Source organism: Neolamprologus brichardi, chromosome 6 (genome assembly GCF_056152115.1).
Source record: "Neolamprologus brichardi isolate AB-2024 chromosome 6, ASM5615211v1, whole genome shotgun sequence".
Lineage (NCBI taxonomy): Eukaryota > Metazoa > Chordata > Actinopteri > Cichliformes > Cichlidae > Neolamprologus > Neolamprologus brichardi.
Window position 1 is genome coordinate 19954200 of NC_142109.1, and position 288358 is coordinate 20242557.

General features: G+C 40.5%; 7 protein-coding genes across 34 annotated transcripts; 3 read left to right on the forward strand and 4 right to left on the reverse strand.

Moving 5' to 3' along the window:
• Positions 1-9849: 9849 nt before the first annotated feature.
• On the forward strand, positions 9850-159868 carry ptprdb (protein tyrosine phosphatase receptor type Db). Of its 18 annotated transcripts, none has more exons than XM_006787305.3 (46): positions 9850-9990; positions 10119-10231; positions 31429-31454; positions 53758-53833; positions 54979-55023; positions 91775-91921; positions 103137-103282; positions 105832-105973; positions 111946-112134; positions 113423-113431; positions 115994-116011; positions 117713-117823; positions 118813-118824; positions 119289-119558; positions 121446-121555; positions 122404-122601; positions 124337-124462; positions 124624-124771; positions 124854-125002; positions 126333-126477; positions 127288-127590; positions 128720-128913; positions 130664-130690; positions 131360-131477; positions 131757-132344; positions 132727-132821; positions 133452-133708; positions 135384-135477; positions 136200-136424; positions 136523-136683; positions 138645-138656; positions 138965-139077; positions 139166-139207; positions 139708-139805; positions 141803-141926; positions 144089-144264; positions 146053-146076; positions 147724-147843; positions 148276-148430; positions 149980-150265; positions 152629-152807; positions 152892-153018; positions 154746-154871; positions 154963-155117; positions 156217-156352; positions 156447-159868. In XM_006787305.3, exons 6-46 carry the CDS (start codon positions 91840-91842, stop codon positions 156513-156515), a joined length of 5859 nt encoding a protein of 1952 aa, XP_006787368.2. In that variant the 5' UTR covers positions 9850-9990; positions 10119-10231; positions 31429-31454; positions 53758-53833; positions 54979-55023; positions 91775-91839; the 3' UTR covers positions 156516-159868. The 18 variants fall into 18 exon arrangements, with proteins under 18 accessions (XP_006787368.2, XP_006787367.2, XP_035762084.2 ...); XM_006787304.3 differs by having other exon boundaries at positions 9850-9963; XM_035906191.2 differs by having other exon boundaries at positions 9850-9963; positions 10124-10231.
• Positions 159869-166809: 6941 nt separating this feature from the next.
• Positions 166810-198178, reverse strand: kdm4c (lysine (K)-specific demethylase 4C). Of its 4 annotated transcripts, none has more exons than XM_006787326.3 (22): positions 198036-198178; positions 196265-196431; positions 195842-196017; positions 194958-195072; positions 193338-193531; positions 190254-190303; positions 188388-188491; positions 187975-188112; positions 187531-187724; positions 186698-186918; positions 184498-186518; positions 184283-184394; positions 182942-183123; positions 182295-182538; positions 180819-180895; positions 180387-180442; positions 180146-180254; positions 173660-173854; positions 171024-171194; positions 170082-170201; positions 168150-168242; positions 166810-168004 (listed from the first exon to the last, which is right to left on the reverse strand). In XM_006787326.3, exons 2-22 carry the CDS (start codon positions 196406-196408, stop codon positions 167837-167839), a joined length of 4884 nt encoding a protein of 1627 aa, XP_006787389.2. In that variant the 5' UTR covers positions 196409-196431; positions 198036-198178; the 3' UTR covers positions 166810-167836. The 4 variants fall into 4 exon arrangements, with proteins under 4 accessions (XP_006787389.2, XP_006787390.2, XP_006787388.2 ...); XM_006787327.3 differs by having other exon boundaries at positions 168165-168242; positions 186698-186921; XM_006787325.3 differs by having other exon boundaries at positions 166811-168004; positions 186698-186921.
• A 1601-nt stretch (positions 198179-199779) lies between these two features.
• On the forward strand, positions 199780-218254 carry ecpas (Ecm29 proteasome adaptor and scaffold). Of its 2 annotated transcripts, none has more exons than XM_006787330.3 (49): positions 199780-199879; positions 200599-200729; positions 200981-201097; positions 202592-202710; positions 202838-202987; positions 203105-203282; positions 205157-205296; positions 205523-205601; positions 205713-205832; positions 205996-206081; positions 206179-206254; positions 206355-206404; positions 206504-206570; positions 206720-206842; positions 206958-207061; positions 207249-207372; positions 207466-207546; positions 207682-207898; positions 208190-208281; positions 208459-208593; positions 208696-208867; positions 209088-209260; positions 209447-209548; positions 209817-209940; positions 210261-210406; positions 210644-210698; positions 210802-210916; positions 211614-211682; positions 211846-211963; positions 212045-212212; positions 212348-212427; positions 212581-212686; positions 212821-212868; positions 212968-213086; positions 213519-213669; positions 213753-213818; positions 213928-214017; positions 214171-214237; positions 214329-214420; positions 214510-214576; positions 214702-214899; positions 215113-215324; positions 215407-215450; positions 215535-215727; positions 215834-215990; positions 216290-216395; positions 216482-216570; positions 216656-216727; positions 217415-218254. In XM_006787330.3, exons 1-49 carry the CDS (start codon positions 199858-199860, stop codon positions 217552-217554), a joined length of 5550 nt encoding a protein of 1849 aa, XP_006787393.2. In that variant the 5' UTR covers positions 199780-199857; the 3' UTR covers positions 217555-218254. The 2 variants fall into 2 exon arrangements, with proteins under 2 accessions (XP_006787393.2, XP_035762126.2); XM_035906233.2 differs by lacking the exon at positions 199780-199879 and adding an exon at positions 200076-200121.
• Positions 218255-218815: 561 nt separating this feature from the next.
• smc2 (structural maintenance of chromosomes 2) lies at positions 218816-228591 on the reverse strand. The gene is made up of 25 exons (XM_006787331.3): positions 228257-228591; positions 227533-227682; positions 227324-227446; positions 227194-227232; positions 226997-227107; positions 226859-226903; positions 226506-226739; positions 226173-226322; positions 225840-226073; positions 225487-225646; positions 225249-225366; positions 223894-224032; positions 223667-223786; positions 223323-223527; positions 223032-223167; positions 222680-222804; positions 222392-222585; positions 222148-222291; positions 221557-221631; positions 220982-221101; positions 220646-220846; positions 220435-220551; positions 219638-219798; positions 219405-219552; positions 218816-219273 (listed from the first exon to the last, which is right to left on the reverse strand). Exons 1-25 carry the CDS (start codon positions 228422-228424, stop codon positions 219097-219099), a joined length of 3594 nt encoding a protein of 1197 aa, XP_006787394.2. The 5' UTR covers positions 228425-228591; the 3' UTR covers positions 218816-219096.
• A 2361-nt stretch (positions 228592-230952) lies between these two features.
• On the reverse strand, positions 230953-239840 carry exoc1l (exocyst complex component 1 like). Its single transcript, XM_035906201.2, has 4 exons — positions 239828-239840; positions 232788-232910; positions 232394-232569; positions 230953-231309 (listed from the first exon to the last, which is right to left on the reverse strand). The coding sequence occupies exons 1-4, from the start codon at positions 239838-239840 to the stop codon at positions 231040-231042; spliced, it is 582 nt and encodes a 193-aa protein (XP_035762094.2). The 3' UTR covers positions 230953-231039.
• clockb (clock circadian regulator b) lies at positions 239148-255907 on the forward strand. Of its 6 annotated transcripts, none has more exons than XM_087841807.1 (24): positions 239148-239236; positions 241060-241151; positions 241477-241621; positions 241937-242025; positions 242571-242630; positions 242938-243086; positions 243702-243793; positions 243990-244079; positions 244267-244387; positions 244736-244849; positions 245120-245238; positions 245351-245433; positions 246399-246505; positions 246610-246757; positions 246961-247036; positions 247380-247524; positions 247690-247793; positions 249056-249175; positions 249385-249543; positions 250231-250431; positions 251121-251320; positions 251434-251566; positions 252129-252263; positions 252531-255907. In XM_087841807.1, exons 4-24 carry the CDS (start codon positions 242009-242011, stop codon positions 252801-252803), a joined length of 2646 nt encoding a protein of 881 aa, XP_087697933.1. In that variant the 5' UTR covers positions 239148-239236; positions 241060-241151; positions 241477-241621; positions 241937-242008; the 3' UTR covers positions 252804-255907. The 6 variants fall into 6 exon arrangements, with proteins under 6 accessions (XP_087697933.1, XP_087697930.1, XP_087697931.1 ...); XM_087841804.1 differs by having other exon boundaries at positions 239159-239276; XM_087841805.1 differs by having other exon boundaries at positions 239159-239276; positions 241480-241621.
• A 1297-nt stretch (positions 255908-257204) lies between these two features.
• Positions 257205-276509, reverse strand: kitb (KIT proto-oncogene, receptor tyrosine kinase b). Of its 2 annotated transcripts, none has more exons than XM_006787332.2 (21): positions 276318-276509; positions 273314-273589; positions 272949-273233; positions 271100-271239; positions 269807-269975; positions 269423-269612; positions 269214-269329; positions 268823-268937; positions 267778-267965; positions 267220-267326; positions 266392-266518; positions 266189-266293; positions 265160-265270; positions 264419-264557; positions 264260-264324; positions 264027-264118; positions 262061-262183; positions 261561-261672; positions 261247-261346; positions 260409-260514; positions 257205-260248 (listed from the first exon to the last, which is right to left on the reverse strand). In XM_006787332.2, the coding sequence occupies exons 1-21, from the start codon at positions 276370-276372 to the stop codon at positions 260105-260107; spliced, it is 2865 nt and encodes a 954-aa protein (XP_006787395.1). In that variant the 5' UTR covers positions 276373-276509; the 3' UTR covers positions 257205-260104. The 2 variants fall into 2 exon arrangements, with proteins under 2 accessions (XP_006787395.1, XP_035762096.1); XM_035906203.1 differs by having other exon boundaries at positions 260155-260265.
• Positions 276510-288358: the final 11849 nt, after the last annotated feature.

Below are 288358 nucleotides of genomic sequence, written 5' to 3' on the forward strand. Positions count from 1 at the left end.
TCAGAGAAAGGACACGAGAGAGAGGCCTGTGGTTGGCTCAGAAATCAGCACCAGAACACTGCAAACTCAACAAAGAGAGCATTAAAAAAAGGATATTTATTAAAGCCTATTCAGTCCAACAGTTTTTATATTTTTTCCCATACATTATGATTAATTATTCCTATAAAAGAAGGAGGCTCGTGGTATGAAGAAACCATGCTCTGAAACCCACCATAAACCCGGGCCTTCGCACCAAGACTTTACATAAACACCACATTCTGTCTACTGTGCATTTGCTGGGAAAGTAAAAACCTAAATAAATAAATTAATAAGTCCCCGTGACATGAAACCACCCTCAAACTTTACATTTGTTCTCACCGGGTATTATGATGAGAGAAGCGGGTGAAAACAGATAAAAATATTCTTTAGGTGACTCCCAGGAAGATACGGTAGTGTCACACCGTGCCAGCTTTTTTTTTTCTTTACTTGCAGACATGTCGACATGTCATAGCAGGGAAGTCGAAGGTGTATTTTACAGTATTTCAGTTAAGGAAGATCCTGCATTCATGCATGCTGGTTTACTGCCATGCCGTACTGCAATCCTTAATGGAACTGAGTCAGCAGTAGTGTTATTAATTCCACCCGCGCTTTTCCTGCTGTGACAAGTCAAAATGTCTGCTGTGATAAATTTCCATATGAGGGCCATGGAACTGAAGCAGCTGATGAAATGTATTATTTACTCCCGTGAATCTTGTCCTGTGACATGTCTGTCAGTTTGATTTGTGTTGTGACCTCAAGTTAAGACACAGAACAGGCAGTGGACAAATGCTTTAGCACTGAGGTGGACTCATTTCTGAGTAAGCACTTTGTCACTTTGTTTACATAAGCTAGCTACCAACTTATTTTGAAGCTAGATAGCTAAAACTCATTTTGATCTAAGCTAACTGGCCATCTTCTCAATACATGAAATCTCTGGGTGTCTGTCCCTGTTCTTTTAATTCCCACTCTACCTGTCGCTCTCAGTTCTAGTTTCGGGATATTCCATCCTTGGGCGGGGCTCCCTTACGATCTGATCTAGTCTAAAGACGTGCTTCCCGTATACTCATCACTCCTCTGGATGAAAAGGCAGCTGAAACCTTCACTCTTTGCCACATCATTGTCACCCTTGTCATGTTTTTCTCCAGTGTGTGGGCTTTGGCTGGATTCAAGTTTCTTGCAACTTGAAGAAATCCTTCAAAACCCTCTGCTTCAAGTTGAACTTACCTGCAGACCAAAACCTTGCAATCCCTCATCAATACTCACCTTGGAAAGCTCACCCGTACGACCACTCTCTGCCACTTCAGTCTTCCCAAACAGTCACCTGACTCCCCTATGAGCAATTCAATAAAAGGATTCGAGTAAGAACTCGAGCCAATTCCAAAATACACAATTCAATCCCCAGACTTACTGAAACATCACTAACCCGTGATCTCCTCTGTCACAGAGCTCTGGCGCTACGCTCCTCAGCCCCTTCCTGTGCTGCAAACGCTCACCTGCATTATACTCGCCTGTATACAGACAATATTCCTTGCTTGTGTCGGTAGAAGAGTTAAACTTGTGTTGGTCTTCATGGTTTTACTATTGAGTTCAATCATTCTTGTGATTATGACACCAACTCCTACACAATCAGGAGTTGAGAAACCAAATTTTGCACACATCTTAGGGCCCTGAAGCTTCTTACTTACATCAGATATTATGACATTGTCAGGCTGAATAGCAGCCACTTAGCAACAAGTCAAAATTGCCTGTTTCTTAGCATTTATCGAGCTTTAGACCTTATAAAAGCACTCTTATCATTCTTTTAATTTCACAACAATGACACCTAATTTATATCCACAAAAGTTGAATTATATATGATATAATGTCACCTTATAAAACTATAATATAATTTTAATTTCATGGCCACACTGCAAAAAATAGGCCAAATAATATGTAAACCCGTTTCCACCATTAAAAAAAAAGTATCCATAATTCGAAATTTGGAGTTATCTTTCTCTAAGTTTCGAGTTAATAAGTCAAAATTTTGAGAAAAGCACCTTGAAATTTTGACTTAATGTCTCAAAATTTTGAAAAAAGTAACTCAAAATTTCGAGTTAGCGCTGCCAATGAATGACGTGAACGATGTCGTTCTCTTGTTACCCAGAAGGATATGGTGCAGAGGAATGCATGAATGCCATGTGATTCAGCTTATAATACAAGGATTTCATCATTTGTGAAGCCACCCTGAAAATACTCAGCAATTTGTGCATTCATGACCGGCTGTAATACTGGTAGCTTAGCTGTAGCAGTTGTAGCTGAGGAAGGAAGGAAATGATGTCATTCATTACTGATTGGAAATTTTGAGTTGCTTTTCTCTAAATTTTGAGTTAATAAGTTGAAATTATTTTTAGTGGCGGAAGCTGGCTTCCATAAAATAATACTGTAGCATGTGCATGGAGTTTTAGGAACATTAAAAGATATAGACTAAAGGCTTGTATTGCTTATGATAACAGGTACAGAAGACAATTTGCTGCCACTCTAAGCTACATATCACTTAAGAACATTTAAATAGCCTTTCTGACATGGATGAATATTCTCCTCACTATTGTTACCAGAAATCCTCAGAACTACATATACAATTATTACTCTTACATTAGTTTACACCTAAAATATAAAACATAAAATAAATATTTCTAACTAGTGTGTGCAATGAAAGCTGTGTTAAGAAACCTTGCATGTGTGGAAATTAGACGTGTATCTGTATTTGCCACACTCATTGAAATGGCAGCTCAGTTGCCTTTATACTCTTATAACCTTCCCCAAACCCTATTTTTTTATTTCTGTTTGAATCTTAGTTAGTTTAAACTCAGTTAGCTTCTAATAAATTGTAATAATTTTAACTTGCTTATTGTTAGATTATTTAGTTATATTTTATGTGCTACACACACACACACACACACACACACACACACACACACACACACACACACACAGTTGGGGAATCAAAATAAATTTTCAAATCAAATGCTAAAATGGGTCAGATTTGACCCGGAAAGTATGTATGGTTGAAAATCAAGAAAGCAATCAGTATTTTTGGATTTATTAATCAAGTTCTTTGCAGTAAATTTCAGTACACAAGAAACAAAATACTATAAATCTTATTAATCTTTGGTTTAGTTGAAAAGAAAGTACAGTCTGCAATCTTCAGGATTACTTATGGTGTTAAGGTGCTCCCTCCTCTTCCTCAGCTGAAAGACGATATTGTAAATATTTACTTTAATCTTCTATATCCAACAGATTGACTTGTCCTTACAGTTTAAGGTCCCATTAGGCTTTTATTTTCCGCTGACTCAGTAACAAAGGTCTTAAGGTCAACAGTGAAATGACATAATCAATATCTAAATGGAGTAGCAGTTGGGAGGTGATGAACTGTAGTGGCAGCACAGGATACGGGCTCATATTAATGGCATTATCGATTTTCAGATTCATCTAGAGATGTTCTTAAAACTCACCCCCACTTCACCTTCTTACACATAAACAACCTCTGGCATTATAGGTTTGGACTAATTGTCTGAGAGGTTAAATGTTTGCCAAAGCAAAATTTCCTCCCACCAAATATTTCATATTTTAAAAAATAACAAATGCCAAAAAAGAAGAAAAATACGCCAGAATTTTATACCTATAAAACTTTTGCAAACACACAACGAAAACTTTTTACTTAACCCATCCAACCACAAAAGGCTTGGTCCCATTCATATCCCATACACTCTGAATTGGATCAATAGTGACAGGATCTGCTGCTTATTCCTCAAAGGATGTCAGCAGGAGAGACCCTAATGTATACAAAAAATGGCTGCCCACCAGTGTAAGCTGGAAGGCTAACATATAAATATATAAAGGTGCTTATCTCGATATGTGTGTGATAACATGCTTGATGTTACTGTGAATACAACATAAGCCAGAGGTCTATCAGATGGGAGGGGTGCCCGTTTCTCTGTGTGTGTGCGCGCATATTTGCTCGCGTGCGTGAGAATGTGCACATGCGTTGTCTCTTTTCCCCTTTTATGGCGTTTGAAACATTTTTTTCTTACTTAAACCATGTTGCTTTGGTACCCCCTGAGCTTTCAAACCCCTGGGTGGTCGATATGGCCTAGTTTTTGAATTTCCTGCTGCACACGGAGAGGTACACAAACAACTGGCACACATACAATGCACAGTCAGCCCCACTCGCACAGCACAGATACACGCGCAAAGCAATACAGACGTTGTAAGTGAATCGACAGAACATGTATGACAGGGCTTTGTTCTTTCCTTTTTGGATTCCACGGAGGACAAGAAAAGCATCTGAAGAGGGAACGGGAAGATGGAGGAAGGGAGGAGGTGAATGTAGAAGAAGGGGAGGAGATGAGGAGGGAAGAAAAAGGAGAAGGAAGAAAAGGGGAATAAAGTATAATAATGTGTCACAGTATATGGAGCCGAGCCAAGACACACACTGTGAATAATCTGTGGTGGGTTTTTGCTGAGCCGGTTGTTGTAGCATTAAAAATATAATGCCAAATATGTCCCAGTGTCTGGCTTGCCTTAATGATGGAAGCCCAGGGGATGGATAATTAAGGCAGAGGGATGGGGAGTTTGTCTCTATACAGCTTTAATAGTCTTCCAATGAGTCCTATTCAAAGGTATTGTGGAGAAAATTGAAATTTTGACCTTATTTATGCTACTTTATAGAAAGAAAACAATCTATAACAGAATATTCTTCACTGAGCAGATTAAATTGTTTTAAGAGTGTTTTGTATGTACAAAACGCACATACTGGTTTATGTAACCCAAAAGGTGAAATTGCTCTTGTCCTATTTTTATACAAAACATATAGCACACGCACACTCATTGCATACTCAACTAAACCTGAAACATGGGCAACGAATTACCGCTTATTATTTGGGTATTTCATGAAAGAGAAAGAAGATGGACTGATGGATTGGAGTGCAACAGTAGGCGCATAGCAATAAGATTCTTCACCTTGAAATCCAGGTTTAGACCTAAGTCTACTGAAGAGTTGAGTCCCAGAGTGTCTTAAATAAACCGCTCTGAAGCCAACACAGCTTTATCAAGGAAAAGAAGGAGTCTTAGACTCTAAATCCAAAAAGTAAAAGCTTTTAATGTGCACTTCTGCCCTTCTGTACGACTTCCATTGTGTGTCCTTTCAAGGAGAAATTAAGATGAGTTCATTGATTAGCCAAGTATGTAATCAATCACTTGACTCTTTGATTCACTTACAGTGAATATATCTTAACACTATTGTCTCTCTTGGTAAAGTTTAATTGAATTAAAAACAGAGAGCTGTACATATGCTGTGGAACCTACAGAGCTCTAATTACAGAATATAATTATTTTCACACTCCTGCTTATCGTACAATGCAAAAAACATGTTTAAAAAAGCAGAATAATGCAGTCATACACTGACAGTTTTTATTCAGAAGAGAGCACTCGGATGTTTTAATCACCTTATACACACACATCCCTTTCAAAACCCCTCCTAACCCAAGAGCTGAGCCCAGGAGAGTCCCTTATCTCAGCTCTTTCTCCCCTTTGAATCATCTCACAATACTGCTTTTAAAAAAACAGAATCAGAATGAAACCAAATTACAGTGTAATGTAAAGAAATACTATAAGTAGAATAGTCGGAAGAAGAAACTAAGAGGCAAAGCAGATCACAATGTTATCTGCCCCAAAAAACATTATAAATTGGCAGAACATCTCTCTACTACCCGGGATGAAAAAAAACGCAAACAACAGAGACAGCTCCTGAACAAGTGCAAGCTCAGTGAGCACAATTTGGCAATAGCAAAGCCAAAAACATCATGACAACCAATAGAAATATGTCACCGTCAGACAGGTAAAGTGGAGACACGGATACAATTTCTGCTCAAAGAACACTTTTATTAACAAGTTCAACTGTGACTTTAGATTTCAAACAGCTGAAGTCTCAAAAGTTTAAATACTTCTAATGGAGCCTCATATCTTCTTGCACATATGTATGTAGGTATGCATCCACACGCTAGACCCTCAGGGACGTTGAATGAACAGTAAAGTACGACTGAATTGAAATTAAATGGATTGAGCTTGAATAAAAGGAACCCATCCATCCATTCGCTTCCGCTTCTCCTTTTCAGGGTCGCGGGGGGCGCTGGAGCCTATCCCAGCTGTCATAGGGCGAGAGGCGGGGTACACCCTGGACAGGTCGCCAGTCTGTCGCAGGGCCAACACACAGGGACAGACAACCATTCACGCTCACATTCACTCCTAATGGCAATTTGGATTTTCCAATTAACCTATCCCCACAAGCTGCATGTCTTTGGACGGTGGGAGGAAGCCGGAGTACCCGGAGGGAACCCACGCAAACACGGGGAGAACATGCAAACTCCACACAGAAAGACCCCGGCCTGATGTTGGAATTGAACTCAGGACCTTCTTGTTGTGCGGCAACAGTGCTAACCACCGTGCCACCGTGCTGCCCACAATAATATCCGGGGAACCAAATAAAAGGAACCAAATTGTTATTAATTGGATTTCATACTCTGCTATTGGTGTTGATGGATGGATGGATGGATGGATGGATGGATGGATGGATGGATGGATGGATGGATGGATGGATGGATGGATGGATGGATGGATGGATGGATGGATGGATGGATGGGCCATACCGTTAAGGCAAAGATAAATAAAAACAACAGTACAATGTATCCACATACTGAACCTATACGTAAGAATACAGAGAGTTATACAAGTACAAAGCTGACTCGCACATACACAAACACATGTGCGCGTGCACACACACACACAAACACGCACACTTCATCCCACATGCTCTGTAAATAGAGAACAGGATGTTGCAGACATTTGGGTGTATGAACAAACAAGTGATGCTCCTTGTAAGAGAGTAAGAACGCAAGGAAGGAAGGACAGATGAGAGCGAGTGGTAGAGAGGCACACAGAATCAAGACAGAGAGAGAAACAGGAAAAGCGAGCTGGGGTAGGTGGACAGATGAAGTGGTGAGTCAGGAATGAGATATGAAAAGAACAAGAATCAGCACTTGGAATAATTCTCCTCCTCCTCATTTCTCCTCTCCCATTCTTTCTTTAGACAGGAAAAGTAGGATGAGAGGGTCACGGATCTCATCCTGGACCCAACTCTTCCTCTTCCTCTTCTTCTTTCCATTTTCTCTCCGTCCTCTCTCTCTCCTTTTTCTTTTTTTTATTCATTTCATCCTTATTCACATTGCCACTCTACTACTGTGACTAGCAGCTGTCACAGTGCATTCTTATAAAACAGAAACAGGAGAAAAAAAGAATGTTCACGAGATATAGCAGGAGACAAATCATCTGCGGGCACATTTTTTTTTTTAAATATATGAAAGTGTAATTCAAAAGTCAAATAAAAAAATAGTGCTAGTACAATAAAATACATAACAGCAGTTGGTACTGTTGTCTCACACCAAAAAAGAATCTGTTTGAAAATGAAATAATACACCTACACATATTTTTGTAGCTTTTACATCCTGCTATCATTGTTATACCCCTGTAATAATTCTGCAGTTTTTGACCACAGTACAAAGATCTGTTTGTTCTCTGGGGATCCCGCCTTTGGCTGTGGAACAACAGTCAAGCCCAGAGGGAGATATAAAGTATCACCTGTGGGGTGGGGATGACAGTCAGATAAATGAAACACATTTTTACATGGGGCATTTTTGGAAGTAATCGCTTTAAGCTTGTATGAAGGTGTGAATAATGGGTGTGAATAATTTAAGCATATACAGCATTTGATATACATTGTGGCTGTGACACCATATGTTTGTTTTCGTGCATTTGTCATGTACACACAGGATTTCCTTCATGTAAAATGTGTAGTTGTGGCCCTCAAGCTGTCTTAAAATCATCTGGCCCTCAGCTGGTCTTAGAACTGGGTAAATACAACCTCTGATGAACATCAACACATGATATATTACGCTGTGTTATTATTTATTTAGTGAAAATTAGGGCAAAATGGTGTTTAAAATGAAGTGCCCCTGTTATAGATTTTGGTGGATTTAAGAGGGTAAGCAGCAGTCAGATGCTGTACTGATCATCTGAACCTATCACCTGCAATGTTTGGGTAGTTTGCTGGTCTGGAGCATTCGACTGTGTGTTAACACAATGCCAAGGATGAAAAACATCAGCAATGATCCTAGAAATTGTTGCCGTCCATCGATCTGAGAAGGGTTATAAGGCCATTTCCAAACAATTTCAAGTCCATCATTCTACAGTGAGAGTGATTGTTCACAAAACATTCAGTATAGCTGACAATCTTCCCAGGAGTGGACATCCCAGCAAATTCACCCCAAGGTCTTACGCAGCAATGCTCAGAGAAATTGCAAAAACCCAAACGCTACATCTCAGACTCTACAGGTCTCAGTTAGCAAGTGAAATGTCAAAGTTCATGACAGTACAATTAGAAAGACTATGCACTTATGGTTTGTTTGGAGAGGCTGCCAGGAGAAAGACTCTTCTCTGTAAACAAAATGCAGCAGCACGGCTTACGTTTGCAAAGATGCATGTGAACAAACCACTAAACTTCTGGAACAATGTCCTTTGGATAGACGAGACCAAAGTGGAGATGCTTGGCCATAGTGCACAGCTCCACAAATGTGAGGCCATCTGCCTGACAGATAAAACTTGGCAGAAAGTGGGTCACAAAACAGGACAATGGTTCCAAGCACAGCAGCAAATCAGTGACAGCTGCAAAAGCATCAAGGTGTTTCAATGGCCCAGTCAAAGTCCAGAACTCGACCTCATTGACAAGTGGTGGCAGGGCCCTATGAGAGCTGTGCATAGATGAATGTCCACAAGCCTCAATAAACTAAAGCAATGTTGTCAAGACGTGTCGGCCAAAATTTCTCCACAGCAATGTGAGAGATTGATAAAGTCATACAGAAACCCATTATTTCAAGTTATTGCTGCTAAAGGTGGTTCTACAAACCATAGCATGCACTCTGTTCCCCCCCTCTGCTTCTGAATTTTGGCTTAGTTTTTGTTGATTAAATAAACGTAATAATAATGTGTGATAACCTGATAAGACTCAGATAATTTTTCCCTTTTATGTCCTGATAGATAAAGTCTTAGAACAGAAAGAGGGTGTACTGTCTGCTTCACATGATTACATAATGTATATGTAAATATTTAAAACAGTGCATTTGTGATTTGTGTTTTACTTTTTTAAAACTTTTTTTGACACCAGAACTTTCATCAACTGAGGTACAAAAGGTTTACTGAAAGATCCCAGATTTCTCTAAAGCAACATTTGTAGCTTTTAGAACATGAATTGTGTATAAAATATAGTTATTACTACTCTTTATCTCTCTCTCTCGTTCTCCCTTCTTGTGTTATCCAAGTCAGACTTTCTGTGTAAGGGAAATAATTGGCAGGCTGTATAATTATTGCTAATCTGTGTGTGTGTGTGTGTGTGTGTGTGTTTGGCAAGACCATCAGCCCCTTGTGGTTAGAGCGTGCATATTGACTATTACTACTATTATTATTATTACTATTATTATTCTTGTAGCATTTTTAGTGCAACCCTAAACATGCCCGAGTCGAATTGGAAATAATGTTTTAAGACCTTCCATCGGCTCCTGGGATATCATTTCTGAAGCAAAGATGTTCTGTGCTCATATTTCGACCTACTAGAGAAACTTTCAAGTGGTGAATTTTTATAATTCACTTCCGTGGGCTCGTCTCTCTCTCTCTCCCTCTCTCGTTCTCTCTCTCTCCCTCTCTCGCTCTCTCGCTCTCTCTTTCTCTCTCTCCCCTCCGGAGCTTATCTCTGTGCGCATCGTCAGCATCAGTTTGAAGTCAAATCTGACAGCCGCTGCCTTTCCCGGTCCTTTAACGGTCTCTTTTACTCTCTGGTGGTCATCCCGCCTCATTTAAGAGGTACAGCCCCGGATTACAAAGCTATACGTGTGTAATTATTGATCTACTTTTCGGGTGGGTAGGTGGGGGGAGATTGACCTCGATTGCCGCCCGAGATGTGGGAATCTGGCTGACGTGCTTTTTTGTCAATGTGGTCTTACCTTTTCTCTTTGCAGTTTAGTCGGGACTGTGGGACCGCATCTGATCGCTGTCTTCAACTTGGGGCGAAGAAAGAAACGGGAAACTCCTCGGGATTCTCCATACACCGCGCGCTGATCTGGATATTGTGGTGAGTACACTTTGACCGGAATTGTTGCTTGATTTTTTTCCTTCCTCATTTTTTGCGGAAAACATCCCAAAGTGCCCCATTCTGGTTCGCTGTAATGGTCCATATCGGCAGTGTGTTGAAACACCGAGTACTTTTGTCTTTTTCTTTTTGGTTTATTCTTTTAATAATCACCATCAGATACTTCAAGAAGTGTTTTATGAATTGTCTTTTTGTGCCAAAAGCGAGCGTGTGCAGCGCAGCTCCTCCGCTGCTCCCTCTACATTTTAACTTCTCGCTTATTATGCATGGGACTTAAACGTGGCTATTTGTGACAATTAGAAGTGGTGTCAGTATTCCACTCACGGACGGCGGTGAGAGTAAAATACAGCCGGCCGGGTGAGGGAGTTGGGGGGTGGGGGGCAGATTAGGTGAGATGAGTGAGGAGTGTGAGAAGAAAGGAACGCAGGGATCCCTCAGGGAAAGCGCTGCTTCCCTCCTTTTTATGAGGGGGATTTTATTAGTCTTTTTATTCCCTACAATGATGACATTATCTGATAGTGTTCTAAAGCCTCTACTTAATATGCTATTATTGTCAGTGCCATTACTACTCATTATATATATAGTGACATCCTACAGTACAACTGCCTGTGCTGTAGGCACAAATCTATGAGGCCATTTTCTGCTTTTATTGTCCTGTTTATCAATTAAGCTTGTCTATAATGGAAATATCACACTTCCTCCAACATAAAACATTACTCTCCCACACACCATCCGTTAGCATCTCACCTCCCACATAGCCACACTTGCTGTCCACAGCCGATTATCTGGTTATGTGCCACCATTTGCACTAATAGAGAGTCCCTACTTAATGTAATGACAACTCTATCTGTCAGGCCATGCACAACAGAGGGCTGCTTAAAGGCTCATAAGCGGTGTCATCAAGGCCAGATTGAGAGGCCATAAAGACACAGAAGACAAGACAAAGTGCCTTCAGAGGTTGTCTGAGTAGTTTTCTGATGTGGTTTATTGTCCGAGTACAGTATGGGGCTGTCATTGTGAAGCATGCAACCCAGAATGTGTGTGCCCCGATGTGTGTGCGTCTTAGTGGCTGTTTGTGTGAGCCGGATCTGCTCAGTCATGTGTGTGCAAGGAAAGAATAAGTGAGCATAAAGAAAAGAGGGACAGAGAGAAGGAGAGAGAGGGGGAGAGATTATGCTAACTCAAAGTATTGAAGGAAAAAAGAAAACCCATGTAAGCAGTTTTTCTTTTTAGCCTATATATTTATATATTTAGCTGTCAGGGTCTTCACTGAAACACACTTGGTTCTTTTGGCTTTGACATGTTTGTCACCAGCTTGAGGTGTATATGAAAGAAGGCCACTGCTTATTTTAGCTATACAACCTGCAAGCATAAACAAGAAGAGGCTAAGAGGACTGACCAAACAAGAGCATAGATTTAAACACATATGAAGGCAGCTTGTAACTTAGGTGACATGAGTGGAAACTGCTGCACTGGCCGAAAAGCCGAGGGGAAAACGCACAAAGGCCACCGTCTTGCCGCCGGTCGGCGGCCTCAGGATATTCAATAATCAGAATTTATTTCGTGTTGTCTAGCTACATTTACCGTAACAGTAATAATGTATCAAAGAAAATTCATTTCAGTGGGAAAGTGTCCTCTGTCGTACCTCCTCAATTTGCCTCCTGCACTCTGTTTAGATGAGTTTCAGTTCTGGGATTCACACAGATGTTTCAGTGGAGAATTTGAACCTCATTGTAGACGTGGACAGGCAATCATGCAACGAGCCAAACATTTAGCCTTTATAACCCCCATCAGTTTTTTTTTCGTCAGGTGAAAATGAGATGTAGTCTCAGATGATGTGCTGATATGCTGCCGCTGATGGCAGTCAAGATGATGATGATGATGGCAGTCCTATTGTGGTTCTTCTTAATGATAGCTATAATGCTGACCAGTTGATTATCGCTCACGCTGAAGGAGGTAGGTATATTTACATCACGGTTATGATGCTGTGATGGTAATGCACTACATCTTAAAACAGAAGAAGATTAAAGGCACTTCATTTCCCACAGTGCTTTTCATTTTGAGATATGTGCAAGTTCTAGTGTCTTTGAGCAGAGGCAAACACCAGGTTAAAGGAAGAAGTTAAGTATCTTGACAGCAAGACAAATGTCCCTGCTTGTATTTGGTGGCGTTATTAAGATAGTGGGCTGAGAACATCATCACAGTTTTTTAGAACATGACAACCCATGCAAAATGGTAGAGGCATACAAAGCAAATCCTGATTTTTTTCCATGTGACAGATTGGGTATGTTTTTCTTTTTTTCCTTTCCTCCGGATGTTGTTTGTTCTCTCGGATGCACACTTACTAAATCACACATAACAGCGCACACACACATGTACTTATGTGCATTATCTAATTTTCAGCATGGACAAATATGACAACGAGGAATGAAGAATTTAACACCAAAAACTCATTGATGCAGGCCCACAGTCACATTTGGTTACATACTTAGGTAAAACCTCATTGTGTCTTTTGCTTATCCTCCACCCATTCTGTCAAACAGAACATGGCCTTGGGCTTAAAAATATCTGAGTACAAACACAGTCATACTCACACGGACACACACAGTTTTTGCAGGGACAGCCCTGGCGTGCTGGCACCAAACCAAAGAGGTGGTGATAACGAGGCTGAAGTTAGTTAGGATTTTAGCTGCGCCTGAACCTCCTAACACCCTTTCTAAATCTGATTCATCCCAAAATGAGATGTTTTTCCAAGAGAAGGAGATGAAAATACTCTCTCTTCCTCTGTTTTTCCTCTCCCTCTCTTCTTCCCTTGCCAGTTGAGCTCATCCACCCCCCCCACCCCCCAATCCACCCAGCCTTCTATTACTCTCATACTCTCACACACTATCTGTTTCACACCCCGTTCCTCCCTCCCGTTCTCTCACATCTCTCTCTCCTCCCCTGGCACCTCGATGTGTTTCTCTTTAATTGAGATGCATTTCAATGTGGTGCAAATTAGCTTTCTACAGCTCCAGCCTAAACTTGCAACGTATGTAAGCGTGTGCCCGTGCATGTATGCATGCCTGTGCATGTGCGCGTGCGTGTGTGTGAAAAAATTCCCACGGTTAAAAGTGAAGGCGTTATACGTTCCTATTCATTTCTCCATTGTGTCTACTGATGCCTCATCTCTCCCACAAATTTACATTTTTAGTACAGCGCTAATAACGTTCGCTGGTTTGGAATGCTTTAGTTCGTCTCTTTTGGCTGGAAGAATTCACTTGGCCACCCTCTATGGATTTGAATTCTGATCTGTGCCTCTGAGAGATGACAGTGCATGGCAGCTCATTAGGGAGAGGGATGGAAGTCAGGAGGGTCAGGAAGGTTATAGAGACATGTTTCAGTTATCCACTGCTTGTCTGCCTCTTTCCTGATCTGATCGAGCGCTGTTTTGCTAAAGGGGAAAGCTGCTTGGTGATATTCTGCAAACATTGCACCATGAAGGCAGTGGTACAGTGTGCCTCACTTAACACGGTAATGGACTGATAGACTGTTAAAAATGTTTTTGAGTAGAAAAAGAAGGAAATTTGTGCATTTTAAGGAAATTATAGAAAATTAGAGAAGTGTTTTGCAGCCTGGGGATTCACAATCCAAAAGGTCAGAAGATAAATATCAGGTGTAGGGGGGCTTAGTGTTAGGTAATTAACAAGATTACAAGATTAGTAACACACATTTTGATATTGCAAATTCAGCTGACCTTTTCTGACTTCTCAGAAATGTTCTAATCTAACCTGTTTTGTGACCATATGAACTTTTCACATCTTTAAAACTCTTCAGACTCTCCTTTAACATATACTCACTGGCTGAAATGCTTGCCCTGCCTGACACTATGTCCCAGGTACGTCTAGTATCAAAACATTAACTTTGTTTAAGTTAAATGATATTTTTAATCCCAAATGAAATGACATTTTCAAAATAAAAGCCTCATGTCGGACTTGCATGCTTAATACCCTTCCTTGCGATATTCAGCTCTGCTATACAACTCCTTCTACTATAACACTCTTTGTGTGTGCACATCTCTGTTTATATGCACATGTGTAGGTGAGAGGTATATGACTGTGAACATGGTGGGGTGCACTTTGTGTGTGCCGATGTATGTGCACATGCATGTGTGTATGTGCTGGAGCAGGAGAAGTCATTAGGGAGAGTGATGCTGACAGTGGGGTGACCTTGGGGCTCCCAGTCTTCCTCCTGTCGATGAAGGGGATGACTTAGTGCCTCCCTCCCCACCCATGATGGCTCATTTATTATCATTAGGCACACAGTCAAAAGATGCTGCTCAGACCCTCAAGACAGAGAGTTACGTCTGTGCATGTGTGCGTGCATGTGCTCGTCTGTGCGTGTATGTTTATGTCACTGAGAGTGAGAGACAACAGGACGGAGACAGAACAGGAAGCCTTATCTCTTATAACTGCTGCATGTCTGAGCATGTGTTTGTCAGCCTGTGCTTGTCACAGGTACGCTTGCCTTCGCGTTAGCTTGTGAACATGTGCTTATCCGTATCTTGACGGCAGACGCGTTGCCTGTCAGTCCACATCTGGCCGTGTGCTTCACTTCTCTGCCTGCGCACCACGCAGTATAAATAAGGGTCTGTGCCATAACCCTAACCTTACGTCACCTTAGCCAGCCAGCGAGCAACATCAGTGGTATATGGCTACATCAGGGCGGCCTCGCTGCTATCGTTTCTCAGCGTGATGGATGGAGACTTCTGCAGGCCAGTCAATACCCAATCTGAGCCCCACTGTCCTGATTTAAGATACAGCAGCACCCAGGTGACACACTCAGAAGCATGCCACTTTAATCACTCTGAACATCAACTCTACACTGCCAAGATTGGTGTGTGGGTGGGTTAGTGTGCGTGCATAAGTGCGTGTGTGTGTGTGTGTGTGTTTTTGTGTTAGTATCTCACTCTGTCCAGCAGTACTGTAATCACACAACGATCGGCAAGTGCTTGCACTTCTGACAGAGTTAACATTTCTTTAGAATGTAAAGGGAGTGACATAAATAACGTATACGAGGTGGGATTTATGCTGTGTGTAGCTTGAAAGGTAGGATAAAACATATATTATATAATGGGGGGTGAAAATTGCACCAAGCCTTATAAGAGGTGAACATCCCCAGCTGTAACCCTCATCACCCATAAAATATACTTCTAACAGCTTTGAAAAGGACTAAATGTATCTGTTGTCTTTATTTGATTCACTGGAGTCATAACAACGTTGGAGTGTGATGTCGTACTACTATATAAGAAAAAGTAGGCAGGGGGGAGATAACTAGACACAGAAGAGACCTGAGAGCACAGTCTGGGTTAATGGTTAAGGTTGATTTTAATGTTGATTTCTCGAGAAATCATCGTAATTTTCAACATTCAACCCAGAACTCGACTTCCCCCTGATCGAGTACCTTAACAAGCCTGTGAAAGCATTTTTTATTCTTTAGCTGCTGGGAGCGAAGGTGTTATATGAAATGAAAAGGTGAACATCTAACTGATGTATTCATCTTTACGTATTCACTATGTGCTTACACACCACTCTGCGTTCAATCATTAGTTATTATTAATCTCTGGCTCTCTTCCTCAGAGTGTTTTTCATCATGTCTTCCTCCCATCACCCCCAACCGGTCGCGACAGATGGCCACCCCCTCCCTGAGCCCGGTTCTGTCAGAGGTTTCTTCCTGTTAAAAGGGAGTTTTTCCTTCCTACTGTTTCTCTGTTTTATTGTACATTATTATCTTTACCTTACAATATGGAGCCATATAAATAAAACCAAACTGAATTATCTCTAAACATTTTGCGCAGGCAGTGAGTTTCGTTTACATTTAATATGTCCTCGCTATTTTATTAACGAAACGTCATTCATGTAATTCAGTTAATTTGCTTTTTTTTAGTCTAATGCATCTCACGTTAATTCTGCTTTACGGTAAAAACGTACTATTAGTGAAAAAGGTGGGCAACTTAAATTCAGCATCCTCGATGTGTAACAGTGTTTCAGTTTACGAGCGCACCGTGCAGGAGAAAAGGCTTCAGTGTGTTCAGTAATCAAGGGAAGATTGTGTTTGCATGAGTAAGCGGCTGGATATCACTGCTTTATCAGAGTAATCTGTTTGCACTGGTTCAAATTGTTCCCTCTTGACATGTCATCATTCACATACTATACATGCACAAAGCATACTTAGTTGTGTATACAAAAACACGCTTGCACACGCGCACACACACACACACACACGCAAACACAGCCCCTCCCATCCAGCCCCTCCGATTTGGCTGTTAGTCTAATTTATGAGGTGCCGTTAATTTGGCCTAAACGCTCGTTGCGAGACCTCCCTCCACTCTCATCCCTTCATCTCTGTATCCCTCCTTCTCTTCCTCCCTCTCATCAGTCACCCGGCAGAGTAAATCAGAGGGGTGGTATTGCACAGCAGGCAATACATAGACTGGACACCTTGACTAATATACCGCTGTCCTTCTCCCTTCCTCTCTCCCCGAGTCTATCGAACTTCTCCATCCCTCCCTTTCTCCATGTCTCCTGGCCGCTGTCTAAATCAAATTTGGCTCTTCTCCTTTTCTCTTTTCCCCCCTCTGCTCTCCTTTTAGAATTGCTTCCCCCCTTATTTCTGTCTACACTTCTTTTACCTCCCTTGTGCACTTTCTCTTCGCTCGTGTCCTTTTCCCTCCCCCATACTTCTTTCGTCCACCACTCTTCCTCCACTCTCTTTCTTCGCTCTCTTACCTTGCTTCTCCTCTCCCCCCATTCTCCTGCTCGTGTTAGGTGTAAATTTAGAACAGAAGGCATGAGGGAATGCTTTGTGTGTTTGTGTGTGCCTACGTGTGTATGTGTGTGAGCGTGAGAGAAACTCTACATGAAAGCTTTTCAGACTCGCCATAAAGCGTTCAGATGGGGCTGATTAAAATCCTAAAGCCTTGGTTTTCATCCACATTTAGGATTCACATGAAATCGAATATACACACTCACGTGCACTCACTTATACACACGTGCACATGCGATTGCACATTAACACGCGCAAAACGCATGCACACACAAGTTTCCCTTCTCATTATCTTCCTTTTATTACCCTCTCTTGCTGCCTACTTGTCTTTTTTTTCTCCTCTCTCGCTCTGTCAAACACAAACACACTAGTGGAAGGTGTTCCCTTCCGATGCAGTGGAAGCGAACAGAAACAACATCAGGCATCCGAGTCTCCCTCATCACTTTACGTCACATTGTTCTTTCTAATTTCATACATTGCACACACTTGGGAGTAAACCTGCGCTTCAACCGCTCGGCACACCTATACATCACTGTCCATCTTCCCACCTTTCACCCCCTCCCTCCATCTCAATTGCTCTTGGTTTCGTGTCTATTTATTTCCCTTCTTTTCTCTTCTCATTTCTCACCTTCGCTCTCTCATGCACGCCTATCTATTGGCCCAATCTTTGTCCCTTCTCCTCTCTCTTCTTCAAAGTTCCGGAGCACAGAGGGTTTTTAGCTGTTTTTCAGTAAATGTAACAAGATCTAGCCTTCTGTTCTGTTCAACACTCCCCCAACCCTCCACCCCCCTGCCCCCTTTTCACAATCTCTACCAGCCCCTCTCTCCTCTTTCTGTCACTTCTACCTCTCTCAGCAGTCTGCTAGTGCACACTTATAGTCGCAAGATAAAACATGCTACCTCTGCCTTATCCCTCTGTGTATTACATAAATCCACCATGGGTATCATTAAGCAAGGCCACCTCCAAACAGTACCTCATTCCATTTAAAGCTCAGACTCTTTGGACTAAATTGACTTGAAGTGGCTTAATTAGAACAGAATAGAATAGAATAGAATTTTTTTTAAGAATAACACAAAAACATACATATTTTTAGATCATGTTTACTTAACAAGTAGGAATAGGTTTATTGCAGTAGCAACAACTAACACTTAAGGTTCATGTATGACCGCTGGGATCCAGTGATGCTCCAGCTAATGCGCTAAAAATGTAAAAGAAACTAACAGCTGCAGGGAATTTCAACTTCTTGCCTTTATTTTAAGCAAAGTTAAAACAGACCGACCCTCACATCAGTACTCTGAAATGTAATTAAAATCATAGTTGAAATGTTCCAGGTACCTGTACAACCTTGCCAACATTTTGCTTTAGCAGTCATTAATACAGCTTAGCTTGGCTCGCTTCGATCCTGAGAATGTTTCAGTCTTTTTTTTTTTTCCTAACTAAAATTTAACTGCACAGAATTTAACATTCAGGCTGCTCTAAAGTGAAAGTGAACCAAACTCCCTGGTCCAAAATCTAACATAAGACTACATAAGTAATACAAGTTGCTACAGAAGAGCTTACTTAAGCAGTTGCTGGCACAAAAATTTGGCTGTTAATTAAAAATGATATACTGAATGTAGCGAGAGCAATTCTGAAAAGTTAAAAAAAAAAATCTGTGAAAACAAAATATTAGGCGCGTTTGTTTTGACTTTTAATAAGTTAGTTAAAAGTTAGTGTACATTTGCATGCATTTCCTATCTCCATCTTCAATAAAGCACTTATTTGCTGCTTTTATACATTAGAACTGTTTCAGTAAATGAGAGATTATTAGGTAAGATGATCATTCAACTAAACATTTATAACCATATATCTATGACAAGCCAGTATCATCTAGAATAGAATAGAGATGTTCTGCATGCTTTATACTGTGCAGAAGAGCAAAGATAATCAAGTGTTTCTTTCATTTGCTTGTTTGAATTATATTGTGTGCTTGCCCATAGAACTGACTTGTGAAATTTTATTCACCAGTAAATATATTCAGATCTCGATTCAGTGTCATAAATCAAGGGTTATCTGCTTCTGGTAGTGCTGCCTGCCTGCTAACACAGTCAGGTAAGAGCAGAATGATGAATTATTATTATTGTATAAAAATATTTTCTCTTACTTGACCCCAACTTGATTGTGAGAGATCACTGGACCCACTCCAGTGTGAAGCATTAAAGAAAAGGTAGTTATTTTAATGTGGTTACTCATGGATTTGCATGTGTGAAACACAAGCGTCGAACTCCCCAGTCACTATGGGTTAACACTTTCAACTTAAATAATTATCCAATTCATAGACAGACACAGAACCTGCAAATCAAGTATGAATCAGATGTGTGTTCTTGTGTGAATCCATTATGTGGCTGTAACTCTGCGAGATCTCTGGGAGGCAAGCCAAGTGTCTCTGGCTGAGTCGCCTCCATTCGCTGTATGTCTGTTCAGTCAGCCACACAGAAGACAGATAGAACTACCAGTCTGCTCACCCCTCCAGTCACACCAATGTAATCAGACCTCAGCAGCCATAAACCACCGGCTATGGACACTCTGCCCAGCCCGCTGTCACACATACTCACACGCATAGAAACACAATCTCAAGTACACAGAAACGAATGCAAGTGTAGAGTCATGCACAAGGACAGATCTGTGTGCGTAAACAGAAATGAAAGCACACAGACGAGAGATGCATGTACGCAAATCTGTACATGCTGACACATACATGCGCAGACTCGCAGCTTTAAGTGAATCATCGAGAGCTGAGTGGTGGGCCTCCATAAGTTTGAGCTTTTTGCCCAAGGAGCTTAGTCCAAGACATTCCTCTCTGCTTGGGCAGGAAGGATGTCTTCTGACCCAAAGGGAATTTTAATCATTTTGCTAAGTGCCACACTCTGCGTGTCTGTGTGTGTGCGTGTAAGGATGGACTACTGTCTGCTCTGTGTGAGTTACAGTAAGTGAAAGCTTGTGTCTTTATCTCCCTCCCGCACTGTCTCTTCCCTTCCATCATTCTTTTAGCACTTCCATCAGTGTCTGTTTCCCCCTCACCACCGCCTGCGTCTCAGGCCATTTTGTGTCTGTTTGTCTTTTTGTTATCTTGTATCTTTTGTTCTCCTTCTCAACAAACTACCGTTCAATGTCTCCCTCGCCCATCTCACTATCTTTCTTCACTCTCTCTCTACCTCTCCAGCTTTGTGGTGTGAACAATGGTGGATGACTGTGCTTTAGGAGATTTACTGCTGGATCCTCTCTCTGTCAGGTGTCGAGACGAAAGGAAAGCGATGACGAGGGGGGGGGGGCTGAGGGGGCCGGGTGGGTTGGTGGGGGGGGGGAGCAGATGGAAGATACAGAGCAGTACACAGGGAGATGAAGAAGGCCGAGAAGGGAGGGAAATGGAATCAGAGGATGACGGCAAAGAAAAGGATGAGACAGAGAAGATTATGCAGGGGAGCATAGAATGAGATAGAATAAGAAAAATGTGAACAGAGTATAGAATAGAAGGAGAGGCTACACTATGTTTTTTAAAAGAGTCTCTGAATATAGTTTGACAGACCAGCCCTGTGCTCAGATGAACGCAGTTTCTCCTTAACTTTCCCTCCTTTTCTCACTTTCTCACATTAACACATCGCAGACACCGGAATTCATTCTGTCAGTTTCAGGTGAAACATGCATTTGCACGCTGACCAGAAACCAATTTGTGTTCTTTGATAAGCATAAAGATTTCCCCATGTCTCATTTTTATTTAAAACCAACTCTCTCAACAATCAAGCCCCGAGGGCCTTGTGAGGGGCAAAAGTTGAGGCTAAATGGTTACTGTGAATGTTTTTCACCCACTAATAGACTAGTTACACACTATACTGACCCCAAAGAGGAAACACGGATACATCTTTAAAGATCTGGCTGAGTGCCATAATGAAAAACAGAACATATATTCACAGATACATTTTATTTCAAGGATGACGTCACCTACCATCACCTTGTGAGCTCTCAAGCGGTGATCATATGTGAATGAAAAGCTACAGTGCTTAGTTATAGGGTTACACTTCATCCATAGACTGTGCAGGTGTATCACACGGACACCTGCTAATTAGTGCTAAGTAACATAAATACTAACATTTTACTCACCTAAACTGAAGCATGCGGGATATTACATGAGTTCAGTTAAACATACAGTAATTATTTTTCAGATAAATAAATATATAACAAGTGTGCCATGAAGAATTTTCTCATATAGTGCAACTTATCCTGCAAATCCAAAAATAACTACATCATAACAGCACAACGGGTTGCGAGGAATGGGCGAGCGGCTACAGGTACTAGTGAGAAAAGGAGATGCAAACAAGGAAGTCACCACTGACGCCTGATTATACAACAAGGCAGGCAATTTATCCTGTTTCGAGGACAGATTTGACATCTCTGCAAAGGTAAAACATCAGAAGATATTTGCTCCTTCTGGATGTTTGTAGAGATAAGCAGTAGGATTATTATACAGCTATTAGCTCAGTGCAACAGATTTGCAGATCATACAGCACTCTGTAGAACTGAGTCTTCAGTACATTGGAAACACACGATTATTTGTGCACCAGTGGTAATAGTTGTGTTTTCAGGTGACTTAATCTGCAAGCACACCTGGACGCATTTATTGTAAAGTGTGTTCACTGACTTGGAGTGATGTTTGCACTATTTAGACCTGTTACACTCTGCTTACACTGAGAACTATTTTCCAAGGAGTAATAGTAGTAATTCGCTTATTATGGAATTACTTGATTTACTAAAAAAAATGCATACCAAGTGTTCAGATCTCGTCTGTATATAAAGAACCAGACAGGATTGAATTATACAATATTATATAATTATCCATATTTCTAGCTTGGATAATATAGTTATCTAATGGTCCTTGGAGCTCAAGGACTTTTTCGTGATGTCCTCTCGAGACTGGAGCTGCATTAGCCCAGCACTGCTTTCTTAAAAGTGGTTGAAAGCACAATTCCTTAAGATTATGACCTGCTTGCTTTTTTATTCCTTCTCCAAGATAATAAAGTGTCCTGTGCTGTTTGCCTGCTTGTCAGCAGGATAAGAATAAACTACACGGCCAAATTTCAAAAATCTTGGTGAAAAGGTGGAACTCGGGCACTGAAGTACTCATTAACTTTTGGTACACCTCCAAATCCTTTATGTGAACATTAGGAAGCAGGACATTGTTCTTGGATCACTCTCTGTGTGCCGTTGTTGTTACTTTAATTCCTGTGCAGAGGCATCGGTACGACTGATACCATTTGCGTTTGTCTGTTAGCAAGATGATTCAAAAACTATCACTCTGTATTTGATGAAAATGGTTTAGAGACATGGAGAATAGGCAAAAAATGAAACGTGTTACATTTTTGCGTAGATCCAGATCACTTTCTTTAAAACTGTGGAATAATAGTTAGAGAGACACTTACTTTCTGCTTAGTTTCAATCAAATATGTTATATTTGACTCCACTTATAAACACGTTACCTAAAAAAACTTCAACCCAAGTTTGGCATCCACATACGAGGAGCTTTAATCCAGCACCAATTTGAATAACTGAACAAATAGCATTACTTGTTAAGCAGTAATTTTAGGTTTCTTTTTAACATCTTAAAACTCATTTTAACATTTAAAACCATTAACAGCATGCACGTATTTCACAGTCAGAAGTCTAAAATACCTTTTTTTTGCATTTTTTTTCAGAGACAGCAAAACAATAACAGTCATGAAGCCACATTTAAACAGACAGATGTTTGACACACGTTCATCACAAATGTGTGCATGCATGAATGACCACCATCGTGTGCTTTGAAGAAAACTAGAAAACCAAAGAAAGGACATGCACTGCGATAGAGAGAAAACAGAAACAGAAATCCTCTGAGGCACCCATCTGTCATAGAAAAAGAGGAGAGGCAAGCTGAGAGACAGGCAGTGACTGCGAATGGTGGTGGTGGTGGTGGTAGGGCAGGGAGGGGGGTTCACAAACTGAAAAACAGCATGTGAGTGTACAGACGTGGACTGTGAGACAGACAAAAAAAGAGAGACAAGGAGAAATGAAGAGATGGAGAGGAGACAGAGACAGGAAGAGGGAGTGAAAGACAGTCAGCTTGAGAGAGTGACAGAGTGCAGTCCTGAGAGGGAGAGTGTGTGGGTGAATGTGAGAGCAGCGCTAGCTAACTCGTCTGTCAATCTAAATCTGTGATTGACACCTCGGGGTCCAACATTCCCCACGTAGCCTGCTGGCTCTTCCTGTCAGGATGTAGGGCATGGGGTCACGCGCACACATGCGACATATAAAGGAAGGATCACATACCTACTGTGAGCTTTGTGATTGGCACACACGCACACATCCGTAACTGAAATGTGATGTAAATGTGCATATGTATGACTGTGACACGCATGCACTTTCAGCATACACACACACACACACACACATACACTTGCAGGCGGAGGGCTGGCAGAGGTGAGGTCTCCTGCGAGGTTCGGTCTCGCTGACTGGGTCTTAACTCTTGACACGTGACCTCTGACCTTTACACTGTCAGCAACGCAGCTTTTCTCCAGATCTCTCTCTTTTCACCAGATTGTCTGTGTGCATTTAGCCAGGCTCTATTTGTGTCTTTATATTTAATATCATTATACAGCCATTATGTTATTTATTATTCAGCTTCCTGCCCTTGTGTTTTCCTTCTGCCTTACTTTCTCTCACATTATCCTTCTCTCTCTTTCTTTCATGCCAGCAAACGACGATTCTATTAACATGCATGAAACTGTACTTTAACTACTTGCACCGTAGTACGAAGAAGATAACAAGGTGGCAAACTGGGTGAAATTGCTGTACATTTCAATATGATTCTGCACGTCCTTCCAAGTACACTCAGGGTGTTTTCTTTTTTGTCCTGTGTTTTTTTTTTCTATGTCCTTTCTTACAGCGTGAAAGTCAAATGGAAACTTTCTTTTGTGCATGCATACAATTAAGTGCATACATGAAAGATAGTATCAAAACAAAAGACACATTTATGCATATTTAATGAGATGCACACGGCTATAGATTAAAAAAAAACCACAATCAAATTGAAAAAAGGTTCAAGGTCAGATTTGAATAAGAACTGAGAACTTAAAACCTAATGGTGGATAAGTTTTACCACAGACTCCGACCTTGCTGAAATTCAGTGATGTAACTCTGAAATGCTGAAATGACATGACACGTTTTTTTAAAAATCTGTGTGGCTGCATTGTCGATGGTGTGAAAACGACTGATTTCTCCAAGCGTCATTTGGTTCATGGGTAAAAATGAGACGAACCAAGTGTTATACGTTGAATTTTGTGTCTGTATAGCTTTCGTGTCCCTTTAGAAAATGTCACATGTGATTTACATGCACATACACACAAACAGTAATAAGAGGAGGTGTCCATCTGGCAGTCTGTGTATGTGTGCGTTTAAGTTTGTGTGTATGAGTGTGCACCAGTAGGGGTTTGTGACTAATGGGGTCATTATTGATGCTGAGTCAAGATTACTGCTGATAGCAATGGTTGGATACCGACCTAACGAGTATACAAATACACACATAAATGCACACACACACACACACACACACAGTTCCCTCCCTCTGCCTCTTGCTCACATACGAACACACACAAACACACACCCACATTTTCATTTTTTCAGGTTCTCGGAGGTGCACTTATGCACATAAACCTTCCACCTCAGCTAATAAACTTACTCACCCAGACATCCCCCTCGCAACCTCTCGAGACCCCCTTTGTTCTTGCACACACACACACACACACGCATACAAATATTCACATGCTTACACATTTAGACATGCACATCACGCTCTGCATAACCAGACAGGCAGCAAGTGTTTTGTGCACTAATCAGTCACTTCATTATTTTTCCTAGTTTTCCAAGTGCAATATCCATACTCAGCCCCATTCTGTGCATACTCTAACATACAGTGTAGCCGAAAGAAAACCGCGTTTGTTACCAAACAGCTGCGTGTAATGTCCACTCTGTTAAGTGTGCCCCGGCAGATATGCTGTGACAGTTAACCGTGTGCAGGTAATGGGTGAAAGATTTGAGATGAAAAATTTAATCTCAGAGAATTGGAGCGGTGCAGAAAAAAAACGAAAGAAAGAAAAAATCATTACTATGAAGAATGTGAACAAAATCAAATGGGAGCACTTGTTGTGTAGAGTTCAGCGGTGTGGTTAGAGGATATCTTTAAGTTTTGTGGTAACTGTTTGCAATATCATGCGTGAAATATGAGATTTTGGATGCCCCCTTTGAATGTAATAGAATTCAATGATATTCTTAAAGAAAATGAAGTGAGATGTTGTGAAAAGACTCTGCTAAATGCTTGAGTATTGGTGTCAATCCAAGAGTGATAATCTTGACTCAAACCTCACCCTCAAATATACTGCTCAAAAACATTAAGGGAACACTTACATCATACATTGGATTGTGAATGAAATATTCAACCTGAAAATCTTTACCGGCATGCATTGTGTAACCTTTTGAGAACAAAATGATGTAAGAGTAGTCAGTGGAGTCGAGAGCAGAGTTCAAAATAAAGTTTTAGTTGTTCCCTTAATTTTTTTAGGAGCATATAAACATAAATGTTTGAGCACTTATAGGGTTCATTCACCTATTCCTCTCTGCCTGAGCACATTTAACCCAACTCACACTCCAGAAGAAACTAAGAAGTACTTGCCCAAGGATAATTCAATATGCAGACTAGAGGAGTCGGGGATTGAACCGCCGGCCTTCCAATTGGTAGACAACTCCCTCCATCTCCCAAGCCATGGCCACATGTGTGCCTCTCTCCGTGTGCTACGGCAATTTTCGTTGTTCCTGAAAGCCTCTGTTTCTAAATCAAGACTTTTATGAAGTTCTGCTGCCCTGAGCAGACCATTAACATTTCATATCACCCTGGCTCACTCCCTGTGTTGCTCCCATGGGCATGTAGCAGAAATTCCCTCTTTGTATAATCCCAACAGACTTTAAAAGCAGACCATGGTGACCACACTTTTATTATCGGACCTCAGCTGTGTTTTTTCCAGTTTTTTTTTTTTTTTAAAAAAGATGACAATCAGTGTTAAGCATTGACCTCAAGCAGAATCTTTTTTACACGGACTGCACTCCAGTAAATGCTCATTTTGACAAACTGATTTGCATAATGCCTATGGAAAAAGAGGTGTGATTTTTTTTAATCAGCGTAGAAGCGTAGGAAGAATTTTTTTCTCTTAAGTTTCATCACTTTGCCAGACTTTATAGTCTTTTTTTCTCTCACTATGTCCTCACTTTCTTAACATTCACCACTCACTTGTCAGTTCTGAAGCACAGCTTGCCTTAAGTATCGGGGTTCAGCATGTAAGCTCATCTCATTATCCCCGTTTGTGTATGTGTGTATGTGTTTGTGTGTGTGTGTGCGCGCACACTTCATGTATGAGTGTATAACTGACTGTGAGAGTGTGAGTGAGTGATGGGTGTGTAAGCCTCCCTCTCTTGCGCTCTGTTTGAAATAAAGCGACAGATAATCGCAGGGCTCTGGTGAAGCGAGCTCATCTGAGCGCCAATCGATACGGGTGCCATAGCTTCAAAGCAACCCTTCAAAGAGGAGAGAAATAGCCATATGCTCTTCGTGTTGCTGTGTGTGTGTGTGTGTGTGTGTGTGTGTGTGTGTGTGTGTGTGTGTGTGTGTGTGTGTGCCAGAGAGCCAGAGCAAATGTGTGGGGAGAGAGAGAGTGAGAGAACAAAAGGAGGAGATGAAATCAGGGAGTCTCCGTGTGTGCAGATGAAGCTGTTTTCATTTGGTAGCAAACATTATCATATCACAGTTGACACGCAAAGTGGTTGTGATGCAACTGATGTCACTATTTAAATTGGACAAAATCATTGTTTCGTTAGCTGGTAATCTCCTGATATTATGGCTCTGTCATCTTTTATTCAGCAAACCGGCAGCAGCTGTGGCCTTTGTTGAGGAAATGGGCTAGGAGGAGAGAGACACACTCTCTGTCTCTGTCTCACACACACACACACACACACACACCGAGGCGAAGTTTAAAGACTGAAGAAGTGAATAGACTATACACTATACCGAGAGACAGTGGGAACTGAACACTTGCAGGAAGTTAGAGTGTGAGGACGAGAGAATGACAGTGAGAAAGGGAGACGGAGGTGTACAGAGATGTGTTCGTAAGTGAGACTAAAAGAGGGAAAGGGGGGAGAGAGAGAGATCCCCGAACCACGCTGTGTTTAGCAGTGCCATCTCACCTTCCAGAAAGTGAAAATGAGAATGTATTTTTGACTCGTCGGTGGAAAAAAAAAAAAAAGTCTAGAAGTTTGTGCTTGGGAGTGAGTGTTACAAAATATGTGTTTTCTGTGCACTCAGACATGCGTAATTCTATTAAGTGTGTGCGTTTGCGTATGTGTGTGCAAGTTCAGAAAACAAGAGAATGTATGTGTATACAGCATGTGTGTGTGTCAGCATGTCTAATTAGCTGAGACATGCAGGTGTAAAACAGTAATTAATGGCACAACTGACTGACTTCATTATCTCCACATGAGCTTCTCATCCTGGCTCAACACACACACACACACGCGCACGTGCACGCACAAATACAGAAACATTACAACATGCTTCTGAATGTACAGTAGTGTGAGAGAATGTGTGTTTTACTACAAAATAGCAGCGCAGTGTTGACTAGATGAAGTGGACACAATCATTGCACATGTCGCCGTTCGGACACTCAGACACTCATTTAGTTTGCAAATGGACTCATTACTAATGAATCACAAGCTGCTTTAGAGCAGGCTGAGCACACAGTAATGGTTTGGCCATCCTCCAGAATTTAGACACTACAGCGCACACATACACTCAGACACACACAAACGCACACACACGCTTGCATTGACAGAGATTGAGAGTGAGTGTCCAAAAGCGCCAATTACCTTCACATCCAATGTAAGAGAACAAGCTGGAAAGCTAATTATAAGTCCCCCACATGTAGATGGAAACCGTTCAAGCTCTCTCTTACACACACACAGACACACACACTTAGGCCCGTGATATGTGACCAGCAATAGCATTTTCTTGTTTTCGTCTGTGGTTGTTAGCTTGTTATGGGAAATATGTTTGTGACATTGGATCATTAGCATAAGTCATGATACAACCTCTGAGCCCAACTAGCTTTATTGAATCATCAATAAGACTGTATAATTTAGTGATTCCAGTTTTAGCCAGATTGATTTACACTTCAGTACCCTGCCAGGCTTGAATGGGATCAAATGAAATTAGATGCCTCAAAATGCACCATGTTGTCACTCAGTAAGTGGAATAAATATGTTTTTTATTTATCATTCAAGTACTATCAATCTTTTCTCATGGTCGTCTGCCAAGACATAAATATTGCTGATGGTCTCTCTCTCTCTTTGTGTCTCTACCCTCTCTGGTGAGTGAGTGATATGGCAGTGATTGGACAGAGTAATTGGTCCTAATGAACATGTCAACAGACTGTTTCTTTCTCTTTCCATTAAACACAACTGGATTAGATTTACTGTGCTTACTCTAACAGCTTAAAGACTCCATCAGTAGGCCACTTTCTGCACGCACACACACACACACGCACACACACACACACACACACACAGACACACAGAATGGCTTAGCTCAGTAGATCAATGGCCCCTTGGTCAATGTCTCCTTAGGGAGGGTTATCTATCTGCTCCTCACTAATGAAACACTCTGATCGTGAGTGTGTGTGTGTGGGTTTGAATGTCTGCATGCACTCATTGGTAAGATTGATTTTAAATTATATGGATATGGAGTCATGTAGCTTAGTCTTAGGTTAATTACAGAGCGCACCATCATGTATATGTGTGTATGTTGTCAACGTTCTTATGAATATTTAATTTAATTTAAGGAAAACGACATTAGTACGAGTACCAACGTAAAATTGCCGTTAATTTGCTAACTCTGTTTCACTGTTAAGCACTCAATATAAAACCGGGTTTTGAAACCTATAATATGCAAATATAAGAACTATTTCTTACGGTTTACATTCCAGCCACACTTCTTCTTTTTTTGTTACTCTTCACTCAGTGGCCATGTTTTAAATATGTCATGCTGCTACCTGGTTAGACACCCTTTTGCCTTCAGAACGTCCTTAATTCTCTGTGACAGAGATTCAGCAACGTGCTGGAAACAGTTGGTCCATGCTGACATGATAGCATCACACAGTTGCTGTTGATTTGTTGGCTGCACATCCATGATACAAGTCTCCTGCTGAATTGAGATCTGGTGTCTTTGGAGGCCATTTGAGTATGGTGAACTGTGTCCTATTCAAGAGGTGTACCCCGTTTTGATCGTTACTACCAGCAGGAAATGCACATAGTCATACATGGTCAGCAACAATGGCTGTTCATTTGGTACTAAAAGGCACACCGTGTGCAAAGAAAATATCCCTGACACAGTTACACCACTGCCATAACCCTGAATCTTTGGTACAGGGCTGGATGAATGCATGCTTTCATGTTGTTGATGCCATTTTTTGACCCTAACATCTGAGTTTTGCTACAGAAATCAGTCCAGGTAACATTTTTCCAGGTTTCTACTGCCTAATTTTGGTGAATTCGTGTGAATTGTAGGCTCAACTTTTTGCTCTTAGCCGACAGACCCCCAGTGTGGCCTTCTGATGCTTAGGTTATCTGCTTCAACGTTTGATGCAGAGATGATCTTCTGCATACTTTTGTTGTGGTTATTTGAATTGGTGTGGTCTTCCTATGAGCTCAAAGCAGTCTGGCCATTCTCCTCTGACCTCTGGCATCTACAAGCCATTTTCACCCAAAGAACTCCTGCTCACTGGATATTTTCTGTTTTCCCTGTAAACCCCAGAGATGTTAGTGTGGGAAAATCCCAGTAGAAAAGCAGTTTCTGAAATATTCAGATCAGCTGGTCTCACAGCAACAGCCATGCCACATTCAAAATTACTTCATCTTTCTTCCTCCTTCTTTGAACTTTAGCATCATGTGATTAGATATTTGTGTTAATGAGCAGCTAAACACCAGCACCTACTGTAATAAAGTGACTGTATATATATATATATATATATATATATATATATATATATATATATATATATATATATGCTATGTAGCTAACAATTCATTACACAACTTCTCTTCATATTAAGTGAGTAAAATGAAACCTGGGTTCTATTTTAGTAATCTATTTTAATGTTGCGAACTCAGCTAGAAGGCACAGACATGATTTTTAAAGTTTGGTCAACTTTTATAATATCTATGTCAGCATTTCTTACTTTAGCATCTGCTTGTTACAGTTTTTTAATTAGGAAGCAGTTTTCTTGGTCAGTCTTTGTTTATTTTGTTTGGGTTTTTTCTCTTCTTTTTTTTAGGCATGTCAGTGTGTTTTAGCAGTGTGAATGTGTGTGCTATCTCTCTCCAAAGCTTCATGAATTGCAGCCAGGAGAATGTGACAGTGTGAAGTAGAGAAAGTCAGTAGTTGGCAACGGATAAGAGAGAAGAACAATACCTAGCAAAGTAGTATTTTCTGCTTTAAACTCAGGTTTGAAGAAAAGGAAGAAGGATACATGCTGTACAGAGATATTTTTTTTTAATTTATAATGCCTTACAATTTTTTTCTTTGTTTAAATTCTGTTTACATTTGAGCAGCCCCATCAAAACTAAACTTAAGAGCAGCTTCTTTTATTTTTTATTTTTTTGAAGAAAACAACTGTCAAGTGACATTCAGAGCAGCAGAAATGGTTTCACTTTGTTTCCTCTTGTAAATCTTCTCCATATTCTTAGTCAAACCTGTCAAAGCACACCTGCTTGACATTTAAAACTTTAAATAAAATCACAATCATTTTATCGTATTTCATGTAATCTGTCAGTGTAAAACACTGATTAAGTGATGTCATTAAAAATTACTCAAAACTGAACTCAAGAGGTAATTGTGCTTTTGATAACTACGTCCAAATGAATTTCACTGGACTTCTTGGAAATTGTTGAAATGACTCTTTACATCCTCACAAAGAATTATTTTTCAAAATGCATGCAGGCCAGTCAACTATAAATGCTCAGTACTCTATGTGTTGCCGAAGGCAAGGGAATGAAATTGCAGAGAAATGCACAACAACACTGCTTGTGAAATTAAATCACTCCTTCAAAAAATGTCTGTAGTTTTATCTCAGATGTTTTCCTGTAAAGTGGAAAGTTGTTGCACCCTATGGTAATCTAATTTCAGTCTCTCTTTTTTTACCCCTCTCGTCTCCCCTCTTGTCCTTCCCTCTCTCCTTCTGCCTCTCCCCTGTTTCGCTCCTTTTCTTTGCAGTTTGAAGTGCTGAAGTGCTTCTTAAGGTAAGAGTGTCTCATTTCATGTTTTCCTTTTCTTGTTCAGTACTTTTCTTCGTCTGATTTTCTACCCATAAAACACAGCATGCCATCAGCACTTGGCACAGTGTGTGTTTCACGGAACAGTCTGCGTCCTCAAAAATTATTTGGCTCAGTATTCTGCTCACTGAAACACAATGAAATTGTGTTAAGATAACAAAGAGACACTCTGGGTAGCACTCCCACTGCACTCAGCTGGTATAGCCATGGTCTGAAATGTACAGAGCAGAATTAGAAGCCAGTATTACACTGTCCATTGGGATTTTATAGCACGTGTGATATATTTTCATCCTTGTATTAGGCAATCAATATTTTTAAATCAACATATAATGAGAAGCTGTTTGGCAATTCCGTACACAAACTATAATAAAACACAGTAAGTCCTCTTCTGAGGCATCTTACGACTGAATCTGAACTCGTCTGCAAATCAACAAGAGCAAAAAAAAATAAAAAAATAAAAAAATAAAAATACCTTACAGTTTTTAAAAGGCAATGCCAATATTGTTGTTTATTTGTAGACTACAGGTTTCAGCTTTAGTAAATCTCAAACTTATTACTTTCAGGCTGCAATGTTCTGTAATAATATCAGCAGACTCACAATACTTTCAAAAGAAAATTAAATGTGCTTCAATGCCATACAGCTGGGTTTGACCTTGTGTTTGGGCATAAAAGATGTCTCTGTAATATCTGCAATGTCACTGTTATGTGGAGTTCTGGTAAGAGGACACCAAGCACAGGCACTCAGGCAGCATGAATAGGAAAAGTAACTTTAATAAACTAACTAGCAAAAGCAACAAACGCTGTAAAGGCCAGACAACGCTGATAAAAAAGACAAATGGCAAAGTAATCAGAAGACTAGAGATGCAACGCTCAACTGGGATGCAACTGGAATCAGAGAGTTTCCAGTGTTCTTGGCCTGGAAGGTCACATTACCTTTTCATGTATGCACAACACGGGAACAGCAGCGCCACAGCTACATGCTAACATGTTGTTAGTGTAGTAGCCCCTCACTTTGAGTGGAGACAGTATGGAATGTTTGCCAAATAAACCATTGGGGGACTACCATGAAAATGTTTGTAATGACAAACTTAATAAGACACTGAAATGACTATCATCCAGCTGAATATGAACATTTTAAAGATGCTAACAAAGGCAAAGTTGCTAAAGCTAAAGCTATCCAGAGCTCAGCCAGCAGCGTCAGACTGAACAGTGAAAGGATGAAAGCAGAGATGATGGAACAGGTGAAAAAGACAAAATGGTTAATATTCTGTTATCTTTTGAACTTATAACCATACTCATAACTCAAACTCATAACCCTACCGAAAAATGATGCAAGTAAATGATGCTCCTGTTTGGTAAGATAAAATACAGGTAAAGATGATTGTACAACAACTCAAATATTTCTACCCCTTTTCTAAGAGCAGAAAACTTTTTTTTTCAGGTGTTTAAGTGAGAGAAGATCTAGTGACTCACTAAAGTTCAGGGTAAAAGTTTAGTTATTTTATTATGAAAATAAATTTTTGCATTGAAGAAAAGTTTATTTTCGCTTGTATATCCTGTCAATTATGTTTCTTTAAAAGAAAACATTAATCGACAAATTTCAGTATTGGCAGGTCACACTTACAAAAAAAGAATATGAATCAGCCAAGAAAATTGCAATTAGAGCATCTGTACAGAATCTGAAACATGAGGAGTAAGTAAATCATACATCGTGCAATTTCTCCTTTTTTTTCACTCTGTTGAACAACATGGTAAAAATGGGTAATAATAGGTTAACTAAAATAAAGTCACGATGCAACAGTGCAGAGTTCTGTACAGAGTGCACATGTACATTCATATTCAGCTAAAGTAAGCAGCGTGTGTTGGGTAAACTACAGTTCAAAGGTATTCTTTCTCTGTGATAAAGCAGAAATCATTTTTGGAAAGTTATTCATAGTTACAGAAAATGGACGAAGCAGCGTTTTACCAAAAAAAAAAAAAAAGCATAATTTGAAAGATGTTGAAAGAATTTTTAGATTTAACAGTGAAAAGAACAAAAGGTTGTTAAAGGTTTATTCTTTGATTTTGAATGCTTAACACTGGAATGTGTCAGTAACAGTGGAATAATACTAATAATCATGGCAGGCTATGTCACATCTACTTCAGAAGGACAAGCTGAGAGGGATGCCAGTCCAACAAAGAATTTAAGAAGGTTTTTTACCAAAGGTGCAATGTTAATCTTTGGTACAAACCTCAATTATTTGTGTGTGTGTGTGTGTGTGTGTGTGTGTGTGTGTGTCTGTGTCTGTGTGTCTGTGTGTGTGTGCTTGCGTTTTATTGTTATCCGAGGTTGTGTGAAAAAGCATGTGTGTGTGTGTGTGCATGTGCGCTTGGGAGGGCATATGCCTACATCTTAGTCTCTGTGTCTTCCTTGTGTTTGTGTCTGGTTCAGTGTTTTGAGTGGGCTCTGCTGGGACTTTGTGTGGAGCCTCATTAGTGGCTAAGGTTTGGCTGGCGTGCTGCTACTGAAGATACTCGGGGCACAAAGTCATATGTTACTCTACTGCTGGCCCATCTGCCACATTGGCCCTCACTCGATACTCTTGAGGTTTGTTTAATTTTTTTGTGCACGTAAATCTTTGTAAGCAAAAATTCACCAGGCACTGTACTTAAGTACAGTTATGAGGTATTGGTGCTTTACATGTATTTAAAAAAAATACAGTTCAAAAGGAAAAAGTGCTCCTTACGCACTATTAAATGTAAAAAATGTAATAAAATATGATTATTATGGAACAAATGTTTTGCACATTTGATACTGGGTTTCCTAAAACAAAAGTGGAACAACCATGTACCCCTCTGCTATGTCAGCCCTTCTAGTTTAAAAAGTAAGATAATAAACATCTGTGTTAATAATTCATTGTCCTGCTAGGAAGCATATTATAACACTGCTGTATTTCTTAAGTCAGTGTTTGTTTTCGGTATTTTCAGTAACCTAGCACTTTTAAAATGAAACTATTAACTATTATATGACATGCACTAAAGTGTAAATAATTATGATAGGATTACTTTGATGACAGACTAATAGACATCATGCAAATGATTTTTTTCTTTTAATTGTTGACATAATTATATAAATATTTGTTTGCATTTTTCATAAAGGTGTTTTATTTACAGTATTTCTATTTAACATTGCTTTTATGTTCAAAATCAATGGCTTTGGGTCAGCTGAATACCCTGTCCTCCCTAATCATGATGTAATAGGGAAGGTATTGCACTATATTCATAAGGATGACCCACAGCAAAATCGGGCCTAGTAAGCATCAACCATTTACCAAGACAAGAGAAAAGGAGGAGCTTAGCTAGACCATCAACATCAAGCTAAAGGAGAGAGTAGACTAAAGTTAGTGACATTCAATAATGGCATGTTGAGTGAAAAGAGAAGTGCTCAGTGTATCATGGGAAGTCCCCCCCAGCCTGAGCCCACAGCAGCATAACAAAGATTTATGCTAAGGTCATCTGATCCAAAAAGGAACATTTTTACCTAATCTTAAAAACAAAGGGTGTTTGTGTCCTGAACCCAAAATGGGAGCTGGTTTCAAAGGAGAGGAGCCTCTCATTCTACATGAGGAAACTCTAGGAACCATAAGTAAGCTTGCAGTCTGAAAATGACATGGTCTTCAGGGAACCTATGAAAATAAGTTGATATGAGTCAAATATAATCTCTCTTTCTACTCTCTGATAGTACACTCGCTGCAGTATTTTGGATTAACTTTTTAAGTTTTTTTCATCTTAGAAAAACCTCATAATAAGGAATTACAATAGTCCAGCCTAGAAGTAACAAATCCATGGAATAGTTTTCAGTATTATGCTGAAACAGGATTTTGACTTTTCTGTGAAATAGAAAAGGTTTGATCTTTGGTCACTAGCAAATTAGTTACATAATTTATGGAAGATGGTAACTTGTCTCCAAGCACACACCAGCTAGAATCATTGTTAATGATGTAAATTGTGTTGTTTAAAATACATTTAAAAGGTTAAATGATCTGTAATACTAATGGAAAACCATTATTTAGTTTTTCTTAGTTGATCAGAACTGATACTGAATGGAAACAATTTGTCTATTGATCTTAGTGACAGCATGAAGACAAAAGGTTACACTGTACGATAAGGGAAGTTGAATCATAATGAATTTATCCATGACTTCATGCATTAAAAAAAGAATTAAAGGTGAAGTAGACAACATGTTCTGCCTCATTGGCTAAAAAAATATCTATATTAACCTTTCAGTATATTAGAATTTAAGTGGTCCTTGAGAGAATGAGACTCCTGGCAGTTAATGAGGTTTTCATTAAAATAATGAATGGCTTTTTGTGCATTAAGTCATTTTTGAATTTGTGATCGTTCATGTACCTACACACAACACCTGTTAAATATTTTATTTACAGCTTCTGGTTTTTTTTAAGGAAAAAAAATCTCTGAGGGCTACAATCAATTTGATCCAAATGAGTCTTTGCCTTGGTGTTAAATGATACAACCAATAAAAAAATTAATTTACAGTGACGTTGGGTAGGCGATCCAGATATTTGAGCCAAATCAATGATTTTGGAAGGTCACAGTCCTGGGTCAAAACCAGTGCTTAGACCTTAACCTCTAAGTTTTATGTGTCATGCCTAACCCACGCTTTTGAAGTGTGTTTTTGTCTCTTTCCTCCTTCCTCATTTATTTTTTCTCCATATTTCTTGATTTGTATCTCTGCTGTCATATCAAGTTTTCGCCTGTTTTTTTTTCCTCTGTCATCAGTAATTCATCTCTTCATAATCTCATTTGTGTTTTTATTCTTCAGACAGAAACTTGTACCCAGAAATATTCAACTGTAAAATCATCATATTATATGTAGAATTTATGGAGGCATAATGTTTTTTCTAGCACACTGAAATCATTTACTATTAGCATTAAATATAAAATAGACTACATCTAAGAACCTGACAGTTATGCGTATATACAGTTCTGGGCATACTGGGCAATCCAGATGCATCTCTGGATTGCTGGATTAATCAATCCATTAATTTCAACCTGCAATTAGTTGCATAGAGTTGTAGCTAAACGTTGGCAGAGACAGTGGACAATCAATATTTTGTTTCAAAATTATCTGTCTTTGAGGAGCACAATCATGTTGGTATATTGATTAAATTAGTTCACGCACAGGTTGTTAATATCATGCATGTGTTTGAAAACATACACAATATGGACAAATGTACAGCGCCACCTAAACATTACACCTCCAGGAGCTGTGCTGCCATGGAAACCCGTGCCATCAAGCTCCTGGTTCACAGTTTTATGAGTTTTATGCTGATGTTAATGCTAGAGAGGGTTAAAAACTCGGCAGAGCATTAGGAGCTCTGTAGAGAATTGGAGACTCTCCAGAGTCTCCACAATGTACTTTAATTCTGAAACTCTGCAACTTTACGTGGTTTGCCACTTTGTGACTTTGATTTGTTTCAGTTGTATGCATATTTATGCAGTTTTCTGAGCACCAATCTATAAAACCCATGTTATATTTCACTGTCACTTATACTGTGACTTAAAGCTCTGGAAGTTTAAGTCAGATTCAGGGAGGCAAAGAGATCCACTTCCCAGCTAGACTAGCAAACCAGAAATATCAGAGAGGGCAAAATGCAAGCTAGCATTTTTAACTTAAACCCACTGCTGTCTGCTGCCATTAAACCTGCTAAGGGAGGAAGAGTAGTGACCCTGTTATTTCCAAAATTCCCTCAGATTTAGTTTTCTTGTGTTGTGACCAGAAGGACTGTTCAACTCCCCTAACAGAAGTCGAAGGAGCTTGGAAAGAAAGCAACTGGTTTCTTGAAGATGTTTGACCTCTCATCCGAGTTTCTTCACGAAACTCAAAGAAGTCTAGTCGCTTTCTTTCCAAGCTGCTTAGAATCAATTCTCAGTCATCCATGACCTGGATGACTGAGAAGCTACAAAGACATATTCCCCTAACTAAAGTTGTACGCATTGATAAAAATAATTATTTTCTACAGAAAAAAGTAATTTTGAAGCTAATCAAAACATTTCTATATTAACTTTGACCACAGCAATTTAAATCTAAGCACATGATTGTGTTGTGTTGTGAAACTGCTGCCAGTAAATCTAGTAGTTTTCATCCCTCCAAGCAGCAGGTAAGAGGGGAAAAAAAGGTTAAAAAAGAAAGAAAAGCCAAATCATAAATTTGGATGTCAACAGATAATACAGAAATTTGAATAATTCTATTTGATTTTAAAGTAAAAGGCTTCTCTAGTGGGTCTGGCCATGAATTTGAAGTGACAGGTAAGTAAGCTCACATAAAGATAAACACAGATAGACATGAGCAGACAGAATGGCCTCTCCATGAACCAGTCCAATTTACAATTTCACTCTGAATGTACAACAGCTCTAAACAAGTGAAGTTGTGTAATATGTTGTTTTCGTGATAAGATTCATTTACAGCCCTAGCTTTAATAGCAGCGCTCAGCAGGAGAAAGGTTAATTATCACATCCTGCTACAGACAGGACACCTCCTCCTGTCAAGCGCACACACATAACACTCTGAACCACACAAACAAGCGAGCCATCAAACAAAACTCTCTCTCAGTGTGTAACTGCCATATAAAGATGTAATCCAGCATCTGTTTGTCCTCATTTCCTTCATCATTTAGTCGAGGCCCTTTTTTTTTTTTGTATTTTTCTTTATTTTCCATCCTTTCTTCTAATCCCACCACACGGACTCTATGCGTGGTGATATGCCTGGACTGATGGCACAAATTTCATTCATGTTGTTCATAAGGAAGAAACGGAGAAAAGTCCTCTTAGATCACGCTCCTTCCCTTTGATACAATGTGTGACTTGGGTAGGTTTCTCAGATCAAAAATGAAATTACAGATGGGTAGACAGAGGTGTTCAGTGGGTGTGAAGCAGTGAACCATAAAAAATGATTGCTGCTGTGTTGTCTGGAACAAGCCAAACAATTTAGAATGAAAAGAAAAATCTGAAAGTGACAGCTGAAAAGAAACCACCGAGAAGTAGTAAATCTTTTTTCTTCTAAAAATGGACAACGATCAGTTCAGTTTAAATTTGCGAACCTATTTACAACATATCTGCATTCCTCGTGACATCTACTCATTCTTCAAACCATTTTCTGTTTTTACTCAAACATTTTCACTCCTTATCCTCTCTCTCCATGCTTTTCGTGTCTTTTATCGCCCTATTTGTGCACACATGCACCACCTCCTCGCCCCTCTCTCCATCCTCATTTCATTCTTGGTCTAGACATCTTCAGCAGCAGGTGTTAGGGCTGGGAGGAAAAAAATAGGGTGAGAAAAGAGGGAGGCAGGGAAGGAAGGAGGCTAGGAGAAAGCAGGAGAGGAGTCAAGGGAATAGGGAAGAGTGATCGAGAGCAGAAAGGTAAGTAGATCAGCCACTGAGGTATATGATGGAAAAGAAAGGAAAGGAATGGGTTAAGATAGGATTGGAGCAGGGAGGCAAGAGTGGAGGTGTAAAGGGAAAGAAGAGCTTTGACTAAATCAGGTAGGTGCCATGCTGAAGAAAGAGGTGCGGAAGAGGCTATTTTAATTCAGGGTAGAAATCAGGTGCTTGAGGTGGGATGCCAAAGAAAAGAGGTAGGAGGGGAGATGTGCAGCAAAAGAGTAAATGAGGTAAAGAGAAAATAAGAGCGGAGGAAGGGAGAATAGTAGAAAAAAAGCCGAATGTGAAGGCAAAAAAGTCCCAGGAAAACATTAGGGCAATGTTGAAAAGAGGAGGGAGCATGGATGGATGGATGGATGATGTGTAGGAGAGAGGATAGGAACACTGTTGTGCTTTTACGGGAGGACACCGGCTGCTAGGAAGTGAGGTGGGTAATAAGGCCATAGCTCATTCCTGTGGAGGTGTCTGCGAGTGTGAATGTCTCCAACAGTCTATGTGTGCTGAAGTTATGTGTCTGTGTGCTTATGTTGCGAAGAAGGAGCAGGCTCGATCCTATTAGTGACTACTTCTCACCAGATGACTTATATTCACCTCGTTTTTCACTAACTGGTTGACAGCAGATGCTTGAGAAGAAGAAAAAAAACCCACATGTAAGCACATACACACAAGCAGAATTGTGCAGCTACAGGAGCAGTGACACGTGAAATCTGCTCCTCCTTGCTGATGCGAAGGCCATCAGTGCAGAGAAAAAACAGCTTATGCTGGTGGGCGGGGTGGGGGAGGGGTGGGGGGGTGGGGGATAAAAAGAATTATCTTAGATAACAGAAACAACTGCAATAACAATAATAATAATACATTTTATTTGTAGGCGTCTTTAAAGACCTGCAAGGTAACACTGCAAGCTAACAAATTTAGCCTGCACTACGCTGGACTGCACTACCCAGTACTGCCATAAAATAGACAATTTAAACAATACAACATGATTGACAGTTCTGTGCATGAAAATACCAGAGAACTCCAGGAACATGACATAATCAAATCCAATGTTTAATTTAAAAAGTTAAAACTGCAGAGATGTCAATAAGGGAGATGCAAATGGCAAAAATATTTTATTATTTGTATTTATATAGTGCTTTTCTAGTCAATTTGATCCCTCAAAGTGATTTAGGCTGTAAGTTGCATTTAATCATATGGGGTTAAATGCAACCCCATATGGGGTATGTTGGTATGGGTATATATATATTTGTAGGTTGTGTATCCTTTGCGGTGTTAATGGGGTTATTGAAAATGTGTATATGTGCGTATGTGTATATACGTATGTATGGATAGATAGAAACATATATGTATATATATATATATATATATATATATATATATATAAAAGAATAATAATAAAAAAATACACATGACATATAATGTAATTGCAAGGAGGCATTTCTGTAGTCTATTGATTACTAGATAGTGGAAAAGGGGTGGGATTAAATAAGCTTATGCTTCTTCCTGCTCCTTTTTGAACATGAAAGTTATTTGTAGTTGTGGTTGCTCGTTTTCTTTTTGTTTTGCTTTGTTTATTTGTCTCTTTTAATTCTATGTTGTTGTACTTTTTTAACATGTTCAAAATAAAGATTCAAGCAATCAATCAATCAATCATACATTCATACTGTGCTTCTCTGGAAGCCAGAGAAATCTAGGTGACCCATCTGGGCACGGGTCCACATAGAAACGTCCCAGCCAACCAGGAGATTCAAATCTGTAACCTTCTTCCTGTGAGGTGACAATACAAACCATTGCATAATCATTCCACTCAAGGGTGGGTGACGTTAGCAGGGTAAGTGAACGTATGAGTGGAGAAGTGTTAAATGCAGTGTTGTGTAATGCAATAAATTGAAAACTGAAGCAGCAAATGCAGTCTAATTGAGTGCCTCATAAAGGAGAGGTGCACAGCAGCTGAGCTCCCAGGACTTTTTTAGAGCAGTGACACATTGGGCCCAGGTATTGCCAGTGTTGCTGTTTGGGAAAAAGCCACACCTCCTCTGCAGTGTCTACAACGCCAGCTGCCAGACATGTCACTCGCTGAGCAGTTCTTAAACTTGCGTTCTCTCGTGTCCTTTCTTTCTCTTATCTTGCTCCAAATCTGAGAGTGGAGTTAACACACCTTAACATTGTTTTTCTTCCTGTAACATACAGTTTAAGCTACCAGACAGAATTACTATCAAGTTGCACAGAAACAGTTTGGTGCTACTTGGTGAGCTGTTTGAAAGGTTGCATTTGAAAAAAAAAAAACCCTACTACTTAAAAATAAATACATTTTTTAAAATGGTTTTGTTCTCTCAATTGTTTAGGCTCACTGTAGTGGTAACTAGCTCCTAAAGCACAACTTTATTGACATGAACCATCATCATCCATCATTATAGTTACATCATGGACGAGTGACAGGGATGAGAAAGTTTTTTGTTTTTTTTTAAAAAACAAAAACAACAACAACTGTGCAGAGTGGCGTAACTTATGATTATTTATGATTTGTAGCATTTTGTGTTACTCTGCCTAGTGTAATACAAAACTTAATTAGGTTGCTCATTGACTGAAGGGGGTTCGTATGACGTGTTCTGTGCTTTTTGTTTTGCTGAATTTTTTGAGTTCTTGTTTTGTTTTTTGTTTTTTGGGTTTTGTTTTTTGTTTTTTGTCCTAATTCTTTCTGTAATTACCAATAATATTACCAATAATATTATGTTATCATTATTATTATTATTGTTATTTTCATTATGTTATTACTTTTTGTGTTTGGCTTTCGGATGTCTGAGGTTATCCTTGAACGGCATGGATACAAGAGAGTGCACCTAGGAGTGCTCCTGTGCTCACAATGGCCTGCCATGTTGTGGTTAGTTGTAGATGTCTGCTGTGTGCCATAGTTGTGAACTTTTTGTTTGTTTCTTTTTTGTTTGTTTGTTTGTTTTTCAATTTAAAAATGAAAATAAATCTTATGAAGAAAAAAAAACGAACCATTTCAGAAACATGAAAATGATTTAGGTAGTTATCAGTAATTTGGTACTAAACCTTACTGTATGTATAACATGTTTCCGTGATGACTAAACTTCAGTCACTCCTACTTACAGCATTAATGCACTGTGCAATACACTGGGCTGTAATCGAAAGTGTGACAAAAATATAGTACGCTCCTGGATAAGACAAATGAGTACAAGTGCCAAAGAAGTTATAAGAAAATAGGTACTAGCAAACCGTGGCTTAATTATTGAATTTTAAAATACAGTGCCTTCAGTACTCATAACTGAAAAAGTAGTCGTATTACTGGACTTCATTGCTAAAAATACTTATAGGAGAAAAGGTAAAGTATGTGAATCGAGCTGTGTTTTCCCTTTGGTTTGTTTATGTTTTAAATATGTGATTTTCTTTCCCTGTTCATTTCCCCCTGTTTGTATGTGTATGTATTTAAAAAAAAAAGGCCAGTTGTAAAGTGTTTATAAATCATTTCTTATCTGAGAAGGTGGGGAAATTATAAAACTAGTTAAAAACACCATCCTCTTCATGCTGTCCAAGCCCCTTGGTAGAGCACAGTATAGCTCAAGCGTGGAAATAGAGCATCTCTTATTGAACTAACAACCGTGTTCACTTACACTGGGTGTCTGAGTACTGTATAATCAGTTGCCCACGGGAATTTTGTAATTGCAAGATATTTAACAAAATCCCCATCTATCTTGCAATGGTTTGCAATTTGGACTAGTCCTCACACTTTTACTTCATAAACCCTCCAAAATCTGTTTCTTATTTCGAAAAGTTTTGCAGAAACCCATCAGGAAAAATCAATTCATCCATCCATACATAAAAAACACACATTTTCAATCCCATCTTGTCCTTTAAAGTGAAAGTTCATTTGTGTTATTGTAATTTTCCATTTTCACTGTGACATTTTCTCCCAAGAAGGAGGACTGACCCCATCAGACTCCTCACCTACCATAGTCCGAGCAAGCCCAAGAACTAATGGTTTAGAGGGAGGCTATACGAATCTCACCCAATAATTTTAATTAAATTTATGCATATTCTTCCCTCTGAAGAATTTGGGGCATCTGTATTAGCGAGAGAAGGAAGAAAAAGAGAGAGGAAGAGAAAATGGGTCACCTAAACAGAGGGACTGAGAGGCTTCATTAGGATACCCGTTGCAGTCATTCTGTGGTCATTCTAATTCTGCCTCAGCATTCCCATTCAGCGCTCGTGGGAATCCAATATCTGCCTAACATTTGTGACCTCGTCAAAAACAAGAAATAACCAAGAGTCAGGTCACGCTGGTCTAACCCACCACCACAGTTGTGACATCCTGCCACCGCTTTCTATTTATTCTGCCTAAATTAGCACTTCATCTCGCTCGCCTTGGAAAGAAAAATGTCAGGTTGTTTCTAATCCAAAACTTTGCAGGTTCTCGGTGAAATGAAAAAAAAAAAATGCAGCCTTTGTCTTTGTCAGTGAAAGAATTAGGATGTTAGCGCTGTGACAATTTGATGTTAACTGTGCAGGGGAATTAGATGTACCATGTAATTTTGCCTTTCAAATATGATAGCTGAGCAGATGGAATAGGGCAAAGCTCTGTCAAAGTTTCTGCACTTCAGAAGTTCCTCCTCCCTCTCACATACCATTTGCACTTTCTCATTAGCTATAATTCTCCGTATCACCCTCTCTCTTCTTCACCCGATAGACGCTTGTAGACGCTTCCTTTCACTTGTTTCACTCCCTCAGTCAGCGCTCTCTTGGCCCCGAGCGCAGTAGACTCTAATATGTCTTTAAAAGTAGGACACCACTGAGTAATTTGTTGCACCTAGCAAATGATAATTCACAATTGTCACCATATATCCATGACTACAGGGCCACCCCAAGCACACAATAGCATCTGCTTCTCAGAAGAACAGCCATTGTGCTTTTTTTTTCGTCATTGTATTACTGAATTGAATTTGAAAATATAGGATTATTTCACAAAGGCATGACACCATTTCACAGCAGGGATGTTTGTACCCTTTGTGTAAGCTGCGTCATTTCACTGCCATTACATGGAATTTGCTGTGTTCTCGATTGCTTACAGCCACATTCTGTTGTAGCTGCTCTTCCTGGCAGTAAGCGTGAAAATATATCTGCCTTAATTTTAAGCTTTTATGCTTTAATGTTGAAGGCTTAGTGAAAGCAGTTTCACAAGGTTTGGCCTCTCAAGAGACTGAACGCCAACATTAGTATTAGTATCAGCAATATGTAAGCAATAATGTTACTTATATTATTTAACTGTCAGTTTTATGGTTCTGGTGGTTCTTTGTTAGTGTGCAGTTTAAAGGGGGTGAAAAAGACATTTACAAGTCAAATACAGATGCAGGTCAATAGCATTTGTGGTCGCTTTGACCCATAGTAGCAGTTGTAAAAGTAAAAGCTTTTCAGTCTGCCGTCTTAGTCTTATGGAAGTCTATAAATGGAGTGTTCCTACTGTTACAGCTTCTGAAACACAGGATTGCACTTAAGCTCACATTCATACATTTAGATTTAAATACGTTTTTTCCAAGATGCAGCACAACAGGCTGTCAACATAAGGCTGGCATGTTCTCGCCCAACAAAAATTGACACTGTCAATCCATCATTACCCAAAGAAAGTCATGTATTGCACATTTCCTACAGGTAATACAGTCTGTTATATGATATTTATTACTCCCCATATAAAGTAATTTATATGGTACTATGCTACTCGTTACATTATTTCTGCTTATTCCGTCATATGAAATGAAATGCATTTACTGTAGTATAGTAACTGGAAAGTGTGTGATTATAGTAACACGCCATCACACTCAGCACTATTTATGATGTGCTTTGTTCCGTACCAGCTCTTTTCCCTAAATGGACATATCTTCATCTTTAATGGCTAAACACTCCACTGTGTTCAAGCTATTCTTGATCCCTTGTCTGTACTGCTTTCTAGGAAGATCACACATAATGTGGTGTGTTAAACAATCAAAGGCCTGCACTGTGAAGTAAGATTTTATCTCTTTGTGTGTGAGATAAAATTGTGCGTAATTGTGTGTACAGTGTCCATGTATGTCTATCCCTACGTTGGGTGAGTATATGTGTGTATAGGGTGGGAATGCATGTTTGTGTCTGTGTTTATATGTCAGGGCGGGTCTTACACTCCACCTCTCTGGGAACTCCCAGGCCCTCCAAAGGCCTATCTCCCCTCACCACACTCCCTGCCGGTAACTGATGCCCTCAGGGGTCGGTGCGTTGGTGGTTCTTGGTGTCCGGGGCTGGGCGCTCAGGTATGTACCAGCTCACTCCCGGTGACTACTTGGCGGGGCCTGGTGCCTGTTGCTTGGCCAGGCCTCTTCCGGGGGCAAAGGGGGCCCTCGGGCCTCCGGCCTCTGGGCCTGCGGCTCAGTTCAATCCGGCACAGCTGGCTGCCGGCAGAGCCGGCGGACACACCACTGCAGCCCCCTCTGGCTTCTGCTCCGTGGCTACTGGGTGACCCCTCATCTGGGGCTCTCCTCAGCTCTTCCCAGGAAGGTGGCACGGATGCCCCTCCGGTGGTCCTCCTTGGGCTTTCGCACTCTGGGGCCTCTGGATGTCTGGAGCCTGGATCTCCTCCATGCCTGCTTCATGCCCTGGGGAACGGTGCTATGGCTCTCTACATCCTCTAGCAGATCATTACATGGGGAAACCTTTTGAATACAAGCGCGCTGATCCACACAGGTGTGCACACGGGTGTTCACTGTTCATAGACATAAACCTTTATTGGCTGCTATTTCCAAGCACATTGTGCGCTGTCGGTCCTGCTTGCTACACAACAACATTCAATATTTAGTATTTACTGCTGTTTACACTTAGCTAGATTAACGTGATGGTGTTGTGTTTAGTATGCTGCTCTGTTTTCTCTTCTTTTTGAAGAGAAAACAGGTGATCCAGGAGATTTTTTTTCTCTTCTTTCTCTTTTTAAGTACCCTTTCTCACTGTCCCTCTTCCCTTCTGTTTTTCTTTTCCTTCATCTTTCTTTCTCCCTTTCCTATCCCTGAGTCATGTCTGTCCCGTCTGTAACAACTGAAAATAAAATTAAATAAATAATAACAACAAAGGTCAATCAAATGGACCAATACGGCAAGGCCGTGATAAATCCATTGGGTATCCTTGTTGGTCTTCAGACAACAATTCTGACGGCTAAAGAACCAAATGGGACAGGCAAAAAAAAAAAGAAAAGATTTTATCTCTTTTTCGCGTCTTTTTTAAGATCACCAGGTTTCAACACTTGTATCATCCTGGTTACTGCTCTGAAGCACATTAGAGGTCAACATGTGTGAAATTAACACCTATTTGCCAGTCAGTTCAATCAAAATATGATCAAAATTCATGAAAGATTGAACTTTTGCTCATGGATAGTAGGACTGTCTAAAGTTTTTGTGTTTCCATGATGAGCTTTAGTAATAAATATAGATTCGTAGACGCGGCTTTATTTCTTTATTTTTTCCCTGGTGGCTGCAAACAATTACTTTTAAACTATTTTACTTTTTGTATGCATTAATATATAATGTACTTTCTGACCTTACATCAAATTGGAGACAGTCTATGCTTGAATTGGAAAAATAAAAACTAAAACTGTATTTTAAACATTAATTTACTGTCAGATTCTCTTGTGTCTTTAAGATAAAGTTGTTGTTTTTTACTTGCAGTTCAAAGTTTGCACTTTTGCCAGACTTTTTTCGAGGTTTCAAATAGGCTAGATTTTATTGATCTGAGGTCTTTTCCAGTCTCACTAATCAAAAACTTTTCAACCACACACACACATCGCTACAGTTTTTTTTTTTGTCATACTGTTCAGTGTTTGTGCTCTCAGACTTCACAGACTTTGTCTGCAGCAGCAGTGCTACTTTCAGTCTGTATTATGTGTTTGACCTCTTACTAGTTTTCCATAGTGTAGGCTGCCAGTGCACTTATTCATATATGTGATTGGGCTGATGCTTCCAGCGTCACCTCTTTTGTGTGAATGCGCAGAGGAAACCCCGGGTTAATTTAGGGAACTGATAATCAGCTTCATGTACCTGCTTCTTCTGATTGCCAGTGTTGGTGTAACTGAATTCAGATAAGGGAAAGGTACCCAGCATATGTTCAGTTCACTTCACAGTAGTACAGGCCCCAGGTCAGGTATGTTTTTGTTTTGTTTTTTGTTTTCAGTCTGTTCATACCCGCGTTGTAATACAACTGGACCAAAATCTGTGCAGTATAATCTTCTTTATTAAGTTTTTTGTTGTAGGAGGTGGAAGTAAGATTTAACTTTTTGTATATGTATTCCTCTTGAAGCATATGAACTAATTATTGTAGTTTGTGTGGCAGTACACAGCTATTAATTACATTATTAATGAAAGCTACTGTTTTGAACCTAAAGCTTTTCGTTAAGTGGTCTTTTGGGCACGTGAGTCTCTGGTTGGGTTCACGTAAGATCAGATCGCTTTTGAAGTTGTCTGGATGACAAACTTAGGCTTCTGTGTGAAGGCTTGGACTGGACACTAATTTATACTAACCCTGATGATCTGAAAGAAGGTTGATGAACGTTGTGAGACGGAACCACAAACAAAGCCTAGTTTGTCTGCTTTTTTGTTGTTGTTGTTTTGGGTTTTTTTCGGTTGTCAGGTGCATTTGATTGAAAGACGTGCTCCTGTTTCAGTCAATAAAAGTGTCCACACAGGCTGTGCAGCCTGACACGTGAAATGTAGATTGAGCTCTTGCTGGTCTTTTGATGGAACGCTTTAGTCACAAAATTTTACACAGGCTGTTTATAAAAGTCACATGATTCATCTATAACTGAAAATCTAAAAAGCAGAAAAATATAATAAAATATGCTGTAGAACTGAGAAAGGTTGGTTGCTGCTTAGGTACACAGGCTCTACCACTTCTGTTAATTAAAAATAAATATTAGCACAGAAAATCCAGTTAAAATGGATAAAAAAAACCTTTCACCATATAATGAAAAGCTTTATATGTGGAACCCCTTTACTGTGATCTAACATAAAGGCAGCTGTATATCATTTTTTTGGTTTCTCTGTGTGCTTCACAATAACTTGTCATTTGTCCAAGGTTATTCTGCATCGTCTCTATTAAAGTGACAGTTTGAAATTGACCTTAAATTCTCTGGCGTTTTTTGAGTGAAATACTAAACTACAATATCTGCATCCTGTTGAAGAAAATGTAACAGAGCAATTTATAGAAGAAAAGGAAATCATTTGTATGCATTGAGCCGAGTGGAAAATTAAACAAGTATAGTGAAGGGGTGCTTATAACCCACAATGTAACGCTTGAACCAGATCATTTGCTGAAATAGAAATAGTCATACAGATATGAGATATAAACTGGGTGAATGACAGCCAATGACAGTTTCATCTAAAGCGTATGGAAAGAGTTTATATAAGAAGAAAACTTAAGCTGGGCTTCTTGCATCAGCAAGGTCTCTGACAGGTAGAAAGCGTTGTTCAATGAAAGTGAGTATGGCAGATGAAAAATACAAAAAGCTGACTTACTGTTCTCTGAATCTAAAAGATGCCCGGCAGCACCATCAGCAAAGAACTGGCAGAAACAAGTGGGTACATCCATCTAATGTGTACAGTCTGGTCATAAGTAGACTTTACTGAATCAGTGCTTATTAAAGTTGTATTTATGGAAGTATTTATAAATGTGGAAACAAAGCAAAGTGACGCTTGAAAATGATATAGATATATTACAAAATATATATTAGCAATAATATAGGTATATACATATATTACAGAAATGGGTCTGTTATAGGTATGTTACAATGTACACGGTATGAAGTATGTTATGAATATGCTATAAGTATGTACAGGCTGTAGTGGGTATACAAGCTATGTACAGGCTATGAACAGGATATAAATAGGAAACTATACAGAAATATGAAATATAAAGCTATACAGAAATATGCAAGTTATAAACAGTTGTAAACAGTTGTAGAATTATAATTATCGTATTGTACAGAATGATTGTTTATACAGAATTATACAGTAGTGCAGTTAAGAGAAGAGAAATATGTGGCTACTTTCTACAGAGGCTATATAAAGTGCTAGTGGTTGTGGGTGTGTGTATGTCCAGTCCATGAGTTTAATGTGGGTCAGATGTCAGGAGGCAGAGTTCAGGAGTCTGACAGCTGTAGGGAAGAAGCTGTTCCGGTACCTGGTGGTCTTAGTCCTGAGGCTTCTGTAGCGCCTCCCAGAGGGCAGGAGGGTGAAGAGTCCATGTGATGGGTGACTGGGGTCTTTGATGATTTTCCCAGCCCTTTTCAGACACCGCTTCCTGTAGATGTCATTTATGGCAGGAAGTGGTGCTCCGGCGATGTGCTGGGCAGTTTTCACGACCCTCTGCAACACCTTCCGTTCCAGTTCCCGTACCAGACTGTTATACAGTTGGTCAGGATGCTCTCGATGGTGCAGCGATAGAAGTTCACCAGGATGTCTGAGGACAGGAGTCCTCAGGAAGAAGAGGCGCTGGTGAGCCTTCTTGACCAGCTTGGAGCAGTCGGTCGTCCAGATGAGATCCCTGGAGATGTGGACACCCAGGAACTTGAAGCTGCTCACACGCTCCACAGCCGTCCTTTTAATGTAGATGGGTAGATTTGGGTCAGCATTCCTCCTGTAGTCCACGATGAGCTCCTTGGTCTTCTCGGTGTTGAGCAGCAGGTTGTTTGTGTCGCACCACTCAGCCAGACGATCCACCTCCTCCCTGTAGGCGGCCTCATCGTTGTCATGGATGAGGCCAATCACCGTGGTGTCATCTGCAAACGTAATGATGGTGTTGGAACCATCGGTAGGTCTGCAGCCGTGGGTGAAGAGGGAGTAGAGGAAAGGGCTCATCACACAGCCTTGTGGTACACCAGTGTTCATTGTGATTGTAGATGAGCAGTAGTTATCCAGCCGGACATGTTGGGGCCGGTTGGTCAGGAAGTCCAGTAACCATTTGCATATGAGGGAACTGATGCCTAGGTCTGTCAATTTCCTGATGAGTTGTGAGGGGAGGATTGTATTGAACACTGAACTGAAGTCTGTAAACAGCATTCTGGCGTAGGTTATTATTATTGTTATTCGTTGGCAAAGTGCAAATTTCGTTGGCAAAGTGCTGAAGAATCATGCTTTAACCAGGAAACACAGTAGAGGTTCTCTGCTGCTTTAGGACTGCATTGCTGCAAATGGAGCGAGGGGCTTGGTCAGAATTAGTGACCTTCTCATTAATAAGAAACATAGACAAAATCTCATTTGTTGTCCAATACCACCAAAGAGGCATCTGTTTGTCCCCAACCTTAAAAATGAGTCATAAAGAATTATTTTAGTGGCATGAAAAAGAGCTGAGTCGTGTAACAGATTGTTTGCCCAACACAGAACCCTTCAGTCAACATCAGTGAGTCAGTCTGGGGATTCACAAAGAGGAAGAAGTGACTTAGAGTCCCTAAACAGATGTAAAAACTGTAGCAGGTTCACAGGGATGCTAAAAAACTGTACCCTGGTGGACCTGGGGAAAATTCATGTTTTTTTGTTTGTTTGTTTTAAACCATGGTCACAAAAGAATTGATTGCAGTTGATAGAGATTATGTTTTTCCCTTTCTGCATTTTTATTGAATAATGATCAGCTCTTACTAAAAATATCCTCACTTTAAAGCAAATGCTTAAAGATTTTACTCATTGTTCTGGATGTACGGTGGGGATAAATGTCTGAGAATGCCAATAAAGGAATCAAATTTTAACTCACTGTTTTGAATCCAATCCCAAGAGACCCAGCTGCATTTGCTATAATAAACCGAGACGTGAAGGAACACCGGAGCTTTGTAATCCGATCAAACTTGAAACGCCAGACAGCTGTACTTACTTTTGATTTTTCAGAAGTGGTAATTTTATGTAGTTTAGGATTAAAGTGAGTGTGTGTCTGAACTGCCTACCTGTCATCTTGCTTCTTCTTATACAGGTTGTTCAATGGGTGGAGGAACAATTGGGTTTTGAATGTAGCTCACTGATTATTATTATACTGTATACCTTTTCAGCTTAAAAAGTTCAAGAGCAGCAGTTCGGTTTTGAAGTTTCATTTGAATTATGCAGGTATCTTGAATCCTCTCAAGATGTTTGATCATCCTTGTGGGGTCAGATTTAATCCTCACCCAGTTTATTCCCTTTGTGTAAACTCTTAAACGCTAGAGATGCATACACACACAAGTATACAAGTTGTAAACAAGTTGGAGAAGTTGTTGAAGCAAGACTGTGCCATTCCACTCTGAGAGTCCCTGTTGCCAGCTTGACCTGCAACAACCTCCTTAACGTTCTGGGCCAATTTTGATCAGTGCCGCACATACACTTCGAAAGAGTAAACATGTTTACAAACTGAAATATGCTGCTGAAATATATTTCTCTAAAAGGGAATGACACTTCTGGTGAACATATGATCTTGAAAAATTTCACACTTTACTGACACTGTAAAAAGAGATGGCGCAGCTTGAGGACGGTTGCGTCTGCAGATAAAGTTTGTAGGTAATCATGTCAGTGTTGTCCGTGGCTTAACTGTGACACTGCATTTAAAATAGGCTTAAGAGACATCTGATGCCCACTCTGCTGCCCCGCTTCCCCACTTGCCTTGATTTTGAGTCTGACTGACAGAAGCCTATGAAGAGTGTTTCATACATGCTGAGTGAAGCCAAACCAAAGTAAGCGGAGTTCCACTGAGCTGCCCTGGTTAGGGTTAGACATCAAAAAATTATCTGGGCCATTGCTGTGCAGATCAGTGCAGAAATAGTTTGGTTCATGGTGTGAAAGGGCCATGTGAAAGCACTTCAGTGACCTAAATAATATGCTACCATGCCCAGAACCATTTCCACCACCAGCTGAAACCTTTAAGGTGACGTCCAGACGTAGCACCTAGAGATGAATTCTACTTCAAATTACTATCAACATTTTGACTCTCTCTGAATAATCACTTTCAGCCATTAACATAAAAGGGCTTCAAAGGCTGCTCTGAAGGGTTCCCATGGGAGTCCTCTCAGAGTTTCAAAGCAGCAAAAAAGGTTTGCAGACAGGCTTTCACCAGTGGGTGCCACTTCATTGCATAAAAGTCACAGAAGAATCTAAAGTAACGCCGTGTCCACCAATGCAGGACAAACATAACTTGTCCTATGTCGCTGTGCAAGATCGGTAAACTGAATTGCTTGCACCAACACGAGCTTTCTCACTGATCTAGTTTCCAGACTCTCCCTTTCCTGCACAAAGCTGCTGAGGCTTTAATTACTTCTGCTGGGCCAGCACAGGTGAAGCACATTCTCACTAACAAGGTGGTTTCCAACCAGGGAGTACTGAAACCCAACAGGAAAACAACATGATTGAGGGGGAAAACAGTTCCCGCAATAGAGGGTAACCGATGCTTATAATAATCCTCTGCACAACTCATTTCACCAGCACTGTAAGATCATTACAGAGGAAACATGTTGCGAGTGGATGGGAATCGAGGGAGGAATGTGTCATCGACTGAAAATAAAATGCTAGCTTGCCTCCACACGTGATGCACGTTCATTTGCAATAGTCCACATATATGTAAGCGAACACAAGCCTGAACTCAGATCACACACTTAGATTGTCAAAGTCAGACAAAGAAACACATTCTTCGAATTTTGCATCATTGAAGATCTCACCTTTATAACCTAAAAACAACAGGTGATTACAGGCCAAGGAATGCACAGCATGACCTGGTTATGATTTGCAAACAAATCAATCTTGATATTTACATCACCAGATTCTGCAGTTAATGTATGCTGCCATCACCGTCTTTGCCCTTGTTTGGTAAGTCGGTCAGCAGCACAAACACAGGAGTGGTATAATAGCACAGACCAGTGGTGACTCTTTGTTATGGCATCTTTTGCCTTTTGCCAGGGACTGATTTATCCTAATCATCTTGATATTATTAATAGGCTTTTCTATTGCATTCTTTCAATTTGATTTTAATATATTTATTGCTCATTATATTATTTATTTGGGGATATACAAAATTTATAGGCTAGCCTAACTTACAGTGCTTATAGTGGCCATCCCATCAGATACACCAGAAGTAGTAGAAAATAATAAGAAGAAGAATAATAAGAATTATAGATTTAAGTTGAAAATGTTGAAAATGTTATTTTTTTGGTCAAAATATTTAACTTCAATAAAAGACATATCATCATCAACGCAAGCAGTTGCGGAATCAACCCTGTAATCCTTGTAATCCTGTAATCTTGATGTCACTGGAGTCACAAAACATAGAAGAGTGACATCTGTATATCTGCGTGCAGGTCTGTGTGTGCACATGCATGTATGGTCTGTTACATTAAACATGCTTCCTTGCTAGTATTCTCACATGGACCTTTGATCTGCGAGTGTGTACTTTTCATACCGAGGTGCTGCATGCTTTTCCCACTTGGGCATTTCAGCCCCTGTTCCACTCACAAGCCTGTACATCTTGCTGGCATGGAAGCCTTAAAAGCCTTAAAAGCTCCCAGTGTAGAAGTTGAGCCGCAGCTGTCCATTTGACCCAGACTGCTTTTGGAACAACTGAGCTGCACTAGCTGAACTCGGGTTTCAGATTGGAAGCTTTGATCTGAATGCAATGATATAAACAAATGAGTGCAAGAAGAACACGGAAAACTTAGCTGAAAGTCAGAGTTGTCTTTAAGATCAGTGACTTCTTTAAAGCTAAAGCTCTGCTCTTAATTCCTTTCCTTCGCCTTCTTTCTCTTCTCTTTCCTTCCCCAACCCCTTTGCTTTCTCACTGTATCCTCTCTTCTCTCTTGCAGGAGAATTCTGGGGAGATTTCTTACTCTTTCATTCCTCAAGGATGAAGCAGCGCAGTGTGTCTGTGCACTGAAACAGGTAGGCAATGATTACCACAGTGAACGTCAGACAGACACATGCACACACATGAACATTTACTGTCAGAAGCCCCCTTTTCCCCAGGTGTTTTGTGTATGATCTATTTTGCTAAAAGGCTGCACCATGACCACTGAGGAAGAAACAGCAAGGGAGCACACAAAGATAAAGAAAGAAATGGAACCTTTCTTCTGAGAGAGTGAAGAAAACTCAGAGGGAGATTCATCATAAGGCCCAGAGAAAAATCAAGTGAAGACGTTGATAGGATGAAAGTTTAACCAAACATCAGCTCCCCACAGGAGTAGCAAATCTGCTGCCGTCGCAGTGGACGGACCGGGAGAAAGACATGCAAAGAGACAGACTGACAGACAGGACAAGACAGAGCGGCGATTCCCAGCTGTTTTTAAAATCCTGCCTCTGATACATTATTGAATATGCGGCTCTCTAACGCATCGCTGAGCTTTCCTCTCATGTTAGTGCTCAAGTTTGTATAGCGTCACCATTCTAAATATAAAGCATTCGCTCACCCCCTTTTATTTTTTGCTAAAAGATGCAGAGGCTGCACGTAGGCTGTGTGTTGCTCTGAGAGCCACTTTCCTTTTCTGAGGCTATAGCTGGAGTTTGAGTTGAGTTTGTGTGTGACTCATTTTGGTACCAAGCCTCAGCAAACTTTACAAAAACCAAAATAGATATCATCAAACTCCTTGAAAGCTGGCTAGATGGTGCATAGAGTATGCTGAAGCACGATGAGTTCTTCACTGGGACTCGTATGTACTGTTTGCTGAAGGAAGGGGATTGATTTTGCTGCTCAACAGCAGGTGGAATACGGCAGATCTAAGACGCCTCATTTTTCTTAGTTCCTTTTTTTCTAATATTTAATATGGTGAATTTCCTTGGATGTTGCGAGGCCAGAGTCCTGAGACTTATATGTTTATATTGTGGAGTACCAGGTGTAATCTACAGGTGGCAGCAGAGCAGCATACCCAGCAGAAATGTTTCTGGAGCAGACTTTATTTGCTCATTTTAAGCGGCTAAGGCTTTTGTACAGTAGGGCCTTCATAAACCTCTGTGGCATCATTGCAAGTTTTCAAACAGATCATTCTTCCGGTCCTAGAAAACCAATATTCTTCAATAATCTTCTCTTGCAGCTCCCACTTTCAAACTTCATGTGACAGGATGAACCATGAGCAAAGGTAATAAAGTTTGCTTTCTTTAACTGTTTCTGTGCTCGTGTGCTTCATTAGTGTATGCAGTGGCATGCACATTTTAAGGGCGTGTGTCTCTGTTGTCTGACAGATGTTGCAATGGCATGATTAGTCCTCTGTGTGTGAGGTTGCTATAGTGACTGTGGGTTGAGTGTTGGGGAGGCCAGAGTGGAATAGAAGGGGTGCTGAGGATGAGGAGAGGGGGTGGAATAGGAAATGAAGTGCTTGTTGCCTCCGGCCTGCGTGTGTTTCTTTTTCTTGTTTTGTATGTGAGAGTGGGTGTGTTTGTGTGATGTTTATGTCTGTTTATTTGTGTATCTGTATAAAGAGCACAGCATTGAAGAGACACTCGTCTGTGTAATTGGGAATTTGATCAAGATAACTCACTCGAATACACAGTCGATCATGTGCGCACACACATTTTCTTTCTGCGTAGGAGCGACAGAGACAGGGATCCTGTGATGGCTGGAGCGTGGGTTTGGGGTAACCTGTTCTGCCTCACAGACCAACACTATGAGTGGGTCATACTTATCACTTAAACTGCCACATCAATGGAGCTGTTTAGCAAACTGGTACAAGCAAAAGAAATGCCCTCTGCTTCTGTGAGCACAGAGATTGTACAACACTAGTCTGAAGCACTTAAATGTAAGGCTCCAGAGTAGGACAGTATCAACAGTATTACCCTGAGGGTATCATCTTCCATGAGGCTTTGTCAGACCAAAGTGGGGATCCCTGAGATTGACTTTTAGATGTTTTGTAACCTTTTCGTTTCCTTTTGTGAAGTAAGAGACGGTTTGGGAGTTCTGAAACATATCTTGTTGGTTGAACTGCATAAGACCTGATTTACAAGTTTGTTTTAAGGGGAGCTCAAAAGCCACCTTTAGACATAGAGAGGATTGTGAACTCTTTTATCATTTTTGTGTTTCTATTGTTATCTGTAGGGATAACAATAGCGAGATCAACTTTTTATTACATGATACACTTTCAAGTACTTGAGCTCTCGCTGCGTTTGATGTTGATTCTGAGTACTGACCCACAACCTGTGCATTCCTAACCCTTGTTTGAGGTTCACGGTTTTGTTGCGCTCATGTTTACTGATCTGGTGGAGAAGCAATAATTTAGAGAGTATATTTAAAGGTTGAGTAATGTTATCTTATCTTCAATTACAACATATGAAGAAAGAATTCATGATTAGTTTCTTCTTTTTTCTGCATTGGTAATTTTTCGTCTTATTTTGAAATTGCCATTTGTTAGGGAATTCTTAGAAAAAGCTGTAGAAAGTCTATTCAGATCCTTATTATGCTAATTACATTTTTCCCAGCCTATTACAGTCTAGCTTTCAAAAGCAGCATTGCGCTGAGACTGCGCTTTTGAAATTCTATAACAGTCTTTTGATGGCTTCTAATGCAGGGATTTGTTCTGTACTCATTCTACTTGACCTCAGTTCAGCCTTTGATACTGTTGATCATAAAATTTTACTTAATGGGCTTAAGTTTCTGGCTGGTCTCTCTGGCTCTGTGTTACATTGGTTTTCTTCCTATTATATAGTCCTCTGACAAGACTTTCTCTGTTAGGGTGAACAAGTTCTTCTCTGATTATGCCTCCCTAACCTGTGGGGGTTCCACAAGGTTCAGTAATGGGTCCATTATTATTTTCTTTCTACATTCTTCTCCTAGCTGGCACCATTAAGTATCTTTCTGATGTTTCTTAACATTTCTATGCAGATGACGTTTAGCTGGATATGTCTTTAAAACCTCACCAGCTGAATTGGCTGTTCGCTCTAGTCTCCTCTTTAACCCACATTAGTGTCTGGCTCTCAAGCTATTATTTTGTTCTAAACAGCCAAGACTGAGGCTATGATTATAGCGTCTCCTCTATTATATATGAAAATCAGTCAGGCTCATGCTTATATTTGTTCATTTGCTAGGTCCGGGATTTGAAATATTGGCATAATATTTGATTCCTCTCTATTTATTGTTTCTGTTTCTTTCATATCAGGAACATTTTAAAATGTAACATATGGTCTCTTTGGCCAAACCACAGATAATTGTTCATGCGTTTGTGTTATCAGGCTTAGATTGTTGTAATTCCCTGTTTACTGACTCAGATAAATCATGTTTTGGGGGGCCTCAAACAGGCACAAAACGCTGCAGCCAGACTAATAATATTTATAATATATATAATATAATATTTATTATGTATTTATTATTTTATTTTATTTCTTTACCAGTAGATTTTAAGATCTGTTTTAAAATTCTTGTACTTAGATACAGAGCACTAAATGGCCAGGATCCATAGTATTTATATAAACTTTTTACTAAACAAACCTGTCCTCGCAGTATTCGATCACCGGCTCAGAATTTGTTAGTTGTTTCTTGTATAAGATTAAAAAGTAGGGCAATAGACAGCCTGTGGCACCAAGTCTCCCATTTTGTATTGCTATTACAGCTCTTGATTTTCTTGTTTATTTTACTCTGTCTTGTTGTACAGCGCTTTGTGATTGCTTGTCTGTGAAAGCGCTTTATAAATAAACTGTTGTGGTGGTTAACATGTTTACCGTACATATGAAAGTTCCCCCGTTTGATTCCAGAAGGACACACAAACTCAGCCTCAGCTAGTGTACTATTAGTGCCAGCCCCAAGACAGTTGAGAGGGTTGTGTTAGGAAGGGCATCCGGCATAAAATCTGTGCCAAATCAAACATGTGGATCCATCCGCTGTGGCGACCACTTGGGAAATAAGGAAGCAACCAAAAGAAATTAGTGGTATTTATGTCAGCTACAGTGCTCTTATCAATACAAATACAGTTCTGGTTTGGGATAAACCACTAAATCTTTGCCCTTTTTAAATGCACTGTAGGTTTATGGGGTGCACAATCTGTACATCACTACTTCCATACTTTGTAGCATTCTTCATGACTTTAATCAAAGGACGAACGGATTAGAAATTTGTAGTCAAAGATCAAGGTCACTATGACCTTACAGAACTGAGTTTGGGGATAACTCAAGACAATTCCACACCATTGTCTAATATAATAAACTGCTGATGTTTATCTTCAAGGTCAAAGGTCATTGTCACATCATAAAGCATTTTCTCACCTGTACTCCAGTCTGACATTACCCAGGGAAATTCACATACCCTCCACTGTCAGAGCAGATTTTTGATGGTTACCACTGTGTCCTCACAGAAAGAAGGTTCTGTCTTGTTTCTTTTATGAGTTTGCACATTTTCCTCTTACCTCAATAGACTTCCTTTGGTTGGTGATAACCCCTTATAATGGAAGGGTGATCATGTTGTTCCCCAACCCTCACCCTAGGACACCTGGGATAAGCTATCATTATACTTAACTAACTACTTAATGCAATTTAATTCACATGTACACATATAGATGGATTTTGGCTTATACATATTAGTTCCTTCTATAAATATCTGATTGTCTGTAAAGTTTGTCATTATTTCTGTTATCCAACTGTTTGTTTTTGATTTACAGGCACATTCGGTTTATTTGCCCTTATTACTTTATTTCTTTCTTGATTTTTTTTCTCCCTGCACATTCAACAGAAAGGGAAATGGAAAAATGCAAATGTTAAATGTTCATGCAAATGTAGAAAACGGGAGATAGGATTACTAAAGAAATATGTGACAGAGTGTATTAAAATGTTAATATTTTAATCACCTAGGTGTGGGAAAACAACTTGCCAGAATTAGCTGATCTCTTCCCAGGAGGGCCCACCTTAAGTGAGCCAATCTCACTTCACATAACAAACCCTTAAGGTCCCTTGCCTATGCACAGCAAACCGCCCCTGTGCTTGTCTCCAGAATCTCCAGAGTGCACAGCCTGATGTGAATAATAGTCATTGTGAGAGATATAATGTGCTGTACCATACAGGGCTGGCTTCACACAGGGATTACACCTAGATGATTCTTCAATAGAGAATTTAGTCTCGGGTAGCCGAGCTTAATCCGCGGCTGTGGAAGCAGACCACAGTGCTGTGGAGCCATGGCCAGATATGACAAAGAACAGAGAGCAGCCAGATTAGTTCATACTAGGAAAAGGGCTGAGCTAGAAGCTGCCTGACAGAGCGTCTCTTGACAGCTCCTCCCAAATCTCTCTGCTCTCTCTAATGCAGGCTGAGGGAAACATTGTTCCCCTTTCTGTCTTTTGGCTTTCTCTCTTTCTTTTGCTCTGTCCTTGTGTCTCTATGTGAGGTAATACCAACACATAGAGAGAAACAGTGTGTGTGTGTGTGTGTGTGTGTGTGTGTGTGTGTGTGTGTGTGTGTGTGTGTGTGTGTGTCTTATCGCTTCATTAGCCTGTGGATTTCTGGGTCAGTCATAGCCTTGTTCCCACTGTCTCAGATGCGGTAATTACCCTCACGTGAGCCTCGTCTGATAATTAGGATGGTCCAAGCGGGACTCGGCCATACATGCACATACACACCCTTCATGCTCATACATGTGAGTTATTAGTGGAGAGCTTAACATGCAGTACAGTACTAATGGGATTATCATTGCTAAGGGTTCCACTCATCAAGCTCTCACTCCTCTCTCTACTCATCATCAAGCAGAATTCTCAAAAAATGAGAAGACTCAGTGCTTTCTATGCAATGTAATTCTTTCTCTTTTTCGTGTTTCTTTCTTCATTACCTTTAAGGACATTTTAATGAAAGTTCATTTAATGGATTCTATGGATGGATGGCAGCACAGGGGCCTTCACAGATGTGCATGCTACTCGTGCCAAGAGCACTAATGCACATCCACAGCATCACAAATACTGGCTTTTCAATTGCGCACTGGAAAAAAATGTATGGTCCCTCTCCTCTTTAGCCTGAAGGACGCAGCCTTCATAATTTCCAAAAGGAATCTCAAGTCGTGATTTGTCAGGGAACAAAATCATTTTCTACTTCACTCTGGTCTCCATCTTAAATGAACTTGAGCCCAGACCATGCCCTTTTCATTTTTATGCATGGATTTTCTTTGAATAGCAGTTTTAACTTGTATTTGTTATTGCAGGGACAGTTTTTGTTCATAAGGATTTTCTAAAGCTATTGACCCCATTCTCTGATTTCCACAACAGAATTTCATCTGGTTTTAGTTGAAATTTTAAAAATCACAGCCACCTAAATATTGTTTTTCAGCCATGTCCAAGATTTATCCAAGTCATAATCATTCAATAATATTGTGACATCATTCGCAGTGTCTTTGGCAGCCTTGGCCTACTTTGAAGGGCAGCTGGCTGACATGAATCACAAACAGTGTGTGCATGTTCAAATTCCCTCTGGCTTCCATCCACCTAAATTTCACCTTTTTATTTTTTGTTTGTACCATCAACAGGTTTGCAGGAAATATGACACACAATCGATGCTTGTATCACTGATGTTACTGACTTCTTCTGAGATTAATTCCTATTGACTTGCATTGCATGACTTGCAATCTATTGCATTGACTTTCTACTAGGCACTTTATTAGAGTCATTTTTTGCAAATGCCACGTGGCTCATTGGTAGTCACTATAAACACCTCATAACAGGAAGCTTTAACATAACCAGATAGGTTTGCTTGTCCCAGACAAACCCCCATTTGTCTAATACTTGTAGCAACAAACTGACTATACTAAAGTCTCCAAGTCGCAATAGTTTTATTTTACATTTTTGAACTGCTTTTCCATGCACCCATCTTTAATTCTTATTTTTAAAGGCTGAGCTTCTCTGAGATGATCTTTTAAGCTGATGCACCGTTACTGAATTGTGATCAAGTAGGTTTTTTTGTTTATTTATTTTTTTATTGTTAGAGTTACACAACTTTTTCAGTCTTTTTTACCCCATCTCTGCTTTTTGAAAAGTGTTCCTGGGATCAGATTAAAATGACCGTACATTTTTAAAAGAAATATGATTCTCAATGATTGAATTCTGTTTTTTTCCATTATTTTTCTCATCATTCCCTGTCTGTTTCTGCTGTTGGGTTTAAACAAAATATCTAAAACACCAAAATAAGATCTAAATTAGTTTCTATCTATGACTATATAGTAGTATTTTCCAACCATTTTGGTCAGTGACTCCATGCAAACAAAGAGTCTTTTGTACAAACCCTTATCTCAGATTCCATATGCAGTTCTGACCACTTAAACCAGAAGGTTTTGTTTGTTTTTTCTGTGTATCTGAATCTGTTTAGAGGCACTGAGAATTGAAACAATCCAGTATTTAACCAGAAAACATGGGAAGAGGAAAATGTTTTGTGCAAGAAATAGTTTTATGCTTTATTGCCATAAACCCACCTGGACAGTCTGAACACCAGACTAGGAATTACTGGTTTATAGTCATGTGTGTCATAATGAAATTAATTAAACTTAGAGTAAACTTGCATAATATAGTCTGTGCAAAAGTGCACAGGCACTTGAATAGGTTTTCCTACTCAAAGTGATGCATGATCCTTACATTTGAATAAGAATATGAAACCAAAACAGAAAAGATATGACTGTGAGGAAAAGTAATACTGATTTGTTGGTCTGTTCATGTATCTTTTAGTTAAAATGACATATTAACCTCTCCTCATCTGAGCCACTCTCGGCCCTCTCTCCCATCGCCACTGCACCCATTTCATCAGCTCATTTAAAAGTAATATAACCCATAACCATTCAATTTCCACTGTGTTTATTCTGTTGACAGAAATGGTAATGGAGATATTGACTGCAGAGCGATTGTGTCTAGGCCATTGTGCTGAGTGGTTCGATGGAGTGGAGTGGATGACTGGAGGGCTATCTATCTGTGATGTTACATATAGTGTTGAAGTCATGGGAAAGAGAGACCCTCTGAAAGCCACGAGCTTAAATACCATGCATAACACGCACAAACATAAAAGGACAGCACAGACACACACACAGGCAGACACACAGGCAGTGGATTAGGATGGGGATTATCAAAGCATAGCTGTAAAACAGGCAGAGACAGATCAGTGTCATACTTCATAAGCACTCGCACACACACACTGAGTGTGTATTAAGAGTGTACAGTAAGATGGATTTATTTTGAGGTGGATGGTATGATGACTTTGGTTCACGCATCATGACTGAGCACCATTCAAGCTTAAATAGGAGGACAGTTCGGTTTAACAGTAGAGAAGCTTTAGCAATCAATTATGGAGCTATAGAGCTCGAATGGAGGGAACATAAAGCTGCAGATATTTCCTGTCTGGGTCTTGAAGCATTTTACAATGTGTGTTTTTACTTTCTACTAAATGACCAAAGTGAAAAATTACAGTGAAGCACACATTTGAAAGCTTTATATGTTTCTATTACATCCATAAAAAGAAAAAGAAAAGACCTCAGATGATGAGCTGTGATCCAGCTAAAGTCTGACAAAAAGTCAATGAATGCCAAGCAGATAATATTTGACCCTCTGGGTAGAAAGGATCATGGTTACCTTTAAACTGGAATGTCAAAACGAGATATGTCTTCTTCAAGTCCCAAATCACTACCTTTATAGCTGTACAGGCTATTACGATTGTCATCTAATTAGTCACTTTGTTAATTCTTAGTAGAAAAAAATATTTTCCCTATATCTAAAGACATAAATGCTTTCTGTGTCACTGTGGTCTGATTAACATCTATAACATCTATAACATACAATCATTGTAATTTTCATGGCTGATTTTGATTTTTTCTGAGAGCGTGACCTGCTTTTCTTCCAAAGAACTATAACTGCCATCATGTACAAACAAAAATGAAATTTTCTTCTCTTCTAAAATAACAGAAAACAAAGTTCTCTGCTCCTCGAAAGAGGTACAGATAATTAACTGAAAATGAGCTGCTGTACTTTTATCTGATGATTTTACCTTACTAAACAAAAGCAGGTGCAGCCGATTATGCAACAAAACAAGCCTCAGTTACTTACATAATTTTAGAGTACGTTTTATACTTTACCAGATAACAGGACATCAACCTTTTTCTCTCGTCTCCATAATTTTGCTTATACCTGCTTTGGTCCTTTCACTGCTGATACCCAGGCTCATAATGAAGCTGTTGACTTTAGCTTTAGCGTCTTCAAACAAGGCATGTTGAGCTGGGTGATGGTGATGTTCACCTACAGTTTACTAAAGCTAAATGTGTGGCTTGCTCACTAACAGTGAAAACTTTGCTAATAGCCGATGGCTGCATTCAAACCACATGATAGCATATTGGGACTGTTTGCCTGTGCCACTGTGCGTGTGTTGCATATGCATAAAAACGACTGGCACGTTATTGGATATAGGTGACAGCGACCATGGTCTGAGCTTAGCTCACTGAAAATGTGTTCAGTTCTGGTCTTCAGCAGGCTGATCGGTGCATCTTTAATGGTGGCTGGTGGACTTTGTAACCAATCTTGACCTAAGTTGTCATGCTGAGCGTGGAAGGCATAGACACAAACTCACATTATCAGAAAATGAGAGCTCTCAACCACTCACCTTGCTAGTTTGTAACAGTCTCTGATTCTGTGCACTGCTGTGAATCAGAGTGCATATGAGATTTATACTTTGTGCTGTTTCTGATGAATTTCAAAGTAAATGGTAAATGGGCTGCATTTATCTTTTCTAGTCTTATCGACTACTGAAAGTGCTTTTCACTTGAAGCCACATTCAACAAATACCACACACTTTCATACAGCGCTTTATTGAATACGTACAAAGCTTTGTCACAAACAGTGACATATCAAGGGCAGTTTTGGGGTTCAGGATCTTGCCCAAGGGCACTTTGATATGGCGATTGAAGCATAGAGCTTCCAGTTAGGCAGGTCTGTACTCATCCTAAATATTGCGATGGTACCTTCTGTCCGCACTAGTCAGAGCTCAGTCACTCACTTCATATATGATGAAGCACCAGTCATATGTTGACTGAGAGCCTCAATCTGCGGCCATCTAAACTTTAGCCCTGCCGCATCAGGCATGTCGGTCACCAGACATCTGTCATCAGCATGCAGCTCAGCGGAGGTCTGTGGCTCCTCCGTGATTCCATCTTCTCTACTACTGTCAAATATAATAATCAATCTCTTCTTTGCTTCCTTTTATATTCACTCTGCATATTTCTGCCTGGTCTACTCAAACTCTCCCCTCTTACCCTCTTCCTCTTTCTCCTCCTCCACATTTCTCCTCTCTTCTTTCAGCATGCTGAAATATATAACTAGCAATTTGCCAATCTCTCCCCCTATGACACACATGCACGCTCGCGCAGACGCTCATGCACACACAGACACATGCAGAGTTATCCAGACCGCAAGAGCTTCTGTGGTGTATAATGACAGATAATTGGCTATTGTGGGTTTGCCCTCGGCAGCAGGAACCAATCACAGTGACAGCCACTTCTCTGTGACCCGTGCATGCGCGCGTGAGCGTGTGCGTTCATGCAAGTGTGAGTCTCTCTGTGTGTGAAGTGCTGATAGTATTTTATTTTGCTGTCTGCTTTTGTTGCTCCGTGCATAGAAGTAATTGCTTGTCGAGTGTGTACAGCAAGTAACTGACAGCTCTCTTTATAGTTCACAGTAATGCATTTATGTAAACATAAATAAGCTGTTCGGCGGCAGCGGTTTGTGTGACAGTGTGAGTGTGTGTGTGCGGGAGGGAGCGCGATTGTGTGAGTGTGAATATGCAGGTACAGCCTCCTTATATAGCACAAATTTTCTTTTGCTCCTCGTTTTACATTTTCAGGGTTTATACACCCAACTTGAGAATCTACAGCCTAACACAGTGCAGCCTTGCCAACAACCATCAGTACTGTGATCATTTGCCACTCATTTTGAGTCAGCATCCATGGGTAATGGTCTGTCTGCTTGACATTTGTATTGAACCTGTTGAATCCAGCTGTTCCTAACAGTAGAATAATGATTTTCTTTTTCCTTTTTCTTTTTCTTTTTTTTTTTGGGGGGGGGGGGTAAAAACAATACTGATGTGTTTCACGCTGGAATGAATTGTCACCACATCAACAGCAACACCTTTAGCTCCTACAGTGGTGCTGATGAAGGATATCTTACTCTTTTTCCTTTTTTCGTGATTCGCTCATCTATTCCTCAATCCTGCTTTCTGTCTCTCTTTCTCTACCACTTCCTCTTCTCTTGCTGTCTCTTCACTCTTTTATCTCTCTCCCTGTTTGCACCGTTTCTCATTTCCGCTCATTCAATAGTGGGAAGTGCTGATCCAACCCATGCACACAGACTAAATGAGATCCTGTGTGCGTGTGCGCGTGCAACGTGTGCATGTAGCTCTGTGAGCATGATTGTTTCTGTATTGCTAATACACTGTACCATAGAAATGTGAGCATTTGTGTGCGCGTGTGGGGGAGGAGTTGTGTATTTCATCATGCCAGCCAGTTCAATATTCCCAAATGCAATTTCCTCAATGTGAAAAGCTCAAGCTGGGTGTTCATCATTCTATACTCCCTTCTTAGTGTTCAATAAAAGCTTCTTTAGAACTGCCAGGCTGCTCGCTCTGTGGCTCTTCCTATTTTGTCACGCCTTCATTTAGAGTCTTTCTCACCGTGCACAGTCGAGCACATGTGCACGCACGCACACTTTGAAGTGTCATACCTTTGTGGCCTTTGTTAAACAGATCTGTCTCAGGTGCACGGTTACAATGTGTATCATAGTATGTTGCCTGAATGCTTCTTTGTAATTCTGCTCAACATTCTGAGCCTGTAACATGTCATTGAGACCACCTAAGCTCATCTGCAATGTGTTTGCAAAAATCAATTCTAGTTATGGAGGTTTTAACATTTATATATAAATGAAAACACATTTCAGAAATCGATCAATTCCCGTTGCGAAAGCTCTGAAATACCTTTTCCAGCAGCTATTTCAGAGGGGATTGACATCGTCAGAGCTAAATCAACATGTTTACAGTAGTAAAAAAGAAAAAATGCTCAATCCCTTTAAGACTGATAGAAAAGAATTCATAAAAGAAAATGGTAGGTGTAGAGTGAATTGGACAATACAAATGTGTTGTTATCCTTGTTTATCCTTTTAGTGTGATTCCGATATATGACTGCAGAAAAGAATATAGCTTTCATACACTACAATAAACAAGTCAACAGCATTTCCCCTGACATCCCCCTGACTGTTTATGCCTGCCTTATTAGTTGCATTAGTGTCTCCCGCTATGAAATTATAGTCGTAATTGTCCAGGTGCAACTAGAGAAGGTGCCATCTCCAATACCAGCCAAAGTCGCTAACGGTTAGCAACTGCAGCCTCTAATGTCTGTGCAGAAAACAAATGACGGGAGCACTAGCAAATGTCAAGTTGGTGCCTAAAGGAAGGAAGAGATAATGATGTGTTATGCAGTCATAGATGTGCAAATTATACAAAATTAATTTTTCACGTGCTCTAAGAGAAAGATGCCCGTGCGTGTCACTGACTTGTCAGTGTTTAGCTTCTAATCCATCTGGCAATCCCACCGTACTAAAAATGACCTAAAACACGCAGCTGGAGTCATAAAAACACAATCTTAAGCTACAGGGACTGGGAATCCTGCAACAGATAATAAATATCCTGAGCACAGAGCTCTGATCTCAACATCATAGAGTGAATCTGGGAGTACAGAAAGAGACAGGAGCGACCAAGAATCCACTACACAAGTGGAAGGCTTTCCTTGAGCAAGTTCAAGCCTGAACCTTGTAACATTTTCCTGTGTTTAGTGAACCTCCATGAAATTAAAGAAATAATCAATTAAATATAAATTTGCATATATCATCAGGCATTTTCTTGCAGATCACTCCTTTAAAATGTATCAAGCCATTTTAAAAAATTGAAAAAGTCAACCTGATGATGTAAAAGTGTCAAAATCTCAATCTTCTCAGTATCTAGAGTCGTACAGTTTGCTAATATTAGCAGAGAGTCGTACAGTTTGCTAATATTAGCAAACTTTCAGAGAGTCGTACAGTTTGCTAATATTAGCAAACTGTACGGTTAGTCGTACAGTTTGCTAATATTAGCAAACTTTCAGAGAGTCGTACAGTTTGCTAATATTAGCAAACTGTACGACTCTCTGCTAATATTAGCAAACTGTACGACAAACTGTACGACTCTAGATACTGAGAAGATTGAGACAAACTGTAATATTATTATTATTATCAATAATAATATTATTAAGCACCCAAAGTGCTTTACAATGCCACACACTGGTGTAGGCAGTAGCCACAGCTGCCCTGGGGCAGACTTACAGAGGCGAGGCTGCCATATTGCGCCATCGGCCCCTCTGACCAACACCAGTAGGCGGTAGAGTAAAGTGTCTTGCCCACGGACACAACGACCAGGACAGAGAGCCCAGGGATCGAACTGGTGACCTTCCAGCTACAGATGCGCTTTCCAACCCCCTGAGCCACGGTCGCCCTATGGCTTAGGGGGTTGGGAATGTACATGTACACGCTGTACAGCATGTGTGTGTGTATGTGGGAGTCGAGTGTGTTGGGAGGGGGACATTAATCATTAAGATCATTAAGGTTAAAGAATGTGTGAGTGTGTGTCTGTGCGAGTAGTGCAAGTGGGTGGTACTGTGACTCTCTGTGATGCTGAGATTGGAGGCAATTATTCGAAATGTCATGGCTTTAATGGGCTTCTGCTCTGTTCCCCTCTCATAAGTCATGACTTGAACTCTCAAAGTGATGAAACAAGAGCCCGTATGCTGCGACGCTGTGTGTTTATTAAATGCTTTTTTGTTTAGCATACTCTATCGTTCCTTTATACCCTCCTTTTACCTTCATTTATGTGGTTTTCTTTTTCTCGCAGGCTGTTTTCTGGGAAACCTTTTCAACCCGTCAAGCGTGCGTGTCAGCAACAGAATTAATGATAACTGCTTTCTAAATATAATTAATGAAATAATCCCATTTATGTTATCTTTTAGAAGATGAAAGCACCACATGCCGCAGGTGGCGTGATGCAATCGGCTCCTTTAGATTGATACTTTTTCTCATTTTGCCTCTTTAGCTTGGACTTGAAACGAAGTAGTCAAGGAATTATTAAATTGTGGACCACATTGTTGTTTTGACCAGTCCTAAAGCTCCTGTTATCTTTCTGATAGGTTTTTTTTTTGTTGTTATTTTTACAGCCTAATTACGCCCTCTTGCACTTCCTATTCTTTGTACAGCTTATTGAGATTTCTCATTAAGCTGCTACCAAATGCAAATTACACAATAATAATGAACTCAAGACCTTTATCGCCTTAATTTGTCATGAAGTAATGAGGCAGCAGGCCGCGCCTGACCATGAGACTTTTTGTCAATGAACTTATTATTAATAAGCTTGTGAAAATGGAGGGATGATGTTAAAAGGAAAACATGGCTTTAATTCTTGAATGGCAAAAGAAATATTTCTGTTAAACATCTTGAATTAAAGCTGAAAGTCTCACACTTCTTTTTAATTACTTTGTTTTAAATCCCATGGCGTTGCACAGAGTGAAACGTACAAAAATTGTGTCCCGATATTTATGGACCTCGCTACTATCTCTACACCACAGGAGTAAATCCATAAGTGAGCAGGACACTTTGTATTACAATCACTTATTTAAAAAAGAAAATTTGCCGCCCTTACAGCCTAGAGTACAACCAGCTTGCCCAGAACTGTCTGGACTTTTCGTAAAATGAAAATGAAAACATATTGGAACAATTTGCACATCATTTAAGCCCCATATTTAATTGGAAATGGTACAGAGACAAGATATGAAATGTCGAAAACTAAACTATTATTATTCTTATCCTCACTTTGAATTTTGTTCTTATTTGCATTTCACAGTCCCCAATTTTTGGAAAACGGGATTTTAATTTGTTCTATCTGCTTGTTAACAGTTTCGCAGAGAATATTATTGTTCCAGCTTTTGCCACAGTGGAGCACTGATATGTTCATAGGGGTTAATAAGTGCATTTAAACAGTACTCAGTAAAAGGCACGGTTCATGCATGGCTTTAAAGCTGATAAATAAATTGGCTCAAAGTGTGCACAGTGCCTGCGGGGAGCATGTGAACCACAGTGCATGTGTGTGTGTGTGTGTGTGTGTGTGTACACAATCTTGCGTTTTCACATACAGAAAGCATCCATGCATAAACACACACTGAACGTTGAGGATCAGCTAACTATTTTATCAAGAGCTGTTTGAGGGTACTATGGACTTGATAGAGAGCGCGGGGTGAAATGAAGCAAAACAATAGAAACAATAGTTGCAAAGAATAGTATAGGAAACATTAGCACATGTGTATTGTGCAAACGTGGTGCTGTGTCTTGAAGCTTATCAAAACAGAGCTCTGAATTCTATTTTAGCCAGTGACGCTATCTTGATGGCAAACCCCTTATCTCCTATGTGCTGAGTTGTTATCTTTTGAGTGTCCTTGCATGTGCCTGTGCATCATCATGCACGTATGGGCATTCGCATCGTTCTCCCGTGTGCGTCTGCGAGAGAAACAGAGCTTTGCATCTGTGTGGGTGTGTGTCCGTGTATGCCCCAGCCCTGCCTGAGGTTGTGTTTTCTTTCACCCAGTGAGCTGAGGAGTTTCTGCAACAAAAGCACGTTTACGGCTCTCCATCTCATTTACATTGTGCTGATGGGAATCTGCTGAACGACTGATTGTGTTTGGTGTTCTAGGTCAGCACACACAGATAAGTCCGTGTACATCTAAGTGTTTCCCTATGTGTGTGAGTGGCGCACGCGTGTCTTAAGGCCCGTCTCGCCGGCTGACTTTGCTGACTTTCTTTATCTTTGTCAGCCCTGACACTGTTAGCTTTTTACACGCCATCTATATTTATTTTCACACAAAACTTGCTCTGCAGCTCATCATAAAGATGAAATGTCGAAACACTGTAAGCCACACTGTGTTTAGCCTCACACGCTGTTATGGGCCTATACATAATTATTGATTTGATCTACTTATTAGAGTGAATTGTTGAAGCTGCTCAGAACACGTTGTTGCCTGCGAGGATGACTTCTTTCATGACCATTCTGGCATATGAATAAACAGCAATGCATTAAATTAATACCAAACTAAATCACTAACATCCATACTGGCATAATCTTGTTAGAAGCATGTAATCGCTGTAAGCAGTTCCATCTGGTAAGATTTTGGATTTGATCTTGCACTCATCATACAGTTAACTAAGCTGTAGTCAGAGCAGTTCATCTGTTTGGCAAAAATAAGGTGAAAACGATTTTGTTTCTGCTATGCCTTGAAATCACCCCGTTGGACTCCCTTTTTTGTGTCTGTATAATAGCACAATTTGACGACTGTTGGCCTAATACCTTGAAATGTTCAGGCAATAGCCCGAGTTTATCTGGGAACTGCTCCTAGCTGCAGATAAGATCAACACCACTTGTCCACAGATAAATTGCTCCTGTGATTGCACCCCTCCCTCTAAAATTCTGCATTTTATCCCAGAGAGCCTTTTGACAAAAGAAGAAAAAAAATTAAATCTAAACATTAAGTTTTAATTTTCCCAACATAATTGAGAACACTGACATTGCCAGTGTTTGACATAACCACTCCCCCCCCCAGGCAGAGGAGATGATGGATGCCATATCTCTTCATTCTGTTGTGATATAACACGTAACGCACAAACTGCATTAAAAGTCAGCTCACTGCTTATTTCACTCCTGTCAATTTGATAAGACACCGAAACTGAATATGTGACTACTGCCGAGCTCCTTATCCACCAGCCCTTTCTCGCCACTCGTTTGCCTGGACGATCTCATCTCTTGCCGGGGGAGGGAGTGACGATAACGGGAGTTGAAGCCTTTTGGCGATTCCAAATCGCTGTATGGAACTATGCAACGGACTCCCCAGAAATAGCGTCGCAAACATTATGAGCGGCGCCTGCGGCTTTAAATATGCCCCAACTTCACTCCAGCCACCACACCGGGGGACTTAAGCAGCTACCTTACCGAGTCACACACACCGGGTAGGAAATTATTGGAGCGAGAGAGAGAGAGAGAGAAAGAGAGAGAGAGAGAGTGCAGACGCACGGCGCTGGATTATTTGGGCAAAGCGGCTGCAGCCACGGTGGATGTTACACAGGGAGACGAGTGACGGAGAGCTTCAATCTATTCAGACTGTGAGTTTTTCCCAACGACGGCGCCTGGCAGGACGCTGATATGGTGAGCGCGCCTCTCGTCATTTTGCCCGTAGTTGCTTTTTCTTGTTGTTGTTTTTGTTGTGCACAGCCGAGCCTTAACTTCTTGTCATTAAGCGTTCCCTTTGCAAAGCGTCCATTCGCATCTTTCCGCTCGTGGTGTGCGCGCGTGTGGGTGAATGCGTGCGCGTCCGTCCTCCGGCGTTAAACACGTATGACCGGCGATATAATCAGACTATTTTGGCGGATCCGTCCTGTCCAGCATGAGCAGGTACTTGTTTTATGGGTGTTTCAGGTGCAAGCCCTGGCTTTGAATTCGCACCATTTGGGAAATCATTGTGATATTTCTGTTATATTTGGGACTTGGAGCTTGTCGTGGAGAGTCAATGGAGAGTGCTCGTCTTAATTTGTCCTGATCAATTCTATTAATTGTGATCGGTTTATTAGAGCCTGTCCTTTTCTGTGGGAGGCTATTCTCTCGCTGTGTTATTCCTATAGGGGCTTTACAGGACAAGATGACTGTTGCCCATTGATCTTTGTGCTCTTTATTTTATGTCACAGCCATATAAATATACACTTAATAGATTGTTAATCAGAATTGCATTTCTGTCTGTTTTGCTGCGAGATGACCACAGTTCTTTTCGCTTTAGGGCGGCCCATGAAATGAGGTTTTTAATGCTGATTAGAGATTAAGGAGGCTGTAAACCGCTTGGTTTCCACCGGGGTTGATGCCTGCCTGGGGTTTGGTGCTCCCCCTCTAAACATGCTCAGAGGTATTTTCCCATGACTGGACCGATGCCACCGGCACAGAGGAGACTGGATGGACTGCTAATGGTGTAGACTCAAAGCAACAGGACTTGTTAATGGCTGTCAGTCACCTCAACCTGTATTGAGTTGGCTCCTTGCGAATTTATGCAAAATTGCGTGAACATTTTAGACTCTAGCAGGCTACAGTGGATTAGGGCGAATTTCTGCCTGTGGATTTCACTGCCAGCCTGCATCCAGTCCATTGGACACATATAAGAGGTAATTTGAAACACAGCTGATCTTCGTGAAGCATGTCCAGGTTATCAAGTCTGCAATATGCTCTCACCTGTGAGAGATGTAATGACCGCATACAGTTTTGCTGCTATATTCCTGTATTTATGCCATAACTCAAAGACTCTAATGTGCTGTAATGTGCTGATGGCTGTGTGTTTTTGTGTATGCGTGTTTGACAGCAGTCAGCAGTCTTGCTCAAACACTGTCTATGGCAGCATTACAGACCTCACTAGCTTACAAATCAATCATGCAAGTACTTTTACAGCAATTAGGTTTGAGGATGTGAGAGAGAGATGTACATAGAGAAGGTGAGTAAGAGAGGTGCCTGCATGTGCTTGACGGATATCACATATGCAGTTGTTTCTCTAACCCCACTATGCTTTAATCTACATTTAGCATGCTATGAAAAAAAACTACACTTACTTTTTTTTTAACGATGCATCCAAGTTATATTTAATTTAATGACCAGGTGTTCATCGCATTAATATGCTATGCAAAGAACTTGTGAAAGGTTTTTAACACATAAGTGTGAGCACCTTCTAATGTGTATCTTAAAACTGAAAGCTGAAACCAAATAATTCCCTTCCCGAAACACTGATGAACACTGTGATGCCTACGATTAGCTGCCTGTTTGATTTGAACTGTTAAAAAGAAAAGGAATACACACATACATGCATCACAAGACCTGCTTTCGCTGCTCTCTGCAGATACCTTTCGGGCACATTAAGCAGTGACTGCTACCGCTTTTACGACCACAGGCTGCTACTAACGGGTCAGAGGTGCCCTGTGACATGCCAGTCTGCAGATGAACAAGTTTACTCCAGCTGATCTTCTGCTGTTTTCCTGAGCTGTGTGTGATTGTGCACACATGTGGGCGCGTGTGCACGTGTACATGCGTGGCTCTGCAGCTGTTCCACCTTGCGAAGAGATTAAGTTTCACAAGATGTGATGGATGCCAGTGTCTGCAGAGCCAGGTGTGTGTGTGTGTGTGTGTGTGTGCATGTGTTTGTGTGTGTATCTTGCATGCTTGTCAGCACTTTTCTGTGTACACATATGCACGAAGCTGTGACATGATTGCCTATACATGCAGTAAATGTTGGGCCAGGTAGGGTGACGTTAAGGTCAGGGATCTCATGAGTTGGGCTGGTAATTATAGTGGCTGTGCTATTGGTCCCCACACCCCAGCCTACACAGTCTAAACCAGGAAAACATGAGCGGGTCAACAGTGCCAGATTGCTGCCCGAGTCAAGCTGTTCTGCTGATAACAAAAGACAGAGTCAAGGAAAAAAAAGTTATACAGAGGAAGAAGATGACAGGCTGGCCTTATTATAAGGAAAAAAGGTTCTTGTTAAAAATATCTGGCTAGATATTTCTTATATTTATTGCCTGGTGTGGTGGAAGAGTGAAAAAGTAAGCGTGCCTACAATTATATTCCCCTTCACTCATGATTTGTAAATGTTTTAGAAGAGGCTATTTTGAGAGACACACTTGTGGTGAAAGGAAGCCGTAAGTCTAAAGGGATGAGCAGGAGGCACTCGCTTCAGCTACAGTTAGCCAGCATCCAGCTGTGCCGCTGCTTGCAACAGTGATAAGATGACGAGCCGAGAGGAGTGGAATAGGTGGATGAGCAGCTGAGACAAGTGGAAGAGGCACAGCGATGTTATTGATTTACTTTGCAGTTGGAGGGGACAGCTTCCAATCTATATCGGCTTTCCCTATCATCTGTCCATCGGTTCACCCCCCTGTCTCAGCCTTCCCCTCTTTTTCTATGTCTGATATCTAGATTGCCCCCTGCTTTCACTTTCCCACACTCCTCCCAGCATCTGAGACTAATCGATACTCTACGTGTCATGTCTCTGTTTAATTGGTTTGTTCTCTGCTTGATCTGCTTGTTCATGTTACACCTAATTTTTGTCTTTTCATCGCCCCTTTTCTTTTCCATGCTCACTCATCCTTCACTTTGCCTCGTTATTTTTGTGTTTATCCGTCCATCACGCAATCACACCCACATACAGGCTGTGAATTGTTAATTAATAGCGAAGATGTCTTCACCTGTGGAGATGAGCATATGGCAAGATATTAAAAATTTAACTTAAGACTTTCCTAGCTTCATCTGTTCTCCACTCAGGTGGGCGTGTTCTTCATGTCTCTTCTTTTCGTGCTTCTGTGTTACTGAAAAACAAAACTGTTTGGTTGTATCCCGCTTTTTACTTGGATTTTTTTTTTTAAATCAAAGCAAGCAAAGATTTTTTTTCTGCTCATGGACATTTTTAGCAGTGCTCTGCTTATTATTCCATAATGGAGAAGCACTGGCATCAGATTTCCATATTTATTACATGGATTGTGTATTCCCTATGTGTGTGTGTCTGTGAGAGAGAGAGAGAGAGAGAGAGAGGGAGGCTGTGTATCTGTGTTGGATTTTCCAGGAGGAAAGGGGTATGAGATATGGAGTGTATGGAATAAAGAAGAATAAAGAAAAATAAAGGAGAGATTCAGAGAGTGTGTGAAAGAGCGCGAAAGAGATTGTGTTTGGGGTTATCCCTTTACAGATCCCCTTCATGTACCAATCACAGGGAGGCAGGGAGACACCCTGAAGGAGCCAGGCACAACCACAACAATTCTGTTTTCCAACCACACTTGCACACATAAAATCACATGAGCGCACAATCCGAGCCAAACGGCCACAGTCAAGACTTACGTGTTTCTTACGCACTCTTTTCAGGTTCACGTTTATTTTTTCTGTCTTCTTTTCCCTGCCCTCTACTTCACTTATTGTCTCCTTCGTGTGTGTGTGTGTGTGTGTGTGTGTTGTGCTCTTTCTTCCTCATCTTCTATCCCTGTGGTGCGCATGATGGTTTAACATAGCAAACGGGTGCCAGACCACAAAGCTTTATTTTCTCTTTACAGTTCTTTCTCTTTTTTGGCTCTCTCTTTATCTGTCTCTCCCCTCCTTTCCTTCCCTCCCCTGCTTACTACTGTACAGTTTAATCTGCAGTGGGGGCTTAGTGGCAGGACTTCCACATCACTTCGTTTTTTTGCTGCCAGAGAATTTACTTCTGTTTTTTCCCTATTGCCCTCTTTGCCTTAGGTTCTCTAAAGCTATGAATTTATTTAATCATTTATTCATTTTTAGATTTCCTCAGAAATTGTCTTCACAGCAGCGCTTGAGTGACACGCATTTGCATTAGAACATTATTCTATCTTTAGCCATTATTCAGTTGACACAGCGGTAAAGCTCAGGTGATGTCTGTGAAATCACTGCTATGAGTTTTTGCACCACATATAACTGCAAAGACAGGGCTTCCAACCACTGCTTGATCCACTTTTGAATATATAACTTTGACGACTGATTGTCATCTAAACATTTGTTCTTTCTTCCTTTATTTTTCTTTGGCAGTCATCCATTACTGCTGTGGTATTTTCCCAGAGATTACTTGTCAGTCAGACAGTGTTGGCACCTCTCTGTCTTGGAAGTTATCCACTGATTGTAAATAAAAGATGGGCACGGCCCTGAGTCTGAAAAGTGAAGTCAGTGATGGATTGCCTTAATTTCTAATGGCCAGCAGGAGGCGCCGCATCTGACCTGAGCAAACTAAAAGCTAAAGTAGGGTAAACTTGGGTGTGACTATCATTGGTACTGACATGTTACCAGCACATGAGGCTACAGTGTCATGTCATGTTTAAAAAAAATGCTCAAGTCAAGATTTCAGGATGGCACAAACCAATTTGTGAGGTGACAGTGGCTATGTCCATTTTACATTTTCTGTAAGTCACACACTTTTTTCTAATTTTTTCCCCTTGCAAGCAGATGTTTCCCATCATATGTTTTTAATGTCAACCCAATACACGTTACTGCTGTTTTATATAAATCAGAAATAGAGCAGCAAAGTCCACACTGGACACGAACATCTCACAGATGACTATTCCATTCTACAGTGAGTAATTATCCAGGTCATTACATATATGAAGGCGTAGTCTTTGCTCTGTCCTCTGGAGTCTGTTGTTCTAACCACAATGACAGGGTTTCAGTACTTTACCTACTTTCACAACCTCTCCATTCTCAAACAAAAGTCCAAACCGCAACTAGGAACCTAAAATTGGTTTCCACCAATCGCCCACAGCTCATTAATTCTATTAGTCTCTCTTAGCTCCTAATTCTTCTGCCTGTCCAGGATTAGCCTTCATCGCTGCTTGTCTGTTGATTTATAATTAATAACTTTGATTGTCTTTGTTGTTTGTTTTTGCCAATTGAATCAGAAGAGGTCTTTTGAGTTGAGCTTTTTCTTTTGTTCTCATGATCATTCTTCATCCTGTTGTCTTTCATTTTCTCTCGGCTTCTCTCTGGGGGGCTGAAAGTCCAACACAAATCCTATTTCTTGTTGTTCATGTTCAGGAATTACGTTCAGCTGTGCTATTACCCTCAGACTCCCTAAGGCACCTGGGATTAAATGATGCGTGATATGTGGGTTTTCTGTGTGTAGCAGCCACAGTAAGACTCACCTTTGGTGTTCTAAAAGACTCAGGGTTTGTAGACTGTGGATTCGTTGAGTGTGTGGGAGCATGTGTAAGTCTGGGCGTGTGTGTGTGTGTGTGTGTGTGTGTGTGTGTGTGTGTGTGTGTGTGTGTGTGTGCATGGGGATGGGGATGAATAATCTCTTTACATGCACCAAACATTTGAAATTACGTGGCATTTTTTGTCCTTAGAAGACCTTAGATACCAGGGAGCAAATGTTGCAGGCATGACCTAAGATTTTGCCATATCAGATGGACTTAGTTTACAATAAGTGTTTCATTTATTTCAGAATGCATTTTTTATGATGCATATTATAGACAGTGACAATACCCATTTTTTATATTAGGATTAAAGAAACCAAGAAGTAGCCATATGTGTTTTTAATACGGGACTCTATGCTGATCGACTCGCTTCATGAGCCTGCCTCTAGTGGAGACCCGAGGAACTGCAGTTTTTTGCACTTCCAAGTCAGTTCTCAGCCTCAGAGGTTACGGCTTGGATTATCTGAATGACACAGCATATGTACAAGTCTTCAAAATGTAGTGTTTATTGGATAACATAAAGTTAACCGTGTGATACCTTAAATATATATAGTAGCTATAACACTGATATCAATATCAACATTAGGAGATGCTATCTCTAAATAGATTCTAGATCAACACTGAACCAACAGAAAAGGTTTGCATACTGCGCTCATCATTCTTCTTAGAAACATGTGCTATGAAATCATTGCCTTTCCTCTCTAATGTATCCCAAACCACCTACTCAGCAATCCCCAACTACTCCATTCCTGGATGCCCTTTAGACACAGGAAGTGCCTTAGCAGGTTTCTCAGTATCTCGATATTAAATTAGACTGGTCATTTAATACATCCCTTGGTGTACAGATTGGCATCATTTTCCCTGTGCATACTCTGAATCTCTCGGCCAAAGCAAAGAGACACCTAACCTACTGCGGCCTTTCATAAAAAGCTCCTGTAATAGGTTTATTGAAAATAACAAGGTTGTATTCTAGAGTTACAGACGGGGCTCTGCCGCTGTCTCGGCTCGAACATCAATAAACTGTGGAGCTTTTTTTTTTTCTTTTTTCAATGGAGTGATTTTTTTTTTTTTAGGCGCATTTCGACTGCTTACCAAGGTATCCAGCCTAATGCTGAGAAATGTGAGCGTCCTGAGATTATTCATAAAAGGGCATGAAACAAACCATAGAACAAAGCACAAAGTTGAATGGGGAAGCAGTTTTTCTTAATCATTTGTGTATAAGAAGCTGTGAAACATACCTCTCTAAATAAATACCATCTATTTGTGTTGATACTCAATCAATGATGCTGATCATCACATAGGTTAATTGCACAACTGGTCTTCAGTTGTTTTCAGCAGTGTGTTGTTTTTTTTTAAAGCAACACAGGGACACTTGAGTCGGGTTCAGCAATCAGTCACGTCACAGATTGATCCCCTTCCTCCTGCACAGCTCTGTCACCGCCTGAGCCTGAGACTGTCTGTGCTCCCCAGCGGGTGTGTGCATGTCCAAGTGTGTGCGAGTCTCTGTGTCGGCATCTGTGTTGCCTCCCTTTTCACAGAAAGGCAGACATAATAGGCCGGTGTAAAAACTATGGCACAAACACACACGCAAATATATATGTTTATGGAGTTAAAGGCACTAAAACGCGGAATTATAACATAATCTGACATTTCTTGGCTGATATGCTGATTCACTGATTAGAAACCAGTCTGCCATGCCAGGGGTGAGTGTGTGTGTTTGTGTGTAAAAACAGAGACATAATAACAGATAAAGTGTGTGCATGGGTATGCGGTGTTTGTAGGCAAGCTTTTTTGGCTAGATGATATGAAAGAGAGCGATCATCCAAAAGACAATTGTAAAACTACATCCCTCTTTGATTAGAACTAGAAATCTCTGTATTGTCATCAACTCACTCGGGCAAAACGCACTCTGTCATTCTCACACATGCTCACATACAAGCGAGCGAGTTATGATAAGCTTGCTTACCCCAAATGGGCTTCCCCGCCCATGTGCACACAACTCCATCTGCACAAGCAGCATACATTAAGCTTGCTCAAATTGGCTGCCTAGCACAGACACACACTGCATCACAGAGATATTTTCTTTTCTTTTTTGTTTTGTTTTCCTGTTGTGACGTGTGCTCATTTTAAGCAGCCTAGCTATGCCGTTCTACTCTCCTCACAGACAATTTAGCTGCCTCTCTGATGCCCTGGGTGGCAGCCAGTAAAATGGTGGCGCTCATTGTGGAAGGCTGCTGGCTGCTATTGATTTGGCCCAGCAGGTCTCTGTGGATGCACACTGTTGCCCTGCCGGCTAGGCCCGGGGAAGGGAACTGTAGTGTTTGTACGTGTGTGTGTGTGTGTGTGTGTGTGTGTGTGTCAGATATAAAGGGAGAAGGGATTTTCAAGTGTACATTGGTGCAGTTTGTGACGACAACTCTCCTAAATCCTATTCTGCAGCAAGTCTGCAGTTACTATATGGTCTGAACTGTTTAAATCCCTTTGGGAAACTATAGGAAAGTCCAAAGTGATCAATTAGCTGGAATATTTTTGATGTGATTTCTTGTGTTTACTCAGAGAACAGATTTACCCGAAAAGTGCTGCTTTCTGCAATATTTCACTGTCATCTCACCTCCCTTTTCCTCACTTTCTTCCACCACTTCAGCTCCTTATACAAGCTTTGAAAAACAAACAAAGGGAAGCTGGCTTCAGACTATAAATAATGCAGAGACAGAGATTGGGGTCAAATGCTTTGGATTCCACAACACATATCGCTGAATGGATGCTTATGCACATACGTGCACACATTTCGCAGATCACATAAAGCATTGTGTTTTTCTTTGTTAAGGGCGAAATTTATTCCCCAGTGATCAGTCAGTGTAGTAATTAAGTGCACTTGCACAGTGTCACATATGTAGCAGAGCACTAGATGACCCTCTCGCACACAGTTACTACTGTATAGGTGCAGAAGCTGTTGACTGCCGTGATGTCCCTCGATGGCAACGCGTGACAAACGAGTCTGTTCAGAACACATTTAGGTCTCGGTGCATCCTGTCCCCCCTCCGCCCGTACCTCTCCTTTTCATAACTTCGACAAGGGCAACTCAGCCATCCTCTCCATCCACAGCTCCTATCCATCAGCACACTGCCATAATCTGCCGCTGCCCCATGATAAATTACTTTTCACGTGCTGATGTATGAGCCTATCAGCCTTTGAGGAAATGACAGATTAGATCATTATGCCTCTTTATGATTATATGAGCGTTGTTGTTGTTGTTTTCTATACGTTGGTGTTTATCCAGTGCAAGTTTGCGTCGTGTTATATGAGATTCATTTTTTCACCGTAGCGTTTTCAAGGAGGGTGAAAAGAAGGAGATGAGATGAGCTGGGTGTTTATGAAGGTGGACTGTAGTGGAAGAAGCCAGTGCACATAAAACAGGATTTCTTCTAAAGAAAAGCCTTTCAAGGAAAACACCTTAAAGTCTTGAAGTCTATGCTCTGTGTGTGGACTCAAAATTTCACAACCAATCTAAGCTGTAGAGAAATTTGGTATCGGTGACTATTTCAAAGTGATTTCCCTCCAGCGCATTAGGTAGAAATCAGTGCAGAATGCTCATTGTTCTAGAGGGAAGCTCTTCCTCTTTGAATCTTAAGGACAACATTGATTTTATATGGAAACAAAACATTCTGTAATAAACCTTGATTATGATGTTGGTCCAATGCCAAATAGTCTATATTTGGAAAACTTCTGTACCCTCAATTTGTGATTTGTAGTTCACATTTGAATAAGAAGAGTTAGTTGAGACTGAATGCATTGGATGTGTGTAGTTTATAACCACATTGTGAAAGGAGCAATATGTGCTCAAGTATTTATGTACTTCTACCTGCTTTGTGCTCATATGGAACCAAAGTGTACACATGTAATGGACATCTACAACAGTCTAGCATTATTTAGTCATATATACCATATACTGCTTACTGTATATACATTTAAAGTGTGCATGCATCTAATATTGGAAAAAATGTAAGATTGGAAAAGTATACTTTATGTTTTATATTTCTATATAAACATAAACTATCATTCCAGGTTGAAATGATTGTGCAGCATCCGTCTTTAATTACTTTGGAAAAAAAAACAACAGGAATTAAAGGTACAACTTTGAATTCTTGTGCAGTTTGTTATAAAATCCACACAGGGTCAAAAGTATACATACAGACTCAGATATATACATTTAAATCTTTTAATAAGCTGTGCTGAAGGTTCTACAACATCTTCTGACTACAACTTTATATAACCGTCACATCAGACAGCTTGCTTCCTTAACTTATGGTACAACATTCAGCAGCATAAAATATTATACATATATGGGGTTTTCTTTCAGCTCTAGCCCCGAAAAACTAACACTAGCAATAAAAAAAAGCACCCAGTGTCAGATTATTGTGCTCTCAGATTCAGCACTTGAACAGCATTCCCCATGAGCCCTGTTTTACGTAAACCAACCCTGCAATTAATTCATCGAGTGATGCGTGTCTCCAGCAATCACAAGCAAAGAAGGTTTTGTTATACAGTTTATATAGTAGAGATTATGTACTGTACATGTTTACTCTGTGACTGTTCGTTTCATTCAGCCAAATGCTTTCTCCCTGACCCCTGACTTCTGAATCCTCTCCAGTTGTATGTCATTCTGAGCATCAATGGCTCATAGAAACTAGGACATGCCTTGACAGACAGCAGGCTTTTCACATTCATCTTTCCCTAGCATGTGGAGGTGTTAGGGTCCATTTAACAAGCCTGAAGCTGCAAGATTGCAACATGCAAGATTTTCCATCGCTGCCTTCATCGTTATCACCAAACAACCAACAATATTGCTGTGTTAATGCCTGTGAGAAAGCACTACAGGTCACATATCTGTGCACCTGCAGTATTCTCTTCATGGTGCCTAGTCTCCTCTGCTGTAAGACAACCTCTGCACTGCTGTCACTAGCCATTATAAAGTGTACACCACCATACTGGTCTTTTCTCCTCACAGGCCAACACTCACAAACACACATAAACACACAGAAGGAAGCACATGCATATATTCTCCATATTTTATACATGCACAGCATCACACACATCATAGATTCTTGCTCATGTTTGAGCTCACATCTTGCAGTTTTTATCCACTCTCACATACAAGCAGTAGTATCTTATTCTATTTTCAGCTGCTCCATTTAGGGGTCACTACAGCAACTCATCTCCCTCCCTGTATTCTTCTCCCCAGCATCCTCCTCTGTCACACCAACCCTCTGCATGTCCTTTTCTAATTTTGCCTCCAAAACAATTATTAAAAGTATCTAAGTACACTTTTTCTAGTGTTGTATAGATGTGTGCACAGTTTTGAGGACCTTTACTTGAGTATTTTTGCTTATGCTACATCATACTGATTCTTTTTAGTGATGCTGCTTGTTTTATGGGTGCTTAATGGGTGCAGATTTCCTGCTTTGTGGAACAACACAGTCAGTCTGTATCTAAAAGGTGATGTTAATTAATACACTCAAGCACTTTATTACTGCTCACTATGACTCCCATGATAAGCTAGTTTATCACTAAAGGTGAAAACAACAGTAAACAGTTCACCTGTCTCTGAAGAAAGATAACAAAATCGAGCTAACAGCATCCTTAAGGCCCCTCCTTCTTCTTCCCCTCCATCCAGTCGTATTGCTAAGCTAACTGGCCGCTGGGTGTTACTTCATATTTAATGGTCGGATATGAGGGCGGTTTCAATCTTCTCTTTTAGGAAAGTCTCCGAGTTCCACCACTGCTCCCTCTCTCCTGTCGCTCTCTCTAAAACAAAATATTATTTTCTTTCTCTGAAAAGTCTCAATGAGTTTGGATAAACATGCATCACTGATAGATCTGGGATGCAAGTCATATTTTGAAGTCATGGCGCAATAAGATCCTTATCTGTTTAACACGCCACTGTATTAATCTTACTCTAGGAACTCAAACAAGCAAGCCTGCTGTTATATAAAACCCTGGATCCAGTTGAGACAAATGGAGCACTGATACTAACAAGCAGAACTTTTTAAAGGCTGGTTGGGAAATCATGTTAATCTCTCTGCCTCTTGGATTTCTTGCTCTTCAAACCACACACACACACACTGCAGGTCCAAACTTCCTTTCTTGGTGACATCATTGTGTTGCGGTGCCCCCAGCGGCAGCAGCCCAACGAAGGGCGGAGGTGCTGTGATGTCTGATTTGATTCACCCTGACAACCAAGGACCATTTGGGAACCCTGTAACCACGGCAACTCCCATCACAACATTCAGGGAGGTTGGTCGACAGGGCCAGTCAGGGTTCCTTGCATCCATTTTTAATGGCCAATGTGCTTAGTTGCTCTTCCCGGGCCTGTCTCCCCACGGTCCCATCTCCAAGAAGGAGAGGCAGCCGCACTTGGTGGAAAAAGTCCCCATTACATATTTATTGTCCCCACTCTTAATTATTGAGCCAAAGGATATATAGCCAGGCTCTCTCTCTCTCTCTGCCTCACTCTCCTGTCTTTCTTTTTAACTCGTAGCGATCAGATCTTCTTTCTCCTGTCTTTTTTTGCTCTCCCATCTCTCCATTTGTCAGACCTCTGTCCTTTCAAACTATGTAACTTCATATCCATATAAAGTAACCACCAATGGAAAATATGAGGTTTTGTGTAAACTGTAGTCTCAGCAGCTTGTGTTGTGGAAAGTTACCCAGCATGTTTGAATTTTCCTGCAGAAAACCAATGGAACTGGCACATGTGACAAGTGTGTGATGTTGCATGTGTCACAGCTCGAAGCAAAGCTATTTCTTATTTCTCATTAAGCAATTTTGCATGTGTACAACTTGGTCTTTCTGCTCTTCTTTACCTTCTTTAAATTGGCAGCAGCATATGCAAGACATAATCAAGATTCTGGCACATGTTTCCTTCCTAATTATAATAGTTATGGTTGATTATAGAGTTGGAAAGAATCCTTCAAGATGCTGCCACGTGCTAAAAAAACACATTTAAAAATCCACGCATGGTGTTCACATCGTTGGTTTTCCCTGCATGTTATTTTGAGTCGTACCCATGTACTCCCACTACTCTGCTGGCCAAAATCAATCTGAGGAAAAAAGCTTTGGTAACCCCATCCTTCTCGTTCAGACATTGTAACATGACATTGGAGAAGATTGATCTAGAAATGTATTTTTGGACTCCCTTTGACCTTGTGGGTAGTTACTCTTTACGACTTTTTAAAATCCCCTTTGTCTCTGTTTCGTTGTTGCTAGGAATATTTGTGTGTCTGTGTTTTTCCAGTAATCAGTAGGTTTCAGCCTTCTTCAAAGTTTTCCCTGAGCTTGTACAGATGAATAGTTGAAAAGGAGAGATTAGGATTTGATTTAATTTGCCCACTTTGCATGAAATGAGCCGGAGGGGACCGTGGAAAAAGCATGACTTTTTACATTCAAATGGAGCTCGCTTTTATCTAGTCAGCAGTCACTCCTCTCATTGACGAAGAAAGTGGTTTTCTCTCACAATAGGAAGGCCATCTCTTGACTTGTGGTGCACCGTGGAATTTGGTGAATGTGTGAAGTAGAGTTTATGAGCTGCTGCGTGGTTCCACTGCCGCCTCCTCCTCCTCCTCCTCCTCCCCAGTGTCAAAAGAAAACAGGAGGTTCGCTCAGTTGTTGAGCACCACTGGACATGTGAGTGGCTGTTTCTGTGAATGGTTGCATGTTTTGAGACCACAGGTACTGTAAGTGCATTCAGTGGACTCTCAGGGGAAGTGAGCAGAATGCAAAAGACTGCGCTGAGTGAGCTCTCAGGCTGATGAACCTATTGAGCACCCAGGTTAGATAGTATATAAAAGAAGAGGATTTGGGAGATAGGTTATAGCTGTAGATAAAAGGTCCAGTTACAGAAGGGTTAGCCCGCTTCTGGAGGAAATCCATATTTTATTTGATGTGAGAGCCGTTCAAAGGGCTGTAAATTATTACTGCCATATTCCTGCTTTTAGAGGTCACCCTGGCAGCTAGATAGATATTTGTATGTGTGTTTGTGGATGTGGATGCGTGCCTGTGTTAGCACTCATGTTCCCCCTGATGTGTATCCAGTTCTGCTAGACATGTGTAGCATGTCACAGGGCTGCAGCAGCAGTCACACCATAACCATAGTGCGGGCCCATCGATCCATAGATCTATCCTCTCTCCGTCCATCCATATACTAAAACACATTACAGAGATGACTGCCTCTGATGTGACACTTTACCTCCAGTGATAAAGGCTTTCCGCTGTACAGTGAATGCCGCCGGAGGAAGCACACTTGGAAGCACGAGAATACGAAAAATATGACATAACTAGATTTTGAAGTACTGTACACGAGTGCTGTTTTTACTGTTTCTGAGGCTCATTGCAGATTTATCACTGTCCAGTGCACTGCGGCACAATTTTGTTGTTGTTTACCAGACTTGATTGAGAAAATGAGAAGTGGTGTAATTCAGAGATGGTGTGCGCAGTTTCCACTATAACCGAGGTGACGTTGGCGCAGTGTCCTGGTAAGTTGCTACATTGCTGGGACGTTGCCAGTTCTTTCAGTTGACTAATGAGTTAGTTGGCTTGTAGTTTCTGCTTTTAAATCACAAGATTTTTTCTTTTTTACAGCTCCTGCTGCGCTTTTTAAAAAAATGACATTTAATGAAAACAGGATACGTGTAAAACATGGCTGAAAATGTTTCCACTGTGTTGCCGCTACTTAAAATAAGGCATCTGAGCTCCAGTTACACGGGCACAGACATAAAATTACCACACCGAAGTAACCGCATTGCTGTACTTTCTCTGTCTCTTTCCAGCTCTTGGTTTGTGTGCCACTGAAATCCCTCTCTTTAACCTTCATGGCCCTCAGCTGGTGCTCATCTCTCATCTTCTTCCCAGTTCCTCCCTCCATCCCTCCCTGCTGCTATCTTTACAGCCCTCTTACTAATGCACCGCTCAATTAGCCTTCGATGAGGCTTCCACTAAAGGCTGGATAAATAGGTAATTACATGTTGTCATCCCCCCACCTCTTGCTAATCCACTCAACTTCACTCCACTCCTCTCTGTCTACTTCTCTTTCCCTCTTGCTCTCTCGATATCATGGGTGGCTGCCAGAGATGGTCCAATAGAAACTCAAGAGTGGGTCTGTTAGTCACAGCTGGCTTAACCCGTGAACTGGCCATATTCAGCAGTCTGCTTAGTGCACAGTTTCCCCCCTTTTTTTTCCCTCCCTGTTATTTGGTGAAATGTATAATCATAATGGGAAAACTGGAACCACCCACTGGCTAAATGATGACACTATCTTGCCTGCTAATAGACTGTATGCAGTCCGGGGTATTTTGGTCTGTCAGAAAGAGGTGACATAAATGGTCAGCGGTGGAGAGCAATAGTTGCAGTTTTTGTGAGACTGACAAACAGAAAAGCACTCGCTTTGGCTCAGCACTCTAACGGCTATTAAAGCAATCAAATCGCCTGCCTGAAGGCAACAGTCCACAGGCAGTCGGTGAAGCTAGTGGGATGTATTATTGTGCCGAGGCCCAAAAAAAATCAGCTTCAGAGCGACTGAAATAAATAATTGCAACCATGTTGTCTTTAAGTTGTCATCTGTTACATCAGTGATAACAGTGTTTACCATAATACATAAATGGCTATTAAACAGAGGTAAACTCGAGGTCTCCACATTATTCAGCAATGTCGCAGCAGTATGGATTTTCATCTTTCAGGTGTTAAGAACAGACTGCTTTCACGCAAGGAGCTGGTGAAAAGGGAGAACCAACTCAAAAGCTTTTATTCTAACATCAAGGAAACAGAACTGAGGAGGAAGGAAAAAAGGGTAATGTCTGCAAATTAAAATAAAAATGTGTTCTGAAATGAAATAGAAGCCCGTCTCGCAATCTGAAATAGGTACTCTTTGCCTCTTTGAGTATGAAATTTGCTCTTATTTGTATTCAAGAAAATCCAAAATCCCCTCTCGCCCACCTGATAAGACACTTGATTGACATTGCAGTGCTCCTTAAGAGCACATCCTCCTTTGTAAGATGAAACCATCTTACAAAGGCAAAAAAAGAAAATGATAGTTTGCTTGAGAGTTTGGGATTGGATGAAAGTTCGGGGTAGCGAAGGGAGAGAGAAAAGACGAAAAGGGGAGGCAGAGAGAGAAGCAGCCAGGCTGAAGAAAGATATAAAGGGAGGCAGAAAGAAAGGATAAGAGGCATGTCGTGAGGGGAGGAGGACAGAGTGTTTGGTGAACCGGGGGAAGTGATAAGTTGAGTACAGCCAGATAGCCTAAATCCTCATCTCAATCAATCACATTTTCTCTTCCTCCCCTCTCAGTTTGTCTTATTGATTTCTTGTTGCTGCCAGTGTCCTGAAAGCCAGCTCAAATGACTTTTCAGAGTTTTGGGGGGCTCCATTTCCCAGTGAAAACTGGTATTTGGTCATTTGTTCTCATAGCTATATATAGCTATATGTGTAGCAGCTCACTGTTCCACATTGCACTCACATTAAAGTGCTTGACGTGTGTTATGGTGTGAACTGAGGAAATTGGGGCGTCTCTTTTTATCTTTAAGAGCAAGTAAATCATATGTCCTCTTAAACAAATGGAGATGTAAAGCTTGCTTATTTTGAAAATGTGGAGATTAATAACACAAATACATGTGATTTCATCTAAAATCTATTGCTCTTCACTTCTCCGTCATTATACTTGGTGAGGTCAATAAGTCACACAGCAGTCAAGTTTCAAGTGTATTGTCCAAATTGGATTTACAGGCTTAAAATGTTGGTGCAAGAGGTGCAGCAAGTTCACAAATGTATGTGGTTTTTGATCTGTCATGCATGGCTAATGTGGAAAACATTGAAAAAAGTTGAGGCACAGATGGCCTTAATTTTTTGAGAAAATGTCATCAGTAATGAAAAACAATAATTGAATATAAGCATTTGAATCTTTGGGATATGCAGCTGATGTATACAGTTTACCTGCGTCTCAGCGCCCACACAATACCACCCTCTGAGTCACTTTTGAAAAGGCCAGCGAGGTGGCTCGGCAGAGCACTTTCTCTGGGTCTCTTGTCTTGTGTTTTTCTCACACTGACAAATAATAACACACGGGCATATGATGTATCTACCTGCATACAGCGGCTGCTCTTGAACGCTCAAAGGTGGGTGAGTTATCCTCTGCAGAGGCAATTAAAAATGTGCCAGCGCAACGTTAAGTTTTGTGCCTTTAAAGATCATAATTTCTCTTAAGAAAATGCTGAGGGCTTACTTCTGGAGTCTGTTTGAGTTTGTTTGTGTACACTTGGGAAGATGACGGATAACTGGTAATCAGCATGTGTATGAGTTTATGTGCACGCACATGCTCAGTAGTCATATACATCAAACAAACACTCTCCCTTCAAGCCATATCCAGCTGTGTTTTCTTTGTTGTAGGAGACAGTTTGACAATTTGCTCTTTTTTTCCCCTTTTTCTTATCTTATACTGCTTGTTATCTATCCGCTATGTCAGTGAGTGCTTTCAGATCGTGTGTTAGTGACAAGGCAGCATCTTCAACTTCGCCGTTAAGCCGTGGTATTTGTTTTAGGAGCTGTTAAATAATCAAACGACATGTTGCCGTCAAAACCACCTACACCGAGATGGAGGAAAAGCTGAGAATTGAAGTCCTTTAGGAATTAAGTTAGTCATCTTGAGAAGAAGAAAAAAAGCCAGTTTTGCCACACGAGTGCTTTCAAGGAACCACCAGGTGTTACCGTGGTTACCAAATGATCTCATACAGGTCATTTGTAAGATGACTTTCTTCATAAAATAACAGCACCAGAGATGAGCTGACAGCTTTCACTCCAGAGTTCGTATGAGCTGATCCATAAAACTTACTGCATGTGTGAAAGCGGCCCGAGATAATCAAAATATGGTCTTTGAGAAAACTTGAGCTCGCTGCTGAGGAGTGCAACAAAAACCTTGTTGTTGCCACTAAGCTTATCTTGTTTTTTCTCGTGCGGCGCTATGATGCAACAAACACAAATTGTCTCTTCATTGACATTTCTGTCAGTCTGCCACCATTTCAACAGGGCAAATAGAATAAGTTAATTAGTATGTCTAATTGCATTTGGTGGCTCAGCTTTTGGAATATCAAATCAAATTAGGATTCTCAGTGTTCTCTTCCATGGCACACGGTTTGCCTTAAGCTATGCTTTTTAGGATCTGTCTTTTGTCTTTGTCTCTATCTTTCTCAACATCCCTTCCAGCTGTACTAGGCTCTCGCTTTGTAGTCTCCCCTCCTCTCTCTCATCATCCGCCCACACTTTCTTTTCCTTTTCTTTCCGTTTTTGGATCAGATTTTCACTTTCTTTTAATTAGGTTTTTTTTTTTCCTTTTGACTTGCACTTCCTCAGCTCTCAACTTTTGATCTCTTAATGAATTGTTTCTGTTATAAATTGACTGTAACAACTTAAAGAATGCAATAGATTAAAATAAATACTATAGATAGCACTTAAATGAATTTAACCTTGTTTTTTCTATGTTTTCTTGATTATTATTATTATTATTATTGAAACAAGGCTCCGGACATATTTTCTAATCCTGTTCACTTTTCTACGTCCGTCTGTCTGTCCCGGACGTAGAAGCATAAGCCGGTCCCCCACTCTTCAGTTAGTCTTTGTTCTGTCAGAAGCTATTCCAGCGATAAGTGTAACAGATAGCTGCAGGCCCAGGCAGACAGACAGTGTATAATTGAGTGATAGGGACTAATGTAAGTGAATGGCTTAGGGCCGACTGTGATCTACAGCAGCAGCAGAAGCTCGGGCATAGAGGGAGGCTTTCTGTTAGGCCGTCAGTAATACTAGCAACAACAGCCAGCAGATGACAATCTGGTGACTACCTGGCTGTGTGTGTGTGTGATTGTCCGTTTGTGTGTGTGTGTGTGTGTGTAAGTTTGTATTTTGGGCTCTTCTTTTTGTCTTTTTTTCATTACAGGTTTACCGCTCCTCTTTTATTTCTCCTTTCTCCACACACCTTTTCTCATATCTTTTTATTTATCACTACCTCCATCACTGCCACCCCCTAAACCACCCCGAGTTAGCTCTTTAATTAACGTGACACGCTGTGAAGTGAGTTACTAAATAATGCAGGCTAATGCAGTGACAGTGAATAAGCTGCAGTGATTAGTGGGCATACACAGCACACACACACACACACATAAAAAAAATAAAAAAAGATCCATTCTTACCAATATTGAATTTTCTGCAAATTAGACTTAATTACACAAATGTGCATATGAATGCTCTGTTATGAGTTATGAGTATGCATTTAGAATGACAATAGCAGTCACTCTGTAGTTAGTACAATAAGTAGAGTTTGTGTAATTGAGAAGAGTTTTTACAGCTAATAACACAACAACTTGTGAATTAGTTAGTAAGAACACACACAAAAAAACGTTTTTTTCTTTTGGGTAGATCGTCAAGAACCACAATAAGTATTGTGCCTGGCCATACTGTACTAGAGTAGTGTAAATCAGTGCAGGACTTAATTTGTGCAGGGAGAGATCTAGGTTATCCCAAAGCAATTGTTCCAAACCAAACCAAGTGGAAAATCCAGCGAGGGTTTTAGTTGTTTGCTGCCTTAGCTGCAGGGATGCAAAGAGCTCTGGGTTCCAGTGTTCTTCCACCCCACCCCCCTTGTCTTTTTTTAATCAGATGGCTTGTTCACGAGTGGAGGGGATTAAGACTGCTGCCGTCGCTGATGAATCTGTCCAGTTTTGGAAGGCACACAAACACATGCACATACCCTCTCAGTGACACAGCTGCAGACACGCACAGATGCATATGTAGATGCACACACAGAAACAGTTCAGTTACAGGTACTTGCAGTCAGAGTTAGCGAACACAGGAATTCACGTAAAGCAGCATGAGCGTGAACCCGCGCATATGCTCGCATGTACGTTACAGCACAGGCCCAGACGCATCCCTCTCCTGCCTCTGCTCACTTTCAGTGTCTCTCACTCAACACTGTCAGCTTCTGGACAGCAGCAGTGATCTGCCATGTCTCATTGTGTCATGTGATTTGAGCTGTGAGATTTCTGACACACAGACTGACGCCTGTCTCTTCTAATGCCAAACACTCACACCAGGCACTGCAGATGGCACAAAGACAGACAGACAGACAGTTAGAGGGACAGAGAGTTAGGAGTAATACAAAAAAAATCGACTGATGGAAAGGAGAAAGAATGATGCAATGGAGAGAGTAACAACAAATGACAGGAAAAGGGAAGGAACGTAAGTTAAAGAGGAAGGATATGAGGAAGTGACGAGGGAACGTTTTGGAGAGTAAAGACTTTAAAAGCAGGAAAGGACCTGACAGAGTGTAAGAAAGGAAGGAGGCTTAAGATGAAGGGATAGAGACATTGAGCTGTATGTTGATCCAACACTGTGTGCAACATAGCCAGCAGATAACACTAGTCAGTCTCCTCCCACTTTAATCTGCCCATCATCCATCAATCCCTTGCTCTAGCCTTCCACCCCTCCATCTTAAAGCCAGTCATTCCTTTTTTATCAATTTGAAATCATGACGATATGACGCACATTTGGAAGAAATCCATTACTGAAGTACTTTGTAGTACTTAAAAGCTTTGTAGATTATATAATGGGCAAAAAAAATAAAGCAGAAAAACTCAGACCATTGCTTGCTTGGGAGATTTGAAAAAAAAGAAAAGCATAACTGAACTTCAGAAGTTGCTGATTTTTTTAATGCCAAATGTTTGCCATAAGTTGAAATTCATCAGCTACTTAGTCAACTCTGTCTCTCTCAAACACACACACAAGTGCACACACATCAAAACACACCTCTGGCAATGAGTGTATGGTCTTAATGAAGCGAGAAGGGGAGAGGCAGCTGCATAACTGGAGTGTGAGGCCCAGAGGGAACTCACACACTTCAAGTCTGTGTGTGCCCGTGTGTGTGTGTGTGTGTGTGTGTGTGTGTGTAGCCACAGTTGATATAATGTCTGAAATTCTCTAAAAATTGGACTAATAACTGTGTTTCATTTTCTTTCTTTCTCTGACTCCCTGATTCCCTCCCCAGGTTGTGAGAGCCTGTTTCTATTGTCCTGTTGTACAGTGAGGCAGTGAGCTCACGGCTGATACAGCATGCATGTGTCGACATATCCAATGATGCACTCCTGTCCAGGCCTGCTCCTCCTCAGCTTCCTCTTCCTCGCTGATGCTGACAGTGAGTGCTTTCACACTCTGCACTAGTGCAGACACAGCCACACACACACACACACACACACGCACGTATATAATATTGTGCAGAGGTTTGTGACCATTATATGTTTGGATTTGTATACATTGAGGAGTCTGAATTTAATTTGGTTTATTCTGATGAAATCAAACCAAACAAACAGCCAGAGTCATGAAAGCAGAACAAACAGATCTGCAGTAGATGCCATGGACTCAACAGAGCCCTGATCTCATTAACATTTAGCTACTCTGAGATTACTTGAGGTTCTTCAAGATGCACATGACAACAAACCTCCAAAGTATGTAAAGTGTAAAAAATATAATAAAACACTTTTTTATAAACTGTTGCTGTAATTTATTGTACATTGTGATTCATTGCTTCATTGCTAAAGCTAATTGTATATATTATATGTTATATATAGCTGTTTGTGTTTCATAGACCTCTATTCCAGATATCACATCCCTACTATATGTGTGTGTGTTTGTGTGTGTCTGTGTGTGTTTGTGTGAGTTTGTACATCTGTGCATGAGTGTATGTTTGGTAGCAGGTTTGATACAAGGCCAGATGTTTTTGTCCATCCCAGTATTACTTGGCATGGATAGACAGACCACATATGGCAAATCAGATAATTTCCCTACTGCTTGTGTAATTGTGATTATACCATGTGCATGTGTGTGTGTGTGTTTGTGTGTATCCATGTGTGATCCCTGTGGCTCATCACATCATCCAATCCTCATCCAATATATTTGTCAAGGAAATGTACATGCACATTAGCATACTGGGTATAGTCACATCCTGGCCGAAACTATAGCTGCAATTACTGCAAATCGTTACTGAACAAAAAAGAATTTATTCATTTATTTATTTTATTTATACCACAGGCTAAATTAAAACTGAAAGACAATTAGTTTATTAATAGTCCGTTTTGGAATTTTAAAATTTTGATTTTTTTTTTAATTTGTGCTCTAATGATTAAAAGATAGTTGGTGATTCATTTTCTTAAGCATAAGCTAGTTTACCAATAGTTTAAGCTTAGCTTGTTTAACTGAATTAATTTACAAGATCAAATCTGTACAAAAATCTGTATTGAGACACATTTTTGATCTTATGAAGAACATGTCAATGCATGTTAAGTGTAAAATATCTACATTATTAATAAGTGTAAAGAATTAAAATCTTTACCAGGTGTTTCTTGTCTCCAGTAATTATTCGCAAAATATTTGGTATTTTAAATTAGCATTTTCATCTGCATTTATGAAACTGTGGAAACAAAAAAGCTACATTTCAGTGTTGTAAATTTTTTCATTATCAACAAAACAGAATATTTGTGATATGGAGGAAGGTCAGTTCTATCTGTTCGTGCCAATGAAAAAAAAATTAAAGCAGCTTTCTCTGATAATAAATAAAAAATATCGCAGGCTAATAACACTTAAAAGCTTAAAAAGGCCAGTTTCAGTTAAATTTGGAATTTAATCCAGCCGCATATCCACACACGGTTGAATTCTCCATTTTTCTCCTCTTTTTTTTTGGATTTGGAAACTAAAAGAGCCGTTAATATGTATACTTCGATGCTAAACACAGTTATTGAGGTTCTACCAAATTAAGTGGCAAACACACAAGGTAATAGATTAGATTATGACACAATTTTTAGGTAACAAATTTTTGTTTTCTCTGTTTTCATTTATTGGTGTTTAGGCTACACTTTTTTAAATAACTGGAGACTGTATAGATTGACAGACCGCCGGGAGCTGTTGAAAGGGACAAACGTGGCTCTGGAGATTTTGGAAACCAAAAACGTCGTGTTAAGTTGATGTGCTTGGAAACATATCCAGACATTTTGAGAGAGAGACATGGCCAGGTCTGACTATTCAGGTTGACAATTAGCAATGAGAATCTTATAGCAGAGCTGATGAAATGCTCCGGTCTAAGCATAAAAGACATTAAGGCATAAGAGGAATGTGGGAGTACTAAAAGACTTGATACTCAGAAAGGGAATAATGTAAGAGGAAAAGTCTGCTAGTCAAGCTTTATGAGTCTTTTAAACATCCAGGAGTTATACTTTTTCAGTCAAAATGGTATCTAGTGGAAATTTCATTGCGTGTATTTGTTTTGAAATGCTTGTTGCATAAGTATATAATACATGAAGCATGAGTAGCTGTTTGTTGGAAGGAGAATGGAGTGTGTTTCCAAGCAAGCTTGTGGTTATAGAATAGAGCACATTTTTCATCATCACCTTCTAAAGCAGGTATACATATGCACAAAGCTGCTGTAATGACACACAAGTGCAGGCTTCAGTCAGCCATTTCCATCCTGCAATGTTTTAAAAGTACACAGTCACCCAGAGCACAGTTATAGCACACACACGCACACATATCCGCAAACCACTCTTGTTTTCCTTTCAGCCTCCTGCCCTCCTGTCCCACGTGTAAGTTCCAGGGTCGGCCAGTTAAGGCCCAGTCATCCATCAAAACAATGATGCTCCCACAGTTCCTCTATGAGAGTTCGGGGAGCAGCACAGATGCGACAAGGGGGGAAAGGATTCATACTTTGCCTTCTCCGTCTATGTTTTTCTTTTCTCCTGCCCTCATCTCATTCGTTGTGACTTTCGCCATTGCTCTTTTCGCGCTCGCTCTCTGCCTCCTCTCAGCACATCCATGTAATCTGGTGAGAAAGAAGGGACAGAGGGCTTGAAAGGGGGCGGTGGGATGTTTCTTCACCTTTTTATCTCATTGTGTATGACATTCAGAGCTTCTTTTAATATCAACAGTAGGGACTCTGAGATTTGAATACTGAGGATTCAAACAGGGGTGCTGGGACACACTGACATCTTTGGTCTTCAAAATGTGGTGACATGTTTTGAAATGTTAAATTCCTTCTAAAAATTGCTTTCAGTTGTGCTTATCTCTCCTTAAACTTAATGCAAAAGGAATGAAACACATTTGAATGATAATAGGGTTTTCTAGAGAAAGAGGCCACATTTGATTTTTTTATGTATATGTGGCATAAAATGTTACTAAATTCTAGAATCGACAGCCTTGCTCGACACGCAAGTTACTCGTATAGTTACACTAGAGTATTATGACGCAATCAAATGGAACAGTATCCCATGTGCATAGCTGGAAACCTTGCATGACTTCACCATATGTGCATTCTGCACACAAGCGCTGGTACGACTGTGCAAGCAGAGCACTGAGCTTGCATATGTGATTTCACATTTTTATTTTTTTAATTCACCCTCTTTTACTCTCCACCTCTCCCCCCCCACACACTTTTCTTTCTCAGTGTTTCTGTGCGCGTGCATGTATATGACATCTATCTGGTGGATTAAGAGTAATGCCCTGATCCTGTCACAATCTAGGGCACTGCCACACGTACGCATCGAGATACGAGAAACTCCATCTCTCTGCGTATCATTCAGGGTGAGCGGGAACAAAACAACAACAGGGTTTCTTTCTGCTGGCCTGCATTTGCCCCCAAAAACCACCGGGTTGCCATGCTTCCCCATGTGGCTTGGATGTATCAGTGAAAACTCCAGCCCGCACTATGTGAAACACAACACAAAGAAACAGCTCATGTTTCAGAGGCTTACAGTAGGGATGGCATTATCGAGTCGCAGCCATGTGCTTTCGTAAGGGGACTGTACATTTTGAAACCAAGCAAGAGTTTTTTAACATTTTGCCTGAGGAAGATTTCAGAAATGTGAAACTCTCCTTCAGCTTCGTCACTTCATTAATGTGTTGTAAAAACTGGGCAGCTCCGATTTATCTATTCTGGAAGGTTTTTGTATAAAGGAAAAAAAACACAAGAGATTCAATAAACTCCAAAGTCTTTTTGTTCTTGTTGTTTTTTACTAAAAAAAATAATCTTTTCATTCATATTAGACAAGCGCACAACACTAGAAACAAAGAACTTGCTCATGTGGTGACCGATTGACCCGTCACCCTCTGAACACATTGCCATTGCCAGCATTTACTTGGCCTTTTGGACGAGCTTAATGTGAGAGATGGTTGGCTCAGAATGCTACAGTGACAGTGGAGCTAGCTTTTCACACTTTCACACACACACACGCACACATAAAGAAAATAAGTAAATGTAGCTTTTCCTATCCGTTTTGACATTTCATCCACATACATTTTATTTTAGGTCACTATGAAAGGAGATTTTGAAAAACCAGAGTGAAGATTTTGTTTTCCAACATCAAATGTTTGTGCCTTTATCTCCTTTTTTTATTGGCAGACTGCGTGTTCAGTATTTTTTCAGGCTCCTGAATCACTGACATTTCAAGACAGTTGAGGTTATTTTGCCACCTGTTGTTTTGGCATGCACTTGATGACAACTGACATCGTTTTTTGCATTTTCATTTTCATGGAAATGGTCAGAGATATTTTAGAAAACTAAAGTGGAAAATTCCAATACGTGTGGATGCAGCCATAGTCAGGATTCATTGGGTCAGGGTGAAGAAACAGGGTCACAGAGGTCAGGTTAGCCTAAAGGTCAGGGTCAGCGGGTTGAGCCCAAAGAATTTGTTAAGTGCGTGAAAGATATACAAGCAATTTACTTTAAGGGATCGTGTTTCTTTTGTGATTTGTATCACTTTGCTCACTGAAAGAGGAGAGTAAAGCCCCAAACCTGGTTGACATGACTGGTTATAACGTCCATTCAAAATGTCACAGTGTCAGCACCTGCCTAACGCAGTTTGGGCCATGAAGCAGACAGTTGCTGAATTCCTCTGTAGGCTCAGATTTTCAAATGACTGGCGCACTAGTGATCAATAACAGTGTCCAACTGTTCAAAGTATAGCCCCAAACTTTATGTATGTATTTAAACGTTGTACCTATTTAGGTATGTAGCTGACATATGAATGAGTGATGTCATTCATTACTGGGTTAGGTCCAAGAAATTAAGTTGGTATGATCACGCTTGTGAAACTCTCTGTAGTTTGTTATTAACACACAGTTTTTGTGTGAATTCATTGCCTTCAATGGCACTTTTTTCTACTGTATACAAAGATTTTTGTAGAAATAAATATAACAGCTCCCTATTCAGTATTAAGCAAGATCCAGCAGTTGTTTTGTATAAACTGAACAGGCAGATCTAACACATAATATATCTTTTTAATTGTATCTTCGTTGTGAGTAACCCTTCTCTGTACAATCACAATGGTTTAGTTTTACATTTGAGCTTTTGTAAAAAAAAATTTAAAAAAAGATCTTTCATTGCTTTTCAGTCGACACTGTTGGTCTCCACATGAAATCAAAAAAGTACATGCCCCTCCAGTCCTCCGCTCTACTTCAGCGCAAACAAAGGAAGCAAAGTGTAAAACAGGTTATTTAATGGATAAAGTCTTTGCTTTAGAACTGACTTCAATTCTTTACTAATACCTACATTTATAAATAATACATTTTTTAAAGATGAAAATTAGTATAGACCAATAGGCGATCTGTTTACATTAGGTCCTCTCCTCCTGTATCTTAAAAATGAAAAAGGCAATATAAACAATTTTTTAGGCAAGTAAAGGATTTATGAATTTATGGACACATGGAGAATAGAAGGGTTAACAGTTTTCAGAAATCTGCTCCGATAGTGGAGAAAAGGATTGGTTATAAGAAATGTGTGCAGCTCATTATTAAATGAAAATGCCATCCATCAACTTAAGTAATTTTAGTCATTATCCAAATAATTCATGGTATGTTTTCTGAAATAATTCATTGTATTGTATTAAAATTCATTTTCAGTGATGATGTGTCACCTCATGCTCATCTGCTCATTTTAAATCTTTGATCTGTGCAGCAGAAGGTGACAGAAATGGGCCACATCACAAACAATTTCCAAAGTCATTAACACACAAAACTAAAATGCCAATCAAAGTTGTGTTACTTTATTTTAACTAGCTCACGCTAGGATTAAGGGCCTTACTATTAACTTTCTGGGAAATTAGCCTGTTAAATTATTGTTAAATTGACTATTTGTGATCCCTCAATTTGTTCTTTATTGTTACTAATGTCCAACCATGAGTAAGGTGATAGGCTGAGAGCAGGACAGTCCATGTGAAACTGAAGAAATATGAAGCTTCTCAGTTTTGTGCTATCACAGGCACTGTAGCTATTAGCAGCTAGCATAGCTGTGCGCTCATCTGTGAGTAACAGAATCTGACTACCTTGTCTTAGCATTAGCTTAGCAGGTGCACTCATCTGTGTTGAGGCCTGGATAATGTTAGCTTTGCTGTAACGTAACTGACCAGTGGTCTGTAACTAATGCAGTGCGACCAGCACTGAAAAAACCCTCTGTTCCTCTTTATGGGAAGCCAGCTCTGACCCAGTAAAGTAGTATACCCAGTGGGAAGCCCATGTGCTTCTAATGACCTGTGTATAAAAAGAGATCCTGTTTGATTAATTCCTCCCCTTGTGTTTCTAACAAATTAACCCTGATTAACTCGGCACTAGCCAAACCCTGCGGCAGCTTGGGTGGGTAAGTGTCATGCTAATTGGATGTGCGTTAACTATCAGCAATAAAAGTGCATTTTGTCTTTCCCTGCATTAGTGTAAAAATCACAATGTTTCATTGCTTGTTAACATCAGCTGGCAGTTGCTCAGAAACTCCTAATCTATGTCAAATAAGTCAAATAATAAATTCCCCCAAAAAACTGCAGGGCTTTGAGTTTAAAGAAAGATGTAATACTTTGTTTTGGCTTGGTTCAAATAGACACTTAAACTTTGTGCAACCTGAATAACATCATATTTTAATGTGAAATTGTTCCAAATGTTACGGCACTTTATTGTGTAAAATTTAATTTTGCTAAGTTGAAATTGCTCATTTTGCCAAATAATTTCCAATTAATGTTTCTGTGTTCCGCAGAAGGATGATAGCTCTGTGTTTCTGTGTTTATTGGCCCAAGCAATCCAATTTCATTACCAGGACGAAAGCGAGCAGCTGATAATTTGCTCTTAATGTGTCCGTTTGATGTTAATGTGTTTTAAGTTATGGTTCTGGCCAGCTGCCCACCCATTCTCGCCTGACTATCATGGCCCTGGCTCAGTCTTCTATATTGGCCTCGTTCCTCAACTTGTCTGACAAGCCTGATTCAGTCCTCTTTTGGGTACTGATCGGCCAGCCACATTTAGATCTTTTCTCTCTATCCCTAACATACTAATGAATCTCAGGTGCAGCACAGATGCTTGGTAAGATCTAGTCAGCGTTTTTAGACATGATCAAAACTTCCAACACAAGTACTCACATAACCTGTTCATACGCATGATTACACGTCCACACCCAGGATTATCTATGAGTACGTGGATGAAGATGCCCCTGATTTTGATGTGATCATAAAGGTTAAAAACAATTTGATCCTCATTTCCAAACATTAGCCAGCACATAGGAAAAGCTGACCTCAGTGTCTGCTCCCTTTAGCTGAAACCTTAGTCTTTCACTAATGAAAACTCAGCTTACTCCCGCTATATTTTATATTGTTTATATTAGTTTTTCTTTTCCAATTGATATCTGCAGTATCAGGCAGAATAGTCCCATTTCGTGTTGCTCAATCCATTGCTTTTTGTTGATTTGATTTGTTCGGATCCGCCTGTCTGCTTTATGGCTTTTTCGTATTGGATCAGCTAAGTGATTGCGGGCACACAAGATGAGACATGAGGGCACATAATTTGCAGCATTTTAAAAGATGTGTAGGAACGAGTTCAGAGCCCTTAGCCTGTCCAAAATATATTGCTATTTAAGGGTTACTTTTAGTAGAAAATGTAATCAAATGAATGAAAAAGTCGTCCTAGGTTTCTGTAATCAAATGCATGAGTCTTGAGAATAAAATATACATTTCAGTCGTTGTTCATTACTCGGCACATATTCATGAATTTCTCTACGCAATAAAAGTAGACTTTTATTTATCAAACCTTTAAAGTTCCACTACTTTCCATCTGTTTTCCCTACCAAACATCAGCTCTCCATTCTTATATCTAATCACATTCCCAATCCTAGTACACTATATCCGTAAACCATGCTCCCTGAAGGTTTGTTCTAGCATCTGTTCTTACAAACCCGATCTCTCTCTCTCTCTCCCTCCCTCTAGGTTAAGACAGCATCTGCCAGCTATAATATGCCCCCATAGTCTCCTACACGGTGCCATTAGCTTCCTTTAGTCTGGCTATTTGTCTTTTCAAAGTGCTTCTTCACTGAGCCCCCATCACTCCATTGCGGTTAATTCCAAAACCGCTTAATATTTGTCACCATTTACAAAATTAAAACTAAAAATTGGACGGAAAAGACAATGTCTAAATGTGAAAGCATGTGTGAAGAAGTCAAAAATATTCAGGTTATAGATCTTCAGTGCTACTTGGTGGTAACCAAATTCTTATGTTTCTTTTCTTTTTAATTACAAGGAAGATCTGAAGATTATCTTTTTGTTTACCGTAGATCTTTAGCCATGACTCAGAAGTGGTGCAGGGACAGGAGCTGACCGAATAATTTCTGCAATCTGTTGTGTAGATTAGGTCCCACTATATGGATCGCAATGTAGGCCACCCTTCCCCCCCCCCCACACACACACACACACACACACACACACACACCAGAGTGGAAAGATTGGCACTGTCTAATTCCCTCTAAATCTCTCTCTGTGGACCACTTAGTAGTTTTCCTTCACTTCCATCTTGGATCACATTGAAGGATGGTGTGAGGAAATGTGGTCACATATGGTAACATTCATGAGCATCTTCTCACTGTAATTGTTCTTCATTTTTCCGAGTCCATCTACATCAGCAAAACAACGAACCTGTACATATTCTGTCCCTCCTGAAAACATGTACAAATATTTAAGTTTCCTTTTGAGTTTCAGCTTCTCTCCTTTGGCCCAGATGTCAATGCTTAATCCCACCAAGTGGCACAGTCACAAAAAATCCCTGATGATCAAGGCAAAAGACAGACCAGTTAGGACACCCAGAGGGAGGAAACCAGAGGAGGAGAACAGTGAAGATGAATTCAGAGAAAATACAGTGAAGTAACTGAAAGGGAAATCAAAGAAAAGAGAATAAGGATGAGAGCCAATAAAGAGAGGGGAGGAGAGAAGAGATGGGGAATTGCGAGGAGAGAGTTGGGAGAAGTGTGGAGCATACGGTTGGAACCCCACCTCCCTTCATAAAGTCAGTCAATGTGACAGGAAGACTTATGTAACACCCCAGAGATGGAGGGAGGAGATGGGGAAAGAGTAACAAGGAGGAGGATGAAAGATGGAGGAAGGAGAGCAGCTGTGAAGCGGGAGAAAGAAGGGATTCAGTGGTTAAAAAAGCTGGGATGGGGTAGAGCGATAGAGAGGGAAAGCATAACGTAAGACAATTAAACGAGATATATGAAGAGAATGATCAGGGTTAGGGTGGGTAAAAAGAAGAGGGGGATAGATAAAAAAAAAAAAAAGCAATTGGAAAGATCTACCGTTAGTATGGCCCTGCTGGCTTTACACTTTTCATTTGTTTTGTGGGGGAGAGATTAGCAAGAGGATTAAGAGAGAGATTCTCCTGCTCTTCATTCTTTCTCTTTCTCTCAGAGAGACACACCCATCTACTCGCTCATGCATCACACACACACACACGCATTATAATGACACACGCAAAAAATGTGCACATACTTTACATGTTATAGCTGCAGGCAGGTCATTATTTCTGTTCTCTGTTAATCTGCAGACTGCTTTTCTGCTTGACGGATTTGTCGACTAAGATACTAAGATACTTTTTTTTTTGCTTATATTTTTGTTTTACATGCATGTTTACCAGGAGGATCTGTTTTCTTATTTTAAAAGCTTGGCCTGATGAAGGTATTTCTTGCCTCGCAGCTGACTGAAATAAATACTCGACTAATAGGTTGTCAATTTTTTTTGGGCAGTCACAGCGAGCCTGTCGATAAGCATTTAGTAGCCTAGTCGTAACCCGAAACATGCGGTTTGCATGTAATGTGGCACGGAGGATGAAGAAGAACCCGGAAACATGCACACGTTACCTTTTTCTGGCTCTCTGACACAGACGCGCACACACACACACACATTGTTTTAGTCAGTCATTGAGGTAGATTTGGCTGCGAGCCAGTGAGGTGTAGAGGTGATTGGGCAGCTTGGGGCTCTCCGGCTATGTTTGCCAGTACATCTGGCTCGCTCGCGCTCCGTCTCACCCCTCGGTCCTTGCTCGCTCCCTCTACTGCTCTCCATCTGTCTCTCTCACTCGTTCCTTTTATCTCATTCACTCCTCTGTTCATTTCTTCCCACTCTTTCACACACACACTCACGCTCTCTCGCTCTCTGTTTCCTTCCCTTTTCTGAAGAGCTTAGCTTTTCTCCCTTACTCCCTCCCTCCTTTTAAACAGCAAAAAGCAATTTCTCTCCCTTTGTCAGGGCGGTTGGCGGTAAGCCCTTAAGTAGGGATTTTCTGGTTTGGCTGGAATGCCATTAGGCAAGCTGGTGGTGACGTGCCGTGACTGACGTGCCGAATCTATTTGATGTCATGATGTCACAATCCAGCGGAGGCTGCGGTTATGATATTGTTGGCGTCCCTGGAACGAGGGGCTTTAGTGGTCATGTCAGGAGTAAGTCTTCATAAATCCTTTATGGCATATAAATATTAAGCTTCTTTGGTGGTACAGGGACAGAGGGAAAAACATGGCGGAACACACACACACACATGTACAGAGAAAAAAGGACACACGCAGACACACAGACAAAGCCAACCTCGTGAACATCCAACAGAAAGATGTGCTGAAGGTGTAGAGCTACTTCAAGAAGTAGCTGACATTATACCACACACACACTCACACACACACATTTGGATTGTTGAAATCGTTTCCAGGCTGCATCATTGTCCTTAATTTTTCCTACTTAAACTGCATAACACATACACAGCTGGCGTCCCTCTTTCCCACTCTGTGTAAGTGCAGCACAGATCACAATCACACTTTAACTGTTACTGATGTGTAAGCAGAAGTTTGTGGTTTTATATGAAGTGATATTTGGGTGCGAAACAACAAAGCAGAGAACGGAAAAACATAATGATCTATTAGAAAATATTTATAGGAGTGCCTGTAAATAGTAGTGGTGGAAATTCTATCAAGATTATAACTGTATGTCACAACTTATCGTTTTGCTTTGCGGCATGTGGATGTGCATCCACACAGAGTAACACGGTGAACCTGATGTTTGATTTATGTTTTTTTCATACAGCACCCCCTAGATTCACACGAACCCCAGAGGACCAGACAGGAGTCCAGGGGGGAGTCGCGTCCTTTGTGTGCCAGGCCGCAGGAGATCCACAGCCCAAGATTGTCTGGAACAAGAAAGGCAAAAAAGTCAGCAACCAGCGATTTGAGGTAAAGAAGCTGAGATACTAATGGGACGTTGTGTCTCCTGTAACATTAACTAACTTTTTCCCGTGGTGAAGTGCTGTGAAAGAAAATAGATTAGTGTCCAACAACAGAGATTTATTGGCTGCGTGGAAGCAGCTGTGTTTGCAGTGAGTGGCCACACAGAGCACTGAGGCAAGATGACTGCTGCTAATGTCAGTTCTTGTTAGCATTTTCCTGTCTTGTTTTCTTTATAATTTTTCCCACAGCCCACGATTTATTTTTTTTTTTTTAGTAAAAAGACTGCTTTGGGATGTTCACCATGGCAGACCATCTGCCTCCATCTCACCCCATCTCTAGCATCCTCCTTCACTACATCCATGAAGCTTCTCTGTTGTTTACCTGTTTTCCTCCTGCCTGAGAGCTCCATCTTCAACACTGTGTGTCTAATATTCACCAAAATCCTTCCTCTACATAGCTGTCCCTCTGATATATTCATAATTTCTAACTTTGTCCATTCTAGTCACTCCCATCGAAAATCTTTGCATCTTCAACTCTGCCACCTCCGGCTCGACCTCCTGTCTTTTTGTCAAACATACATCACTGCAGGTCTCACTACCATCTTGTAATCCTTCCAATTCACTCATGCTGTTATCCTTCTGTCACAAATCATCCCCAACACTTGTCTCCACCCGCTCTCCCTGCACTCACCCCTTCACCTCTCTGACGCCAGGTATTTCAACTAATCTACCCTCGCTACTTCTGCTCCTTAAATATAGCTGTTAAAAGCACTGATATAATTGGCAATCAGTTGAAATCATTTTCAGCTGTTATCGTAATCACTTAAATGTTCAAAGTACTAATGAGAATTGTGGAAAACAGAAGAGGAAGCAGAAGATAATGTATAATTTTTATAGTTTATTGTTTATACTGGGATGTCAAATATTAATAGGTTCAGTTTATAATCTTTGGATAATGCCAGGTTAGCTGTTTATGCTGTCATACAACATAGCATGAAAGTGAAAAAGGATATTCCCAAAACTATTTGTCTAAAAAAACTTTTTAGGAGAAGATGCCAAACATTATAGTCCCAGCCGGCTGACAGCGAGGATGTTCTTTTTTTTGTCTTATGAAACAAAACCCTTTGATGTTGGACTGTTTGATGAGAACAAAAAATAATAGCTGATGAAGTCAAACCGGCCTCCTGAAAACTGTCTAAACATTCTTTAAATTTCCTGACATTTTAACAGAGCAAATGATCAGTTTTTTAAGAAATGTAGTCATGAATACGTTTCATGAACGTATTCATGAACAAGTATAATTCCAGAGCGTCAGAGCTATTGTAAAAGCTACTGACTCAATCATTGTCTAAATATAACAGGACTAGTTCTTGACACATTAGATTCCCCACTGGGAGAAAGGTGTGCTGTTTGTACAAAAATTGACATGTAGCTGTATAATGAGTGCCCATCACTATTATTATTATCTGATTGGTGGGATTTTTTTCTCTCTAACAATGTAGGGTCTTGCAGCATAAAGTACCTTGAGGCGACTGTTGTCGTCTGTCCCTATTAAGAATACATAAATTGGAATTGTGTGTATATATGCTCACACACACACACACACACACACACACATATATATATATGTGTGTGTGTGTATATATATATATATATATATATATAATCCAATGCATCTGTTTGCATACAACAACAAAAACTGTTGAACTGTTTTTTTATACTGCCATACAGATGCCTGGAATGCTTCAACTTTTTCATATGTCAGTTGATGCCTAGGGCTACACTATATGAGATTCTTATATGATCAGCCTTATTGGTTTCCCGTAGGCTCTAACCTTTGCTTTATTTCCCCACCCCACAAGTCACTCTTAGATGAAGATGTTGAATCAGCCTTGGTCCTGCTCAGCCAGTGTCACCCTCAGCTCAGGGTGCTTTTCCACTTTAATAAGTGGAGTTTCCTTCCAGGTTCAAGTTCACCTCAGTATCTTCCTGTTCATGATTAAATCACTCGAGGAGATATTTTATTTTTAATCCAGACTATATAACATTTGGGCTACCTGCTGTATATTTCCCATTGACGTCCTGTAGGTTGGGACTTGTTGTGGGATTTATTTTTATTGGATTTCAGTCAGTGGAAACATTCCCAGAATTCAGAATCCAGATCAATTACATGCATGTATTAGACTTATGCAACAGCAGTTATAATGTGCAGTCCAGCAGATCTGAAAAATCTGGTCATTACATGTGAAAAAGAACATGAGAGATATTCAAGTGTAAGGTCTTTGCTTTTCTCCAAACCTGAGATCTGGTTTAAGCTGTGTTTTCAACGATGTCATACTTTGGATTCAGCTTTCCATAGTAAAAAAAAATGGGGGGAAAGCCTTAAAAACCTTTTCCTTTGCAAATACAAATGATCCAAACAAATATGCTGCCACTGAATTTTGGGAACTGCACGTCATGCACTCCTTCATTAAGGAAATCTTTGACCTTGCGCATTCTCCAGTCTATAATAGAAATAGAAATTTTAGCTGCTTTAACATACTCCCCCACTAACAGGTTATAGAGTTTGATGATGGATCCGGCTCAGTCCTGAGGATCCAGCCGCTGAGGACCCCCAGAGACGAGGCAGTTTATGAATGTCACGCCTCCAGCTCTGCAGGAGAGATTACTGCCACTGCCAGACTCACTGTGTTACGAGGTCAGTGTGAACACCCCCACACAGTTTTTCCATCCAGCTGTCTCACATCTTAGGTGGCGTTTATAATCTGTACATAAACAGCTAATAAATTGTTTATGACACACTTCATTTTATAACAAATGGGGTTTTCCTGGCTCAGAGTGAACCTTTTAGGGTTCACTCTGGGGGTAACATGAGAATTTTTGTTGACGAAAAACAAAAGCATTTGTCTTTTTAGGAGTTTAGAAAGACCTTTAAAAACGAAGTAAAGTAGTCTAGTAAGCGTCTGCATCACACCTAGCTGTGCCATTTAATTTGATTGTGAAGCTGACCATCCATTCTAGGTATGCAGACTAGTAGTTCATCCATCCATCTATTCTCTTCTGCTTATCCATTTCAGGATTGCGGGAAGGGGAATGCTGAAGTATATTATGCAATTTACATACGTGTGTGTGTGTGTGTGTGTGTGTGTGTGTGTGTGAGCGAGACTTCAGTGGTTAAGAAGTTTGCCTCACAGTGAGAGGCGTGTGGGTCTGAGTCTCCTGCTCCTCATCTTTCAAAAGATGAAAGGAAATGCTCTTTTCACTTTTCAACCAAATTTCTTCAATAACCCAAAGAAACAAGGGTTTCATTTTTTAACTAAATGTCAGTGTCATTTAGACTTCTGCAAAAGTCATCTTTTCAACAGCTTTTCAGTGGCTTTTTACTGGATGGATTGGCCCTGTTTAAAATCCCATCCTTTTGTTCCTAGTAATACTTCTATGCCAAAAAATTCTCCATCCATTCATCCAACCTGGTAGCTGGGAGACGCTCCAGTCCCCCCAGCTGCCAGAGAGTGAGAGGCGGGGTACACACTGGACAGGTCGCCAGTCTGTTGCAATCTCTTAATAAAGGCAGGTTCCATGCCCATGTGCTTGATTTTGTACACCTGTGGCAATAAGGCTGACAATATGTACATGCAAAGATTAAGTAGTGTGCCTGTTTTGTCCATGTAGTATATTTGTATATACGTATACAGTATATACATCACATCCTCAATGCACTTTATATTGTAAGGTAAAGACCCTCCAATAATACAGAAATATATATATATATATATATATATATATATATATATATATATATATATATATATATATATATATATATATATATTTTTTTTTTTTTTTTTTTTTTTTTTTAAACAATCATTGTTTTTTGCAGGTTTTCTTAACCAACTAACTGAAGCACTATTTAAAAAGAAATAGTTGCAATGGTTAACTGCTCCTCTGATAATTTAGTGACAATGATTTGCAAATGACTATTCCTGTTTGTAACCCAGAATAACAGGATAAAGTGGGTGTAACTAATGGATGGCTGACTGAATGGATGGAAATTGGAGGCTTGGGGGATTCTTCGCATGCGGCTATATATTCAAGTGTGAGCCTGGATCCGCTTCAGTAGACGGTTTAGTGTTCGCAAGAGTCCATTAATGCAGATAGTGATGTTAGTGTTAGTGGAGTCCATTAGGAGAACATTATGTACCAGTTGTTTGAAGCTCAAGAGTGTCTTAGTGAGTGAAGTTGCTCAAGTGTGGATAATCACATTGCCTGCCTTTACAGTACAGGGGAACGGACATGCAGCCTATTGTTCTGTCTTCTCATGCTTTCTCTCCCCTTCTGTCTTTCTCTTTCTCTCTGTGTCCCTCTTGTCTGTCTGATGGGTGATAGCATAGTTTGCAGTTCTTCCTGTTTCTCTTATACTTGTTTTTGTTTGTTTCCAAGTCCATCCCTCCTACTTTTACTCTTTCCCTTTCCTCTCTTTATCTTTTCAAACATTCCTCCTTTTCCCAAACTCTCGCTCATTCTGTCTCTCCTCATGCTCTTAGGTCTACTACACAGCAGCCTCTAAATTATTCACATCAGACCACTCTTTGCATCTTCTGTGCTTTTCCGCTCCATCCATCCAGAATTTTTCCCGTCTCACATGGTCGTATTTGTGCGTGTTTGTGCACTTGTCCATCTGAGTGCAAGCAGGCATGCTTACTTTTGTGTGTGTCTGCGTCTATTTTTGATTTTTGTCTTACTCTTGATGGATGAATACACTCATTTCCAGGTTTTTTTTCCCTTATCAAGACCATAACCACTCAAGCACACGCACACTCACATAGAGACATACAAACGTATCCTCAATCTAAAACAGTCAGCCTTTATGTAGTGATTAGCCTCTTTCTGTTCCTCTGAGGACTCATTGTGTTGTGGATGAATAAAAGGCCACCTGGGAGCAGCTAATAGTCCCCGATAGACTGTCAGTCCAAATGTACCCACACAAATACACACACACACTTAAACAAAAGCACTCAAACACACATGCAGTCTTGTCAGTCATGTCTCTATGCCTCCCCTCTGGCTCTCTAAAGACACAGCTCCGGTGACTGACTGACTGACTGACTCTCTGACAGGAGGGATCCGGTGTTAAGGTCAGCTGGCTTAATTACTGAGGATTAGAACCAGGCTAATTGAAATCTGGGTTTCCAGTAAATGGCTGTGATTGGCAGTGGTTGAAATAATAATGAAGCTGAGAGCAATTATGTGCTTTAGTATCCGTGGCACAATCAGGTATTGTATAACTAGTGGCTGAAGACAAAGCTTGTGTGTTATTTTAGGTACTTGAGCCCAAAAAAATAAAGTTAATGAGGGAGTTTTGTAGTTCCAACTTATTTACTTTCTTCTGTTTGTGTTCAGTGACAACTTCTTGTTGTCATGTGGTGCTTTTTGCAACAATAAATGACTTGTAACAGTGCTAGAGTGTTGCAGGCACACCTGACAAACCCATCACAGACAGAAGGAAGAGGTTAACACGTCAGAAACACAACATTTTATTAGAAAATCTAAAGTCAGCTGTTTTATAAGCATTCACTGTCTATGCTGTGCAGCAGTTGTGAATGGCAGAAACAGGTTTGTTTGCAGGTGCACTCTGGGTTCTGATACAGCAGCCAGCTCATTCTTCCCATGATTATAAAACCAGGCTTGACTTCCAAATTTACAGATGACAAACCCAGAAAGCAATGTGTGCAGAATTCATTTTGGAGGTCTTATATAAAGGGGACAGTGTTCGCGCAGTGGTTCCCATGATTACGAGAGCGGGGCTTTTTCTATGAGCTGTGAAATTATCTGGGTGGCTCTCAGTGGAAATGGTGAAGTAGGGAGCACATCCAAATGAAACAATGTGATGTGTGCAAGGCCACGCCAACAAGGGAGTGTAGGGTTACTAATCTACCCTGACCTCAGGGGGTTCTTAGCTGTTACCATTCAGCAGCCCAGTCTCAAATACACATGCTGCAGCGGCTTTGACCCAAACACACTGCGGTGTTGCTTACACCTGTCGCCATCATGGATGGCGGAATGCTGATTGTGTGCGCACGTTAACTTGTGTGTGTGCTTTAGCCAATTGAAACCTCCCTCAACCTTTCATTTACATCACTTTCCACCTTGTCAACTTTAAATTTGTGTGTATGTGTTTGTCTTTGTGTTGTTTTCTTGTACATATACTGCACACACATATATTCTATGTGTGTGCAGATATTTTCAGCTATTACATGAGCACACTTGTGTGCTTTGCAAGGCTTTAAACGCTTCAACAAGCAGTGGTACATTTCCAACTTTTTTTTTCTTTGCGCACATGCTAAGTGGTTGTAGGAAAGGGGCAGAGAAAGATGCACGTTCTCAGGGAGTAGCATTCTGACTGTGCACCCTCAATGTTCAGTGCAGTGTCCCACCCCAGGTAGATGAAATAGAATGTATTATTCCTGCCTACAAGGGGCTGGCTTTGAAGTAAGCGTTTGCATAATGAAAGCAGAGAGAATCATGATTGTTATGCTGTATAGGTCCCTTGTGCTCTCTCTCCCTCTCTATTTCTCTCTCTCGTTCTCTCTTTCTCTCTCGCTGTGTTTTCCTTTCTGTCACTTTTTTCCCAGTTTGTTTGAATCTATTCTGGTCTATTCTCCTTCTCTCTTTTTTCTTCTTCACACTTTCGCCCTCTTCGCCACCCGTGCTCGCTGGCACGCTCGTACACACAAACACCTTCTCATCTTGTTCTCTTGGTTTATTATGTCCGTGTTTCCATTTGTCGGGCGTGGTGATTGATTGAAACCGGAGCTGTTAAAAGGCCACACACGCACTCATGAAACCGGCGTCTCACGACCTATCAGCCATGGTTCGATGGGCTGGTACCAGAATTAGCATCTCCTTGGCGAGGTTCAGCGCTAGGATTTCCCGTTAATGAGGTTCTGTTTGGCGTAGAGGGATAAAGTCACAAGGGATTCTGGGTAAAACAAAAAATATATGTATGCGAGTGTTTGTGTGTGTGGGATTGTGGAGGGGTGAGGGCTTAAAATAAACTTGTCTTCTATATAAATATTCCTCGTTCGTCTGACTTTCTTTAACGATTTTATTCCCTGTATTATAGATGACTCACAAATGTGGCATTCATTGTGTAGCCCTGAACAAAGTTTTAAAAACCTGGTTTGCTCTGTAGCTTTTTGATTCAAAGGGGGGACACCGTATCCTTTCAGTTTTTACTGAGCTGGGTTCACTCGTCTTTGATCCCCTACTTCCTCAAAGCCATTGTCCCCCCCTTCTCTTAAATCTCCTACTTCAGTTGAATGAAGTTGGTTCGCTGCCTTTGATTTCCTCTCTCACAGTGAAATGACTCTCTATGTTTGATTTAATTGATTTAATGAAATTACATTTGATTTTCCATCCCAAAAGAGTGCAAGTCCCAGTAGATAAGTCTTTATAGGGCTCACACATTTGACTTTATGCAACCTGCTCATGCTGTACAAAACGCGGCGCTACAGAAACTGTAGCTCACCTGATTCCTGTTCAAAAAGCTGTTGCCTAAAGCATTAGTGAATTTGTCAAGTAGGATGAAATGTTACTTATGCTATTTGACCTCACTATTGGATTCTTCAAAAGTCTTGCCTCTGGACTCAAGGCTGATGAAACATATTTTGACTTAAACTGAATCCAAATTAGAGTCTTTTACCATTTAGCTCGCAAGTTTTCCCCTGAAAGTTCCTCTGAGACTGTACTAGCATTTGAACCTCCCCGATGTCATTTCGGTGCTTAAGCTGTGTGTCTTCAGGCCTCAGGAATTTCTTATATTGAGCACAGACTGCTCAATGTGTGAGAGCTTTCTTAATAGCCTGAATTGCACTGCTCGCAGACAGGCGGGACAATCTCAAGTATTAGTTTGACATTTGGGGAAACACAGTTATTTGTCTTCATGCTGAATTCTTGGCGAGATCTACTCCCAAAGACTTAAGTAAGGGGGGGTGATTGGCTGCTTTTTCACTTTACGTCCTTGTACTTGACCATTTTAAGAGGATTGTTTGTTTGTCTGTTTCTTGAGCCACTTAACACTGATCTCATTTAAGCATAAAACGATGCCTAACTCAAGGGATGAATCAGTGTTGTGTCTACAAATAACAGACTTAGGAAAGAAACAGTTTTAAATTGTATCTTTAGGCTTTTTGCCTAACAGCCTGTAACAAAAACACATCATTTGTTCCCGATTTCTTTAGCTGAATCCACAAAAATCCCAAAGATAACACAATTTTACAGGCATAAAATGTTATTTTTGCACCATCAAGGTCATTCCCAAAGAGTTATTAGGACAAACTAGGCATATCTCTGTGTGGTCTGCAGTGTGGGCTGGAAGAATTGAGCAAACTGGACAGCTGAGGACAAACAAAGTGGCTCTCAGTGGGAGGGTGTTTTTTAAGGAGTTGAGAAAACTGGGAGAAATAGCCAAGGTATTCCAAATTACAGAAGAACCGGACAAAAATCAGAGACAACCTGTCTCATGGAACGATGGACTCAAATCTATTCAGTACAATCAAAACATGACAAACGTGTAAGTGAGGGTGAAAAGACTGCAGGAAGATGTTAGAAGAAAACTGCTTCTCTGTCTTACCAGGTTAAATATTTTACTTGTGTACCTAATCCTTCCAGAGGATCAGCTGCCCTCAGGGTTTCCCACCATTGACATGGGCCCCCAGCTGAAAGTGGTGGAGCGTTCTCGGACTGCCACTATGCTATGCGCCGCTAGCGGCAACCCTGACCCAGAAATTACCTGGTTCAAGGATTTCCTCCCGGTCAACACGTCCAATAACAATGGAAGAATCAAGCAGCTCCGCTCAGGTAACCAGTGCTTTTATCCCTCCATTCTTTTGCCTTCTCTTCAATCCCAGATTTTATTTCCACCTTAAGGGTTTTTCCTCCACCATTTCGTTTTATGTCCCCTTCTTAATATCTGCCCCTTAAACCCATTATTTATTTCCCGTTCCTACAAAGTTTCTGTTTTTCTTGCCCTTGTTAACCCTTTTTCTTACTCCACACTCCTCCTGCTATGGATACTGGCTGTATTTCTCAGCTGCCTCTCTTTCTGCTGCTGCTGCTGCTGCTGCTGTTGTTATGAGTTGACTCTATACGGTTGCCAACCCTTCTAAACTCTTCTAAGCCTTTTTAAAAGTGGACTCCCGACTTTTCTCCTAACTCTGAGGTCTTCCTGTGCAAGTCACCATCACAGACAGTTAAAGTTTCTGTAAAAGAATACTAAAAATGCCCCTGAGAGACATCAGTGGGCTACATCTCTAGTAAAAACTCAAAAACTGTATCTACAGACAAGATTTAGCAAAACCAAGTGGTGGTGGCATGTACTGACTGAATGGCCTCTCTAACATAGAGCTCACTGCTGTGACTTACTTGAATAACATTTTGTTTTTTCTGATTTGTCGGAAAGAGCGTCCTGGGTGGATGTGACACTGAGCCCAAGAACATGTATTCGTGTTATCTGAGAAAATCTGATAACAGAATTTCAAAAACCAAAATTGAATAATACGAGGACAGTTTATTCTGCTCCAGTCAAATCATTAATCCATTTCAATCGAGATTTTATTTTATATTTTTGTTTTTTTCTTGAGCCACAGTAGTGTGTAAGTCCGCTCCCTCCTCAGTCCTCCTTCTGCTTTCAGGGACCGACTCTGGACCTAAAACCCCCTTTCTTGTGATTGGACACCCAAGTCTCTGGCTTCTGTGTGGATATACCAACCTATTTGTTTGTGTCCCTGCTTTTTTTATTATTATTATTATTATCTGGCTCAACCCCTAAGACCCTGCACTGGATTCTTTCTTATCTTAATTTATAAAGAAATAAAAAAAAACATTTAAAGGATGTAGAAAAATTGTTACAACTTAAAATGTAAAATACTTGGTAGTTAGCCATGTTAGCTTTTTTAATGTTTATTATTATGATGAAAAATAGCGTGACTTGTATGATTCTTTAAAGTATAAATTTCCATATCCATTACTTTTTTTTGTGGAGTTTTCAAGGTGTTTCTACTAAGTCAACTCCTCTGTGTAACTAATGGTCCGATTGTAATGCAATGTCTATGCTGTTTCTTTTCTCTTTGTATCTTTTTAACCACAGAGTCCTTTGGTAAGTGCTTCTGTTCCAAGGCCCACACCCTCACTGTCCACTTTTCTATATACTGTTCACTAATGTTGCTACTGATTTTGCTGCTGCTCACTTTTACAACTATTGCAGTGTTATTAAAATGCATGGCATACTAACAGTTTTTACACAGCACGAAGCATAGATGTGCACACACCCACTGTAATACACGCACTTGTCTCTCAAAGCACCTGTACATTGTACTGGCTAAAGGTAGATGCCACAAAGAGGACGTACAAACACACACACACAGACATGCACATAGAAAGACACACACACACTCTGTCAACCTAGATGTAGCTGACCTCACCCTCATCTGTGCACCTGCAGCCCTTCCACGCCCAGAGAATAATATTTTTTTCTCCTCACACTCACCTATTTACTTTTCCACTCCTTTGCTAATTCAAATATTCTTTCCCTCACTCACTCACTCACCCTGCCTTTCACTCATCCACTTACTATCTCCATTCTGCTGTATAAAGTTACCAGTCAATAGCTATGAGCTCTAGATGGCCACTGGTGGAGCCAGGATAAAGAAATCAATCGAGACCACGTTTCAGCCTTCTAGACATTAGCTGTGCATTGTGATAGGCATATATGAAAACATATAAGTCTAGCTGCTGTGGTGTAAAAGTAGTGGTCAGACGTTATACTGCATTAGTGTAAAAAGAGCTTAGTAAAGATTAACTGTTTTAAAAAGAAGAAGAAACAATCTCATCTGCTCAGTTTATGGATAGTTGAAAATTTAGTGATTAAATGCTGTAATTTCCACTAATTTTCCAATAATCACATGAAATGTTTTAGACATTTGAATCATTTACATGATTTAGAAAACCTTCTTTGGCATATAAATGCACAGTGGGGCAAATATGCGATTACTACAGCTTAAATTTTCCTGTAATGTGAGGACTCAGACCTTAGTTTTTCCTCCTATTACACCTGTAAAGGCAGAGTTGTGTCTGTTAAATTGCAAATCTACTTTCTGACATATAGCTTAATCTGATTAAAACTGATGTTTTTTGTCATGTTAGTTTATAAATTTTAAAATTTCATTATAAGACTGAGGGGGGGGAAGTAGAGGCTGGCTTTAGCTTTCATTTCTCTTGGGTAGTATTACCTTAAAATACTTTGCTATACTTTTTTTAAAATACATTTTCAATTTAGATACCTTAAGATGAGCCTAAGAGACATCAGCTTGACACATGTGTCTGATTTCAGTTGAGCATTTCTCGGCTGACAGTTGATGCCCTGCTGAAAGCGCTCTGATGTGATAAGCCCTATTTTTGTGGTGGCACAAAAGCTTGCACTTCATCGGTTTGGTAATTTCCTGACCTTTAAATGACTTTACTTTGTGACCACACTGTGCGCACGTCATACAAACAGGTGTGAGTTCATTCAAATAAGTCAGCGCCGCGCGGGGTGTCTGCATTTTTGGTGGAAAATATGTATAGACGTGCTGGGAAAAGTTATCTGAGAACCACACTGTTGTGATTTCGTCAGCGAGAGCAAATGAAGTATGACAGAGTATGAAAATATGTATTTATGATTTATGCAAATACATCACCTTAATTAATCGCTCTCCAGACAGTTGAGACTTTTAAATCACCATAAAAAATGTTTATTTTGTGCAAAGCTGCATGTCAGCATTTATCATTTAAGGTAGTTCTGAGAGATTAGGGCACATCAAAGGCTTCTGCCACGTTTTTATTGTTTGTTTCTGGTATTATTCCACAACTTGAATAAAAACCCACACCATCTGCCTTTGGCTGCAAATTTGATGTGTTGTGTGTTTAGGATGTGCCTTTCGGCACCACCCAGACAATAATAACATTTTTTAATCAGCCTCTTGCTGTTTTTGGAGCTGTTGTCATCATGCATCACTGTAATTGGCACAGCTGTTTCAGAGAATAGAGACCTGTGATGTGACTGGCTAAGAGTGAATTTACTAGTAAGTCACTGCTCAGATGAACTCAGAAGCCACGAACTAAAATAGCGGGTGCTTGCCTTGCATGGGGCAAATATCACATTATCTAATAGAGGTTTTAACACACTTTGCAACTAGCAGGATTAAACCTGGTTTCGAGCCATTTAGAGGACAAGAGCAGTTAAAAGCTCATAGTAGTTAATGGACTTAGAGTTCGCGAGTACACTTTTTAGACACCCAGATGAGTGTAGTGCAGACACCCTTCTCTTATAGCCACATCCACCCCTGCTACAAGTCAATAAAGTCCAATCAATAACCCATCTCCTTATAGCTCTGTCACTGTCTATCGCTCTATCTCAGGTCAGTTTTTCTTCTTCTCAGGCTTATTCTGTCTTAGTTTATTCTGTCTATTTCCTTTATGCCTCTTCTTCCTCTCGCTCTGTAAGGATCTATATTTTGAGTCTTTCTCTCTAATTTGATTCTTCTCCTTGCCAAGTTACTCCCCCCCCACCCCCCACCCCCTTCCCCCAGTCCCTCCCTCCCTTATCCCCTTCTCCTTCTGTGGTACTAACATTTTCTTCTTCTTCTCCTTCTCTAATCTCGTGCATTCATTGCCCACTCAGGTGGCACGCCCATACGAGGTAAGACTGCTGGGAGGACCAACATGACACAGTGGCCTGATTCCTTTTCAACCCCTGGTTCCTACTTGTCTCACAGATCTGAAAAGCAGCCCCGGGTGGGTTAATCAATATGGGGTTTAGTCCAAAAGACTCAAGACTCTGTGACATTGGTAAAACTCATCCAACTGCTTCAGATCTGCAGTAGGTGCAAGAGGAGGAATTGGAGTTGAGCAAGCAACTCATTATACTATGACTGTCACCTCCCCTCTTCTCATCCTTCATCCCCTCTTCACACTTTAATTTTTCCATCTCAGCCTCAGCGTTCACTCTGTAACAAAGAAGTCCATTGCTTCCTTCCTCGTCATGTTGTGATCTCTCTTTTGTACCCATCAGTTTAACCACCGTTTAACCGTTCACATCGACCGTGTTTCCAATCAAACGCATGATATGTTTACAACTTGGTTTTCTTTCTTTGTTGCTTAGTTTGAGGTGAAAACGCGTACTCACTTCTACCTCTGTTTGTTTGTTTGTTGCTTTTTTAATTTTTGTGACCTGAATTTCTTTTTTTTTTCTTTTTTTTTTCTCAGAGGTCTTGACCTAAGCTTGGCCTGGCCTCTCCTTCTACCTTGTCTCTATTTGCCCAATCAAACGTCCCAGTTTTGTTTTTCCTCCCAGCTGTTATTCGCTCAGGCTGAAAAGTCCAGATGGCAAAGACTCAGACACACACTTGCAAACATGAGTGCGCTCAGACGCACACATAAATTCTCAAATCTCCACGCACACAGACAGAAACACACATACTTTCATGGTTTTTACCATTACTTCCTCTTTTCTCTCTCATTACCGATAAAAAGCCCCAAACAACCACTTTTTTGATAAAGTTTTTATGGGCGCTTTTTTGCCTTACCACACCATCTTTAAAGAACCTCTGGTTGACTCTTTTTTTGACAGTTTTTCTATTTTCAGGGAGCGAGAAAACATCGGTCCCTTCCCAAGGCTTTGCGTATGTCGTTCTTTTTTTTTCCCATCTGTTGGCCTTGACGGAGGTCGGTTGATGTCTTTACCTCCTTATTGGGTGTTTTAAATTGACATCACACTCCTGATCCCATTGGTGGATCCGAAAGGGTTGGGGAAATCTTATTGCCATGGCAATATCTTTTGTCAGACGTTATCCTTGGAAAATGAAACATGATTTGTTGCTTAATGTAACTGCATCTCAATTTTCAGCATTTTTTTTCTTCTCAAAATACAGTGACGGATTTCTGCGCATTCTAGCTGTTTGTTTCATTTGCTTTGCATGAAGACCGCATTCTCTGTTTTTGTAGGTTTTGTTTTGGTCTTTTGGGTTGTTTTTCTCTTTTTTTCTTTTTTCTTTTTTCATATTTTGAAATCAGGAAACTGACCCTTGTTTTGGGCAGATTCTTGCTGAAAGTGGTAGAAACTTATTAAAGTCGCTCTATAGATTTGGCTCTGTTTGTACCCCTACTTTCCTCAGAATGAGTTCAGCCTGTTTGTTTTCTGAAAATGCTCACAGACTCATTTATTCTTATTCTTTCTGCAGTTTTTTTTACCATTTATATGTTAATGTATATACTTACTATATCAAATTTCCTAATGTCTTCCACTTCTGTGTGATTGCTCTTTCTTCTGTCTGTCTGTCTGTGTGACTCTCTGTCCTCTCTTTATCTTTTGCTCTTCCTCTCCATCCCTCCATGCATCCAGGTGCCCTCCAGATAGAGATGAGTGAGGAGTCAGACCAGGGGAAGTATGAGTGTGTTGCTACCAACAGGGATGGGACACGTTATTCCACCCCAGCTAACCTTTATGTAAGAGGTAAGAGTTTGAACACTTTTTTTATGATGATGCAACAATTCTAATGATTATGTGTGGATGAGATGAAATTTACACACACGTATCAGTAGATAGACCTATATTAGGAATATATCTAATTTATTAACATGATACAATGCTTTTAAGTAGACTATATTTTATAGTTTTTAGCTGTCGAGCAATGAAACTGAATGGTTTAAGAATGAGCGCTTCTAAGGCTGGCCTAAATGTTTCACTCGAGTCATTTATCTCTTTGCCCTGCCTTCTTAGCCTTTAGACCTCAGAGGAAAACCAAATCATTGTCTGGTTAAAACTTGTATTTCTCTCCAAATCTGACAGGCATCTCACCTCCTCAGGCGCTGTCTTCCCCTCTGCTCCATCAGCACACGCACGTTCACACGCATACCCACGAAATGTTTGAATCTCGGAGACATTTTTATTCCTGGGGCCTTTTGCTCTGTTGTCTGCCTTCAACCCACCCCTTAAAAAAGGTCTTAAACAGTGGAGCATCTTTTTTTTCTTTTTTTTTCTGACTCGAACATGGCTCATGGGGATACAAAGCAAACACTGAATTCACACACATTAGGATACACACCTATGTCATATATAAAATCCACATGCGCATACACATAAACACAAACAGCATACAGTCAGTGATGTGTGTCTAACAGTGCTTGCAGGGCCAGGGAAATCTTGCAGAGCTGCTCAGTGAGTGTTTGACAGGCAGTCTATGGAGACAGCTGGCAGAGGAGCCTGCCTTAAACAGGAACGCTTTCACCAATGTTGGCCATGTATGGCCTCCTTTTCTTTCCTGTCCTCCCCTCACACGTTCTTGCCCTTCCTTGCTCGTTCTCTTGTCCTTTCTGTCTTTTGCCACCTTGCAAAGCTCTTTTTGTCTAACATATCCCTCTTTGTCTTGTATTCTCTTTCTGATATTTTGCATTTTCCTGTCTTTTCTTCCTCCTCCCGCCATGTCATATCTCCCACTGCAGAGCTGCGAGAAGGTTGGTACTGTAACGACCAAGTGGTTCTCTCGAGTCTTTCCTGTTTTTGTTTTTTGCCTTTTTTTCTTCCATTAAACTGACACTTTCTGTTTGTGTGGCTCAGCTGTGGGCTGTGTGCAATACTGAAAGTCTAAACCCGCCTGTACATTTTACTCCAGAGTAATATACCATGTGCTGTTTTTCCATGTGAATGCATGTGTGTGTTTGTGTGTGTGTTGTGATTTTTTTCTCCTTTTTTCTGTCTTTTGTGTTCATAAAATTTTAAAATTCACATTAATAAAACATCTTGATATCACATGCACCCTAATGGTAGTGTACCAGACTGTTCAAATGCTTGTACTCTAACTTGAATGTCATAAAACTTTATCTCAGAGCTCAAACCTCCTGATTGTTCTCCGCCGCCCTGCACAATCATTAAATCGTAATTGTTTCTCTTCTCTTGCCTTCTGTGCCGTTTGGTCCAGTGCGCCGTGTCCCCCCTCGCTTTTCCATTCCTCCGGCGGATAGCGAAATCATGCCGGGAGGGAACGTCAACATCACCTGCGTGGCGGTAGGCTCACCCATGCCATATGTGAAATGGATGCTGGGAGCAGAAGACCTGACACCAGAGGACGACATGCCCATTGGCCGCAATGTACTAGAACTGACTGACGTACGCCAGTCCAACAATTACACGTGCGTTGCCATGTCAACGCTAGGTGTGATTGAGGCAGTGGCACAGATTATAGTTAAAGGTGAGTAGTGGAAAGGATAGGAACAACAGAGTTATACACCAACCTTAATCGAGGGTGATTTTGCTTATGACTTTGTAATAAGGCAGAACTGCAGCGCTCTCTCTTTCTCTCTGTTTACCATGTATTTTTATTACAAAAGAATTAAAAAGTAAGACAGTAAAGAAACTTATTTGTATGAGAGCTCCTTTATATACAGATGTTAAAAATATGTATTGAAGAGGAAAGTAATGAGTGCATCTAATGAACACACTAAAGATGCAGTTCTGTACTATATGGACGCAGACAAATAGTCACTGAATACATTTGAAGCAGATACAAAGACAACTACATGTTTTACAGTTCATTAAAATTAAGAAGAAACTATTATCTTGGAAGCCAGAGAAAAGGTTAGTAACCAAACACTCCTCTCCGCCAAGCAGGAGCAAACAATCACAAAAAAACAATGTCTCTAGCTGCAACCTCCAAACACTCACACAGCTAACTTAGTGCGAACACACAGCTCACTAGCTGCAACCTCTGGCGCCAGAGCTCACCTTTCTCTGCCCTTAAATACCTGCTGATGTGAGTCAGCTGTACGATAGAAAAAGGTGGCACCTAAAGCAGGAGAGATGGTAGAACACGCCCACACAGGCAACTTCAGGAGGAGGCCCTGCTAGGGCCGTAACATGGACTTATGACAAAGCATAGATTTAGTTAGATTTGTTTTGTTATGGTTTAGATTGGAAAAGGCTCTTCTTATTGCTGTAACAGCTGTATCAGTTTGAATACTTAATTATTTCAAGAGGGTTAATTTGGTTTCAAATGCAACTCTATTCCGTGGGGAGCTGCTCTAAGCAAATGTAAATCAAAAGACAGTGTAGTGATGTGCAAATCTAAACTCAGTATTGAATGAAAAACGTGTTAAATACTGAAACTGAGATTTTACTGTTGTAGTTACTTTGTGAAGAATGTGCTGATTTTGAATTGAGTACCTGTAACTAAAAGTTGGAACAGGGGTAAAAAAGAAAATGTGTGTTTTAAGAAATTTCTTAGGAATAACGCCTGTTGGAGTATCTTTCAGCTATTGAGGCAAATGGGTAACAGGTAGCTAACGTAATTATATACTGTATGAAAAGAGCATTCATAGAGACTTTTAAAGTCTTTCAGAAGGAAAAATGGGGATTGTCATCACAAAAATTAAAAAGAAATGTTGAAATTTAAAGAGCTTGTGGTAAATCTATGTACTCAAAGGACAAGACCTAGAACAATATTGAATTACTATGATCTTCATGGCCTCAAGTGGCACTACATTAAAAACTGACCTAATGGGTTTGTGAAAATCTCTCTTTGAGCTCAATGAACAATGTTTGTCATGGTTTCTACTGTAAGACTTCATCATGCAATGAATACATAAACAAACATATAGAAAATGTAAAGAAGAAAAATCCAGAAAGAGCTGCACGAGTTACACTGTATGAGTTCTGGGCCTGAACTCATGTAAGATTGTAAGACTCAGTCAAAAATATGAAATTCTTCTTTAACAAAATCAAGAACTGCATCCTGTGGGCTACCAGTAAACTTGTCTTGTCTTACTTCTGTCAGCAAGACAATACCAAGCCACGTCTATACATTAAACTAGCACAGCTTTGCAGTAAAATGCTGTTAAGTGATCTTAAATTCATTGCGTTTCTCTTCAAGAGAAAATATTTAGAGAATTAATTTTAAAAAATATATGACAAAGAAGGCCCTGATCTGCTGAGCAGCTTAAATCCTACCAAGAAACACTGAGAAAACATTGCTTGGGGCGCTTAAAAAAGAGGTGATGCACTAGAGTGCTAAACATGTCTCTGCCCAGCTGTCTATTACAATAAACAATAAAATATGTCTCGTCTTTTTTCCACACTTCAGCTTTGCCAAAGGCTCCTGGCATCCCTGTGGTGACAGAGAGAACTGCAACAAGCATCACTCTCACCTGGGATTCTGGAAACCCTGAACCCGTCTCCTACTATATCATACAGGTATGACAGACTTGTAAACATTACCTACCTCACAGCACTATATGTACACAGATTGCTGAGACACGCATTATACAACTTGAATTCCAAGAAACCTGGGATGTATAATGATGTATACATAAAAACACAATCCAGTGAATTCCAGATCTCATAAACCAATATTTCCAGAACAATGCACAGAAAGCATATCAAATGTTTGAATTGAGGCATTTTTTAAAATACAAATCGTGGAACAATTTCGCAATAATGTTCCTCAATGTAAAAGCGTAAAGACTCATTATCTAGAATAAATGATATCGTTAAAGGATTTAGAAAATGTCGTGTTTTCTATGTTCTGTTGTAAATAAAAAATGCTATTTATGAATTATTGCATTCTCTGCATACCCAGAGTCTTAGAGCACTAGGATTTATCAATATAAACTGTTATCATGTTGGCCTCAAGCCTACTTAGTATGGCTGCAAAGGCAGGAATCCCTGTTTCTCCCAATACTAATAACCTTCCTCGAAGTGTTCTAAGTAAATCTGGTGTCCTGTGAATACTCCCTACTGACAGTGGTAAATTCATAAAAGAGAATGAATTAACAGTACTATGGTTAACAGTAGTATTGGAATACTCACTTTCTAAATTGCAGGACTCCTGCATGAAACATGAATTGCCCAAATTTCACTCTGTACATTTCAATGTAAATCTAGATAAGTAAATGCTTATGCTGTATGGTTTTACATAGGTTTGATGTATTTATGTATACAGACACAGCTGTAGCTGTTAACTCAATACAAAGTTGTTTATTGCAGCTTGAATTCAGTCTGTACTTCTTCTTCTTCCCTTTTTCATCTCTTGTTTCATCTAGCATCGCGCCAAAGGCTCAGAGGACCCCTATAAAGAGATTGATGGCATTGCTACAACACGCTATAGTGTGGGCGGCCTGAGTCCTTACTCTCACTATGACTTTCGGGTGGCAGCTGTCAACACCATTGGTCAGGGCCCCTCCAGCGAGGTGGTGGAGGCTCGCACAGCTGAGCAGGCCCCCTCCTCACCTCCTCGCCAGGTCAGGATGATGCCTTTATTTGACAAAGTGGAAAGCAGTTTTTACAGCGATAAAAATGTTCTTTCCAAATATGGATCGAGGCTATTTTTGACTCTGAGACAGCCGTTGCTGGAGCTGTCTGTCCATCCTGTTCTATTCTCATAAAAGCTTTGAGGGAATTTCAAATTTGGTACAAGCATACATACTGGAATGATTAGAATTTGTTCAAAGGGCCATATACCAGGATTTATTTCACTAATTATTGCAAACTATAGAATACAAATGGCATTTTAGCCAAAAGAAATCATCATAATTTTCTATAAAATACATGTTTGTTATATTTATATAGGGTTTTAAATCATTTACACCTGATCACCTAATTTTCTAAGGCTTCACCTCACATATTATACATTTTACATATCATAACATTTCATATTACATGTAGAGAGATATGGATGTAATATGCAACTTGACTAGTTAGGCATATAAATAAAAACTGGTATTTATGGATCAATATGTGGATGCATTTATGTAACCTCTATTTTAATGCATTTCAGTGTGTGCTGTTTTCCAGTGCTGTGACAAAGTTTTTCCCCCCTTCTTGATTTCTTAGTTTTATTTTTGTTTTGTTTTTGCATATTTGTCATGTTACATCTCTCCAATCATCAAACAACTTTTAATATTAGACAAAGATAAGTTAATACAAAATTCAGTTCTTACACAATGGTTTCATTTCTTTATGGAAAAAACATGCCAAACTTCCCAGGTTCTGCATCAAAAAAGTAATCAGTCCTCCTTTTTCAATTATTAATTAATTGTGATTAATCATGTTTTTGCAAAGAGTTCAGTTGAACTTGCCACATCCAGACCTGATTACTTCTAGGACTGCTGAATCAAGAAACCCCTTACCTATCTGACACCTGTCTGACAAAATGAAGTAGGCCAAAAGATCTTTTTTTAAAGTAACACATCGTGCCACAATCTACAAACAACTCAATAATAGCTGACAAACAAAGACACTGACATCTATCAGTCTGGAAGATGTTACAAAGCCATTTTTAAGGCTTTAGGACCCCATTGAACCCTGATGTAAACCATTATTTACAAATTGAGAAAACTTGGAACAGTGGTGAACCTTCCCAGGATTGGCCAGCCTACCGAAATTACTCCAAGAGTACATCGATGACTTATCCAGGAGGGCGCAAAAGAACCCAGAATAACATCTAAAGAACTGCCAGCTCACTTGTCTCAGTTAAGGTCAGTCTTCAAGATTCAACATTAGGAAAGAGATTGGGAGGGGGAAGCATCCATGGAGGAGTTCCAAGGAAAAAACGCTGCTGACCAAAAAGAACACAAATGTTTCCCAGTTGCCAAAAAGCATCTTATTGGTCTCCTAGACTTTTGGAAAAGTATTCTGTGGACTGATGAGACAAAAGTTGGATTTTTGAAGACCTGAATCTTCTTACAGCTGGTGTAAAACGAACACAGCATTTCAATACAAAGAACTTACCAATAGTCAAACATGGTGGTGGTAGTGTGATGGCACTTTCACACGCGCAATAGTGACATGTCAACCAAAACGTACACCTTCTATAGATGAAGGGTCTTTTCCCCCTAGACTTAAATGCAATCACTCTCCGTTTGGCAACCACATAAACTGTCCCCTGTTGCCTATTAGCAGAATCCAGGTTTAAACTTTCTCCACATTTGTGTCACTTTTGCACTTGGTGTTTAATTTTACTCTTTTTATTTGTAGGTCATAGGTCGGATGCTGAGCGCCACAACAGCAATGATCCACTGGGATGAGCCTGAGGAACCTAATGGACAGGTGGTCGGTTACAGAGTGTACTACACCTCTGACAATTCGCTGCCAGTCAACCAGGTGTGTATTCCTGTGTGCGTGGTTTGGCTGAATGTTATTGTTATTGTTACTATTTATGCATAACAGATGATAACTTGTGTTGCCAAGATGTATAAGGTATGAGAGTGTATCTGTGTGCCTGCTTGCATTCATGCATTGTGTTGTGCACCGGTGTTGTGCAGTGGGAGAAGCAGATGGTGCGTGGATCCAGCTTCATCACCATCCAGGATTTGACTCCTAACAAGACTTATTACATCCGAGTGCTGGCCTTTACCTCTGTAGGAGATGGCCCCTTGTCCCAGGACCTGCAGATTATAGCCAAGACTGGAGGTAAAATAAGAGACGCAAATGGCATATAATGGTTAAGATTATGTAGTCTTAGTGTTCTTTAAACAATCCTCTTCCCCTTTAGTTCCTTCTCAACCATTAGATTTTAAGGGTGAGGCAAAGTCTGAAACCAGTATCCTGTTGTCCTGGGTGGCTCCAACAACCCAGGGTGGCCCAGATAACCAGATTACAGGATATGAACTTGTTTACCGACGAGCTGATGACACAGAAGAGGTAAAGATGGAGAGATAAAAAAAATTGTCACTAAATGGGCTGTTTTCATAGATTTATAATTTTATAGGTAAAGTTGTGATCAGAAGTTTACCTAAACCCATCATTGGTATGAATGTTATGATAATTTTGGACTTTGAATGTTTTCTTTGAACTGTTCAGTTATTAGGGTGGTATGATTGTACAGAAAAGAAAACTTTAATGAGTTTAAAAAACATGAATTGAGTGTACAAGTTTGAATTTAATGATTTATTTATTTCTCGAGTCCACACAGGCTCAACAGGGTTTGCAAACAGGCTCAATTTGAATCTTAACTCTTTTAATCATTGGTGATCATGACTGATTACAACTGGTAGTTTCTTTTTGCCTGCATAACATGGATTAGTTTCACAGCAGTCGTTGGATTAACCAATTTTTTTAAAACAATGGGAAAATCGAGTAAAGAGCTATAAAAAGGGGAATTGTCGATTCGAACAATTTGGGAAGATCTGTTGGAGCCGTTTGTAAACTGCAGATTCTAAGATCAGTTCAAATAACTGGACATAATTACAAGTTATTCGGATGTGTTGTCACTGCCAAATTCAGGAAGGAGACCCAAACTGTCACCCACGTGGAGAAGCCACATGCTTTGTAGAGAAAAGTTTTATGGTCAGGCAAGACAAAGATTGAGCTGTTTGGCCACTAGCATAAGAGGTATGTTTGGTTTGATTAAAGGGGAGGCTTTCAAATCCAGAACACATTACCAGCTGTCAAGTATAGCCGTGGTAGCATCATGCTCTGGGGCTGTTTTGCTGCCAGTGGTACTGGTACACTGCAAGAATTGAATGATGAAGAAGGAGGACCTCCAGATTCTTTAACTTTACCTCAAATCAACAGCTAGATGATTGAAACTTGGACACAATTGTGTATTTGAACAGAACAATGATCCCAAACACACATCAAAACCGTTTTTGAAATGTTTGATGTTACGTTTTTGGAAGGGCTTCCCAAAGCCCCAACCTCAACTCTATTGAAAATTTGTGGATCAGCCAGTTCTGTCTCAGGAAACCAACCATTTCAAACAAACTCTAATTCTGCCAGTTCGGCAAACAGTCACTAAAGATGTATGCTGTAAAATCAGTGCACCTGAAAAAATGAAAAGTTGAAAGAAATCATTAAAAACTCCAAGATACCATGACATCCATGCCCTTAATGAGTGTCCTTAAAATTCTGATCACATTGGTAGGTGGATAGACAATAACAAATTCAAATACGATTGTGTAAAGTGATAATAATTTGATATCATTATTGATCTAGTTATAAAAAGTTAACTCTTGTCTTTTTGTCCCTTCAGAAAAAAGTGAGCTTTGAGCCCGCCACATCCTACCTGCTCAAGAACTTGAAGCCCTTTTCCACCTACACCTTCCAGCTAGCTGCCAAAAGCAAAAATGGAATTGGGGCATATACCAATGAAGTGTCCATTGACACACCACAGACACGTAGGTCTACCTGCACAGACTGCAGTGTGTGAAAGTGTGAAGGTGTTTGTGAGAGCGAAAGAGCAACAAGATCCAGTTTTGACAATGCAAACGCAAATACAAATGCTAAATCACGTAGGTTTCTCTGCTGCAATTTTAATTAGACACATATGTGGCATTGTTGCATTGTCAAAAATGGGCCATCATGAATCAAGACCATAGCTGGAGCTGACCTCAGAATTGATATTTCAACAAATATATAAAAGACCAATAATTATTTCAAGAACTTAGCTTTAGTCGATGTATTTTTCATACAGTACTAAGCAATTCTTTTAAGATTGCCAGAAAAACTTCATTTGTTGGCTACCAATCTGAGGTCCGTAAGAGACTCAGTAAAACAAGGTAAGACGAGGTTGGCAGATAGACATGAGAAGTCCAACATGGACCACAGAGGCTTGTAGGCTGTAAGGACAAATTATGGGAAGGTATGTGTGTTTCAAGCTCTAGTCAGTGTTTTTGTCATTCACTCGTTTTCATTAATCAAACATTGCTACCAAACAGAAGTTGACACCCATCATTTCAGTATCTCTGTTCAACCATCTTTTAATTTCTATGGTCATTTTTCAAAAGAGCTTCAGTTCTCCAGAGTTTCTTTTTCATTTTGTGTTTCTTTGTCTTTTGCTCTCTGTCTCTCATCTGCTCAATTTCACCCCCATGGCAAACCTCACTTCTCCACTCACCTCTCCACCCACCAATAACAACTTGTATACACAACCAAATAACATTTACCCAAACAACCCCTACTGTGCCTCCTCAAAACTGGCCAATCAGTTCCTTCAGCACCTCCCCAGGACATCAAATGCACCAGTCCCAGTTCTACCAGCGTCCTGGTAAGTTGGGCACCACCACCTGTGGAGTTTCAGAACGGCATCATTACAGGATACTCCATCCAGTATGCCACTACAGAGGGCAACAAAACATCAAAAAGAATTGATGGAATTTCTCCGGAAAGTTCTCCGTATCTCCTGGAAAACCTAGAGAAATGGACTGAGTACGGCATAACCGTGAGGGCACAGACGGAAGCTGGGGATGGACCAGAAAGTTTACAGCTTCTTATCCGCACTGAGGAAGATGGTATGTTCCCAACAAAAGATACAAATAAAAATAGGATGGTCCTCCCTACTAATAGTCGCTACCTCTAACTTACTAACCAAGCAGCACCCTAAACTAACAGCAAGCTTGTTCTACTGGCCAGTAAACTCATTTATTCTGTTCTTGAGCTGCAATTTAAACGGACAATGCATTTGTGAACCACTGTCAGACCCTCCAGTGAAACCCTCCTCTTTATTTTTCCTTTGTAACCACCAGAATCTGCCAACATACAGAATCTCCTCCTGCAACCCCCCCTCACCACTGCTTTCTCTTGTCAGCAGCAGTCCCCTTTTTTCCTGCAGTAGCTGGCATTATCCTCTTTTATTTTTTTGAACCAGCAAAACCACCCTTTTTTCCTCACCTTTCCCTTTCTTCTAAAAGCCCCTCTTTTTACTAAAAGGAATGCTGAGATTTTCCTGTCGAAAGCTAGCAATAGTCCCCTCTAACAATAACAAGTCGGTGTACCTCAATCTTTCCTCACCTTGGCTTTTCTCACCAGTAATCTGTCCTACCAAATCGTTTCCAGTACCTTTACAATTATTTTGATACATCTAATGTAAACCAGTGCGGTGTCTTATTGTATCTAGAGTAATTTGTTATATTTTTGATTCCAGTACTCTTTGTGCTTGTGGGTGGGTCTGTCAAATAGATAAAGGTGGCTGCAGTTTTTTCCTTCTTTTTGTATATTTTTGCTTTTTGGGGAAAGAAGTGTAGTTCTTGGCAGTACGGGAGAGGTTTTTCTTGATAACAGTATTTTCTCTTTGACTGCCTGCCACTATTTATCTGCCCCTGGCAACAAATCCTTTTCTATCTGCCATTCTTATCTTTTCTACATTTGCTTCTTATCCTCCACTGCTTTTTTCCTCCATGTTTTTCCTCAAGCGCTCTCATTTTTTTACTATTTTGACTTTTTTTCCCTGACATCAGAGCTGTTTTAGACTTTTTGTAGGGTTGTAGTTTTTCACCTTTTTTTAGCTTTTCGCTGTTTTTGCCCCTGAAAGCATTTTTTTTTTACTAGAAAGAAACTTCACTAAAGTGAAGGCCTTTAACTGAGAGGTTTAACTGCCCATCATCTGTGACCCTTGACTTCTATCCAAAAATGCATTTGTAGTTCCAAGTGGTCCTCCACGAGGGGTGGAGGCAGAAACTGTGAACGCCTCGGCTGTTAGGGTGAAATGGCGAGCCCCTGCACCTGAAAGACAGCACGGTCTGATCCGAGGCTACCAAGTCCATTATGTGAGGATGAACTACGGAGAACCTCAGGGTCAGCCATTCATCAAGGACATCCTCATAGATGACTCACAGGTAACCTGAGAATATTACCTTAATGGGTAATCTGTAAATAAGTAATCTATAAATGCAATATAAAACATTATGAGATAAATTATATTACATGGTAATGCTGATCATTAGCATAGTCAGCTCAGTTCAGCAGCACGTGGGTTTACTTGGACATATTATACAGATGTCAAAAACCACGATGTGGCCATTAAGACATTAAAGTATCTTATTTCAATTGTGCAAACACCATCTGTCATAGAAGGTGGTGTGCTGGAGTTAGGACCCAAATATAGGACAATATAGGCTTTTTATTTAAGTCCAAAATAAATTAACACAAGTTCAGAAACACAAAGAGAACCATAAGAAACACCAAAGAGCGAATAGAAGAAAGGGCAGTGAGGACTAACTAGGGATTAGACGCAGATGTGTATAATCAGCACAGGCGAGGACAATCAAGTAGAGAGGAAAAAGAACACAAGAGAGGACCAACTTTTTAAAGTAAAACAGGAAATGCGTAACAACTGTTAGTTTGGAGAGAAAAAAAGCAGCCGCTTAAACATGAAAAACGAAAAATCAATTTGAATGATTAGAGCAAAGAAGGACAACAAGACAGAGGCCTCAAACTCAAATTAAATATGAACCAAGCACACAAAAAACTAACACTAGAACAGCAACTTCACAGGTATTCAGAAAACTAAATGAGAGCTAGAACGTAAATAAAATAGTGAAACTAAAGCTGAGCTTTACTGGAACAATAAAAACAAAACAGGGATCCAATATTACTAAAATAGCAGGAAACAACACTATGACAACAGAAAAATCTGCAGCAGTCTGTATCAACTTTCTATAGGATGAATTAGTGACTACACATTTGCTAAATAAGAAGCTAACTCTCATATCTGTCTGTATAATATCTCATACCTGCAACCAGTACGCTTAGTTTTGCATAAATACAGGAAACAAGCTAGTCCATCTTTGTGCAGGTCGGCGAATGTCAGACTTTTTCTACCCTTTAGAAACCAAAAAACCTTCAAACCCTCACCACAATTTTAAAGAATCAACAGTTATAGAGACATCAACTAAAAAGGATCCAAATTAAATTTTGCTCAAATGCACCCTCTCTGTTGTCTGTCTAAATCTCTTCACCCAGTTGTGGGCTTACTTGTATTTGAGAATCAGTGTTTTCTCCTGATTGTGCTAAGTCAACAGTCCGCAACCCGTAGCTAAACACTTAGCGAACAGACGTGAGAACAAAATCATTATTCTCATCACATGTTATGTAAGTCCACTAATGTCCAAGTAGTAATAACAGCTAGAAACTCATGTTATGTGCCAGCAAAAGCAAGCAAATGTCATGTCAGCCAAAGTCCATTGGTAAAGAAAATACCACAGTGTTAAGTATCGTACTTTGCATCTTTAACATCTAAACCCAACAGTAAGAATGCGCTTTTTTCAGTAAGGGTAAACTATTTTCTGACTCTTACTCTTTCAAGTAAGTGGAGCTAGCATTTGCTTCTTCTTGTTTAGTTTTCTGGTAAATGTGAGAAGTTTTCCCATCGCAACTCTAAAAGTAATGTAAACACAGCCTGACTCACAGAATTCCTAAAATAAGATTTACAATCTGATAAGGTTAAACAGCCTTAATGTGTGTTATTACGTTTTATTTAAATTAAGCTGGAGATTTTGTTAAATGCAGATAAAAAAAAAGTCCTTTTGACTATTACTCATAATGTGTTTCTCTCTTTTTTTTTCCTCCTGCTGCTTCATCATTCAGTGGGAATACGATGACTCAACAGTATATGTGAGTAAACATTTATTTGTGCATATTATTTGATGTTAGAAAAAGATAAAAAAAAGTAGATGAGTCATATTTATGAGACTGGAGCTTTAAAATTAAGTCTTTAAACATCGTGCAAGAACACATTTCTATTTTTGTATTGCGTGTTCACCAGGAACACAGAAAAGAGAATATATTTAATAAAGGGACTTAAAAAACCCCACAGATGACTGATAATGTGAGTCATTTTTTGTAACACCAAAATATTCTTGTTATATATACGATTTACACACATACTAAGAAATTAACAAAATATATGTGTTTATATGGCGACAAATCAGTTTTTAATGTCTTTGTAGGTAAACGATATTTTGAGTTAAAAAATGATTTAAACTCGTATCATTTGGTAGTTTTCCAGGACTTTGGGTTTTGTCTTGATAATCACAAACACTATCCTCAAAAAGTCAAATAGAGTGTACGAGTCTTGATATTGTTTGTGCAGAAGTGAGCTGAATAACTGCACAGTCACACTGTCAGGCAAAAAGACTGTACGCTTTTGCTGTACCTCTTTGTGTTGCTTTAACCGCACCCTCCTTGAGTCTCTTTTTGTTGAGCAGTGACTGCTCATTATCCCGAGGACAAACAAAAATTAGTGGCCTTTTGTCGCTGACAATGCTTTTTGTTGTTCTGCAGGAAGTTGTGCTGGGGGACCTGAAGGCAGATACTGCCTACTCTGTATCAGTAGGGGCTTACACTGCCAAGGGCGACGGCGCTCGCAGCAAACCTGTTACTGTGTGCACCGCACCGCCATGTAAGTGTGTCTGCACAGACCCAACCACACACAAAGACACAGAGGTTGAAATAAACGACACACGTAGTTGATTGTCTTTGAGAGTTTGACATCACTAATGATAATTATAGCCCACTGAAATGGTCTCACACCTTGCTGTGCCACAAGAAGCCACGGGTGCTGTATTAATCGTATTGTGCAGTTTTGCTCGAGGTAATGAATAATGTGCTTTGTAACTACCGTCTAATTATCTTTTCATTATTCTCTCCCTCTCTCCTGTTTCTTTCCTTTCCCTCGTAGTGCCCGAGAAGCCCAAACTGCTAGTGAGTGCCACTGACTCAGGTACGGCCCTGCTTCAGTGGTACCCCCCTCCCAGTCCAGCCACCCCGCTCCTGGGGTACCGCCTCACCTTCGGCCGCGTTGACGTTCTCCCTTTTACAGTGGTTGAGTTTCCCCCCAAGGAAAACCGCTACACTGCCCAGGATATCCACAAGGGTGCTAACTATGTGTTCAGACTGTCAGCCCGCAACAAGATGGGCTATGGAGAAGAGGCTGTAAAAGAGGTGACTACTCCAGAAGACGTCCCGAGTGGATATCCAGAAAATATTATCTCAGAAGAGGCGTCTGCCACCTCGCTTCGGCTGGCGTGGAAAACAGTCCCGCTGATTGAGCAAAATGGGAAAATTTTGAAATACTCTGTGCTATACAAGGATATAAACAGTCGGGGAAACGCTACAGAGGTTGTGGTGCCCACTCAAAGGTCGAGTGTTTTGTTGGAGGGTCTGAGTGCCGATACTGTGTATGATGTCAGGGTGTGTGCGTTCACAGCTGTCGGTCCTGGGCCTTACAGCCCCAGTGTCCAATTTAGGACCCAACGGCTAGACCAAGGTAGGCTCACACTCACATTCTAACAACCCATCTTCACCAGGCTCAGGATGCTAGACACACCTCCAAACAGCACATTTGAGAGTAAATCAAGCAAAGTCCCACATGAACATGAGACATCTTGTGGCTGCATCCTAAGTGTCCTTTTTCGTTGTCTTGTCACTGTAGCCTTAGACCCAACATCCTTTTCCTAAAGCAAGGTAAGAGTTTTGGGTCTTGGGCAGGAATCACAGTCCTGTGTGTTAATAAGAGCAAATAGCTAGCATGAGGCTGGTACTAGAGAATGATACGCAGGTAAGACCAGTAGGAGTGGACCGTAACTGCGAATGCTGGGCCACATTAATACTCCTTTCTTTTTTTTCTTTTTTCTTTTTCTGTCCCGTAGTTTTTGCCACCAACTTCAGAGTAAAAGCATCCATGAAGAACTCTGTCCTGCTGTCCTGGGAGATCCGTGATAAGAACCCTGTCCAGCCGTTCACTGTAAGGAGGTGTATATTTGTTTGTTAGTAGGTATAAAAAGTAGCCGTGCCTCATGCAGTTTAACTTTTATAAGCTGAAAAAGCAGGACCTTAATAAAAGCCTGAGATTAAATTCAGAATTGCATGTTTTGCAGTTGTATATGGCAGATTAATTATGAGGTATCATATTTCCAACCACTCATTATCTATGAAACTTCACTCTTCCTGTCAAGAAAAGATAATGAAGTCTGGCTCCCTAACAGACAAAGGAAGATACTGTTACTTTTATCTCACAATTGCCACAATTTATGTCAAAATCTTTTCACTCCATCTTGGAGTCATAACGTAGTTAAATGTAAATACACAGACATTTGATACATATTTACAGATTAAATATGAAGAGAAAATTCATAGGACATCAAAACCTCTCACGTCTGTGGTAAACAAATATTCATGAACTGGTAATTTTTTTTTATAACAAAATAGCATCACAACTTGATTTTCTTCATTGTCAGTGTAATCCATCCTTTGTTGTTTCTACTTCCATTGGAGGAACTGCACAATATAAGCATAATTTTATTCTAATCAGCTAAGTGTAAGGCAAAACTAGGCTTCCTATTTAGACCTCTATGTGCATTTGTGGTGTTTTCAGATCCTGTATGGGAAGGGCCAGTCTGTGGAAGTGGATGGCAAACAAACTCAGAAGCTGATCACTGGTTTGGAGCCAGACACTCAGTACTCTTTTCTGCTAACCAACCGAGCCAACAGCGCTGGGGGCCTGCAGCACCGTGTCACTACTACCACCGCTCCAGACATTCTGAAAACCAAACCTATTGTAGTGGGAAAGACTAATGCAGATGGCATGGTGACTGTGCAGCTACCGACTGTACAGACCACAGCTAAAGTCAGGTAGGAAATACTTAAAGCATGTAGACAGAGTGGATTTGTTATCCTAAATACCAACTGTGAAAGCTTTAAATTATTACTTTGTATCGATTTATCTACGGACCCTGTGAGGTCATTTTACTATGTCTCGGAGCTGTCAGCAAGTCTGAGAACTCCCTCAACAGGCCAAACGAATCCCCACTACTGAACATTTTATCTACTTTTTGGCACCAATAATAAATATAGATACAAAGTCCAAATAGCCATACATGTTTAAATATGCATACTGCTTCTCACAGCTATTTTCCAGGAGTCTGTCTTTCTCTGTCACTTCAGTAGTGTTTTGGGGTGGGTTTTTTTCACTCTTTTATTGTATACAAGATGGTCACTCAAAATGTCAAAATAATCCAAAAACACAAACTGGATTTAAATACGTATCGATTTGGATACTATTCCGTCTTTACAAATTCTTATTGTCCGATTCAACATGAGGCCACATACTGTATTAGCAGTTTTCTCCCAGCAGATGCCACACACTTTCAACGTACTATACTGTTTCACAGCAGCTACAACTACAGCAACATACTAATGTATATTAGTATAATGTATATCATATTGACGGTCAGATGCTGCATACTCTTTTAAAGTAGAGATAACACCCAGAGTTAGATGAGAGGATCAATAGCACTTTTCTGTCACCAGCAGCTTAGCTAAGCACTTGAAACAGCCTGAGTCTGTTTGTAATAGGAATTGCCAACCACTTTTTCTTATGCTCAGAAAGTAACTACAATTTTTTTTAAACTTTTCATAAAATTAATTTTGAAAGAATGAAGTGGATAAAAAATCTATGAAAAAATTTAAATCGCTACAATTTAGGTCCACGTCATTTATTTAGCCCTTTTATGCAATTAAAGTTACGACTGCTCTTGTGAACAACACATTTGTACTTTTGAATTTGGCTGCATTCATCTTCCCTACAGTTCTGTCCTCTCTCCTTTTTCCTTCTACAGAGAAGCAATGTCATAATGTTGCCTCCACTATGCTTTACTATAGAGATGATATGAGTGCATTGTGTTTGCCAGATGCTTGGAGATCTGACTTCGCAGTGCACCATTTGACAAACTCCAAGTAGGCTCTGATATGCATTTTTCAGAAGTGACTTCTGTCTTGCTTCTCTACCATGAAGGCCAGTTTAATGGAGTTCTACTTCCAGGGAGTTTCCTTCATCTTTGAAGAGCACTTTTGAAGTTCCGTTTAATGATCTTGTGGTTTTAAGTCACTTTCTAGACCAAGACTATTCCTGCTCAGTTATTCCACTTGACCTGACAACCTTATGATTTCAGTCTTTTATTCCAAAATTGTACATGGCCTTCGTGCCCTTGGTACCACTGATAGCATTAGAAGGTTTTATGCCCCTGTCCTTTTCTGTGCCTTGAAACAATATTATAATTGCTTTAGAGTTTCTTAACTTAATGGCTTGTTTTTGTGAATTATGGGTCTTTATATAGACAGGTGTGTCCATCATGTTCCATACATATCAACAATAAATAAAGTGTAACATCAAGTGCCTCCATACTTTTGTGTCTGAAATCCTTTTAAAGTATTCTGATAAATGTCAGAACAGTGACGGTTCTTAAGAAACTGTGCAGTTTGGAGTGTGCTTCCTCAGGCCTGATCCCAGTTGCATGCTGTGTTTCAGGGGTTATTTTGTGGTAGTGGTGCCGCTGAAGAAGCAGAGAGGGGGGAAATTCTTGAATCCTTGGGAGGACCCTGACCAAATGAACCTGGATGAGGTGAGACGTGCAGCAGGCAGGAAAAATAAAAAGCTAAATAATGGTCACGCTTGATATAAGGTAATACCGATGCTGGGGGGGAATGATTATGTTAATCAGGGTGATGGGGGTAATAACTGTTAAATGCGATGCAGATTTTTTGTCTGTTGTATCAGACTTATCAGACTGTGCCTTGTTACGTGAAGGCAAACGGCCTAACCATCCATTGCTTGCTCACTCTAAACAATACTTTCACATGCCATTTCCCATCTAATTCCACTTCCTGCCTTTTTTCTAAAGACTTCACCACCTCATTATTCTGCTCTGAAAGCAATTGAGTCAATAGAGTTTTATGGCGCCTACTGTCTCAGTGGATAAATGTGGCAGCAATTCAGTTGATGAACACATTTGGGCTAAGGTGATATTGCACTGTACAGTCCATTGTTTCTACAATAATGAGGGTTTTGTGTGGGGTAAAATTGTCAAAACTGACCTTTTTTTCTGAAGGTTTTTTGTATGTGGGTTGGGATGGGAGGGGGGAGTTTGAAGCAGACTGATGATCTGGCCATGCCCTTTGGTTGAACTTGGTGCAACCAGCATTTGCAGGTTGTTGTCCTATTTTTTTGTCACGTATTTGTGTCAGACATTTTTTTGTTTCTTAGTTTCCTTTCTGTCAATTTTCCCCGTCTCCTCTAAACTCTGAACCTACCTGCTCATTTTCTCTGTTTTGTTTTTCCTCATAGCTCCTCAGAGAGATCAACAGAACCAGCGTCAGCCGAGCCCTTCGCATCCGCAGACAGGCTAGCCAGTCAGATCCCAAGGCTTATGTCACCGCTTATTTCAAGACTCTGCCCATTGAATTCACATTAGGGGACGGCCGAAACTACGGCGACTTTCGCAACCGTCCACTGCAGAACGGACAAGACTATGTTTTCTTTGTGCTGGCGCTGCTCGACCTCTCCGAGAATGTGAGTGCAGATGCAAACACGCCCGAACAAATCTACCGTCTGAGTACACTGGTGTTTAATTTATATGTGTAACTGCTTAAACCCTTGGCCTCTTGCAGACTATGTATTCAACCAGCCCTTACTCTGATCCTGTGACATCATCATATGTGGATCCTCAACCCATTGTTGATGAGGAGGAGGGTCTTTTGTGGGTGGTGGGGCCTGTGCTGGCTGTGATCTTCATTGTCTGCATCGTCATTGCCATTCTCCTCTTCAAGAGGTAAGATCAGCACGATGGAGGAAAACAGAAATAAACGCTGTTCAGTAATACATTTGAATGCTGAGACAAAGAAAGCTGTAAACAAAAGAGATTTTGAGTTTTGCTGAATATGGAGAAAAGAATTTAAAGCTTCACATAAGTCTTTATAGTAGGGACAACAGTTATTCTGCAGGGGTTTATCCATTTCCATCACTTAATGTATCTTTTTTGTTCATTTCATGAATATTTCCTACAAGTTATCAAGCAGTGTGTGACAGAAAAAGATCCTAAACAGCAGACAGTGTCAGTTCTCTTTCAGAGATGTGCATACAGATTATTATCGTTTACATCAGTTGTCAGATCTATCATTTTGTGTGAACATAATTTATATTTCTAAATGAATAAAAACTCAGCATTTCCTTGTTGCTTTAAAGATTAAACCAGTGGGTTAAATGTATGGTGAAATATTTATAATTATTTACACTAATAATAGCTACGCTTAAATTTGAGGTTTTCATAGATATGTATTTTTTTCTGTCATCATCAGTACTGTGCAAAAGTCATGAGCAATGCTTCTTCAGGCTTTCTGAAGGTCATTGACCTCTAAGGTGATTCCCAAAGAGCTATTAGCTGAACATTTTGCATATCTCATAATGGTGTACGATCTGCCCTTAAAAAAACTGAGAAAACTGGACAAGTGTACAGGTTTAAAAACATCTGAAATGATGTCTTTAAGAAATAAGAACATTTCCAGGACCTCAGAGATGCATCTGGTCCTTCAGGCGATCCATCTACTGTTTGCTGAAGCCTTATGAGAAATGGCTTCAGTTGAAGAGTGGCTGTCAAGAAGCCACTCGTATGGAAGGAAAAGTGGAGAAAAGAACTGGACCTAAAATCAGTGGCAACAGGTCTTCTGGAGTGACAGGAATGACTGTTCAGCCATCGTTCGTTATAAACATATCATTTCCGCTGGTGATGTCAAAATTGATGGAATCATGAAAACTACCATCAGCGTGACAATGACGCCCAAACACACTGCCAGTGCAACAAAAACAAACCTGGAGAGAAAAACAGACAACAGAGCACTATGAGTCATGGATTGGCCTCCCCAGAGCCCGGACGTCAACATTATTGACAATATTGAAGCAGCGCGGGATCCTCTTGACAGAGAATGGAACAAAAATGAAGCCAACATCCAAACAAGAGACTTGAAAGCCCTTCAAGAAGCCTGGAGAACTATTCCTGACGACTACTTAATGAAACTACAAGAAAGCTGCCTAAGAGATTTCCCGCTGTGTTGAGGAAAAAAGATGGCAACACCAAATAATGACTTTCAAGCTCATTAGAAGCAAAGTCTGTTTTTGTCTTATATACTGAGTTTATATACTTTCATTAAATTGTTGCACCAATTTCCCATTTTTGAAGAAAACTGCAAATAAATGAACAGTGGCTTAAGTATTTGCACAGTAACGCCCATTTAAAGCCAAATATAGGGAGCAGTGTTAGCTAGCACCCATTAGCACTATTCACGATAAGCTCGCCAGCCAATCTTCTAGCTAGAGGTTAGTTAATGCACATGAATAATTAGTGTGACTGATGCAGCTCAGCAAAATTATTAACCTTGATGGTAACAATCTAATACTCAGTACAGCCCTAGAGTGTAACTCCTGGTGATTTCTAGCTATTCATTTCACACTTGTTCTTAAGCTGTACCATTCCAGGCCAGAGTTGCTAGGTGTTGATATGTATGCAGTGTCCTTGTGTGAAAAAGCTTTTGTGTTTAGATTTACTGTTGATCTTTATAGCTACAGGAGGTGCTGTTTTGCATATTTAAGATCATATTACTATTCCTATCCATTTAAATGAGAGGAAGAGAATGATGAGTTCAGCAATGCTTTAGTCCCTGATGTTTGTTGATTGGACACTAATGTTATTCATCCTTGTCTCTGCTTTTATCTACACGTCTGCCTACGTGGATCCAGCAAACCTGACAGGTAAACAAACACTGCTTATTACCATTTCCTCTGTCCTACGGGGACAATTTCCTTGCAAAGAATCATTTAGAAAATTGAACCCAGAAGAGTCAGGATTATTGCCGTGTGCCTTTATTGACAATATATTAACTAGAAGTATACTGGCTGAATTGTACATTTGTAATCCCCCAAGCTCACTTTATTCAGTGTGTTGGATAAAGATATGTATGGGAAGAGTGACAGCTGCACTGCATCGGCTGGTTTATGTCCATCATTTTAAGTGTATTTTAAGTAGATCAGGTTGAGGTAAATTATGTTTGTTCTTCCAGGAAAAGAGCCGAGGCTGAAGGAAGAAAGGGCAGTTTTCCCTGCAGCAAAGCGATGTCCTCCCACCATCCCACTGATCCTGTGGAGCTACGCAGAATCAACTTCCAGACTCCAGGTAGATTGGGGAGAACTATCCACACGCAAAATATGCTATATGTGGCCAGTGTTGATGAGATTAACTGTGGTGTTGTTTCCCTTTTCAGCCTACCGTGTATCAGTGTACCGCGGTTATCGGCGTCTGTCAAGTTAGTTGGTCCTTGTCCCCCTCTTTCTTTCTCTTTCTTTTTCTGTCTTTCTATTTTTTTTAATCTTTTCCTTCTCCATATCCATGCTAACTAACCATCCATCCCGTATAGGATGAAGCTGCTTGACATTTCATCAAACGCCTCCGGAATACTTCTACTGAAAAAAAAACCAAATTAAAATCATGCTAAATTTTTTATTGCCTGTGTCATAGCCTTTTTTTAATCTTCACCAGCAGTGTGCGTATCCTCTGAAGACGTGTTATTGTGCCTCAGTAACTTTCTGAACATGCACATTGTTCCTTCTGTCTGCCTGGAGAGAAAACGGTCACTTAACCAAAAAAAAAGAAAAGACAACACTTCCATTTGCTTCCTCCACTGTCCATGGACCGAGCACTAAACAACACCTCCTTTGAGAATCCTAACTCTTAACATTTTCCTCCAAAGGAGTTCAATTGTGTGTGTATCAAAACCGCCTCTTTTTCTGTTTCTGTGCTCTGCAGGCATGGCAAGTCACCCGCCCGTCCCCATCTCTGAGCTGGCAGATCACATTGAGCGCCTCAAGGCAAATGACAATCTCAAGTTCTCTCAAGAGTACGAGGTACGAATGCTGATTATCTGATGCACATAAGCAAACGCACACACTCGCATATTTATCACTGACCTGCCGTTTCTTGCTCTTGCTCAGTTCCAGTTCTGATAGCGAGCGCGAGTAGATTTAAAGCCTCGCATTGACTATACAGTTAAGTTACGTTTGGATTCGTCTCCGTCAAATGATACAAAATCGAGCGCATCTCCCTCTCTCTGCTGTCTTGTTGTTATCTATACAAATATAAGAGGAAAATTGAAATTGCAAGCTCAAAGAGAGTTTGCTTACAGCCAGATGGTTATCAAGCCCTCATTTCTACACTCTGGTGGAGAAAAGGGGAGCTAGAAATAAAGCGGCAGCCACAGAGAGCAGACTCGCCAAGAGATGCAAGAGGCAAATGTTCTCTGTAAAATAGACACTTCTTGATTAGTTTCCTTCAACTTACAGAAGAGTTAATGTGGAACAACAACAGAAAAGCCATTTGCTTGGAGATAACAGTGTGGCTGAACTTGTCGTGCTGAACTGTGGCCCTCAAAAAAAAGACATTAGCAGAAATATTATGGCTGTGTCGCAAATAGCGCTACAATGAGCTCCACGGAGAGCTGTTAAAAGAGTAAAAATGTTTTCTTTTCCCTGCATAAAAAATGTGTTTAGGCCAAGGGCTTCTGGGTGGAGGAGACGGCATAAGGCCCTAATTGGTTGCCGCAAAAGGGAGACAAATTGTGCGTGACAGATATATAGTACGTATATAGAGAAAGACAAGGACACATTATGCAAAAAGTAGAAAAACAGAGCAAGAATGTTTTTTGGGGGTCGGAGAGTGTTGGTGGAGAGGATAAAGGAGGATGGAGGAGACATTGAGGGAGAAGCTGTATGCAATTGTGGTGTGAGCTGGAACCACTCCGTTGAGCCTCACATTCTCTCTGCATGACTGTGTGCTTTGTTCGGTACTGAAGCTTTAACGAAGGAACAAGAGAGATGGATGGAAGAGGGACTGAGAGAGAGAGCGAGAGAGAGGCCAGAAATGATTGCGGTGTAATAATCAGGCACACATGATGTCGGCTGCTCATGGAAAGCAGTCTTAAACACACACACACACACACACACAGATACGTGCACATATCCAGTACCGCTCCTGTCCACTTTTTCCTCAACCAAACCATAATTATGTGTCGTAAAATATTCAGAATTGCTAAATTGCTCTGGCTCTCTCCTCTTCGTCCCTCTCCATCGACAGCCCTATAATGACCTCATGTCTGCCTCTCCCAGCTAACAGCAATGGTTGCTGTAATTACCCTCTAGGAACTTAATGTGTTGGTCTAACACAACCATCCCCTCTCTCCCAGGGTTATTGGTTGCGCTTTTATCATCTTTCTCTTTTAGCTAGTTTCGAAAGTGGAAAGTCTTTCTTGAAAAGGGATATCAGGGTTGCCCACGTTCCTATACAGTATCAATAATACCTTCTTAATTTTCAGTTTGTTGTTGGTTTTAACATTGGGTTTTGCTGCAACGATCCTGCCCCAGTGCCTGTGAGCTCAGATTCTTGGAACTGTTAAAATCTTCCTGTTCTGGATGCCAATTTCTTGCACATTGAGGTTCAGTTTAAGAGATAGCGATAGCGATGCCAGCAGTAAATTTTAAGTGCTAATGCTTGGTGCTTATGTGTGATTTTAGAGAATCAGCCAATGCTGTGCACACATAAGCAGCATATCGTACCTTACAATCATACGGGGATTAAAAGTGGTATGTAGCAAGATTGTTTTTTCCTCATTGCAAGTCCTGTGAATCATTCGTGCCACGGCCATTTATCTTAATCTAATGTTTTTGACAGACTGCATGCTAGTCTCACTGTCTGAAACCCACTTGCTTTAATAATGCCAAAATATTTCTGGTAACAAAAACATGATTGAGCACAGAACAACTGTGGTAAGCCACATGAAACAATATAACTGCAACAGCTTCTCGTTGATGTTTGTTCTTTGTTTGACCTTCGCTTGCGTGTCTTGCAGTCAGTCGATCCTGGTCAACAGTTCACGTGGGAGAACTCCAACTTGGAGGTCAACAAACCAAAGAACCGCTACGCGAACGTCATTGCCTACGATCACTCCAGAGTTATACTCTCCAGCATCGAGGGTAGGACACGCTTCCGCTGTGTTTGTGTGCGTGTGTGGGTGTGCATGACCTGTTACCTCCGTCTTTATATGGCTACGGTAATGGTTTCAGGAAATGAGGCCACTCTGGTCACTTTCTCAGGGCCATTTACGGTTTACGATTTGGTTGCAGAGTTATGGTTTGGGCTAGGCTTTAAATTGGGCATGAAGTTGTGATTCTTGAGTTTGGGTGTGGAGACAAAGTAGTGCGTTATGTCATACTGTGCATGTGTGTATATGACTGTGTGAACTTTTGCGTGAGAGCTTCTATCCGTGAAAGATGGGATGTTAATAGTTCGAAGCTGTGCTGCACTGGCTGTTCCCATGCATCACAAACCAAGTGCTGAGCCTACGTAAACACAATGAAAACAATCATTTTTTCCCATCTAACCAACTGCTGTGTCTTACCCAACTGTTTTACCACATCATATGACTGGTTTGGACCCGGCCTGACCAATTTAATATCTGAGGAGATAGCGTGCGATCGTGCTTTATTTAGACTGTTTACCAATTTATTCATGGTGTGCCCATTTTCCTCGATTTGGGCTTTCTGAATGGTTTAAAATGAGAAGAAACAAATAGTTCTGTACTCAGTGTGCATTTTGAAGCGCACTCACCCACCTCAGCTGGGAAAGACCCGAGGCAGAGAAACTGGCAGCTCCAATGTGGAGAGAGGGAGGCAGTGGGAGGCCAAGCCCAAACAGATGAGCCTTATCTGGGCAGAGCATGTGTGAGCAGCCCCTCCGCCCCCGCCTGTCCTGGAGCCCTGGCTGTCTGTCTTTCTTCCAGCTAAGAAAATGCAAATACTGTTGAGCATGTCCAAACACACACACAGGAGGGCTTTCATGCACGCACAAACACACACAAAAAAAACATATATGCCCAGATGTGGACGAGCACAAACATATACTCTCCTCGCAGCCGCTTCCACGCGTTGCTGAACGCAGACCTTCTGCCAAGCCAGCATTCCCACCAAGTGACTGGAAAGTGCGAGTGTGTGTTTTATCTGCAGATTGCTTCTGTTGTAGTCCATTGCAGTAAAGTTGTAGCGCATCAAAGAATTTAGGCAAGCTGTCTTTTAAGGACTGGGGTTGATAAACATATGTTAGAAGCTCTTCTTACCGTCTGTCCACATCCCATTTAAAGTAAGTTGTATAAGCATTCCTCTTGCTCCTCTGTCATTTGAGTGTGTGTGTCTGCTGTGTGTGTGTGTGTGTGTGTTTGCGATGTTGGCGTGGGATTTTACAACTGTATGGGACTGATTCGTGCTCGTAAAATAAGCTGCGGGAGGAGACTCGGCTGCAGGAGTTTCTTCCTGTCAGCATCCCGCTGTTTGTTCATTGATTTCAATCTGTTTAAACGTAAACTGCCATCTGAAGGCTCAAAAGGAGTTTTAGGTCCCATTTCGGCAGAATCGGGTCACAGCTGAATGTACGCATGTGTGCCTGAGTGTATGTGTGTGTGTGTACTTTGGTGTTTTTGGCGTATGTGTGCATGTTTGAGCTGTGACTCAGTGATTTTTGGGATTATGGTATTAGGCCCTAGATGAGCAGGCCTGATCCTAAATCAAACACACACAGACAGTCTTTCACATCTCTCTCTCACACACACACACACAATCCCTTCCAGGACAAGCAGTGTCAGCCGAGTCTTACACAGAGACGGCCTTACAGTCATATTGCCATTCAAAGCGACACATCCAGAGTATACTCAGATTAGGCCCATGATCGTCTTAGCATGTATTATAAAACAAGACGGCTGAACAATCCAACACCAAAGGCCTCTGGGCCCTGTAAAAACATTAATCTCCCTGCCATGACCTCAGATGATCCTCACCCTTTATTACTTGCACATAAACCTGCCTTTATAGTAGTAGACTTGGATTATTTCAACATGGAACAGAATAAGAATCAGGTTCATCTGCAGACAGTAATTTGATGCAATCAGTGCCATGCATCATTCCCATACTCTCAGCATACAGACTTAGAATTGAGTGTTTCATCACCACCTGTATCTTTTGCTCCCATCTGTTTTTTCTCTTATTTGCTTTTTCCATCTAATCCATTCTCCAATTCAACTTGCACACATGTGTTTCTATTCTTTTCTCCACCTTAAATAACATCCACTTTTTCTCTTATTACTCAGGTGTCCCGGGCAGTGACTACATCAACGCTAACTATATTGATGGCTACCGCCGTCAGAATGCCTATATTGCCACTCAGGGCGCCCTTCCCGAGACCTTCGGGGACTTCTGGAGGATGGTCTGGGAGCAGCACACAGCCAACATCATCATGATGACCAAGCTGGAAGAGAAATCACGGGTAAGAAAATGGAATAAGGTGGGCGTGTGCACGACTGCAGAGCTGAATACAGAGAGCATCACAGAGAATGAGTACAAATACAATATTACAGACGAAGCCAAAGACTAGAGCAGGACATGATGAAGCATAAGGCTAGATGTGAAAAACTGTGGTTTTATTATTGGATTAAATGTATCAAATGTAGTATAAGAACTGGGTAAGCTCTATTGTGAGGTCCACTGCATAAAATAGGAGAAAAGTTACACGTTTGGTTAAAATTAATGAGGTTATCTATTTGCCTTTGATTATGAAGCATCTACTTTTTCACAAGCTGAAAAGAATATGATATAAAGAGTTCCTCTGCAACAATAAATATATTATAGCAGCCTCCATTACAGCTCAGTAATGTTCTTATAGTAGGGTAATAGTTTCATAATAACAACATAATCAGACAATAATTTAATAACCAAGATATTAAGCAAGTAATACAAAGGTATTAACAATTTGTATATCTCTGTAAACTTAATATTTACATTTATTAACCAAGGATGCCAGTGAGGTAGAACTATTTGGTAGCGTTGTAGAAATATTTTGGTCGCCATGTGTTAAGGTGGTAACAAGAAAATGTTTTGGCTTAAAAACTTCTGCTATTATTACATTACTGTAGCAATAAGCTGATAATAATACGGTAATATTGGCTGGTGTTTTCATTGGATAGCTTCAAATGAAAATTGTGTCTAAATTGGTATCCACAAAATCATAATCATTGATACTTAAATTAATCACATAATTAAAAATACTAAATAACATCAAAAGGCCACCTCATATATTTTCTCTTTTTGTTAGTGAGATTGTGTAGGCCAACAAAAGCTGCTGTTTTATACCATATGCAATGCTGTCCAGTCACTCCGAACTGGAAGCTAATGTTCTGTGGCTGAATTAACTTTTAAAGTTTGTGGGGAAAAGAGTCGTTTTGTTGGTAATTACTGTTATTATTTAGTTGTTAGGCAAGTACTGAAATATTGTTAGTGAGCTCCTAAATATTTTTCGGCATTAGCAGGCATGCCGACAGACAAACATTTTTCATCATCTGTATCGTCAGTATTTTTTCTTTACATTAGAAAGCAAGTTATGTGCAACGTGCGACTATGCATAAGCTATCATGATGGAGGCGTGTATATATAACTGATGGTTAGAGTGACATAATGAGTGAGAAATGCAAAACAGCTAAATTACAGCTAAGGTGTTGTGGCATGTTGTGAGGAGATAGAGATAGACTTATTTTATTTCATTTGAATGCACGAGGACAATAGATTGTAGGTGGAGTGAACAGAATAGGCTAGAAGAGGACACGCGAGGAATCGCTGGAATACAACATTTAGTGCATGACGACCAAGCTAAATGTTCTTGGGAAGTCAGAATGGGCATGTAGTGTATCAGAGTAGAAGGCAAAAAAAATAGCGTGGATTGATGAACCAGACCTGGAGGAATTACAAGTACAGCTAAATTGGGGTAAGTAATGAATTAGAAAATAATCTGGCTTCGAGGCATTTGCTATTGTTAACAGAATGTGCACTTGAGTAAAAATTCAGTGTAATGAGAATGTCATGTCAGAGTAAAATGAACATGAATGGCTTGAGGTATGAATCATGACTGAAGTGTTAACCAATTATGTCCAAAGACCTTTTCAGAAAATGATCCTTTCTTCCCATTTGTGCTTCTTTTCCTATTAACCTGTGCCTTGTGTTAAAACGCTGTTTCCTTTTCAACTTTTTCCAACTGTCTCTGTTGTGTCTGTTTGACCCTCAGATGCCCTCTTATTTCTTCTCTAAGGCAAGATCTCTCTTTCTCTCCTTTGCTAAAATCCCTTTATAAGTGCAAACTCACTTCTCATGGTTTTCTCCTTACCTTTATCCCCCGTTTTGTTATAGTTTTTCTGCTCCCTCCCCACCTCCTCTTTTTTTTTCTCTAAGCAATAGCAAATAATGCATTGGATGATAATGCAAAAATTGTATTGTAAACTGACCACATAGTTAACTAGTTAAAAATGTTATTTTTTGCTTTTAATACAGTTCATAAAGAGTGCACATAAGTGTTTATGGTTTGCATGATCGCACCCACAATGGGCATTTTCCTCCACTTCCTGTCTTGTGACTGTGTAGTATATTATGTAGTCCTTATTTTCTGGCTACATTGTCATAAGGTTTATTTTTTGGTTGTTTTTCGGTTGGGTTTTTTGTGGTTTTTTTCCACTGCAGAGCAAGTTTGTGTTGAGCTTGTGAAGCTGTAAATTGTCAAAATTCAATAAACAGCGTTATGAAATGAAAACATTCAATTTGAAGATATTTAGCTGTTTATTATCAGCCCACTAGCTCTGCACGTACTGTTTGAGTGAGTAGTGGGCTGCTTGTTGGAGAAAATTATTTAATCTCATTTAACACCTCTCAACATTATACCATTATGTGTTTACGCATTAAGCGCACAGATGATCACAGATGGTCCCACTGTGGGAACGATGCCAGCATCCTTCCTTTTAGCACCAATCAAACCACACTAGAACAGGGCACAGTTATGCTGCTAGCCTCATAAATCAATGGATAATATAGTCTTCACACCAGGGATTTTATTTTTTTTGCGATCCTGTTTATGCTCTGTCAGTGTGAGCCCCCCCTCCTCCTTACACAGGCAACCGTTCCTGTCCCCACAGTCTCTCAAGGTCTGGTGGGAAAACAACAGTTGAAAAGCTGTAATTACAGCCTGAACATCACGGGCCAAAACGCATAATCCCCAGTCTGGAGCAGTGGAATGCAGAGCAAGCTGAGCTGAGCTCCCTGCAGTCTTTGATGTGAGGACTGGAGGGATCAGCACATAACGTTTGGTTTGGCCTGATTCTGCCAAGCCCCCCCTCATCTCCTCTGGGATTTTTTTTCCTCCCTCCTCTGTGGTCTCCGAAGCCGAATCGAAGAACTACAAATATGACTGCTTGGTGCAGGGGAAATCAAAGTGTTTTGCTTGATAGGGATGCTGGGATTTTGTGTGTGATACGATTGGTTATGTAGGGATTTGTGAGGCTGCGATGTATTAGCAACGTACAGCATTGAATATGTGAAGGATGAGTTTTCGGTATCTCTTGGCTTTTCTGAGCACTGGTGTGGATCTTTGAGAGAGCCCACCAACCTATAGCAGTTAACTAGCATGATCAAACGCCCACCCCACCCGACACAGACACACACTTACTAAAACCCCTTTTCATATGCTGGATTGTCTCTGTATGTACATTACTGTCTGATTCTCTCAAATTCTCTCACTGATCTGCTTTAGCACTCCTCTCCCCCTTCTTTTCTTTTTTTTTTTGTTCCCTCTACACATGCACTCGAAGTCACGTCAGCTCTTTTCTTTCTCTTTTCTTTCACCAAAATCTTTGCAAAGAAATATTCAACCTCTTCGTCTCTCACAGCTTCTCCCCCTCTTCCATTTTAGGTCAAGTGCGATCAGTACTGGCCAACACGTGGCACAGAGACCTACGGCCTGATCCAGGTCACTCTGCTTGACACGGTGGAGCTGGCCACCTACTCTGTCAGGACCTTCGCTCTTTACAAGGTACTGAAACATGGCATGTATAATGGAGTGTGCGTAATTGATCTGTTCAAATATTTATACATACTTTGTTGCAGGTCTATAAACAAAATTTCATTCCCAGCATGGTTGGATAGCATATTTTTAGAGCTAGCTCTGAGAGCTCACACTATAAACCATCCTGCTGCTGTAAGGAGTGATCAAACCACATCAGCGTATTAATCAGTGGCTGAAGAGAGTGCCAACTAATACACTTTCTTTATATTTGAGCAGTGTTTGCCAAAAACTATAGTGCCCTGCAGATTTCTTTTAAAATAAACTAGACTAAACCTGATAGCCTGGGCAGCTCATGACATGCTTGTTTATGTTTTTTTTAATGGGATTTGTGGACATTTACAAAACTTACAGAATAACTAAGTCTTTATATTTAACCCCACGTCTAATCTGCTCAACCAGAGCGGCTCAAATGAGAAGCGTGAAGTCCGTCACTTCCAGTTTACAGCCTGGCCAGACCACGGGGTGCCTGAACATCCCACCCCCTTCCTGGCCTTCCTTCGCCGGGTCAAGGCCTGCAATCCTCCAGATGCGGGACCCATGGTTGTCCATTGCAGGTATGTGTCTGTGTATTTTCAGTTCGGCTCATCCATTCTTATTATTCACTGAACCAGAATTATTTATGATATCCATCCACGACCATAAAGGAAACAGGTCTGCTCCGTGACTGTGTGTTTGTGAGTCTGCATGAAACACTTATGCGTTATTTTGGCATTTATGAGTTAACAACATTTTCAAAATCCTGGCAGTCGGTGAAAATCAACAAGAGTCCAAGTGTGCTTGTATAAAATAGTTCAGAGGCGCTGAAGTAAAATAAGATTGACCTGCGATTATGCAAACCCCAAACATCCTGGCTGGCTTAGACGCCCACATTTCTCCCACAACAACCTCCGTCGTCTCCATCATCAGCTACCATGCTGACCCTATTTTCCATAATTAGCTTTCACAGTTGACAATATACCATTTAGGCCGGGGGTACATCTGGGTTCACAAGTTTATATTCAAATGAGCTGCTGTCTGAGCAGCAGGAGGCCAATGTGTTGGATGGAGAAGAGACTCTGGGAGCTTGTCATTACGGGCTTGGCACAGCGTTTAGCTCCAGAGCTCGAATGAAGCTTCTGTTTGCTCTTACCGGCAATCGCAGAGAAAAGAAGATAGAGCAGGGCAGTGGGAATATGGAGCAGAAACTCTCGGGAGGCAGAATTAGTGAGGTATAGCTGTGGAGGAGAATGAAGGAGGGGAAGGGGGTGAGGCTGAGACAATGATGGAGAGGGAAAGGTAGCGAGGGACTGGGAGTTAGAGGAGGAGATGTGTGCAGAGTGAGAAAAAAGAAGGTGAGGTCAAATCCAGGACACAGTGAATGAAAATGATGAATTAAAGAAAAGGAAAGATGGAGAGAAAATGGTTTCCAAGAAGAAGAAGAAAAGGACAAATGTGAGTGTGAAAAAGTGTCGGGGCTGGCGTGAGAGGGTACTTATCGAGAAGAAAAAGAGGCAGAGCAACGGGGGCGGGACGCAGCGGAAAAGGTTGGCAGGAGAGCAGCTCTTCCTAATCTTCCGTAGCAGTCAGATGGAGTATCTAACAGGATTATCAGTCAAATTTAATTATCCTGGCAAGACTCCATCATAATGTGCTTTTACATTTCAACCAACCTCTGTATCAAACAACGGACCAAATCTCATTCCACCTCGACGACGCTCCCGCGCATGCACACCGATATTAATTTAACCACATAAAGAATTTTCTATTCACTTGCACAAACTTGCTTGGTCAGGTTGTCTCACCGTTTACTAGCGCAGCAAAAATGTGAAGTGTTTGGGTGGGCAGCTAACGGTATTATATTTCCGGATTGTGTGTCGATAGGGAGGATATCTTCTTAATGCCAGCGAGACAGGGTTGCTGACTCATCGCTGATGTCAATTTTTACCTGCTTTGACGGAAATATTGCTGGCTGGGATCTCGATGATAGTTAGCTGATTTAGGCAAAGCATGTTATGTTTGAGCTCCGCGGGGCCAGATTTGCACCAGGTATTAGGACACAGCACACACACTGCAGTTTATGTGAGAAAATAACCTCACTATCTGGTTCTCTTTTCCTATTTCCAGTGCTGGAGTGGGCCGCACTGGCTGTTTCATTGTGATTGATGCCATGACAGAGCGAATCAAGCACGAGAAGACCATCGACATCTACGGTCATGTCACGCTGATGCGCTCCGAGAGGAACTACATGGTGCAGACGGAAGACCAGTATATCTTCATTCACGATGCACTGCTGGAGGCGGTGACCTGCGGGAACACCGAAGTCCCTGCGAGGAACCTGTACTCCTACATCCAGAGGCTGACGCAGATTGAACCAGGAGAAAATGTCACCGGCATGGAGCTGGAGTTCAAGGTGAGGAGGATTCACTTTGTTCCCCCGAAGGCTATAAAATTAAGCCCTACAGATTTATGGTGGTTCATAAAACCGATTCATGATAATAATGTAACACTTCACTGGTTTCTGTAAGGCCGAGTTGTCTTTTTCTTGCCCTTCGCCACCTAAAAGGTTAACAGTAAGAGCCAGTGAAAGCATCTTTGAAGCACTGCAGATCTTCAGGGCCTGCTCAGAGATATCCAGCGGGATAAATCACTGTCTGAAGACTTTACCTACTGGCCATTCTGTCCATATAAAGAATAGAGCAAACGTTCATATTTCATATTTAATTCTTGACCTTGAAAGCCATAATTGACCAAAAAACAAAGTTGCACTTCAGGTCCCATGCTGAGGGTTTTCATAGGAAGATGGTTCTTACCACCAAAGCTTGGGAAGAACGTTGTCTAAAATGACATACAGAATGTTTAATTCAGGAAGCTTTGACTTTGATAGCCCCTGAGCATCTTTCCCAGGGCTGTTAGTGGTTCTTACAGTTTCAATCCTCCTCTGAGAGATTCATATAGATGGTTGGATTTGAAGGGGATTATGGGATTGCACCTTTTGAATCTAAGGTAAGAGAGTTAGCTTTTCTGAGGGTTTCTGAAAGCATCGCAGTTTGGGAAGTTTGATAGGCATGCACGTAAAGACCAAATAATGTAGGCCAGAAAGCTGAAGTTTGTAATAAAATCTTAGGGGGATGGAAGTTATAACAGCTTTTTCAAAACTTTAGGGAGCTGATTAGAATATAAAGTGAAAACAGCAAATGTAGGCATCATAAACAATCGCAGTGAGAACATAAGGGATTCAAAGGGGTGCTGGGAAGTGTTATTTTCATTATATTCTAGTTGTTATTTTGTTTACTGTGTTGTTTACCTCATGCCAGATGAGTTCTCTGCAGAGCTGACTGGCCTGGCTGGGTGAAAAAGAGAGAATCGGTTGTAGCTTTACAGGTATACATTGAAAGCAGGCGGCTTAATTTTTCCCAGGAATGGCTTGTGTCTGCTCAGACAATCAGAGGGCAAGGTAAACACAAAGTGACTCTGAGCAATCTCCCTCATCCTATGCCCCAGCTTTCCTCCCTCCCTCTAATAGGAGCGCTCCCCTCAGAATGACAATGAACCGAGCGCTCGCTGTATTGTTTTCACAGCCTTAGATTGATGTGAAACACATGGCGGGGTTGTCCCACTCACCATATTTCATCTCACTTGAACTCGCGTGGTATATCACAGCCCACCGTCTGAAAGATTACTTTCCACCTCCGTCAACAAAACACCAAAAGGTTGGAACTTCTCGTGTAAGAGAGGCGTCATGTCCTTCAAATAAAATCACAAAGTTGAAGCAAGCGTGTGAAGAAAAGGGAGAGGTGAATGTTTTCTGGCTGCTTTTGGTAATCCAACACCTTAATACGCCGTGTTTTTGTTTCCTTTCACAGAGAGTTTATTGGTGGAGTTCTCGGAGCTTGCCAGGAGGGCATGATTTTCTCCTTGGTGAAAAATATTGGCATGTATCGAAGCGGTGAAAAGCTTTGTTTTTGCCAGGCTTTATTGATAAGACCGCGTCAAATTCAAACCAAACGACATGAAGAATTACTATTGTTGATCCTGGAAACTGGGTTCAGAGTACCCAGAATGAACTGGTGAACTTGTGGTTAGTGGGGATTTTCCAGCTCAGTCTGTCTGTAAGAAAATAAGGTACTGCTGTTTCTCCCACAGCACTCCGGTAGCCGCTGATGGTAGACGTTGGGTTCATGAGACCCCTTTGTTTCCCCCTGAGTCTGCGGTTTCCCTCTGCCTATTCTCTGTTTCTCTGTTTCTTTTTAAACCGTGTCATCCAATGGTCGAGTGTGAGCGAGTGTACAGCATGTACTTACGGCTGCCTGTCTGCACATATCTACATATGAATGTGTGTGTTCCAGTTTTTCTTTTTCTTTTGTTTTTTTGACTGGATCAACTATGGTTCACATGTGTGTGTTGAGACAGTGTGGGGCCTTGTGGTTTCCTGCCCCCTGACTTTTGATTTTCTCCTTCCTCTCCCTCTTCCATTCCCTACCGCTGCCCTCGTCCCCTATATCGGCCCTGCTTTGTTGATTCAGTTGAAGATGTCTGACTAAATATCCTGAGGCCTGCAGATTAAAGATGGTTTTCTAATTCCACTTGTCCAATAAAAAACCAAGCCTTGTGCTTTTTAAAAAAGTACATTTTTTTCTTTTACTTCCTTGCTTATCCGTCCTTTTTTATTTCGCCATCATTTTAGTGCTCTCATCAGTGCTGCTTGTAATTTTTTTTCTGTAATTTTCGTCTGCACAATATTACAGCATATTTCCTTTATTTCTTATATTTCAGCGTCTGGCCAGTGCCAAGGCCCACACATCACGGTTTGTGAGTGCCAATCTGCCGTGCAACAAGTTCAAAAACCGGCTGGTGAACATCATGCCCTACGAGACCACGCGTGTGTGTCTGCAGCCAATCAGAGGAGTTGAAGGATCTGACTATATCAATGCCAGCTTCATTGATGGATACAGGTCAGTTTAACATCAGTCACTTTACAATGTTCTCACGCATGGGGAGAAATTTATTTTCATTTATACTTATCCTTGTGTTTATAGGCAGCAGAAGGCCTATATAGCAACCCAGGGCCCACTGGCTGAGACCACAGAGGACTACTGGAGGATGCTGTGGGAACATAACTCAACCATTGTTGTCATGCTAACCAAACTGAGAGAAATGGGACGGGTACGGATAAATGCACTCAAACACACTCAAATGTAATGCATGCATTGGTCCTACAGGATAAAAACATATAGCTGTACTGGTTGAATGTCTTTTTAATTAGCGTATCACAGTACTGTGCAAAAGTCTTGAGCTACATGTTGGGGTTTTTTTCCTTTGGACATTGGCAGCTTTTCTACTCATTTTCAGTCCAGTGCTTGACCATTTCAGAGGAATGTTGAGCTACTTAACACTAACCTATGAACCATTCAAGGATAAAAAGGAACTGAACTCAAGAGATGAACCAGTGTTGGGTCTACACAAAGCAGCTTAGCAAAGAAGCAATTTTAAATTGTAGCTTTAGGCACTTTGTTACTAACAACCCATCACAAAAACAGACAAAATTTGTTCCAATTTCTTTAGTTGAAATTACAGAAAATGCCAAAAAATTACACAGCCCATTATCATAAAATAACTTTTTTTGCACTAACAAGGCGACTTTCAAAGGGCTATTAACTGAAAACCTGTTAGTACCTGACAGTCATGTCCTGGAGAAATAGGGAAAAAATATGCAGCAAAGACCTGACACAGAGCCTGAGAGACGCTTCAGTCGACCCACCCACTGTTACCTGAAGCTTCATCAGGATGGTCTCAGTGAAAGGGTTGCTGTCAAGAAGTTCCTCTTAAGGAAGGAAAAGAGAAAGAAAAGACTGAGATATGCCAAAGAGTCTCAGAGATCCATTCTTGAAGACTACTTAAAGAAATAACAAGAAAGCTTGCCTAGGAGTCTTCTGGCTGTGTTGAAGAATAAAGGTGGTAATTACAAATATTGATTTTCACACGCGATAGAATGGTTAAAGAAAAAAACAACAACTCTGTTTTTCCTTATAGACTGATTTCCACTCCCATTGTTAGGCTCTAGAAAGTCTCATATTTTAGACCAAAGGAACCTGAAGAGGTTACAAATAACTTCAGTTAACAACAAAAAAGCATGTCACTTCACAGAAGGAAAGCAGACCATCCTATTCGGCTATTCAGAGCCCACACAATTACCAGTATGGAGATGTGTGTAGGGGTACAAGCTCTTAACTAAAAACTAGACAAAGAATTTACAAATTCTTTGAAACTCACATTAATTAAATGTGTTTGGGCTAGCTGCAGCTTTTAAACAATAGACCCACATATTTTCCTTGATTAAGTGATCGTTTTTGCCGTGTACTATAACATGCAGTATCACACAATATATTGTCATTTGAGCTAATTATTTTCAGTAAAAGAATATATTGAAGGGCTGACTGAATAGCAGCATAATCAGCAGCTCCATGTGTTGTTGTTGCAGAAGTTTACATCAGGAGAGGACTGAATTGTGAATAACAATGTCCTCTTAAAATAGGCGGCAGAATAGCTTTTGATGCCTGCAACAGGGGAAAAAAGCAAATGTTTCGTGATTAAGAATTTGCAATTTTGGGGGGGGGGGAAATCTATCAAAAATTTAATATAATGAATTAAATATAATAAATGTTTGGGCATTATGAAGCATTATGCATGGCACAGTGAGAGTGATATGACTTTCAGTATTAATTCAGTGAACATAATATCTCATCTGCATTGAGATGGTCTTGAAATGAATAATGAATATCACAAGTTATGGTGACATTTTCGTTATAAATTGCCTAGAAATGGTTCTCCTCACACACTGAGTACTTTAAATATGATGCAGCGCTCTGAAGAGAAGCCTTTGTACTCTACAGGAGAAGTGTCACCAGTACTGGCCTGCAGAGCGCTCAGCCAGGTACCAGTACTTTGTGGTGGATCCCATGGCTGAGTACAACATGCCCCAGTACATCTTGAGAGAGTTCAAAGTCACTGATGCCAGGGTGAGTCGTCAGCCTGTGAGCAAGACAGACTAATTTGTACTGGCTTCCAGAATTTTCCGAGTTTCAAATTACCATATTTTCTTTCACCCAGGATGGCCAGTCACGGACAGTTCGTCAGTTCCAGTTCACAGACTGGCCCGAGCAAGGAGTGCCAAAGTCAGGAGAAGGATTTATTGATTTTATTGGCCAAGTGCATAAAACTAAAGAACAGTTTGGCCAGGACGGGCCAATTACTGTGCACTGCAGGTAAGGTCGAGGCTGCCTACAAATACCTCAACATTTCACATATTGTTCATTAAGTTGTCGATAAAAAAGAATACCTACAAATTCACCAGATGACCTGTGAGAGATTCTTGGAACATTTTGTTTCTACTTGAGTAAAGACTTGGAGAATCTTTTACGTTAAATTTATTCCACTTCTCTGTTAAATATATACAGTGCTTTAATATCAGACAAAGACAAATGAAAAGGGCAGTTTTTAAATAATGATTTCATTTAATAAGGGAAAAAAACAAACCTTCCTGCTTCTATGTGAAAAAGTAGTTAAATGATAGATTAACTGTGATTAACCCCGTTTTTTGGGAAGCTAAGTTGAGTTAAATTTCAGTACCACACTGGGCCTGATTACTCCCAGACCAGTTGAATCAAGAAATCACTTAAATAGAGCCTTTCGGACAAAGTGATGTTGCTAAAAGATCTAAAAAAAACCAACAGATGACGCCACGATCAAAAGAAACAGCTGAGATATAAAGTCACTAACATCTATCAGTCTGAAAAGGATTACAAAGCAATTTCTAAGGCTTAGGGACTCCAGGGAACCACAGTGAAGACCATAAATGGAGAAAACTCAGAGCAGTAGTGAACCATCCTAGGAATGACAGGGCTACCAGAGTTACCATGCTGATGACCTAGAGGTCACAAAAGAACCCAGAAAAACATCTAAACAACTGTAAGCCTCACTTGCCTTAGTTAAGGTCAGAGTTCATGATTCAAAAATAAGAAAGAGACTGGGCAAAAACCTTTTTTTTTTTTTTTAAAGTCCATTTTGTATTTACTTGGTTTTCTTTGTCTAATATTAAAACTTCTTTGATGGTTGAAACACCTAGCTGTGACCGATATTGGAAAAAATATGAAATCAGGAAGAGGAAAATAGTTTTTCACAGCACTGGACTTTTTTTCTTGCTGATACGCTACTAAAGCACCACCACCGCTTGCTGCACCACGTGTGAGCAAATATTCAGAATAACGGTTTGGCACGACTAGTAGCAAACTGAGCTAGTGCATGATGCATACATAAGTAGATGTATTTCCAGCTCTGAATACGTTTCCACCTGTGCTCCAACAGTGCTGGCGTAGGAAGGACCGGTGTGTTCATCACCCTCAGCATCGTGCTAGAGAGGATGAGGTACGAGGGAGTGGTGGATATCTTCCAGACTGTCAAGATGCTGCGCACCCAGAGACCAGCCACCGTTCAGACAGAGGTGAGCTTTCTAAACCACTTCACGTCTTCAAAGAACACTTGAATGTTTGTTTAGTCTTTCTTCTCTTCTTCACAATTCTTCTGCTTCCCTCTAGGACCAGTACCAGTTCTGCTACCGCGCCAGTCTGGAGTACCTGGGAAGCTTTGATCACTATGCAACATAAACCCAGTGGCTGTCGATCATGCGCACGTTCAACCGAGTGCATTTTTCTCATGTTATGCACAGCCAGAATAAATGCACTAGGTTGCGATGTGCAGGTATGAAGACTTTGCCACTGCATGCAGAGTGAAGGGGGACCATCGGCTTATCCGTACCCAGAAACAGCACCTCTAACTGAGCCATAGCAACCCGCTTGACAAGGGTGTTTTCCTGCCACCCTCAGCCCAAACACACCCATTGGTCAGTCTGAAGCAGCAACTTCAACCACTGTTCCAATCAGAATACTTGATCAAATATAGATTTTTTCTTCTTTTTTTTTTTATTCGTTTCAGTGCTTTTCCGAGCACCCTGATTGCGTTTTTTGTTGTTTGGGTGCGGAACTCCACCACCAGTGTAGCATCACCAACCTAAATACGGGACCCAGCTACAGCATTTTTTTCTGTCACAGGAAATTTAAATTTTTCTATCTCGAGGACAGTTCAGAAGGAAGCTACAAATCCATCTTATGGAAACCTCGTGGACAAGAAAGAACTGGGATATCAAGCACCAGAGAATTGCCAACAGGAGCCTGAAAACACAGAGCACACAGTATTAAAAAGACCAAGAACACGCAACTTTTAAAAAAAAGACACAAGAAGTGTGGGTTGTTTTTTTCTGTCTTATTTTGGAAACAGACTCTAGTTTCCTGTGAATGAAAAAGAAGACATTTCTACCATACAGTAATAAACACCACCAGTTCAACCTTATGCTTCACGATTTAAGATAAGGGAAGGTTTACTGAGGTCTAAAAATGCATACTGCAAAGTAAAACATTAATTTAGTTTTCTAGAAAAAATATGTGACTATATTGTTTTTTAAAAACTGGATATTCCATATGGCACGTTCTGTTTTTCCATTCTCATAGTTTTATGATTTTGTCACCGTTGACCATACATGGGCAAAGTTGCATTTTTTTTCTGTGTAATCCAATGAGCTGTAGCCATTTTCTTTTTCTTTTGTTAAAGTGATACGGTACTGTTTTAAAGTGTACAATCAAATCTAGTGTGGAAAATGTTCACAGTTCTATGAAAAAAAAATCGAGTGTCACTCTCCTGTATTCTCCACCCACACGTTTCGCATGCACACAGGACTCTCAGCCTCATTACTGTCTCACTTGCGACGTTTAAAGACACGAAGACGGTAATTTCTCAATTCCCGAGGGCCCGCCGGGGTACAGCATTAACACTGCTGCTACCAGAAAGTCCCGAGAATAATCCCGCCACGTTGTTCTGCGCGTAGCCCGAAAGAAAGCTGGGTGGACCGCGACTGAAGCTAGTAAGCGCAGAGAGCAGACGAAATATTAGGTGTCCAAATAAGCTTCATTAAGATTTCCTAAGCAGAAAGCGAGACGAGCGAGCAGGAAAGGGGTGGGAAAAGGAGAACAATTTTCTTACTGGAATGCTCACCGTTGACTTTTCTCTGTGTCTGATTCAGTGTGCAATAAGTAAATGTATTATATATTTTTGTGTCAAGTCACTAACTGCAGTTATATGCCATGATGATGATGACGGTGATGATGACGACGATAATACTGATGATGGTGCATCGTTTTCCAGACACAAGGATGTTACACTCGATGTTCCCTCCACCATATAAAAGTGTTAGAGAAATAACCTCTGACCTCTTAGGAAGTCGATTTTTTTTAAATCAAGTCACATGTCCAGTAGATGATGTCATCCTTCTTTGTGTCACGGCGAGCAACGAATGATCGAAGTCATATTACAAACTGCATCTAATAAGTATTTTAATTTTAGATTTCTAGTGCCTTATATTACACGCCTATTTTGATAAAGTTACTTTAAAGGGTGGGTTTTTGTGTATTTTATGTATGCTTGTGTGAACCGAATGTGTGTGTGTTATGTTACAGTATGTGAAAAAGTATTTTATGGGATTTTTTTTGTTTTGTTTTGTTCTTTTTTTTTTTGTTCTTTGTTGTTGTTTTGTTGTTTTTGGCTGTGAAATTTTGAATGGAAGGGTTTGTGTAGGCTGGACAGTTGTACTCACATTTTAAACCCAGCAACTGCATCATCATATCTCTTTTCATTCAAAAGAAAATAAGCATATGTTACAAGCGACTCGACTGCAGAAAAAATGTGGTTTTAAAGTAGGTTATTAGCAAGACAGACTGATCGTTTTTTTTAACGTCAAGCTTTCCATCTTTTCCTCGCAGGACACTTACACAGGCTTTGTGGATATACTGTCATTATGGACACTTTTCTTTTACCCGCCATGAAATTTTGGTGCAGACTTTGAGCTGGCTCGAACAAGTCATACTTTCTCGGCTGTATAGAAATCTGTAAAAGCTGAATGGCTCTTTGTCAGTCTGTTCGAAAGGAGGAGCATCAGCCCGTAAGAGTATGCTTAAGTATCCCAGCTGAAGCCATTTACCTAAAATCAGTCAGGGTAGGTCATCTGTGTTCCTCATTCTGCTGTTCCGCATTTTTCCTTTTCTTTCAAAGACGAAGGCTGAGAGAAGTTCAGGTGCTATGTCTCCGCTGACACAGAACCTACAGTATATACTCATTTTTTTGTAAGCCCATTAACTCTCGGCCATATGAGGGATTGTTGACAGTTTTCCACCATCTTAAAGTAACCTTGTTGTTGTTTGTATGCATGGTACCACTTTCGAGATGCCCCTTTGGTCGCACCTGTTACGGGAAGACTTGCACTTTCTCTCTTTGTACTATGCACTAATATTTAGTATCCTGTTAACTCCAATAGCCCCGGCCTCCCCCCCTGAAAAAAAAGGAGTCTTACTTGAACTCAGCAAAGATGGACCCTGCAATGCTCACACGGTTGTGTATATGTAAATAACACAAAACACAGAGAGTAATTGAAATGCATAAATAGATGACTACGTAAAAGTAAATGAATGAACTGATGATAACGGCAAAGAATGAATAGAGATTTATCAGATATACAGAGCGATATAATAAAAGGATGCACCACAAGTCACAGTTTTTATGGCACAGCAGTATGTGCAATACATCACATTGTGGATTTGTTGTACCACAAAAGAGAAGTTTCACAAAACGAAGTGTTCTATTTTACCCTGATGTATCATGTAGATGGATTAAACTGGAGTTTATAAATTGTATAAAAAATGAAAATATGATGTGTTATTGGGATCAGTTACCTCCAATTGGTCTGTACATGTAAACCTTTTTGTTTCCGTTTTCTGCTCCGAGTCAACAAGTGCTTTTTATTTTCTTACATTGGTTCTCGGAGCGCGTGAAAACTGAAAAACAGGTCTGTATGGATTTCTGTTCTTTATCGACACAAGTTTCATTTGTTACAAATAAACTCAAGTGAAAATGACTGTTACCGCTGTCATTTTTAAATGTTGAGTCAACCTTTGAATTCAAAATTTGGGCTACAAATGAAGGTTATCGGTGATAAATCAGCAAAAACAGCAAATCTGTTGGTGTCTACGAGGATGCCAATGTTCACATTTTGGACAGAGAGGACAGATGGTTTGAAAGAGGAGTGAAAGAAGCCATCTATGTCCACTGTGAGCGACCATCTTTGAACAGAGGCGGTGGTTTACGACACCAACTGTCTGCCATCTATAATCCAGTTTTGAGTTCCCTCCCCAGACGCCTTAATGCCCACTCACACCCTGGGCCATCTGACCTCAGGAAATCACATGATAAGGTGGGGCCAGGTTTCACAATGAGCTCACCCGAAACCCTGGCTGATTGAGACCCACACCCAGTTTCACACCTTGGCTCAGGCGATTAGAGGATCATCAGGGGGTCCTTTTGTCCCTCTTTGGGGGGATACTCCCACTAGGTTTAAATCTGGGACTCCCCACCATTTGACTTTAGAACTGAAGAAGCTTCTCGGATGAGAGGTGAAACGTCTTCAAGCAACTTAAAGAAGTCCAGGCGCTTGCAAGCTTCTTTGACTACAATGACCTGGATGACTGAGAACCTTCACAGACACCTGTTGGTGTCTATGTACATGGAAATTTTAATTAACCACTTACATACAGAATCTAGTCAGAACTGCCGAGACCTGAAACAGGGATTGATATTATTTATAGATTTACGTAGCTACTGCAGGATGGTGATTTTAGTGAAAAATGACACGAAGATCTCCAGCAGGCTACAAGTGGGAATGTGTTTGACCAAACAATCAGACTTCAAGTCAAGTCAAGTGGTTTTATTGTCATTTCGATCAGTGGTACCTCACACAGGGAAACAAGACAGTGTTCCTCCAAGACCATGGTGTTACATATAACAGACGATCAACACAGGACTACATAAAGTGCAAGTGTGCAAAAATTGCAAAAAACAGTGCAACAGCAGACTGAACAAAACAATACGGACACAAGAAAGTGCTGACACAAAAGTGCAAAAGGAAGTTCATGAGGGTGACCTAAGGATCCAATGTCCTCTAGTGAGGCCTGTGCCTGGCACCCTGAATGTTGTCCTGTGCTGTTTACAGCAGTTTCACCCTGAGCACATGTGACACATGACTGTGAATAATGTTCAGCATGATCGATTGATGGGATGGGGAGGCATATTCATCATGGGACACACAGACCTCTATAGGCTAGGCATTAGGTATTGGGATGAAATCCTCAGACACATTAACAGACCCCATGGTGGTGCTGACAGTCAGTGCATTGGTACCACTGACCAGCCCCCACTCTCGCCTGTCATAAATCCAATAGAAAACCTGTGGCTGTGGGATGTTATGTTTCAGTTCAACCACCAGCCAGGTTGGACCTCAGACTGCAGAAGCTCAGTCAGGTAGGAGATCCTCCATTTTCATTTCCATCTGACGATGTACCCAGCCCATATCAGTGTAGATATCCAGCACGATTTTTTCCCCATTGAAGGCTGATGTGCTTTGAAAGTGTTCCTTTAATTAGTTTGAGCAATGTGACCACTTAACAGTGTTAAGTCCCATTCTTTTCAGTAATTTATGCATAATGTGTAGATTTTATGAGATGTCTGTATAAAAAATTAATAATACACTGTGTAACTGTTGAGAACTGTAACGCTAATAGCAACTCAATCTCCACAAAAGGGCAAACAAAGGTGCCTTTACAGCTCATAACAAACGTGATTTTCCATAGTTTTTCCCTTCAAAACATCTTTACGCTGGCAACAGTCAAAACAATAATATCATCCTACGTGGAGACAATTACATTTCATGTTAATACACCACTTTATTAGGTACACTTGCTCTACTGTTTGCCAACAAAAGTCTACAATCAGCCAATCACATGTAAAAACGTTCAAAAAAAAAAAAAAGTTCAAACCATGCTTCAGAATGGGGAAGAAAGGTGATTTAAGTGGTGCCAGATGGCCTGGCCTGAGTATTACAGGAATTGCTGATCTACCCACCCACGATTTTCCTGGACAAGCATCTCTCTGGGGTTCATAAAGAAAAAAGCCGAAAAAGGCAAAATATCTGGCAAGCAGCAGTTCACTGGGCCAAAATGCCTCGTTGATGCCAAAAGTGAGAGGAAGGCAGCAGTAACTGAAATAACCACTGGACAGCACCCCCTCACTCCAATATTCCACCTCTGGATTCAGACCCATTCCTGTGTCTGTGTGTGTGTGTGTGTGTGTGTGTGTGTGTGGGGGGGGGGGGGGGGGGGGGGGGGATTTCCCTGTGAGTTATGCGACCTGTGACTGATGAAAAATACTGATCCAAGACGAAAACATGGGCGATCATCTCTTCTAGTGTTGTAATTTGCTCAGCTCTTGTAACGATTCTCGAAGTTTGATTTATTTGATTCCTTTAGAGATGTTATATTTTGCTAGGCCAACTGTGGTGTGGTAGTTACTGTGGTTGTTGTGAAAGCTTCATTTACTGCTGGTTAATTAACTGCTTCTTTGAAATGATTCCTTTCTTATTTCCTCTTTAAACTAATGTGTTTCTTATTATGTGAATGACACGAAGCCCTTATCAGCCATAAGCCACTGTTGAGGCGTTTCTAAAACCAAGATAATAATAATATAGTAATTAAATCACAATATTTTACAGCAGCTTAACTTATTCTGACTGCAGAGCTGAGTCTGGTGTACTAATATGGTCATTGTACAGACAGACAGCCTTTCATGCCACCCTCTGGTCATACCAAAAACATTTTACTCCCTAGCTAATGGAAAAATGTTCAGAATAGCAACATTATTTCTCGTTTTTTTCTCTCTTTTTTTCATCTCCGTGCTTTAGATCCAGCAGTTTATCAGCAATAATGTGTTTGGATGTTCAATGAGCACTGCAGCCTCATGGGACTTTGTGCTATTCTTTTAGTCTTGTTAAAGTCATATTAGAAAACAGATTCAGGCAATAAGTGGAAAGAGCTGAAGCTGATGCTTATTCACGTCTGGCTCGTGGTACTACAGTATAGGCACAGAAAATAAATGAGCCTTTTGAGAGGGAACATTTGAGAGCTGTCTTTTGCTAAATCACCAATGTTTTAATGTTTGCATTTGCTATGAACTATCATCTCACTTCCCCTGTTTTGCCTCTTTTGTACTGGGTTTTGCCTTCAGAACTGCCTTAATTTTTTCTGTGTTGTTTAAACATTGTTCGACTGATAGGCAAAAGTCCCAAGTGTGCCAAGAAAATATGCCCCATCCCGTTACACCCCAACTACCAGCCTGAACTAGATGGATATAAATGGTAAATGGCCTGTATTTGTATAGCGCTTTTACTAGTCCCGCCTAGGGACCCCAAAGCGCTTTACACGTCCAGTCATCTACCCTCACATTCACACACTGGTGGAGGCAAGCTACAGTTGTAGCCACAGCTGCCCTGGGGCAGACTGACAGAAGCGAGGCTGCCATATCGCGCCATCGGCCCTTCTGGCCAACACCAGTAGGCGGTAGGTGAAGTGTCTTGCCCAAGGACACAACGACCGAGACTGTCCGAGCCGGGGCTCGAACCGGCAACCTTCCGATTACAAGGCGAACTCCCAACTCTTGAGCCACGATCGCCCTATAAGATACAAGAAAGGATCCATACTTTCATGTTGTTTGTTGCCCCGTGCAAAGTCGGATCCCAGTATCTGAATTTCAAGACAGAAACTCTGTAGACCTGGGAATATTCTTTTCATCATCTATTGTCCAACTTTGATGAGCTGGTGTGAGTTGTAGGTCAGTTTCCTGTTCTTGGCTGACAGGAGTGGCACCACATGTGGTCTTTGCTGCTGTAACCAAAACACGTTGTGCATTTGCAGATGCGCTTCTGCCTACCTTGGGCATTTATTTTAAGTTATTGTTGCCTCCCTATGAGCTCAAAGGTCATTCTCCTCTGGCCTCTAACACCAACATGGCATTTTTCACCAAGAGAACGGCCATTTATTTTGTCTTTCATCTTCCTCTGACCATTCTCTGTAAACCCTGGAGACGGTTGTGTGGGAAAATCCCAGCAATTTATGAAATACTCAAACCAAGCCGTCTAGCTAAAATAAACTTCCATCTTTGTGAGAGGTTAAGCAAGTGCAAATAGAGGTCTGGCTTACCTAAATAACCCTGCCCATTATCCTGTCACACTTGATAGTGTGATAATAGAGGAAAAGTAATTCAGCACTTTCTGACTGACTGTGAAACGTATTGTAAAGAGAAAGCACTGAGTGCATAAATTTTATTAATGCATGTTACTGAAATTGCTAAATAAGTTATAGCCAGGGCTGGACTGGGACAAAGAATCGGCCCGGGTATTGACTAGACCACCAGGTATTATAGAAAAAACCATAAAGCCTTTGAACAAAAACAAACGCTGTTGTGACAGTGATGTACACTGTCATGTTGGTATATATGTATGATTTGTATACAGTGTATCATCTTCATGTTTCCCTCTCACCAGATATCCAAACCGATATCATGACCAGCAGCTTTTACAGCTGTGGCTCCAGCAAACATCAGCTGATACTAGAAAGTAATATTAAATAAATTCAAACAACAGCTGATCAAGCTTAAATGTGCTGCTGTTGTTTAGCGCGACATCCGCTGGTTTCCTCTTTCTGGCGCAAAGTGGGCGATAAACAGACAAAAGAGACGATCAGCTGATCATTGATCAGTTTCATGATTGGAGTAGCAACAGGACAGGGAGGAGAGAGAATGAGAGGAGAGGCAGCCGTGCAGCAAAGACACAGAATAACTCCAGCTTTGTGTCTTTCATTGTTTATACGGTTACAAAAACAAACAAACATAAAAATGAAAAATCACCCAATGCCCGGTGGGCCAATGGCCAGTCCAGCTGTGGTTATAGCTTAAAGTTTGAGCTGACCTGTGAGTTCTGACAGATTAGTTAGAATAATAAATAATCGACTCATTAAGTGTGACAGATTGACATATGATGCACTAATTTTTTTAAAGCTTTATAGTGACAACGACAACAATAACTGGCTTACAACTCAAACTATGCAAATAAGAAATGTATCTTCAATTAGATTTGAATTCTCTGTTCAAACCTTCAGTTTAACTTTTCCTCTTTATTCTCAAGAAGGATCCAAAAATTCTAATATAGCTGGCCAAAACATTAGACTCCTAACAAAGTCTACCCTGGTAAAAGGAGTAAACCTTTTCAATAGCACAGCACCCAGTGCATAACTTTGAATATTTACCAGCAGCTAAAAGGCCTGCTCGGGTATGTTTTTGTTAAAGGTTTAGAAAAAAAGTCCTACAGGACTTGAAAGAACAGCAGGGGTAGCGTGATTGGGTATTATGGCCGTACAAAAGAACGGTGTTAAAAGGATGTTTAGCTCTCTCTTTTTAGGCATTTTTCATCAAAGCTGACTTGTCTTCTTGCTTTGGCTTCAGTATCACAAAGAGCCATCTGAAGCTGGCTGTGACGTGGTTTCCATGGGAGTACAAAGCTTTTTGAAGCCAGTTAAGATACCGCCTGGATTTCACTTCCCGTTTGCTCTGCCAAGCTGCTGGGAACACTATGCTCCTTATCGTTCAGCGTGAGGCGCCCTTATACAGTATGTACCTGCAAGGGCTGACCCCATAGTTCAGAGTATCCCAGATTAAAAATATATAACCGGTACTTCTGACTTGCCCTTGAAGCTTTGGTTTCTAAAAGCATTTATGAAAACCTGAACACATCAGAAAATGTTAATATTTAAACATAATTTACTGTTATATCTTAGAAAGCATAACAAATTTAAACCACTGTGCCAAGAGGTGAGAGCATGACAAAAATAATGGTTTGAAATAAATTCAGTGATATTACTGAAGACAATAATTGATCATGTGACGACTTCCTGACATCAGCCTCTTTTCATCTACTCTGCAGTCATGTGAAAAAGAAAGTTTCACATGGTTCTTTGCAGTCATGTGCTGGGTAAGTAGCAACACTTAATTGACTGTCAGCAAGTGTGAGCACCCCTGCAAAGGAGAAGTTTGCGGATCAATCTGGGACAGATAATAATGCCATTTCCAAACAATTTCAAGACGATCATTCTACTAGGAAAAAGATTATTTCCAAATGGAAAACATTCGAGGCACTCGCCAGTCTTCCTGGGAATAAATCCCAAGGTCAGACTGTGCAATGCTCAGAAAAATAGCAAAAAACACCACAAGTACATCTCAGAGTGTACAGCCCTCAGTTAGCAGTATTAAAGATTAAAGAAGCATGGCTTGTTTGGAAGGGATTCCAGGACAAAGCTTCTTCTCTTTAAGAAGAACACGGCAGCACAGCTTATGTTTGCAAAGTTGCATCTGGCTTGTTTTGCAGTCACACGACCTGGGCACCCTGCAGTCTCCGAATTAACCATAAATTTCTCTGTATACCAAAGTATTCTAGAATCAAATGTGAGGCCAGCTGTCTGATAGTCTGGCCAGAAGTGGGTCATGCAATAGGGGAGGATGCCAAGCACAGCGGCAAATCTACAACAGAGTTGAAAGAAAAGAATCAAGGTGTTGCAGTGACGCAGTCAAAGTCCAGAGCTCAGCCCAACTGAAATGCTGTGGTGGAACCTTAACAGAGCTGTCATAGACAAATGCACACAAACCTCAATGAAGTGAAGCAACACTGTAAAGAAGAGTGGACCAGAATTCCTCAACAACAATGTGAGAGACTGATAAAGTGATACAGGAAACAACTGCTGCAGGTTATTGTTGCTAAAGTTGCTTCTACACACATGAATCATGGGGTGGGCTTTTTATTTTTCCCCAACTGTAGATGATTTAATGTCAGTACCTAGAGGCAATGCCCACAAACCCGTAATCTATCACTAGTTTTAAAACCTTACATTGTATACCCTAATGCATATACTATTAAACACCCAGGTATTGTTTCAGTATTTGTGTTCATAATAGCTTTGAAAAGCTTTTCAGTGGCTCCTAAACTATCATTTCTTTTGGAGTTAAAATAACTGAAAACTGAATAGAAAAACATATGTAATGTTTTATTGTTTTCCTTACAGCAGTTAGCAATAGCTTAACTATAGCAAGCCAAAAATAAATACAAATTTTAAATAATTTCAACAATGTGTTTCATTCAAGAGGGCAACAGTAGCATTTCACGTTAATTGGACGAAAAGTCCAACACAAAGCTATGGCTTCCTGTCTGTTTTTCCCCACAGGAAGTTATGAGCACGTGGTCATTTTTCTTAATGCTTTTAAACTTGAAATTACACAATTCACATATTTATTTATTTATTTTTTATCTGTAAGGGAATTTTTAAAAAAATGGGCAGAGAGGAAGCCATTCTTGCGTAATTGGACTCGGCCCGGCAGAAGCAGTTAAGAGACGATGCTGAACATGCAGTAAGACATGAGGAAAATACTACAGGCAAAGAACATAAACATTGAAAATCAAAACTTAAAAGATCACCCAAAAGGCTACCGTATGCACGCTAATTAGAAAAATCGCTTTTTGAAGTTTTCATGTACAAAGCAAAAAATGTTATTCCAAAAAAGGGTGATGTGACCATTATAAGTCACAATTAATTTCCCTGACGGTTGTGAGAGCATTAGGCAACTGAGGCAACAATGCCCTCTGTTAACCCATTCTGTAAGAGTCCAATCAAAATTCCTCCCCTGCCTGTTACACCATCCAGTCACTGATGTAAAATGTAGAAGCACACGCAAGTCAACATCCACCTAATCCACATCACCTCATTCAACCCCCCTTTACATCATTTCCTCAGAACTTTTCATAGGAAACTTGTGTGGGCAAGATGTAAATAGCAATCCCCAAAACTTACAAGCTCACTGACACACACACACACACACACACATACACAAACAAGCTCCCCTCTACATCCACTGTTAACTCAGTGCATTCATTTGTCATTGATGCTTCTCCATGACTTCATTTCCCTTTGTGGCTGCGTTGCTCCCATGTGCTTTTGGCAGTTGTACGGAGGCCTGGCAGGGCCACATAGTCTTTCTGGAAGCGTGAATTTGGCGTTCTCTGTCGTTTCCTCTCCCCCTGCGTGGTGAAGAAAGCATCCTGGAAACGCATGCTCGAGGCCGTTGACTAGAAAACAAGACATCAGAAAGCACCGATGAGTAATGGCAAAATGTTCCACGTGGCATGAGAATATTCTGTTTGTTTATGCCAATGAAGTTTGAAACTTATGCTTTTAAAGTTTATGTGTAAATCTTGTAAATCTAATACTTACAAGTCTGCGCTTCACCTTTTTGGGGAGGTCTTCGTCTAAGGTGTAGACATCTTCTCTTTTGGCCAGCACCTGAGAGCCGTCTTCAAACTCCACCTGAGATAAGGTGAAACCAATCAGCAGCTATCAGAGAGGTTTTAAATAAATGTGTTGCATTTATACAGTTTAGATACTATCCATGCACATGCACACTCAAAATCTTACCACCAAATTTACTGCACATTTTCGCTTAAAAAAAGCCAAAGAAAACTCCTATTTACATTTAACTGTCTTCTAAATATTTTTTACTTAATCATCTTTGATACAGCAGTTACACATGGTGGTATCTGTAGGTTTGTTGCATTAATAATACAGAACAGTCTAAGGAGCTGGGAAAGAAGGCAACCGGGCTTCTTAAAGTTTCTTGAAGACATTACACCTCTCATCCAAGAGACTTCTTCAGATCTAAAAACAAATGCTGGAGTCTCCCCGGTATTTAAACCCTACTATTAATCATATGCCTTGTCACATGAGCCCAGGTGTCAAAATAGCATTTCCCTCATTGCCAAGCTTCAAAAATGGCGGTTTTGATTCTTGTGAAGGAGTTCGAGTTTGGATTCCAGCTCAGCTCAGTTGGAACTCAGGCCAAGCAGGTACTAAAAACACCTAATAGAAAATCCAAAAAAGAGCAGGTGCTAGTGGCTTTTGGTTGCGGCAGATGGCCGCATCTCAGAGAGGCTGCTTCTGCTGGAATTTTCTTCCTGTTAAAAGGAGGTTTTCTTTCCCACTGTCAACAAAGCGCTAGTTCAAAGGGAGTCATATGATTTTTGAGATTTTCTCTTTTCTTTGTATTATTGTAGGTCTTTACCTTACAATAAAAAGCACCCTCAGGCAACTGGTGCTATATAAATGAAATTGAATTTAAAATTGAATGTGGTGTCATAAGCCACCCCCTCTGCTCAATGATGGTCATTCACAGTGGGAGTCCAGTCGCTTTCTATCCAAGCTCCTTAGAGTACCATGACCTGGATAGCTGAGAACCTACACAGGCATTTATATAACACAGGCTTTTTTCTGGGTGTTTTTCCAGGCTACCATTATTACAGACTATAAGAGGCCACAAAGAATTTCTTTCCCCTCACTTTAACAACATTTTTGCCAGAATGCACAAGTGTGCATTCATGTTACCTCTGCTCTTTAAACATTAACGCTGGAGTTCTTGGAAAAAAGCAGGGGCTTCATCTCTAAAATACACCTTGACAATGGAAAGTTCTTGTCCAGCCATTTTTTTCCATCTTAATCTGACCTATATTAAACCGTCTTTGCGTCACAGGTGCATTTGTGCATAAGTAATGGTTAACGCCCAGCTCGCCTAAATAAAGCTTAAATGGAAGCTGCATGAGTCTTAGCTTAGTTAATATTTCAGTGAGTTTGAATAATGCAGATTGTCACCTCCTTCTCTTCCTCCTCCACTTTTCATTTGCTCACTCTCCGTCTTTTTCCCCCTCTCCCCATTTTCTATCTCTATGTCAAAACAGCTTTTGCTTCCTACGTCTGTCTTTTACCCTCCCATCATCTTCAATCTCCTCTTGAGTCATCGTGACTTCAGCGCTTCCCTCAATCCTCCTGTCTTTTCTGTCCACACGTAGACCAGGGGACATTGACAACGTCAGTGTTGAGGGAGTTCAACAAATTTACTGCTATGCTGCTTTGACCTACAACTATGCCTAAAAGTCTATGCCTGAGAAAAGACTGTAGAGCCACGTCAGGTCAAACTACTGCTGCCGATGTACTGGAGGGTAGTGTTGTGTCTGATCCTGGGAGGCGCTATACAAATACAGGCCATTTACCATTTACCATTTATTCAGCACAACGTGGCCATTTGTTTTTCTCTCCCACGCTCACTCACTGCTGTCGTGACTGAGTAGTTTACAGATGGATCGAATGTTCAGGTACCTGGTACATGTAGGAGACGTTGGATCCCAGGTATTTGGCACTGTAGAACAGCCCATCAGGCCATTTTACTTGAACAGCTTCCCCCACTTCAGGAGCACCCAGGTTCACACAATCTCTGCTCTGAAATACAAGAGAGTAGTAGATGGTCTGTAAGTGCCTGAGTGTTTCAAAACGATTTCAAAAAGACAGAAGAAGTCATTCAAAGTGGGTGTCAGGATAACTGCTAAAGAGAGTAATTCCCTTTGATATATTTACCTGCTAGAAAAAACTCAAGTGGACTGACAACAGCTTTTGCTATAGTCGAGAATTTGACAGTCGAGTGCTGTTGAGATCTAAACTCAAAGCTGCATACAAAACTTCTCAGCCCAAAATGGTTGAGACATTATGGTAATGTAAAGAGCACATGGTTTTGTTTCAGTGTTCAGACAGCAGGACCTCGTGAATGCTTTGTGCTACCGTGACACACTGAATATCCCCGAGAAGCTTGTTTTCTTGTCTTCTATGTAAGGGGCTTCAACACTAGACAATCAACAAGCTTTAAGGTGTACATAGCTTTTTAACAAAACAAGCACAAGGCTTCAAAACATACACATTCAAATGGAATTTTAGTTATTTTGGTGTAATAATATACAACATCTTTGGTAGCTAGGTGAGGCTCAGGACTGAATGCTCTTAACTTTAATGTGCTCTTAAATATAGAAACACACGTTTAGCTGTCAGTTTCCATACTCCCATGGAAACCCCTGGTGTGTGATATTGCATTTTTCTCTGAAAGGCCCTTTCAGAAACCCGCTGAAAGATTTACAATGAGAAACACTAGAGCATATTTTCAAAGGAGAAAAAGAAGTTCCTTTCTAACGAGGGGGATTTAAACAACTGGTTTGACCTTATACAACTACGCAGTGACCTCTTGAGTGTGCGTCTAATTAAACATATCCTCACCACTATGTCCTCGGGGTACGTGTCATTAGAGAAAGAGCCATCATCAAACATGACCTCGTAGAACATCTGGGAGGTGATCTGTGTGACCTTGGAGCTGTAGTAGCGCAGGTTCTTGTGTTTGGAGATCACCGTCTGGCCAAGTGAGATAGAAGCTTGGTTTGCTTGCTGCTTCTAGTGTAGACAGAGAGTAGCAATTAGACTAATGTATGGCAATACAGAGTAAAGTCAAACTAAATTCCACTGGGGTACAGCAATGTTATATAATTAGTGACAACTGAAATTTTCTGTCAGATTTATTTGCATTATAAAAGGTTCTGATACCCAAATCTCTGCTTTTAATACAATCAGGTTTATAGATCTGTCTCGTAAGTCATCTTGACAGCTTCTTGTACCGAGGTACAACTTTTACTTTTAATTAAACTCAGTACGGACAGAGTATGGTTGTTATCTTTGCATTTAGAAGGGAAGAAATTGCACCATGCAAGTTAGTTGCAGCATAGTGAAGACAAACCTTAAATTAGTGTGAGTTTAAGTGTAAGTTGGGCATCAGCTCTAACAAGACCCCAAAGAAAACTTTTCTTCAGTACCAGCACAAAGAACTCATTTGTGAAATTGCATCCTTGACATTTTAGATACTGGCATTCACTCACACCACTGTGGCACAGTGCAAATGTATGCTGCACTTACTTAAAGCGGGAACTTTCTAAAACAGCAATAGTCTTCTAAACGAGCAGTTAACTCTGTACGGCTGCCAGTAGAATAACTGATAAATAACTGAACTCAATAATAATGATCTGTTGTGTCGTGAGCTGGTTTATCCCCAAAACTAAAAAAAAACCCACCCCCCCCCCCCCCCCCCAAAAAAAAAAAAAAACACAAACAAAAACAAACAAAAACAAAACAGACTTACTGCACACTTTTCTCCTCCTTTTCTAGCATAATGTTGCACTACTAACCGCACTGTCATGGACAATATTTCAGTTTATACGTTTAATTCAGTTACCAGCATTATTATAGATGATGCAAGTGAACAAAGCAACGAGCTGAACTTGAACCTACAAGTGACTGCAGTAAATACTTAACGTCAAACTACATTTACTACTGCAATTCCCCCCAAAAAACAAAAAATGCTGCTGGAACGCCGTTTAAAATGTGACTATAACCAGAATGATTTACCAAATGTCATGTGGCTCATGTTCACATACGGCTTCTTCTTGCATGATAGAGCTTTAGCGTGCATTTATAGATGGCCCAATGACTGTGTTCACAGACAATGATTTCTGACAGCAGTGTTTCCATGACAGAAACATTTCTGTTTTAAATGAAGTGCCATCTGAGGGACCAAACATCAGCGGCATCCCAACATAATCTGATTTTTCAGCCCTGTCCATTGTCCACAGAGATTTCTCCAGATTCTCTAAATATTTTGGTATTATGAACTATAGAGGATTATTCTGAAATTGCTAAAAACGATGTCTATAATCTGTGGAACAATGCTCTTTTTATTCCCCATCATGCGGCTAACCAGCTGCCAATTAACGTAATTAGTTGCAAATTGTTCATCCAGCTCCTTCTTTTCAGCACCTTTTACTTTTCCAACCTTTTGTTGCCCCTTGCCCCAGTTTTAAGATATTGTTTAAAGTGCTGCTGCTCTCAAATTCAAAATGAGCTGCTATTTTTCATGAAATATTACCATGTCTTAAGTTTGAACATTTCCTATGTTTTCTTTATTCTATTGTGAATGAAATATAAACTTTTGAGTTTTTTTTAATCACTTCATTCTGTTTTTATTTACATTTCAAACAGCATCCCAATTTTGGGGGAATTCCACAAGTTCAATTTTATTTGGGGTCAAATGAGAGTATGTTGTGTAGAGCAGCAGTTTGTAAAGTGGGTACATTAGTCCTAATGGGTCGCATTTGTGTTACCATCTCACGCTTTATTTGTTTCAACTGAAACAAAATATTGAATCATTTATTATAAGCTTGTTTGTATTAAAATACAGAACATGTACATTAGAGAAGGAGGAGACTGCCGCCGATCCCACGCTAACACAGTATAAAGTGTAAGGATTTTCCTGGTGTTGCAGAGACATTCACATCAGAAATAAAAGTAATCCATTGAATCTTCATCTTCTTTTATGCCAAGAGTAAATGAACATGCTTATGTTCATTCTCGCAGCCAACAACAGAACATTTGGTGTGCTTCATTAATAGAATATAGAGTTAGAGTTGGCAGAAAAAGGCTCTAGCAAGGAAATAGTAGTTGTTCATTCTTTGTTTGAGTGCAAACAAGCCACTGTGCACGCATCACGCCGATGTGTTGTTACACAGTGCCCTGTATAAGTCATGGAAGAAAGACTCGACTACAAACAAGGTGATTCAGGCAGTTCAGCTGTAGTATTTGCAACAGGTAAAACAGAGACAACGGCATAACATAAAGGGGCCCCTTTAACAAGCTGTTTTCAATTATCTGGCGAGTAGTCATTTGTGCCACTATCTTAATTGCATTAACACAAATTATTAAGTCCTTATAATTGAGTCAGTTATTTCAAGCGTGTCAAAAACAATAATATGTCTATTTATTCCGGGCACTTGTTCAGATCAGCTGTAGCAAACACCTGTCCTATAACTTACAGCTGACGAACTCCGCGACTGGTGTCTATGGCAGGTGATTGACACAACATACGGCCAATCATCGGGCTCCATGATAACACCGGCAGCATGGGCACAGGTCACATGAAAGGAGGTGGGACACCGGCCACATGAGCACTGGATACAAGCCCCTGAGTGCCGCTTTCCCGCACAGCGTTTACGACAATAGATGCACTTCTGTAAACACATAAGGACCAGACCAAACTGTCAATAGGCCTGAATTAACTTAGGTTGCACACGAAAAGCTGGGAAAATGTTATTACTGCAAAGGAATTATAAAAACAATTGAGAGACGCCAAGAACCAAAAAATGGCCAGTGGTCTAGAACGATCAGCAGCTGCTTTTAGACAAACCAAAGGTGTTTTTACACTGTATCCAGCTTGTTTTGTTTTAATATAACTAGATTTAAAATGCTGTCAAAGTGTTCTTCAAAAAACATTTTTAAGTAAACAATAAGCATGTTGTTTAAGTACGTCTTTACCAAAATGTTTTCAAGCCTTACTGGAAATTATCCAAAATGATGTCACATATACACGACGAATAAATAAAATCTCTAGCCTTATCGTTACAACAGGAGTATTTGTCCTCTATATCGTTATGGCTTGCGTTCTAAAGACACATAAAAACAACAGCTGGGCCACCACTCTTGGCTTTTAGAATATATGGTCTTTTTAAAAGCATGTTGCTAACAGTTTATTAACACTAAAGTATGAATAGGATGGCCAAGCTCATCGTGACCAAGAAAACTTGGTGGTTGAGCAGTGATTGCATTGAATTTTTTTGCTGTTGGAAACTGATTGCAAGAACATGTTGTGAAAAACTTGTTGCCCAGAGGTCAAGGATGCAACACCCTCAACTTGTGGACAACACAAGATAATTGCACAGGACACATTGTGGGAGGCAACAATCCCAGTACAGCTAAGACTGACTGCAATCACTCAGACAGATTAGCAAAGGATTCCAAAAAAACTACCATCTAATTTATAATTTCAGATGGGGACTCAACTCAACTGGTTGCCAGCTGATTTATTTTCTAGTTATATTCTTATATAAAAGCAATGTCACTGAGTATCTTTATATCATTTTGCAAATTGAAGTCACTATTTGTGAAAGAATTACTGAAACAGTGTCAAAACTGATGTTCTAGCTGGACTCTGAATTTAAATAGTTCATTTCTGTATATGTAGACAGCGACAGATTTGCAACAGACAGCAATAGATTTGCGATTTTCACCAGTGTATCAGTAAAATGCTGTATTATCCATGACAGACTGGATGTAACAGCCAGCCAGTCGCAGTCTGGCACCAGACTTACTCCATCTTCCTGTTGCTTTATCACCATCCTGACCAAAGTTACTTTGAAGAAATGAATGAAAAGACCAAAACAGCTCTGTGTTGCTTTATATTAACAAAGATTTCTTGATCAGTACCCAGGACAAGTAACATATTATCTATATAACAGTAGTTTCCAACAGCAGCTGCTGACTGATACTGGACCGTCATGTCGGATATCTCCACGACACCACTTTTGGATCTTGGCACTGCTGACATCAGTTTGATGAACGATGAACACTGATCAAACTTTTTGGTTAATTAGTACATTTGTTGTTGTTGTTTTTATATAGAAAATCAAAAGACACTGATAGAAAACATGAAACACTGTGCTTCCAGAGATGAAAGGAGGAAGTTGTGATGGACAGCAACATCCTACACACGCTTAGAGTGGCTGATTTGCTCTGTATATAAAAAAAGGGCAGACTGAAGATATTATTTACACAAAGGGAAAATCATTTTACCCCAAGGGTAATAAATAAATAAAATTTCACACTGTAAATGGAAGCCCTTCAGTCGGATGTTCTCCTTTTTAAATTTCAAATGCAAACTATATGCACAATACACCTATTCCCAGTGACTGCCTTTATTGCTGTGGAGGAAACCTGACCTTATTCACTAAAGCACCCATGTCTGGCGTAAAATAAATTTAAAAATTTAAAAAAATAAAGTAATTTAACATTTGCATTTCCACTCCAGACTTTAAAGGTTGGCTAGGAAAAACAGCAAATTAGTGACAATAGACCGCTAAGTGAATCACCGCTCAGCTGTGCCGTGAACCTCTAACATAATTTAAAGCCAATATGTGCTCCAAAAAAATTATATCTGTGAAATCTGCTGTTATTGGATACGGTAGTGTAAACAAGTCATTGATAGCAGAAAATAAAATGAGAGACCCCAGTTTAATAGTCAACAGAAACATGTTACTGGACTGCTGCAATACAAAGAAACCCTCAACTTGAGCCAATCAGATGACATCATTTATGCTTTCCACAAATAAAAAGTGCTTCAATCTGTATGTTGTGGTATTTTCTTTCCTCGTTTAAGCTCTGTGAAGAGTACACAACTGCACACTGGCGAGCATAATACACATACACATCCTACACACAAACACTGCCATGCATCCATGCACAAACACACTTGAAGCGAAATTTTGTAAAAGACTATCTCTCGGGTTTCTGCACTAAACAGCCCATCAAGTCAGTTCCCTCTACTGTGGCATCTCTCTTGTCTGTCCTCTCCAACGAAAGGGAAAATATGACGACATGCCTCCCATTATAACCCCACTTGCTCCCTCTCCCTCTTTCACCCCTTTTGCATGCCTTCCATCTCACTCCATTTTCTCTAGTCTGCTCTTAATAAAACACCCATCTACGCTCTCTTCTTCGCTTCACTTCCCTGCCCTGGCTTCTGTCTTTGCAGCTTGGTTTCACATCTTACTGAAAGTAATTTATTCATTAATCTAATTCCCCAGAAATCCATGCTATAATATCGACATGTAATACGTCTATATGCAGACACGTTCCAGTGCCTCAGTGAGTTTAAGTGGGAATTAGCTGTTTTTTTTAATATCTATTTCTATAAAAGGTTCCAAATTACCATATCACTGCTATATCTTGTGCATAATATTGTTGTTTATATATTGTTTAAACAGCACGTGTTGAAATATTAAGAAAATACAATATCAAAAGCACCTTATGACAGTTTAATTCCCCCGTGTATATTTCTATATAATAGGATGTGATGATGCCCAGAAACAAGAGCAAGGCATCTGAGAGGTAAATAAGAAGGTGACGCTGCCCAAGTACGAACCTTTCTTAAAGTCTCTGTCCTTATCAGCTAAGCCACTGCCCTTTGTTCATTTATTTGAACAAATCAATAACTGATCTAATTAGTTGGCTCAGCATTAATTAAATTTAACCTCTACAGCAGGGCTGGCTTCATCTTTACAATTATCAGCTTAGCCCTCTTAATGCAGATATCAGTTGGGGATCAGTAGGTATTGTGTATAGTGAGAGACTACCCTCTTTTCCTTTTGTGAAGAAAACCAAAAGGCAATATAAATGCTGGTTTTAAAACGGGATGAAAATCCTAAGTTTATCCTTTTTTTTCCCCCTAATAATGAAGTTTCTTGTCCTTTCTGTTCCTGAGCTGAGGGAGAAGCAGTCAGTGCTTTTCTCGGTGACTAACTTGGCCTACATTTCGTAAAGCCTTTTCCCATACCTCCTACATTATGGACAGCACTGCACAGATGAACTGGCCCGACTGTCTAGTCCACTTATTGAGGCCAGCATAACAAGATTCTAGCTGGCATGCACTGTGTGCAAAATCTGTGTGTTCGTATTTCTGCAAATGAGCACTTATGTACATATAGTGGCGGGGGGGGGGGGGGGTACAAAATAAAATAATGCCAATTAGATCACATAATATAAACATGTAAGAATAATTGTATGTTTTAATGCGTGTGTGAACCTCGCCAATTTCTCCCCTGTGACTTCTGCAGGGTGTATTCGGGTGCCTGTGTTGAGCCATGCGTTAAGAACATTCCCACAGTAAATTATAAATGTGTATGTGTGCACATCGGTGTGCGTGTGTTGTATGATAGTAAATTATGAATGTACTGAGCTGCTGCAGGGGCAACGGGTCCAATGCAAACTTCAGAACACGTGGCTCGGGGAGTGAATCTACAAATGACAACGCCGACAAAACAGAAAGGTAGTCTGTACGCCATCCTCAAAACTTTGAGAGAAAGTCTGCATCACAGGCGCACACTTTCTACTGGTGTACATGTGAAAGACATATTGGTTATTCATGCATACTGTGCAGTTTTTCATGTTTTACCACCTAATGAAGTATGGGTACTTCTGTGACTGCGCTAATTAATGAAAACTTGAAAACTAAATCTAAAGATTTAGTGTCATTGTGTTAAGTAGGAAATGCTTTAACATATAACAAATTCTCAAATAATCCACTTTAAGACTTATAGCTACAAAGACCCATGGGAGGTATCCAGCATTGATTGGCACTGTGATAAAGCATTTAAGATCTAAAGCAAGGAAGTGCCACTTCCTCTAAAAGGAATTTAGGTCTTTCCTATACTTACATTTTGGCCATCACACAGGTCATGTCAGAGGCTTTTATGAGCACCCTGCCTCTTCCCGTCTGGACTATAATTTTCATTTTGTTCAGATTTCAGCCCGTGGATATGGAAACTGACTTTGTGGTTTGTGCTTTCATATCCAAATGAGCTTAATTTCAATGTGGTGTGAGAAGATATGAACCATATCCCTGTAAATACCCTATGGGTAATGTCACTGTGTCCACAGAGTTAGCATCCCATTCAGTGTCAGTGCAGCAATATTCCTTGAACTATTTTTGGGTAAGCAGTCGTGTATAAACCTAAATATGCTGGTTCCCTGTGGTGAAGTATGACATTTTAGTTATAACTGAAGTCTATTCACTCAGATGTCGTTTTCTGAGGGACTGATAACTAAACTCAAACTGGATATCATTGTGTTACACTGAAAAGTCTTCTTACCATTTCTTTAATTTGGAAAGAAAGGGCAGATGATAAGAGCCAAAGGACTTTATCTGGAATTTAACTGCCAACGTTATAGTTTGAGGCTAGATCATTGGGCCAACAGGTTTTCTCTTAACAGTGAAAGTAAAGCCTCAGTCACATAAGACTGGTCAGTGACCCTCTCTCAACCTCTGGTCACCGGGGAAAAAGGGTGCATTCCCGAATTGGTTAGCAAGTGATTGCTGGCTGTCTCAAGGTGAAACTGGTTGTAAAGAGTATGCTGCACCAAAACTTCCTTGGGCTTGCTCTGGTCACTAGCGTTTGCCCTGACTGCAACCTCCAGCAACCACTCACCAGCCAGGTATAGAAAACACACCTTTCTCAAGTGACTGGCGGTTAGCAGGGGGTCACCGACGCGTTTCTAGGCCTGCATGGCCGAGACTTTAGGAATCAATTTCAATGTAGCTGCCAGCAACCTCCAGCAACCACGTGCAAAGTTATCAGGGAATACCTCTTTTTTCCTCATGGCCAGAGGTTGCCAGATGGTTGCTGACAGGTCTCTAGGCCTTTGTATCCGAGGCCTATACTACCTTTTTCCACAACCCTTCTTAGAAGCCCAGATCTGTCCAGTTCATCTGTGCATTTGCAGTTTCACTATGGACAAAAATTAACTTCATTTTATGTCGGGGGACAAATAAGATCTAGTTCTCTGGCTATGAGCTAGAAACCCCTGAGACCTGATTCATCTTCCTTTTTTTCTTTTAAATACCATTCATGGTGTTGTATATTCTTCCTTCTTTGTGACTGTGTAGGCATGGACTTTTACTGTAACATCCTCAGGCCATCGCAGCTGTGCTGTGCTGTAACGAAAGCTCAAAACAAGACTTCTAAAAACAGCAGCAGGGCTGGAAGTGGCGCATCACTGCATTCAAACACAACTTTGGAAGGGACAACGGCCAGTGTTAAATTGAGCATGGCTTTTAATTTTTGTTGTATAACTTTGTAATCTCAGCTCATATATATTAATGATGTATTCACATCATTGTTACTTTCAGCTCACGCAACCTATTTTGAACAATACGCTGATTTATTAATGTATCTTTTGTCATGAGCTGTTTTAAGGAGTCCTAAACTGTGATTTATTACATATGCTTCTAAGAAGAATTGAACTTATCACATCTCTGTGATCCATCTTATGTGAGGATGTGCTTCTCCAACACTTTGCTTTCTGCTGACTTATCACAGTGCCTGCAGCAGAAAGCTAAGTATAGTGGCAACATGTCAGGTCTGCTGAGACGCACTGCAGCTCCCTCATTAAACAAACACATACACACTTAATAAATGCACAAGCACATGCACATGCACTCAGGGAGGCAGACATACACCTGCACACATATAGGCAAACATCAGCACACAGAGAGTCTTACATACTTACACACTTACACACACACACAAACCCCCCCCCACTCCCACCCACCAGTGGTTAATTATCCAGCTTTGATTGCGGGCATGTTCGTCTCACATTGTTAATTAGAACTGTGAACACTTCATTAATTAGACCAGGACAGTCCTCAAGGAGTGTGTGTGGTGTGCGGGTGTGTGTCTGTGTGTTCTCACCAGTTTATATCGCTGCATGGGGATCCTGCTGGTGTCAATGGGACTCCTCTTGGATTCATTGCTGAACCTCGCCTCTGGCAATGCTACTGCACACATCACGTGAGCCCATCTATACACACATATACACACAAACAAATTAATACATTGTGATGATTAAGATACCCAGACAATTCATTTGGCTGAGATCTAGAGATGAGGGATAAGTGTGCAGAGCTAATCGCAGAACAAAAGCTCGTCTCACTTGTCGTTTTGGGTTTTCTTTAGAGCGCCACCTCTGAGGTTGCAGAGACAGCATTCCTGGGAAAAGAGAAAAATGAGTGAGAAGGACGAAGTGCAGATATTTTTCCTTAGTCAACTAAATCTATACACGTGCCACAGAGGAAGATATTTCTGCTTACTAAATAGTCAGAAAGAAGAAAAAAATAAGTTATGTCTTTATTGTATACAGTGATCACACTGCAGTGTGTCAACTACCACATATGAATATGGTCATCTATATTTTTAAGATATTACTGACTGTTCTGACTAGGGTCAGATCTTTGGGTGAGCCATCATCATCAGCTATAACGTATAATCATTTTAACACTAGTTCACATTAAAATTTCAGGATAGCACTGCTATTCTCCTGATACACCACAGTCATACTTGAATCAAAGGTATAAAATTGTCTTACTGCTGTAAAGTTTCCCTCGGTACAGCGATCACATGACCATTGTTCACTGATGTCGTCTGCAGCAACACCGTAACAACCTAAAGTAAGAAGGGATGGATCAAAAACTCTGTAGCAAAAATACTCACTGACTCCTCAAATGCTATTAAATTGTTGTGTCAATGGGCTGGGAGAGAAACAGCAGACCTGACAGTAAATGGCAAGATAATTTTATGTTATTAAGGGAAAAAAATGTCACAACAAAAGAGAGAGTTGGTGTACAATTCATCGTTGTTTACGAAGGCGTCCGTCTGTGTGGGTTTATCTCATATTAACGTGTGTCATAGCTCGCTGTCATTTTAGACACTTCACAGCAGCAACTTTGCTTTTTGGTCTGAGTCCTCGTGTCCAAATGTTTTTCCAAAATAAAAAATGGCCTTGAACAGAAAAACACTGGAATTTCATTTAGTAAAACAAACGTGATCTTATTCAAAGCTGGCAGCTGATTACAATCCATGAGCTAGAGGCTTTAGACACGTAGGTTGGGAATTTTTATTTGAAAAAACACACTTGAAGTCTGTATATGTGTGCATGTCACTATTCTTTTCCTGCATTATCCATCAGAAAACCAAAAATAAAATCTAAGCCCACCTCTGTTTCCTTTCCAGAGTTCAAATAACAGAACGGGCAGAAAGCTACATCAACATGTACTTATTGTTGGGGCTCGAAACCGAACTTGTGGCTTTTTCATCAGTGTCAAATGACATACACTTCATCTCTAACTCCCACCCCACCAGACTTAGACACACACATAATACATGCACAACATCCTAGACCAAGCAGAATAAAAATATGGCAAAGTGAACGTTAGTAAGAGTGACTCAAACTGACTGAAAGCTGGGCATACTGCTGTCTAAGTCTTTTAAAAGTAGCTGCGTTTGCGTGCGCGCGCGTGTGTGTGTGTGTACGCGCGTGCGTAAGGCCGGCTGGAGGCTTAAGATATCGAAATGTGCATGATTGGGACAGAGATCCGTGTGAATGAGGGATTACGACAATGCACAATGTATCGTGTCTGAGTAGCCTGGAAAAGAAAAGCTCCAGGGATTTTTTCTTCCCTTTTTTAAGAAAATGTGTGAGAGCTTGTTACTGGCTTGGGGATTTTGAACAGGAACTGTGTGTGGCGGAAACAGAGGATTCACCCCCAGTCTGACGAGGGAAATAAAATACTCCAAACCACAAAGAAAGGAGGGAGAAAGGGAAACAGAGAGAGGGTGGAACATACAGAAGAAATGAGTCAGGATTTAAACCCACTGACCCTCTAACAATGACATCAGTAACACAAGCACAACATGTGAAAACGAAGAATGTCGCCTGGTGGTAAGTGGTAAACAGATGGCATGAAGTTTAAAAACTATACACATCAGTTTGTATGTTCTACCCCCCTCCTCTCACACACAAAAACTCAAATATATGTGCTACTGTTGCCTTGTGCATACATACTTGCATGGACCTGCAAGCAACAGCTCTGGCAGTAGAGTAGAGGGGAGGTGCCATCTTCCTGCAGCAGTGGGTTAGTGGGAGTAGGGGGGCAATTCTCTTCCCGAAAAGAAAAGCAGATCTCTGGGATCAGGGGCTTGCTTCTCCTAAACCCTCCACCATGAGGTGAGGGACCCTCCATTGGAGATGAAGATTGGAAAGTGTCTTTAGCTACCATAGGCTTATTGTCCTCTGCTTTGTCTTCCGCCTAGGGGAGAAAGAGACTGTAATTTTCATGTATAAAAACCTCTGACAGACGAAAAACTCAAAATTGTCTCTCCAGACTGAATTTTAACTACATTTAGAGCTGGAAATGTGCTGAAAAGCTGTAATTATCAGTAAAGCAGTTGGATTAAAACAAAACAAAAAAATCACAGACATATGAGCTCAACACAGGATAAGAATCACTGACCACTGCAATACTGAAACAACCTCTACTTAGAGTAGCAAAAATGCTAGCCAAATGAGGCAAATGATGTAAACACAGAATGAAATGTGATCTTTCAACATTCTCAAGAGAGGAAAGTTGCAATGCGCACTCAAGCTACACCAGTGGAACTGTGCATTTTTTAAAGAAATCATCTCCCAATTTGTGCTGACCTCCCCTTTACCTGATAGTAGGGCATGAAGAGTGTGCACACTGCACAGTACGGCTGCATGGTGGCTGCATGAGCATTGTACTCCCTCTCTGTTGAGAAGCAGCTCTTTTTGTTCTGCCACAGGTAGACAAGCGGCTTTGCCCACGCTTCCATTTCCTGCCCCTCTTCTTCTGCCAAGCTTGCTTCAGGTGGCTCTAAATGGAGACAAAATAAAGCCTTACTTACTCTGTAATCACTCATCTATTCAAACGGTGGTTTCTTTTACTGGGGCGCGGACAATGATTTATGCAATTCCAACCACGAATCTCTTGCCTGGTAGATTGTTAATTAAGCCTTTTCTGAATATGAAATAATCATCTGGCCAGAATATCAAAAAACACAACACAAAACTGCTCTCACAAAGTGAATTCTGCAGCATTTTCTGCACAGAATCGCTGCAGAAGTCAGAGCTAATCCAGCTGCTGTGGTGACAATTTCCTCCAGTGACTTGAAAAACATTTTCACGGAATAGACGCCTGTCAGTTTCCAAAATTGCCCAAAAATAATTAAGCACTCTTATGATCGTAAAACAGGCTTCTCACAGCCATGGTCATTTCTTACTCGCAGATAAACAACTACAGCGGCTGCTGAATTATTCATCCTTTCTCACAACTACAGAGATGATAAATGTGACTGTGTGTGTATATGCACATTAGTGGTTGTTAATGGAGGCCCCCCTCCCCCCACCCAAAACCCCACCCCATTAAAACCATGAAAACAAATAGAATATCTATCACTAGATCATTTTACTGTGGTAGGCCCGAGAATTAAATGTGTTTGGTTTATGTGTGCATTGACGTCAAAAGAATCATTTCGGAGGGACATAAAATTTGAAAAATGAGGAGGGGAAGTATGGACCACAGGGTGGAATGGCACACTGTGGGAAAACACAAATTTTACCTGAGTGTACTTTATATTTGTCAAGACTGTTGTTCATGCTGCTAACAGAGTCAGTTCTATTACTTCTGAGTATATTGTGTTAGAAATACAAACTTTTACAAAGTATGCGTTATTGTTTTTGGACTACAAAACGGATTAACATCTAAATGTTGTGATGATTGCATTCTTGTTCACTCCAGTGCAACCAAAAAGAAGTCTAACGATCATGGGTTCTGGCCCGGTGCCACCCACCATGCAGTACTAACCACAACAGGAAATGTCCCTGGGTTTTTTTATTGAAATAAGCTCAACTCTTGGCTTATACTGTGTGCATGTGTCGCTGTCTAAATGTCTTTTTTAAGGCTCAACCATAGCAATACCTTTCATCGAACTGTGTTAACTGTATATATGCGTGTGTTTTTTCAGGGTGCCCACCGTCGTCACTGGCGACCTGTTGTTTGACAGCAGTTGGTACAGCCCTTGCGGTGGGTTTCCTGAGTGGGTGACGCCAGCTCTTTGTGGTCCTCTTCATTGACAGGGCAGGATACTGGCATAGACAGGGATTGATTGAAGGCGTTAAACTTTTTTTTTTTGTTTCTGTAATGTGTAAACTATTATAATTGACTATTTAAAAAAAAAAAAACACTCACAGCACAAACCTCCCCAGGTTCCAGGCCTGATTCATTGCACTCATAATTATTTGTATCATTTATTTCTTCTTCTTCATCATCGTCGTCATCAGAGGAGTCACTACTGCTCTCTCTCTTGGCACTGTGCTGCTCTGCCTCATCGTCATCAGATCCTCCTTCTTCCATATCAGACACCCTATCCTGTTCTCCATCTCCCGTTCCGAGAGGTGAAACAGCAGTATCCGAATGGAGTCTCTCCTCAGCTTCCCTTTGTCTCCCCAGCTCCCTGCACAGGGACAGCGCATCAGCCCCATCATCTCTTTGCAACTCGTACTCTCCACAAAGCCCCAAAGGCTCCATAGCACCAACTGAAACTAGAGAAGTGGGCTCGAGTTGAGCCCAGGTGAGAGGCCCACTTTCTCCTTCCTGGTTTTCGGACTCACGTAGTTCTTGCTCAGGGTTTTCCAGGTCAGTGACCTCTTTGCACTGAGGTTCAGTCCACATGGTGTAAGGTAGAGGGTCGTGGGTAAAGTCAGAAGGGAGCTCTGGGTGCAGACTTTGGATGAGGACTGCAGGATTTTGGGAATTAAAGTTTTTCCAGATGCTACTGGAAAATGTTTTAGGCTCTGTGTATGGGTGCTGGGGTGTACAAAAGGAAGAGGAGTATGTAGTGTGATGCTGTAGTTGTAATGCTGAGTGGCTGTCACTTTGAGTGCATAATGGAGGGGCAGGGGCTGGGATGTTTTTGTTCGAGGTACTGAATCCGCCTTCTCTTTGAAATGGATCTTTGGAATTATCTTTATTTGCAAACTCTTGTAAGTTGGGTTTCTGCTCTCTTTGAGGTGCAGTGCTCTGAACAAGCTGCCCAAGAGAGGCATTGTTCGGTCCAGTAAGATTTTCCAGCTTTGTGTGATCCTTGTCAGCAGCAACTGCAGGCATTATCATCATTTCATGGACACCACCAGATGTTATTTTGTGCATACCACTGGCAGTTAAATGAGCCGTTTTTTCTTCTGAACCAGACACCGCTGCCCCTTCACAATTATATGGGGGATTTAAATGCCAGTTGTTGGCATGTTCTCCTGTGTGAAGTTCTGCTGACATCACTAAATCAGCCTCTTTCTCTTCTTGTCTGGCTCCATGTGAGGATGAAGAGCCAGTTGGCATCTCCCTTTGAAGCACAGGTGCAATCTGGTGACTACATGATAGAGATTTTGAAAAATCAGTCAGGCCATCATCAGCAGGCGTAAGTGAGGGCATCTCTTGGGTCAGTACAGGTGGCAAAGGGCAAATTCCAACCTTATCTGCAGGCTCCGGAGTGAGTTGTGGCATATCCACTGCATTCCTCTGCAGGAGAGGAGGGGGGAGATTTTCCTCAGTGTTGCTTTTTAAAATGCGATTGTGTGTAGAAGGGGAGCTACATGATGTGCAGCTACCCCCCTCTACTGGCTCACTTTTTAGATCATAAAGTGCTTCTGTAGTGGAGTGTGGATTGATAGGCTTCGAATCAACAACTGCGTCCGTTCTCTCTGCTTTAAAGCCGTTGTTAGAGTAACTCTCTGTACCTGTGTCCATGCTGCAATCAGTGTTGAATATTTCACTTAAAGTGTCTTCTCTACATACTGAAGCAGATGTGTGAGCTTTAGAAACAGGGGAACACAAGTTCACCACAGTCTCATCAGAAGTGCTTGTGTGGGAATTTGAGTTGTGTTCACTGGCTTCCACAGGAGGCATCCTGATTGAGCAGTCTTTACGAGATGAGAGGTCTCTTTGTTCAGATGAGGGACACCTTGGCTCGTTAATTCCTGGGTCCGCCTGAGTAGCCTCAGGCCTTTGTCTGAGACTTTCAGCAGTTCTGCTTGTGAGACCTGGCCCTGAGAGGTATTGTGGGTCAATATGAATGTCTGTTTCTGCCTTAAGGTCATCCTTCAAAGGTGAGGCAGGGGGGCTATCGTGAGAGTCATGAGAGTGCTCTTTAGAAACCCCCAAACTTTTACTCTCTACACGATTGACCTTGACCACACACATCTGTCTGCAAGGACCTGTTGAGAATAAAAGAATGGCTGGCTAAAATATGAAAAACAGTCACTGCCAAGTTTTTATAGACCTCACATGAAGGAGTTTACAAATATAAGAAACCAGGAACACAGACAGCTATGTACATTTAAAAAAAATTAAGTAATATCTCAAATATCCTTTTTATCATCTGTCAGTTTCTTACCAGAGAGCTGAACAGAGTTTTGACTCTGGTTGTGCTTTGATTCAGCTTCCTTTTTCTTCTCTTTCTGCTCTTTTTTGCCGGTTGTCCCAGCCACAGACCTTCGCACCTTCGGGTCGGGAGGACCTGCCGAACTTTTCCTCTTGCTTTTCAGCGCTGAGGTGCCATCCAGGTCAACGGGCTCTTCTGTAGTCCTGAGGCGCTTGGAGCGCATACGAGAGTGGCTGCTGTCAGAAGGTGAAGAGATCAAAGAAGATTAAAACTCAAAACCCTGAATGAAACCGAAAAGCAATGAAAGCATTAAAAGCAAATGTAGAAAGATGTGCCTTTTGAGAGGGCAAATACTAGATCAACAATGACTGCACCAAAGCTACCAGTCGTTAAATTATCACAATCCAATGCATATATGCACTCTCTCTTTCCTACTCCAAATGAAATGCCCACTACCACCATTAACCCTACTCGATGTAATAATGTGCCACAAGCTGTTTACGCATGAATTCAAGAGGACAATATTGGGCGAAGAATGTTGGGACATTGTCTGAAATTGTCAGACACATTATCACTACTGAAAATAGCCCATTTGGCTAAGACAAGTGTGTAGCATGGATAGTATTTGCAGCAGACAGAACACACGCCACCGACTTTCTCGCTGTGAATGCTATCTGACATATGTACAATCAGACATTACACGGACTTTCTACTACTGAGCTGGAACGTTAGAAACTCACGTGTACCTCCTGTTGTTAATATCTAGAAAAGTTCAGGTTTTCAGTGAAGGTGTGAAAATAATTAAAGAAAAGAGAATCAACATTGCATGAATATAAACAAAGTACCCTTTGTTTTCAGAATTGGTCTTGCGGCGCCTCTGCAACCAGCTCTGCAGCTCTGGTGTTGTACTGGGAGTGGCAAGTGTGTGGTCAATTGACGTTGAATCTTTACCCAGCATCCAGTTAGCATATCTGTCAGGCTGAAAACGCTTCACAAAAGGCTCCATTGATATCTTTACCATGTCTTTGCTACACGTGCACTACAGGAGGAAAAAAAATGAGATGTCTAGTTTAGATTTATATTAAAGAGATTTCTTTCAGCATAAGACTCCACAATAGATTCAAGGCTAAACGGCAAGATATTCATTTTTTGTGATGATCTTTGGCCAGAATTTTACAACAACATTGCCAAAAAAGTTGGGATGCTATTCAAAATGTAAATAATTTAGATCTTAAATCCATATATTTGAGATCTAAATTATGATTATACTGAATTAAGTGCAATCTTACCTGTGTAGCAACCTTTCCATAGTCTATCCAACGTAAAGTGGCAAAGTTGGTTGACTCTGCACAGTTGAATCCATGATTGAACCCAGCATGGTAACCGTAAGGAAAGGTGATCATAAACTCTCCGGCTTCCTGAGTAATCTGGTAATTTGTCATATAAGAAGGAAAGAAAGAGGAGCAAAAGATTCGTTTATAGGTGTGTATGTGAGTGATTGACCTTTAAATGTCCTCGTGGTTTTCAAAAAAAATAATAACACAGAAAAGAAATGACAAGTTTAAAATAAACCACTGAGGATTTCTGCAACCAATAAAAATTAACACTGCCTATTTTAGAAGCAGCAAAAGCTGTTTTCAAACAGGTGGTAAATAAAGGAACTAAGACTGAGAGTAATTCTTCAAAGGGACAGAGAACCTACCTTATCAAAGGGAATACCATACTTCTTCAGTACAGAAGGGGAGATTAGAGTCATCTTATGACGAAGGAAAGCTTCACACCCCTTGATGCTACTGGGAAAAAAGCCTGACAGAAACACACACATACACACATACACAAAAAAAACCATTAGAGAGACTTAATCTGTCAGAGAGAAAAAACAAAACAAAAACAGGTGAATGAAAAAGCCAAATCGAAAAGCTGTGTGAGAACTGGCTTATTAGCGACTGCTACATTTTTAATATTTATTGAGTAGAGTGACATTTTTTTTCCATTATGGAAACCAAAGATTATTTTAATTATTAGCTTATCTTAAACATAATTACTTTCCCTGATAAATGGTGAAAGAAATACAGCAGTATTCTGTTTAGAATGAATGCAACTACAGCCAGAAAAAACCCTAAAACATTGTACTTAAACAACAGCCAGCAATTAATTTTATATCTGTCAATTCGTTGATGCATTGTGCAATCACTTCAGTACCATCTATCCTACAGAAAGAACTGCAATTATTTATGTTTGTTTTTTATTTTTTTTACAATTTAGCATAGTGGACTGGACTCTCATATATAAGAAATTGGAAATGGCTGTTGGTAACAAAATTATTTTGGGTCATAAACCACTTTTGGATTTGCAGTTTCATGTGCAAACCATGGCTGTAATGTGCAAATACTAAATGACACGGTTTCTCTTAGAAAAGCTGTTCCAGCTGCAAAACAAACACATGCAATACATTCTACTAAAAGACACAGTTTTGTATAGTTTTACTAACGTCCATGAAAATGCTGGATGGAGGTGTCTTGGGGATAGCAGACTTTAACGGAACAATAAGACAAAAAGATCTCTGTCTCTGTTCATCCAGTCAAAAAAGAAGATCATTGCAACAACCTAAACTGTAACTGTAACCATATATATATATATATATATATATATATATATATATATATATATATATATATATATATATATATATATATATATAGACCACTGTAAACATTGTTTACAGTGGTCTATATAGTCTGACAAAGCAAAGATGGTAAACTAGACAATGACTTCAAGTTTACTTATTCAGACACCATTTCAGCAGAAAAAAAAGACTAACAGATTAAAATTGAGCTCATCTGATTTGTAAGGGTGACCTTAATACATACAATACTTATAATCCAGCTTTATAAGTCGCTGAGACCCCAAGCAACATCCATACTCTCAACGATTTATGAAATAGATAAAGTGAGATATGCAGACAAAGAAAAACATAACAAAAACCATCAGTAATAATTAATTGGAAACTAATATTAAGTCATTTAAATGCCATACTGAAACCGAAATGTATAGACATGGACATACGGCTAAACCAAATATTGTGTGGTTTTTCATTAAAACTAGGTGCTGATACAAAAAAAGTGCATTTGATTGGTTGGATTGGTTCAGAGATTTGTTTGAATGTCTTGATGTGACACATGAATAAACATTAAAAAACAAATGTAGGATATGAGTATTTATCAGCAGCTTTCATTTTGTAATACAGCTTTCATTTTAAAGGAGGCTGGAGAACCCTGAACTATATGTATTTGTCTTTCTTCTCAAATTAGTTGTTTTTCAACTTACTGAGCGAGCCAATCGGCATTTCAACTGCATTTTACATGGACTTATGTGTTTATGGATTTGTCAGGTTACATCTCTTTGCAGCCAAAGTTCATTAGCATGCTACATGTAGGTTGTTTTCTCGAGCGCACTCAGATTAATTATGAAGTGGATGTTGTTGTTTAATGCAGACCTGCCTCTGTATGCTGCGATCACGATTCAATATTTGTTAAATTACCCAACCCAACTCCTTTTAATCTTTTACCTGTAGCCAGGCGCTCCAGTCTCTTCCCATGCTCGGGGGGGATGGCATACCTGTTAAAGATAGAGATATGGAGCAGAGAGTTATTTTTGACTGTGTATGAACATGCTCTGTTAATTATGTCTACGGGGCACCATGTGTTGACAGTTACATACAAACTTTCAATGAGCATTTGCAGTTTCAAGACTGCCATCAAGTGGTGGACAAGTGAAAAACTTCAGAAAGGTGGATCAAGCTTTTAATACACTGCACTGTTATTTTATATGTAATCTTAACAACATACAGCATGATCCTATCATTAATCCCCCAGCTGTGCTCACGCTCCTTTACAATTACACATATTTTTCCAGCATATGTGACCATTTAAGGTTTGGTCTTCATATTATATTAAATCTTGGCCACTATAATATTTCAAAATTCAAGCCCAGTTATGTGTCCGATAAGGACACAGTAACCATCGGTGATTGCTGCCGAGTTATGAGTTTGCAGAATTTCAAGATGACCTTATTCTGTGTCTTCTCGTTCATGCTGCTGATGCAACCTGAATATATAATCCATGAAGCGTGACAAGATTCCCTCTAGGTTTGACTAGGCATTCCATTTGACTAGTACCATCCGCCCTCAGGTGTGTGGAATTTCTATCATCATACCACCTGTCAGTTTAACACGGCAGTGAGAGACAGGGCGAGAAAAGGAAGCAAACCTCAGGTAGAGGTGACACGGGGAGTTTGGGAGAGGAGGGGGAGGGTGTACAGGATTGAGAAGAGGTGAGAGAAGTGCATCTTTTAAGCTGCTCCCCTCCAGGGACAAGATGTCAACACATCAGTGAGATGAAAGAGTCTACGTCAGTGAGTGTGTGTGTGTGTGTGTGTGTGTATGAGAGAGTACTAGATGATAAGGGTATGCATGTGTGTGGGTATTTGGTACACCAGGCTGCTCTTTGTGAGTGTGTATGACTGTTTCTGTGTGTCTGGCTGTCTGGCTGTGACACTGATCCCTGTGGGGTTGCAGGGCTCACTGCTCTAATGAGCAAAACTCCCTCCAGGGCAAGAGAGAGAAATGGAACAACCAAGCTGACAAAGAAATGAAAAGCAAACTTCATTCTGATCTACCTGCATTTCCACTTCTTCTTTACCTTTATTACTCTAGTCCTAACCTCCTAATGACTAAGCTCTGATAATTCCTTTCACAAATACCAATCAGACCTGTGCAACAGGCACTCTGTGATGGATCATGATACCTTTCACTGTGGTCAATAAAGTACGTTCTCTAAAATGAAGAAGATAGTTTGACGAATTGAAAAAAAGAAAAATCTGTTCATTAAGCTGGCTCAATGAAAGAGTAACAACAGAGAAAATTCCAGTAATTATATCCCCAGACCCCAATTAATCTGTAAGAAAAAAATCAATGATGCTTGCTGGGATGCCACACTTTCAAAGTATGAGACAAAACCCTCCAACACGGACGATTTGGAGCTCTAATTGTCCGTACTAATGCAGTTCCGTTCAATTCAAAGACAATGAGAAATCTCAGGCTTAACAAACTACTACTACTACTAAGAGTTTATGGTTTTGATCTGTGTTAAGCGTTTGTGCTAACTGTGTACCGTATTGATTGACTTGCTAAAATGCCAAATTTCACCTTGGTCTGTTGTACATACAGGAAAGACAGCTTCCGAGAAGTCAATTTAAATGCTTGCACCCGTGGAGAATAGCACAGCTGCCACACATTCCCTGCCTGCACATGTAGCCTAATTGCTTCATCTGTTGTTCCTTTACAGCTCTCACCACTACTTAGAGACTCAACACTCATTTATTTCTTTGTGTGCCAAAAACAACCACAGGAAGAATCCTCTGGGGTCTCTATCCATTTGAATTGGCATGTAAATCAAATTAAACCTGTAACACTGTAAATACTTGCTATTTAAATCCACTTTGGACATGATAAAAGCTATTTTCCAGCTCTGATAGAAATGTAAAGGATATGCATCTCCTCTATACTTTCTCAGCCTTAAAATAGTCCCCACTATGCCCTGTATTTGTTTAAACATGTCACATAAAATTGTTTCTTTGATTATTCACAAATCCACAAAACTTGAGTTAACTCTTTACCTTGCAAAAAAAAGTATAGACAATTATCTGCAAACACAGCCACTTTTCAGTGGGACCAAACTCCTTTAACATGTTTTGACGCTAAGAGGAAAACTTTCCTCTTTTTTGTGAATAGTATTTATAATAGTGTCCTCTAGCTTAAAGGAGAGACTTGTTAACAAAGTTAAAGTGTTCAATGTATTGTATTATTGCACAGCAGAATTCTCTATTCTTTTTGCACTTGGTTCCTCTACTGAAAACTAGAATTTGGCTTTCCAAACCATCTAGCCATCCACTTTCAACCACTTATCTGGGTTTGGGTTCATGGAGCAAGCAGTCTAAGCAGAGAAGCCAAGACCCCGCTCTATCTGGACAGCCTCCAGCTCATCCAGAGGGATGCTGAGATGCTTCCAAGACAGTTGAGAGATATCATCTCTCCAACCAGTCCTGGGTCTGCCCAAGGGCCTCCTCCAGGTAGGAAGAGCATGAAACACCTCGCCTGGAAAGCATTTGGGGGGTATCCTAATTAGATGCTTTCTCCTCAACTGGCTGATTTCCAGTGTGGAAGAATAAAGACTCCAAGTTCCTCCTGAATGACCAAGTGTCCTCACCCTGTCTCGAAAGTAACCCAGCCACCACTCAAAGGAAGCTCAGTGTAACCATGAGGTCATCCTTTCATCTCACATCACAGCCCTTGGCCATAAGTGGAGGTAGAAACAAAGATCGACTGGAAAAAACAACAACAATTTGACTATTCTTTATTATTTAAGGACTTTGATATAATGCTTTTAAAGGGCTGTAGTCACCTTTAGCGTCAAGTTTCTCATTTTTGTCTAATTTGTCTGCCTGGTTAGTAGAAAAGAGAAAAAGGACTGATACAATCTGTGAAACATTGTTAGATTAGACCTTCTTGCTGTAGGAGTCAGATTATAACTCAGTGACTAATAGAAAACACAAAAATGATTCCATCTCCTACTAATCACTGTTCCTTACTCACCAAGATTTGGGCTCTCCAAAGTGAAGGTAGTTGATGCTGTAAAGGTCCATATCCTCGGTGTGCCAGGAGAAGGTAGTCTTCCACATACCAAAGTATAGATATGGAGTGTTGACACCCTGAATGGAAACACCGCAGTCCTCCTCTATAACATCCAGGATAGAGTTCAGGTGGGCAATGTTCCACTCATCCACATCCTAGAAAATGAGAAACAGGCTTTAGACCTGGGTTACAGATTGGTACCGCAGTTGATGATGGCATTTTAAATCCAATCACTATCAGCTCAACTACACAAAGAGACAAGTGCGCTGTGCCGCTAAAGTGCTGCTCGACATGTTTTGACCTTCAGTTGTTCAAGCCAGCAATGAAGAAACGCTACCCAGGCTTCCAATCACTCTATATTAATAGAAACCGCACTATTCACTGATTTTACTGGGGGGTCAACAATGCAGTGCAAAACTGGAGGATTTGTAATGACTATTGAAGTCCCTGTGTAGAAAATCCTTCTGATTACCTTCATTATTCTGGTGTATTTGTGTGCTTGTAGAAATGTCAAACAGTTCCAATATTGATATACAGTAAAGTGTAAGTTGTTGGACAGTGACATGTTTAAAATGTCAATTTTTTCCCTTTGTACTCCACCACAGTGGATTTTAAATCGAGCAATCGAGATATGATCAAAGTGCAGACTTTCAGCTTTTATTTAACAAAACTATTTGCATTACCAAACTAGGAATTGCAGCTATTTGTATACATAGTCCCTCATTTTTAAAGGCTCAGAACTAATCGGTGAAAAAACCGGAACCATTATTAAATATAAGGATTGGTTTTAACACTTCGCCAAAAATCCTTTGGAGTCAATCATTGCCCGAAATGTCGATCTGACAGACGTCACCAAATACTGCGCTTCCTCCACTGAGGTGCTCTGCTGAGCCTTTACTACCTGTTTATGGGTATTTCTGCATTCAGTTGTGTATTTAATAAGTGAAAAGCTGCTCTATTGTGCTGGGGTTAATTGACTTTCTTGGGCATTGAATGATGTCCCATTTCTTTCCATTGCTTTTGCAGTATGCTTTGTCATTATCCACGTGGACTGTGAAGTGCTGTCTAATCAGCTTTGCAGTATTTGCCTAAATCTGTTTCTTCCTTTCTCAATACTCTTCTCTATCCATCATTGTGGTAAAAGTTCATTTTCGTTTCATGTGTCCAAATGATTTTTCCAGGACTGTTCTGGCTATTTAAGATTTTTTCTGTCAAAGTTGAATCCAGACTTCTTGTTTTTGAGTTTAACCAGTGATTTGCACCTTGTTGTAACTCTCTGCATTTCCATTCATGAAGGTAGACTTTGCCACTTGTTTCACAAGTCACTAAATACATGTTCCACACTCATCAAGTTCCAATATTATCTGCTTCATTCGTCATGAAATAACGAAGGAACAGGCCATGAACCTGATCGCCAGTCAATTTAATTTTGCTATTATTTTGCTTATGATAAAACGAATTGTAAAAACTCAGCAGGGAATGTAATAAGAGAAAGCTAAACTAGAAAGGTTGGCTTTAGCATCAGCGTGCATTTAAAAAAAAAGAAAGAAGCAAAAACAGAGAGAAGAAAGATCCATCTACCTCATCGTAGAGGCTGCCACTGACATCAGCACCATATATGGGTGAAACAAAAGTGAGGTTCTTCCAATACTTCCTCTCAAGGTCTTCATAATTCAGGTAGCGAGGCGTACAGTACCTGTGAGAAAAAGAAAGAAATTTCATTTGACATTAGACAGCGATCCTTGTACAAGTACTTTGCTGTGGTCTAAACCGGAGATGCAGAATCAGAGCTACTGACACCAACACCAAAGCAACTCATTTCTACTCTTAACTTTGTTTTAATAATATTTGCTATGCTTGTGTTTTTTTTGCTAGATTTAGTATCCTATTTTTATTTTACTTTACTGATTTTGAGCTTCTTTACATCATGCTTACTTCTCTATTCAGTTTTTACATAGTCTTTAATTTAAACATTTACCTTTTTTAAAAATTCACTTTATTTTGTATTTTTGCTTTTTATTTATGGCTTTTTGTATATTAAGCTTTTCACATTGCTTTCTATGGTATGTGCGTAATTTTTTACATATTGAGCTTCTTTGTTTGATTCATGTTTATTTACTGCTCTTTCTGTTTACTTGACCTCCTTTTTATGTAATTTGAACCTTATTAAGCTTTCATTCATTTCATTTCATTCTGTTCTATCATATTTTAGCTATTCTCCCTTATTCTATTTTGTTAATGGTCATGTTTAATACTGTTTTGCCAGCTTGTGGTCAATTTCTCTTTATTAGTATAAGACAAAACCTTACAGGCCTTTTACAAAGGTTTGTAAATACTCATAAACTCTGAAGAAATTGGGTTTTGGCTGTGACAACATCAAAATGAAAGATTTGTGTGAAATTAAGAACTCTTCCTCCTGATTATTAGAGTTAACGAAACATGTAAACCAGCTAGTTAAAACTCACATGTCACTGTTGGCCAATCGTCTGAACTCCTGCACCGTCAGAGGTTTTTTCTGGATGTTGTATTGAATGAAGAGCCCTGATTGGCCAGCCACCATCTGCTGAATTGGAGCATCGATGACCAAATCATCTATGTCATCATAGGTGCGACGGGGCTTCCAGCCTTTAGGAGGAATTACCTGAAGGATAAACAGAGGAATCAAAAACAACGATGTAGGAAATTTATTCAAAAGAAAAAGTCCGTTCCTTGTGCATTTACATGTCACACTATACATCATTCTTCCTTTCCTTCTTTTGATTGACTAAATCCATCTTCAGTTCAAACTATGTATAAAATGTAAACCTGCTCACTAAGATAAGGTAACAATATGATAAGTTTAAAAAAAATAAATAACTGTCCAAGGTCTGATTCAACTCACTACTTACCTTAGCCAGGCCTGCCCGATGTGCACCCTGAGACTCCATATAAACCAGATACTTGTTGAAGTCCTTGAACTCTTCCATAGTGGGCCTGAAGGTCATAATCTTGCAGGTGGGGTTTGCAGCGGTATGCACCTCTGCTCCCGCCATCCTGCCACCTTACCAGGTAAAACCTGAGGAGAAAGAAAAACAGAAAATATTGATGATGTTCCAACATTAGTGTGAATTTTGTATGAATTTTAAAATTCACATAAAAAGTATCTGTATCCGTCAAAATACTTTACCCCTATACTGTCTATGGTTAGTGAAAATGCAGGGTATTAGTTAGTTATTTAGAGTGAATTTTAAGAGTGATGCAACAAGGGGACAGATGTAACAAGACTTGGTGCACCCCCAGCACCAAGTCTTGTTACAAATGCAAAATACAATGCAAAATGCCATTTAACAATTGTTCACCTCCCATTTCACTTTTTCAACACTCATCACAATGATATATAATTTCAAACAGCTTCACTATAGTTATAATGTTAGAAATTCTTTAGTTTTTCTGAAGATTGCAAAAAATACAAATCGCATTTCTAGAAGATCTTGTGCTCATTAGCAGGGTAACTGAGTTGCGTGTAACTGACAGGTTCGCCACTAGATGGAGATAGAGATTCGACAACTGTGGATGTGATCTATTGATCCTTTTGCTCATGCCAACAACCCTTTTCAGATTTTTGTCCCTTCCACCCATCCCACTCCCAACTCTGAGGTTCCTGTGTATCCAGACAAAGGATCAACGGGTGAAGCTGTTGTGTTTGCTTGGCCTTATATTGCTTTATAAGGCTACTTTACTGCAATCTACATTACATGCGACCCGATTAGTGGCATGCAACCTAATTATGTAATAGACAATCACAGGCTGGAACAAGTTTTCTGGGAGGGGAGTTAAAAAAATGTTTAAGCACAATGTTTACATCCTTACTCTTTGTCAGGGTGTTAAAACAATCGTTTTAAAACCCTGCACAACCTCCGTCTGGCATAATATATATATATTGGGATAAATAAATAAATATCTCCATTAAATCACAGCAGAATTGTACTTACGTATTAATAACACTGCATGAACGCTTCTGGCTTTGCTGATCTTTGTTGTCTGCCAACAAGCTAACTAGCCAACTAGCCTACGTTTTGTTAGGATGCCAAATAATGGCTGAACAAACAGCGCAGCTTGCTAGCTCGTCTGACTAGCTCGCTTATATTTAAATGATACCCACCGGCTTTACCGGCTTTGATTTAATGTGTGTTCGTGGGGCATTGCGGCTCAACAGTATTTGGTGCTAACAGAGAGGGCAAAGCATTACTAAGTGTTAGGTTAAGCCACCTATCGCGTTAGCTAACTTCTTACTGCTCGAGTCAATGGGATTTAAATGCCCCTCACAAGAAGGCTGCACACAGGCCTGTAGCTACCTCCTTCGCCACTTTATGTAGTGCAGAACATTTCATCTAGCACTTCTCTACTGTTGTTTGTTATGCAAGTTTAGCAACAGACCAACAAACAAAGCCAAAACATACACCGCGAGAAGTCCAGTGGCATGAGAGCGTGCCAACTTATGTTTGTGGCAGTGCTAACACTTAGCTGTTGATAGCTCGGCTAATTCTGCACAGGAGTCACGAAATGCACCCTGCTTTCACACAAACTGGCGCAAAGCTAGCTTTCTCTGCACAATTATCGCCGGTATTTCACATCATGTCCGCATTAAAGTGTACAGGGTTTTATTTTGTTTTGTTTTACCTTGATTTAGAAAGACTCGGATCGTGTTGTTGTTTATCCCCTTCCTTGTTCGTACAGCTGATTCACATGACAGCTGCTGCTGATTCGTGCAGTGCAGAACGGCGGTGTCCCACACCGCCTCCACAGGCACGGCCGTGGTGCAGTAACCTATCCAGGCGCTGTGAGATCTGCGGATCGGGAGGCGAGCCCGTCAACTGGAACGCAGCAAGAAACGTAGGTAGTAAGTGCACGTGCATCCCCAGCGCTAAAAAGTCAAAAAGTGCTGGTCTAATATTTTTGTCATTTCTATAGCTGCACCTTGAGGCCCAGAGGTGAAAGTTATTTTTGTTTTTAAAGCTATAAATACAGTAAAAAAACAAAACAAAAAAAAACAACAACCTGGAGTGCAATTTGTAATATCAAGGGCTAAAACAATTAAGCTTAAGTTAAATCCCAAAGGATTTTTTAATAGTAGCTTAACTTAGCCGAGGCTCTTTTAGGCATCTGATGAAAATAACGTTTGGGTTGCCTGGTTGTGAGAGGTTTGTTAGGTTGGGATTTAATGCTCCAGAATTAGTACGGAATTAGTAATTTGTACAAAAAGGTTATTTCGTGTATCCCCTGGACTGAGGAGAGTAGACAATGAGACTTTGGTGGTGGAAGGAAAAGGTACAAGAATGCATTTGAAGGAAGAGGATGACAAAGAAAAAGGGGGCAGCAGTACTGGAACAAAAGCAAAGGACACAGCTTCTAGTGAGTTGTATGCAAGGCTGGACACTAAAGAATAGAGAACTTGTACAGGTTGACTGGCAAAGATTTTGACCTGGAAAGGATGTGCAGCTGGTTAGCGTGATTAAGGACAGAGCTGCTAATGAGTGTGCTAGGACGATGGAAGGAGTACTTTGAGGCGCTGATGGATGAAGAAAACAAGAGCAGTAGCAGTGACAGATAGGTTCATGGTGGGGCTGGGATTAAATCGGGAATAAGGTTCTACAAGCTTCTTCTGGGTTGTAGTGGTTTGTAGTGGCAATGGATAGGTTGACTGATGAGGTCAGGCATATCTCCATGGAGTCTCCGTGGACTCCAGTTTAAATACCCGGGATCAACCAGCCAAAACCATGGATAGTGTACAAGAGAGAGTGTATTTGTGTCAGGGGTGAGTTGTGAAAGAACAATAGCAGCAAGAATAAATGGGAATGTGAGACATGCTATGATGTATGGTTTGGAGATGATGGTGCTGACAAAAAAAGAGATGGGTGGAGCTAAAGAGGTTAAGAATTTCAATGGAAGTGAGTAGATCAGAAGGACAACTCAAGTTGAGCAGTTTGGAGACAAAGTCAGAGAGGACATGTGCAGAGGAGCAATATATTTGACAAAGGATGCCGAATAACAAGGTGCCAGGTAGGAGGAAAAAAGGAAGACCACAGAGAAGATTCATGAATGTAATGAAGGGGACATGCAGACGGTTGGTGTGACAGAAAAGGATGCCAGTGATAGGGCGATATGGAGTCAAATGAGCAGCTGATGGGAGGAGCAGAAGAAGGGAAGAAGATTGAAGTACTACCTGTCCCCATATGCATTATGAATCTAATCAATTAATTATTAATGCTAATACTATCTATCTATCTAATCTATCTAGTTGTATTTGTCGTGAGAGCCTGTAGAATAAGAGCATGTAGGCTCTGTGCTGCACAATTTAAATGTACAAAACTTCCTTGTGATTTCTTGTGTCATTTAATACTTTTTGGTTTCTGGGGTGATGAAGCAGTAGCTTAGGAGTGGCGACGGTGGATGCAGTAACACTCTCTAAACTGGGGGGGTCGCTGATTGACTTTCTGCAAACATGGCTGCCCAGGATGAACTCAGTAAGTTTCTTTTTGGGTTATTGGCGATTCATATATTTTGTCAAATGTCGCACTCGTGGTTTCTAAAAACGTATCCAGGAAAATGCCTGATCCGCCCTGACAGTTGGGGTGTTTTTTGGTGTAACGCTAAAGCTTCTTTTAGTTAAAAACCAGGGGTAGGTGCGATAGCTAGCTACTAAGCTAACCAGAATGCTATCGTCAGGAGGCCGTTTGCCCAGTCATGGTCAAAAAGAAACTATCACGTAGGCTATTAATATATATCCATTTATGAAACTTTGAAAGTGCGCAGTAACTGCTAGGATATTCGGGGTATTGGGGATTTGACCTGCAGGATGTGGCCTTAAGTGAAAAGCTAGTTGAATAATACAGAAACGATCAAATGCGTGAATAGTCTTGTCAGTTGTTGTAGCTAGCTGGGTGCTTGGTGAGCCATGCCAGGAGAAGGAAGGCAGGGCTGGGTGATGGTCGCACCAGCACAGCAGCTGACAGGACGAACTTATCAGCAGAACTGCAGCAACATGCCCGTGAGACCGTTTTAAACATGCATGTTGCTCTATGTTAAACTGAAGGTCGTAGTCTTTGTGTTGCAGATACGTTACTACTGAGTGAGATACTTGAATAGAAAGATATTGCGAAATTAGCCATGATGGGGCCAATAATTAGCGTGTGACAAATACCGCCCGGAAAATGAGTTAACAAGGGTTATGTGTTTTTGGCAGATCAACTGGAACGCGTGTTCCTTCGCCTGGGCCATGCAGAGACAGATGAACAGCTGCAGGACATTATCTCCAAGTTCCTACCCCCTGTTCTCCTCAAGCTCTCCAGCGTTCAAGAGGGGGTGCGGAAGAAAGTAAGAAGGGTGTAGCCTGTCTCTGTTACTTAAGAGATTATAATGACTGCATTACAAGGGAGATGTGTTTATAAATTGCAGTTGTTCAAAGTTCAGCCCAGAAAAAAATTATTTGAGGGTATAGCAGAGATATAGACTCAGTTCTCTAGATGCAAAGGTTCATCAAGGAGCTTAAATCCCTTTCACTTTGTTTATGCATCTGTCTTATTTAACTACATAATAAAATGTGGAAACTGCGTATTCTCTGCTAGGTAATGGAGTTGTTGGTCCACCTGAATAAGAGGATAAAAAGCCGACCTAAGATTCAACTTCCAGTAGAAACTTTGCTTGTGCAGTACCAAGACCCTGCAGCTGCCTCTTTTGTTACGGTAAGAATCTCATATTAGGATGTTTGCCATATAGTGGAGGATGTCGTGTTTGCCTTGTGGGCGTGATTGCCTTGTGGGCCAATGAACATCGTTGGTAAGGTATCACACAGTTACCACATGGGATTTAATCAGATCAGTGTTTTTGTCCCTTTGTTGTTGTTGTTGTTTTTTAAAAACACAATTTAATACACATGATTGAATTGACGTTTATGTGTTTTTTTTAAATCTAGTTAGTGATCCTAGATCAGGGGTCTGCAACCTTTTACACCCAAAGAGTCATTTGGACTCGGTTTCCACGCAAAAGAAAACACTGGGAGCCGCAAATACTTTTTGACATCTAAAATGAAGATAACACTGTATATATTGTTTTTTACCTTTATGCTTTGTGTGAACAACTAAGGTGTGTTACTTATGAAATCCATGAAGTGCTACAGAGAAAATTACATTTTATTTATGTAATTAACACATTTTGAACTCTTAAAGAAATATAACAAAAGGAAAGACACCAACCTGAACTAAAATGATCCATGTAGCAAACAAAAACTGTTGTCAGCCGCCACCCTTATATTGCCTTTGGGCTGTTGGAGCCTTGACCTGACTTTTAAAAAATAATTGGTAAAAAAGCACTGTGCTGCTGAAAAATTAAAAATAGATATTTGCAAAATTCTGCCTAAATATGTATTTTACCAGGTTAATGCGTGCGGCGGGGCGTGGTCTGCAGCGCCGCTGCAGGGGAGGCGGATGCAACTGAGCCGCACCCGCAATCATGCCTCGCTGCCTTTACGTCTGCGCTATCTGTGCTGTTGTGTTGTTGGTGGTGTATGTCAGGCTGTGAGGTGAAAAGCTACAGCCGGCTGCATGCGTACAGCAACCCTGTGTGAAAAGTGGTCAATAAAGAGATGCTGAAAAGCGTGTTCATGCAAACATCGTCGGTCTGCCGTGATATGTTTACAATGGGACTACTGCTCCTGAACCTCTGCGCACAGCGTCTGCTAATCGGGGCTGTACGAAGTCAGTTTACGCAGGACTGTAAGCTGTCATCTGTCAGGCGTGAGCGGTGTTTGTCTTTAACATAGTTCACGGTGGAGAATAGCTGCTGACATAATGTGGATCTGAAGATCCATAATTGGCTTACCTGGGGTTGAAAGTCTCGATAAATGCACGGCGTTTCGGCGGGTATACCGGCTTCCGCGAGTGTGACTCTTATTTTGAGCGATGAAAAAATAATAGAATATAATTTTATTTTTATATTTCAATATCACAATAATCTTCCAATTTAGAACTACAAGTTAAAAAGAACTAACATAAATAAAATACACTTCAGCTAAATATTAATTTATTTTCCCAAACCACGCGGAGCCGCAGTATAAGGACTAAAGAGCCGCATGCGGCTCTGGAGCCGCAGGTTGCCGACCCCTGTCCTAGATTGACTTGTGTTTTTAAAAATTGGCCTATTATTGAGAGCAGAGTTTTGATGGTCACATTTATACGCAGAATTTCACCATCATCTACATTAAAATGGGCTACCCTCGTCTGGAGGTGGTAAAACAGTGTGAGCTAGCCCCGACCCTCATCACTGCCATGGAAGGAAAACCACAGCCACAGCAGGACAGGTAAGGGGATGCATCCAAACACCCATTTTGGATATGGTTGTGTGACATGTGTGTTAAGCAATCTTGAGATATCAGTTTATTATTCTTAATTTAAAATGACTTGTCTATACTCTATGTTCTCTCTTAGTCTGATGCACCTGCTGATCCCTACTCTTTACCACATAAAGTATCCTGCTGACACCTCCAAGAGTGCTTCTCTGTTTAACCTAACTGAGCGGCCAAAGACAATGCACCTGCTGTTGGAGTTCATGTTAGATGTTTTACTGATGCCTTATGGGTGAGTTGACGATTCATAAGCGAATAAGGGTTTCAGACCTACCTCTGGTGAAATTAATTGCTTGTGCGAAGTATTTTTACCATAAATTGTTGACCTGTAGTGTCCTTCTCCTCCTAGGTTTGTGCTGAATGAATCTCCAACTCGCCCCGCTCCCTCCTCCTCCCAGGGTACTTCTGGAGATGGGACAGTGGCTGCGAGTAGTCAGGGTCTCCCGCAGCCTCCTCCGGGGATGAGTGTTTATGCTGCCAAGAGGGTGATTGGAGAAGCCCAGTGGAATGCTGAACAGCTGGAGCAGGTATACAAACTGAACTGGGAGGATGAGTACTGGCTTTATATGTTTATCTGTTTGAAAGGCAATATGCTCAGTGTTTGGGCAGGCCGGCCAAGTATATTTATGCCCATCCGAGTATGTTTGGTGACTTGTTTTTTAGGGGTGCAACGATACTCGTATAGATATTGAACTGTTCGATACTGTGCTTTCGGTTCGGTACGCATATGTATCGAACAATACAACATTTTTTATTTATTTTATCAACTTTTCTTCTGACGATGCTGTCTGTGTTGAGCACTCAGTGGATCTGCGTTCAACTACTCTGCCTAGGCTGCACTGTCGAGTGCAGATCCACTGAGTGCAGCGCAACCTAGCAAGACAGAAGTTAAGCTTGCAACATGGCAACTGCCTCAACGCTACCTGAAATTGAACCTCCCCCACCCTCATTCAGATCTGGCGTTTGGAACTATCTTGGTTTTCATGTGACGCATGACCCTGATGGTAAGCTTCACATGAAAACAAAAGTAAAACAGTATGTCAGATGTGCCACGCAATGCTCAATTTGTGGGAACTAGTGCGTTAGCGCAGTTAGCTCGTTAATGTGTTGACGCCGTCCAGCCCCACGCACGGGGCGATCCGCGGTAACTCGTTAACGGAGATTTGCCGCGTTATGGCGTTAATGTCATTTTAACGAGATTAACACAACGAACATGACAGCACATTTACGCCGACATCATCCTAGTGCAAAGACAAGTGGAAGCAGACAAAAACAACAAGCACGCATGCTACAAACTTTACCCAAGTCATTTAGACAGCCGTTAGCACATGATTCTCCTTATGGGGACCTGATATGTTTAATATGTTGCTGAGAATATACCCCAGAAGAAGTGTATAGTATAGCTTTTATTTAGGAAAGAGCCATTTCTCTGTAATAAACTCTCTTTTCCAAAGATGAGTGATTTTTCGATCAGATTTATAATTTTGTTTCAGCAACATTAAATTTAAAAACTGTACTTTTGAGTTAAAATATATATTTATAATTTTAATAAATGACAAATTAAAAAGGCATGAACATTTTTTTGTATCGAAAAAATATCGAACCGTGACACCAAAGTATCCAACTGAACCGTGAATTTTGTGTATCGTTGCACCTGTATTGTTTTTGTCTGTCTGTGTGGATGGCTCAATGCCCTGTTGATTTGGTAGATTTGATCCCCCTTGCCAATGTTTTGAAAGTTCAGTTGTTTACCAACTAATCTAGGCCATCCCAGTCTTTTGCTAGTCAGGTGACTTTAATGACAATCCTGAATATCATTCACTGTCATTCATTGGAATAGTGCCCAACTATACCATTGTGCACTGCAGTTAACAAAGACAATCCCTGTTCTCCTCTGGAGAGCCGATGCAAACTGGGTTTCATTGTAACTGAGTTTCATGTTCATCAAAACATGCAGCAGGTGGATAACTATACTGAGATCACAGATGATGCAGAGAATGACAAAAACGACCAGCTGCAGTTCAGCACTGTGCATTTGAAGTCCATCTGCAGGCGTAAAGAGTAACTGGAGATGATTATTGCTATACACATGCAGTGCTTGTGCCTCTGCTTGTGGATACATACAGGTTATCGACACAAAAATATTCAAATCTGCGGGAAACACTGATATGGAGGGTTTTTTTATAAGGCAAATCTTTGAATAGCTTCTAAACATTGAGTTTAGAATCAGTTATGTCTATAAATTTTCCACCTTCATCCCTAATTTGACTGTTTGGTATAATTTCTTCAGAGCAATTTCTTCTGTAATGTCTATTTTTTAATATAAATGTGGACTGTGAAGCACCATGTGACATGTTTACTATGACTAAATAGTTCCTTGTTGTGTACTTGGTTCCAACAGTGTAAACTGGGTATAGTGAAGTTCATTGAGGCAAAGCAAGTCCCAGAAGTGGAGACGGTGGTCCACCTGGTGGTGGCGTCAAGTGACACCAGACACAGTGTGGCCACTGCAGCTGATCTGGAGCTGAAGAGCAAACAAAGGTAGGCCATGAAACTTGATTTATGTCTGTGTTTATTTTTGCATCACCAAGTCCTCCACTTTTAAGTGCTCCTTTTGTCCGGTAGTTTATACAACTTAACAGTTTCCTAGATTTTGTAAAAATAATTTTTAAAAAGTCTGACTTTTTCAAGTATTTCTGAGGAGCTGAATAAACTGTCAAACTGTCATTCCTATCATTAGTAATTCACTTGTTTTGTAATGTTTCAGCATCATCGACTGGAACAATCCTCTAATTATCAACAAGATGTTCAAAGTGTATCTGGGGGATGTCCCTCTTAAAACAAAGGTTTGTCAACTCAAACTCAACATTTAAACTTTCTTTTTTTAACATAACCTGTGAACACAAGTATTTTCTTGACATGTAGAAATGTAAAATCCCTTTATATGTATACTGTAGGGGGGCGGCATGAAGCAAGAGCTGAAACATGAGCCAGTAAGCACAAGAGTTAAGCTGAAGATCCTGCCGCATCTTCTACGCTCACGTCTGGCTGCAGAGTGCTTTCCAGCTAATATCCAGGTATGATCTGTGATGCTTCTGGCCATGTTTTCCTTTTTATTCGGTGTGAAATTTGTTTTAGTGTATCCAGATAACTCTGATATATGGGTATTTTTCAGGTACTGCCATGCAAAACAGTAAACTTTCCAGTTTTTCTCACTAGTTTGCTTTCTGTCCTCTGTAGGTTGTTTATGACGGTCTGTTTGGGGCCAACACGAACAACAAACTGCTGTCTCTCACCCTACAGTTTGTGCATCATATCTGCATGGTGTAAGTCTTTTCTTCGTCTTCCTACAGATACATCTGTCTTCATCACTGTGTTTTAAGAAATTAAAAACTGATTCTATCTCTCTGATTTTTTTATTAGATGCCCTGACACTAATAAGCCTTTAGGGCTAATGTTGCTTAATGGTCTTACCAAGCTCATCAATGAATACAAGGAGGTAAAGTGCAAATGGCATGAGACATAAATAATGTGAAGTTCATACAGGTTTGCGCACTTTCATTTGAAATATACTTACTGGGAAACACTTGTCTTTGCAGGATCCTAAGTTGCTATGTGTTGCTTACTCTGCTGTTGGAAAGCTGTCAAGGTATAAGGAAATAGTGAACTATTTTTTTATTTGAACATTTCCAGTTTTGCATTGTATTTCAAATGATGTAATACAAAATATCTCGGTCCTCTGTTCTAGTCGTATGCCTCAGCTCTTCACAAAGGACATTGCACTTGTGCAGCAGTTCTTTGAGTCCATGTGTAAGGTAGGGGAAAGACATTGCTTGCAGTGAAAACTGAGTACCAAGCAACTAATGCATTACAAGATATTGGCACTCACAGTCGATATAAAATTATTGCCTTAAAACTCTATTCTTGTGCATCTGGTATTGAAATTTCTAAAATTCCTCTTCAGGAAGAAGCTGATGTCCGTCTAGCTATTCAGGAGGCTTTGTCTATGATGGTTGGAGCTTATGCTAACCTCCAAGGAGCACTGCTCAACCTAATGGAGGCCCTGGTGGCTGCATATATTGGAAAGGTGAGAGGCAGAACTGATAGAATAAACTTTAATATTGGTGGGTTTAATAAGTAGAAATGAGGCAAATCAAACACTCATATAGTTCTTTGTTGTTTTTTGTTTTGTTTTGTAACAGCCGGAGGTACAGGTTCGCCAGGTGGCCATGAAGTTTGCCAGCACGGTCTTTGCTCCTGATCATGTGCCATCAAGATACCTACTGCTGCTGGCTGCTGGAGACCCGTAAGTTTGAAAAACACAGCAATTGTTCGTGTGGTGGTAAATAAATGACAAGAACACACAGTAAACATTTTACTGGGTCATGACATTTTTGATAGTACAAAGAAGAAGCTTTGAGCTTAAACTAAAATGTGTCCTAGGTGTACTTACCTGCAGAAAAGCTTGAAGTGTCTTATTTTCTGTGTTGTAGAAGAGAAGAGGTGTCTGGGGAGGCCCAGAGGGTGCTGAGGTCTTTCCATACCAAGAGCTCAGAGAAGGAGGGACCAAAACCTATGCCCTCCTTTCCTGATATGGTGGCTTATGTCCAGGAGAAAGTGAGGCTCTGAGCATATTCTCCAAGTTTCTCATGATGGTGTTTTTACTAAGACATTTTAAATCTTAAATCTCTGCACTTTTGTCTTTATTAGGCCGCTCAGCGAATCAAGACTCCAGCTAAGTACATTGTGGGAACTTCCACAATTCCTTTCAACCCCTCTGCATTTGGTGAGGTAAATATGAATTTGTTATGACCTCACGGCATCTATTAATCGTGACACTGGCCCATCTTATACTCTTCTACCTCTTATACCTGTGCTAGATGCTTGTCTTCTAATCCGTCTCATTTCTGTTTCCTGTTGTCCCAGATCATGCTCTACCTGAGGATGTGTTTAGCCCACAGTGCTGGAGCCATGCCCATGTCCACACGCTTGTCAGACATGCAGGATGATGCCCCTGCCATTGGCCGCTATGTCCACACGCTGCTGTTTTCTGACTCTCAGCCCTCAGGGTCAAAGGGCTCTGAAGCAAATCCTGTACATGTCTACATGGATCTTCTGCAGCAGCTGCTCTCTGCTGTAGGAGGTGAGGAAGCACTTAGTTATTAAACAATCAAGCAGTTTTTGGAACATATTTTTTTTTGCTCTGTGGCAGTGCAGTGAATATTTAAGTAACAAAAAAAATCTCTTGACTCTTAAAAATTGCAAGTATCTTCTGTTCAAGAAGACTGTCTCTTTGATAAAAGACTGCAAAATTCAATTTGTGCTTCATGTAAATAAGTTCTGCTAGAAGAAGTGTTCCTTTAAGAATCCATGTGCATTTCCAGGTATTTATGTTTGTCAGGAAATTGTACTTAATGTAATAATCTCTTAACAGGAATCCCTGTCATGTACTGTTTATTGGAGGTTGTGTCTGTGTGCCCGGAGAAACTGGCTCCCAGATTTGCTGATAAAATCGACTGGATTAAAGTGAGTATCATAAACATGTGGGATGTTAGTGCCAATATTAGTATTTACTATTTCACAAATGAGACAGATACCAGATAATCCAGATGCTCAGCTGTGTTGTGATATTGTAAAACCGTCAGCCTAGTGCACATTTTACAGATCTCATCGCTGTAATAGCAGATGTTTTTTTCCCCCCAGAGTCTGATGAACACAAACAAGGAGGACATGAGGGAGCTGGCAGCCCAGCTGTATGCTGTTGTGGTTTCGACTATGACTGGCAACGAGTTGCAGAAGGCCGTGCAGAACCTCGTCAAAATCACCAAAGACAACCACGTAATGTCACTTTGTTGCTACACAGCCGTTTGTAGCTTCATTTATTTTATAGCTGTGAAAATTTACCTTGCATTAATGTTTACTTGCTTTGTCAAATCACAGAGCCCTGAAACTCAGCATGGTGCCATCTTGGCTCTTGGCTATATGGTCGGAAGGAACATGAGCAGGAAAAAACCTGCCACATCCATTGATTCGACAGAAAACATGGGGCAGCCAATGAACATCTCTTCCCAGGAAGATGATGAACTTGCTGCCATGGCAACAAAGACAATTGGTATGTAATTATTTCACATCAGCTTTATTCATTTACTGATCTGGTAACTGTTGGAGTACCAAAAACTGATGCTACATTTTATTTTGCCTAGACTGTAATGATTATACAGTATTTTTTTTTAATTCCTTAGTTTTTAGTTGGCAGTGTTAAAGTTTATATCATAAATAATGATTTGCTTCTGTGTATGCTGTTTGACCCATTTTTGTTCATGTTCGTCAAGGTTCCTTCCTGGACAACAGCAGTGCAATGCTGGCTATAGCAGCCTGTACAGCTCTGGGGGAAATTGGGCGTAATGGCCCCCTGCTGATCCCTGCAGAGGGAGAGGGCTTGACTAAACTCTCTGTTGTAGAAAACCTGCTGGCCCGCATTCCCTCTGGCAAGGAGAGTACAAAGGTATTCTAGAAATCTAATAAAAAAAAATGGCTACTGAGAGGCACTTTCCAGTGATCGTTACTGGCACAAATTATATCAGTGGTTTATTTGCACTGTATAAATTAATGATGTCGGGTCCTTAGATTTTCTTGTCTACTTTTTTATCTTGATCATCATGTTTGTGTCTTTTTTGTGTATTCGTTCCAGATGAAGGAACGAGCCATCATGACCTTGGGTTATCTGCCAGTGGGAGATGAAGATTTCCCTCATCAGAAGAAGCTGCTGCAGGGACTTATGGACTCTGTAGAGGTATGAAACATACTGATGGATAGTACATTTTTAAAAGACTAGGTTCAAATGAACAGGTGTAATTGGTAGCTTAAGGTTTGTTTGTTTTTTAACATTTTACTTTTTGAGGTCAGGGTAATGAATCGGGCTGTATTGAGGTGGTTATTTTTGCACAGATATGCTGGCATTGTCTCTAAACATTTCTACTTGAGCTGTCACTCGGCTTAACAACTCGTTGCTGGCAGCAGTACTCACATTTTTTTCTTTTTATATTCTCAATCTTTCCAAGGCCAAGCAAGTGGAGCTACAATTCACAGTAGGAGAGGCCATAACAAGTGGTGCAGTAGGGACCAGTTCTGGAGCTGCTAGAGATCCATGGACCTGCACCGAGGACCATTACACTCCACCACAGAGTACGTTTCTAAAATGTAGTCCCAGCTTGTACTGTGCTTTTAACATTTTTTTATCTGTTAATGAATTTTGCCATTTCTGAAGTTCACACTACTTTGATTTGGTTCTCCAGTATAGTGGCACGCCTACTGTCCACTCTGCATGACCATATTCAGCTTTATACCAGCAGTTGTCCTAATGAAATCCATGGTTATCTTTTCTGTCTGAACATTATTTTGAATTTTCTGAGCATATACTCACCTGTAACAGTCCATTTTTATCTAAAAGCTGAATGTTTTATCCACAAAAGTTTTAATTTCCACTTTTTCCTTTCTGCTGACAGATGTAAAGAACAATGATGTGGTTCCCTGGGTCCTTAACGCCATCCTGACCAAGTATATAACCAGCCAGAACCCCCACGTCCGGCAGGCAGCCTGCATCTGGCTGCTTTCCCTTGTCAAGAAGCTCAACCAGCACAAGGAGATTACGGTGTGTATTTTTAACCCCAAAATTGAGATTCGGGGTGAAATGTAAATTAAAAATAGAATGCAATGATTTGCAGATCTTGTGAGCTCATATTTTATTCACAATATAAATTTTGTTTGAAATGTGAAATTGTACCTTTCTGGGAAAAATATTCATGTGCCAAAGTCTTTAGTGTGCAAATTTCTTTATGCACATATGTCAAATACCTGTAATTTTGTTTCTCTTCTTTTACTCTTACAGTCACATTTGAAAGAGATTCAGGGTGCCTTTATCTCTGTTCTCTCAGACCCTGACGGTAAGATCAGACTCAAGTCTAAGTGAACTATTTGATCAGCTCATTACTTGCTAGCTTTGTGCCTGTGCACTTCCTCACGCTTCACTCTTCCTCTTTCATTCAGAGTTGAGTCAGGATGTGGCATCTAAAGGCCTTGGTCTGGTCTATGAGATGGGGGGAGAGGGTGACCAGCAGGAACTGGTGTCCACTCTTGTTGAAACGCTCATGACTGGTAAAAGGTGAGTGGATGGTTGGGTTGAGTACACATTCAACAGCTTCAAGCTTGTGCACGAAGGAGGGAAAATCTAGAAACAGGTTTATTATTTTGAAACAAACTGTTAGACCGTGGTGCATGTTGAATGAGGTCCTCCACATACCCAGCTGAAAGCTAAAATGGTCTAAAGATACAGTTATTATTTTTTTATTTTTTTTACTGCAAGTGTTGATAAGTTTGTGTACAGAATAAAAAATGAGAAGAAATGGGAATGGAATATTATGGACTCACAAAGATGCTGCTCAGTTTCCTGGGTTAAGACCTCTGAATGTATCTGTTTCACAGAGCTGACTGACTCGACTTGGATCATAAAGCAGTGGATTCACAAAATGTTTAAAAAAGAAGTCTAAAAATAAATAATTTAAATGGTCCATTAAGCACTGTGGGAGGACTAAGGATTAGTTAATGTGCACCATGGGCAGGATGAACACATGCATTGAGCTGCTGTCAAATTTTGCGCTTTTAAAAATAGAACAAAAGCAATATATCGATATAATATATCTATCCAGGCAGGTTTGTTGGTCTCCAGTGGTTTGTCAGGGAAACTTGAAACTGTGATTGAAACCAGTGTTAAACTGAACAAGGACGAAGATTGTAACAAGCTCACAATTGTGTCTTGCATTGGGCTAATTGTTAAATTTTTTATTTTTTTTTGTAAACAGAGTAAAACATGCAGTCTCAGGGGATACAGAGGTGTTCCAAGGAGAAGGTTTGGGGAAAACACCTGATGGGTAAGGCATATCACCTCTTTTTGCCTTTTTAGCTCCTATTTCAGTGAAAGTGTAATAAATATATTCAGGCTTTTTAAAATGTATTTAATCTTTGTGCTCAGTTTACACATTCACCCTTCTTGGCCTACTTCTGTACATAATCTATATTCATGGTTTCTGGCAGTCACGGTTTGTCCACATACAAGGAGCTGTGTTCATTGGCCAGCGACCTGAACCAACCAGATCTTGTGTACAAATTTATGAACCTAGCCAATCATCATGCCATGTGGAACTCTCGCAAGGTATCATGTTTGTATTCACCAGTTTTTACATCCGTGACATCCATGCCCCTTCCAACCTGATCATGCCTATCCTCCTTTCAGGGAGCAGCTTTTGGTTTCCACATGATCGCAGCTAAAGCCGGGGAACAGCTGGCTCCATTCCTGCCTCAGATAATTCCTCGTCTGTACCGCTACCAGTTTGATCCCAACCTTAGCATTCGCCAGGCCATGACAAGCATCTGGGATGCTTTGGTCACTGATAAGACCCTGGTAAGAGCTGATTGTTGTACATTTGCATCCATTAAAAAAACAAACTACAAAACATTATTTGTCTTTAGAAAAAAATGGTTGTAGACATAGTTGTTTAGTTACATGTGCCTGCTTGCTTGTTCTGATTTATTACAGGTGGATAAGTATCTCAAAGAGATCCTTCAGGATGTGATTTCTAATTTGACCAACAACGCCTGGAGAGTGCGAGAGTCCAGGTGCATGTACACTTATATTAAAAAAAATAAGATCATCAGCCTTGGCTTTTGACTTTGTTAACTTGCATTAGAATGGATGCTTTGTTAATAATGTTTGCAGTTTGTTTAGAATAAGATTTAAAGGCTAAACGCTTATGTGAATTTTTCTTTCAGCTGCCTGGCCTTAAATGACCTGATTCGAGGCCGTCAGGCTGATGACCTTATTGATCACCTGGCAGAAATATGGGAGACCCTGTTTAGAGTCCTTGATGACATCAAGGTAGGAAGGAAGTGATTAGACATCAGTGTTTCTTTCATTGATGTGGTGCAAAGGTTTTAATTTGTTCACTGTTCTGATGCATAACAAAAAAAATAAAATGTACATTATTACAAAGTACTTTTTTTTCTGTTTAGGAGTCTGTGAGGAAGGCTGCAGACCTAACACTGAAAACACTCAGTAAGGTAAAGCTGTTTCCCACAACTTTGGCCTGTGTATGTGTTTGTGTGTACATGTGTGCTTGTCTGAGTACCTTTTCTAATGCAGACTTTTTGTCTCTCCAGGTGTGCACCCGTATGTGTGAGTCTACAGGCTCTGGAGCCCAGAGAACTGTGGCGGTGATTTTACCCACCCTACTGGAAAAAGGCATTGTTAGCAATGTCGCAGAGGTTCGCTCACTCAGGTAATATCTTCTTCTATAACTTTGGTTTGGTTTTTCTTCTGTGACAGTCGTTGCTTTTAATGTAAACTTGTGCTTTAATTCTAGTTTTAATTCTAGTAAAATATTTTAGTAGTAAGAGATTAACAGCAAAATTGGTTTGGGTGTTTTTTTTGTCTTGGTTAGTTTTTTGTTTTTCAAGCATAATTAAACCAGAAATTTAGCAGCTTGCTGTATACCAATATATGATCCTGCAAAAATTATGTTAAGTAATGTGTAATTTCTTAGTAAGTATTTGCAGTTGACTCAGCAACGGGAAATTTACCTTTCCGCTTTTCCAACATGGCACGATGCTAACTTTAATTCATCATTCGGTCATCACGTTACCAGGTCGTAATTTTTTGCTGTATAATTGTGTGTTCTGTTCTCTCAACAATCTCTTTTTTTCCAAATCAGTATCCAGACCCTGGTGAAGATCAGTAAGACTGCCGGTGCCAGACTAAGGCCCCATGCTTCCCGGTTAATCCCAGCTCTATTGGAGTCCCTCAGCACTCTGGAGCCTCAGGTCCTCAACTACCTGAGTCTCCGAGCCACAGAGCAGGAAAAGGTAACCTCAGCACTCACCTTCACAAAATTGAAGTCTATAAGTTTATTAAAAGTTGTCATGAGTTATTATTACTCTACTTCTAGAGTGCCATGGATGCTGCCAGACTAAGTGCTGCCAAATCCTCTCCAATGATGGAGACTGTTAACATGGTAAAAAAAAACAACTTACTAATTAATTAAGTAGATGTGTCACAAAAAGGCGCCTTATTTAAAGTGTTACAAAAGCATGTGACATATATATTCCTGTCTTTGTATTCAGTGTCTGCAGCACCTGGATGTTGCTGTTCTGGGAGAACTGGTTCCCAGACTCTGTGAGCTGCTTAAGAGTGGAGTAGGCTTGGGCACCAAGGTAAAAAAAACAGTTATTTAGCTTTCTTTGCATCATCATACCAGTCTTTCTTACATTTGCCTTTTTTCCACACAGTGGCTCTTTCCTTTCTCTTTTTTTTTTTTCTACCAAGGTGTTCCAAGTTTACCTGCTACTCTTTGTCTCTCCTCACAGGGTGGCTGTGCTAGTGTAATTGTTTCCCTCACAGTGCAGTGTCCACAGGATCTGACCCCACACTCAGGTGCAGCACAAGTTTGAATCTGTTCATCTAGTTTGTGTATTGGATGATGGAAGTGTGGCAATAACCGTGATAACTGTTTTTGTTTCCTCAGGTAAACTTATGAGCTCCCTGCTGAATGGCATCCATGACAGAAGCACTGTAGTACAGAAAGCTTATGCCTTTGCTTTGGGACACCTGGTCAGGGTGAGCAGCAATTGTGATAAGTAATCTTGTTGATAATTTAGAAATAATGATTTGTTAAAGTCATAAGGACATCTGTTTTCTCCCATCAGACAGCAAAAGACAGCAGTGTAGAAAAACTACTGCTGAAACTCAACACCTGGTACTTGGAGAAAGAAGGTGAGAAAGTGTAAAATATGCCTATATTTCTCCCAGCTGCTCTATATTTGAAAAACACAAGAAGTTGGTTTACTAAATTCAGTGCTAGCTTTCAGACTCTGCTCTTTGTGTTTTCTTTCTCCCAGAGAATGTGTACAAGTCATCCTGTGCACTGATAGTACATGCAATCAGCCACTACAGCCCAGATGTGCTGAAAGGGCACGCGGGAGTGGCCCTGCCACTGGCTTTCCTGGGCATGCATCAGGCACCGGGTCCCGATGAGGACAAAGGAGAGAGCCATGATGCCACGCTGTGGTCTGAGGTGTGGCAGGAGAACGTTCCAGGTGAGGAAAATCCAGACAGCATTAATGAAAATTATGCATTACTGATTAATCTGCTGCAATACACTGAACATATAAAGGAAACAAAGCAAATCTTCCTGTTTTACAAGGTTTCTGTTTTACCAACTAATCCTTTCAGCTTCAGATGTACTGTATATTTGTGATGACATAAAGATTTAATTCTGTTTCCACTTCTTTAAACTTTTTTCTAATCAGGAAGCTTTGGAGGCATCAGACTGTACATGACCGAGCTGATTGCCATCACACAGAAAGCGCTGCAGTCCCAGTCCTGGAAGATGAAGGCTCAGGGTGCAGCTGCCATGGCAACTGTTGCCAAGGAACAGACAGGCTCACTGGTGGCGCCACACCTTGGCTTGGTGCTGACAGCTTTAATGCAGGGTCTATCTGGGCGCACGTGGGCTGGCAAGGTAATGATATGTAATATACCTGAAGAAAACAAAAAAGTGTTCATTTTATTTTTCTATTTTAAACTATTTCTTTTTGTTCCAGGAGGAGCTTTTGAAAGCCATTGGATCTGTAGTGTCCAAATGCAGGTAAAAAGTCTCTCACAGCCTTTTCTTTGTATGTTTTCTTCCAAGTACATCACAACATTTCTTGTCACACTTCTTCCTTTTCAGCACGGAGCTACAGAAGCCTTGCAGCGGCCAGCCCACCATCTCTGAGGTGTTGGAGGTTGTGCTGAAGGAATGTCGTAAGGAGAGTCTCGTGTACAAAATTGCTTCTCTGCGCTGTGCTGGGGACGTGCTCCACAGCAGCCAGGAGGACCGTTTCGCCGACATGGCAGAGATCCTTTTCCCTCTAATCAAGAAGGTTGAAACCTCCCTACTGCCTCTTGAATATGAATATTAAAATATTGATGCCATATTTTGAAAAAGTCTTTTAATGAACTCAACCTTTCTTAATAATTTTACAACAGAGCAGTCCAGAGAGTGGTGTTGGATCCCCAAGATCACTGGAAGATGATGACGACGATGATGATAAAGATGTGAAGGAGAAAGAGCTGCAGACCGAAGCTATTATTTGTGCTTTTGAGACTCTTGGAAAAAGTTGGCCAAGAAAGCCCGAGACTCAAAGTAAGTTTATTCTCTCAAGAGACAAAACTGAACCCCAAATTTGTTTTGACATATTGTATATGGCATTTAAAGAAATGGGAATGTAGGACCAGCTCAAAAATGGTGTCCTTTAATTGACACCATTCTTTCCCTTTGTCTACTTTTTAGACGTATTTTAAGCCACTACATGTATCTTGGATTTTTAAGTTATCTGGCAGAACTTCCACAAATTTCTTACCACAGAATGGGCAAGAAATGTGTTTGAGCTGTTTGACAGATCATCAAGTAATGTTCTCAACTGTTTGTGTGTGTGTGTGTAGCACGTTTCCAGGCAGAGGTGTGCAATCTGATGTGCGAGAAGCTTAAGCTGAGCACCTGGAAAGTGCAGCTGGCTGTTCTTCAGTCTATGAAGGCATACTTCCAGGGGTAAGCAGCGAAACAGAGAGAAGGTGTTCTACTGGCTGTGAAGAAAAAAAAATGATTAAAAGGTATTGAGTTGTTTTTCGTTGCAGGTTACTGCTGCTAGAAAAGGGTAATGAAGACTTGAATTCATTGTCAGAGATTCTCACAGAGACCTGTGCTGCTCTCACATATCCTTTAGGTAAGCCCTTCACTACTTCCTGGTACTTTGTTTTATAGTTTATACGCATGCGTTCCATGCCCAGCTGTGCTGCTTTTCTATCCAGAAAACAAGAGTTACTCCTCTGTGAGGACCGAGGCCCTGTCAGTCGTGGATCTGATCGTCAAGAGAACTGGAGGTAAATATCGATTCCTGCTTATATACAAGCATGTATTTTGTTTTTCAGTTTTATTCTTGGGCGATGTAGCGTTATTCTTTTTCTAGCATCTACATTTGATCATAAAGTTTTACAGTAGTGAGGTTTGCTCTGAATTAAGGTTCAGACTTGTTCCACATATTATGCATAAATGACATTTGTAAAGCCTCAAACACACTGAAACTTGTATTATTTGCAGATTATATGAACATGTTTTGTTCAGGTCAGAGTTTACAGCAGCTTTCAGAGGGAACCATAACAGAAAAGAATAAGTTCAAATGTTCTTTGATATGAACAAATAGTCACTAAATTTAAACAAAAGAAAGACTGTGGTGAGGGAAGAGCTAAGTCTAAAAAAAAAAAAAGTATAGACAGCAATGAGGAGCATGTGTAGTCTTATAAAGCACTATATGGATGAAGTAGAGTATTAAAAATTGATGTGGTTGTATTATACATTAAAAATTGATAATTCTATATAATTACATATTATAAAAAGGAACGCTTTTGGATTGCTGTAGTTAAAGAATTATAGATCGTGTGTACATATGCGTGTTTGAGTGATTTCATGTTTTGATTTTTTTAATGTGTGATTACATTTTACTCATATGTTGAAATAAAGATTTGATCGATTGACTGATGATATCTTTGTGCTTTCTCTGATATGAACAGAGAGTGAACAGTGGGATTGTGTGTCTGTGAAGAGCCGGGAGCAGCTGCAGCGCTCCCTGTCGACGCTGCAGTCCGACAGCAGACCTGATTTGCGGGATAAGGCCCAGGAGCTGCGCAGACACATCCAAAGCCAACCTTGAGCGCACAGCGGCAAGAACATACAGCATCGGCGTCTCTTTTTTTCCTTCTTCATCAGTGACCATACATTAGCACACTTCCCCGACCTCTTTGATACTCTGAGATTCACAAATATCCCACTCTATAGTAATAATAATTCCCATGAGCTGCGATGCTGGCTTGCCCAAGAGACTCCCACCTGTTTATGCAGACTGTTTCATGTTTATGGCTGGCAAAGCTTGAAGAGACTAACAAACCTTGCTCTACATCTGCACTCAGTGACATGTTGAAGGGCGAGGCTGTTATCGTAACTTGTTGAGATTTATTTGTTTAAATGGACAGTAAGCTGACGATAAATGATATATAAACCAGTGTGTTAGGTTTGTGGACACTGTATTCCTGTAGCCCCAATTTTGGGAGCTTTACTGCTGTCGTGGGTTTGCTTAACATTGGAAACTACAGAAGGTTGCGCACCTTAGTTGACGGGGGGGGGGGCTTTTCAGGGGTTGTGAACACCATCACTGCTTAGTGGTGAAAGGACGGGGGCTACTTGGAGAACTCTTGGGATCTTAAAAAAAATAAAAAGGTTGTATTTGCCTGATGAATGAGCAAGATGTAAGGCTATTTTGTGAAGTCTTTTAAAAACAAAAACCTGCTGTCAACTTCAAAGAGATGCTATAGTTGTTTGAATTTGTCCCTGAATAAATACAATCCCCTTAATAATTTGCACCAATTACTTTTATTTTCACTTAATTCCAAATATGCTCTGTATTAAAACCACATGTTTAAGCACTTTCAGCCTCAGTGGAAGGCACTAGGAACAAATGCACTCAATGAGTGTAACTCCTCGTAAGGCAAAACACCTTACGATTTGCTTTTTTTTTTTTTAATTTATGCTGATATCAGCCTGCTATGGTGTCACTAATGTCTAGGGCAGGGGTGGGGGAACTCCAGGTCTCAAGGGTCAGTGTCCTGCTGGTTGTAAATGTGACCTTGATCCAAAACAGCTTATTTAAATGGCTAAATTTGCCCCTTAACATGTCCTGAAGAGGCCTGGTAATGAACTAATCATTTGATTCAGTTGTGTTGACCCAGGGTGATAACACGTGCAGGTCACTGCCCCTTGAAGCCTGGAGTTCCCGTCCCCTGTCGTAGAGTTTTGTATTGAAAAAGGATTAAAGTGTGTCGTACAGTTTTCTCTGTGCCCTTTTATATCACATATTACTCAATATGGTTGAGTAACAAATTGAATTATGTACTCCCTCCCTTTCAATGGGAGAACTAACAAGACCAGACAAAAATGCATTTATTCCTTTATTTACTAAAATATAAACTGCACATAAATCAGATGACAGGAAGCAGGGGAACGTGAACCACCAAAGAGACAGGATAAATAAGGACAGTTCAGACAAAATAAAGCTCGTTATTGTTTGAAATGCAAAGATGTAAACAAAGAAAGAAGAACACGTGAGATAAAGACAAAACTCTTATTAACCGATACCTCCTTAGGTTATGTTACAAGGTTTTTAGATGACATAATGTGTGATGAAATTTCAGTGCAATGATTAGCTGATGAGCTGTTTGCTCCTCTTCTCTTTCTGCGATGGCTTTTCTTGGATTTTCTTGGGGTCGCTCTGGCTGAGCGCGGTCCGCGTCACTGTGGACATGCCGTCGACAAACTTCGTCTTGAATAGGACGTTGGCGTTTGTGAACATGCCGTCCTTTAGTGACACGACCACAAACTGCAAAGACAATAAAAATTACAAGGTTTGGAAAAACTTGACCCATTAACTTGGTTTAAAAGTTAATGGGTACTTCACGGCAGGAAGTGTATTGTGCGCAATAAAGTGAAAGCCTTCATGCTTTAACTTACCTGAGAGTGTCTAAAATGTGTCCGCAGCATCTGCCCAATATTTTGTGTGTGAGACAGATCCAGAGCAGCGTCCACTTCATCTAAGATGTAGATGGGAGCGGGTTTGAACAGCAGCATGGCCAGGATGAGAGACAGGGCCACCAGTGATCTGAAAACAGACACAACTTATTTACAGTATTGTTTAGGTGCAATCAAAGTGACACTAAAAGGCCATACTGAATGAGGTTACTCACCTTTGACCACCACTGAGCTCTGTGAGGTTCTCCTTCCAGGTGTTACCCAAGGCCACTTTGAACTCAAGGCCCTCCAGGACACCGCAGCCCTGCGGAGGAGCCAGCTTTGCTGTGGCTCCTGGCAACAGGGTGGAGAAGATGGAGCCAAAATCCTTGTTTACCTACAGTGAGAGATAATGGGCAATAAATTAATTTAAATTAATTATTCTAAAGTTAAACAACCAAAAGCCAGTATCTGAAATGCCACTACTACAGGATACTAAGGATAATAATAATTAAAACAAACAAATAAAACAACAACAAGACAGGAAGGAGGTAATGATCTATGTGTCATATGGAGGCAGAAAAAGAAACTAAGAAGTGCATGTGACTCCTGTAAAAAAGGCAGCCAACCTGCTTTCTTCTTAATGGCCACCAGGGGGCAAAACCTATGCCTGATGTGATTCTTGGCTCAGTCACCCGTTTTGGATCAGACTGAATAAAATGTTAGGATGACTAAATATACATATGTACAGTTTCACTGTCTGACCTCATTTTAAAGATGGGGGTGGTGATACTCTTCATACAGCCTATGATCCTAACACCTTTTTATATTCATAGTGACTGAAACCTGTTAGAGAAAGACTCAGAAGTGGCTGCTGCACAAAATAAGTCCTGTTCACTGACATTACTGATTTATACCATCCACAGATATTAGATTTATTGAAAATCCTGCAATGGTAAATTTAAAACTAAGCAAGGTGACAATAAATATAAGTAAAGGAGAAAGAATAAATAAAAGGTGCTGAGAAGTATACCTTCTGCCACGCCACGTTAAGAGCCTCGTTTTTCTTTTGGTCCAGCTCCTCAATGGTCTGCAAAATCTTTGCCTTGTCGTTCTCCACAATCCTCTTCTTCTTCATCAGATCATTGTACTGCAGAAAGGAATGACGTTACATGGAGGAACAGATAGTAGCTGAGGCCTTTGAGTTACAAATATACTTTTTTGTCGCTCCCCTCCCTCCTCACCCTTTCCTCTGCCTCGTTCAGCATGTTCATAGCCCTCTTGTTAACGTTCCTCTCTAGCTTGCTGGTGGTCTCCTCCAGCTTCTTGAGCCGCTGGCCTGCTTCACGTGGGTTGTTGGTCTTGAAATCATAAGAAGTGTTCGGCTGACCAAAAAAGTGGCGCTCTGAATTGATCCAGTCATGCTCCTCCAGCATCCGAGTCACCTGAGAGATGGAAACGTGTTTATGATGCTCAAGTCATACGAGAAGAGATGAAACTCACTCCAATCTTCTGGATCAAGACAACATTAAGTGTTACTGCAGTGGGAGGACTGTGGGCTAATGAGAGTTTGCGTGTACCTTGTCAGCAGCATCCTGGCTGTCTTTGCGGTGTTTGCTGATGTTATGCTCCAGCTCCTTGATCTTCAGCTGGACCTCATTGTTTTGTTCTCTGAGCTTATTGGCCTCAGTGGACTTTGTCTGGAGGGTTGAGATGGACAGACAATTCAGTTAACCAGTCATATCTGAAAGTTCTAACCAGTTGTGAAGCTTTCAGTGCTGAGGAGTGTGAAATGTTTAAAATGTTTGAGTCAGAAACTGAAACTGTTGCAGTTACAACAACAATCTTCCTGTGGAAGGCTTGTAACATTATATATATATATATATATATATATATATATATATATATATATATATATATATATATATATATATATATATATATATATATATATATATATATATATATATATATATATATATATATATATAATGTTACAAGCCTTCCACAGGAAGATTGTTGTTGTAACGCAAATATATATATATATATATATATATATATATATATATATATATATATATATATATATATATATATATATATATATATATATATATATATATATATATATATATATATATATAGCAGTGTTTACCTTGAGCGCTTTGTCTTGTGACACAATCACTTCCTTCTGTTTGGCCAGCTCTTCCTGGGCTTTACGCACTGCCTCCTACATTACAACAGAAAAAATAGAAAATAAAAATTATTTAGGAAAGCATTTGGATACTTAAATTTATAAACATCATATTATGTTGTTTTTAGTTTAGTTTTTTTTTTTTTTTTTTTACATAGAAAGATGGCACATGCTCAGCCCAATAATCCACAAGAAGAGAAAAACAATATAATTCATAATGAGGACCAAAACAACTACGTGGAAACCCTGAAACAGCCTAATTAAAGTTGCCAGACTTTTACTTACAAGATCTGAGTTAATAATCGACTGGGATTCGTAAGAGCTTAACAAAAGAAGGAGAGTCCAGTCGCCCTCTTTTTTTCAAGCTCTTAAGACTGTCATAACCTGGATAACTGAGAACCCACACAGACAAATTGATTGTCATAAATCAACACTTTTTACGTTCACGTGAACGAGTTCCACCCCTGGAGTGGAGCAGTAATAAACTCATCTAAGTCTATTTGCCAAAAGACTTCTGGGAGCTACTTTGCACATTCAAAATGGCCCAAATACCTTGTTTTGGGATACAGTGCAAGCCATGCTGTCAATCTGCTCCTGGATGGCCTTCATCGCCTCGTCTACAGCCTGAATCTGCTGCTCGTAGCCAGCCTGCTCCCTCTGCAGCTCCTCCAGCTCCAGGGCCACAGCATCAGCCTCCTGCAAACATGAGCAAAGAAAGAGTCAAATAAATAATACATTAAAAATATATTATTGTATATTATAGCAATTATTCAAAGCAGTCAAAAGTTCATTTAACCTGCTGCTTCTGCTTCAGCTTCTTGTTGAAGGCATCGGCTTTGGCCTTGGCTGTATTGAGTTTCTGCTGGGCAGCTTTCAGCTCCTTCTCCCTCTCAGCTTCAGCATTCTTCATCTTGTTCTCCAGCACCTTGTATTTCTCTTCAGCCCGCTTTTGCACCTCCTTAGTAACACGCAACGTCTCCTCACTCTCCTCTGGATTAACAAACAGCACATTTGATCAAGTTAGAAAACACAAAATGCAGACTGGACGGTTTTTTGTTGCCCCACGTATTTTGATTTCTCTGACCAATTGCTTTGCGCAGCCTCTCCAGCTCCTCTTGCTGCTGGTGAAAGGAGCTCTGCTGCACCTTGGCCTGCAGAATCTGTTCTTCCTCCACCTTCAGTTCATACTGCTGCTTCAGCTGACGGTACCTGCAAGAGAGAGAGAAAGAAGTGTGGTGAAAAGAACAAGGAAATGTACCTGGTAGGTGAGAAAACATGCTGGCAGCTACATCACAGTGTGTTTCTGTTGTGTTTTTTTCCCCACTGCTTTTAAATACTAAATGGCGTTATGGTGCATTAAGTCTTAAAAACTAGGTTTTTAAGTTTTGCTGTAAACAGTTAAAACATGGGCATTTTGTGTGTTTGCATGTACATACTTCTCAGCGGTTCCCTTCAGGCTGGCCAGTTGCCGTTCAGTATCCTGAAGTTGGGCCTCCTTTTCATTCAGGTTGTCCTGAACCTCCTTCACCTCCTTCAGGCTGGACAGAACTGATGCAGACTGGGAGCGAGCACCTGAGAGGAGAAAAAAGCCAGTTTACTTTTTGAGTGCTTGAGTGAGTTACAATAAAACCATAGCTGCAGGTATAATGTTCAAAATCATCATAAAACAGTGGCAACAAAATCCAATAAATAACACATGACAGAGCACACGTCCTCCTTGCTCTCACCTCCACTCAGAGTTCCCTGTGGGTCAAAGATGTCTCCACCGAGTGTGACTGTCTTGGTCATCACCTGCTTATCGAAAGCCACTTTTTTGGCATTGTCCAGAGTGTCGCACACCAGTGTAGCGCCGAACACATACTCCATGGCTTTACGTAGGTCAGACTCATAACCGACTAAGGACAGAGCTGTGTGAACATTGTCCACTCCAACCTGGATGAAGATAAGACAGAAAGAATGCAACAAGAGTCAATGTTAAGTTTCAGTAAACGGGGGGGGAGGAAAAAAATCAGTGCACTTTTGCAACTTCTCCAAACATTTTCAAACCCAAACACTCAGAAGATTCTCTCACCAGGCTCTTGGCAGCGTTGATCACTCTGTCATTAAGTGTCTTTGCAGAGATCTTGTTCAGGGGAATGATGGTGTACCTTCGCTGCAGCTCTCCCTTCTCTAGCAACTTTTTGCCTGTCACCTACAAAAAAACCAAAAATCAATAACTTCAGTTATGCCATCCCACTGATCTGTGAATGAAAATAAATAAATAAATAAACAACACACAGACTGGTCACACACACCTACCTCTGTGTCAACAACAATGTTATAAAGCCGTCCTCCTGCCACGACCTCCAGCGCTGTTGAATAGGAGATGTCGCTGACTGTGATCAGGTTAGCTAGAAGCCCCTTCACTTTGCTGCGGTCCCACCCTCGCTCAGGGTCCCTAAAGAGGGACATTAAAAACAACATTAACATTTTGTCTAGAGCAAAATACTAAATTTTGCTCTAAAGGGCCTGATATCCACTTACGAGGACATTATACTGCCACTGTTCTATCAAAATTTAAAACGAATGTCCTCATATGTGGCTCTCACTGTTCTTAGAAACAAAAATCAGGTAAATCAGGTAATTCTTTGTTTTTACATTCATTGAGTCCCAATATGCCCAAATATCAATAAGAAATTAAAAATGCATGCTGTGGAAGAGTTCAGGTCTTAGGAGGTTAACACACCTGAGTTCATTAAGTAGTGTTCACTCCCTCTGAAAACACATAAACCCTGTTTTTCAAGGAATGATTTAATCTCTAATGATTTTTTTTTAAATCCCGTTTTCGAGCATTGGCCAAACAAAATATGAAAAAATCAACGTCTTTAAGATAAGTATACTGAAGAAATTTGATGACGTTATCAATTAACAGAGGTGACTTGGAATAATTGGAAATTATAATTACCAAAGATATTCTGAGGTAGCTAAGAGATTATTGAAATACATATTTCTTATGTTGTTTTTTTTTTTTTTTAAATTTCCACACATGGCTCTTTCCTGCCTTTCAAATGAGAGGATGTGATTCATTTGTTTGTTTATTGTTATAAATTAAAATTTGGGCTTTATTGGGGATTTATCCCAATATCATAACTGCAAACTGCTTTCAAACCCTACGACCCAGAAATGTAACTACATGTTGTGTTGACATACTCCAGAACTATTATCATTGGACTGCTCAGTACTGTGGGCATACACACGCACACACACACACGCATGCACGCACACACACACCAACAACAACAGACCACAGAGAGTGGGGACCCAGGAGGGAAAAGAAATGTCCTAGCATTTTATTAGCTTGTGTCCTCCGGCACCACATAAAAACCCATACATATCTGCCATCATATCAATATATTAACAAATGGCTAAGACTCCCCTTCACAGGTACAATACAACAAACAAAGCTAAAAGGTGAGGCAACTGTCAGCCAAGAGTGCAAAGGAATACAAGTTTATAAAAATAAATAAATTTACACAACTCTACATTTTTAACATGAAACAGGTTCTCAGTGCTCCTTTTGAATTTTTCTTTTCTAATACTTCCCTAATCAGAAAATCATTAAATGTCTTTATAACATTAGATGTGGTATAATTTGATGAGATCTGAGTTCTTACTTGTAATCAAAGCGCAGGTTGGGGAAACGTGACATAAGACGCTCATGCGTCTCTTTAAGTTTAGTTATCTCTCTGGACAGCTGCCTTCTTTTTTCCAGCAGACTTTCTTCCTTCCCATCTGCAGAAGGACATAAAAAACCCTCCTGTTAGTACACAGGTTTATACAGAAAAGGCACCTCATGCGTGAGTGCATGTGACTCCTGTTTAAACAAATACATAAATAATCATGAATTAATACCTTCGTAGTTGAGCTTGGCTAGCTCAGCCTCTAGTTTCTCCCTGCTGTTTTTGACAGCTTTCAGAGTGTCCTGGTCTTTTTTGTAGCCACTGTCCATCTTTTTCACCTCTGCTTGTTTGGTCTTCAGCTCAGCCTGGGCATGCTTAAGCGTCATTTGGGCCTGAGCATAAATAGGAAGAAAAAATAGATTGTTGGAAATTCATGATAAAATAAGAACCCAGGGAATAAGGTCAGTGGAAAAAAAACGTTTTCCAGTCACAGAAGCATATACGTGTAATCAGTCTTCTGCATAAATATTTATTCTAAAAGCAAGACTCTGAATTTAAAGACATCCACCCATCTACTTTCGTCACCTGCTTGGCCTCTGTATCTGCTTTGCTCATGTCATTCTTGCAGGCCATCATCTGGCCTGCGAGTGTGGCTTCCTCTCCATCCTCATTGGTAGAAAGACCTGCAGACACAGCTTTGAAATGCTGCTCAGCTGCCTCGAGGGCAGCGCTGTCATTCTTTCCCTCCTCCTGCAGAGCCTGAAGCTGCTTGGTCAACACAGAAACCTCCTTTTCCTTCACCACAAGCATTTTCTTGTCCTGCAGATCAAGGAAAACAACAGTTTGAATAAATGATTCAGATGTACAGATTACCCTTGTTTGCAAGTCATAGAATAGCAAGATTTATCAGTCTGTTACCTCCTCCATGTTCTTTACAAGCTCCTTCCTCTTCTTGGTTTCATCTTTGAGATTTGATTTTTTTAAGTCAAGTGCACTCTGAGCTTTGGCGTCCACACGCTGAACATCAGCTAGAGCCTCCTCAAGAGACTTTAATACTCCATTTACTTCCTACAGATGAGCAGATTGATACAGATTACTTTGCTGCAGTTTGATTAAAACATACAGAGGATGGACCTATAGCATACAAATTATTTTAAAGACTTCAACAAAGGTACTGCAAAATCTGCCCACTATTATATAAAAAAATCAAGTTGTGAAAAATCGCTCCCTTTCTTCCCCAGTGTAAAGTACCTGGTCTTTTTTCTTTTGCAGCTCCTGAATCTGGGCTGTGAGCTCCTGGATTTTGCTCTCGTTCTCTGCCATGCTGGCTTGCATCTTGGCGATGTTGTCCTGCATCACTTTTAGATTCTCTGCTGACTTCAGCTTGGTCTCCTCTGCACACACAAACAGCCAGGCCACATACAGCCGCGACAAGTGCTGGATCTCACGCATCAGCTTCTGGTATTCCAGGTATGATGATCGTTCCTGTGGACAGAGGAAGGTTCAGAAATGGATATTACAACAGTAAAAACAAAAAGAACACAGGCTTCACAGGTTGAACCTGTGGAGAGAGATAGTCGGTTCAAATCTTAATGCCAAACTACCTCCTGCAGTTTCTGCATGGTTGGAGTGATTTCCTCATCCAAAATCTGAAAGAGCAAACACAACAAATGGTTTGCTTCAGCAGCAGTTTGCTGACGAACAAGTATAGATAGTGATATAGTCAGAGTGAATTAACATACAGTCTGAATCTCCTTCAGCTTGGCCTCTTTCTTCTCAATGGTCTTCTGAGCACTAATCTTTTTACATTCATACATCCTGGTACCTGCTGCTTCCTCGATCATGGCAAGGATCTGAAAGAAGAGAAGTATTCAATATTATAAGTCCTAAGAAGGGAGGGAAATAAGTGTCCTCCTAATGGGCAAAGTGTTTGTCTTACCTCTGGTGGTTTCATATTCAGAACTTTGGTGATCCTCCCCTAATGTATTAAAACAAAAGGAAAATCTATGAATGGGGTGACAGATCATATCCATTTACAACCACAACGACACCGCTGACACAAGACTGACCTGCATGATGAGGAAATGTGGGTTGTTGACATTAAGACCAACAGAGCAGAATAAGTCCTGCACGCGGGTGTTGTTGGCATTGACTCCATTGATGAGATACTTGTTCCTGCCACCAATTACCACCTAAAAAAAAAGTATATGCGTGTTAATACAAGGACTGCATAATAACCCTAAAGCCAGAGAGTTTCCTCCTTTATTTCTTTCCCCACCTGTCTCGTAACAGTGATCTCATCATGTGTTTCAAACCCCAGAGGACTCTGGCTTTTGTTGGAGTTGTCAAAGGTAATGGACACAGTAGCCTTTGTGATGCCACCCTGTCCGTTCTTGTACACCAAGTCCTGGAGGTTGGAGGCTCGCACCTGTCAGGTGAGATGAAACAAAAAGGGATGCAAATTTTGAATGAGAAACAACTACACATGCTTCTTACTTAGTTAACCTCAGTTCAGGGTCACTGCACTTTCGTATTATTCAACAGTTGTTCTTCATATTTTGTTTCTCACTTTTGTGGCAGTTCAGTTTGACCTGAGTCAGTTTTCAGAAAGTATATGTTTATTTTATTTTATTATTTTTTTGTCACTTGCTATGAGAGAACCATATTGTTATAAACAAATCGTGACGGCTATTTACTTCCAGTCACGAAGCGACCGCAGTCTCAAAGTGTCGATGCCTTCTTATGCTTACTCTATTGACAGCTTCTACGAAACTAAAACTAGATGTATTTCTTGTATTCATACTTCATTTTATTTTAAATTTGTTTCGCAAAATACAGTAGTTTTCAGCACTATAACAATTTGTGACTTTCGCTTGTTACTGAGAGGAATACAACCACTGCCATTATCAAACTCAACAAAAACTCTAAGTAATCAAATATAAACAACTGTAACACTGGATTTGATAGCTTTTAAGCTAGCTTATGGACAACAGCACACTTACATGGGTGAGATTTGAAATACCCAAAAGGAAACATATCGAGTCCAAAATATTGGACTTGCCGCTGCCGTTCAGTCCTGTGATGGCGTTGAAGAGTGGGTCAAAGCCGTTGATCTCCGTCCTTTGCGCGTAGGACTTGAATCCTTCGATAATAATAGACTTGATGTACATCTTTCGGGTTTCCTCTCTCTGCTGATTCCGGAGGCAAGATTTGTTACAGCCAGGTGACAAACCACCACCTTAAACGGAAAGCACCAAATATTAGCCCCGTGTTTACAACCGACAACTGGGAAACTGCTTCTCCTCTCCTCTAACTTGAATTTTGGCGGCAGGCGTGCAGAACCTGAGCCGCGAGTACGTGCGTCCGTTGTGTGCCGGAAACAAAACAAAGAAACCTTACTACATTAAAAATATGCAGACACACAACAAGTATATTATAATGATGAAATTTTAAAATAAATAAACGTCAATGTAAACTCAAAGAAACGACGATTCTTAAATATTTATAGCGAGATATATTTATTTTCGTCAGGCAACTTCTAAGGCAACTAAAACTCTTAGACGTGCGCGCGCGCGCGCGTGTGTGTGTTGGCGCCACCTGTAGATACGAATATGAAGTACAAGTGCATTTAGTAAAATCGTCCCGAGTCAACCTGGCCGGTCGAGAAAATACTGCATTATACTAAAAATAGTTTTAGTTAATAAAGATAATTTAATGATGCTAGATATTAAATGTTTCTTTATATACAATCTGAAATATTAAATGAAATTGAAAAACCTGTCACTTAGAAGCGCTATGAGGCCGTTCTCCCGCTTGGGATTTAGAGAAATTGGTGGTATGACTGTTAAATAACGAAAAGTAGCTCCTCTTGCTAAAAGCATTGACTAGAAGTTATAGCCTTGAATTCAAATACTAATTACCACCCCTAATTTTTTTTTGTCTTTTGCTTCCAAACAGCCAGAACTCTTTTAATTGTAATAAAATGCCAAAGATAACACAGTTGAACAGGCATGAAGTAATATTTTCTGATTCACCTATTAACTGAAACCTGCTCGAAAACTTGAGCTGACTTGACTGAAAACTTTGCTCGTCTTGGCGTGTGTGTGTGTGTGTGTGTGTGTGCCTGTTTGCCTGTTTGTGCCAACAGGCAAAGGTGTACATAGACACCTGCCTGAGTGTGTGAAGATAGCTCCATTTGTAGGTGATTGAGTTTGGGCGAAGGTGTGTGTTTGTGTGTCTATCTGTGTGTGTGTGTGTGTGTGTGTGTGTGTGTGTGTGTGTGTGTGTGTGTGTGTGTGTGTGTGTGTGTGTGTGTGTGTGTGTGTGTGTCATCAGAAATGGTCTCAGTGGAGGGGTGAATTTCAAGAAGCAATTCTTAAGGAAGGAAAACAGGGAGAAAACGCTGAGGTATGCTAACTTACATAAGAACTGGACTGAAAATCAGTGGTAATAAGTCTTATGAAGTGATGAAACCAAATTTATTTTAAAATCATTGTTAATATGTAGAGAAGAAGTCAGGAAAAAGGTGCAACAGCATGTACAGCCATCTGTAAAACACCATAGAGACTCTGTCATGGTTTGGGACTACAATTCAGCCAGTGGTGTTGGGATCATATCAAAATGAATGGAATTATTAACACAGAAAAATACCATAAGAGTTTGATCCACCACGCAGGCATCTTGAAAATCTTCAGCATGACAGTCATTTCAAACACACTGCCAATGCACTAAAAGCATATCTGGATAGAAAAACATACAGTGGAACACTATCAGCTATGGAGCGGCCTCCCTAGAGTCTGCCCTTCAACATTATTGAAGCAGTGTGGAATCATCTTGACAGAGAATGGAAGAAAAGGCTGCCAACATACAAAGAAGAGTTTTGGATGTCCTTCAAGAAGCCCAGAGAGCTATTCCTAAAGACTACTTACAGGAATTACAAGTTTTCCAAAGATAATTCAGGCTATGTTAAAGAAAAAAGCTGGTCATACAGAATACTAACTTAGTATTTAGTATTAACTAACTTAACTTGGGCTTACTGGAATTGTACAAACTCATTTTTTTACACTGTTTATTGTATTTCTCTGTGTGTTTGCAGATGTTTAAAAAATTGTTGCATCTATTTTCCCAGCAAAATGTAAAGAAATGAGAGGTAGCTCAAGATTTTTGCACAACAGTGCATCTACACCAATTTTGCTTGAAAGCCACTCATCATTGGAGTAATACATCTAGTGAGGAAATACCTAATCATTTATTTATCTAGAAATGACATAGAGTATACTGGAATCAGAATCAGACACTGAAATATCCACCAAATACATTTTAAGGTTCATTAAAATAAGCTCCCTGTGACATGTACTGTTAACAGTACTGTGCACTGCATAAAGAGGACAGAATACATGATTTGTACCCTATGTTTAAGAAGGTAAAGGGAGAAAAAAGCGCAAGGAATTTGCAGTTGCTTTATTTCTTTTGCGTTACATTTATTTTAAAATTCAGCACATGGAATATAATACTTCCAGGGTTATATAATTAAAAGTTAACAAAATTAGATGATAAATATGGCACATAGCTAGCATTTGCCATGAAGATACATTTAGCAGAGCATTAATGCAAAACATATTTCAATGTAAATATGAGTTCTTCAAAGCCCAGCTAACTGAAGCTACGAGCCTACATTTGCTTCACACTAACTGATATAAGCAATATACACGTACAGTATTTGCTACAACTTTGTAATATAAACACCCACCTTAACTGGCACTCTCACAACAACTGCGTACTTTTATTATCCATCCAGAGGCACTTGACACATGGAGAGACAAACCAAATTGATTGCATAGAAGCATATCTGTGACAGAACAGCGCAGTCCCCTTTGTTTGAGTAGAAGGAGGTGGGCTTGATGTAAGGCCAGTCAAAGTTCCTCAGGTTCAGTGACCTTTGACAGTACCGGTCACTGAGGGCAACCAGGGCACGCACGATAGCATATTTGGCTGAGCAGCTGACGGCCGTCACTGTACGCACCTCGTCGAAGTGCAGCAGGAAACAAGGGTCATCCTGAAACCAAAGAAAATTATATTTATGGAGCACCTTTAAGAATCACTGCATTTTTTTTATTGTGTTTGTTCTGTAGAAAGCTTACATTATAATAGGGCAACTAAAGCCAAATGACCATAGACCATTCATCTTTACCTTGTCCCTTGTTAGCCCACAAACATTATGTGTTTAAGCAACTGTAGAAATTTTCCAAACGATTAATTAAAGTGTGAAAAATAGATAAATAACACTGTCAAATTTATTGCTGATGAGTCACGGGAGGGTGCCAGAGCAGGAGTAAAGATTTTAATAACATAACTCATCTAGGATTTAATAGCTAAGGAGCTTGGTATTATCTTAAATTCATTTGTGATTTTATCCTAATGTATTTACACCCCTGTGTGTGTACAGTGCTTAACAAATTTGTTAGACCACTTGTCATAAAAACAAGAAAGCACCAATATTTTAGAAATCTGTCAAAAACATGTTTAAAACTAAAAGTTATATTATTATTTATTAAGCAAACACAAAATTTGTGTTCACATTTTTATATTCAAAAAATGCCGGTACACTGGACATCTGCGTAACATTCAGTCACTGAAACTTTTCTGTTTAGGAATGCAATCACTGTAATTTGCCATCTTACTAAAGTAAAATAAAAAAAATAGTGTGCTTTAATATAAATCACGGATGAAAATAATAATAACAACAGCAATTTTAGCATTAAAAATATCATTTTCATTAAGGAGCTTGTTACTTACTGGTAGATTAAACATTACAGAAACATAAAAAATGACATGGACAATTACAAATACTGTTAATTTAGTGCAGCTGTGGCATAAACAGAACATTATGGTGGTGGTCAAAGTGCAGTGACTTGGTGCAGCAGTTTGGTTGGTGAAAACTGTGTTTAAATGAACTTTATAAATACATTTTAATTACTTAGTTAATAGGTACTGATAAAGCAAAATGTCCACAGAATTATTATTATGCGTTCTATGTGGTCATCAAGAATGCCATCCACATACAGTTACCCAAAAGACAGTTTGTCTCTATTTTAGCCAGTTAAGAACAATGGAAGTTACAGAAGAATTTGGCTAATTACCACGTCAGGATTTCTTCCATCAATCAGGGTAAGGTCTTTCAGGGACCAGATCTCTGTCCTCCGGTAGCTCTCTTGTATGCAGGAGCGTTTGGTGAAGGATCTCTTGGATGCAGACTTTAGGGGCACAGACATCTGACAGTGCACTATACATAGCTGGACTTCTTTGTTTTTTGCAACTGCGGAAAAATGGAAAAACATCACAAACAGGTGCACTGCAGCACCGGGCTTTTCATCAGCAAGCCAGCCTTAACACACCCTGTGTGGTGCAGGTATACACAGCTTTTAAGGAAGTAAGTTATTAAACACATTAAAAATGTACATTTTAAGGAGGAAGATATTTACTCCTGTGTAAAAATCAAACGCATATTTCTGAGTCAACAATCAAGCTGTTTACCTGAGGCACAGAAAAAATGTCTTCCGTTTGATGGCTCTTCAATTTCAATGAACTCCACCAGTCTCTCTTTTGCAGGTCGAAACAAAACTCTCTGCATCTCCTCCCTCAGAAGAGACGACATCACTGGAGAGAGGGGGAGAAGAATCGGAGCGTCCCAAAAACAGCAACGGCAAGAAGGGGGACCAAAGAGAGCGAGAGAAACTCAAAAGAAAGGAATGAGATATCCCCCCCAAAAATACTGTGACACTGGAGAACCCTGGAATCCAGTCGTGGCAGGAGGGGAGGGAAGTGGTGATGCTCCCCGTGCCCAGACCTTCTGAAAGCATGCAGGGTTTGTGGGTTGGTTCTGTGTGAAATAAGCTCTTACTCTACCCACAAATGCACGCGCGCGCACACACAGTCCACTCTGGATTGGCATGGTCTGATGATGTATGTTAATCTTTGATTGAAGTGCTGCATTCATACACACTTGCCCAGGAGGGAGTGAGTAGAAAGGGGGCAATAAAAGGCCAAGCTCTTCATCATTTGCGTTTTTATTGCTTCAATTAAGATCCATTATGTTATGACGGTTTCCTGCAAATATGGATTTCACTCTTGCATTTGTAGCTGACAAAAATATCTTAGATACTGTTTGTATATCATGGTTGGATAAGCATTTGAAATGTATATTTAGCATTAACTATATATGATCAGTAACTATGGGGGGTGGGGGGTGGGGGGCAGCTGTCTCATATAAGATCAGTGTTTTTTTGTGCATGTTTCCTGGCAGATGGAATATTAACTAACTGCGGTTCCATGTGGTTGCATGGCTCCATTGCAGCGCACATGTAACAGACGGTCTCACTTTTTTTTCTTTTTGTGGTCTTTTGGCCTCTTCTCCACTCACTCACATATAGACACTGATACATATTGTGGCAAACAGCCCAGTGTTTGTCCGTGATTAAACGGTTGTTGTGTGGGAAACGGATGTCCCACAGCACTCTGCATGGTTTCCATTACCGTGTAGTAATTCAATCTCTGACAATATGTACAAGTACAGGGAAGCACTTAAATGGGGAGATGAGGGGTGGGGAGGTGGGGGGGTGGGTGATTTTTATAAGCATATAAAGGAAGCTGCTCTAGTGATCATGGCTCCACAAGGTAATTTACTAGACATGCCGGTGGCTGTGGAGGATATCATTTTGCACCTATGAACGAATCCCAGCTGTTGACAGATTTGTCAAAACATTGTGGGAGGACTTCTCTACAGGCCAAAACCACCCCAGAATGAACCAGACCAGAGCTCTGATCCAATTTGTTAGCACTAAAAAGTGTGGCTCCATTGGATTTGTCACATTTATGAAAACAAAAATGGGTCGCTCCTCTGCTAAGTGCTTTATTGCTGTTGTTGTTGATGGTTTTTGTGGGTGTTCACTTGAAAGGCTTTTTGCCTCTGAGATGGAAAAATGAGCGGAGAGGCAGGAAGTATAGGGAGGAAAGCAAATACATACAAGTGTTGAATCTTATGAATAACACATGAGGTTTTTTTGTACTTACTTATCATTGATTTATCCCAGTATATATGACACATACATTGAAAAGATTCATATTTGCACATTTGCTGGGGTAATCCAAGGTTTAGAGTTTTGGAGGGTTTTTTTTGCAGCATGTGCTGGAATACACAAGTGCACGTAAGAAATGGAAATCATTGGGATAAAACAGCTATATTACTGTTAGAAGGTAACATTGGGGGAGTTTGGAAATGCAGGTATGTTTAATTGAACAAGACAAAGAGATAATGAATAGAATGGAACATATAGCAGCAAGGATGAGGAAATCAACTATGTGATGCTGGAATCCTAAATAATGAAGGCTGGGGGGAAATGAAAAGAAGAAGGAAGCAGCTGAAGAAGCAAGGAATGAGATGCAATAAAGTTACTGAGAAAGCCACAAGGTGAGTGACACGAAGGGCACAGAACAAGTGTTAAAGTGGAACGCTGGAGAAAGCAGGAAGCAAGAAGGAAGACAAAAGCAAGAAAGAAAGAAGGAACAGAACACGTTGAGTAAAGGAAACCCAGAATGTGAACGCGACAAGAAGAGATCAATTACAGAATGACTGAATCGTGCATAATATGCAGGGGTGCTGTGTGAGGGTGAGAAAGGAGAGAAAATAATAGATAGGAAAACGTGGATAATCCTTTAAAAAGCAGATAAGGACTAATCTCAACGTACAGTGAGGAAAGTGAAAGTGATGACAGAGAGGAAAGTGGAGGAGCAGTTGAAGTTCAGAAGAAGGAGCTTGACAACGGGAATAAGAAGCTGAGAGACTGAGAAAAATGAGCCCAGGCAGGAGGATTGAATTAATGAGATATAAGAGAGCTCAAGAAATAGTCCAATATACATACCACATTCTATGAATTATAATTATAATAACAACAAGAGCACTCAGAGAATGCAACAGCCCCGGAATAGCAAGGGCTATACTAAAACTCTTTAATGATGTCTTTCGTTTTATGATGTTTTGATTACAGTACGATGACAACGGCCGATTATGGCTTCATTGTGATGCCCCAGGGCGTCGCATTAATCAAATAAAAAGTGTGTTGCACAGCTCTCCCCATGCCCTTTCATATGACACATTACTCAATATGGATTCTTTAAATTTGTTTTACAAGGTCAACTTTGACCATGAAGGTCAACCCAAGTACTCATGTCTCCAAAAGGCTTCATATATTGTTGTGAGGTTTCACCCATAAAAATGTTATTACTTATTTCCTCCTTTGCTTACAGGATTTTCACCAAAATGATATCAGCTTGAGCTGTTACTGGTATCTACCACTGCACAAAATTTGAAAATGATATCTTGAAAACTGTGGATGCTACGCTGCAAACATACAATTACATACTCCCTGCCTTCGAGGGGAGAATAAGTATTATTATTTCAACAGTTGTAACAAAAAAATTCTTACATTTGGGATTAATAAAGCATTTATTTTGCATAAATAGAAGGTAACTCAGTTTAGCTCATTATTTTTTGTCATTTGGCTTTTTCATCAGTTCAGTTTAACGTCATCATTGTCAAATATAAAATTCCATCCATCCATCATCATCATCTTTTGTTTATCCGTGGCCGAGTTGCGGGGGAGAGATATAATCTCTCCAGCGTGTCCTGGGTCTTCCCCGGGGCGTCCTCCTGGTGGCACATGCCCGGAACACCTCACCAAGGAGGCGCCCAGGAGGCATCCTTATCAGATGCTCGAACTACCTCAACTGGCTCCTTTCAATGTGGAGGAACAGCAGCTCTACTCTGAGCCCCTCCTGGATGGGCTGAATTGCTTGACCTATCTCTAAGGTAGAGGCCAACCACCCTTCGGAGGAAGCGCATTTCTGCCGCTTGTATCCGTGATCTCATTCTTTCAGTCAGTACCCACAGCTCGTGACCATAGGCGAGGGTAGGGACGTAGATCGACCGCTAAATTGAGAGCTTTGCTTTTACACTCAGCTCCCTCTTCACCACAACGGACCGGTACAGTGTCTGCATCACGGCAGCCGCAGCATCAATCTGTCTGGTGATCTCCCACTCCCTTCTTCTGTCACTTGTGAACAAGATCCCGAGATACTTAAACTCCTCCACTTGGGGCAGGAGCTCATCCCTGACCTGGGGTGGGCACTCCAGCCTTTTCCAGCTCAGGACCATGGCCTCGGATTGATTGATTTTATGATTGTTTGCACTGTGAAAACCATTAATGGATGATTGTTTTTATGTTATGTCTTATTATAGCATGCCGTTTTCACCCGGAGGCATTAGTGAGGAATGAGTAATGGACACAGTTACGCTGAATGAAGTCAGCGTGATTAAGAGACCATCAAACTGGTGCATTGCTCATATGGAAGAAAAGGGCAGGTGGACTAGCAGAGATTTGCAGGAAGGGAACATGATAATTGTTTAATTTAGAGGTACTTTTGGTTGTAAAATTATTAAAGTTATAAAAAAAAAGTGTTCCTCTGTTTTTTTCATGTCTCAGAATTGAAATCTTTACTCCTGTCATAGAGTTGCTCATAGAAAGGTTTTCACAGGTTTATTTCATAATTTCTTTTTGGTTTTCTTTTTTAGTTTTAAAAAAATATTGGATGTATGTATATTATGGGTGACACAATGATGGAGTGGTTAGCACTGTCACCTCAGCCAGGTTGGAAACTCAAATAATGGCTTTCATGAAATTGTGTGGGGTTTGCAAGCTCTCCCTGTGTCGGCGACTCGGCGTGGATGATAATGTGCTTGTAGAGGAAGTGAACGGGGATGGGTTTAAATACCTGGGATAAATGATTCAAAGCAATGGACAGTGTATAACAGAGGTGAAGAAGAAAGTGCAGGCAGGATGGAGATTATGATTATATGGGTGATTTGTAACAAACCAAGAGGAGCATAAGTGAAAGGGAAGGTTTACAAGGTGACAGTGAGACCTTCTATGGTATATGGTTTGTAGACTGTGGCACAGAAAGAAAATCAGGAGGGTGAGCAGACACGGCAGAATTGATCAGAGGGACAGCTCAGTTTGAGTGGGTTGGAGACACAGTTAGAGAAAAGGCTCAGATTGTTTCCACATGTGCAGAGGAGGGATAGTGGATGTAAAATGTGGAACTGCGAGGCAAGAGTAAAGGAGGAAGACCACAGAGAAAGTTCATGGATGTAATGAAGGAGGACATGCAGAGGGCTGGTGTGACAGAGAAGACTGCTATAGATAGGGAGGCAGATGATCTGCTGTGGTGAACCCTAAAGGGAGCAGCTGAATAAGAAAGAAAGAAACAGCAGAATAAATGCACAGAACATAGCACTGTATGAAAGTTATATATGAGTGAATGAGCTTATGGTACTGTTGGATTAAAAAAAATACTTTATTAAGTTTTAGCAAGTAACAAAGAGTCTGACACACATCCAAAAGAATGACCAGCCCACCCAACATCCCACTGCAGTCCTATTACATAGTTGGCAAATTCACAAACATAAATAAATAAATAAGTTAACTTGTCATCAACAGCCATCAAGCTGACAATCAGAGATTCTGGGATATTACCGAGTACTCCAGAAGCAAGTATTTAAAGCCAGAAGGTGGATAGTGTAGACAGAGTGACCAGACCCTCAAAAACAATTTGGCATGACCATTTATAGTCGCATGTCGTCTTTCATGTGGAAGAGCATTAAAGATTTCCCGGTTCCCAGTGGTAACACTAGAACCTTTAATCCAGTTGGGTGAAATACACTTTCTGGCAATTAGAAGAAGCTTCTCCAGAAATCTGTAGTGTGCTACCAGTAGATGCAACTCGCTAGAGGGTAGGCCTAAGAGGAAAACACCAGGATCTTAAAAAAAAAAATAATAATAAAGAAGCTTGTTTTAAACATTCCACTAATTTCCTTAGACATAACTTTCCAGAACCTGGAAATCAATTTAGACTCTTGTGCAAAACAACAGCGGTGATATGCAATCTGTGAACACTATTATACTGAGTCTCTTGCATATGAAGGTAGATTTGATCAGGGTTATAGCTTCCTGCCAGTCATCCTCTATTTATTCTGTGCCTAAATCCTTCCCCCACGTATGAGCAATATTTACAGCTCACATCCATCAGAGGAACAGAGAAGGAAGTAGACTAGTGAAATAAAATGTCTCCCAGTTTGGTGATATTGTTCAATTTATGGTGTGACACTTTTATATGATTTGTACTGTCTTGATAGCATATTGTCCATAAAGACAGTAACCAGTATAGTGTAGATATCTATCACTGCAAACACATGAAATTGATGTTGAACCCCAGATTATGCCTCATAAAAAGAATTTCTAAAGCCTAAAAGCACCTTTAGAAAAAGTTAGGGGGAACCTCGACACAAAATACGGACAACGTCATGGCCGTGAATGCCTGCGATTGAATGTCGATAAAAGGGGAAACCCCTTGTCATCAGGAGGGCTGTCTTTAACCTGCTTCTGCACCCCTGTAGCGATCGTCCAATGTCACATTCACAGTTAATACCCTGCGACCCAAATTACAGCCAGTAGATATAATTAGTTTATGTAAATATATTATTTAAATATTGCTATCGAGGTGCTTTTAAAATGCGAGTAAACTGTGTATCTATATTTATATATCACTATTATCCAGACTGGCGTCAGCCATTTTTAAACATTTTAAATGCCTTAATTTTTAATCGCTACCTCGGTCGCTCGGACAGTGGAGTAGTTTTTGTGGAACAGCCACAAAACAAAACAAAAAAAAAAAAAACGCGGAGTCATTTCCCCTTTCGAAGATCACTCAGCGATTCCCTCAGTTTTCCCTCGGCTACTGTACTTGCAAAATAGTGCGCCCTGCTGTCTCTATTGCGCATGACTGTACGTCGTAATATGAAGTAGGCCTCCTGTTTTTCTCCCCAACCCGAAGTCCTCCTGGCCCCCACCACCTCGCTGCAACGCTCACAAGTAAGCAAAACACGGAGGCTGCTTTCGATTATTCGTCAAGGTAAGGGTTTTTAATGCATACGCGAAGCTGTTGGCGGTTACCGATCGTGAAATAGCACGGCAGCCGTGGTTTGTAGACGGTGTTTTCGGCGTGCGGAAGCGGTCGGACTGCAGAGCAGGCTTCGGGACTGTTTCCGCACGCTTGAGGGAGAGCAAGGCCTAGTGACCCACATTTGGAGCAGCCAGTGTCTATGTGTACGAGTGGGCGAGCGCGTGCGCGTATCCTTGCCAGTGTGTGTGTGAGCCCGCGCGCGTGTGCCCGGGCACAGTGTATGTATGTGTGTACGTACATCTGCCGCGAAAATGTTTCCACCGTCGTTGGTTTTATAGATGTGTCTCCGCGGTGGATAGGCATGTTTTTGTCGGCTTACGCGAGGACCTTGCCCCGCGCGGATGTTCATGCGCGGCGTTTGAGGACCCGACGGTAATATTTTAGATTATTTCATCTTCAGTGTCAGTTGTTGCGTGACAGCTTCGGGCTCGGCGCCAGCTTGCTATGATAGAGACATATTTTTCCTCTTGTTTATTTTTGACAAACGTGAAATGCTTTACCCGTGAGTGTCATTCAGTGTTTTCGGAGTGTGAGCAGGAGGAAACTGGGGCAGTAAGAGCATTAAATCTCTGAGTTAAATTGGCAGTTTTCGGTAGCAAGCTTAGTTAGCCTGCTAGCTAGCTATATAGGTTGCTCTCTTTTGGTTGTATAACTAACACCTGTGGCATTAAATTGTATATGTTAAACGCTAGCTTGCCTTATCTTATGGCTCGTTGCTGTTTTGGGAGACGGAAAAACATTCGGTCATGTTGCTCATATGAGAGTTAATTCATTGGGAATGGTTTACAACGTCTTCGTCCAATGAAGAAGCTCAGTTTAACGAGGCTTCACTTATTGGCCATGAAGAGAACACCAAGTACAGGTCAGCATCCCGAAATATAGCCTCGGGACCACCAGTCCTTATGATGGTTTTATACACACGAGGGAGATATGAGAGAGCATCTCTTCTAGTATGCTGTCCATAGGTGTTAGTGTAGTCTTCGTGACCTCTCTGCCCACACTTATATACAGCAAAATCCTCTTAGAAGGCGTTGATTAAGTGGTGGTCTGTTGTCCCTGTGACGGTGGGACTACTTGACGAGTTTGGGAGCGACTCCTATAGACTAATCTTTTAAGCCTTTAGCAAATGCTGAAATTGATTATTCGACTCTTGTGCATGAGTTTGCTTGTAGAAAAAAACACTCACAAGTTATTGCTGTTCAGTTGTGGTGCTGGTTGGTGTTAATGTAAAGAGTAAATCTTTAGACTGTTGTTTTTATTTAAAAAAAAAGAAAACACACACTGAGCATTAATGCGAAGACTAGGTTGGCCATAACAGTTTGAGAATCAAAACAACAGAACTGTTGATTAACAGGAAAACAATCAGCAACTACTCTGATAAGTCATCACCAGTCATTTTTCATGGCAAAATGCCAAGGTTATATTGGGTCCAGCACCTCAATTGTGATCATATATCTCTGTAAAATGATTGGACTGTTGCTGAGATAATGGGGTATTTGTTGTTAATTTTTATATGAAAGTAGTATTAAATCCCTTTTACTTTTAACCGTTTCTTAGACAGAGCAGACTTGTTTTTGGCATTTTAGTGGTATGACAAATCTATGTGTAAAAGCTGATTACTTGCAGCTCAAGTTTCCTGTTTTGTACTTTGCAGCAACTAACATCTGCATTTTTCGGGTGACTTCTAGAATTTCTGTGCATGGTAAACACTGGGTGTATGTTTGTGTTGCAGGTGAGGTGTGGTTTGCACACACAAGATTTGTCAGCAACTCAAAGGCTGCGATCTCAAACAGCGAATTATACCAAAAAGTGACATTCCAGAAGGTAAGTTACATGATGTAAGTGCAGAAGTAAATTTCATTTCAGGGTATTTTTTCTGTATTGGTTTATGTTATTCACACTTTGAAGATCCTGTCACATGTTATACTGTAATTTAATAATCTTAATTCATAAAATACATTTATGTCCATAATGTATATTGTACCAAAATTAAAAGGAAGAAACTGATGTTAAAGGGGAAAAAAGAATAAATAAAAATAAATCTTGGTTTAAGAAATGGCAGACAGTGCACTAGGAGATGGTTATTATGTTTCCAAACTCTCTGGTTGGTTTCCTCATGACCGTTGGTTTCTGCTCTGATTTCATCCAGCAGGTTTGCTTGACCACCATGTCCTTCCTGTGGCCTGGTGCCCTCTCATGACCCCAATGACCTCAGCTCCACTTTTGACCCCAAACCCCTTCTACAACCCCCTGAGAAAATACGTTAACTGAGCACGTGCATAGGCTGCAGTGAGGTGAGAAGTTAATACACAGACACACAGATTTAATCTGGTGCATGGAAAAGTGTTTATCAAATGTGAGATATTATTATTATTATTATTATTATTATTATTTAGTGTGTGTGTGCATGCATGTATGGAGATGTAACTGTGTTTTTAAAAAGAAAGGAACTAGTTAAGAGAAAAGATATGATCTGCAAATGTTATGGTTAGAAAAGGGACTACGCTTTCAGGCTTTCACTTCAAAGCCCCATTTAGTGCCTTCATATACAATATGAAAAATAACTAGGAGTTAAACTAATAAACTACCTGCTCTTTTTGTCTCAACAGGTGGTCTTCCAAATGCCTACCTCACGCCTAAAGAACAAATCACTGCAGCCACAGCCCTGATTAGCAGCCACCATGACATCAAGCATAGGGTATAATGCTGCACACAATACCTCAAAATGTTGTCTACTGTATACAGAATATGTTCATAATCACATGTACAAAATCACAAAATATATGTATGTAACATCTGGCTCAAAAATTTAAGCTCATTATTTTAACTCTTTATATTTCTTTACTTTTGAAATAATATTTTTCCATTTAAAGAAAAGTTATGGATAGCATCTATGAGTCCCCATCAAATTATTTTTTTGACCCATATTAATTGAAACGTAGTCAAGAAACGCACCCTATTACACAAATGCGCTTAATCTTCTTGGCAAACAAAACACATTCCTTCTACCGCTCGCTCTCTCTCTCTCTCTCTGTCTGTCTCACCCGTTTTCTGTGTGACCCAAAAATAAACCTGCTGCTGGCATGTACAATAGGAATTCTCTCATTAGCCAACATCAGTCATTGGTTATTATTAACAATGCATACCTGCCTTCAGGGCCACCGCACATGCAGGAAAACGTAAACAAGTAAGTCTTGAAAGCTGTGAATGGCTGTAAATTTCTTTGCTTTCTTCCTTCTTTAGGGATGATTGTAGCATCTTTGATGGGTTGATGGAAGAAGATGAAAAGGACAAAGCGAAACGGTAAGATAAACATACTGGAGAGGAGATTAGTCTAGTATGGACTTAAAAAAGTCATAGAATATTGATTAAACATGAGTCAGTACATTTTTGTTAATACACAGTGTCAGAGCTGACTTTGTCCTAATGCCATTCACACAACAGTCATTCTGCCTTGACTTTCACATAACCAGGGTCACTTATGATAAAGTTACATTGCTGTTTTTTTTTTTTAAAGTTTGTTTTTTAAAGCCCAGTCAAAACACTGGATGAAAACAGAACCAAATAAAATGTCTTAAACCTTCTATTTCAAAATTATTTTGGCTTGCAGCGTGTCCCGTAACAAGTCTGAGAAGAGACGGCGAGACCAGTTCAATGTCCTCATCAAGGAACTCGGCACAATGTTGCCTGGCAACACTAGAAAGATGGACAAGTCCACCATCCTGCAGAAAAGCATCGACTTCCTCTGTAAACACAAAGGTCAGAGCTTTCTGCCGTGCTCGTCTCACTTCCTGTTTTTGCTGAACACCTCACAGGGTGGATGTTTTTTGTATATTTAGCTTGATCATTCCGATTTAGCCACACTTATCAGGGTTTGTTTACCTTCATCACTAGAAAGTGAAAGCATGTTTTTATTGCCTTTTTATGAGACATTGGTGCTGTAATTTTACATTACAAAATGGTAACTATTTGAACCAGTTGTGTATTTTTGACCTAACAAGTTATTCTTAAAGTAAATCTACCTTTATGTCTTTTAATAATTATAAGGGTTTCAGCAGTTTTAACTTTTTATGAATACTAATATTGTGTTTATGTTAAATTATTTCATCACTGTATATAGGTCAATGATCCTTTTGTTTTTATCTAGTGTCATTGACTTGCAAGATAATAAAATACTAGCTTCCGCTTCACGTGCACTCTTACCTAGCATGTTTTTAACTGTCTTGTTTTCATACTGGACATAGCAGTCTCAAAACATTTTTCCACCCAGTTGTTTACTGTTAACTTTATGCTGTTTTTGTTGCTCTTATTCCTCCTCGATGTTTTCCACTATGCCTGTATTAAGTTCTGACTGAATTCTCTGTCCTTCACCAGAGATTGCAGCTCAGTCTGAGTCGAGTGAGATCAGGCAAGACTGGAAGCCTCCATTTCTTAGCAATGAGGAATTCACCCAGCTCATGCTGGAGGTCAGAAATCTTAGGTTTCGTTCTGTAATCCTGTCTGTTGTGTAAAAACACAGGCACTTGACCCACAGTTGTATTAATGCAGTGGTCAGTGTCATCTCATTTTGTACAGTATAGTTATATCTGAAGTTAAATTTACAATTTTAAGTTTGTCCTTATGGGATTTCACACTGTTTTTTTTTGTTGTTTTTTTTAACAGGCTCTTGATGGGTTCTTTATAGCAATAATGACTGATGGCAACATCCTCTATGTGTCTGAGAGTGTCACTTCACTACTAGAACACCTCCCGGTAAATCACCTCCCCCTGCAACCGTGTCTGTATTAGTCATACACTTTATTATAACAAAAGCTTTCATAGGATCTTTTGTGTGGTTCAGATTAAACATGTCAGGCTGACCAGTGTGTATTGAAAAGGGCTTGTCTTCATTTGTATTCTTCTTGAATGTGTGTGTGCCTGTGTGTGGGTGTTTTATCAGGCGGATTTGGTGGACCAGAACCTGTTAAACTTCCTGCCGGTTGGGGAACACTCCGAAGTGTACAAGGCTCTGTCCACACACCCCTCTGAGCTAGAGAACCTTAGCACTGATTACCTAAAGTGTGAGTAACACACCGTCATCTTGTACCATAAAACCTGCTTATTTGAAATGATAGTTGGTTTACAAGTTTTTTGTATGTCTGATGATTAAACAGGATTATTTATTATTATCAGATTAAAAATGCTCAAAAGTAAAAGTATTTCTCAAATAAATAGATAAATAAATAATGTTAAAAATGATTCAAATTTCAAAAACGTCACCATAGTGTGAAGACACGGCTTGTCAGAGTGAAGCAGCTGGACTGGACATGAACTTTGTGGAGCACATGAACAGCATGTTTTTACAAGCAGTTGTATTTTTTTTTTCCCCCAAGGTAATTATAATCTCTTTTTTTCTTTTTTGTCTCCAGCTAAGAGTCACATGGAGTTCTGCTGTCATATGCTGCGAGGGGCCATTGACCCCAAAGAATCCCCTGTTTATGAATATGTTAAGTTCATCGGCAACTTCAAGTCTCTCAATAACGGTATGTACCTCGCACTGCAAGTGAGGAATTTCAGAAGATTTATTTATTTTTTTTAAATACTATTTTCCAAACAAGCTTGCATGTATAGATACAAACTAGCATTAAACTTGTGTGTTAAACCCATTAAATGTTAAAGTCAAAAAGTGGAAAATAAGCATATTTTTAAGATATCAATCATTTACTAGCCTAGAAAGATATTATTCTGTGTACTGCTCTGTGAACCACATTTTATATTCTTTGACATGCTGAGTAAGTAACACTGTTGTGCAGTTCCCAATGTGACTAGGAACGGTCTGGCAGGGGTGTTACAGCGGTCGCTACAACCTGCCTTTGATGACCAGGTGTGCTTTGTAGCCACGGTCCGGCTAGCTAAGCCTCAGTTTATCAAGGTATTATTCAGACATGAACTGACTTTACTCATTAGATTGTCATGTATTTATTTGTCAATTAGCTATTAATTATCTCTCAAAACATCTAATTTTCACAATTTTATTTTCATAGGAAATGTGTACGGTGGAGGAGCCCAATGAAGAGTTCACGTCGAGACACAGTCTAGAATGGAAATTCCTCTTCTTAGACCATCGGTAGGCAGATCTAGTTCTTCTCCTGTATACTCAATCACAACGGGTTGTTGGGTGGTTGAGTTGCACCCACATGGCTGCTGTCATATATAGATGGCTGAAACACACATTCACACACTTTATGATTGGTCAGTTTAGCAAATGTGAGAATTTATTCATGCATCTAACCTCTTCAGTTCTGTCTTCATTCATTATTGACAAATTTAAATGTGAACTAGAGGATAGTATGGTCTTTTTCCAGGTCACGTTTCACGTTTTTCCAAAAATATGTTGTTTTACTACATTTTCAGATATAGTGACATGATCATCATGCTTAGTGTATGCATCTAGTACTATATTATTGTGAAAATTGTGTTATTTTTAGTGGTGCTTCATATATATATGAGCCCCGTTGCATTTCAGTTCTTCACAAACTGTGTTCTTGTTCTTCAATTTATTTCTCCATTGAGATCTTCCTCCACACTTCTAGTTTCACTTTTCAGGACACCAGAAGTTAAGAAATCATAGAAAATAAATAAATAAACAAATCATAAATAAAATAAATGAGGGCAGCACGGTGGCACAGTGGTTAGCACCGTTGCTGCACAGCAAGAAGGTCCTGAGTTCAATTCCACCATCAGGCCGGGGTCTTTCTGTGTGGAGTTTGCATGTTCTCCCCGTGTTTGCGTGGGTTCTCTCCGGGTACTCCGGCTTCCTCCCACAGTCCAAAAACATGCAGTTAGTGGGGATAGGTTAATTGGTCAATCTAAATTGCATCTGTGAGTGAATCTGTGAGTGAATGTGAGTGTGAATGGTTGTCTGTGTCTCTGTGTTAGCCCTGCGACAGACTGGCGACCTGTCCAGAGTGTACCCCGGATGGATGGATAAATAAAATAAATAAATGTACATGAAAATAAAGCATTTCCCTAGAAAAAGTATCCGTTCAGCAATTTTACATCAGAGTAAGAAAATTATTTTACCTTTTACAGAGCGCCACCAATTATAGGCTACCTGCCTTTTGAGGTTTTGGGGACATCAGGGTACGACTATTACCATGTGGACGACCTGGAGACGCTAGCGAAATGTCACGAACACTGTGAGCACTTACTTTAAGTCAAACTAGCCAAAATCTTTTGTAAAAGCCTTTTTCTGAGTGTTATTGGTAACATCTTTGGCTGTTTCTGCCCCGCTTCTGTTCAGTAATGCAATATGGTAAAGGGAAGTCATGCTACTACCGTTTCCTGACGAAAGGTCAACAGTGGATCTGGCTGCAGACACACTACTACATCACCTACCATCAATGGAACTCTCGACCTGAGTTTATTGTCTGCACGCACACAGTAGTCAGGTACAAGTATGTTTATTTTATTCCCCTTTTCCATGAAAATGTTTGTATTGCTGATCACTGGACTTTTTCAGGAATGATGTTGAGTTTGTGTTAACAAAAGACTCTTTATGTATCTATTTTTATAATGTTTTAATTGGTCAACCATCTTCTCAAACCCCCCCCCCCCCCCCCCCCTTTTTTTTTTTTTTTGGTCTAAAATGCAGCTATGCAGAGGTGAGGGCAGAACAGCGCAGAGAGCTCGGCATCGAGGAGGCAAATCCAGAAGTCACTGCAGATAAGGTGAGAAATAAATAAAACATGTAGCACGGTCCTTATAATTACAAACATGTCAAGCACAGGAGTAAAATTCAGTCTAAAAACAACGTTGTGGTAGAAGTTGTTGCGTAATACTACCTGAAACAGATGAAAGCAAAAATACCAGAAATATATTACATGTTGAAGTACAATATTCAGCTTCATTAGGAGTTGTTACAATGTTAGGTTATGAAATTTATGCTTCAGATTTTCTGCTGGTACCTCAATTACCTTTTAGGCCTGTAATTTCCACCTGTATGCACTCCATTAGATACAATGGATAGGCTTTCTTGTTTTTAAAATCTTTGGTATTTTCTTATTTTTCCAGAGTCAAGACTCTGGCTCAGAGTCACAGCTCAATACGTCCAGCCTGAAGGAGGCACTGGAGCGATTTGACCACAGTAGAACACCTTCGACTTCCTCGCGGAGTTCCCGCAAGTCCTCATCGCATGTGTCTGACAACACCTGCACTTGTAAGGACACCCACAGTTGCACAAGTAATGTGACATTATACACTGACATACTGTTAAGGGGAGGTGGTGACATATCCTCTCTGTATTAAAATTCAGTGGCTAACTCCTGTAGTAAAGTGATATCATCTAAAAATAACCATTGACCACCAATTACTTTCTCTGCAGCGACAGCTCCCAAGTTACACATGGACACGGCCACACCCCCTCGGCAATCATTGGCATCCACCATGGAGATGACATCACAGCGCCGGTCATCTATCAGCAGCCAGGTGAGACAAGACACACCTGGCTAATGCATAGAAAATCCTTACAAAAACTACTTCTAGCCATAACTAACACAGAAATCGGTCAAGAAAACACTGTTTTGTTTTATGGATTGGCATATCTGGTTCCTGGTGGGACTTTTGTGCTTGACTATTTCCTGAAGCTTTCTTACATAATCTGACACAGACAAACGCATCCGACTTCAAGAACAGTGTTAATTCTGCTGACTAATAAACAATAAGTAAAGCGTTATACAAATGCAGGCCATTTACCATTTTAATAATTTTCATTATAGTTTTTGTCAACAACCTGTTTCTCCCTGACAAAAACCAAATCACTAAAATAAAAACAAATGCATGAGGATAAAAACGGCGATGAAATCTACGGACACTTGTACCAACGAATAAAAACGAGATGAAAATGTTCTGAGAGGCGGGGCAAGTTTTGGAAGTGATCCTGTCAGAAGTATTCTCTGTGTACATCAAGGTTGGATGCACAGAATTTGATCTGCCCTCAACAAACAGGGTGTGGAGGAAGCGCCCATGCCTCTCTGTTTCTCATGAAAACACGACAAAATTTAGAGCAGACATATGGACACATTTCGCTTTTTAAGTCTGGGAAAATAAGATGCTTTGTAAACCTTGTGGAGTAAAAACACAAACTTTTACACTTTATATTTTAGGCAAATAAATCAACTTCATATTTAGGTTTTGATAATCTTGTGATATGTAGTTGACCCTAAACTTAGATCCCTAAATTATAACTAAAAGACAGTGCTGCAGTGTTAGCTGGGATGGTGAGAGGTTCATTGTTGAAGTGAAGATGCAAAACAATGTTTCTATCAAAAATACATAATCACCACAAAATCTGTGTTTTTCAACTTACTAAAGTTGGTGTGCTTTGAATGGGCGTTAAGCGGCGTCAAAACCCAGAGACGTGCGTCGCACTGTTGCCTCACAGCAAGAAAGTTCCTGGTTTAAACCTCAGCTAGGGACTTTCTGTGTGGAGTGTGCATATTTTCTCTGTTCCTGTGTGGGTTTCCTCCGGGTACTCTGGCTTCCTCTCACAGTCCAAAAACATGAACACTAGGTTAACTGTTATTCTAAATTTTCCTGTGTAGATGTATGTATCTGTAAAATTAGAAAAAACACTATATAAATGCAAGTGTATTTCAGTTTTAAGTCTTGAACATGTGCATATAAAGTGGTGTAATGCAATGGAAAATTCATGCCTGTAATAATAGTCTTTATTTTCATTATATTTGCAGTCTATGAGCTCTCAGACTACAGGGCAGAGTGTAGCTCCTGGTATGATCAATCAGCAACAACAACAGCAGCAGCAGCAGCAGCAGCAACAACAACAACAGCAGCTCCAGACAAATGTGCAGGTGAGACATAATAATGTGGAGAAGTGGTTTGTTGACAACAGGTTAATTGGTGACAAACGTTTTTTCAAATGCTTGTATAATGTGGACTCTGAGGTCTTGGACCTTGTGGCATTTAATTAACTGTGCAACCCAACTATGGAGTTCGATTAGCCATTGTATCCTAATTGCATACACATTGCACAGCTTGTTCTTTTTTTCTCCGTCTGCAGCCGGTGATGGAGTTCTCAGCGCAGGTGAATGCCATGCAGCACTTAAAGGAGCAGCTGGAGCAGAGGACCAGAATGATCCAGGCTAACATTCAGCGGCAGCAGGAGGAGCTCAGACACATCCAGGAGCAGCTGCAGAGAGTCCAGGGGCAGGGTATACAGGTAGGCTGTAGATGCATATGCAAGATTACTTTTAGGTCAGCACTGCTTTATGACATAAAAGCCTTTTCTTACAGTAGGTGTGTTTAAGTCCACTTTACTCAGTGTCTATTTATATCTCTAGTGTAACTTACCTTGTGTCATCCTCTATTACTTTGCTTTATTTCTCTCTATTCATAACTCTTTCTCTGTCTTCATGTCGAAGTTAACATCTGTATATTGAGAAAATGGTGTGTATGACTGCACCTAGTGTTTACAGTAAAATAAAATTAATTATAACAATAAACCAACAGGGTGGATTCTGTTCACAGGATACAGATAGAGCCAAGAAGTAGTATTGATGTACTATTTTCCAAATGTGGAAAAAAAAAATCACTTAATCGAACAAGAAATGTGACCTCTGTTCAGACGAAGTAGGTGAATTGTGCTGTACCTGGTTTTGCTTGACCTAGATCAGGACTGGAATCCTGCATGCATTATATATTTCTTCTATTCATAGAAAACAGTAAACTGCCATCTCCTGATTGTGTAAAGATAATTTATTTCTGTTTATTATTCTGTTGTCATGCACAGATCTGGTAAAAGTAACACACACACACACACACACACACACACACACACACACACACACACTGTAAATCTCCTTACTAGCTGAATGTGGCCTGACGTTTCATGTGTCCATTCTAACAGATGTTGCTGCAGCAGCAGGGTGGACCCATGAATGTACAGCTTCCTCAAGTAGGATCAGTCCAGCAGACAACTACGTTGACCAATCAGGTCCAGCAAACAACAATTAACCCCGTCCATTCGGGAACTCAGCAGCTCACCATCCAGCAGCAGGCTCCTCCCACTCAACAGAGCTTACAACAGCAGACCAACACCCTTACGCAGGTGCGATACCTGCAGACACACGCAAGCAGACAGGCTATGGAAATACTATGAAAATGGTTTTGAAAGTTCAGATCAGATGAAAATGTTTGTCTCTTTCCTTTGCATGTCCATGATTTTGTCATTTCCTTTTAATCTCAGAAGTTGCCTGTGTGTGTATGTAGTCTTCTTTCAGTGTTCTCTGTGAACAATAATCTTACCTAAATTTGGGACAGTATTAGTCACTTTTATGCAGATATTACAGTGCTATGCTGTGAGGATAAAATGTTAAAATCTCATGCTGTTTGCATTTTTAATAATGTGACACTTTACGGGTCACTCAGTGATAGTGGAGTCTTTCATTAAACCCCGCCTTTCCTCTGAATAGACACAGTTTAAATTTCCATGTTGTGAATTATTGATTATCTCATGCAACTTTGAAGTCAGCTCAAAATAGTGAGTGTGACAGCAGCAAGACATTTCATTGATTTCATTTTGTGTCTCAAAGTTAGAAGACAGAAAACTTACGAAAAACCACTTTGACTTACATGCTGATTTATTTTGTGTTATGTGTAAATTTCACACATGACAGCGTAAAAGTGGGGAAAGTGAAACTGGAGAACAAATTCACAGAAAATCTTCAAATAATCTTGTTAATGCTTCTTTAACGTAAAAGACATAATGTCATGGCCTTTGCTGTTGCTCCTCTGTAGCCCCAGCGTCAGACTCAGCAAGCTTCTCAGCCTCAGCCCCAACCCCAGCCCCAGGGCTCTGTATCTGCTCCTTTATACAACACAATGATGATTTCCCAGCCAGGACAGCCAAATGTGCTGCAGATCAGCACCAGCCTGCCGCAGAATAACACCCAGCAAGGCACAGCTGTGGCCGCTTTCACCCAGGACCGACAGATCCGGTTAGTGCAGAACAATCGAACCTGATTCCCATTATAATGACAATTTGACAGTTTGTACATTTGAAAAGCTGATATTTACTATGATGGATAAATATATCTATTTCTTTCTCCAGCTTCCCAGCAGGGCAGCAGCTTGTGACCAAGCTCGTGACCGCTCCAATGCATGCATGTGGTGCAGTCATGGTTCCCACTTCTATGTTTATGGGGCAGGTGGTTACCGCATACAACCCCTTTGGGAGCCAGCAGGTAAACACAGTTTGAATTAAGTCTGTTTCTTTTGTTTTGCCTCTCTCTGTCTAAGATCAAAACTATTTGGAGTGAAGCCCATTTAAATGATTATATATGAGCCACTCAGGGCTGACAAACTGCTCCTGGCATAGTAAAATGTGTGGTGTTGGTGTAATGATTCTGGCACAGTAGCTTTGAAAATGCTCATTAGCAATAGGTGTTTGTAACTGAAATTAAAAGGGGAGGGGAAAAAAAGACTAGTTAACGCAACAGTGTGGTTCTGGAAGTAGTTAACGGAGAAATTCAGGATGATAGAAAAAGTATTTTGGGTTTAAAAAAAATAGCATAACCCTTTTAATAATTAATTGAAACCCAAAAGCACGCTTGAAAAACCAAAGACTTGCAGGTTGTTGGGTAATTACTTAAATAGTGAAAAAATGGCACACATCTTAATTGATAACGATAAAACTAAGAGTAGCTGCTCATTCACTCTGAAAGCAGTGAGTGAGTGAAATTTTTAATTCATTTTTATTCCTTTACCTCAACATATTCCCTTTGTTAACCCTCTGTACCACTTCAGCAAGGGGGGCAGACCCAAACGCTGACTTTGCAGCCGGCCCAAGCACCTCAAGGACAACCAGACGGCCAAAACCAGACAGCTGTAGTGGCACAAAGCAACCAGCAGGGGCAGCAGCAACAACAGCAATTCCTACAGGTATCACTAGAGGGCAGAAGATGTCATTGATTTAAAATATTGTAGAGGCATGGTATGATAGGATAGCATTCATGTTTAATTTTACTGTACAGATATTTCATTTTTATGATATTGCGAATAATTATGAAATTATATGAAGTGTGTCTTAAGTGTACGGAGTGTCATTTACACTTGTAAATGTTTGAGACTTTCAGTGACACTAGAGAATGAGCAGAGGGAGAAGAATTTCCTTCACTGTCTAATATCATTGCATTGTCTTGCTGCCAGGGCCCTCGTCTTCTCCACAACAACCAGTCTACGCAGCTGATCCTGCAGGCAGCTTTCCCACTCCAACAGCAGGGAACCTTCACCCAGGCAACACATCCACAGCAGCAACAACAACTGCAGCAACAACAACAACAACCGCAGCAACAGCAGCAGCAGCAGCAACAACAATCTCACCACCAGAGGCACCAGCAGCAGCTTAAACCACAGCCCCAGAAACAGCAGAAAGCCCCGTCATCGCACAGGACTGACGCTGTCAGCAGCCAACAGCAGTGAAGCGAGGAGGGGAGTGTGTACAGCGAGAACATGTGGGGAATCTAAACTCTTAAGGGATTGCTGCATACGTTTGCTTTTTTTGTTTTTTCCCCCCGAAATCGTTCCTCCATCTGAAAGAAACAAATCATAGGAAAGAGGAAAATGAGTCCACAAGGAACTCGCCAAAAGACTGTCACCATGGCAACAGGATGGATTCAAATCCCCATTTCCTCTCATGAGAAGCGGTGTTGTGAGGGAAGCTTCAGTTTCTGTGAAAACCTGAATTAATTGCTTTATGGTCACTTTTTTTGTTTTTTGTTTTTTGTTTTTTTTCTGAGAAGCGTGTCAAAGTGAACTGGCCTTGTACAGATTTACTGTATGATACAAACAAAAACTTGTAAATATCCACCATAGCCTAACAGAAAACAGAAATGTAGTATTTTATATGATTGCATGGAAAAAAATAACTGTGTAAGCTTTTATTAGTTGCTTTAAAAAAACAAACAAAAAAAAAACCAACATAACTTTTTACTTTGGTCAAGTGTGGTCAAAGATGGAGCACTGACTCCTCTTAGACCTCCCCGCCCTACCACCACCACCACCATCACCCCTCCCAGGAAAAAAAAATTAAGTCCAGAACAAGGTTTTAAAGTTCTGAGTGTTTTAAAAAATGGTTGGGCTTGGATGTTTTTTGTGGAAGTTGTTTTTTGAACACTGTGTCTCTGAGACAAAAAAGGCTCTCTTTCTAATTACAGATCATGTTTGGCAAGAAACTAGATTACAGTTTAACTGTATTATTTACAGGATAATTACTGTACATATGACGGGTTTAGTGATTCCAAGTGCCAATAACATAGTCAAAAAATTTTTTTTACTTTAAATTTCAAGCTGACTATTCAAAGGCATATATTTTCCAACAAGATATTACCCCTGTTAAAATTAATGCGTGTGTATATAGTAGGGATTATTTTTTAAAAGTAAAAGAGCCCTATATGTAACAAAACAGTATATCCTCAAGCTCCTCAACTTTAGCACTTAACGTGGTTGTGTACGATAAATCACTGTCGACCCTGTTGTTTGTAATCTGTGGTGTGATTCTTTGAGCTAATGAGTGTTTCTGAGAAAACAATCTTTGTGTGAATGAGTGAACAAGAGTGTCTGTGGCTGGTGTGTGTGTGTGTGTGTGTGTTGCCCCTTGTGTCTTACAATAATTGACTTAGTAAAGGGTTTGAAGTTGTTGGATGGTACTTGTATTCTCAGGAATGTGGAAAGTTTTTGCTTCTGCCTCAGTCTGGAACCAGACCAGAAGGATTAGACAGTGATGCTGCAAAGACCATAGGAAGAAGATTCATAAAGGAAGTGGTGACTGAATCAAATTTGCCCCAGATTTCTTTAGAGCCTTCGTGTTTATTTATCAAAGCATATAAAATATGCTGGTGGGTTTTTTTGTTTTTGTTTTTGTGGGGGTAGATTTTGAGATGCAGTAGAGCAGAATTGCAGAGAAATCCTTCTGTTGTCACTCTTATTGGAATAGGCTAACCTCACTTTACCCAAGCATCTGAATTTCAGCTGACTATCTTAAGGTCTCCTGTATCATCAGTGTTTCGTCCTTCTTTATCTTCCTAGGCCTCAGAAAACCTCATGCAGTCCAGTTCACTTGACTCTCGGTTCTCAAATAGCAGTCAAAAACCAGGACAGGGTCCCGCTCCACTTTAAATGGTTTGGGCTCAGCCTGTGTACTTCAGTGATTAAGCCATATCATACAGAAAAGCCTTGGTTTGGAGGAAGTGAAATGTTGGCAAAGGAGCATTTAGAATGTGTTTTGTCTCAGAGTGTAGTAAAAGTGTGCATGTGGGTTTTTGTGAATATAACATCTCCTGTCCTTGATCCTACTTCTTATATCACTTGGGGATCAGTATTTCTTTCCCCTGGCGATAGCCAATCAGTTCTTGCGTTGCAGTATAAAGGAATTGTAATTTTCAAGGAACGTCTGCTCTCGTTGGGCGCAGTATTGTGCGAGCCCGTGTGTGGGACAGCTCAACTTGAATATGTTTGTGTGATTGAGTCTGTGTGCATGTTAGCTGTCGCTTTAACCCAGTATATTTTCGTGCACAGAAGTGTGACTGGAAAGTGGTTATTAGGCATTGCAGAGCACTGGTCACCTGCCAGGCTAAAGAAGATGGGTACTGTTCTGCTCACAGTGACTATAGTACTATCTGACAAGTCTCAAATGTTAACCCTTGGAGATAAGCTTAACTTAGACTAAATTGCTGTTAGAGGGGATAAAACCTCATTTCTTGTTTTCCCCCCCATACAAATAAGGAATAGTGGCGAGATTACACAGTGAGGGCTTTAATATTTGAATCAGGTCTTCCACTCGTCTCACATTAATTGTTTGTCCTGTATAGATTAGTGTGTTTGTGCATGTGTGCGTGCGTGTGTTTTAAGGCATCTCTAAAGGGTAATGAAATGTTTATAGTTTGTGTCACTGATACCCAGCCCAAAGAATGTAATGGTGTTTTAAAGAGACTAATGGATGTTGTAACTGTGCGCCTGTTTGACAGGCTTTATGATGAAGGAAATGGAGGGGTGTGAACGAAACTCACGATTCACTGCAAGAATCCAGAACTTACAATCTGAAATTCAGTCTATTGTAAAAGAACCTCTGAATGTTTCACCATTACAGACTTTATTGGTTTGCAGCAATATGTTTCTGACAACATCTTGGTTGGGAAAAGGGTTCAAAATCTCTTCAAAGTTGAGGTCTAGGATATTTGATACGGGACGCCATTGACAAGACGGCGAGCTCCCCCTTCCACACAGATACACAGGTCACCTTTCCACTACACAGTTTGGTTCTAAACAGTTCTAGATCTAGTATAATACTGTACACATACACAAAGTTAAAAACACCAGTATTCAGTGTAAAAACGGTGCTATGCTAACCTGTACTGTATGTATTTCTATCCCTTCTTCTGCTCTTGAACTGTGCTCCTTTATCTACCCCAAAGTCAGATGTAATCAATATTTTGAAGCAAAATGTTTGCTAACATTATTATTATAATCCCCTCTTCTCCCATCTTGGTCAATTTGAAAATAAAAACAGTTGCAAATATTAAATGTGACATGTGTGTTGTACTCAGTTTTTAAGCCAGGGATGGCATTCCTTTTGACCCACAGTACACTTATTGCCGGCCGTTTACCTTCACATGCATATGAACTTCTTAATCCATAAGGTTTAAATATGATGTCGGCCCACCCTTTGCAGCTCTAATAGCTTCATGTCTTCTGGGAAGGCTTTCCACAAGGTTTAGGAGTTCGTCTATGGGAATTTTTGGCCTTTTTTTCAGAAGTGCATTTGTGAGGTCAGAAAATGAATGTTGGACGAGAAGACCTGACTCACAGTCTGTTCTAATTCATCGCAAAGGTGATATAGAGTTGAGGTCAGGACTCTGTGCAGGCCAGTCAAGTTCTTCCACACCAAACTCACACATCCATGTTTATATAGACCTTGCTTTGTGCACAGCTGTGCAGTCATGTTGGAATAGGAAGGGGTCACTCCCAAGCTGTTCCCACAAAGTTGGGACCAAGATGTCCAAAATTTCTTGGTATTCTCAAGCATTAAGAGTTCATTTCACTGAAACCAAGGGGTTGAGCCCAACTCCTAACCCCCCCCCCCCCCCTTCTCCTCCAAAACCCCCCATTCCTACATCATAACCCCCCCTCCACCAAACCTAACAATTGGCAAATTGCACTGAGACAAGTACCATTCTCCTGGCAACTTCCAAGCCCAGACTTGGTCATCAGATTACTAGATGGAGAAGCGTGAATCCCCCAGAGAACACGTCTCCTCTTGTTTAGAGTTCAGTGGCGCCGTGCTATACTGTGATTTTATGCGATCTACCACTTCATAGCTGAGTTGGTCTCGTTCCCGATCGCTTCCACTTTCCTATAACACTACTAACAGCTGGAATATTTAGTAGTGAGGAAATTTCAACAATTGCTGGAATTCACTGAGCTCCTGAGGTGACCCATTCATTCACAAATGTTTGTAGAAGCTGTCTGTATGCCTAGGTGCTTCATTTTTTACACTTGTGGCCATGCAAGTGACTGAAACACCTGAAGTCAGTATGGGTGAGTGAATACTTTTGACAACATAGTGTATCTGGCTGGCAATCCTAGTGCCCATCTGAGGTTCACATTAGAAGTTTGACTGAAAAGTGCTATTACTCCTACAGTAATTACTGCCATTAAAATGCATACAGGCATGCATGTCTTCCATGGAACAGGGGTGCCAACCTTTCATCAAGAAGCATCATGCGACACATGATGGTTGGACCATGTTGGCAACCTGAGGCAACATTTCCCCCCCAAGAGTTTCTTTTACGACTCCATGTTGTTTCACAGAAAACAATAAAAGACTTATTGCAGTTAGTTTGACCATCACAGGTACATTCTTTATTATTACAAGTCAACCAACTGTATCAAAACTGCAAGAACCCGAAAGCCAGAGTGCAGAAACATTTTTCTGCTCTCTCACCAATAACTGTCACAAACAAATGCATTCACTTAAAAAAAAAAAAGTCTAAAGGCACATCTCTAAGATATTTACATTGCATACAGGTTTGACATACAGTAAAAAGCACACAATCAGTCCTAAATCCTTGGCCACACTGGCTTTGCTAAAGAGACTAAAGTTATCCATAAAAACATACAGCAATTGTTGTTTATAAGTCACAGTTTTCAAAGCTACAACGCACAGGTGGAAATTCGTGTTTATGTAACTTTTATGGCTTTATCTTTTTCATTAGGAATTATCGCTTGCATGCCACTCTGCTATGGCTTCTCTTCTTCTTTTTGTTTCCTCTTCAAAGACACTTTGTACTACCTTAGAGAAACATGTTCATTTAAAGGCCTGCTGAAAACAAGTTTTAAGGTTTTAGGATTTGACATTTTGGGAAAATATTTTTGCCGAGTGACATAAGAACAATTAACCTTTCCAACATCCAGTCTGCCCTCATAGGCAGAACTTTTTAAACAAGATGTCTGGATTGAAAAGCTATGCCTCCTAAACACAGCAGCGACACAGGGCAGTGTGCTCCTCACGCTTCTCCTTTACTCCCTTTTCATGACATGTTCTCCATTTCAACCCTCCAACGCCACCACGAGCGATTTCATGATGTCAGTGATGCACAATCAACCATGGAAGAACCCTGAGACCTATTCTTGGTTTTGTGAAAGAAGGAAAGGAAATGGGTCAGACGGGCTCGGCACATGTGTAGCCAGCGGATGGGGCAGCATGTGATTGATGGAATACCTTAAACCATGGCAGTGTCCTGGTTTCTAAATCATATGATTCATACATTACTCTGTAATGCAGAGGTATTTCCGGATAGGCAGAGGGTATGTAGGAACTTCAGGAAGGATACAAATGATGCTCACGTACAAGCAGCAAAAACTCCTGGAGGGATCTTTGTCAGAGTTCTTCAGGCACCGAGCCACTCTGGGTTGGCAGTGTTGCTCTGAATGACCTCATCTCTCCCCAGTGAGTTCAACAGCAGAATCAACCTCCTCTAGAAATACAAGAATCTTTCCCTCGCCGAAGTCCAGCAGGAATTTGTCAAAAATCTTCTTCAATCCCAACATCCCTCCACAAGATTAAGCTCTTCAAGCGCCATCACAGTGCAGCTACCATGTCTCATAAGAAGGATCTGCCCCAAGTCACCACTGAATACCAGCTAGAAGCCACCGAATAGCTTCTGTACAATCTGGTGCCTCTAATGTGCAAAAATCCATTACTGAGACTTCATTAACTACCATGGCAACTTCTAATGAGCGCTGCAGTGCCATCATCTTTGCTCACATAGCATTGGAGTCACAGAGAATGAGAAGGCACTTCTAATGGTAGCCTTTAATATAAGCTCTATCATTTTAGTCTAATCTTAATGGCAGAGATGGCGTCAGCCAACCAAACACATAGTAGGATCTTGTTTTAAGTTCCTTCCTCCAGGAATTCTGATCAAGTGGATGCTTTCTTTAGGCATATATTGCAATTATATATATATATCAGTCCTGACTAGAATTAGCAAATGTGTGGACTAGTTTCTCAGCATCCCTCTAAGGCAGGGTCTCCTAACTTTGACAATCTTGTGCAGATTAGAGAAGGCACTCCAAAACATTTCTTCAATGTCTGTGTTAAAATATCTATCTTAGATCTTCACATTAATAATGAAGGCCAAAGTGATGCCATCCAAAGCAAGTATCTGGTTAGATGCCTTGTTTCTTGGGCCAAATTCTTATAGGCCTTAACGTCTTTAAGACAAACTTGTAGTTCAACTGATCGGTTTTAACGGCTTTCACTGGTAAATACTGATAGACAGCCATAAAGAACACATGGAGACGAGTTAAAGACTGCACAGACTGATAATTTCTATGAACCACACCATTCAACACCTACAACAGCAGCATGGTGACAGTTACGTAAGCACAACTCAAAGCTGTACACTCTAAAAAGGCAAAACTACCACAGGCATGCAGCTCAGGGTCTATTCTACTATCTTACACATCTTTTACTCAATGTTTAGCAACTGCACAAGTGTCCAAGCTTTAGAAATGCTGGTGTGCAGATTTTGTTACCATTGGACCAAGCCAGACAAGCTGATTACCTGTGTATTGTGTCTCCTAAACTAGAAACTACAGTTTTTAAGCTTTACTTCCTCATTTGCATGCAGCGACACGAGGATGGTATAATTCTTCTCATCTATCTCTCAACAAGAAAGTCCCAAAATGTCAAAAATATTTCTATGAAATGGCAGACAAGTCTGATACAAAGAGGTCCTCTAGTCACAGCATCAACTCTGTTTATTTATTTATCAGTTCACTATCATCTCCCCTGTGCAGGTATGTACATGTACTGGCAGCCTTTTGTTTTCCCCAAAGCATCTTAAGATGTAATCTAAGGCTGAATGTGAGCCAAGACTCTTCCCACTGCTGATGGGTGATGTATCTGATGGCCGGTTAGTGCTGAGGTCTGCTTTATTTAGACGTGCACCTGAAATACCTACCATGGAGATCAATATTGCAAGGGCAAGAGTAGATAGAGGCTGAGAGCCAAGTGCAGCCCTCAATATGTACAATATCTATATGTGTGTGTGTTTCTGTATGTGTGAGTGTGTGTGTATGGAAGATGCAGGAAGGCCAGCATTTGAGAGTTTGTTTAAAATGATCAGCTGTTAGTTGTAGTAGAGTGGAGTGTAGTTTGTGTGGTATGAGGTGAGGAAGGTCAGGAAGGTGGGGATTTATGTATGTGTCCAATTGGTGTATCAGACATAGTCCAGGAAGACGTCAGCTGTGTTCTGCAGTAAAGGTTGGTTGGGGGCTGTTGTGCTGCAGACTGAGCTCAGTCTCCGTGACGGCGCCCTCTGCTGCTCTGGAGGACCTGAAGCATTACTCAGGGTCAGGTACACCTGAGGAGTAACACAGACTTGTGTTTTACGAAAGAAAGAAAGAAAAAAAAAGACATATAACATAATTTTTGTGCTTTGGAGACAAAATGTAGGGAAATGAGTGAAAAACAAAAAAAAGACAGATTACAAACGTAAGACTAAGAGTGGTTCTTGCACTCACATTCTTGGTATTTTCTGACAGCAGCAGCTCGGTTTTCTCCACCAGCTTTTTGAAGGAAGGCCTTTTCAGAGGATCGTGGTTCCAGCAGGACAGCATCATGTCATACCTACACCGCAGGTCACACTGGCATTAGTTTATATGTCTGGGATACAGAGAAACAGCCAGCAGAACACAAAAACAATCTAGCTAATAATTATACATCTAAACTACAGGCTGACAGGCTCATAGCCTGTAACAGCTCATATTACATCAGCCACGTTGTATAAAATTACTTTAGTCATGGATATAAGGCAGCATTGAACAAATATTCAGGTGGTCTATAAAATATATAAAAATTATTATTATTGTTATTTATTTTTTAATTATTTTTTTTAGTCCCCAAACCATCCAAGAAGGAGGAAATTTAACATATTTGGCTTTTACACCTTAACTGCTGCTGATTTAGTTCAAGTACCCACTGATGGAAAACAACATAAATTAGATCCAAATAATTTATTTAAATAACTGATCATGTAAAAGTATAATAAAAGAAGTCCAGGTTATAAATAAAAACAAAGAATTATTAATTGATCACCTCAAAACAGAGTGATAATTTGTTTTGAATAAAACGGTTCTCTGCTTTTAGCTTCTACCATGTTGGTGTTGTTGGTTCGGCCCTGATTATATCATCAAAGAAAAAGGTTTGGATGAAGTAAGTGCTTGACCAAGGCCTAAAACACATTTTTTATTAATTGAAAAAAATAATCTGTTTATCGCCTGATAGTAAAAAAAACAAAACACAACTTCCTGCAACCTTTGTGATGGCAGTATATTAAACAGACTCATTCACACAACTTACATCTCAGTGGGGGCATACTCAGGCCTGCTCATCCTGTGGCCTTCCTGAATCATCCTATAAAATGCAGATCCCACCTGCATCCCAGGGTACGGGCTGTTACCTGCAACAACAACTTTACATCATTTTTAAAGGAAAAAAATATTGATTTGCACGGTACTGTTGGCTTCTCAATCAATACCACTTTGCGTGCGTGCCCTAAGCTATGTTGCTGCTTGTGAGCATTAATAAGCCTGTACTAAAGCCCCCAGTCAAATGGATGACAATGATAATTTGAAACAGTAAAAGGAAAGTAAAGCATAAAATGGAAATGTTACCGAGGGAGAATATTTCCCAGAGCAGGATGCCGTAGGACCACACGTCACTCTCAATCGTGTAGACGCAGTCAAAAATACTCTCAGGTGACATCCACTTGACCGGCAGACGAGCCTGAAGGAGGGAGAGAGCCATGAACTCGTGTCCTCATTTATAAGAATATAATATAGCCCATCAAAAAGAATCTAAATTTTCAGTGTGAAAAAAGTTATATGAAAGTTTTATAAAATACAATTCAATAAATAATGCCTTTGTGTACAAAATGAACAGAACCTTCTTTTTGTTTGGCCAATGTAACTGCAAACTTTTCATCTTTTCCTTTTTAACTTGCTGTCCAACTTTCTTCACAAAAATTCTACATGTATTGTTTCATAGAGCAGTTCAGACTCAGTTACGAGAAGCGAGCGTGGGAGTTTTCCTGTCTTGATTTGCGGAGACGGAGCGGGAACAAAGAACAAAGGAGGAGGGAGCGAAAGACTGACAGACGGAAAGACAGACTCACGTTTCCACGGAGCACATAGCTGGCATCGGTGGTGATGTCTCGTGCCAAGCCAAAGTCGCAGATCTTCGCCACCCTGCCGTGAGTCAGCAGAATGTTTCTAGCTGCAAGATCCCTGTGGATGCACTGCGCACACAAATGCGGCAGCAGAAACAAACACAGCGATGAGCATTGACACAGCAACCGGTTTCTGCAGTGAATGACAGGGCACGCTTACAAAGGAGGCGAGGCCGGTAAAGCTTGTGGCAAACACAAAAGGCGAACTGACGTGTTTACAAAAGAAGAAGTAGAAGAAGGAGAAACAATGACTCAATATGACCAAACAAAATTCAAGAAAGCATGTGTGGGTAAACGGGTGCCACGTTTTACAGGATCATTCTAAACAGTTATTTTTGTCTTATTTAAGAGTTTAACTGGTTAATAAAACGGTTTTAAGATTGCATCGTAGAGGGAAGTAAAACACTTTTTTTCATCTTTATGTTACAAAGAGAAAGTGTCACCAGCTTGGGTTCTCTGTTGGCCTGCCACCAGTTTGTGTCTGTGAGAAACAATTCAGCTGTGGCGAAAGACACCGTTAAAGCTGTGTTTGAGTACAGTTTCTTTACACAACAAAAGGGGAATTGTGTTATTACGATCATAATTTTAAAAAAGCTGGGCTGCGATGTAAAAAGAGAATGCATGCATTTGCAAATCTCTTGAGTCCATATTTGAATGACAACACAATATAGGAAAAACATCAAACATTTAAACAAAGAAAATGCATTTAAGAAAAATCTAGCTCATTTCGAATGGCAACAGATCGGTAACATGAAGTAAAGATGGGGAGAGGTTCACCAATCGGCAAAAAAATGAATGTGCAAACTGTGGAACAATTTCAGAGTAATGGTCTTCAATTCCAAAGAATGTGGAGAAATCTGTATGCGCAATGGACAAGGCTGAAAATCATAATAATAGTAGTAGTAATTCATGTCATATTTTCTTTTAACTGTTCAGAGAACCTGGGCACAGAAGCCATGAAATCATGACAAAATATGGTAGGGAATGCAATCCAAATGGATAAATTAGTAGAAATAAGCCAATAAACTATGCATAAATTAAAGAAATAAATAAAAGTACAGTCTGAGCAATTGAAGCGGTCTAAGGCTGACAGTTTGTAACTCAGGTGGAGCTTCTTCAAACTTTAATTCATTTAATTCCAGATCATGTCATCATTTGGAGTCATGTTCCTGTCCACCGGATCACTCTTGTAGGATTTAATTTCTGCTCCGTCTACGTTTGTGTAGTCCTACAACTACCAAGTGCACTTCCCTGTTTTTGGTAACTAGCATTGACAAGGTAGCGCATGTAAGAGTTCTGCTTCTACCTGATTGTTTGAAAGTCGCTGTGAGAAATGCTGTAAATCAGCAAGCACTAATGCAGTGTGCAAAACATCAGTGTTTGGATTGTGCAGCTTGCAGCTTGAGTGTTTTATGGTTGTATGGGTGTGTCAGCAAATACAGAAGTTTGCAAAGACAACACTGGTTCTGAGATGTAATCCAGATATATGACATTATCTCGACTTGATTTATACGCCTAGTTGACTTTGTGCTTTGAATCTAAATATGGCATAAAACAAAACAGTGCCTTAATGGCTAAAATGCTCCACACAGCCTGGGGGAAGATGCACAGTTATGTGATAACTGAACAAATTCTCTGTAACTTCATCATTACATTTGGCATTTTTTTCATTGCTGAATTGACAGCATTAAATAGAGACGCCTAATCGTTTAATCTGCTTGTGTGCAGTATACGTTTGAAATGCAGCAATGCCGTGGTTTCCTACTATAAAGATGCCATTAGCTGAAAGAAAAAGTTCTGCACGAATATTGGCCCTGAGCCATGCCATGATTTATGAACTAGGAACAGCACTTTTAAATCTCTCCCATGACGAGTCTATATACTGTTTATTAACAGTCTGTAAAAGCCTTACATTCCTGGAAGTAATGTACTCCATTCCTTTGGCCACCTGGTAGGAAAAGCTGAGGAGATCTTCAGCATCCAAGGACAGCTCATCTATGTCATCTGGGCACACAATGCACTTCAGTTATATGCGAGAATTCCAGTTTTGATTCATTTGTAGGGAATTTTCATCCTTTGTGGAGGCATGCTATTGGTTATGCAGTGTATTGTAATTAGAAATGTAAAGAGAGAGCGACGTTGTACCTGACTCAGAGGACCTTTCTTTCTCAGAGGGACGCATGGGCATATATCCTGCACCAGTAGCCTCACTGCCAAAGAAATACACACAGATACACACACGTAAGTAGACAAACTAGCCACTTTCAGCTGTCATCGCCATGAAGCATTCCTGCACATACGCACCTTGTGGACTCTGTTGGGTTCGAGACATTGTGGTAGTAACCATCCCCAGCTCTGGAGTTTAGGAAGGACTCTCTTTTCCTTCTGAGGAAGTTGAGGAGGTCCCCATAGCAACAGTACTCTGTGATTACCAAAATTGGTCCTGGCAGAATACAGGGACAAAAACCAAAACAATACAAAGACAACAACCATCAGTCACTGATTTTTAAACCATGACAGCACAATGAAAATGAGAAGAAACGGCAGGCAGTTCTGACACAGTGATGAGGCTTGACAACAAGGGTGTTTAAAAGTTGATCATGCTTAAACAGAGGAAACAATGTCACTATTCCCCGTTTCTCTCACAACAAGTGCTTATGCATACATCTGTGGAAAAAAACCCCAAACTAAATTATAATCAATACTGAGGTCTAGACAGCTAAATAATATTGAACACACACACAGCAGATTTGTGGCAAGGTAAAATGAATCACGTCTTCATATCGAAGGCAGATGCGGGCTGTTCAGTGACTGATAATGGCCGAGTACAGCAGTGAGTCACCACATGAGGATATGGCAAATGTGTCTCCCAGACAATATTCATAATCATAAATCATGACAGACAACATTAAAACAAGAGTGCAGATGCGTAAGGTTTATGTGTCCCCGACAAAGGTGCCCAATACGACAAAACCAATCCAAAAATATCTCGCATGCAAATCTGATTCTGAGTGAACTAAATGTGCTTGTAGTGACTCCTCTCACCTCTGACGGTGCAGGCTCCCAGCAGGTTAACGATGTTAACGTGGTTTCCAAGGTAAATGAGAACCTTCAGCTCAGACATCAGCGCCTCCTTCTCCGTGGAGTGAGCGTTGGCTGAGATGACATCATCACAACATTAAAGTGGAAGACGTATAAGCACGAAATCAAAGGCCGTAAAGTGAAAGTATTCCTTTGTGACTGGCGTATTCTCATATTTAAAAGCCTAATGGCAATCAGAAATACAGAAGAAACAGTACCAGTAGTGACACTAGTGGCGGTGTAACAGCTATTTGGTTTTCAGCCCAGTGTTTTCCAATCTAACATAAATGTGGGGGATTAAAAGAATTGTAAAAACAACTTCGTATTCATCTCTACTCTGAAACTTGTTTATGTTGTTGTTATTGTTTGAGTGTTTGTTTTTTTCAAGTCAGAATATTTGGACAATTGGTTGGAGTGCTAAGTTATCAGCTAACCCAAGCAAGCTCTGTCAGCAAGCAGGACCCATAGACTGTAGGGGTGAGTAGCTCGGACACACATGCCTCCTAATTAGTGTGGAGTAAAAACAGAGCCACAGTCTTCTTATACAAGCTGTACCAAACAGCAAGCTGTAATATTTGTCATGTAATTCCTTTAAAATGCTCCAAAAGACCAAAAATGAGAGATCTAGTTTACTGATTTTAATTAGCAAAGGTTAGGACAAGCAGGCAGCTTCCATATAACTAACTTTACTTCTTGCAAGTATCAAAATGAGTTATTAAAAATAAAAAACAAAAAGCCCCACTGTATTCAGTAACACAGAGTCTGTGTGCACTGACTTGCTTTCGGAGCCACTTAAGGAACTGCAATTTCTGTCACTTCCAGGTTAGATTTATTTTTCATCATTTTTCATTCAATTTTAAACATGGGATTGCAGTCAAACACTTCTTTGAATTTTGGTGTTTTCACTCTTTAAGTACAGTACTGAGTACTTTGTACCACTTTATATAATATTGTTACAACACAGAGACAGTGATGGGGAAAATATAGACTTACGTTTCAGCATCTTAACAGCGACGGTTGTCACAGCGTCTGCAGAACACAATCCGTATGCCGTGGCCCTCACTACCTTTCCAAACGCCCCAGAGCCCAGGGTCTTACCTTCAAATAAACACAAAAAACAAACTTTAACATTTCATTCGTGCTCTAAAAATGATAACAGTCGCTGTACATTTGCACTCTTACACATACTGTCCTACCAAAGCGCAGTTTCTGCCTGGGGAACTCCCATTTGGAGTCATATGGCAGCTGGGTGGGGTCAATATATATATGATTGTTTCCATGGATAGTCTCGATGACCTTCCACTGAATCTGGAACTTTGGTTTCTGTTAAAGTTTGGAGGGGAGAGAAAAAGTGACGTCAGATCAGCTTCAGCTTGTTTGTTGTGTTCGACTGTATAGCTCATATTCTTTTACAAAGATGCACTTTAGTTGTCAGCCCGAGTCTAGACTTTCCCCCTGACGATCCCACTGCAGATGCGTGAGCTACTTCTCAAGGAGTCTGACTCATCTGAGAGCAATAAGCGCAGCATGCTCAGGGGGGCAAATTAATGGCTGGAGGCGTGATCGCAGTGTCAAAAATCCTTTAACTACAGCATGTCTGCACTTTAAATGGTTGACTGATTCAACTGAAATTCATTAGGACACATTCATGTTAATTAAAAGAACTTACCGTCACTCTTGCGTGCAAAACATCACTGCCAAATGCAGAACGAAAGAAAGATGCTTCTAACTTTAACGTACTCTAAACACGATGGAGGCATGAGTCATTAGTAAATGAGAATGGGCCCTTTGCCAGAAACCTCCGAAGCCATTTACTTTCCTGGGATGCAAAGTGTATGTCAATGCTGCTTGATGATCCTGATTTGAGATTGATGTTTATAAGCTTTGAAACTGATTCATGGGTTTGAAAGGGGCTGATGGCCAAAGAGTTTTGTGATTTACGTCAAATCTGTGACCCTACTTAAACCCGGGCTTAAAATCACAATAATCATAAGGCATGCACAGTTTATTTCCTTTTTCTTTACCTGCAAGTACTTATAAAGCAGCACCACTAACACGAGGCTGAGTAAGACCCCAGTAGCCACCATGCCGGTTAGAAGAGGCGTGAAGAGTTTATGGGGGACCACACGCTCTGAGAATGAACACCAACAAACCCAGAGTGAGCATTGAAGTAGGCAAGTGTTGGTACACACACACACACACACACACACACACACACACACACACACACACACACACACACACACACACACACACACACACACATATGGAGTGACATCCTCTACCGTTAAAACAGACAGCTGCAGCAGTGGTGTTTGTTTGTGTGACAAGGATTAGTGAGTCTGCGCCATATAATCCCAGCTTGCATAGTCAGCATACACTAATCTCATTCAATCTGTACCCAGTAACCACACACCTGGCCTGTGCAGACAAAGGGTCAATGGGTTGTGTGTGTCTGTTTGAATTCTTGCACAACAAATTTGTGGCGCGCTATATAAGACAAATCCCCACCACGCAGACACTGACACTTCACCTGTGTTACTCTCCTTGCAGCTCTATTTGTGGTCCGCACAGTGTCTTACCACTGATGGAGAACAGGGTGTAGGCCTCTGCCTCCTCTGTAGAAGCGACACACTCCAGGGTGTGGTACTGAGTGAACTCTTTGCTGACATTCAGTCGGCTTTCCACTTGACTCCTACCAAAGGTTGACTCTGAAAGGACAGTGACCTCTGAGGTCTCCCACTGGGTGGCATTGGGCAATTGTGAGCACCTGTTGAGACATTAAGGTTGCTTACGATCACTCCGTGCAAGAGCAGGTTTCAGCCTTTACAAATCAATTTATTGATTCAGTGCCTTTGGATCCACTCCAGTAGGAGAGGTAGGAAAAATAAGACATGCTAAACTTACAGCTCCTTACTGTAAGTGCGTTAAAAGCTTTTCCATCAATTGCTAAATTGTCTAAAACAAATTTAAAAAGATGGAAAAATTAAAGCAATTTTAAGTCTAATAGCTGGGAAACTAGAGCACAGTTCTGCATCTGAGTTACAGATGAAGCAGCCAACAAACACATCAGAGGTGGTGTCGCTGATGTAGATCACCCAGTGGAAACCTGGTGCTGTTTCTGCAGCTCCTTCTAGCAATCGTCTCCATTACTTCTGTTCTAATAGAATAAAATGACCCTTTCTGTTCATATGATCCTAAAACCTAGCCATTTATATTTGTAGCCAATTGTTGTGGTTTTCTTTTTCTTTTTTTTTTTTACATATACATATCTTCATGTGGACCTTTAATACAGCTGCTTCTCGTCAGTGGGGCCAAATCACTATTTGTATCTTAGTCGCTAACCTGAGAACGGAAATATGTGAAATATAGTGTGTATATGGTTTGTTAGGATAGGAAAAGCTTTAAAACATTTATTAAAAGGCATAAAGTTTTAGTGCTTAATAAAGCATAATGTACTTGAAGGCTTGGTTAGATATTTACTTAATAATATGTTACTAATAAATCAAATTTCAAAGGCAAACTGATTTCCTGTTTCATGATCATTTTTTCAGAATTATGATTTTAATGTCATTGGGCCTAATCCTCTTCTGTAAGATCTTAATATAAGCTGTGTTTTCGGGATACCTTGTGCGCGGCAGCTCACAGAAGTACCAGCTGATCTTAGGGACGGGGTATCCTGCAGCAATGCACCGCACTTGTCCATCAACAGGCCCTTCCTGAGCTGTAATGACAGGCTTACCTTATGGAGAAAAAAGAAAGTCGTATATGAAGCATACAGCACATGTACAAAGCATCTCCTGTTGACTCCCAGTATACTGGCTACCTGTGGTATTACTACAGAAAAGTACCAGCTGATCAAAATGAGGTTTCCTTTAACTAAAATCAATGACGGCAAAAAGTTTGTAAAACTCTGATTTATCTAGCTACTCTTCTGTACAGATTGTTATTTCAGCTTTCAGCTACTAACTGTGTTCTAAATATACAACCCAAAGGAACAAATGTGAGAGCTACTTACTGTTGACATACACATGAAACGAGTGATCGACAGATGCGTCTTTGTGACTGGCTGAGAAGTTGTAGATCCCGCCCTCGGAGCCAAGAACCCTCACTAGTCTCAGCTTGCTGCTGTATCTGATAGAACAAGTGTATTTGTAAAATCCTTTAACCCACAGTGACATACTAGCGTACTGGTTACTTGAAGTACTCACTTTTAACTAACTGTACCTGTATTTGTTTCGGTGGAGAGTGATGACGTGCTCTGTGGTGTTGTGGAGAATCTTCCCATTGTAAGACCAGGACATGAAGCTTGGTGCAGGATAGGCATCGAATTCAACTTTTAGGCTCAGGCTCTCTCCCTCTTTAACCTCTTCCTGGACTGGACTTTGACTTACTAACATTTTAATGAACCCCTGATCTGAAGAGCAGAAATGTGTAAGTTTAATATGTTTTATGAACAAAAGGTTGATAACATGACACCTCTATGTAGACCTCTTATTCTGCACACACCCAGGTATGTGTGGTCTCAGAAATAACTATAACATTACTGGGGCAACTTTAAACGATTGAAAATATATTTTTGAGTATAAATACAAAGCCCCCAATTCTTACCGTAAACTTTGAGCTCCATCGCTTCGTCACTGCGGCCTCTTTCGTTGTGAGCATGGCAACGGTAAGTCCCTGAGTCTGACTGGTTAACAGCTGGGATCAAGAGTGAGGTTGAACGCTCGTAACCCAAACCCCCGGACAGGATGTGTGAGGTTTGTGTTTCAAAAGGATGCTGCAAAGTGTCAAAGAGGAGGCAAAGAGGCATGCTTTACAGGTGTAACATGACACAGATCTGTTGTTTTCTACATAATCCAGCAACTGTAGTCTTACTGTAACACACAAAGTCTGGCTGTCAGCACCTCCTCCCTATGATCAAAAGTTGAGCGACTAAGCTCAGTACACAGTGACGTCTTAGCCTTCTTAAGTTTCTTATCTAGATCAGATGTTATGACATCACCTACCAAGGAGTTAAAATGACCTATTTGTAACATTTATGCACCTGCAACACTTCAAATAATAGTATCATTTTAATTTAATGACAGTTGCATCTCATTTATATCCACAAAGGCTCAATTTTGCATTTAGCACATCATGATGCCATCATGTTGCCTAGCAACCACCTAACAATGGGTTAAAATCACAGATCAAACAATACTGTAGCAGTGGCACGTACTAGTATATAAAATGTCTATACTGGTAACTAACAAATTGTAAGTAACAACCATAAGTGTGGAATTTGTGTCAAATATGAATAAAAAGCACAATGTAACTATTTGCTATTCACAAGCTGCCACCCCAGCCCCCCCTCTGGACACTCCTCTGCACGTCAAAGGTCAAACCTCCAGCAACACTTGCAGTATGAAGAACAACTTTGTTACTTCAGCCTATACCCTTTGTCAGTGATGACGGGAACAGGCTGCTGAAATGTGCTGGCAGAACCAGAAAGTTGCTCTTCATGCTTCAAATGTTGCGGGACCATCAGCCTCTTCACATGTTTGCTCTTCACCGTGCACCTTGAAAGTAGGCGAAGTTACGACCTGTTTCCAAAACTTTTACAAATTTCTCTCCTTTTTTTGTCTTTTTTTCAAACTTATATTAAAATATTGGGTATAATTCTTCATAGAAAATATAGTTCTGCTTTTTGTTTACATGTTAAGCAGCATCACAAATCTTTTGGAAACATGTTTCTTGAATGAAAAGTCTCTAAAGCATTACTTGGGATATGAGCTCACTTTTCTCCACGTTAGCTTTGTGCAAAATGAAATCATTTCTAAAGGACGTTGCAAACTGTTTGACAAGTAGGCAGCCAAACATCCCTGACAAAGAACTGCAAATAAATCCCTGAATCATTCTCACCGCTGTTGACGGGAAGTCCCACTTGAGAATGACGTCTGCGTTGACATTGGAGGAGCTGCAGGTAAGCTCGAACTGCTCTCCTGTCCTCAAGATGACTTTGTCTTTCTGGGACAGCGTGATCACTGGGCGTAACTCTGGCACTAAATCAAGGGATTCAAAAAGCAACTGTATCAAACTGCTGTATTTGTGAGTTCATCTAAACACGCATTATATCATTTTTTCACCTGTGCATTGTCACACAGACACTTCTAACGGCACGATATATGTGAGCCTGAAATCATTCTGCTGCACTGCAATAACTCTGGACTGGTATGATCTGAAATCATGAATCCCAAACGGCGGCTTTTCATCTGACCTGAAACAAAAAATGTGGTGGTTTTGTGCTCAAATGTAATAAAGATAAGTAAATTGCTTATTTAAACGCCATAATAAAATACCCTATTGCGGTTTGTACTGTGCAGCTTTATACTGACGTGAGCAGCATGTCCAAATGCAGACACTTGTCCCCATGTAGGCAGGACGATTAATTTCCAGCATTAAATGCCTGCAGACGCCGCTTCGGTTGCTGTGTTTGTGCTGGCCTAATTCTATTTAACCCAAACACAGCCTTACAGAGCTTTGTTCACTGGGGGAATCAAATCCCTCGGCTCCTCCCTTCCTCAACGTACTTCTCTCTTTCTCCCTCTTCCCATCATTCAAAAGGACACCATGCCTTACTGCCCCTCAGCTGGTCCGCATAAAGAGTGCTGATGTAATGCAGAGGACAGAAGCACAAACTTAAATTATATCTATGATCGATTTTATTTTATTAAGATGCACGTAGCTTGTAAAAATGTAATATCTCTTTGTGGCTAAAAAAGAAAGTGAACAGAAGGCTTTTGGACTGTCTATTATTAGCCATGCTAGCTGCTCTGCATTTGCCAGTGTTGGTCCGCTATCATGTTCCAGTCTTAACCAAGACTGGATGGATTTCCCATAGGATGAATGCTTATTGCATCTGTTCATGCTTTGGCTTTTTACGATGCTACAATTTCGCTTATTGGTGATATTGAGCAAAATGTCAATATCTGCCAAAGTCTAGGCAGCTATGAATTTCATAAATTAAAATCCTTCAGTTTGCATCAAACCAAATTCCTGCAGAACTAATGACATGCCATTATGCTTTTAGAGGCATCAGTGAAAGCAAATGCTGTGGTTTTAACTTCCAATTACTAATTACGGGTAAAGTATGGACGTTTTTCCACTTCACCATCGCCTGCTAGTGACTTTGCAGTTTTCCCTTTTCCTAATTCAAACAGTTCCTCTAAAGATGCTTCTGTGCTCTCAGCAGCTGCTCGTAGATGGATGTTTTTGTATTTCAGGCATGAAGAGAAATATGAATGTGGCAGTAAACCCATTGTTTTCTTTCTCCACATTTAGCTTCATTAACACCCATGAAACGACTTAAACATGGTGTTCATTTAGTCACGCTGCAAAAGTCAAGCTCCGTTCACAATCCGGATAGATTAGGTGATAACAACAACATCTGAGTGCCAGCCCACATCAGCTGATGGCTCAGCTGATACTCTTCCATACATCAGGAAGCTGCTGGACATCTTCCAGCTGCTTTGAATCCCACTTCCTTCCTCAGTCCTCTTGTTCAAGCTGTGTCTGACTTAATTAGGCTCCTGCCTGTTGTCACTGATGCCCTGCTCTGTTCTGTAACAAGACCTTATATTTTCTATATATGCACACTGAAGGGGATATATCACCAGTAATTAATTACTCAAAAGTGACTAATCTCTCATTAACATGAATGGTAATTTCAGGAAACACGAATAATACATATCGCTTTTTGACTTTTACTTACCGAGTCGTACTTCCAGATTGTATTTACTTGACATCACTTTGACTCCGTGAAGAAGTCCCACACATACGTAGCAGCCATCGTATTCCTTCTGAATGTTGTTGATGGTGATGCCTTCCTGAAGGTCACTCTTATATCTCATACCAGAGGGCAGAGGTCGTCCATCACAGGTCTCCAAACCCAGGTGGGTGACCTCAGGGTCAGTAACAAGGCAGGGAATGGTGCAGCTATCGCCTTCTCGCACCAGTTTGATGTTTATCATGATGTGCAGGAAAGCATTGTAGGGGTCTAGGGAAATGACAGACAGGTAAAGATTTGGATTAATGTTGTGAAGACAAACATCCAAATGTCCCCCCATCCCCCGTTACCTTTCACGTATACGTAGATAGAGCTCTGTTCCAGTGTGATGTTATTCACACATATATAGCGACCCATGTGGTTAAGCTGGGCGGCTGATAGCCTGACGAAAGCCACGTTGCCCTCCTGCACCTCTCCATCCAGCTTGCGAGACTTGTCCCTGTACCACCTTAACCTGGGCGGGGCGCCAGACGTTGTGGAATTGTCATAGCAGCGCAGCTCTAGCTTCCCCTTCTTGGGAACTACGATGTGAGGCCCACCGGGGGAGATGAGTGGCTCTGACCACACTGGTAGAGAAGAAGAACATTAAGGATGATGGATGGTGGACCTGTAGCTAATTTTGAATGGGTTCAGCTTGGATAAAAATCCACACCAGAAGGGAAAGAAATGCTGCTGCTTTCAGGTGGATTAATATACATTATGTAATTAAATACAACCTCTGAAAAAAAAAAACCCCAGTGAAGACATAGCGGAGATGTTGTTCTTAATCGAAACATTTTTTCAACATATAGCCCCAATTAAAACTGCTTTCATTGCTTTTGGTACAGATTCAGCAAGGCGCTGGAAGAGTTCCACAGAGATTCTGGTCCATGTTGAAATGATAGCATCACAGATTTGTCAGCTACACATGCATGGTATAAATTTGCTGTTCCACCAAATCCCAAAGGTGCTCTACTGGATTGCTATCTGGTGACTATGAAGGCCATTTAAGTACAGTGAACAGTTTGAGATTGCTTTAGCTTTATAGGAGCAGCAATTAGAAGACGGGTGCACTGCTGTCATAACTATGAATACAAGGCGGGATGGATGTATGCATTCATGCTGTTTTATGTAAAATTCTGATCCTGAAATCTGAATTTTGCTGCAGAAATGTATACTGATCGGACCCAACAACATTTTACCAATCTTCTAATGTCAAGTTTAATTAGCCTGTGGATTGTAGCCACAGTTTCCTGTTCTTAGCTGACAGCAATGGCACCCGGCATGGTCTTCTGCTGTAGTCCCTCTGCTTCAAGGTTTAATATCTTATGCAATCGGAGATGATCTTCTGCATACAAGAGTTCTAACAAACAGTTATGTGACTTACTGTTCCCTTAGCTCAAAGCAGTCTGGCCATTCTCATCTGACCTCTGGCCTCAACAAGGCATTCGCAGAGAAAATTCCAGTAGATCAGCAGTTTCTGAAACACTCAGACCAGACCGTCTGGCACCAACAACCACGCCAGGTCCAAATCACTTACACCGCTGTCCTTCCCCATTCTCATACTCTGTTTTAAATTAAGTAGATTGTCTCAATCGCTGCTACACGCCAAAATGCAGTGAGCTGCTGCCAAGTGATTACTTAATTAGGTATCTGCATTAACAAGCAGGTGAACAGGTGTACAGATTAAAGCTGATGTAGATTTTTTTTTTTCCTGATTATTCCATTCGTAGCTTGGTTTCTAAAGGGTCAGAAAATTGTGAAAATCCTGAAGTACATGTTGTAACAAAAAACAGCATTTTCTGTTTGTTGTGTTAGCAGACTGCCACTCCAGAGATCTAAAAATACTACCACATGAGACTAAAAAGCAAACAATTCCTCATAGCTGAAATGCTGTAAGAAAGCAGCACAGTATCCTGGCTTCACTAGGACTGAAAATATCAAAATAATTGCTGTTATTTTTCTGTTGATTGATCGTTTAAGATCAGAGTGCCCAGTGTGGTGGTTAAACAGGATGGCATGATTGACAGAGACTCCCTGAAGAGAGAGTGCTAGCTAACCACGACAGCTCAATTGGAGAATCAATAATTATGAGTTATACAGCCGCTGAGTAATCATGCATCAAGGTCCCTAAACCTATTCCCTTAAGATGAGTAAACCCAGCTGACATTTTAGTTTAAGCTCCACCAGTCTTCCCCCCACTTTCTTTCTCTCCTCCCCCCTTAGATTTGCACATGATAAGAGCCATTTCAAAAACAGGATTTTCATGTGACTGTTGTGCCTCCAGGCTCAAGCAGAGCTCAGAAAGCAAAAAGGAGAAGGATGTGAATCCCCCCCCCCTCCCTTCCAAAATATCCACATCTGTGTTTGCGCAGGGTGTGAGGGCATGTTTTTAATGCTGCATCTCTCAGAATATGAGTTTGGCAACCAGTGATTTGAACTATTTGAACAAGCGAACGGTTTCAGTATTAAAAAAACAAAAAACAAAACAAAACCCGAGGCAGTTATGTGACTAAACACAAAGCCTTGATCCTAACATCCAGAGCTGTTAGATGTCAAGATGCTGCGGGTGCTTTGTGGTAGAAGATGCGTATCTTTTTTTTCCCCTTCTTCTTCTTCTCTTTCTTCTTCTTTGTTTCTTTTGCTGTTCTGGTAGGATGCTCAACCTTATCCTCTTCGTTTGGGTAGAATAAATAATTAATTCTCTTCCAACAACACACTCAGGCACACACAGGGACACACAAACACACACGCACACTTGTTGCCCGCCAAAGGTATTTCCAGCGCACCACTAAACAGTTATGCACACAAATGATTTGTAGACTTAAGCTGGCGGGTTGGCAAGAGCTTTACATTTACCTTTAGCAGTTAATGACTGACTTGAAACAGTCCGGAAAAACAGTAAACGGAGAGGAGGTTGCGCTAAACATGCGCAAAGATACACGCTGTTTTTCCTCGGCTGTTTACGTCTATACTCTAAAGTAAAGTCAAAGAAAAAGATTCTTTAATGGTGACAGCAGCACATGTCGCACAGGTGGGAGACGGAATAAGACCCGAAGAAACACTGACTCTAAAATAATGCACGAAAAAAGTACAGAAATAAATAATTTGAATGATTACCATAGGGTGAAAAGCATTAAGGATGCCGTCATAGAAATTCCACCACTATAACAGCAATAAAACGTAAGCATATCTGAAACTACCTACTCAAAGAGTTGGGAGAAAAAAAAAACACAACAAAGCAATAAAGTCAACACTGAGAAAAAACGATATCCACACGCCGCGCTGAAATAACATCGCAAGTGGTTTTCTTACCGGTTAGTGGCAGCAAAATAAAATACGAGGCACAAAGAGCCCAGCGGAACCTCATTGTCGGGTGATTTTCAAGTCTTTCACTCTACTCCATGCGTTTCAAGCGCAGACAAAACCATCCTGTGTCTAAAACAACGAGACCTCGTCCAGCGTGATAACGCGGCACAGGTTCCTCCAACGTAATGAGCGCACGGACACAACGATCCAGCAGCCTGGCTCCCCCTGATGGATTTCATCGGAGCTTAAAGACACAGTGCAGCGCCTCTCTCCCTCCCTCCTGCTCTGGATCATTGCCACTCCTTTCTGTCCCGCATTGGTTGGAGTCTGGCCAAGGTGATGAGTCTGTTATTACTGGAAAAAAAAACATAAAAATCATCTTCACTCAGTCGTTTGGAAGAATAAGTAAATTTTCCATCAATAAAAGTCCTGGTGGCGCAGGGATACAGAGGATCAACTGTTCTGTTAAGTAACATGATTCTTTTTTTATATTACAGACATTGTAATAAAGTATTATTATGGCGGCAGCCTGTCCTCACACTTCGACTGGGCCAGCGTGTCCTGTTGTGATGACAGCTCTCGCTTGGCAGGAGTTTCCCCGCAGGAGCTCTTTCAGTTTGTGATGCACTTCATAGTGTCACATTTCCCAACTCTAATCAGCATTATGGCGGTTTCACTTTTCCCAGATTTAATCAACTCTATAGCCCAGAAAGAGCCAATAAACGCTCTTAATTTGGCAATGTGCAAGGTCAGGCAAACGTTTTTAACCAGAATATGATGGAGGTTGACATGGTCACTTTTCCACATTAGATCTTTAGATGCCAGTAGGAACACAGACACAGGTCTGAGTTAATGGGCGCTGTAATTATACACGCTGTTTACCACCAACATCATTAGAAATAGGAACTGATCTTTTAATGCTCGAGAACAGCAGGAATGATTACAGCAAGCATGAATTGCTTGAAGGCTCGTGTGGTCTCCTGACTATTCTAACACAGATTTATAAAATGTGACCTTATTCTTAGAAAATCTCTTTAGGTTTGTAGACATCATCAAGTGCATTGACTTCGTTATTTTATAATCTGAGATTTGCACGATGCACCTTAAAATGTGCATTTCTTGTGCAGAAGAAGTCTTACTGACAGATGTTCAAGTTATGGTCGTGGGTTTGGATTTTGGTGCAGTTTCTGCTCCTGTTTTTACTCCCCGTTAAGCCTTGCTTCTAGTCGCTTCCTCTCTTACTTTCTCTGTGCGCCTTTTGTAGTTTTGCTGCCTATCTTTGTCTTTTCCCCCACTTTCAAGCACAATTTTTGAGTTTTATTGCTTCCACCAGAACAGTTTGTTCTCTGTGTTTTTTTTTTTGTTGTTGTTGTTGTTGTTGTTGTTTTTTTTTGGGGGGGGGGGGGGGGGGGGGATTTGAGCTTTTCCTGGAATCGTGTGGTCTTGAGTTTCATTTTAAAAAACAATGTGTAAACACAAACCCCCTAAACCCCCAAAGCATCATCTAAAACAGTGAAAGTCCTGGAAATCTTGCTCCTTTTATACTCTCACATCTGGACATTAATTGTATCTAAGCTCATCAGAAATAAATGTGAGTTTTTTGCTAGAACAAAGCCTAAAAGGCTAAACGAGGCTCATTTTATTCAATGGTATCACAAAACATTTAGCAGGGAATGCTGAAAAGAAATTTGCACTTCTAATTTGTTTTTAGGGCCTCCTGGTGGCTGAGAGACCATAAATAGGTGTTTAATTTGTTTTATGCCTTTCGGCTAGCTCTGCGTGTTTAAGTGTGTGTGGTTATGTGTTGGTTTCACGTGCCTCTTAAATCAATAGATAGATACTTTATTGATCCCACAAGGGAAATTATTGAATGTTATGTTTTTTTCTGTACGTGTGCGTGTTTCCTGGTGCTCAAGAATAATATTTGAGAAGACACTGGGATTGTTTGTGTTAAATTCTTATACACATGATTATCTCTAACCTCACTGCATCTCCCTGCAGCTATTTGTGCCTTTTATAGAACATGATGGCGGGATGAGGCTAAACAAACTGGAACAGAGGCATAACATTGCTTTTTATAGACTTTTTAAAGAAATGATTTATCTGTTTGTGCTATATGTTTCTGGAAAATGCGACTAGTGATGGTGGTATCAGTTGAATATCATTAAGGCAGAAAAATCACTACAGGGCAAATCCATTTGGTTGCGCAGCCTTTCCTGACATGTATGAAGAAGGGCCAGAGCAGAAGACCAGCAGCAGTCATACATTTGTTGTGTCAGATGGGGTTAGGGGGTAGTTCAAATCTGGGACGATGAATGATCAGTCTGAGACCTGCAGCCTGTGGGGAGTGGGGATGGAGTGGGAGAATGGGAATGGGCAGTAGACCAGCAGCAGTCGGAAATGGATGCATTTGGTTATCTATATCTATAGTCCTGCTAATTCTAGGCTCTGTTAGAAGCTAAGCTATCCAACTGTCGGCTGGAACTTTTGATTCATTGACTAGAAACTGGAAACTGAAATCCCCTGAAATGCTGACAAAACCTTTGTTTTCGAGACGACTCCATCCAGCTGGCAGTGACGACCTTCGGTTGAATGTTCTCCACCTGTGGACAAACACAAACCTCAAGGTGCCGGTGTACAATCCACCTGTTCACCTGCCCATAGTCCAGCTGCTCATGTGCTCTGTGAAGATGTCACTGTGTGCGTCCATCAGGATCATCCATATGTCTACTATCCACTGTGTTCACATGTTATTTGAGCAGTTTATATGCCTTTCCCTATTTCATTATTCATTATTGAGGTGAGCATCTATAGCAGATCTGGGCTGACTCACTGTGACTTGGCGTGTATGTGTGTGTGTGTTGTGAGTGTGTATAGCCCTACAGCATGACTCACTCACTGCTTTTAGACAGATGAGGACAGCGGTCTCATTGAGGGCAGCCCAGGTTTTATACAAGAAAAATAGCCACTTAGATTAGATTACGTGATACATTCTTCTCTCTCCTCCTTCTTTCTCTTTCACCTTTCCCCCTGCCTCTCTCTCGCTCTCTCTCTCTTCTCTCTCTCTCTCTCTCTCTCTCTCTCTCTCTCACACACACACACACACACACACACACACACACACACACACACACGTTCAGCTATCTTTGTGAGGACCTTCACTGACATAATGCTTTCCCTAGCCCCTTACCCTAATCATTAAAAATGAATGCCTAACCCTAACCCTTACCCTAAACCTAACCATAACCTAATTGTAACCCTGACACTAAAACCACATTTTGAGCCTCAAAAATGCCTTTCAAAACGCCTTCAAATTTGTGAGGACCGGGTTGTGTGTCCTCACAAGTGACTGCTGGTTCTCACAAGTATTGTAGAATGCAGATTTCGGTCCTCACAAAGATAGCTAGACGGGAACACACACACACACAGTTGTATTTTCATATTCTTGTGGGGACATCTAGCTGATGTAATAATTTCCCCAGCTGCTTATCCTAACCTTAACCATCAAAAATGAATGTGCTTAAACTTAACCGTAAACTAATTGTAACCCTGACACTAAAACCACATTTTGAGTCTCAAAAATGCCTTCAAACTCATGGGGATGGGCATTTTGTCCCCATAAGGGCTGCTGGTCCCCACAAGTATAGTAAACTTCCAATTTTTGGTCCCCACAAAGATATGTAAACATGGCACACACACACATACAAATAGACACACAAACATACACCTTCGCCCAAACTCAATCACCTACAAATGGAGCTATCTTCACGCACTCAGGCAGGTGTCTATGTACACCTTTGCCTGTTGGCACAAACAGGCAAACAGGCACACACACACACACACACACACACACACACACACACACACACACACACACACACACACACACACACACACACACACACACGCAGACATTTAAGCCCAAAGAATACCTCATCATTTCTCCTTCTGATGATGGACTAAAAGCTCAGTATAATCTTTTTTTCCAATGCAATCCAACACTGTTCTCTGTCTGCTGACTGGGCATTATAAACCTGATATCTGTGTCCATTTTGTTTTTACCTCCTCTGTGTGGTTGTTAAGTGTCCATCCATGGTTCAATTGTGGTGTTTTGTATATCAATTATGACCACTGAACAGATCAGACAAAAAGCTAAGTAAAAAAATAATCAAAAAGACACATTTATAAGTATTTAAAAAACACTTTTAAGAAGAAAACACTGTCTTAGATTTATTTTCATATAACTGATTGGATATACTGATGTATTTTACAGTTTAGATGATTTTCCTTGGTTATGACATTGAGTAAACACTATAACTTTGAATAGGTAGCATCATGTTTTTAAAAAAGTATTTTGGTGGTGAATTAAGCCTTTGTTAAACTTTGTCCATCTAAATAAGTTTTGTCGTCAGAGGATGTTCACGAGGATGTTTGTTTACCCTGAATTTTATGGTCACCATATATTTGTCTGCACAGCCACTGCACTAAAATTACACATGAGTTCTCCAAGCAAAGAGTAGCACAAGGCCAGGATTATACTCGTTTTTATTTTACTGCTTTCTAGTTCACATGGCTACAGCTTGGAGGAAGCATGCTCAGTGGGTGCCCTTGTAGTTAAGTGGCTGCCTAAAGAAATGTGCACTGAAACACTCGTGGACCCTTTGTACTCACTGAGACAGAAAACATGCTGCTGGGGTAATGTGAAGAACCACTTGTCCTTGGTGTGTGCAGCTGTCAGAGAGCATCTCTGCACAGCAGTACAACCCTTAAATCCTTGAATGCAATTGATATCATAGCCATATCTGTTGTGTGTGTGGAAAAATAGGAGAGGTTGTGTATTGGTCTGGGCTATATACAAAGTCAGTCACTCCCAATTTAATTAATGTTTGAATTTTTAGTCTGTGCATTTGTTCATTATATAGTGACTAAAATCAAAGCAATCTTGCTGTATGCATTGTGGTGCTGTGGTTCAGGAGATAGAGGTAGGCATCTACCAATCAGAAAATTGGTGGTTTGATCCCTGGTTCCTCCTTGGCCTTGGACAAGATAGTGAACTCCAAAGTGCCCACAATGCATCCATTGCAGTGCAACTTTATGCTCTGTTTGTTAGAAAGCACTAATGAATGTGGCTTGTAGTAAAAAGCACTTTGACTGCTAAGTTTGAGTAGCAAAGTTCTGTATCATTCCATCAGTGCACAGTGCACTGGTGGACAACCGTACTCTGTCTCAAAGATAGATAATGACAACATTTTAAACAACAATTAGTGCCAAATATCTTTCAAATAAATACTGGAACAATCACTAGAACTGCAGCATAGACTTCTTAGTCTTGCCTCTCTGTGCAAAATGGGTTCAAAAACATAAACAACTGTAGGATACTGTTAGTCTGTGATTTGAACTGGGGGAACAAATTGTGGCAGGAACAGCCTGATGTTATATGAATCCCACTGTAACTTTACTGTATAAAGACCTAACATCTCCAAAATGTCAGGAGTAGTTAGTCATTACAACAAGTGTTTGTGAACTAAAAATCAAGAGCCCAGCGTGTGCTCCTGACGCAGGAAAAAGCAATTATGCAGGTGAGACCTACCTTGGCACTTGTGCAGGTGAAACCAAAGGGCAGATATGCTTCACCATATTTTCTAGTCTTTGGCTTAGAATGAAGTTGGTTTGGAAACATATTCAGCTACACTGTTACAAAAAACATCTTAAAAAAACAGTAATATTCCGGCAGCTGGGGCGCCAAAATACTACCGTAAAATAACAGAAAATAACTTCCTCATAAAAATACGGTTATTTCCAGTAATGACAATACAGTTTGTTGCGCTAATTTTACATGGGATCTTGCCTTTTCAAGTGATTTTAAACATTAAATTAGGAACATGTTAATGTGATTAAACAATGAAATTATCTATAAATAGAAAAAAAAAATCTTAAAAAAACTGTAATATTCCAGCAGCTGGGGCGCCAAAATGCTACCGTAAAATAACAGAAAATAACTTTCTCATGAAAATACAGTTATTATCAGTAATGAAAATAGAGTTTGTTGCGCTAATTTTACATGGGATTCTGCCTTTTCCAAGTGCTTTTAGACATTAAATTAGGAACATTTTAACGTGATCAAACAATGAAATTACCTATAACAAGGTCAATGAATGTGGCAATATCAATCATAATACGTAAATGTACAGAAATATACAGTTAACAGTTGGTTTAAATAATAATGGATTGCATGCCCTGGGACAGACTGACAGAGGCTGCCATATCGCACCATCGGCCCCTCTGGCCAGCACCAGTAGGTGAAGAGTCTTGACCACGGACACAATACGGAGAGTATCCGAGCCGGGGCTCGAATTGGCAACCTTCTGATCACAAGGCGAATTGCCAACTCTTGAGCCACGATCGCCCTAAATAGCAGTGATAATAATGCTTATGTGATGTAACACAAGCTTATAGGAATCATGTTATATACTTTTCCATATCATTACATTTGAATTCAACAGTTCAATCTTTCAATCATGATACATTTGTGAATGCATTTTAACAATCTAAATATGCATATGTACAGACAGATACATTTAATAATCATGAAAATTATGTTTTATTACATTACAGTGATTTAACGTTAATTTACATTTGAAATGTGAAATCACAGTCTATTTACATAACTTTAATGATATTCCAGAAGAACAGAACAAAACTGTAAAATACTTTTATATTAGGATTTTTTCCTACAGTGCTGCCATACCCGCGACCTTGTGGTTGTTAGTTCACATTCATTGGCCGATGCTTAGCGTCATGTTATTATGTGTCCCAACATCCAATGGCATGTCACATTGTTTTCATGGCCACACCCTCACCCCAGGTGCAGAGGCCTATTTCTGTTCAGGAATGTTGTGAATACTTTGAGATTTATATTAATTGCAATTCCTACCTCTACATTTATTTTTTAAAATATATAATTAGCACAGCGCGGCCGTGCAATGTTTTTTATGTTTTTTTTAGTTTTTATTCCTATTAATTATATTTTCACTTGTTACCTCTGAATTATTGAATCAGACCTAGATGACATGAAATTTTCAGCAAAATTATAATTCAAATACTCCTTTAGTTATTGATTATTCTCATTAATCTTCAATCATTTTATATATTTTTCCATAGTATTACATTTGGATTTAACAGATCATTCTCTTACATAACAGACAAATATTTGTGAAATTATGATACATTTCTGAATGTATTTTTACAATCTGAATATGCATATGTACAAAAAACATATTTAAAAAACAAGTAAATTGTGTTTTACTATATGTACGGTGATATTATGTTATTTTACCTTTGACATGTAAAATCACAGTCTACTTATGTACATTTCATATTCATATTCTAGAAAGACAGTACAAAACTGTAAAATATACAGTAAGATAATGTATATTAGTATATATATTAGTATATATAGTGTGTAGATACTTTGACATGACTATTTTTTGGAACAGTGTATGCTTCATCTCCTGCTTTGCATTTGTGTGCTAGTAGTGTCCAAGCAGTTTTTTTTCCCTTTTCATACCACGCCCCCCTGCAATGGCTCTGTGCCCCCCCAGGGGGTGGGCCCCACACTTTGGGGAGCTCTGTTGTAAGGTAAAAAGTGGTCCTGTAAGGTTTATACTACTGTATTTATGTGCCACAGTCTGGATGCATTGGATAAGTGTTATTTCTATGTCAGGATGCTTGATTAATTTTAGAATATTTTTGGTATGATTACGTATGTCGAGAATTATATTTGTATTTGGTGTGTTTGGGTCCTTGTTTATAAGCTGATGATAGCTTTTCGGGAGTGCAATTTCATATTTTATATATTACCATACTAGTATTTGCATTTTAATTGATTTGTAAATAAGCTGAAACCTACAATATAGAAAGATCACAGATCCCCCTATCAGCAAGCACTTTGGACTGAGTCAAGCTTTCTGTTTCCTTGTTTCTAGTGTTTGTGCTAAGTTAAGCTAACTGCCTGCTGTCCTGAGCTTCATATTTAACAGACACACATGAAACTGACAGAGATCTTTTCATCTTTTTCCAATAGATGAAAAACCCTAAAATGTCGAACTGTTGTTTGAAACAACAGCAGAGAAAACACAAGTTTTATATTCTGAATTTTCACATTAAAACAGTTTAAAACAATCTCAGATCTTTTATTTTGCAAGGCCTTAGCTTGAATGAAATGTCCGTAATTAAAGAACAGATGGATCTTTGTATTGCAAAACAAAGAAGGAGAAAATGCCATGTTAAGCTGGCATTGCATCATACTGTTGATATAACCATTTGTTTGATCCAAAGAGATGATGTGGATTGAAAATGTGCCAGGGTGCATATCAGGGGAAGCTAATATCAGCGTGTGTAATTACTGATAGCCCAACGATCGCCCTCTGCTTGGATAAACCCGATTAGGATCGACTAGGCTGTAAGCCTCTCTAATCCACCGTAAGGAGAGAGGGATGGATGCAGGGAGGGAGGAAACTCAGAGAGAGACAGGGTGGCACATAGGGTGAAGGGGAGAAAGGGAAATAAAGATAAACAAGGTGCAAGAGGATGAAAAGCAGACAGGAACAAGACAGAAAGAGAGAGAGGAGAGAAGGCAGAGGAATCGTCAGGGAAAAACAGGCGAAGAGAAGCTGCACAGTGTGTCAAAGCAGATCACTGCCCGCAGGAAAAACACAGGCAACAACACAGCAAACTGAACTCCCTCCAAACCGCTTTTATCTCCTTCCACTGTGGTTTTGACCTTTGCCATTGCATCCGAGAGTTCAACCACATTTTATTTTAAATCACGTTCCTGCTCTGTTTGCAAAATTTGTTTTTTTGTCTTTAATTTTCATTATATTCTGCAGATCTCTGTGCGTGGTTGTTGTATGCACAGACTGTAGGTAGAAGCTGAAATGCAAAGTGTCTAAGTGCTGACTCCTCCTCCTCTGGCTGCATAATAAAGTCCAGTTTGTAAGTTTATCGGGTCACAGGGGCAGCTACTTGCAGAAAAACACAGAGATCCATGCCCGGTTACAGAATAAGTTTGTAAGTCTGTAAGAAAAAAAGGCCCAGGTCTTTGATGGCACCTGTAAATGCTGAAGCAGGGTTTACCTTGAGAGTGGCAAGGTGAGAATTAAGTTGGTGGTATGTGATTAACACTGTCTATCAGCAAGATTACACAAAAACAACTAAGCTAAAGTTAATGAACTGATGGACAGGTGGGAATGGCAGAGGAGCAGACTGTTAGATCTGTATCATTTCTCTCAAGAAACAGGACCCTGGCACTGAACCTCGGGGAAGATGTGCTTTTCTAGTTTAAAAGCTGCTTTGTTGTCTTTTTGTCTCAAAAGATGCTTTGCGAGACTTTATCTAATTACGATCATCTCAGTTAAGTAAATTTGACTTGAAATAGCTCTTGAGTAAATGGAAGGGAAAAGAGAAAAGGGAGAAAAGAGCGTGAAAAGTAGGTGGGGGTATAAAGGAAACAAAGGGAGGGAATGTGATCAGAAAACACAGAGGAGTAACAGACTGGAAGAGAGACGCGTGAGAGGGAGAGAGAGTGAATGAAATAAATGCAATTTCCATGATCAGTTTAAGTTTGAGACCATTAGTCCCTGTACGTGTGTGTGTGTGTGTTTGTGTGGTGTGTGTGTGAATACACCGTAAACTTGGGGGAGCCACACAAAAGCCCACACATATGATGTGATACAGTAGATTCCCGTGATATGAACCCCTGTGTGGTTCTCACATACGGTATGGGGGGAAAAAATCAATATAATCACAACTATAGTGTTACCATCCCATTTTTCACTCTCCCTGTGAGAGAGCGCACGCACTACATAAAAATTAATTTCATTTCAGCCTCAGATAAACCAGTGAGTGTCAGAACTCAGGCCACGCCTCTGTGTAATTTCCACTGTAAAAACTGAGGGAGAGTGAGAGAATCCACAGATTTCCTTGTCCTTTACTGACAAAGCTAAAGTGGCTCCACTTAACTGGTCAGAGGCCATAAATGCATTAAGAGTTTTCTTTGCATTAGCAGGCAACTTCTTGTGCAAACAACCACAACAGCAATCATGAGAAGTCATTTTGCTGCTGATGAGTCTGCAGCTGCTTCTTGAGGTTATAAACTTATAAAAGCTCTTTGAGAGAGGCAAAGTTTAAGTCTTTATTCCTTTTCTAAGGCAGGAGCTGATGTGGAGGTATGTTTCCAGTGACATTTGTTTGTCGGCAAGATTACACGAAAACCACCCAGCCGAACTTCATGAAACCTGGTGGAGAAGTGGATAGCGACCAGAGAAATCCATCCATCCATTCGCTTCCGCTTCTCCTTTTCAGGGTCGCGGGGGGCGCTGAAGCCTATCCCAGCTGTCATAGGGCGAGAGGCGGGGTACACCCTGGACAGGTCGCCAGTCTGTCGCAGGGCCAACACACAGGGACAGACAACCATTCACGCTCACATTCACTCCTAATGGCAATTTGGATTTTCCAATTAACCTATCCCCACAAGCTGCATGTCTTTGGACGGTGGGAGGAAGCCGGAGTACCCGGAGGGAACCCACGCAAACACGGGGAGAACATGCAAACTCCACACAGAAAGACCCCGGCCTGATGTTGGAATTGAACTCAGGACCTTCTTGTTGTGCGGCAACAGTGCTAACCACCGTGCCTCAAGTCATAAAAAAAAAAAGGAAAGTGCACATAAACTTAAATATGCCAGTCATCTCTGAAGAACCAGTCACTGGGCTCGGTTATGATTTAGCACTGTCAGACAAAGACAGCATATGCTGCATTAAAGCGAAGTCTCGACCAGAGAAATACCTCAATAAATTTTGTTGTGAATCTGGATTACTTTTCTTAAAATTACAATATAGTACATTGGCTTTGGTGAAGAGCTCTTGTGTTTTTACAACCTCTGGCTTACACTTAACATTGTTTAACATCATTTATTTATTGCTTATAATTTGCATTAGTAACAACTTACTTGCTATAAACCAAAAAATAAAGAATACAGATAAAATAGTCCAAAACTAAGAAATAATAACGTTAAAATTGTGCTTTATTGAAGTAGCCTTCATAAGGAAATGTACTTAGTTGCTTCTACTGCTGTTCCAGAGATGGCTTAGTTGTAAAACTAGCATTGTCCTTGGAAAACCTGCAATTTTGTCCTCACAACTTCTTTGTGTTTTAGTTTTTTATGATGTGAATCGCAACCTTATCGTGGTGGAGGGGTTTGTGTGTCCCAGGGATCCCAGGGGCTATGTTGTCTGGGGGCTTTTGCCCCCTGGTAGGGTCTCCCATGGCAAATTGGTCCTGGGTGAGGGACCAGACAAAGAGCGATTCAGAAGACCCCAATGAAAAAAACACAGAGGGAACAGTTTACCCTGCCCGGGATAGGGTTACCGGGGCCCCGCCCTGGAGCCAGGCCCGGGGAGGGTGCCCGAGGGCGAGCGTCTGGTGGCCGGGCCTTAGTCCATGGGGCCCGGCCGGGCACAGCCCGAAGAGGCGACATGGGCCCATCCTCCCGCAGGCCCACCACCCGCAGGAGGCGCCATAGGGGTCGGGTGCATTGTGTGCCGGGTGGCGGCCAGGAGCGGAGGCCCTGGCGGACTGACCCCCGGCTGCCAAGACTGGCAATAGGGAATGTCACCTCTCTGGTGGGGAAGGAGCCTGAGTTAGTGCGTGAGGTTGAGAGGTACCGGCTAGATATAGTCGGGCTCACCTCTACGCACGGCTTGGGCTCTGGAACCAGTCTCCTGGAGAGGGGCTGGACTCTGTCTCAGTCTGGAGTTGCCCCTGGTGAGAGGCGGCGGGCTGGGGTGGGTATTCTAATATCCCCTCGGCTTGCTGCCGGTACGTTGGGGTTTTTCCCGGTGGACGAGAGGGTTTGTTCCCTGCGCCTTAGGGTCGGGGAACGGGTCCTGACTGTCATCTGCGCTTATGCGCCGAGTGGCAGTTCGGAGTACCCAGCCTTCTTAGAGTCCCTGGGGGGGGTGCTGGAAGGTGCTCCACCTGGAGACTCT

What these genes read in the sequence shown, in the direction of transcription:
- ptprdb (XM_006787305.3), top strand. Translation starts at nt 91,840, where the DNA reads ATGCATGTGTCGACATATCCAATGATGCACTCCTGTCCAGGCCTGCTC. An exon ending in GAGCTGATGACACAGAAGAG is followed by an intron (nt 125,003 to 126,332) that starts GTAAAGATGGAG and finishes TTGTCCCTTCAG; the next exon opens with AAAAAAGTGAGCTTTGAGCC. An exon ending in CATTGACACACCACAGACAC is followed by an intron (nt 126,478 to 127,287) that starts GTAGGTCTACCT and finishes CTGGCCAATCAG; the next exon opens with TTCCTTCAGCACCTCCCCAG.
- kdm4c (XM_006787325.3), bottom strand. Translation starts at nt 196,408, where the DNA reads ATGGCGGGAGCAGAGGTGCATACCGCTGCAAACCCCACCTGCAAGATT. An exon ending in TTTGGAGAGCCCAAATCTTG is followed by an intron (nt 190,304 to 193,337) that starts GTGAGTAAGGAA and finishes TATCTTTAACAG; the next exon opens with GTATGCCATCCCCCCCGAGC. An exon ending in TTGCTTGCAGGTCCATGCAA is followed by an intron (nt 180,896 to 182,294) that starts GTATGTATGCAC and finishes TTCTTACTTTAG; the next exon opens with GTTGTTACGGTGTTGCTGCA.
- ecpas (XM_006787330.3), top strand. Translation starts at nt 199,858, where the DNA reads ATGGCTGCCCAGGATGAACTCA. An exon ending in GAGCTGAAGAGCAAACAAAG is followed by an intron (nt 205,297 to 205,522) that starts GTAGGCCATGAA and finishes GTAATGTTTCAG; the next exon opens with CATCATCGACTGGAACAATC. An exon ending in TGTTCTCTCAGACCCTGACG is followed by an intron (nt 210,699 to 210,801) that starts GTAAGATCAGAC and finishes TCTTTCATTCAG; the next exon opens with AGTTGAGTCAGGATGTGGCA.
- smc2 (XM_006787331.3), bottom strand. Translation starts at nt 228,424, where the DNA reads ATGTACATCAAGTCTATTATTATCGAAGGATTCAAGTCCTACGCGCAA. An exon ending in CAGATACAGAGGCCAAGCAG is followed by an intron (nt 225,647 to 225,839) that starts GTGACGAAAGTA and finishes ATTTATGCTCAG; the next exon opens with GCCCAAATGACGCTTAAGCA. An exon ending in TTAACGTGGCGTGGCAGAAG is followed by an intron (nt 219,799 to 220,434) that starts GTATACTTCTCA and finishes CTCTCACTGTAG; the next exon opens with GTAAACAAGGATTTTGGCTC.
- exoc1l (XM_035906201.2), bottom strand. An exon ending in ACATTTTTTCTGTGCCTCAG is followed by an intron (nt 232,570 to 232,787) that starts GTAAACAGCTTG and finishes ATTTTTCCGCAG; the next exon opens with TTGCAAAAAACAAAGAAGTC. An exon ending in ATGGAAGAAATCCTGACGTG is followed by an intron (nt 231,310 to 232,393) that starts GTAATTAGCCAA and finishes CTTTGGTTTCAG; the next exon opens with GATGACCCTTGTTTCCTGCT.
- clockb (XM_087841807.1), top strand. An exon ending in TCACCCAGCTCATGCTGGAG is followed by an intron (nt 243,794 to 243,989) that starts GTCAGAAATCTT and finishes TTTTTTTAACAG; the next exon opens with GCTCTTGATGGGTTCTTTAT. An exon ending in AACAACAGCAATTCCTACAG is followed by an intron (nt 252,264 to 252,530) that starts GTATCACTAGAG and finishes TCTTGCTGCCAG; the next exon opens with GGCCCTCGTCTTCTCCACAA.
- kitb (XM_006787332.2), bottom strand. Translation starts at nt 276,372, where the DNA reads ATGAGGTTCCGCTGGGCTCTTTGTGCCTCGTATTTTATTTTGCTGCCA. An exon ending in TATTTTGCTGCCACTAACCG is followed by an intron (nt 273,590 to 276,317) that starts GTAAGAAAACCA and finishes CTTCTCTACCAG; the next exon opens with TGTGGTCAGAGCCACTCATC. An exon ending in GGGAGCCTGCACCGTCAGAG is followed by an intron (nt 264,558 to 265,159) that starts GTGAGAGGAGTC and finishes GTATTCTGCCAG; the next exon opens with GACCAATTTTGGTAATCACA.